The 288,358-nt window shown below is 41.8% G+C and overlaps 8 protein-coding genes and 5 long non-coding RNA genes across 18 annotated transcripts; 8 read left to right on the forward strand and 5 right to left on the reverse strand.

Annotated features, from left to right (window-relative positions):
* The first annotated feature begins 2,985 nt into the window (after positions 1 to 2,985).
* LOC120736878 lies at positions 2,986 to 4,284 on the forward strand. The gene is made up of 3 exons (XR_005696627.1): positions 2,986 to 3,128; positions 3,251 to 3,339; positions 3,999 to 4,284. It is a non-coding gene; the product is annotated as an uncharacterized LOC120736878 (long non-coding RNA).
* Positions 4,285 to 10,104: 5,820 nt separating this feature from the next.
* LOC120736869 lies at positions 10,105 to 20,586 on the forward strand. 2 transcript variants are annotated; one of them, XM_040037219.1, is made up of 10 exons: positions 10,105 to 10,364; positions 15,825 to 15,924; positions 16,224 to 16,370; positions 16,603 to 16,784; positions 17,028 to 17,164; positions 17,286 to 17,379; positions 17,644 to 17,976; positions 18,165 to 18,339; positions 18,429 to 18,553; positions 18,752 to 20,586. In XM_040037219.1, exons 2-10 carry the CDS (start codon positions 15,840 to 15,842, stop codon positions 19,076 to 19,078), a joined length of 1,605 nt encoding a protein of 534 aa, XP_039893153.1. In that variant the 5' UTR covers positions 10,105 to 10,364; positions 15,825 to 15,839; the 3' UTR covers positions 19,079 to 20,586. The 2 variants fall into 2 exon arrangements, with proteins under 2 accessions (XP_039893153.1, XP_039893154.1); XM_040037220.1 differs by having other exon boundaries at positions 17,289 to 17,379.
* Positions 12,332 to 15,709, forward strand: LOC120736868 (zinc finger MYM-type protein 1-like). The gene is made up of 3 exons (XM_040037218.1): positions 12,332 to 13,730; positions 14,155 to 14,269; positions 14,477 to 15,709. Exons 1-3 carry the CDS (start codon positions 12,574 to 12,576, stop codon positions 15,002 to 15,004), a joined length of 1,800 nt encoding a protein of 599 aa, XP_039893152.1. The 5' UTR covers positions 12,332 to 12,573; the 3' UTR covers positions 15,005 to 15,709.
* Positions 20,587 to 22,794: 2,208 nt separating the features above from the next.
* On the reverse strand, positions 22,795 to 57,271 carry LOC120736874. Of its 3 annotated transcripts, none has more exons than XM_040037238.1 (13): positions 57,146 to 57,271; positions 39,413 to 39,478; positions 39,044 to 39,100; positions 38,670 to 38,735; positions 38,467 to 38,565; positions 38,274 to 38,367; positions 37,972 to 38,028; positions 36,942 to 36,974; positions 29,564 to 29,581; positions 29,379 to 29,399; positions 28,322 to 28,416; positions 27,039 to 27,086; positions 22,795 to 23,372 (listed from the first exon to the last, which is right to left on the reverse strand). In XM_040037238.1, exons 1-13 carry the CDS (start codon positions 57,221 to 57,223, stop codon positions 23,292 to 23,294), a joined length of 813 nt encoding a protein of 270 aa, XP_039893172.1. In that variant the 5' UTR covers positions 57,224 to 57,271; the 3' UTR covers positions 22,795 to 23,291. The 3 variants fall into 3 exon arrangements, with proteins under 3 accessions (XP_039893172.1, XP_039893173.1, XP_039893171.1); XM_040037237.1 differs by lacking the exon at positions 22,795 to 23,372 and adding an exon at positions 26,549 to 26,899 and having other exon boundaries at positions 38,670 to 38,729; positions 39,041 to 39,100; positions 57,146 to 57,270; XM_040037239.1 differs by lacking the exon at positions 27,039 to 27,086.
* LOC120736882 lies at positions 39,250 to 40,029 on the forward strand. The gene is made up of 2 exons (XR_005696631.1): positions 39,250 to 39,508; positions 39,992 to 40,029. It is a non-coding gene; the product is annotated as an uncharacterized LOC120736882 (long non-coding RNA).
* A 24,282-nt stretch (positions 57,272 to 81,553) lies between the features above and the next one.
* LOC120736884 lies at positions 81,554 to 100,173 on the reverse strand. Its single transcript, XR_005696633.1, has 2 exons — positions 100,112 to 100,173; positions 81,554 to 81,886 (listed from the first exon to the last, which is right to left on the reverse strand). It is a non-coding gene; the product is annotated as an uncharacterized LOC120736884 (long non-coding RNA).
* A 10,397-nt stretch (positions 100,174 to 110,570) lies between these two features.
* LOC120736879 lies at positions 110,571 to 124,970 on the forward strand. The gene is made up of 2 exons (XR_005696628.1): positions 110,571 to 111,238; positions 123,702 to 124,970. It is a non-coding gene; the product is annotated as an uncharacterized LOC120736879 (long non-coding RNA).
* On the reverse strand, positions 113,316 to 175,802 carry cpt1a2b (carnitine palmitoyltransferase 1A2b). Its single transcript, XM_040037212.1, has 19 exons — positions 175,665 to 175,802; positions 166,688 to 166,830; positions 158,976 to 159,115; positions 155,975 to 156,152; positions 155,033 to 155,134; positions 154,775 to 154,912; positions 153,072 to 153,149; positions 152,651 to 152,758; positions 150,507 to 150,594; positions 149,915 to 150,110; positions 143,886 to 144,074; positions 140,600 to 140,705; positions 137,673 to 137,789; positions 125,081 to 125,245; positions 124,027 to 124,155; positions 123,351 to 123,506; positions 119,387 to 119,500; positions 119,185 to 119,277; positions 113,316 to 115,926 (listed from the first exon to the last, which is right to left on the reverse strand). Exons 2-19 carry the CDS (start codon positions 166,826 to 166,828, stop codon positions 115,798 to 115,800), a joined length of 2,367 nt encoding a protein of 788 aa, XP_039893146.1. The 5' UTR covers positions 166,829 to 166,830; positions 175,665 to 175,802; the 3' UTR covers positions 113,316 to 115,797.
* LOC120736883 lies at positions 139,865 to 140,593 on the reverse strand. The gene is made up of 2 exons (XR_005696632.1): positions 140,038 to 140,593; positions 139,865 to 139,962 (listed from the first exon to the last, which is right to left on the reverse strand). It is a non-coding gene; the product is annotated as an uncharacterized LOC120736883 (long non-coding RNA).
* A 16,458-nt stretch (positions 175,803 to 192,260) lies between the features above and the next one.
* Positions 192,261 to 230,076, reverse strand: LOC120736866 (serine/threonine-protein kinase BRSK2-like). 2 transcript variants are annotated; one of them, XM_040037213.1, is made up of 21 exons: positions 228,655 to 230,076; positions 228,181 to 228,275; positions 224,756 to 224,841; positions 224,408 to 224,548; positions 222,741 to 222,857; positions 222,328 to 222,361; positions 222,181 to 222,249; positions 220,841 to 220,987; positions 211,000 to 211,031; positions 210,180 to 210,344; positions 205,258 to 205,355; positions 204,946 to 205,096; positions 204,759 to 204,819; positions 202,741 to 203,017; positions 202,446 to 202,494; positions 201,695 to 201,706; positions 199,951 to 200,074; positions 199,725 to 199,826; positions 197,221 to 197,329; positions 193,526 to 193,615; positions 192,261 to 193,433 (listed from the first exon to the last, which is right to left on the reverse strand). In XM_040037213.1, the coding sequence occupies exons 1-21, from the start codon at positions 228,740 to 228,742 to the stop codon at positions 193,219 to 193,221; spliced, it is 2,262 nt and encodes a 753-aa protein (XP_039893147.1). In that variant the 5' UTR covers positions 228,743 to 230,076; the 3' UTR covers positions 192,261 to 193,218. The 2 variants fall into 2 exon arrangements, with proteins under 2 accessions (XP_039893147.1, XP_039893148.1); XM_040037214.1 differs by lacking the exon at positions 201,695 to 201,706.
* Positions 230,077 to 256,015: 25,939 nt separating this feature from the next.
* prl (prolactin) lies at positions 256,016 to 259,746 on the forward strand. Its single transcript, XM_040037240.1, has 5 exons — positions 256,016 to 256,147; positions 257,149 to 257,261; positions 257,617 to 257,724; positions 258,463 to 258,645; positions 258,761 to 259,746. Exons 1-5 carry the CDS (start codon positions 256,105 to 256,107, stop codon positions 258,950 to 258,952), a joined length of 639 nt encoding a protein of 212 aa, XP_039893174.1. The 5' UTR covers positions 256,016 to 256,104; the 3' UTR covers positions 258,953 to 259,746.
* Positions 259,747 to 271,973: 12,227 nt separating this feature from the next.
* Positions 271,974 to 274,877, forward strand: LOC120736877 (prolactin-2). 2 transcript variants are annotated; one of them, XM_040037242.1, is made up of 5 exons: positions 271,974 to 272,056; positions 272,730 to 272,842; positions 273,551 to 273,646; positions 273,907 to 274,089; positions 274,199 to 274,877. In XM_040037242.1, the coding sequence occupies exons 1-5, from the start codon at positions 272,017 to 272,019 to the stop codon at positions 274,370 to 274,372; spliced, it is 606 nt and encodes a 201-aa protein (XP_039893176.1). In that variant the 5' UTR covers positions 271,974 to 272,016; the 3' UTR covers positions 274,373 to 274,877. The 2 variants fall into 2 exon arrangements, with proteins under 2 accessions (XP_039893176.1, XP_039893177.1); XM_040037243.1 differs by having other exon boundaries at positions 273,554 to 273,646.
* Positions 274,878 to 275,763: 886 nt separating this feature from the next.
* LOC120736876 (dual specificity protein phosphatase 3-like) lies at positions 275,764 to 283,382 on the forward strand. Its single transcript, XM_040037241.1, has 3 exons — positions 275,764 to 276,049; positions 280,410 to 280,642; positions 280,922 to 283,382. The coding sequence occupies exons 1-3, from the start codon at positions 275,874 to 275,876 to the stop codon at positions 281,128 to 281,130; spliced, it is 618 nt and encodes a 205-aa protein (XP_039893175.1). The 5' UTR covers positions 275,764 to 275,873; the 3' UTR covers positions 281,131 to 283,382.
* The last annotated feature ends 4,976 nt before the right edge of the window (positions 283,383 to 288,358 follow it).

Raw genomic sequence — 288,358 nt, forward strand, 5'->3', positions numbered from 1 at the left:
CCACTCGCCTATTTTGGGGAGTCACCGCACCTAAAGTCTCAGATTACCACTAGGACGACGACCGTTACGTGCACCCTCCCAATCTTCTCGAGCTCTTTTCTCTGAGCCGCTTGGTATTTCTCGAGCTTCTCGTGTTCCTTGTCTTCCTGAGGTTGCTGTCATTCGACCGCTACAATCGATCACTGACGGGCCGGGCCCCCCCCCGTTTTTTCGGGCCCTTGGTGTTCTGTTGGGGTTTTTTTTGGTAGGGGGGGTGTGGTGGGTGTTGTCTACCACCACTATGTCCGGTTGAGTTAGCCACCACTCGATTTTTTTGTCCGGTCTGTTCTGAAGGTTCCCAACAGGATCTTAGCTCTCGGTCGATGCCGGCAGCACCCTTGGGGGCAATCTCACATTTGACAGCTGGGACTTTTCCAGGTATATAATCGGCACAGATGTTGCCGGTACAACTATGACTATGCTGACCAATTGGTTATGGCGTTCCTGTGAATGCCTTGGCGCTGCTAGGCATCTTGCACCCTGCTGTTCGGTGGCTGGAATTGTATCTGGAGGCATCTTTACAGCAGCAGCAACCTGGGGTCTTGCCTGGGGTGATAGACACCAGCCTCTATGGATCTTGTGCTCAGGGGCGTGTCCTGTGCAGGCAAAGGTAAAGTAAGTACGTAAGTAAAACTTGAATTTATATGCAAACTTTCAAGAGAAAAATCACAAAGTGCTTCACAGAGCCTAAAACCTAAAAATAAAATCAACTAAAAGCAATTTTAAAAAGATGGGTTTTAGGCTGTTTTGTTAAAAGCGAACACACTGAAGTCCGCACAGATCTCAGGATCAAAGGGAGAGAGTTTCCAACACAGTCTGGGGTGCCACAGGTTCCAAAAGCTTTGTCGGCTTTTATTTTCAGCCGGCGTGTGCGGGACACAAGCAGCCCGGGTCACAATGAACTCTAGGGACAGCTCTGGGGAATGTATGGATAGCAAAAGTGCACTTATATATTAGTTGGTGCTTGTCCATCAGGGCCCCTGAAAGGCAGGTCAAACCTTAAATAGGATCACGGAATTTAACCGGGGCCAGTGGGGGCAAGCTGGAATCAGCAGGAGTGACATGGGAGTCCTTGGGCAGAAATATGGCAGGCACAGCCGTTCTGGAACAACTTGCAGGAGACGCTCCAAAGAGGCTTTAACATTAAACCAGTACAAAGAATACGGTAGTCAAGACGAGATGAAACAAATGCATGAAATGCAATTCCAATTTCGGAGCGCGATCAATGGGCTCGTGAAGCCTTAGCAATGGGTAATTGTTCTCAGATTGATAAAAACAGGATCGAACACAAAAGATGTTACATGGGCTCCAAAGTCAGAGGCTGAGTCAATACAACAAACCAAGCTCCTGATAAGACGTTGTTGCAATGTAAGCAATGATTAGTGCTTCCGTGCTGTCTTTCAGGGTCCAGCTTTGTCCAGCCACTGGGAGGATTTCTGGATATCAAGCACACGCATCCTCGATACCCATGCCGGTGGTAACATACGCGTGCAGGGGGCCTGTCCTTCCATATGTTCCTCGCCTTCCTCTCAAAGTTCTTGGGTGTCTGCTGCCTGAGGTATATCACTGACACTCTGGTCAGTTGGGGCCAGCTTCCCAATGTATTCGTGGAATGTTCCTCGATCGCATCACCGGGACTGTGGTGCTGACACTGCAACCAGTCCCCGGGGCGCCCTTCTTCCACTTAGCGTACAGCCGTCAGAGGTGCTGGACTTGGGGGAAACCTCCATGCATGGTAAGGAGCGTTCACACTTGTCTCGATGTCCAGTGGCTTCTATCTCACTGTCTTGGCGCAGCCGATTACCCTCCAGCTGGTACATGGAGCATGGGGCAGGGCGACGTGGGTTGATGGCCCGGATCTTGTTTCTTACCGGGTTTCAGCTGACTCATCCAGGAACTTGGGCATGACACGCTGCAGTACTTTGGTGGTTCAGCTGTCCATAGTGCCTCTTCGTGGTCCCATTCCCTGCGGGATCCCCCAGGTACTTGTAAAACTGCCTCCGATGTCTGCAATGTTGCCTTCCCGGTAGTTTGATCCCCTCTGTTTCGTTGGGCTACCCTTGTCCCTCTGCTTTGTTATCATCCAACTACAACTCTCCAGCCCGAACGACCATTCCAATGGCATGGGTGTATAGCCTGGTAGTGTGGATCAGTGAATCGATGTCTCTTCACTCTTGGCATACAGCTTGTGTCATCCATGTACAGGAGAGTGGCTGACACTGCTCCATGCCCGTAGTCCTGGATCCGTAGCCATAATTGGTAGGATCTCACTGAGGAGGTGAAGGCACTGTGCAACAGCAGTGGGGACAGAGCAATCTCCTGTAAGATGCCCGTCCTTGATGGGGACTGTTTGGCTATTGGCTTGAGTATGTCCGCCAACAATACCCCAATTGAGTTCCTGATGAAGGCTCTTAGGGTCCCATTGAATCTGGGACAATTTCATGCATTCCGTATCCAGCTGGGGGGCATTGAGTCATAAGGCCTTCTTGTAATCAATCCAGGCAGTGCAACAGTTGGTCAGTCTGGTCTTGTTGCAGGTCTCGGCTGACTTGCTTGTTCTGCCAGTAGCTGGGTCGTGTTGCCACTCTGGTAATTCTTGCCAATTTCTTTCTGTGCCCCGCTCATGTATTGACCTATGTTCCTGTTCTCGTAGCCGCCATATGCCGCTGATAGGAGCGTCCAGCGTGGGTGCTGAGGCAGATTAAATTTGGTCGGTAGTTGGAGGGGACTGGTCCTTCTGGGGGTCCTTGAGTAGCAAGGACTGTCCGCCTTCGGTTAGAACCATTCGGGTAAATATGTACTCGGCAACTAGCAGCTGGTTCAATTATTGCATGGTGTGTCAAGGGGGGGGAAGCGCGCGTGGAGTGCAGGTCCAGCTTGTTTCAGCCAGTGAGGCGTGGAACCATGCCCCACTGTATAATAATCATAAATTGCTTTAATAAAAAGGACTCTCAACAACATGTTATTGCATTTCTTTTTTTATGTCTGAAGTTAATATTTTTATTGTTTTGTTTCAATTTAAGATCAAACCCATGGAGCATGAAGTCATTCTGGGAACTGTAAATGAACATCATCACTGGACATTAGTGGTAAAAAAAATAATTGCATTTACAATATTCATCAAATCAGTTTTATAAGACAAATGCATGGCATACAGATAGTCTTAAGTATTGAATTATTACATGTAATTCTCCACATAATTTTACTGTAGGTCATTTACCCACAAGAAAAGAAGTCGCTGTATCTTGATCCACTCGGAGAAACTAAACAAGGTATCCAAAATTGTTTGGAATCAACAAGGTAAGGATAAATGTTGAAATTTATTTTGACCCTTTATTAAACTCTTTGTTGCTGTTGTTATTTTGTGTTTATTATGACAATTACAAGTATGATGTCAATCAAAAAAAAATGGTACTCACAATTAAAAAAACTAGCAGTAACAGTTTTAAATGCTTGTGTTGGCCTTCTGATATTGTGGTGTTATGGGTTAATTTTGCCTTTAAAGAGAAGTCTCCCCATGTTTCAATGTTTATTTGAGGACCTGATGTCTGTATGAGATGATGTTTTTACATTAGAAAATATAGCACGGGGAGAATAATGTTTAGTAGTTGCATAAAGTGTTGTGGAGGTTTAGCAATAAAACATCAGACAAATGTCTAAAATAATTTCACATAGGTTATACATGTGTGAATTTCATCTTTGCTCCTCCTCCACATCTCTTCAAAGTGTACTGTGTAAGTGATTGATTTCTATATCATGGGCGGAAACGGGGGGAAAAAGCACAAGTAATTGTCCACGGAAATGCGTTGTAGACTTTTAAAAAGTAATGATTTTAACAAAACAGTGGGTCAGTGTTCCTAACTTGATGTTCAACAGACACTTAAGCTCTCCATACTGTTCACCTTGTGTCACCAAAATTTTAAAACATGTTATTTGTTTTTATTGTACTTGTCTTTCAGGGCATTCATGCGAAAAAAAAGGATGCAACGTCTCAAGATGGACTTGTGACACAGTCAAACACCCAAAACAAGTGGACGCTGCCTCATGTGGAGTCTTTGCATTGAAAGTACGAGTCTTAACCGTAATACATACATATATACGAGAATATTGGAAATGTTGTGTTGTAATAAATGTTAATGACAGGAAAAGGAATATAAGATAATTACACAATAAAATAAAGAAATTGATTCACAGAAAACAAATTACTATAAATAACATTTACGATATTAGCCTATTTAGTCATCTTAGAATCTCTTTTTCAGTTGATTGAAAATATCTTGCGAAAAGAGTCAATAGACTTACCGTCTACAAAAAAAGGCATAAACACACACAGGCTGCAAATTGCCACCACTCTCCTCCTAGAGACAGGTAACTCATTTTCCACCATTCAGTGTTCAGACATCGTGAATATTTTTCATCATGATAGCTGTAGAAACAAACCATATAGTTGTTTGAATGAACTAATACGTGCAGTAGGTAGCATACTCTATGTGCAATTTTTCACTTTTTAAAACAGATTACTTGACAAACATCTGTCATTTCTGCGGGAAGAAGAGCATGAAACTGACAATAAATGGGTAATGACATCAAGAACGACTGCTAAATGTATGATCAATTCCATAAATGAAATTTTACCATTGGTGATTTGTAATTATTTATTTTTTTACAGATTCAGTGTGAGATGTGTTTGCGGTGGTTCCACCAGCTCTGTGAAAAGCCCCCACCAGAAGATGTGTTATTTGTTTCGCTTGACATAGTTGACACTAAAGGTCCACAGCTAGTTTTCTTATGGCACACATTGTTGAGAACACATATCTACATATATAGATGTAGATGTTAAATTAAGAAGTCTAAAAAAGAAATGTTCTCCAAAGTTATTGTAGTTATTGGTTATACTGTGACTTATTTTGCAAATATACCCTTTGTGATAGCAACGCACAATATGGATTACAGATGGGGGGGGCCACACATTTTGGCAGCCGATGCCACACAGCCTGATAAAATCTGTATCCCTCCATAACTTTTGCTGTGAAGAAGAAATCCTCTTCAAAGTTACTGTACTTATTGGTTATACTGTGACTTATTTTGCAAATAAACTCCTTCGTGATAGCTTCGCTACAAAGTGTAAACTGAGTGCAAATTCACTGGAGAGCGACGCGTTTCCATGATCGCATCTGGTTTTACAGTATTATAGTATCAAAGTCTTTTTCTAGACAAAGTATTCCGGCAGGTTATTTCAGTGTACAGTTTAAGGTAAATTGTCTTCCACACGGCACATTACAATATCACGAAACTATGAAATTAATGGAGTCTGCTGTTTTCCAGCTTTTACTCTTTATTGCGTTCGACTGCAGATCAGTGACAAGTAGCGTAACAGAACGGAGCTGGGCAAGTGGCTCCTCCTACTTTGCGCGTTCTCGTAGATGGGGAAACAATTTTTGCTGGGGGTAACTACTTTGGCACAACACCGGCTCGCGTCGTTCACGTCAAAGATCGGTCTATTTCGTTCGCGACCGACACATCACTAGTGTAGAATGACTCAAACTCTCTGAAATGTTTCTGTCAACGCATTTTGGGCAGTTTGTCCAAGTAGAGTTACCTTCGCACATACGCAAATGGGCAGTTGATGTGGTAGTGACGCAGCTGAGCCAATCAACTATGCAAGATGATAAACGCACATTTGCCATCTAGATAGGAAAAAGTATTATGCACATTGTGCGAGAAGGAATTTTCTTTTCACCAAAGCACTTCCAGCATAAACTATCACATTGACGTGAAGCATACGTTAGTCGGGGATGCTGCTAGGACTTTGGCTAACGCATCACCCAACTTGCGACAAACTACTCACGAAGCATCAAGGACTCAGTAAGTCAGCCTCGAACATATTGATTGGCACAATGCCAAGTGGATTGCAACAAACTGCCGAGCTGTTAATATCGTTGAGAACACGCGCTTTACAGAGCTTTGATTCCTCATCTCAAAGACTTTAAGTGCCTCCTCGAGAGTGACAGAGAGGAGTGGATAAATGTTTACAGAGTTTTCTGTTAACATGAATGTTCAAGATGTTCAATAAACGCGTTAAGTGTGTATATTTCCCCTTTTTTCTCGAATCCGTTTGCTCATGCAAAATGAAATGCTATTAATATAAATTTAAAAAAATTAAGGATATTTAATCGTGATTAATCAAAAGTAATCCACATTAACCCTGTGATGAATCAGATTAAACATTTTAATTGTTTGAGAGCACTAATATATAATATATATTAGTGTATACTTAACTATTAGTATGTAGGTTTAGCTTGATTACACCCAACACTGATGAGGCTGAAGTGCTAATCAGTGAAATCATGAACACAGAAAAGTAGTGTCAGCTTGAGATCCACCATCCAGCAACATTTGGAAAGTGTCGGATTGGCAACAGCTTCAAGAAGGCTGATTTCTTTTTTGTCTTTATTTTGATAAGTTTATTTGCCACATAATGCTTTGGACACATCAGATCTGTGTTGAGAGGACTCAGAAGTACAACACAAAAGCAATAAATAAAAATTTCCCCACTCGCCCCTGCGGGCAGTCAATCCTTCAAGCTCGGGTCCTCTACCAGAGGCCTGGGAGCTTGAGGGTCCTGCGCAGTATCTTAGCTGTTCCCAGGACTGCGCTCTTCTGGACAGAGATCTCCGATGTTGTTCCCGGGATCTGCTGGAGCCACTCGCCCTAGTTTGGGAGTCACTGCACCTAGTGCTCCGATTACCACTAGGACCACCGTTACCTTCACCCTCCACATCTTCTCGAGCTCTTCTCTGAGCCCTTGGTATTTCTCGAGCTTCTCGTGTTCCTTCTTCCTGATGTTGCTGTCATTCGGAACCGCTACATCGATCACTACGGCCGTCTTCTTCTGTTTGTCTACCACCACTATGTCCGGTTGGTTAGCCACCACCATTTTTTCCGTCTGTATCTGGAAGTCCCACAGGATCTTAGCTCGGTCATTGTCCATCACCCTTGGGGGCATCTCCCATTTTGACCTCGGGACTTCCAGGTTATACTCGGCAACAGATGTTCCTGTACACTATGCTGACCACTTGGTTATGGCGTTCCATGTATGCCTTGCCTGCTAGCATCTTGCACCCTGCTGTTATGTGCTGGATTGTCTCTGGGGCATCTTTACACAGCCTGCACCTGGGGTCTTGCCTGGTGTGATAGACCCCAGCCTCTATGGATCTTGTGCTCAGTGCTTGTTCCTGTGCAGGCATGTAAAGTAAGTAAGTAAGTAAAACTTTATTTATATAGCACCTTTCAAGATAAAAATCACAAAGTGCTTCACAGAAGCTAAAACCTAAAAATAAAAATCAACTAAAAGCAAGTTTAAAAAGATGGGTTTTTAGCTGTTTGTTAAAAGCGACCACTGAGTCCACAGATCTCAGGCTCAAAGGGAGAGAGTTCCACAGTCTGGGGGCCACAGTTCCAAAAGCTTTGTCGCCTTTTGTTTTCAGCCTCGTGTGCTGGACAGCAAGCAAGCCCTGGTCACATGACCTCAGGGACCTGCTGGGAATGTATGGATGCAAAAGTTCACTTATATATGTTGGTGCTTGTCCATGCAGGGCCCTGAAAGTCAAGGTCAAAACCTTAAACTGGATCCTGAATTTAACGGGGAGCCAGTGCAGCTGAATCAGCAGGGATGTGACATGGGAGTACTTGGTCAGAAGCTTTGCAGCAGCGTTCTGAACAACTTGCAGACGCTCCAAAGAGGCTTTACATAAACAAGTAAACAAAGAATTACAGTAGTCCAGACGAGATGAAACAAATGCATGAATGACAATTTCTAATTCGGAGCGCGATACAATGGGACTCAGCTTAGCAATGTTTCTCAAATGATAAAAACAGGAGCGAACCAAAGATTTTACATGGGCATCCAAAGTCAGAGCTGAGTCAATACTAACACCAAGGCTCCTGATAGACGGTTTTGCAAATGTAGCAATGATTAGTGCTTCCGTGCTGTCTTTCAGTCCAGCTTTGTCCAGCCACTGGTAGGATTTCTGGATATCAGCCACCTCCTCTATCTGCCGGTGGTACATACCGTGCAGGGGCCTGTCCTTCCATGATGGTTCCTCGCCTTCCTCCACTTTCTTGGGTTTCTGCTGCCTGAGGTATTCACTGAGCACTCTGTCAGTTGGGGCCATCTTCCCAATGTATTCTTGGATGTTCCTCGTCTCATCCTGGACTGTGGTGCTGACACTCACCAGTCCCCGGCCCCTTTCCTTCCACTTAGCGTACAGCCTCAGGGTGCTGGACTTGGGGTGAAACCCTCCATGCATGGTAAGGAGCTTTCTTGTCTCGATGTCAGTGGCTTCTATCTCCTTCTTTGGCCAGCCTATTACCCCAGCTGGGTACCTGATCATGGGCAGGGCGTACGTGTTGATGGCCCGGATCTTGTTCTTACCGTTCAGCTGACTCCTCAGGACTTGCCTGACCCTCTGCAGGTACTTGGTGGTTCAGCTTTCCTAGTGGCCTCTTCGTGGTTCCCATTCGCCTGCGGGATCCCCAGGTACTTGTAACTGTCCTCTATGTCTGCAATGTTGCCTTCTGGTAGTTTGATCCCCTCTGTTCTGGCTACCTTCCCTCTCTTTGTTATCATCCAACTACACTTCTCCAGCCCGAACGACATTCCAATGTCATTGCTGTATAGCCTGGTAGTGTGGATCAGTGAATCGATGTCTCGTTCACTCTTGGCATACAGCTTGATGTCATCCATGTACAGGAGGTGGCTGACAACTGCTCCATTCCGTAGTCTGTATCCGTAGCCAGTATTGTTAATGATCTCACTGAGGAGGTTAAGGCCTGTGCAGAACAGCAGTGGGGACAGAGCATCTCCTTGGTAGATCCCGCACTTGATGGTGACTTGTGCTATGGGCTTGAGTATGTCCGCCACATCCCCATTGAGTTCCTGATGAAGGCTCTTAGGGTCCCATTGATCTTGTACAATTCTAGGCATTCCAGTATCCAGCTGTGGGGCATTGAGTCATAGGCCTTCTTGTAATCAATCCAGGCAGTGCACAGGTTGGTCAGTCTGGTCTTGCAGTCTCGGCTGACTGCTTGGTCTGCCAGTAGCTGGTGTGTTGCGCCTCTGGTATTCTTGCCAATTCCTTTCTGTGCCCCGCTCATGTATTGACCTATGTGCCTGTTCATCTTAGCCGCCATGATGCCTGATAGGAGCTTCCACGTGGTGCTGAGGCAGATTATTGGTCGGTAGTTGGAGGGGACTGGTCACTTCTGGGGGTCCTTGAGTATCAGGACTGTCCGGCCTTCGGTTAGCCATTCCGGGTGTGTCTCGTCAACTAGCAGCTGGTTCATTATTCATTCAGGCGCTCGTGGAGTGCAGTCAGCTTTTTCAGCCAGTAGGCGTGAACCATGTCAGGGCCAATGTTCCCTCTAAGCTGCGCATGTGCGCAATTGCGCACTGCTGGCACGCTCTCTGTGCACATAAAATCTGCGTTGCGCATAAAAAAATCTAACCTGAATTGAAATTAAAATTAATACTTCAACAATCCTGTTTTGCAGTGTTAGTCAGTGACTGGCTGCTCCCATTTGGGATTAGAACGATGCCAACTTATCCCATAGTTCAGCCAATAATGCGATTCACATTCGTATATACGCAGCCAATCAACGTCATTGACAGGCTATGACAGCGTCCTTATGTGCCGACACCGGTGTTTTAGCTGGCAAAGCGGCTGATGTGGAGTGAAGCCACGTTAATGACAATGTGTACAACCATTGGAGATGTGAGCAGGACAGACGGAACAACAGACGGAAAAAGTGTGGACTTTATACCAGTTTTTAAATTGTGTTGATCAACCACGTAAAACCAGAGTTGTGATAAAAAAAAATATGCAATGTTTGGTTTTCTTCCTGAATACTGTCGTTGTTTATATTTACTGCGGGAAGAAACTGTAAAAATTGTGTTTTATAAGAAAAAAGGCTCGAAAGCCTGTGAGCAAAAACAAACCCCACCCCCCTCTTCCTTTCCTATTCGTCCAAGAAAGTACCATGTCGACCAATCAAAAAATGATATGGCAACGTGGCATCTACACAGCAAAATCCGAAGTGTTGATGTGAGTTAAAATTACTGGTGTTAAAAATTTCGAGTTGAAAAGTGTTGGTTTGAGAGTTACAGTAACACTAACGGTGCTGAAAAAGCTCTGTAGCCGGAGTTATTTCAAAGAGTCAATACTATAACACTCATTTGGAGTTGATTTCCACATCCGGGTTTTTCGCGCTCATGGGCATGAGGAGTCCGCCAGAAGTTTGCTGTCAAGATCGAGGAGGTTGTTCAGGTAAGAACTATACAACAAGACCTATGTTATTTTATCATTATTAAATATTGTAACTAACTAGCCTATAACATTATTTATCAGAAGCATGCAATATTTTCCTAATGTGGAGTGTATTCATCTGCGGTAAGAGATGGGATTCGTTAGCTTAGGTAGCTAAACTATCCTCTATAACAAGTTAATATTGCAGCGAAAATAAATGCGTGCTCAATATAATTCTCAATTCTAGTTAGTTCTAATGTCATAAGAGAAATGCTTTCCAGTGTTCAATGCTTATTAAATGAAACGAGGGAGGAGTTAGCTATCCTCTGGATATGTTAAATGTAATGTTAAAATTTGAATTTGTGGTAGCCTAGCTGGCAGCTAAGACAAATGCGTTTAGCCCACTGCTTTTAAGGGAAGCGAACATTCGCCTCAGAAATATCCTATTTAAAAGTGAACTAAACAATCACATGGAGACGTTCAAGTCAAGTTTTGGAAAGCGTCAAGATAGGCTAATTACACGTGCTACCAGCGAGTTTAGCAGTAGCCTAGCCTACAAATCTTTGAAGTGGCAGGGGGTTATGGAATTCTGTTAGATGTTAGTGACCAAGCAAGGCGCGCTGCGTTTGTGCATGGATTGCTTGCTAACGGTTAGGATATATCATACATGTTGTAGTAGGCCTAATCTAAGGGAACATTTTCCCCTTTTCTACAGTTTTAGTGAAATAGGCTACCATCCAGTGTTTAAGACAAAGCGGTATAACGACTGAGGGTCGTTGACGTCGCCTCCACTGATAATCCTAGCATGTCGTGTCACAAAACAACCACCACAAAGTAGCAACTAGCCAGACGGCTGTGCATGTGTCAGAAACTCCCGATATAAATGTAAGACTTGCACTCATTAATTTACAGTATAAGGGATATTTGTTGTCATAAGTGAAAGCGTGATGAAGGCAGGTGTGCGTTCAACAGGAAATTTTATGTGGATTATCATCCTGACATGGTTTAAACAGAGATGCTTTTCCCCAAGTAGGCTACAGCGATTTACTCGCAACATAGCAGAACTAAGTATCTAGCCTGCGTGCAGACGAGAAGATCGCCGTTGTCGTCTTATAAACATGTGGATGGGTGGATAATTCATTGGATGCTATTTCTGTGTACCCAAGTTCAGCTATTTTAGTGCGCAGGGGGAAGCCAAATTATGTTCCTGAGGTTGAAGTGGTCTGTCACCCCTTCACAGATCATCACACAATGTATAGCCTAATATTTTCTTAAAGTTGTCCGGATTTGTTGCCACTTAAGCTATGGTTTAAATCAGTGGCGGCTGGCCCATAGGGGGCGCTCGGGCTCCGCCCCCCCAAATGTGGAGGAGTAAAAATATATATTTTTAAAAAATTCATCAATGATAGTTTTACTATGTGTGTGCCCATATACAGCCAGGCGTATTTTAACATTTTCACCAGCTGACTCATTAAAGTTCAACCAACAAACGGTGTTTTTCTTCTTCTGGGGCGCTCGTCAAAGCGCCCTTGATATGCAGCGAAATAGCCTACAAAACGTATGACGCCTTTTGTATGGCCTGCTTTAACAACGTGCTAACCTTATTTACAATCAATATTGTATGGCTGTAATAATGGTGCTAAAGATACAGAGGGCTGTTAAAAAATAAAAAGAAAGTTTATCCAGGTCATTTGGTTGCCAGGGGAAAATAATAAATATTTGACCTATCAGCGTCGCTGAATTAAATGGTTTGGGGGCGCTTAAAATTGCGCCCCTGCAGAAAACGCGCGAAGATTTGCTGTTCTAGAATTTTACCTCAGTCAGTAGCCTAAGTGAGCTATAAGGTCAGAGAGAGACGATGGCAGCGGTATTGTTAACGGTTGAGGCACAGCCTCCCCCAAATTCGGTTAGATCGCTTCTAACCTACCCTTTTGCCAGAAGGACAATGGCAGAAAAACTGCAAGTTAAAGAGTTGGGACCTGACAAGCCCGAAATTCAACTAACCCAGGCAACGAAGGAGAAGTCAAAAGCATACAACAGGACTTTTTGTCGGAGTTGGTTCCAGCGCAAGTCGTGGCTGACAGGCTGTGGAACAGCTAATGCACTTTTTTGTTTCCCGTGCATACTGTTCAAAAGTGACAAGTGTGATTTGACGTGGACACAATCTGGACAAACCGACTTAAAGCACCTCTCCGAACGAATCAAGAAACATGAAAGCTCACGAGTTCATATGGACAACAGTGTAAAGCTAGCTGTGCTAGGGAAAACTAGCATAGCGGCGCAGCTAGATGATGGACATCGGATTGCTTTAAGAAGGCACAACGAAGAGGTAGATAAAAACCGTCATATTTTATCTAAAATCATCGATTGTATTAAGTTTTGTGGTGCTTTTGAGCTAGCAATGCGGGGACATGATGAAAGTGATTCCTCAGACAATCCAGGGATTTTTAGAGGTTTAGTCGACTTGATGGCATCAATTGATCACGACTTGAGGCAACACCTTGAAAATGCTACTGTATTTAAAGGCACCTCGAAAACAGTCCAGAACGAGATCCTGGATTGCATGTTGGCAGTTCTGAGAGAAAGGATCGTGGAAGAAGTAAAGGCAGCGAAGTTTTTAGCCATTCAAGCTGATGAAACCACTGACATTTCTACACACTGTCAGTTAGTCATGGTGCTAAGATACATTGACCAACGAAACCGTATTCAAGAGCGTTTTTTTGAATTCATCAAGCTACCCAATGCTTGTGCAGATGCAATAGCCAGTGCCTTATCGGAGAGGCTGCGCTTCATCCTCCCCCAGGGACAAGAGAGAAAGTTGATCGCCCAGGCCTACGATGGGGCCGCTGTAATGAGGGGTACCACTGGAGGAGTGCAGCGTAAGATACAGGACATTTATGCTAACGCTCACTACGTACATTGTTATGCCCATCAGTTAAACCTGGTAATGCAACAAGCAACCTCCCACATCCCTCAAATCAGTCACTTTTTTTCCGACATAGCAGGATTCGCTTCTTTTTTTACTAAATCGAGCAAGAGGACTGCAGTGCTTGACGAGGTGGTGGCGCACCGACTTCCAAGTGCATCGGCAACCCGTTGGAACTTCAACAGTCGTGCTGTGAATACAGTGTATGAACATAAAGACGATCTGGTGAGGTGTTTTCAGACCATCCGTAACAGTGAAGGATTTGATGCCCCTACAAAGAGAGATGCCGGTGGTTTCGTGAGAATGCTGGAAGACGAAGCTTTCTGTTTTTTCCTGGCCTTGTTTCACAAGATAATGCCACATGTAGACATGCTGTATAACCACCTACAGAAGAGAAACATCGATTCTGTCACCATCGCAGGGATCACCCAGACATTCATCAGCCGCATGCAGGCTATCAGGTAGGCATAAAAGCATAAATATGTAACCTAGAATAAATGTTAATTATCTATGCATAGATTCTATCAAATTCTCTGCATATATTCTGTGTTCTGTGACTTAAATGTTTAATGGAATTCAGATAATTTTGATTTATATCAGCCTTTGAAGTAATTTTATGAAAAATATTTGATTAAGTATATTTGATGAAGTATATTCCCAGTAATGATTTGATGTAGCCTATACCATAGGCTATTTCCTGAAATTATGGCCAGGGCCTTTATTTACTTGCACTGGTTTTCCCCCAGCCATTAAACCAGGTCCGGTTATTAATTAAATCCGGTAATTCCCGGTAATTAGAACACAACCTTTGTTTGGTTTGTGTTTGGTTAATATATCCCTATTCAGTTTTCAGAAGCCATTAATGAAACTTATGTATTGGATCAGGGAGGCACTTCCTAATCTGGTTGTGGATGAGGAGTACAGGGGACCTGTTCAAGACCCACCCACAAAGAGACGGAGAACATTGGGGGAAGACAGGCAACACCATTTGGCACTGGAGGTAAGCACTAGCTGCTTGGTCTGATTTAAATCGGATCATCAGATAAAATCTAATGACGATGCTGTCAGATGTCATTTGATATAGTGGTCATGACTGTTTTGTTTTGTTATAGACAGATTTTTTTTTTCAGAATAATGATTAACATGAGACATGTGCCAAAGTCTTACCACTGAATCTAACTCTTACCAATTATATATTATTGGATAGGTGTGCGACACCATTATGAGCCATGCCAAGGAGAGGTTTTCTTTCACCAAGCACCTTGTCAGCGCCACTCTGTTGCAAGGAGACTTGTTCCAACAACACAGCAAAAATTTTCCAGATGCAGCACTACAAACCACAGTGGAAGCCTATCCCTCATTGGACAAAGCCAGACTTAAAACAGAACTGTCCCTGATCTACGACAACGAGGAGTTTCAGAGTTGTAGTGGTGCGCTGGCGCTCTATCAGGTTCTGATGGAAAACAACCTTCAAGACACATTCACCGAAACTGTAAGTCTTCTTAACATCCTCATCACCACACCAATGACAACATCAGAATCGGAGAGGTGTTTCTCTACTTTAAAGAGGATAAAAACTTTCCTGAGAAACAATATGGCTCAGGATCGGCTCAACGCTCTGGCTATGCTGTCCATAGAGAAAAAACTCACACAAGAACTTCCTGATTTCAACACCAGGGTCATCGAGAAATTTGCCACTCAGAAAGACAGACGAGCAAAGTTCTTGTACAAATAAGAACCCTTAACCATATTTACTCTCTTTCTCCATCCCTCTCTCTTTCTCTCTTTAGCCCACCCCCCCAATCAGTTTACAGTTGTTGTTTTCAATAGTTATTTTTCATTCATTCAAAAAAAAAAAAAAAATCTGTTCATGTTCATTTTTACAAATCTATACAAATGGCCAGAATATGGTTGTTCATTTTTACAAATCTATACAAATGGCCAGAATATGGTTGTTCATTTTTTCCAAATATACAAATGGCCTGAAGATGGTTGTTCATATTTACAAAACCATACAAATAGCTGTGTTAACCTCTCTAGAATTATTTTCAAATGCTGTTTTCAGGCAAAATGTCTACCACTCTATTTTCATTTTCACAAATCTATACAAGGCAGAATATGGGAGTCTATACAAATTGCTTATTACCAATAACTTTCATCAATGTTTTCAGTAGCCTCTATCAAAAGCTCCTGCTTACTTGTTTTGAATTATGCTCTGGTGCACAGTCCAACCATGTGCACATTTAATTTTGAAGTAATTAAATTTGTATATCAGAATTAAACTTCATCATTCTGGTTTGTGTAAAGCCAAGATGCACAGACCACACTAGGTCAAGCCAAGCTTTCTGTTGTGTGTTGCCATCTAGTGGGCATGAGGTATCACTGTATGAGTTAATCACCTAGCAACAAATTAAAATTGTGTTGTTTGATGTACTCATTAAATGGGTCATTTTAGTCGATATCATAAAAATTGCCCCCCCCTGAGATTTTTTTCAGGAGCCGCCACTGGTTTAAATATATGATAAAAATATTCTGTGCCCCCTTCTCTCCACCAGGTGCTGTTGTAAGACATGTTGCTGAAAGTGAAATACCTCAATGTAAAGAAGTACATTAAATTGCACGCAGGATTCACTTATCTAGAATTCATCAGTGAAGGTAAGATAACCTGGCAGAACAAAATTTGTTGCACATGTATCAGTTCATCATGTTTGCATCTCATCTATTTAAAAAACGAATTAAATGTTAACACATTTTATTTTAATGTGTGACATTAAAAACAGTACAGAGCAGTAGGCCTAGGCCTATATTGTTGCTGCAGACTTGTCTAATTTAACCATTTTAAAGACAGGTAAAACAGCTGTTAATAAATATTAGCTAAATAAAAAAGTCAAAATTAGTTTTTAAAAAAGTTTTTCAGGCGTTTTAGGTGACATTATGCTTATCTTTTTGTAAAGCCAAAACCAAGTTTGGACTTCCGGATGCTGCTGACCTTGATATTTTCGATGAAACTGACACAGCTGTCGAAGAAGACATTTTTCTGGAGTTACTGGAGGCCCAACCAGACCTATGCCTGACAATACGTGAAAAGATTTCAGATGAAGGTAAATGTTATCATAACTTAAATTTTCATAGTATAGCCCACTCAATGTAGAGCCAAGTTCTTTTGCTCTTGATGCAGATGACATTGACCTGTCTTCATGCAATATACATGACAGTGGACAGGGCTGGGTCATATTTGTATAGAATGTTGTCTGAACATGAACATTGAAATTGTGTTATTAATGGCATTGTGGAGTAGCCTAAAGAAAGTTAACCAAATCATCTCTCCCAAAGATTTTTGTCCTTTAGCTCATTCCACACCATCCTCCTCGGATACATTATCTTCCCTCACGGACACTATATCACTTTCATCAAGTGACAGTGACCTCAGGGAAAAGGGCATTCCTGCAGGCCGCAGTAGATCCAGCAAAGACAGTTCTGCACCAAATGTTTCTGTGTCAGAGGCTGCAAAAGAGGTAATTGAGAACAGAAAATGTCTTTTGTATTTTTGAGTTGACACCATTTATACTGTAGATTGTTATACAAATTGAAATTCAAAACATGGTGGTTCCCAACTTGCCCTGTATGAAAAAATGTTAGTAGAAGTTAGTGCTTCTTGCTAGATATGTCTTTCACAGGTTTGTTGACATTCCTCTAAACTTTCACCTTTACTGACAAACAAGTTTTTATTGTTATTATTTTCCCTTTTATATGAGCAGATGGTTAAAAATGCCTTGACTAGGAAACCTGGTGGAGAGGAAATTCTTGAAGAATACAATGCCGAAAATTCACTGAGCCACCGCACCCGGCGGCAGCTTGTTAACATATTGGCAAGTGATATGACTGAGAGACATGGGTAAGAGTAATAGTACCTAATAAAAAAGTAAAGATGGGCCATATGGAATATTCTTGTAATGTATACTGCAGTAAAGACACATACTTCTGATTTAACATTGTCAATTGTATTTCCTCTATAGCAGAATTCCCTCCCGTAAGCAAAAGGAGAAATATGCCCTTGGAATAATTACACTCTTTCCCTCATTGAAGGATCCATTTTCTCCAAACGGCTATGTAAGTCATGCAGTGATTGTAAAACAGCACATTATTTAGTTTTCATCATGGAATAATTACATCAGCTAAATGATTTAAAAGAAAAATCTTAATTCCTCTTTCGTAATAACTATTGTCATAAAACTGTATTGAAATTGTGGATGTTGTTTAACATGTATTGCACCTGTTACATGATAATAGTCCTTGGGTTTCTTTTTGCTGAATCTGCAAAGTCTGTAAGATCGCATTTGATGTTTATTTTTCATCTATGTTTAAATGTGACAGGAGCATTTCTACGACGGAGTGAAAGGCACTGGATATGTAGCGTGGCGCCTCAAAACCATGTCCAGGTCTACAACCAAACGGCCAGTGAAGGAAGTCCCAGTGCATCAAGAACAAGGGCCTAAGCGCAGAAGATTAGCAACCACATTGCCTCAGCAACTTGATGGAGATGCCTGCAAGGAGGCCATCTCATTTCTTGTTCACTCTCCTGATGAAGCAAGTGTATTTCAGAAGATGAAAATGACGTTCCAACATCGCCAGGATCTGGTGCATGATCCACAAAGAACTGCAGATGTCTTCAAAACATTTCCACGCTTTTTGGATGTCAAAGGACTAGTAAGTCAAATCACTTGATATTTTCAACTGTTAATCCTTTTTTTTTTGTTTTGCTGATGTGGATGGCAACAGTAAAAGATGTGATCATTGGTCATCCCAGTCAGGCTATATCCCATATTGGTCAAAATCACATTGCAATGTAAACAATGTTGAGCACTGTCTTTATGTCCTGTGTGTATGATGAACAGGTCAATCAAGACTTCCTGCTGCTGTTTGGTGCTGAAACAGCCACCAAGTTGCTTGAGAAGTGGGACATGTCATTCAAGCCAAAGGTTATTAAAGAAGCCAAACAGCTGACTCAGTCAACTGACCTGTGTCGTTTGATAAAAGCTGCTGAGAAACCAACAGAGAGTGATGCAAATGGTAGGCGTCGCACCATGCTTGTTTGATTTTAATAATATTTATTTTTACCTGTCATTTTGAAATTGTTTTATAAATTCAACCATACACAGACTGGGACAGTGACATGGCCTCTCTGCTGCTACTCCTTCAACTTTTGCCACCCACAGCTGGACGAAAGAGGAGAACCAAAATAAGTCCAACTGATGCAGCACACAAAATGGTGCACTTTCACAAGGTAAATATGTTGTCTCACTTTTTAAAATCCTACAAAACACTTTTTCAGTTTTTGCACTTTTTAGTTTTCCTCTCCATGAAGTATGTGTCTTAGTATTTTGTAATAAGTTAGCAAGGCACATAATGTCAAACTGAATGAATGGTTCATACTCAGCAAGTATAAGCTAGGCCTATATGTCAATATCTCATTTGTTTTTAGTCATGCTGCAGCATTGATGAACACTTGCAAGCAAGAGATGGTAAACAACCATACATCCTCGCTGTTGGTCGAACCCAGAACAGCATTGACACCTTCTACATCGCAGTGGACAAACAGCTCATCCCCTGCCAAGCCACCAGCTCACTCAGTGCTTTTGATGAACTTTTCAAATCCCACTACGTGTTCAACTTATCTTACGACGAGTCACTGGTTCATCTCTACAGTTTTGTGCAGACCACCATATTCAACATTGATGCCACCTCAACAGATGAGTCACCACGTGTTCGTGAGTTGCGTGCCAAAATGTTGAATGAGAACCATGTTTAAATGTTTTATCTGTCAAACTCTGCATAGCACCAGTCAGGCTTTGATAAGTCATTTGCGACTAGGTCACAGTTTTTATCCAAGCACCAAATTTAAGTTGGCTTGTTCACAAGATGGTTGCAGCCGTCAGTTCACTACATATTCTGGTTTAAAAAAACATTTAAATAGTGTTCATGATGAAGATTGTTGTCAAAGTGGTGATGCAGAACCCTCAGAGTCATTTCAAGCTGATTTTGACAGATTACAAGATACAGACATAGCAGTTGCAGGAACAAGTGTTACTCAGAGCCTAGAGGTTGGGTGTTCTGAAAACAATGGGTCAGGTCAAAGAATTAAAAAAAATTCTGAAGCAATTTGCACTAAAATTATTGGTAAACTCAATGGTAGTGGTTTGGCAAATAGTTTTGTGTCATCACTTGTTTGTGATTTGGAAGATTTTGCTGATGGACTGCACTGTGAGTTTAAACATAAAGTACTGAACGTTGTGCCAACAGAAAATCCTGTTAGATCTCCAGTGGAAAAATGTCTTGAGACTTTTGACAATCCAGTTGAGAAGTTCGACACTGAAGCTAAAAGAAAGTCATATTTCCGTGAAAAATGGGGAATTGTGGATCCAGTGGAAAAGACTTTAGGAATACGCTATGATACAAGGTTAAATAAAAAATCAGGCACTTATGACCAGGTACCAGTAAAAGACACTTTTGTGTACATTCCAATTTTGGAAACAATCAAATTTATATGTCGCAATTCTTATATTTGCGAGCTGCTTGCTAAACTATGTGTATCAAAAGAAGACAGATATGAAGACTTTTGTGATGGGAGTTACTATAAGTCTCATCCATTGTTTTCAAAACCACAGACTTCTTTGCAAATTCAGCTTTATTATGATGACTTTGAGACTGCTAATCCACTTGGTTCCAAACGTGGTGTTCACAAAGTTGGTGCAATCTATTTTGTCCTCAGAAATCTGCCTCCAAAGTTAAATTCTGCATTGATGAACATTCATTTGGTTGCATTGTTTCATGCAGAAGATGTGAAAAAATACGGCTTTGATCCTATTTTACAGCCTCTGATTGATGACATAAAGTTTTTGGAGAGCCATGGCATTGATTTACCCTTCTCATCTGAAAAGGTCCATGGCACTATATGTCAGATAACTGGGGACAACTTGGGGATGCACTCAATTTTGGGTTTTGTTGAGTCTTTCAGTGGACGTTACTTTTGTCGTTTGTGTTTAATTGCAAAACAGGATGCACAGAGTGTGTATACTGAGGATGATCCAAAGATCATCTTACGAGGGAAAGAACTTTTTGAAATGCACTGCAGTGAGTTGCAATCTGATCCTCAAAAGCTACATGTGTTTGGCTTAAGAAAGAATTCTACACTGAACACTCTTCAATTCTTTCATGTTTGCCAGAACTTTTCCTTGGACATTATGCATGATATTCTCGAAGGGGTAGCACAATATGAGATAAAGTTACTGTTGGAATATCTGTCAGACAATTTTCTGCCGAAACCTGCTCTTTTGTCACGGATCTATGCTTTTGACTATGGCTACTTGGAGAGCAAAAATCGTCCAACAAGGGTGAACTTAGACAGTAGTGGTAATAGTATAGGTCTTAACTCCATTCAGACTCTTTGTCTGATAAGAAACATTCCTTTAATTTTTGGTGATATTGTGCCAGAAGGAAATCAGAACTGGACTATGCTATTGCTATTGTTGCAAATAATTAACATCATATTCTCTCCATCTGTTACACATGGCATGACTGTGCTTCTAAAACATTTAACAATGGAACATCATGACTTGTTCAAATTGTTGTATCCAGGTAGGAACATGATTCCCAAACACCACTTTATGTTGCACTACCCAACTTGCATCAGAAAAATTGGGCCATTATTGCATGTATGGAGCATGAGAGGTGAGGCTAAACATAGGGTGTTCAAAGACACCCTTAAGAACTTTAAGAACATCACAGTGTCACTTGCCAAAAAACATCAAACATCCATAGCATACAAGTGGGAGACATGTCCTTTAAGCCATGTTGAGTATGGGCCCTTGAAATCATTTGATGTTGATAGTGAGGAAAATAGTGAAATGATCTCCCTAGGCTTGCCTGCTGTTGCAGAAGAGGCTTTCTCTGCTAATTGGGTTAACATTAATGGGACTGAGTACAGAACAGGATTGGTCATTTGTTGTGGTTCTGAACATGAGATGCCGGTGTTTTGCAGAATAAAAACAATAGTTTTGGTCAATAGTCACACCTACTTCATAGTTCAGAAGCTTGTGGTTGAAAATTTCAGTGAACATTGCCATGCTTATAAAGTGTTTGAAACGGATGAAAAAGATGTTGTTAAAGCAGACTGTATTGAAATATACAAGCCCTTTGATTTGCAAAGTGCTTATGGTGATGATGATGGTCTGTACATTGTGCCATTATTTTTGTTGTGAACATATGCTGTATGGTGCTTGGAATTTAATATTTATTAAAATGCTTATGTGACCAATTTTATGTTTTCTCCTTTTATCCTGTAAAGGGACTTAACAAGGATTTTCACTGAATGTAACACAGTAGTCATACAGTAATTGCACTTTAATGCATTTTTGTATTCAGACAATTAATACAGACTAGTATTTAAAAGCTCATATATGTCACTTTAAAGTGCCAAAATAACACTGTAAAAGTTACAGAATAACACTCTAAGTGAAAACAGTCAACACAATCCAGTGTGAAAATAAACACTTAAAAGTGTCATAAATAACACCATAGTTGTTGTGTAGTAACACCCTCAGTGAAAAGAGTTAACCCAAGCCAGTGTAAAAGTGAACACTTATCAGTGTCCTAAAACAACACTATAAATGTTAGGTAGTTACACTGAGTGAAGACACTTCACACCATACAGAGTGAAATTCTAACACTATGGGTGTTATATTTTTAACACTACAATGGAGTTAAAATAATAACACTTTGCAAAGTGTTACTTTAACTCTAAACCAGTGAGAATTATATAAACACTGGAAAAGTGTTAACTTTAACACTATAGGAGTTGAATTAACACTGGAGATTTTGCTGTGTAGTTGTTAAGAAACGGGGTGAATTTTTAGGAGTGACGCAGTGTTTTGAGATGTGACAGATTTGAGACGTTTAGCGCAAATCTTGTGTAGTTAGTGTGTAGTGTAGTTTTGTTGTGTGTGTCAGAACAATGAGGCGACTGCTGAATGTTACAGGTGTTACAGCAGTGATACATCTCCTGTTGTCAGGCCTGCAGGTATCAGGCTGTTGTTCTCCTTCATCTCATAGTGGACAGAAATTATTTTTTTGGAGTGACACAAATGATTTGTGTGGCATCAAATTTGATGCAGAACAGCTGATTGTTCTGTAAATAGTTTGAAATGTTTATTGAAAAAAAAAATAGCCTTGGCTGCATTTAAAAAAAAAAAATAGCTGCAAAAAACTTTGTTTGCATAACTCAGTTACTTTTTTTGAAGAACTATATAAATAATTGCCCAACATTGGTCGTTATATACTGTATTCTGCAGACAGAGTTACAGGACTCTCTCTCAGACCACAGACTCATAATACAAGTCAGAGATTTAAAAAATACATTTTAAAAAAAAAAAAAAGAAAAAAAAGAAAGAAAGTTGTGTTTTCAAAATTGGAGTTCAAGTTATTTTTACTTCCAATAGTGTTAACATACTGCACAGGTCAATGACTAGAATTTTTTTAATTTTCATTGTAAGTGGGGCTAAAGCAGTTAATTAAAAGTCGTCTAACAAATGTAAATGCTGTAATTTGATTATTTTAATAAACCATGTGACTTGGCTGGATTAGATGCCGGCAGACTCCCTCATCGGCACCAACATTCCTAATGTAACAAGCCCGGTGTAGTTCTTCTGGCAAGAACTTGGTCACTTAAAACCAGTACAGCAGTAAAACATTTTACATGAGGTGGACAGTTTATTGGTTGGACGTGGAGCTGGGGTAATCCACAAAACCTTCTTGATTTGCGACTGCAGAGCAGGTACATGAATAGGCATGCTGCGGCTTGTTCGGTCTCACTCTTCTTCACAAGTTTATCCTCCTTTGGGCTCAGAGTCATTCACAGACCACCTTTTCTTCATCTGGAGTGTTAACAAGCTGTATAGAGCAGATCCTCGTACCCAGATTCTGCGATGGCCAAATTTAGAAAAGATTTTCTCATCAGTCCAGAACTTCTAAAGATGTGTTCTGTGTGGGCAAGGGCTTTCAATTATGGTGGTTTCAGGTGAATTTATGATGATGGAACTTTCAGGTGTCTGTATGATAAAGAGAAAGAGAGAAGTGTTTAGTCTGTGCATTATCAAGTCAAGTGTTTGCTTGACTCGTGAAACAAACAAACTTAGACTGGACACTTGTAGATGCACGAGGGGGCGACGGCTAAGCTGGGTTAGAACAGATCTAACCCAGGCAGCTGAAAAATCAAGCCACTGTTGCAGTCCCCAATCTGCAGTTGCTCTAATCAGGTCCCTTGAGCATGTTTACAGCCTGTTAGAGAAAATGCCCAGGGTCTCTGTGGCAGAATGAATGGCTGTAGTCAGCTCTTATCAGTCCAAAAGTTATGGCTGCGTAGTCCATATCTTTGGGTAAGCTTTCAAGTGGAGCGGAGTAGAGCTCGCTTTACACCCTGGGCTGTGTATCTGAACTGTGATCTTTTCCAAAACCTAAGTAGTTTTGTTGCTTAGACCTCCATGTATCAGACAATACAATAGAAATAGAGGTAGTCAGTAAGTGAAAGTACATTTAAAATCCATGCGTCAAACAAAATGTCTGTGTTGACAGTCATGTGGCCTAAATCTTTTTTTTGCATCGTTGTGGAAATTTGGGGATTTCTTGGGACTGTTATAAAAGCATACATCTTTTATAACTTTACGAAAACAAGAATTTGGTGCAAATGTTTGAATTTATTTTGGACATTCTCTAATCCGCACCGTGTCAGAATTATACACGCATGCTCCAATATATAGATCAACCACCCCTATTAATATTAATGTCACGGCGAGTGAGATGAGCCGTGTGGGAAATAAAGGAGGATCCAAAAGCAGGCACTTGTAAAGGGGTGAGGGTGGTTTATTAAATACGAAATAAATATAGACAAACAGCAAATGGAGCACGAACTAAACTAGACTGGAAACAACTAAACTACAGAGCACAAACCTGGACAAGAATGAGAACGAGCAGAGGAGAATGACAATGGACAGCAGGGAGAACACACGGGTGAGACATGGTGGATACACAGACGGACCAGCAACTACAAACACAGAAGACGCGACTTAAATACACACAGAGAAACACAGGGAGATTACACACAGGTGGGGAACACAGCTGGGAGTAATCAACAAGACGAGACAGAGGTAAAACTGAACACACACACACACACACACACACACACACACACACACACACACACTCACATGAGACGCAGACCTTCACAGTAAAACAGGAACAAGAAACCATCACACAAAGACGCAGACTCGACACTGAGAGACAGACAGAAAAAACAATATTGTTATTATTGTTTTATAGTATTGTTCTGTTTGTTCTTATCCTCCTGCTGCTAAACTAATTTCCCCTTGTGGGACAATAAAGAAATTGAATTGAAAATGACACATGGAACTAAACTAAACCTGCAAAAACATGACAACTCAAAATACTGGGTCAAACTGACCCAGAACCGTGACAATTAATGTAAATGTCCTTTAGCCAGTTGCACATCAACCAGGTGCTTTTCATATCCAAGAACCGTCTTATGGTTGGATGTTTGAACCCTCTTCTTGGCTGAACTGGTAAAGAGTCATTCGTCTCAAATTCTGTAGAATTTTAGCTTTAAATATCACACATACTTTACATACTACATACTAACATTTTCAGTAGCCTTTCTTGCCATGAAAATAAACCTGGATCTGTAATTTGGGACCGGTACATTAAAAAAAAAATAATAATAATACAGGGAGTGCAGAATTATTAGGCAAATGAGTATTTTGTCCACATCATCCTCTTCATGCATGTTGTCTTACTCCAAGCTGTATAGGCTCGAAAGCCTACTACCAATTAAGCATATTAGGTGATGTGCATCTCTGTAATGAGAAGGGGTGTGGTCTAATGACATCAACACCCTATATCAGGTGTGCATAATTATTAGGCAACGTCCTTTCCTTTGGCAAAATGGGTCAAAAGAAGGACTTGACAGGCTCAGAAAAGTCAAAAATAGTGAGATATCTTGCAGAGGGATGCAGCAGTCTCAAAATTGCAAAGCTTCTGAAGCGTGATCATCGAACAATCAAGCGTTTCATTCAAAATAGTCAACAGGGTCGCAAGAAGCGTGTGGAAAAACCAAGGCGCAAAATAACTGCCCATGAACTGAGAAAAGTCAGGTGCAGCTGCCAAGATGCCACTTGCCACCAGTTTGGCCATATTTCAGAGCTGCAACATCACTGGAGTGCCCAAAAGCACAAGGTGTGCAATACTCAGAGACATGGCCAAGGTAAGAAAGGCTGAAAGACGACCACCACTGAACAAGACACACAAGCTGAAACGTCAAGACTGGGCCAAGAAATATCTCAAGACTGGTTTTTCTAAGGTTTTATGGACTGATGAAATGAGAGTGAGTATTGATGGGCCAGATGGATGGGCCCGTGGCTGGATTGGTAAAGGGCAGAGAGCTCCAGTCCTACTCAGACGCCAGCAAGGTGGAGGTGGAGTACTGGTTTGGGCTGGTATCATCAAAGATGAGCTTGTGGGGCCTTTTCGGGTTGAGGATGGAGTCAAGCTCAACTCCCAGTCCTACTGCCAGTTTCTGGAAGACACCTCTTCAAGCAGTGGTACAGGAAGAAGTCTGCATCCTTCAAGAAAACATGATTTTCATGCAGGACAATGCTCCATCACACGCGTCCAAGTACTCCACAGCGTGGCTGGCAAGAAAGGGTATAAAAGAAGAAAAACTAATGACATGGCCTCCTTGTTCACCTGATCTGAACCCCATTGAGAACCTGTGGTCCATCATCAAATGTGAGATTTACAAGGAGGGAAAACAGTACACCTCTCTGAACAGTGTCTGGGAGGCTGTGGTTGCTGCTGCACGCAATGTTGATGGCGAACAGATCAAAACACTGACAGAATCCATGGATGGCAGGCTTTTGAGTGTCCTTGCAAAGAAAGGTGGCTATATTGGTCACTGATTTGTTTTTGTTTTGTTTTTGAATGTCAGAAATGTATATTTGTGAATGTGGAGATGTTATATTGGTTTCACTGGTAAAAATAAATAATTGAAATGGGTATATATTTCTTTTTTGTTAAGTTGCCTAATAATTATGCACAGTAATAGTCACCTGCACACACAGATATCCCCCTAAAATAGCTAAAACTAAAAACAAACTAAAGACTACTTCCAAAAACATTCAGCTTTGATATTAATGAGTTTTTTGGGTTCATTGAGAACATGGTTGTTGTTCAATAATAACATTATTCCTCAAAAATGCAACTTGCCTAATAATTCTGCACTCCCTGTATGTCCCATATTTGTACAGACACTAGTAAAAAACTTGCAAAAGGGATAATTTCTGAATGGTGTATTACTGAATTTCCCAATGCAAAAACAGGTAATTTCTTTTCAACATAAAATTGTTAGCCACAAAAAAAATAAAAAGAAGAAAGAAAATCACTTTTCTTTTCAGCTCCTTGCAAAAGAAATTTATCCCAGTGAACTGTGTGTTTCTTCCCAGCAGAGAGAAGTCCAGTATGGAGCACACAAACAGACCTGGATTTTTTTTTTTTTTTTTTTCAAGAGCTGTTGGAAAAGAACATTTTAGTAGCTACAACTTGATGCCTTCTGACAAAAAAGCAAACTTATTATTAAATCGGTCATGTGAAACATTAAGTCTTTTAAAGGCACCGTTTATGAAAGTAGTAGTATAGTAAAAAATTACCATTAATAAAATGGAACCCTCTCCAATGTCGCTGCGAAATGTGTTACGCTAAAAAGAGAAGAAAATAATACTGTTAAAGCAAAAACACGCTGACCAGGGTTTAACACAAAGTGGACTCTCCACAAATGTTAAGAAACAGACAAATCACTTCTGTTGTTCTTATTACTGAAATTCATTAGCAAATAAGACTATAATAAAGAATTAAGAATCAGTCACAAATAGCTGAGTTGAAAACATTTCAAAGTATATTAAAAATTATATTAAAAAAAGAGACAATGTCCTAAGTAAACACGAGCTGTTACACTGTGGTTGAAAGGTTTGTCACTGAAATCTGAGTTTGTTTGCACCTTTACTTTCCATTATCTGCATTTGTCATTCAAAATCTAGTTTAAACTTCATTCCATCTAGCACAGCGACTAGGCTTTCATGAAAATCCTTTCATAAATATTTGTGATATGATGTGATATTCAGATCCCCCCTTCGTAGCTTAGCAAAGTCGCACTGAAACATTTGACAGATTTTCGAGCGCCGTGCACATAAAATCGTTTCGAGGTCAGTAAACACAACCAGAATTCATACATAAGGCACACGGGATTATAAGGGGCTCTGTCGATTTTCAGAAAATATCAAAGGATTGATTTTAAGCGTGCCGTATTTTCCAAACAACACGGTAATAACGACGGCCCGCTAGCATGCGCTACCATATTCTATTTTACCCATATTCTATCGCGATATTTCATTTTCTTATCGTTGCCCAACATTACACCGGTATTACCGTGAACGGTATGATATGGCCCAGCCCTACCCTTGTATCCTTTAAGCCACAGGTATCACACACATGGAGAAGTTCCAGATTTCTGACGTTTTACTGTATTGTCATAGCTTTTCACAATTTTTTCTACTGATAAAGACCTTGCTATCATAATACACAAAACAAATTAGATAAGAGTTCAATAATAACCATTAAAAAAACAAAACATCAAATTTCCTCCTTTTCAGTATTACTGTAAATTTCAATTCCACAAAGGAAGACTGTTTATTTGAAAAACTGGAATTTTTTGTGAATTTATGGGAATTATTCTCCTTTTTTCTGTAATTTTACACATTTATCCATGCTGGAAGATTTCTTTCATGTACTATAGCAGCATTTGTTTATGATTTAGAAAAACTGAGAGAATACTGTTGAAACTGCACTATTTTTATATTAAATATGGATTAAATGTGTAGTTGGACATCCTTACATCGCTGCTTTAAGCAACAATCACATCTGAGCTCCCACTCACCTCATTACTCCTTTGAAGCCTCTGCGTGTACATGTAAAAAGCCGCCACCCAAAGGAAGTTGGTGAAGGTAAGGACACCGATTATAATGTGTAGGACTGTTTAAGAAGAGATTGAATATCTATTAAGTTCAAAATAACAGTCCCTTGATAACACATATTTATGCATGAATAAAAATTGTTGGGCTACTAAGAAACTTGTGCTCTAACAGAAAAGGCTCCAAAAAAGGGCCTAGTAAACTTTTTATATTTAACTATACTATGTCTATATTTAATAGATATAGTACACACTGTATAGTTGTGCTTTTTTAAAGCGCTAAAATATGGTGCAAAATCTCCAAAAGTGGATTCTGATCATCTGAACATAGCATTTGTGGGAGAAACTGTCTTTCCCTTTTCACGTAGATGGCCTCCTTGACTCCACCCTCAAACCAGCGTTCCTCCCTGTCCAGGATGTTACATCCTCATCATTGAAAGAGTGTCCACTGGCCTGTAGGTGTAAAGACTGCAGAGTCCTGGCCTGACGAGGTGGCTCTCCTGTGTTGTGCCATCCTCTTCGCCAGAGATTGTTTGGTTTCCCCGATGTATAAATCCTGATAATCCTCCTGCACTTAACAGCGTACACCATGTTACTCTGTGTCGGGGACTCGATCCTTGGGGTGGACCAATTTCTGGCGCAGCGTGTTTTGGGGTTTAAAAGCCACAGAGACCCGGTGTTTAGATAAAATGCATCTCAACTTCTCCAATACTCCTGACACGTACGGGATCACTGCAGGTTTTTGCTTTGGCAGGACGCTACGTCCAGATGAACAGAATCAACTTTTGGTGATTTACTTACCTGGATGATTGAGCATGCATCAAGTGCAAAATTCTGTAATTAGTTTTATTATTTAAAAAAATATATTTTTAGTTTAAGAATTTGATTTTTATTTTTTTTTCCCCAAAGTGGGGGATAGCTTTTTGAATTCACCAGTTTCATTAAAGCATGTTTGGTACTACAACAAAATTGTCCATATACATTTTACTGAAGTAAGAAAAAGTTATGAATAAAAAAAGCTTACTGCGCTCTTTTTTTTCAGCACCTATGGAAGAAAGGAAAGACTGTATGAGAGCAATGCAATTGAACACATTACATCAGAGCAAAAACAAAAAAAAGTCAGGAAAAACTATACTAGTAATATAGTATAACTATGAACTACATTCTTTGTTTATTTCAGTATCAAAAGTATTTTTTTTTAAAACTTACTTTCGCCCTGCAATGTTTCTGTGAAAGAAAGAAAAGACTGTATAAGTACAACAGCAAAAAACCCTTTTTAAGCCGAGTACAGCATCAAGACAGTTAAACTTGTGGGACATTGTTGTGGTCAGGAAAGTAGCAGAGGAGGTTGTTAGTCATTTTCAGCTGCTTTGGTGTTAATGAAATCCACAATGCACTAGAGGGGCAACAATGAGACAAAAAGGAATGGTTGTACAGCTGGAGGACACTGACCTTTTTCCCTCCTTATCTTTTCTGACTGCTTTTCGCTAGTTTTGCATTTGACTGGGGCCAGTGTCATTACTGGTAGCGTGATGGGATGCCTGAACCCTACAGAGGTCACACAGATAGTCCAGAAGGTTTTCCGTCTCTCCCAGCACAGTTTCAAGAGCATAGAGGAGATTCTAGGACAGGTAGTTACTCTGAGAGCTCGACAGGATTTTAGAAGGTCCTTAACCCATCAGCGTGACCGGTATCTGCTCCTTTGTGCAAGGAGGAACAAGATGAGCACTGCTAGGCTACATAATGATCTCGAGCAGGCCACTGGTGTGAATGTCTCTAACCAAACAATCAGAAACAGACTTCATGGTCTGAGGGCCCGAATTTGCCATAAAATACCAGAACTGGCAGGTTCACCACTGGCGCCCTGTATTTTTCACCAATGAGAGCAGGTTTTAGGGTCTTGTTCACGAGTGAGTGGAGAGGAAACTGAGAGACTGACAAACGCATTGGGGTGGTGTCCACAGTGATGCAGACGCTGTACCAGTCTGTCATGGTGAGAGACAGAGAGCTGAGCACAAAAATGAAGCTGTCAATTTACCCGCCAATCTACGTTCCCACCCTCACCTCCGGTCACGAGCTCTGGGTAGTGTTAAGGTTCAAAATATTGGGGATGGAGACAAGAGAAAAAAACCACAATAACAACACTGGTCCGGCCGGGTTAAGTCAAACGATGATTTTAATGAACACACGCGTGGGAGATGGACACCGTATGCAGACAGCCTCAGATCTCAAAATGGTGGAGCATTGATCAAACTCTTATAGCCTCTGGTGCCCCCACCTTATCATAAAAAGCCTAAACATTCACATGCTTTCTCTCACACGGCGCCTAAGCTACGACCTTGGCTCCCTGTTTATCTGCTCCTGCTGAGATGGGGCAGAAAACTCCAGTATATTCTGTTCTCTTCTAATCAGACAAATAAGGCGATGACTCTCTGCGAACAGTATTTCTTATAACATCATAAAACAATATCATTCATCCACAATAAATCAGCAGTCTAATGTAATGCAAATCAGTTTAACGAATGCAATAGTTATCAGCTTCTTCTAATTCAGGAGAATAATGCAAACTAAGACTACATAATAATTCACAATCTTTAGTTAGGGGTATAACATGGCATAAAATAATATTATAATCTAACAGTAGTAAAAATAATAATGATGGATTGCATTTATATAGTGCTTTTCGGGGCCCTCAAAGCGCTTTACAATGCCACTATTCATTCACTCTCACATGCACACACTGGTGGAGGCAGCTACAGTTGTAGCCACAGCTGCCCTGGGGCAGACTGACAGAAGCGAGGCTGCCATATTGCGCCATCGGCCCCTCTGGCCAACACCAGTAGGCGGTAGGTGAAGTGTCTTACCCAAGGACACAACGACCGAGACTGTCCGAGCCGGGGCTCGAACCGGCAACCTTCCGGTTACAGTAGTGACCATAAGAACTGAACTGCAGATACAAGTGGCAGAAATGGTCTTTCGCTGAAGGGTGGCTGGCAGCTCAGTGTAGAGCCACTACTCCTCCACGTCAAAAGGAGTTGAGATGGTTTGCGTATCTGATTAGGATGCCTCCTGTGAGGTATTCCAGGCATGTCCCACTGGAAGTAGGCCCGGGGCAGACCCAGGACACACTGCAGAGATTATTTCTCTTGGTGGCCTGGTAACGCCTCTGTGTTCCCTGGATAAGATGGAGGAGGTGACTGGGGAGAGGGATGTCTGGAGCTGTCTCCATAGGCTGTTGTCCCTGTGACCGGCGCCTACACTGGTGCAGTGGGCCTGGGTTCTTCCTGATGCAAAACAATACCTGCCTTTGTCAGGTATGTTACTGCAAACTGCTGAGTACAATTTAAGCACACCATCAACACGGAAAATAAATGATCAATAATCCATTTTAATAGCAGAAGTCTGTATGCCAACAATATAACGGAATATCTAAATGAGTTGACAAATCCATTTGGAATTCTTGCCATTTCTGAAACATGGATCAATGCAGAGAAAGGACTGGACTTTGGACTGGAGGGATATGAAGTGAATTTTGTAAATAGAAGGAACAAGAGTGGAGGGGGAGTAGCTGTGTATGTGGATAAAAACCTAAATTACAAGGTGGTAGAAAGTATGACAACTGTAATTGATAATTTACTAGAATGTATAACAATTGAAATTTGTAAGGAAAAAGAGAAAAATGTAATAATTAGCTGTATATATAGAACACCTGGCTCTAGTATTCAAGTATATAATGACTTCATAAAGGAAATATTCTCTAAAACAAATCAAAAAGTTATGTTTATCTGTGGTGATTTTAATATTGACCTGTTGAATCCGAAAAAGCATAAAATGACCGACGAATTCCTAAACACTATGTACAGTTTGAGTTTACATCCTAAAATAACCAGGCCTAGCAGAATTACACCACATTGTGCCACCTTACTTGACAATATGGAAAACAACATTGTGAGCGGAATATTAAGTAATGACATCAGTGATCACCTACCAGTTTTTGCAGTTTATGACACTAATTATAAGAAAAATCAGCATGAAGAACAACTGAGATACAGACGTGTAAGGACAGAAGAAACTATGAATGCACTTACGAACGATCTATTAAATCAGGACTGGGACAATGTGTACAAAGAAGCTGATATTGATATTGCATATGGCATATTTTTAAGAATATTCATGGAGTTGTACGATAAAAACTGTCCAACAATAAAATACAACAGAAAGCACAAATATTCAGATAGACCATGGATCACTAAGGGTTTACAAAACGCATGTAAAAAGAAAAATACACTCTATAGGGAATTCCTAAAACAAAGAACAAAAGATGCTGAAAATAAATATAAAAAAAATACAAAAATAAGTTGACCAATATTATACGTGTATGTAGAAAGGAGCATTATAGTAATATATTGAACAACAATAAACATAATATGAAGGGAATATGGGATGTTTTAAACGGTATCATTAAAAATAATTCTGGACAACAAAGTTATCCTCAATACTTTATCGACAATGGCAATATTATGGAAAACACTGCTGATAAGGTCAACAGCTTTAATCATTATTTTGTAAATATTGGACCAAAACTGGCAGAACAAATTCCTGAGTCACTGCCATCAGTAGACTGTAGTGAAAACCTGATTGATAGGAACCCTAACTCAATGTTCCTCACAGCAGTGGAGGAAAAAGAAATAATTGGCATTGTACACATGTGTAAATATAAAACATCTACTGATTGTAATGATATTGACATGAAAATCGTCAAGAAGGTCATTGAAGGAATTGTAGGACCTCTAACATATATTTGCAACTTATCATTTCAGACGGGAAAAGTGCCAAACAAAATGAAAATAGCTAAAGTTGTGCCGCTGTATAAAACCGGGGATAGACGCCACTTCACAAATTACAGGCCTGTTTCTTTACTACCACAATTCTCCAAAATCCTAGAAAACCTGTTTAATAAACGATTAGACAAATTCTTAGATGAATATAAATTACTCTGACAGTCAATGTGGATTCAGATCAAAAAGATCAACATCTCTGGCATTAATCGAATCAATTGAGGAGATTACGAATGCTATAGATCAGAAACAGTATGCAGCTGGAGTATTTCTGGATCTCAAGAAAGCATTCGACACAATCAATCATGACATATTAATTAATAAACTGGAACGGTACGGGATCAGGGGGGGTTGTACTGCAATGGGTGAAAAATTATTTAGGTGACAGGAAACAATTTGTGAAGCTGGGTGTCCATTCCTCATCATGCTTGGACATTGCTTGTGGTGTTCCACAAGGCTCTGTACTGGGTCCAAAATTATTTATTATTTATATAAATGATATTTGTAAGGCATCTGATATATTAAAATTAGTATTATTTGCAGATGACACAAATATTTTTTGTTCTGGGGGGAATCTAAAGGAGCTGCTGGATACAATTACTTCAGAAATGTGCAAAATTTAAAAAATGGTTTAACAGGAACAAACTATCGCTAAATCTAAGTAAAACTAAAATTATCTTATTTGGGAATTCCCTTAGAAATGCACAAGTGCAGATGCATTTAGATGGTGTGGAAATTGAAGGAGTACTTGAACATAAGTTTCTTGGTGTGATTATAGATGATAAATTAAACTGGAAGTCTCATATAAATCCTATACATAACAAAATTTCAAGAAGTGTCTCAATCTTGAGTAAAGTAAAACACATTCTGGACCACAAATCACTCCACATTCTCCATTGTTCCCTGATTGCACCGTATTTGAATTACTGTGCAGAGGTGTGGGGCAATACTTACAAATGTTCGCTATCATCAATCTTTATATTGCAAAAAAGGGCCATAAGGATAATCCATACAACTGGTTACAGAGATCATACAAATCCACTATTCTTAAAATCAAAAATTCTAAAATTCACAGATCTGGTTCATTTTCTCACTGCACAAATTATATATAAAGCAATAAATAACCTGCTTCCTGACAATATTCTAAAAATGTTTTCTAAAAGGGAACGGGGATACAATTTGAGGGGGGAATTAAATTTAAAACATCCTCGTATCCTTACAACATTAAAAAGTTTCTGCATCTCTGTGTGTGGAGTGAAGCTGTGGAACAGACCAAGTAAAGATATGAAGCAATGTCCAAGCATGGTGCAGTTTAAAAAGCGGTTTAAGGATATGGTTTTTACAGGGTACAGGGAAAAGGTAGAGATTTGATAGGGTGTTCTTGTCTAATATTTTCATGTGCGTGCGTCTCTCTCTCTCTCTCTCTCTCTCTCTCACACTCACACACACACACACAATGAAATTGCAAGGAGGTATTTCTGTAGTCTATTGATACTAGATAGTGGAAAAGGGGTGGGATTAAATAAGCTTATGCTTCTTCCTGCTCCTTTTTGAACATGAAAGTTATTTGGAGTTGTGGCTACTCATTTTCCTTTGTTCATTTGTCTCTTTTAATTCTATTTTGTTGTACTTTTTCAACATGTTCAAAATAAAGATTCAATCAATGGTGCTGCAATGAAATTTCAGCAAAACAGACTGCTGTATCATATTTTACTTTGATTTTCAGGCCTACTTTGAATTCAGCCCTCTGTAGGTTGTCCATTCATTCCTGACACATTATCCAGTTCTTGTCAGTATAAATTTCCAACAAAAATCTTCCCCTTTGTGATCTTAAGGAAAAAATCATATTGCTAAATTTTTTTCAGCAGTGTTTGATAGTCAGAATTTTTATTGTTGTTGTTTTTAAACTTTGAGACATTCCAACAATCAAGAATGACAACACAACAGATTGGTGCAGCATAGAGTTTTGCATAGCAAATTTCTGGTGCTGACAGGGGCAGTGAAAAAAAGTGCATAAGGTATGAAACTGCTGGTCTTTCAGATTAAAGAGACTTTCAAATAAAGTAATTTCATTAGCAAAATTCAGGAAAATATCTTTTAAAAATGAAGAAGAAAACATTATGGGCGATCATGGCTCAAGAGTTGGGAGTTCGCCTTGTAATCGGAAGGTTGTCGGTTCAAGCCCCGGGCTTGGACAGTCTCGGTCGTTGTGTCCTTGGGCAAGACACTTCACCCGTCGCCTACTGGTGGTGGTCAGAGGGCCCGGTGGCGCCAGTGTCCGGCAGCCTCGCCTCTGTCAGTGCTTCTGTGGTTGGTGTTGTAGTAGTACAGGCTGTTGGTGTTGTCGTTTTTGCTGCTGATGTTGGTGGTGGATTGAGTAAACATAATAAATTTAAGGTGGTTTAATAAATGTAATCACAGGGATTTTAAAGGTACAGAAAACTTAAGTATTTAGAGTTTGTCATACATTAATTATGTTAGTGGTCATAAAAATACATTTTGGGGGAAATTTCAGACAGTTTCCAAATTAATTATTAAAATTCTAAATCACTGGGTGATATAACAGGTTGGTGTGAGAACTTCAGAAACTGCCTGAGATTTTCCTGTGTACCCGTCTGTAGGGACCACACAGAGGACCTTTCTGTGAAGGGCTGCACACTGACCAGTACATTTAAAACATGACACCGTTTTACAAATGACTATTTGTAAATTTTCTATTACAAAATGTTTATTTAGCTGCTTTACAACAGTTTGGTGTTCTCTAGCTCAAAACACAGAAAAGCTTACTTGCAAAATACTGAAATGTTTCAAAATGTTAATCTTAACAGATAAAGCTTAGGAAATATGATCAAATATGTATTTCGTCCATGTGTGAAACTCAAAGTTTCTTTAAAAGTCAGAATATTTACATAAAACAAAAACAAAATAAAATAAAAAACTTAGGTTTCTTTAAACATTTTTCTTGAATATACCTCTGTTAGCGTGAATTGTTATACGTTGTCATTTTTATGCTTGCCAACTCTGATGAAAGAATTCCACTGTCCCCCTCACACACACACACACACACACAGAAGTACACACATACACACACACAATGCCTTGTCTTAGAACCACGTGGGCGTTGCTTTGCTGTGATGTGTTTTGTGTGAACTGTTTCTCAATAAAAAGCAGCGAGAGGAGGCCAGATTTGGGGCACCTAATCAGAAAGTGCAAGTGAAACGATCGATCGCTTTTGCCTTGTTTTGTTTTTTTTCACGGGAATAAGTCCTGGATACAGCAGGGTCTGAGTTTAGACCCAACAACCTCCATTGGATGGAGTCTGACTGCTTTTAATCTCATTTTTGGGCAAAGAATAGAAAGACAGCAGCAGCTGCCAAGCACTGAAAAAAAATGTCATTTTTTTTTTCCATCTGCTAAACGGCAATTTCCAAAATAGAAAAACAAATATTCATCTTTTCCAATAAAATGGAAAATATAAGTCGCACTGTATGTGTGTGCATCCTCTTTTAGAAATGAAAAGAAATTTCTTGTTCAGTCAAACACGGAGAACACACTTTGTTGTCGTTGTTTTTCTGCTTTTAATGGCTAATCTTGATCAAATATAAAGTTTATCGCTGTATGATGGTCAACTGGGTATTTTTAGGAATTTTTTTTTTTTTTTAAAGTAAATTTCTAGGATCTGACATCAGCTAGAAGCAAAACACACACATGCACTGTTTCAGCATTAATAAATAAAATGTGTTTCCTACCTGGGTTGGGAGAATCTCGCTTACACACTTTTTCTAAACAAAAAAGAAAAAAAGAGAAAAATATGGAGACAAGCAAAGTTGTGAATTTTAAAGTCAACACACTGTAAAACATCCCAGTCACACATTGTTTAAAACCAAAACAACACAACAGAAAATGTGGATGTAGGTTTCAGTACCTGTACACACATCTCCACACTGGCAGACACAATAGCAGCATGGACACACATGCTTACAATGACGTAAATACAAAGCGCCGACCCGACGCATCAGAATTGTGAGATGTCGGCTTTCTCATCCGACGGCACGAACGCAGACACGCTGTCGGGGCTGAAACCCGACATGTCACAGATTCTGATGCTGCAGGTTTCATCACTCTCCAACCAAAGTTCACTGAACCAGCAGCAAAAGAAGATCAAAACTACGCTTCACATTTGATAAACATCGTCTGTGTACTTCGAGGACAGTTTCCCATCTCAAATTTCTGTTTTCTGCATTATTTGCTTGCTTATTATGCACTAGTCTACTGTTGTGTACAGCACTGCACTGCTGTTTTGTTTGTTCAAAAATTACCTGTGACAAGAAAGTTTAAAGAAATGTAAACTTTTTAAAATTATACCAAATTGCAAATCTCTTAGCTATGTCTCTGATAACACCTCTAACTTTGCTCAGCAGCATCAGGTAATGTTCATATGCTGAGTTCAGTTTCAACTGCAGAATATTTTTAGGGTTATCTGCTATTTAAAAAAAAAAAAAAAAAAAAAAAAAAAAAAAAACCCACAACAGGCCAGGAAAATCACCTTCATGTTTTTTCTGTTTCATCCTCAGTTACTACAAAGGCATCTGCTGTGATGGTTACACCTTTGATAAAGTCTCACAAGTGTCAGTAGTGATACGTGATCAGAATTATAATATTTCTGACTGTCTGAGGCAAAAATTTCCCCGATTGAAATCGAATTGAAACCTTGTGAATGGGAATCGAATCGGTCATAGAAATCAGTGACCATACCCAGACCTGTGTGTGTGTACTTACCGTACACTTTACAGACGTCTTCTGCAGTGGGTTTTTGTGATCCTCCATTTGTTTTATCTTTGGTGAAAAAGAAGAAAAACATTAGCAGTAAGAACCAGAAGTTCATTTTAGGTTTATTGTAGGAGATCCACATTTTACGGTTTGAGGAAGACCTGCTCCTTTTCTTTCTCTGAATTTCTAAAACGTCTAAGCTCGTTACAACAGTCGGTGTCACAGTGTTGCTTCTCACAAAGACATTCAAGCAGCAAGTCTTTAAATTAACCACAGCTGAATGTTAGACAAGTATCAAAATGAGGCGATACCTCGTAGATGCTTGGCTATATTTGTCAAGCACATGAAGTGGTAGAAAGGGACACTGATGTTCTCATCCGCCTCGTTACATGGCGGTTTATAGTCCTGCAGGACAAACAACATGTTTATCAGATATAATCCTTGTTTAACCTGAGCAGGAAAAAACAAACAAAACTTGAAGAAGAAGAGATTTTTTTTCCTTGCCATGTTATTCTCGTCCTTAAAACACTCCCGTAGAAAGCAGGTATTTTCTTTTTTGTTATCACAGTCTTCGGCTTCCATTAAACTACATACAATGATGTCCTGCAATGAAAGAAGGGCACATTTATCATTAACCAAATATAAGTCACTCCAACATAAACTTAAATACATTTTCTAGTTTTTAAAACAACGTTTCACAAAGTTACCTCAGACTTGTTCATTATTTTGACAGGAATATTCTCTGGCAGCTCACTTGATGCGTTTGCCTTCCAAGTACAGAGAGATGGTAAAGAAGCAAAAGACATCATTAGTTATATATTTGTTTATTATTAGTGAGTGATCATCACAACTAAAACTGCAACATGTCCAAAGAGAGTTAAATATACAAACACACAAATCTGCTGGGGTTAGAGGCTCCCAGAGGGCTGCAGGTTGTCAAAAGCCTGATCCCAAAACCCAAATCGGATTTATATCATCCTCATATTACCTTTTATCTTAGCAGCCTTGTCATCCAGCATTAGAGATCAGCCTATTAAGAAATTATAATAATTAGGGAAAAGAACATGTTTTTTCTTACCAATCCTTTTTTTGTGAAGTGGTCCATACAACCTGCTTCTGATGGCTCGATCGGGATTACCTGGTAGACAAAAGGTTGTTTAATTAGACGGACAGAATTACCACCATATGATGAACATAACTTGTATAACACTATATAAACTAAACTAATGCAGATGTAAATTTAAGGAGGACAGGCTACCAAAAAAATTACTAATGAGTACTTTAGGTCTCATAGCTTTTTAATAAAACCAGAAGTTACAGTAATCAACAAAACATTAAAACTAAAAACATTCGCGCGCCTCTCGAAACTATTAAGTTCGGATCACCAAGACCACATTTTACAGCACTTATATAAAAGCAAATAGAGTAAAACTGCAAAGAGAACACTCACACTTAAAAGCAACAGGCAGAGAAAACAGCCGTGTGACGTCATGATGCCCTCTGTGATCTTTGCAAACTACAGTGAAACAAAAAAAGCAGGAGAAATGTCACGATCTGGTACAGGGATTCAAACGCAGAGCGGTAAGGTATCTCCAAGGTGTAGTTTATTTACAGTGCCAGTGCAATATATGTACAGTGAAGGGATCCAAAACTCCGGGGGAATCACAGGATAACTCGCTCACGTCTTCTTCGCTCACACTCACACACGTTCCCGCAGCAGGGAGGTCGCAGGTCCCGGGGGGAGATCTGAGGCAGACGAGAAGGCTGGTCACCAACTAATCACGAATATGAAGCACAAGAGCTGTGAGAACACTAACGTTAGGGGTACAATCATCCAGCGACGAGAGGATCTGTGTTCCAGCCTCAAATAGTGCTCCCGGTGATGATGGGTGAGTGTTGTCAGGTGTGTGTGTGGGCCAAGGGCAGGAGCCCACAGTGAGCTCCGTCCAGGCAGAGAGGGAGGGAACAAAAACAGCAATTGTAGCCTTGTGGGGCCGACCGGGCAGGCACGGAGACCATGACAAGAAAGGTATATTATGGACACAGACACACAGAAGATTTAAAAAACAAAACAAAACCTGATTACAAACACCATATGGCTGTAGTAACAGATCTTTGTGTACACCCACATAAGAGTAAAATTAAGAAGGGAATGTCTGCAGGAATCGACTCAGTGGATTTCATTACTGGAAAAGTTGCTGCCTCATTGGTAGTTAGACAGACGGCAATAAGAATAACTGAGATAATCATCAAACCATTCCCTTTCTACAACCATTAGTAAACGAGACCCACTGGTTTTGTTTAATCATAAAACTTGTTTCCCTGGCCAGTGGTTTGCAAATGCACGCCCCGCGAGTTCACATTTTAAACGACTTCCATTTAGAAAGTCGTTGAGAGAATGAATAGGATTTGATGCGCCATACAAAATCCATTATGCAAACCAACTGCCTTTGAGGATGCTGATTTCATGAAAGTTAACCGTAATCAGTAGCGGGTTTTGATATGGGCGACATTGGGCGGTTGCCCAGGGCGGCATCATGGTGGGGGGGCGGCATCACGGGCATCGCCAAAAAAAAAAAAAAAAAAAAAAAAAAAAAAAAAAAAAAGTTGCTCATACTCATGCTGCCCTGACATCATGCCAGCGCATCTTGGGGATGGCATGATGGTTTTCTATAGCTCATTTGCGGGGAGTAAGGGCGCCCTCTGCGAGGTGCGCCTGCTGCACATGGAGGAGAGGGCGGGGCGGCGGGGGATCCTCCATGTGGCTGACCAACCCGCAAAATAAAACAAAATAAAAACAAACCAAACATGAAAACACCAGACATCATGATACAGACTTATAATTTGCACTGATGTTTCTTCGATATTCTATACGCGAAAAGTGAGCGCGAGAGCCCTCGGTGCGCCTGCTCGCTGCTGAAGTCAAAGTAAACTTTGTCATCTCCGCTACAGACAGTCCAGTATATAGAGACGAGACGACGAGGCTCCAGTTACAGCAGTGCAAGTAAAAGAACAATAAATATAAGAAGAATAACAAAATAAATATACACTTCAGGACTAGAGGTAAAGGGATCAATAACAATTTAAAATTTATAATTTACAGTTTGATGATTTAAAGTCTCACACACAACCTGTCTTGACTTGAATCCTGGGTTGTGCGAAATCCCAGAAATAAACCCTAGACAAAACATATCTGTGAACTAAGGTGCAGGTCTGTTAGGTTATGTTGTGGTCAATGTTCCCTCTAATTTTTCACGTGTGTGAGTGAACACACAAACTCCCTGAGCGTCCCTTGGACCGCTGTGAGCGACATCAGACATGTGCACTGTGGTCACGCCGGCATCGAATCCATCGAAGTTTCATGGTTTATTAAAATAATCAAATTACAGCATTTACATTTATGTTAGACTACTTTTAATTAACTGCTTTAGCCCCACTTACAATGAAAATTATAAAAAAAATAAAAATAAAAATCTTGTTCATGACCTGTGTAGCATGTTAACACTATTGGAAGTAAAAATAACTTGAACTCCAATTTTGAAAACAATTTTCTTTTCTTTCTTTCTTTCTTTTTTTTTTTTTATAAAGCTCTGACTTGTATAATGAGTCTGTGGTCTGGAAGAGAGTCTGTAACTCTGTCTGCAAAATACAGTAAATACTGACCAATGTTGGGCAATTAATTATATAGTTACTTCTTCAAAAAAGTAACTAAGTTTGGCAAACAAAGTTTTTTGCAGCTATTTTTTTTTTTTAAATGCAGCCAAGGCGTTTTTAAATAAACATTTCAAACTATTTACAGAACAATCAGCTGTTCTGCATCAAATCTGATGCCACACAAATTATTTGTGCCGCTCCAAAAAATAATTTCTGTCCACTATGAGATGAAGGAGAACATCAGCCTGATACCTGCAGGCCTGACAACAGGAGATGTATCACTGCTGTAACACCTGTAACATTCAGCAGTCGCCTCATTGTTCTGACACACACACACAACACTATTGACTACACTACACACTAACTACACAAGATTTGCGCTTAACGTCGCAAATCTCTCACATCTCAAACACGCCGTCACTCCTAAAACTTCCCCCCTTCCTAAACAACTAAATGCCACGTTGCTAAATGCCAATATCATTTTTTGATTGGTCGACATGGTACTTTCTTGGACGAATAGGAAAGGAAGAGGGGGTGGGGTTTGTTTTTGCTCACAGGCTTTCGAGCCTTTTCTCTTATAAAACGCAGATTTAACCGTTTCTTCCCGCAGTAAATATAAACAACAACAGTATTCAGGAAGAAAAACCAAACATCGCATATTTTTTTTTATCATAACTCTGGTTTTACATGGCCTATCAACACAATTTAAAAACTGGTGTAAAGTTCACACTTTTTCCCATCGGTTGTTCCATCTGTCCTGCTCACATCTCCAATGGTTGTACACGTTGTCATTAACATTGCTTCACTCCACATCAGCCGCTTTGCTCGCTAAAACACCGGTGTCAGCACATAAGGACGCTGTCATAGCCTGTCAACCACGTTGATTGGCTGTGTATATACGAATGTGAATCGCATTATTGGCTGGACTATGGGATAAGGTGGCATCAGTGGCGTGCACAGACATTTTGGGGGGCAAGTGCTCCAGGGGGAAAAAAGGGCACTTTTTGCATATGTGGAAAACCTTTTCTTTTTATAATAAAAAAATCGCACAGGTTAAATGCAATTTGACTTTTATTTCAAAACATTCTCTAAAAATCAAAAATCACACCACAAAAAGATAAAATCTGTATCCAACTCTAAACTATATACATACATATTCTCAAGTGTCCATTAAATGGAGTGTACTGCTCTAAAGAAGCATCCTTCTTGGTGCCATGTCTTTGTAGATGTTGATGACCTCGTTGTAATTGATCTCCACATCTTTCTCAATGGCCAACAAGAGGAGATCAGACAACCTTTCTTCTCCACACAAACTTCTTAGTTTATTTTTAGCTTTGAAAAGGATCTTTCAACTGTCGCAGTTGTCACTGGTAGTGTTGCGTAGATCTGAATCATTTTGACAAAGGCAGGAAAGATCAGCTGGCCATTGTTTTCCCTCAGTATCAGAAATATTTCTCTGAGGTCTTTTGAACTAAAGCTGGAGTGGAAGACCTTTAATTCTGTTTTGAGCTGGTCCTCATCTTCTCCATAGAATTCACAGAGGATGTGGACAGCTTCAATGGCTTCTGGGTTTGGTGGGCCTACCCAGTTAGCATGCACAGTTAAGGGCTGGAAGGACTGAATGATTCTGGCCGTTGGGCTTCCAGTATTGTCCCCTTTGAACCTCCTGTTCAGTTCCCCAGTCATGATGTCCAGAAAGGTGAAATATACACCACTCCTGAAATATGCCTCCACTGACTCAAACTGAGCACCTACTTGAGACACTGTGGTGCTGTGTTGGAAACGCACTGGAACTTTCCGCTTTCTCTCCTGACCAGGCACCACGGTAGGTACTGGAATGTTGAAACTCTCTGCCTTCTCTGATGCACATCTAAATATCTCTCCAAATTTCTCCTCAGACCTCATGGTTTGCAATGTGTGAAGCACACCATCAATTACCTTGTAGGCAGTGGAATGGTCCAACCCTTCTTCCTGCAGAGAATCTGATGCCAAAGCAGTGACTTCGAATACTGGTGTGGTGATTTCCATGCAGAGAATGAACATAAAATTAATGGCATTTCTGTACATCTGAGCATCACCTTGGGCCAGGTTAGGTGGGTCACTGTCACTGATGTCATCAAGGAGCATCAAAATGGCTTTCAAATTTATCTGAAGTGCCTTCAGTGCTTTTTCCCTGCAAGCCCATCGAGTATCTGACAGCTACTGGAGCTCCATAACACGCTGTCCAGGAAAGAGAGACTCCTGAAATTTGACCAAGGCAGCATGACGCTTTGGGGAGCCTGAGCAAAAGGCATACAATTTCTCCACCAAGTTGAAAAATGTCACAAAATGCTTGCTGGACTTTGATGCCTCCACTAGTACCAAATTGAGGCAATGGGCTTTGCAGTGCACATAGAGGGCCTTCTCATTGTGTGCACGGATTCTAGCTTGGAGACCTTTATACATGCCACTCATGTTGGCTGCTCCATCATAGCCTTGACCATACATGTTCTTCATCTCTAGGCCATTCTTTTGCAGAAGCAAGAACACTGTATTCTCCAGCTCCTGGCCTGTAGTTGTATCAACATTGCACACTTCGATGAATCTCTCCTTTATTTGCATATGATGAAAATATCGCACAACAAATGACACTTGCTCTTTGTGTGAAACATCAGAGGTTTCATCAAGTAGAATGGAATACATTTCAGCCTCTTTTATTTCACGTTGTATCTCCTTCCTGATGTAAGTTCCTAGTGCTGCAATGATGTCATTTTGACTTCTGTTGGAAAGCAGTGACACCTGGGGCCTTGTCTTGGTGGCTTTAACTGTGGCAATTTTTTCCAAATGCATTTTCAGCACACTATCGTAGCAGGAAAATACATTGACTAATTCACGAAAATTGCCACGGTTATCACTGGACTCACTCTCATCATGACCTCGGAATGCTTGTCCCTGACGTCCAAGATACACTGTTAGGTCAATTAATCTTGTCAGGATTTCTTTGTTTGTCTGCCTCTCTCGCTCTCTAACTTCCACCCCTTTTACGTCTGAAACATCAAATGCAGACTGAAGGGCCTTTTTCTGGAAATTGATCCATCTAACCATGCTTGTCATGTGCATCTCTGCGCTGGAGTGTTGTTTGATTTTTTCAAGAGCAGTACTCCACTTTCTGATGCCATCAGTTGTCCAGGCTGTTCTGCTTTTATATTTTTCATCCGAGAGGAAAAGCCGACAACTAAAACAATGCATTGAATTAGCAGTGGGTGAGTATTCCAGCCACACATTAGCAGAAAACCACTGTTTTTGGAATGATCTCCCCTCAGTTTTTGGGTAAGGTACTGTATATCAGGCTGACATGGGCCCACATTGCAGCACATTGAAACGTATCTGTCATTGCGCTTTATTTTAAATGTATGGATGTGTGTTGGATCTGTTGGGTATTGTAAAGCTGCTAACTTTGACATTATGTGATCGATCTGTTCTTCCTCATTGTGGTCTTCAGAGAGCACTACATCAGTGTCTGTAGGCCTAACTGAACCTGTTGCTGCATTGGTCGCGGCTTCATCTGTTTCTATATCTCCCTCTTCTGCAATGCTGGTAGATGGCATAGAGCTGCTTCCCTGCTGTGACTGACTACAATGGAACAATAATAATAATAACAGTATTATTATTTATCATAATAATAAGCTTAAACAGATAGTTTTAATAATAACCCATACTGCAAGTCTTGTAACATAGAAATAACTTTCGTAGGTACAAAATAATAGTTAGCTCAATGCCTGCTGATTAAGTTCATTAAAAACTAAGTGTGAACAGCTTTTAAGATTTTTCAATAGAATTAACTGCAAGGAGCAGGTTACATTAAAACATTAAAATAGAACCTGACTCTGCCCTTGACTCTGACCTTTCATCTTCATTTTCCTTTGCTTTCATCCAGGAGAGCAGAGAACTGCTTCCCTGGGCTGCCTGTTGTAGATCCCTTTCTTTCTCCTTTCTCAGCCTCTCTTTCCTAGGCATTATGCTTGCTGAAATTAGTAAATAAATAGACCAAAATGTATGAGAACGAATAAGACTGACTGTGGTCATTACAAGAACAGGGCAGAATGGTCGTTTTCACAGGCAATTGGGAACTGCCTATTTTTCCTTTAGCAAATTAATGTGTTAATGTTGCCAATATGTTACACCAAAAAAAATTAACATGTCTAACCAGTGCTTCTCAAAACTTTTAACATGCACCACCCCCAACACCGTACCCTTCAAACTACCAATAACAACGTCACTGTTCTGTCACAATCAGGTCACAACACAGTGCGTAAATGTCTGCGAGCATCGCTGAGTCAGTAACAACCAGTTAGGCTAAAGACTGCATCTTTAGACAGTTGGACGGTGTTCTAACTTTCTCACAGGAGACACCTACTAAAGACAGTCAAAGACATTAATTTCAATCTTACCAAAGTAGGACAGTAGTTGACGTTAGTTATGGAAAGGCTAATCCACAAAAACGGAGAAACGTCCATAATTCTATTATTCATAATCATGTCAAGGTTTTAGGTTTTTCTGCAGTTCCATCTCTAAAAAGTGTGATGTCTTCCCGTCACTGACTTCAGTTTGAAAACTTTGTATTTATTCACAGATTTCCGTGAGATCATCCTAAAATTTGTAACGAAAAATGGGCTCAAAAGAGCCCTCTGCCTAACGGCATGTAGCCTATAGCATAACGTGATATTTTCAATAGTGTATGCAAAAAGGTCGGAATTGATGGAGAGTGGGGGTTGCCTAAATGGTTTAGGTTACATTTTAAATGTGTCGTTTTTTTGTTTATCCATATGGATGGATGGAGGGGGCAAGCTGGCAAAGTTTGTCATGTGCAGTTTCTGACAGGCTACTTCACAACAAAACAATTGCAGGTTGGTCTTAGAGGGCAAACAGAATAATTTCACTCGATTCATGGGTTACCTGACTGGTTGGGAAGGGAAAGAGCTGCCGTGTTGTCCGCCGTGGCTCCCAGTCGCTATAGTTAGCCTACTATGCCTACTCCAAGTAGTCCTATGTCATGCCGCTACTACACGCCTCACAACAAATGAACTGCAAGCGTGTTCACGTGACACGGTGACAGTGAAAAAGCGACAGGGTTCGGGTGTCTTTGAAGAAGGGGCACAAATCAAGCCATTATTTTCACACCTTTTAAAATCGCGCAGCTTTAAAAAAAAAAAAAAAATCACGTCTTTCAAAAGGGCACTTTTTTGGACTGAGGGCAAAAGGACAAGTGCTTCAGCACCACCTCGTCTCTATCTGTGCACGCCAGTGGGTGGCATCGTTCCCATATGGGAGCAGCCAGTCACTTACTGAGTAACACAGCAAAACAGAATCGTTAAAGTATTAATTTTAATTTCAATTCAGGTTAGATTTTTTTTTTGTGCACAATGCAGAATTTCTGTGCGCAGAGACGTGTCAGCAGCGCGCAATTGCGCATGTGCGCAGCTTAGAGGGAACATTGGTTGTGGTGATCCTCGGGTTGGGGGATTTGTGTTCATACTGGAGTGCAAAATTAAAATCAATGGAAGATGGACAAGAAAAGTTCAAAGCCATCAGGTGCTCAGTTTAGAAAAAAGAAAAGAGGAGGAAACGAGCAAAAGATACAGGTAAGCAGATGTGTGATTGGATAATGGCAGGTCATCCTGAAACAATCAGAACATTTTATTAATCCCTAAAGAAATTATATGGGTTACACTTGGTCCAAGAAGGAATTGTAAAAATAGTAACAGTAACAGACTAAAGTCCAAACATTATATTATGTTACAGGTTTTAGACATTTAAGAAATAGCACTAATATATACAGATATCTCAGTTATGAATATCAAGGATTAACAGAGGTGATTATAAATAATTATCAAGAATATTAAAGAGAAGAAAAGGAGGAAGGGAGTGTTCACCAGGGTGCCAAACAGGCAAGGACCGCCACTGACTGTAATGTCAGCAGTTAATAAACACGAGAGATTAAAAACAAGCTAAGATGACACAGTCAATATCTGAGGCCTTCTTACCCTCCCAGCATACCATCTCAGGGCGGATCTAGCTACAATAACACTGACTATGAATTCCCATAGGCTGTGTCCCAATTCAGGGGCCGCAGCATCCGGGTTGTCCGAAGACCAAGAGGACCGGAAGTGTGAGGCTATGAAATGGAACCGTTCAGCCTTTAGGAGTTTATTAAACGCAGCCATCTGCTCCTTGCTCCCTAAAATATAACAGGACATTGGAGTCCATCTCACACTTCAGTTCAATCAGTTTTCTGTTTGACGTTTATTCAGCTGTGTGAAAACTGGAACTTTAATTTCAGCAAAACCGATTTAATCAAGGACAAATAAAACACTGAAAAAAGCCAAACAATAACATTTTTGTGACTTATATATTGTGCTTAACCCAAGTAGCGAAAGATCACGGAGGTCTGAAAACAATGTTCCGGGAGTCCGATGTTCTCGGTGGCTCTAATGAGCCTTAAACCCCGGGTCCCCTATTGAGCTGGTATGGAGGACCACAAGAGCCACGCGCATCGAAATAAAAAAAAATTGTGCTTAAATAATGAATTGTAGAATAAAATCTGCATTTGTAAATTCATTTTTGAATTCCAATTTAATAAACTGATTTTTAAAATGCTTTTTAAGTCTTCATTTCAAAAACCTTTTTTGAATTGCACTTTAATAAACTGCATTTCAAAATCCATTTCCCTTTCCTGTTCGCTCAGGGATTAACATGTGGATTAGCAGTTGGATTAACAACTTCATTTTAAAAATCCTGCTGCTATTCAAAGGAGCTACTCAAGGAGCTCTGATTGGTTGGTCAGACACAGGCTGTCTGCCAGCCTGGATTTTTCTAGCTCATAGCTTCGCCCTGCTAAGAAGCGTGTGTGCTTGTACAAAGGCCGTTCAGCCTCGGGATTTACACTTGGCTCGACACGGATATGTGAAGAATGAAGGGACCCTGCAGCGAAACGAAGAGCACAACCTCTGACTGAGTGCCTGTTTATGCAGTCTGACCACCTGTGAAGGTAACGTGCTAACATGGCTAACGCTAGCATCACCGCACGTAGCCCCGTTATTTTAAGGTCATCTTAGCTCATGAAAGTTTTACGTCGCAGCTGTACGAGCTCGCTACGTGTTCTCTAAGCTGCTGTGCTCTTCACAAATAAAGCTGGAAGAGGCTCACACTATTAGAACCAGCACTGAGGCCTGTTACATTTATACAGTGTTAGAGCAACAGCTGCAGCCTACAGCCTTTAAACTAGTGATTAAAATGCTGACAGTAAACTCGTCAGTCCAGATGTTACCACATTACTTTGTGATACTTAAGAGTTAAAACAACTGAGACAGGCTGATTAAAACAACATCTGTCAGTTCTCACATTTAATATATCAAGACTGGAGATCACACTACTGATTTCAGTTCATTTAATATGCGAGTGCACAGATTCATTCTCAACTGGACATAAACGATGATCAAAGGTTGTATATATGATGAATTCATCAAATCCCAGCCTCTAACACGGTGCGCTGAATCTTAGCTTTGAATGTCCAGTATATTCTAATCAGTGCAATGTAAGCATTCACTGAACCTACAGTATCTACACCTGTGTGGCAAATGTGTGGTAAAGACACAGATAATGAAATTTAATTATACAATATACATCATGAGAAATGAAAACTGAAATTGATTCAGTTTAGTACTTTTCTCTGTATGCTCTGATTATAAAGGCCTTAAATTCTGTGATATATACTGTAAATGATTTTCACAGAGGTCTTGAAGTAGTTAAATCTCTGCTGATAGTCTGGTTGTTTATATTTTCACGTTTTTGTGTCTGTAGGGCTGTTTGATGACGATTTGGACTCCTCTGGGAGATGACACACCCACATCTGTTCCATACTGCAGCCATGGATGGTGTTACAGCTCCGAGTCAGCTTTGGGGAATCAGACGCACACACTGGAAAACCAGCACCTGGACTTCATCATGCTGCTGTTGTGAAAATACTGGTTACTTGTAGTTTTCTCAGTATAATAAAGTGATCCATTGCTCCCACTTCAAAAGTGTTAATTAGCTCTGACATCTGTCTCTGTGCTGATAAATCACTGCTTACAAAGTAATGACAGATCAAAGGCATTCATTACAGTGATCCACAGCACCACATGTTAATGTGTTTGTTTTATTTAGTATCACTGATCCGTCTGTGCTGCAAATTTCCTCACTGTCAGGGTTTTGACTAAAGTCTATCTTTATTGTTTCTGCACTCCACACAGTTTGTTTCCTCCATTATTTTATCATTTAAATTATTATTAATAACGATTATAGATACAAACCCAAATCCAATGTTGTTAATAAATCTAAAGGCAAAATACAATGATTTTCAAATCTCATTGTGACAAAGTGGATGAGAACACCATTTGTCCATTTTCTTAGTTAACGTTCTTGTTTTGAATTAACCATATTTCATATGTAGTGTTGCGGCTCCTCCAACCAATGGCCGCGGCAGGCTAAACATGAGGACACAGATGACTCACAACAATAAACGGATAAAATACACTTCTGTACCATTTGCTCCTTTTATTCCACATGCAACTGTCCAATATATAAATCAGCACATGGGATTAACTATTAAACAAATGCACAGATTGCACAAACAAATAACTGCAACTCACCAATAACTGCACTAATTACAATGCCAACTCACAGTTTGGCCTATGGCATCAATTAGTGCACAAATATACATAAACCATCAAGTTCCAGTCAAAATACATCAAAATCATTCAAGCTGCGGTCAACAGAAAGTTTTGCCTCATGCTCACCCTACCTTTCTGCTCATCAACATCAGGTGCGGTGAGCAGGTGAGTGCAACCACATTTATCATCTACCACACCCATGAGACACGCCCCACACCCGTGCACCAATACAGTGAGTCCATTTAAACCAACCCACTTAGTCAAAAAGGAACAACTCATATGGCTCCTACATACCGGCCCCTAATTATTTTAGAGCAATAATTACATCATACTTACCATGTAGGAGACATATTGAGAAACATGATCTATCCCTTATCAAACATTCAAAGATAGAATTTTAATTCAAAATAAACAAATACACATTAATACAAATAGATATTTGAAAAAGTCAATCTTCATGACTCTTCTGCTTCCTGTAGAAGACACACTTTAGTGATCGGCCTGTCCAAACAACCAGTCTTTGTTTTAACACGAACCTGACGTACAAGTCCTTTACTGTCAGAAATTGCTTCCACAATCCTTCCAGTCACCCAAGAGTTATGAGGCGCAGAATCATCGACCACAATAACCACATCCCCAGGAATGAAGTTCCGTCCGATTCTCTGCCACTTCTGACGCTCTTGAAGCTGGGGCAGGTACTCCTTAACCCAGCGCTTCCAGAACAGGTCAGACATGTATTGTACTTGCCTCCATCGACGTCGTCCATACACGTCCCCCTTCTGAAACACTCCTGGTGGTATCAATGGCTTGGTCATAAGCAGAAACAGATGGTTAGGAGTCAAGGCCTCCAAATCATTAGGATCAGTAGAGGCTTTGGTTATTTGTCTACTGTTCACAATAGCCTCTGCCTCACAAAGAACCGTACAAAGGCCTTCTTCATCGAAATTCTGCCCTTTCAAAATGGAATTTAACACCTTCCTCACAGACCTTATGAGACGTTCCCAAACACCGCCATGATGGGACCCAGCAGGAGGATTAAAAATCCACTTTATTAAATTAATGCATGTAAGGTGAACTAGCAAACACCGTCGTAGTTACATGCGGCTGTCTTCTTGTTTGATGGCAGATACTCCCTTCAACCTGGCCAAAAAGGCTAAAATGACCGAAGAAAAAGTGGGAAACAGTTAAACATGAGAGGTTTTTGGATAAAGTTGGTGTTTTTTTTTTCAATGATTAAGCACTGCTTCCAGCCAAGAGTGATACCATATATGCCCTATAGCTGCAGAAAAGGCTAACATTGTTATCTTTTTACAAAAAACAGCTAAACATGAGAGGTTTTAGGACAACGTTTGTGTTCTTGATTCTTTAAGCACCGATTCGAGCACCGTTTAAGCACCAGCACCGTTTCAAAAGTACCGGTATCGGATAAAACCTAAACGATACCCATCTCTAATGATGGTAACAATCTCCAACCTCCTCTGAGCCTTCCTTCAAAACACCGAGCAATGCACAGCTTCTCAGACGTAAAGACTGGCAGAATCTCATCATCTACAGTACATCTAATCGAAACACTCAGCCAAAAGTCTGAAAATTAGTTGATCCTGTAATGGATATCAGTGCATGGGCTCAGCACCACACTTTGAGAGATCACTATCTGTGAACTCTGTTCACTGTGTGATCCGCATCTGCATTGAGGATGTTTGAAACACTGTCATTTTCTCTGAGCCAAAGCTCATTTAAAATAAAAAATCTAAATTTTAAATTTCTTTCAACTTCAAGACATGTTGATGATGTAATTTAGCCATTTAAATCAGCTGTGTTCAAGATATATCTAAAACCCTGCAGGACCCCAGCCTTGAGGCCTGGAGCTTCCCAACCCTGTTTTAAAGCAACATCTGCTCCTATCCAGATGACGCCTCTTGAATATAGCACAAAAATAGTAAGACGATGCTAAAACACACGCACTGCATCTATTACAGTAGAAGTAGAAGAAAACAGTAGAAGAAAAGCCTGCCTGCCATGCACACCTTTTAACAAGTCACACATTTAAGGTGTGATGAAACAAAAAAAAAAAAAAAGGAAAAAGCAGACCCGGACTGCTGAGCAGATAGAGTCCTCCAGGATAGCATTCCTCTCAAGCATCTGCCTGCTATGTTCCCAGACTGTAGTTACAGGAAGAGCTGATGTTATAGTGCGGTAAACTTGACACTATCCAGATGGTTTTGAGACATGCTCTAGTTATCAACATTATTATTAAACAACAACATGTCTGTTGTGTAAATCAGATCAGTAACAGGCAAAGATTAGTCCCAATTTTGGTTTCGATCATCACATAAACTTTTGTTCCTAAACAAGCAACAGGTCAGCTGAAGAATCCTTATTGTCACCTAGAAATGTACCTGGGACGGAATTTTTAAATCAAACTTTTGTTTCACAATTGTTGCGCTTTGTTTTGAAATCTTACTTGGTAAAAAGTTAAAATGTTTAAATGTAACTGAGATGCTCACTAGGAAGAAATTCTATAGCACTTTTAATACGTTTCACTTTTCAGAGTGAACATCAGATCATCTTTTCCATGTCCTTTGTTGGGTTGCATCACATTTTATTCTCTAACTGCTGTTTCACAGTTTGCAATCCTTCTCTCTGTGGAATTGTTTACTTGAGAGTTAGAAAAAAGCAAAGTTGGGGAATAAAAAGAACCAAACGAAGGACAAACAGAAAACAGCAGCTTCTTTTACAGCTCAGGCTTAGTGTTGCGTGGCAATGTTTGTAGTCATGGGGTCACTGCATAGCTGAAATGAAAACAGATAATCGAATAAATCCACACAGAGTAGTCGTGGAGTCTTGCGCTTAGCACGTTATACAACAGAGCTCTCTGTAAACAGCAGGAGTTACTTCCCACAAGGCTTTAGATTAACAGGAAGAAAAGCTGTGTGTGTGCTGTTTGTGAATGACACAGTGATTGTTAATCATTGCCTCGACATTGAGGACTCAAAGCTGTCAGCAAATTCCTCGAGGAAGACAGGTGAAACGATCAGAAGGCAGAATGGTAAATGGCCTGCATTTGTATAGCGCTTTTCTAGTCCCTAAGGACCCCAAAGCGCTTCACACTACATTCAGTCATTCACCCATTCACACACTGGCGATGGCAAGCTACATTGCAGACGGCGCACTGACAGAGGCGAGGCTGCCGGACACTGGTGCCACCGGGCCCTCTGACCACCACCAGTAGGCAAACACGGGGTTAGTATCTTGCCCAAGGATATTTGGCATGCAGCCAGGAGGCAGCCTGGGATCGAACCACCGACCTTCTGATTAGTGGCTGACCTGCTCTGCCACCTGAGCTACAGCCCCCAGAAGGACGTGGGGAAAGTCGCGGGACAAACATGGGTGAGTTCCCAGGATTTTACTGCCTTAAAAGCGTGGACATGACCCCAAGCTGACTGGTCTAACGCGAGAAACATGCAAAAGAAGCATGAATGCTGGTGACCAAGTTCGCCACGTATGTAGCTCACGCCGAAGGCAATAGTCATGCACAGTGGCGGTCCTAGCCTGTTTGGCGCCCTGGGTGAACACTCCATCTGACATCCCCCCCCCACACACACACACACACGCACACAAAGACACACACACACAGACCCACATACATAAAACATATTAAGGGTTGTAAATTAACATAAAACTGTTGTCGGAACCATACTGAATTTCACCAGAGAAGCACACACACATGTGAAGAGAGAGAGAGAGTATGCATTGTATGCAAACGGCTACCAAACAGCCATCATAATTCGTCATACAATGAGAACAGGACAAATCAACAACTGACAATGACTAATTAATATTAAACTGTGTATCATAATGTATTGTTTGGAGTTTAGTCTGTTACTGTTGCTATTTTTTCCATTTCTTCTTGGAGCAACTGTAACCCACATAATTTCCTTAGGGATTAATAAATTATTCTGATTCTCATTGTTTCAGGATGACCTGCCATTATCCAATCACACATCTGCTTACCTGTATCTGTTGCTCGTTTCTCCTCCTCTTCTTTTCTCTTTTTTCTAAACGGAGCACCTGATGGCTTTGAACTTTTCTTTCCTACACCTTAGTTCACAGATTCGCTTTGTCTTTATTTCTGGGATTTCGCTCAACCCAGGATTCAAATCATGCAAGGGCGTAGATTTGGCATGGACGGAAGGGACATGTCCCCACCAATATCCAGCGATTATTGAATTGTCCCCACCAATAATTTGATCTCTTCGAGTAAAGAAAAACAAACCCGTGTCAGCGTCTCATTCACCCAGCGGTGCAGAAAGAGTTAAATTACGTCCTCTACTGGGGTCCTACGTCATGTGACAAATATGGCCAATGTGATTGGCTGAGCCTTTCAGAGAGCTCTGTTTAGTTTTAGCAGCGGCAAGCCTGCGCTGCGAGGAGGAGAGGAAGACGGCAGCAAAGAGGAAGAACCTGGATATAAGAAAGTATTTTTCAAAGAAACCTGTCAGTCACTTAAAAGCCAAGTTCACTCATAAAATGTGTCCGTCATAATAACGTTACAGGCTGTGCTAGGCTTTGGCCCACATCAGTCTAAAACTGTATGTAACCATGGATAACGTGTTTTGGAAACTAACTGCACAACAGGCAGCACTATCAGTTCTCTCAGTCTCAGAGCAGCAGTTTCTAATTTTGATTGAAACTGTCAGAGAAAACGGCAGCCTCGAGCAGCCAGGATATTAGTTTACAGAGGCTGTTAAAATTATATGTCTAGCGTTAAATGTTGGTGACACAATAATTTCATCCTAATGGTGCTGACATATTCATAGGGTTAATTTTTGAGACAAAATGTCATGAGGTAGTCATGATTTTGCAAATATTCCAACCAACACAAAGGCTCAGAGAGTAATGGTGACACAAGATCACAGGTGAAATTGGATGATGACTTGATCGTTCACAGAATAATACTTTTAATCTGAGGATAAAACGCAGGTACTGAGGCTGAAAGAAGCTTCAGTGCTCTCAGAAGACTAAAAAGATGGGTAAGGTTAACAATGACTCGAATGAGATTAAACAATGCTGCTGTATGTCCACCAGGAGAGGCTGGACAGTATAGATGTAAAACCAATATGCCAGCAGTTCATCTCAGTTAACGAGAGGAGGAGGCATGTGTGTGGCCCCTTCACATAGTGGACATTGAGTTGTTGTGTGGGACACCAGTAGCTGTAACAGTAGTTCATGTTTGGAATAAAAGATCCCAGCTCACTGATTTGATCGGGGCAATAGTGCCTAAAATGTTGCATAATTTTGCTGAGAGATCTTTTAGTTTGTAGTAATCTGAGATGAGTAGTTTTATGGACAAAACCCAGCAGGTCATTCAGTGTTCCCTTAGTGCTAATAAGAGATGTTGGTGTAACTGAAGTAATGTTGATAAGTCCTTAAAGTCATATTCTTTTATTGTCATGACTGTATTTGAAGCTATTTTTATACCTGATTTATATGGAATATGGCTGAATTGAACTAAAGCCTGAAATAGTCATTTGTTTAATAGTAATTTAACATTATATAATTCACATATAAAACTATGAATTGTGATTTTAAATGGTTTAAAAGCAGGTAGAATAGCATATGTAGGCAAGTATATTTCTCCTTTTATCAAGAAGCAAAGACAAAGGGGGGAAAAAAGAAACCGGGCAGGGTTCGGTGGTTGAATCATCCGTCCCCACCAATGCCAAAACCAAATCTATACCCTTGAAATCATGAATACATAATGGGCTTGGATTGACAATATTATGAATGAAATGTGCTCTATTTGGAAGCAGCCGGCCCCTCCCCTTTCGACGGGTTGTGTGTGAGACTTTAAATCATCAAACTGTAAATTATAAATTTTAAATTGTTATGGATCCCTTTACCCCTGGTCTTAAAGTGTATATTTATTTTCTTACTCTTCTTATATTTATTGTTTGTTTACTTGCACCGCTGTAACTGGAGCCTCGTCGTCTCGTCTCTATATGCTGGACTGTCTGTAGCGGAGATGACAATAAAGTTTACTTTGACTTCAGCAAGCAGGCGCACCGAGAGCTCTCGCGCTCACTTTTCGCGTATAGAATTTCGAAAAAACATCGGTGCAAATTATAAGTCTGCATCATGATGTCTGGCGTTTTCGTGTTTGTTGGTTTGTTTTTATTTTGCGAGTTGGTTATTAGATGCTGCTCCAGCCAGCCAGACTCCCCCGCCACCCCGCCTTCTCCTCCCTGTGCCGCAAGCAGCAGGCGCACCTCGCAAACGGAGGGCGCCCTTACTCCCAGCAAAAGGCCGATAGAAAACCGATCGGTGCCTATGCCATTCCTAAAATGCGCTGGCCCTCCACCACGATGCACCCCTGGGCCACCGCCCGTATCAAAAACCGCTACTGGTCATGCAGGCATGATACCCACGAATCCGCTCTTTGTACGTGTTTCGATCGTTAACGGTGAACGGCGACGGGATTAAAACACTCTGAAGTCGGATGATTGTTTCTGATTTACCCCCTCGGATGTGTGCGTGTATCGACAGATAACAGCTGACCTAGAACTCAAGCATGGTCTTTATTCTGAAAACGCGCTCTGCTCACAGCGCACACATTATATGCCTGAACCAACTTTGCACAAATTTCACATTATTTTCGCTCGTCACACTGCGCACAAGATACTTTGACAGGCGTCACAGCGCTACTGCTCAGCCACATTTCTATGTCCAGTTAACTGAACACGCGCAACACCGATTTCGCAGAAAAGCTAAAGATGACCCAATTTCAGCGACACACACTGAACACACAGTTAGAATGAAGAATGCTCTTTGCTGCCTACCTTGGAGAGATGCTGATTCGTTCTGGCATCTTTACTTTCACTTTCAGCTTCAGCTTTTGTAGTGTTGCATGTCGTCATCGCCGGAGTTTCCAGACTATTACCCGGGGCCTATTTAAATTGAATTATGAATTATTTTTGTCACAAAAGCAGAGGCGGAGCCAGACATTTGAAACACCCTGGGCTTAGCCCTAAAGGGTAGTATGCATGTGGGATTTTCTTTGGGGGGGGGGGGGGGTTAGAAATGACTGAAAGATTAATTGGCTCTGTTTTGAGTTTTGTTCAAAAAAGAATGACTTCATATAGGGGAAAAAATATATCACATGTGCAGGACACCTTAAACTAGTTTTTTAATTAAGCAGCAAGGCAGAACAAAGTCGGGGCTGTATCAAGACACGAGGACTAAACCCCAATTCAACCAGACCCAGAACTGATCCAGAATTAAAACAGGACTAAAACAGTTCAAAATCAGGACTACTGAGGACTTAACCAAGACAGAACCAGAATCAGAACTAGATGATAGTAGCACTAAAAATCATCATAGACCTGCACTACACTTATTTTTTAATTCTACCAAAGTCCACTATTTAGATTGAGAAAAGTTTATATAATTATTTAGCCTTGTTGTGCAAACAAGCCTGCAAAACTTAATAAATATAGAATTTGAAAAATAGCAAACCTAAAAAGAAACACTAGGTACGAGATACATGAGGACCTGTGATACGGTGATACTTTTGGTAAACAACCATTTGACTAACATGTGTGTCTCACCTGCTCTTGTTCATCTCTGTTCTGTCCTCATCCTCCATCTCTCTCTCTCTCCCTCTCTGTTCCTCTCTCTCCCTCTTTGTGCTGACAATCATCAAATATACAGGTGAAACCAGATATTTACAAACTCTTCAGATCAAAACACTTTTTTAATTGTAACATCAAATCAGACTAAATGTTTATTTTTTTTAGATTGATAAATATAAAAAACATATTTGTTAACTTTAAGAGTAAAGAGAGAAACTGTCTGTATTTCTTAATTGTAAATGGCACCAAATTGTATTCAAACTGAGCCACACTTATGGAGCTCCACGATTCTTTTTCTGGTGTTTTGTTGACATCTCTTGATGTTCCCATGTCAAAGAAACAGGCTCTGTGTTTTGCCTTATATGCATCCACAGCTGTGCCACCAATTTACTCACATGGACTCTACTAACCAATCAGAAGCTTCTTCAGCTCAGAATGGAATCGTCTGGAGTTTCTTATTAATTAACAATAAACTTAGTGTATATGTGCTCCTAAATTTGATGAAAGTGATAAAAATAGAAGCTCTGTCTCTCTTTATTCTGACATTTAACTAATTCAAAATATATTTCAATATTTATTTAACCAAAACAAAACAAGTTTACTCTAAATTGATGTTATACAGTAAAACAATGTTCTTGTGTTTTCCATAAAGTGATTGTAAATATCTGGTTTCAACTGTGACTATACTGCTGTGTAGTGAAGTTCCTCTTGTTTTGCATAGAAATATACTGAACAACATACAAAGCATAATATATAAAATACTACCAGAGTTTTTTCTTTGAAAGAAGCCTCTAATGTCCATTCTTGTATATCAGTGCATTACTGAAACCGATTTATTTAGCCGTGGAGGGAAACAACTGAAAATATGAAATAAACACACATGTAAGCTGAGACTCTTTAAAGAAACAGCATTGTTGTTGTTCGGCTTTTCATTTCGCCATTTGTTGATTCACTTGAAGAGCGAGTAAGGTAATAATGGTCAAGTGATCAGTTTAATATCCATCTTTCGTGATTCACCGTCATATTTACATTATTTGTACGGTACGAATGATTTGCTTTGGTACCTGGTCAAACTTAAGCTCTCCTTAGTATGGCTGGCTCCGTCTCTCCAACAGCGCACTCACAGGCAGCAGCTGCCCCGCCCCCTTGCTCAGTCGCTTAGTGCCTGAGCTCGGATCATACCAATATCAGGGGGGATTCACGCACAGTCGTAAATTCCCACAGTGTGCACTATGTGCTTCGAATATTGTGTGTACTTTTTGTTTTATACAGTTGTCAGCCAGGCATCTAACTATGAAAAAATTACACTCCAAAATACCCCGGGCTTCTGACAAAACAACCCGGGCTTAAGCCCAGTAAGCCACCCCCACGCTCCGCCCCTGCACAAAAGTAATGCGGAAGTTGTGGACGATCGGAATGTTTACATGGCTGCATTTCATCGCTTTTTAATCCGATCACTGTTCCTATAGGACAGGGGTGGGCAACTCCAGGCCTTGAGGGCCTGCAGGTTTTAGATGTGTCCTTGATCCAACACAGCTGATTTAAATGGCTAAATTAGCTCCTCAATGGCTGTGTCCCAATTCAGGGTCCGCCGTTTTTTTCGGCAAAATTATCCACACCCACCGCCGCGCTATGCATTCTGGGATATATTGGGCCATGAAGTCTACGCCACCACGTCCTTAAAATTCAGGGAAATGAAGGACGCATTTGAGGGCCGCATTTCGAGCAGCCTTCGAATTGGGACAGCCTTCGTCGCGTCGCTGTGACGTAATCGGCCTTAAAATGCGGCCTTTAAGGCTGCAGACCCTGAATTGGGATACAGCCAGGGTCTGCACGCTTGAAGTACGCATTTTAAGTGCAATTACGTCACCGCCACGCGACGACGGTGTACTTCAAATTCGAAGTGTACTTCAAATGCATACTCCAAATGCGCCGTCGATTTCCCCAAATATCAAGCCTGGTCCGGTGCACGCTTCGTGGTCCCATATATCCCACAATTCATAGCGCGGTGGTGGGTGTGGATAATTTTGCCGCAAAATACGGCAGAAGGGAGCGGCCGAAGAGTGAACTGTCAAAAGTAAGTACTGAATATGATGTCACTTATTTATGTGCGAATGTTCAATAACGAAGAACAATAAAACATTACTGTTGGCCACATGTCGGCAAAGTTGTGTGACATTAGTGATGTCTGTACTTTCAGCGTTAACTTGGTTGTATAGCCTTTACACACACACACACATATATCTCATTATAATCTGACAATACTATAATATTGTCCATATTATATTTACATTACCACAGTGAGATGATTTTAGTCTCATGAACAACATTAACTAATTGTTATTTACTAACTAATCTTGAAATAACTGTTCGTTACAGAAATGAAGCCCAACAATCATGTTTACAGTCCTGTGGTCTCAGCCTCAGATACTCAACTAATCACAGTGATGTCATGACAAAAATGAATGACCAACAAAACATTTTTCTCCTTCATTTCTGTCACACAAAGCTGTATGTAATGTTTCTCATAGTTAGTATCATGGTTGCTAGGCAACCTGAACAGCGCGACGAAGGCTAGACCGTCCCATTTCACAAGCCTCTCACTTCCGCACTTCTCGTACTTATAGTACGCACCGTACGTAGTACGCGTAGTGCGCGTACTTCAAGTGTGCAGACCCTGAATTGGGACACAGCCAACATGTCCTGAAGTTCTCCAGAGGCCTGGTAACGAATGAATCATTTAATTCAGGTGTGTTGACCCAAGGTGAGATTTAAAACCTGCAGGACACCGGCCCTCGAGGCCTGGAATTGCCCAACCCTGCTATAGGATCACGACCTGAACATGACATTTCATACAAATCCACTCTTCTAAGTTTGCTGTTTTCCCTTCTGACCAGACGCAGCTCTCTGCACCATATTGATCACCACAATGTGCTTATGTGCTGAAAGAGAAATGTCCTTGTCACCAAAACTGATTCTGAAGTATGATTTCACTAACTCAGAGGTTATATCACCCGTGGCAGTTTGTCTTGAAACAACAACCGTAATCGTTCAGGTTTTTTTCTCGAAATAGATTTATGGCTTTAATCTCGAAACGATCTATAATAATTTATAATAATGTCAATGGAAAATTGTACTTAGTAGTCAGTATAATCTTTTAATGATATAAGTTTACATATGGTAGAATACTGCATATAATCATTTGTGTTTAGAAGTATATAGTTGGTGGCATATTGAAAGAATGTCTCATCCTAGGAGGTCTGTAACATTCCAGGGTGTTCTGGCGTTCACCCCCACATCCTAGGAGCATGGGAGAGGTCGTACCTTGTCTTATTGTTTTACGGTAGGATTAACATAGCTATATCTGTCTTAGTCTAAGTGCCATTTGGTTTAGATCAGGGGTGCCCAATCCCGGTCCTCGAGAGCTACCGTCCTGCAGCTTTTAGATGCATCCTTGTTCCCACACACCCGAATCAAATGAATGGCTTGTTATCAGGCCTTTGCCAAACATGATGGCATGCTGAAGAGGTAATCAAACCATTTGATTCAGCTGTGTTGGAGTAGGGATGCATCTAAAAGCTGCAGGATAGTAGCTCTTGAGGACTGGGATTGGGCAGCCCTGGTTTAGATGAACTGCTGGACTTCAAGTCCAGCAGGTTTAGGGAAGTCATTTATGGGGTCACACTCTGACCCCACACACACACACACACACACACACGTACACCTCCACATTTCAATGTATGAAACAAACGCTCACTGAAGCATATAAATAAAGACCAGGGCAGTCCTCAGTGCCTAGTCTCTGAGCCTCACTCTTGGAGTGTGAGTTCTGGAGGCTGCCCTTGCTAGCAAGAAAATCTGTGTGTTTCGCTTCTCTGATTCCCTGCTGAAGAAGTGTTTTAGAATATATCTCTTAACATTATTTGGTCCTTCGTAGCCGGAGCAGAAAATATCAGAACTGTTATCTGTGACTCTGTTCCAGGATCCAGCACTGATTCCTGACACCGTGGGGAGCCAGCACCGAAGTCTGTGCACAGCCCTCTTAGACGAGGAGAGAGCCCCAGGACGTGAATTCGGGTCTGGGCCGGTGGCCTGGTCCACGGCGCTGGGATTCAGTCTGATGATCCGAACCACCAGTGAGACGTCCGGGAGTAAGAAACACTATTTTGGTATATAAAAAAATAAAATAAAATAGAAACACTATTTTGGTATATAAAACGGCCGCAAAGGTTTAAAGTAACAAGATAAAATAGGTTGGGTTCGCCGAAAGGAACTGAATTGTAAAAGCACGCAAATGTCTATGTGTGTATGTGTCTGGAAGTAAGTTGATTTTACAGCACAATAAATTGCTGAACTACTTCCATTTTTGTGTAGTTCCTGCCCCAAGTGGAGGAGTTCAAGTATCTCGGGGTCTTGTTCGCGAGTGATGGGAGAAGGGAGCCGGAGATCGACAGACGGATTGGGGCTGCGGCTGCAGTAATGCGGACGCTGCACCGGTCAGTCGTGGTGAAGAGGGAGCTGAGTGTAAAAGCGAAGCTCTCAATTTACCGGTCGATCTACGTCCCTACCCTCACCTATGGCCACGAGCTGTGGGTAGTGACCGAAAGAACGAGATCGCGGATACAAGCGGCGGAAATGAGCTTCCTCCGAAGGGTGGCTGGCCTCTCCCTTAGAGATAGGGTGAGAAGTTCGGCCATCCGGGAGGGGCTCAGAGTAGAGCAGCTGCTGCTCCACATCGAAAGGAGCCAGCTGAGGTGGTTCGGGCATCTGGCAAGGATGCCCCCTGGGCGCCTCCTGGGCGGGGTGTTCCAGGCATGTCCCACCGGGAGGAGGCCCCGGGGCAGACCCAGGACACGCTGGAGAGATTATATCTGCAAAAGCCCACGTATTGGTGACAAAGAAGAAAGGTTGAGTTTCACCTCATAAAACTGACACCGCTCCGTGAATAGCGCGGAGTAGAAGGGCGTGTCAGCCACCACGCCTAAGTCGAGCGTGCCAGAGAAGGCTTTGCAGTTTTGTGAAAATGGGGAATCAGCCCACCAAACTCACTGCTGACGAGCAGTGGCTAGAAAAGAAATGTCCAGGCACCGGACAAATAAGTGCAAATAGGTGGAGAAATCCACGAAAAACAAAAAATCGTAGCTGGGAAGGGAAATGCAGCCCATCAGCTGTTACCCAGCTGAGAGCTGCCCTAAAACAAGAAATTACATTAACGAAAGACCCAAAATAGAAATTGAAACGTAAGGAAGAGTATAGGTTTTTCCAAGTATGGGAAAATGAAACTGAAAAGAGAACTGAAAACAAAAAAAAAGAAAAAACAATTAGCAGCAGCTTTAATAACCCCTGATGATGAAACTACAAAACAGGCACGTGCTGAACAAAGACCTCCACTAACAGACCCACATAACTCTCTTTTACGGTGTGTTCACACCGAACGCGATGGACGCGAATAGAGCGTCAGGTTTACATGTAAAGTCAATGGAAAGGCGCGATGACACGCGATTGCGGGTCCCGCGAAAATTCGGAAGCAGATTTGCGTCGCCAAAACACGTGAAACGCGCGTCAGTGTAGCGCGTCTGGCGCGTTTGACGCGCGAATAAAACCACGCGCGTCAGTTTTTGTGTTGCATTTTGTGCATACGCGCGTTTCGCGTCCACCACTCGAGTTGGAAAAATCTGAACTCCAGCGTCAAATCGCGCCGCGACAACCAATCAGGAGCCTGGTGACGTGGCTGTGACCTAGGTTAAAGGGGCAGATCCAGCCAAAGCCCTTCATTCTTCAATGGAGGGAAGGCTAATCAATGCGGTAGCAAACAACCCGGAGCTGTACGACACCAGCTGCTTTCTGGACCGAGACAGGAATATAAAGGACCGAGCTTGGAGGAAGATATGTGAAGAGATCGGGCAATCTGGTAAGTTCATTAATTTCTCTTTTGAAAGTTTTCACTGACCCGGGGAAGCCGCACAAAAGCTAGCAAGCCACCGCTATTTTCCCACTGACATACAAATACCGTTCTGCTTTTATGCATGTTGTCATTTAGGAATATATTTTATTGTTTATTAATAAACAGCACACAGTGGTCCCGCTGTTCACCCGTCACTGCTTCGCTTTTTCGCTGATTTTTTTATTGCACAGTACAGCATTGCATTCTGCAGCCTGATTGACAAATCTGCTCCGTGTCGTGTCTCCTGCGCTTGCCAAATTTATCATGTTTGGTTTTGATAACCATCACGTCCAACAGAAAAAAACAGCACAAAAACACCCATAACTATGAGCCTCATTCGGAAATAGACACCTGCACCGCGAGGGAAAAAGGCGCACGAAAGTAGCGGGCAGATGAAGACAAACCGCGGCATAATAATACTTTTACGTTTTGCAATCTACAAAGGTTTGCACTTTGAGAATCAATTGTGAGAACTGTGACCAATGTTCATGTGTGTGTGTGTGGAAAACAGTGTATAAAGTGCGTGGCCAGGGGCTAGTTATTCTGAGAACCCCTGCTGCAATAAATGAGGGACCACTGTCTACTCTATGATTATTATATTCAACCTGTTAACGTGGACACACCGACTCTGTAACTGAACACTTGGTCGTGAAGTAGTCCCCGGTGACAAGGAACCTGGACAGAATTGTTCAAAATTAGTATTATGTGTACTGCAGTTACAAAATATGTCTCATCCTAGGAGGTCTGTAACATTCCAGGGTGTTCTGGCGTTCACCCCCACATCCTAGGAGCATGGGAGAGGTCGTACCTTGTCTTAGGTGGCGCTGTCACTTGGTGTTCGCTCGCTCTGCGGTAGAGTATCACTTCCTGTTCCTGCTCAAACACAGTGGTGTTTCTGAGTAGCTTATTTGCTTAACAATTTAATTAACAACTTTTAAATACATTCTTTTTCATAGTATAATCTTCACGTGCTTCATCCGAAGCGCACTTTCTGTGTACTCACTACCTAATTTATAGCCAAAGTATTCACTCACTGTCTCTGTACTGTTTCGCTAGCTTAGCTTAGCTCGTAGCCGACTCGTTAGCACCATGGCTACTTTACCTGTCCCTCCTGCACTTTCTTGCTCATTGTGTCAGATGTTTAGTTACTCCTCGGCCTCCTTTAGCAGTAGTGATACTTGTAACAAATGTAGCATATTTGCAGCTCTGGAGGCCAGGATTACTGAATTGGAGACTCGGCTTCGCACCCATCATTCACCCGTAGCTAGCCAGGCCTCTGTAGCTGGTGCAGCCGAAGATAGCGTAGGCCCCGCTAGCTGTTCCCCGGCAGACCCCAAGCAGCTGGGGAAAGAGAGCGGCTGGGTGACGGTGAGGAGGAAGCATAGTCCTAAACAGAAGCCCCAGGTACACCACCAACCCGTTTATGTGTCTAACCGTTTTTCCCCACTCGGCGACACACCCGCCGGGGGTCAAACTCTGGTAATTGGTGATTCTGTTCTCAGACATGTGAAGCTAGAGACACCGGCAACCATAGTCAATTGTCTTCCAGGGGCCAGAGCAGGCGACATTGAAGGAAATTTAAAACTGCTGGCTAAGGGTAAACGTAAATTCAGTAAGATCATTATTCACGTCGGCAGTAATGACACCCGGTTACGCCAATCAGAGGTCACTAAAGTCAATATTGAATCGGTGTGCAACTTTGCCAAAACAATGTGGGACTCTGGGGAGGGGACCAGAGAAAACTACAATCAGACCAGGAGTGACATGTTTAGCCGCATGTTCTCCTTAAATTGCTGGCTGTCTGAGTGGTGTCCCAGAAACGATGTGGGCTTCATAGATAATTGGCAAACCTTCTGGAGGAAACCTGGTCTTGTTAGGAGAGACGGCATCCATCCCACTTTGGGTGGAGCAGCTCTCATTTCTAGAAATATGGACAAATTTATTAAACCCCCCAAAATATGACTATCCAGAGTTGGGACCAGGAAGCAGAGTTGCAGTCTTACACGCCTCTCTGCAGCTTCTCTCCTCCTGCTACCCCCCCCAAAAACCCATCTCCATAGAGACTGTGTCAGCTTCCAAACAGACAAAAAACAAACTAAAAACCAGCAACAAACAACTTAAACATAAACAATCACAAAGAAAGAACAATACAGTATCCACATCTGAACCAAAGAGTAAAACAGTGAAATGTGGATTATTAAATATTAGGTCTCTCTCCTCCAAGTCTCTGTTAGTACATGACTTAATAATTGATCAACAAATCGATTTACTCTGCCTTACAGAAACCTGGTTGCAGCAGGATTATTATGTTAGTTTAAATGAATCAACACCCCCGAGTCATTCTAACTACCAGAAATCTCGAAGCACAGGCCGAGGGGGAGGTGTGGCAGCAATTTTTTCACACCAGCCTATTAATTAATGAAAGACCAAGACAGACTTTTAATTCATTTGAAAGCCTGATGCTCAGCCTCGTCCACCCCAGCTGTGAAACTCAGAAACCAGTCTTACTTGTTATCATCTATCGTCCACCTGGGCCTTACACAGAGTTTTTGTCTGATTTCTCAGACTTTATATCTGATTTAGTTCTGAGCTCAGATAAAATAATTATTTGTGGGTGATCCATGTAGATGCTAAAAATGACAGCCTCAACATGGCATTTAATCTGTTATTAGACTCAATTGGTTTGTCTCAAAATGTAAAAGAACCCACCCACCACTTTAATCACACTCTAGATCTTGTTTTAACATATGGCATAGAAACTGAACATTTAACAGTATTTCCTGAAAACCCTCTCCTGTCTGATCATTTCCTGATAACATTTACATTTACAATAATTGATTACACAGCAGTGGAGAGTAGACTTCATCACAGTAGATGTCTTTCTGAAAGCGCTGTAACTAAGTTTAAGAATATAATCCACCCACTGTTATCATCTTCAATGCCCTGTACCAACATAGAGCAGAGCAGCTATCTGAACGCTACCCCAACAGAGGTCGATTATCTTGTTAATAATTTCACCTCCTCACTACGTACGACTCTGGATACTGTAGCTCCAGTGAAAACTAAGGTTTCTAATCAGAAGTACCTGACTCCGTGGTATAATTCTCAAACACGTACCCTAAAGCAGATGACTTGTAATCTGGAGAGGAAATGGCGTGTCACAAATTTAGAGGATCATCATTTAGCCTGGAGAAATAGTTTGCTGCTTTATAAGAAAGCCCTCCGCAAAGCCAGAACATCTTACTATTCATCACTGATTGAAGAAAATAAGAACAACCCCAGGTTTCTCTTCAGCACTGTAGCCAGGCTGACAAAAAGTCAGAGCTCTTGTGAGCCAACAATCCCTTTAACGTTAACTAGTAATGACTTCATGAACTTCTTCACAAATAAAATTTTTATCATTAGAGAAAAAATTACCAATAATCATCCCACAGATGTAATATTATCTACAGCTACTCTTAGTACCATTGATGTTAAGTTAGACTCTTTTTCTCTAATTGATCTTTCTGACTTAACTTCAATAATTACTTCCTCCAAGCCATCAACCTGTCTTTTAGACCCCATTCCTACAAAACTGCTCAAAGAAGTCCTGCCATTAATTAATTCTTCGATCTTAAATATGATCAACCTATCTCTAATGATCGGCTATGTACCACAGGCCTTCAAGCTGGCTGTAGTTAAACCTTTACTCAAAAAGCATCTCTAGACCCAGCAGTCTTAGCTAATTATAGGCCAATCTCCAACCTTCCTTTCATATCAAACATCCTTGAAAGAGTAGTTGTCAAACAGCTAACAGATCATCTGCAGAGGAATGGTTTATTTGAAGAGTTTCAGTCAGGTTTCAGAGCTCATCACAGCACAGAAACAGCTTTAGTGAAGGTTACAAATGATCTTCTTATGGCCTCTGACAGTGGACTCATCTCTGTGCTTGTCCTGCTAGACCTCAGTGCAGCTGTTAGATTTGTATTGTTGATTGTCATTTATGCTTAGAAATATTTAACCATATATGCTTAGAGGTGTATAATCATTTGTAGATTGAAGAAGGTCTCATCCTAGGAGGTCTGTAACAGCTCTGTGTAGCATGAAGGGGGAGTGCGTTCACTCCCTCTACAGAGTGTTCCGGCGTAGATCACACCTCCTAGGAGAGGTCGTATCTTTTCTTATTGATTTATGGTATAGCAAGCACACGTATATCTGTTTAAGTATAAGAGCCTTTTGTTCAGATGGACCGCTAGACTCCTGGCACCAGCTTTGGGGAGTCTTCACAGGGTCACATCTGGACCTCATACACACACACACACACACACACACACACACACACACACACACACACAATACCAGGCAAGGTACTCTTTGTAGTGAATGTAGACGTCATATGTTAATGAACCTATGCATATTCATGTAACCTCAATAAAAGAACAGTGTACGGGAGAACGGACGAGAGCAACTGGGGTTCAGGCGAGGGAACGGCGCCTCTCCGGTTTTCTCTCCCGTGCACCGAGTAACATGAAGAACTTTGCCTACTTGTGTCTTGCTTTGCAGTGTAATTATTTGTCCTCAACGTTCCAGCGGATAGGTTCAAGCTACAAACCTATCATTAATTGGTCCTTCGATGCCGGAGCCCTGGAATCGCATTCACCGAGGGGAGGAGAGGCACGCTGAAAGACTGACGTCAGCCAGGAAGTTCCTGTGGATTCGCTGTCTGTCTTTTCTCCTCGATGAATGGCGATCAGGCGTGATCGAGGCTATAACTACACGCTAAGCAACACCGAGTAAGTTTAGAGTCCAACTCTATAACTGTACGTCTTCGCCGCTCAGTGGGGCGTTGTCCGTGGCGGCTCAGTGGGGCTAAAATTACGTCTTCGCCGCTCAGTGGGGCGTTTGTCGTGGGCCGACTCAGTGGGGATAAAATTCGCCGTCTAAGTGGGGCGATGTACAAAGCCGCTCAGTGGGGTTTTTTGTACAGAAGCATTAAGTCGCAGAGTTGCGCAGTTTCGAACTTTTTTTTTGTTCGCCGTCTTTAGTGGGGCGAAATACAGACCGCTGTGTGGGATACTGTAGTGAGTTCTCCACCGCTCAGTGGGGTGTTGAGAAAGTTCCGCGGGGTTCCAGATTGTGCTGGACAGTAGCCTATTTTGTGTTGTTGTCATTGTCCGTCGTCGTCATTGTTTGTTGTTGTGTGAGTGTGTGCGGAGCAGAACACGTGGTCTGTGACACCGACTGTTGTTGTTATCATGGTTTCCTAAGCAGCCGGGAGTGGTTTGGAAAAGGCTAGCCCACATCAGCAGCACTTGAGATATGGCTCTGGTGGGTGGCTTTCCCCCCACCCCCTTGCTGACACAAATGTTTATTCTTTGGCTTGCCCTGTTTCGGACAACGGCCTGTTGCCAGACCATAGACGTATTGAGGTGGATAGTTGTTAAACGTAATCTACATTAAGCTTGTGATGTTGTCAAATTTTGTAAAATGACATATGAGGTGACGTGATATAGATAAATATTTAAACTAATGAAGTGCATAGAGGCAACTGACCTGTGTGAAAGACTGTCGTCTTATTATGAGCCATTGTTGAGATATAGGGCACACCTGTGAAAACAACTAATATGCTGACCCTGTAATGAAACATCTAAAGGTACATGATGGAGAAGCTGAATTGAATATGAAAGTGGTAAGACTTTGCCACTGTGGGCAGAGCATGCAACTACTGTGTGATGTTGCTGTGGCGGTTTTTCTTCTGAGCTGATGAGGCAAGCTACACATTATCAGAATCAAGAGCTGTCTGAGAACTACTCAAAGAGAGGGAAACAGAGCTAGTGAGTGTGCAGCAGTTCCCCGTGAGCAGGTTTCCTGCACCTTGACTCATGTGTGTAGCATCAGCATCATGTTTTTGTTTATTTGTTTTGTTGGGTCGAAAATAATTAAATAAACGTGTGATCATGCTTATGGATTACCATGGCACATATCACCAGCCACGTGATTTATTTATGCAGCTGACAAAGTGAGTGTGAATGTGTTTGACATCACAGTGTTTCTGTGCGCTGTGTAAAAGTAATTGCCTCTGAGAAAGAATTTATATTGTAGATGAAAAATAAATCATAGGGAAAAGGTTTTGTGTTGATCAGCCAAAAACAACCACAATTTCATTTTCTGCTTTTAAGAAAGGATTGTTCACAAAAACAGAGAGAGAGAGAGAGAGAGAGAGGTGTGTTGATTAAGCAGCGATGATAATAATGTCTTAGTTGTCACTTTCAGGTGAAAAGCAGACCTGAATCAATTTTCCACATGCAGCAGTCGGAAGAAAGTTATAGTTTAACATCATTGGAAACATGCAGGCCAAGTTTCTGGCTGACTTATTTACAGCGCAATGTGTATGTGTCTCTCAACCTCACAAGCAAGTGCTCACTCCTCCCTGAAGAATGCAGCTCCAAAGAGCAATAACATGATAAAGAGACAGCAGCAAGTCCTGAGCAAAGAGTCCCAGCAAAGCAGCAGCAATGTGGACAAACAGCATCAGAGAAGAAGACCAAACCCATCATCCTGACTGATCGGATGAATGGCACTGTGTACAACAAGCTGAAACTTCACTGTGCATGTGAAGAAAACGTTTGAGGAGAACTGAACAGTTGGAGTTTGACATTTGCCACCTGTGGAGTAAAATGGCAAGAAGAGACAGTGGAACAGGACAAAGCTGAAGGAGAACTGCCGGGACTGTTGAAGTGGGAGAGGACAAAAGAGTGAGAGGACAACAGAGTGAGAAGACTAGGTGAGAACACATAGGAATTATTTAATGTGGGAAATCAAAATTTGGGTTAGCAAACCTGGGGAAAAGAAAACTGACTGCTTAAGTTGGAAAACTGTGAAGGGTCTGAAACACTGCAAAATAGAAACATATACAAAATCACAACACAAGCACAACATGCATTAACCCTACTAACACTTCCAAACACAAGAGAGCTTATGAAGATTAGACAACATCTTAAGCGTGTGAGTCTGTTTATCATCTTATCCAAGTCACCTCGTGTGATGCAAAAACCAGTGGACTCATAGCACATTGGTTAAGAAGTGATCAATAATAGCAGAGAAATGTGTAGGAAAGGCAGAGAACATGCTCTGTTGGATATGCAGCTCCACAGACATGCATTAGACCTGCCTAATAACACAAACACCCATGCAATGAAAATTAGCTTGTTATCTTTCATCAGTGTTAAAATAGTGTCAATTTAGCAGACACTTGTTATCAAATACTGAATTTATCCAATGCAAAAAATTGACTCTCTAGGTTGCAGGACAACAATTTAAACTATTGTGGGAAAAAACATTCTGGTTTGACCAACCAGTGATCAGATAATAAATTTAGTTGTTAATATAGTAAATTGGGAGAAGCTTCCTGCTTGATTGATGCAGCACAAGTTTACTACTAAATTTACTGTATGAGGGAAATTCTCTTTAGTGATAACATTTTGAACATGCATTTCTGTTGTCCTGTCATCCTAGTGGGTTAATAGCTGATTCAAATTAGTTGATCGTTCTTAGATTAATGAAAGGTGACTGAATTCTAGCACGAGTGAATGGGATGTGTTGGATTGTTGTGTGTTGAGTGGAGACTCAAAAACACTGAGTTCCCTGCTTTGATGTGCGAGTGAATCCTGTATTTAGATACACAACTCTGAATACGTCAGAACAAACTTTTTTTTGTGAAGTGCATGACAGCATGTCACATGTTTTATGATGAAGGGAAAAAAGGAAAATTGAATAAAATAGATCTGTGGCCTAATGAGTGAAGAGCACAGACCTGGTGATTAAACTCATAGTTAAGAAGACATTAGGCTTATGTTGTGAGTTGTGCAGCTGATGGTTGGTTTGGAGTGAATCTAGCTGATGATTCTTCTCCTGTTGTGAAGTTGATGAGGAGCTTGTGTCATGACTTAACAAGGCCTTTTTATTTTGATACTTTCACAGTGCACTGAGAGTTTGGTTTGATAATCTCTGTTATTTTTCATTTTTCATTTTTGAACAGACACTGATTTTGTTTGTCTATTTCTTTTCTTTAAGCAGATCTGCACATCAGAAATTAAAAGTGCTATACGACCTGTCGAGAAAGCTGTTACAAGTGAGTTTTCTCCACATTGAAATGGGCTCAGGAGAAAGCTACTTATTTGGGACAATATTAAATGAAAGTCCCGGCCTAAAAGGGATTCAGCAGCGATGTAATCCGATCTAAAGTTCTTTTTCTTTTTGAAATAACGTCATTTTGCTGGAAGTGGAAACTAAATGCGACGACAGGTTCCACTATCAGCAAAGAAAGAAAGAATGACTGAATGAATGAATGAGTGAAGGAAAAAAAAAAACTGACTGACTGGTAAATGCTGACAAAAGCTGACAAGACTTTACTGACGTAACACGACTGTGCGAAGTTAACCCCACCTGACAAAGGTGCAGATGATCTGTGTTTCCTTTTACAGGAGCAGAGAGATGACAGCAACATCCGAGGTTGCGTGATGATTTAACCTTTTAAATGCCATTTTTATGTTTGTGAACTCTGAAAATTTAACCTTTTTAGTTTAAATTCTCTGTCTGTGAATTTACTATGTGTGTGTCATTCACTACTTGTGTTGCTCACAGAGATTACTGTGAGAAAGTGTATACACCTGCGCAGCGCTAACGTTTACATTTCTTTTTACAGCAGATGGTTAATCATGTGTTTGATCATGTGATTTATAAGAGGATTAGTTAATGTTTTCCTACTACAGGATTTCTGGGCATTGTGCACGGCACCTTGTTTTAGCCCCCCCATGCAACAACCAACCCATTACTGACTTGTACTTCGCAACGTCCCGTCATGGTTAGGTACCCAGACCACCGCCCTTCTTATGCCTGCTGGTTACACATCTGTGACCACCTCCCATTCTCCCTTTTCTACTCTAACACTTACCATCAACATCCACCATACCAACACACCTTTCCTTTCTCACCTCTCCACACCACTTTCCTCCTCTTCTCTTCCTATTTCCCTTCACTCCCACACCTCTTATTTTCCTTTTACTTTACTTTTCTTCCCCCCCCTACCCCCACCCACTATTTTCCCCCCCCCTTTTACTTTCTCTCTATATTCCACCCCCCCACGCTCCTCCCCTTCTATCATTTTTTCTTCTTGCTATTCCACTCTTCCTTTGTACTTTTCTGAAACCTCCTTTAATTATCGCTTATATGCGCCACATCTATACCATTTTTACACGCATAACGCGCTTATCGTTACCCTCACCTTTATGTTGCGCTTCCTCCGTCTTCTGATGCTTCTCTATTCTCCTTTGGAGTGTGCCCTAGTTTCTCTGGATCCTCCTGTCGTCCCATGTGCACCTATCGCCTTTATCCGCACACCTGACCCACATTCCTCAACTCTGGTCGTGTTTTATCCTTTCTCTTCTGATTCTCCCCTGTGACGAAGTGTTTTCGAATTATATCTCCTTACCATTTATTCGTTCCCCCCCTTCTATGTAGCCCCCTCGCCTTCTTGTATGCTTCAACCTTTCACCCCCTTTTTGTATCCTCCTTTACCTCTATTCATGCCACACTGCTCCACACCTCCCGTATCCACATATGTCGTTGTTACACTCTGTTTTCCCAGCGCATCCTTCAGCATTTGAATTCCTGATTCCCCCCCGTGGGGACGTCCAGCACTTCGTAACGTTTCTCCTGTGCACAAGTCCCCTTCTTCCCCGCACCCGAGGACCGAGCCATGCCCCTTCCCCCCTAGGTTACCCCGTTTGAATTTTCGGTTCCGCTTCTGTGCTCCTTTTTTTTCTCTTTTTTTCTTTTCCGCCTTCGTCTTTGTTGACTTTCCTCCCTTTCCTTTTCCCTTTTTCTCCTTCTTCACCTTCCTTCTTTTTCTTGATTCCACGCGCACTTTTGGGACTCCCCGTCTGATCGATCAGTAACCACCCAGTTGTTAGCACGCTCCTTGTGAGCCCGTAGCAAACCCTACCAATTTTCGCCGTCTTATCCTATGAAAAATAAATTCTACAATCCCAAATAGTAGAACTACCCCTATCTTTTGGTATTATTAACCACAACAATTCACACATACACAATCCGACTTATATCCCCTACATCGTATTTCCCCCCTTTGGTATATTAATACCACGGCTGCAAGGTGTCCTTAATTTCCTCTCCCCTCCCTTCCGTCCATCCCACTAACGACCTCCCACACAATAGGTCTGCGCGCCTTCGCCGAACAGGAACCTGCCATCTTTGCTTCTACACAGCGCTTGGACCATAATGTCTCCCCCATTCTCCCGCTCCTTTTGTGCACCACCCTTTCTGTCTTAGTTGTCATCGTGCCCCTTCCCCGTACTTTCTGTCCTCGTTTCTCTCCTGTGCAAGTCCACCCGCTTGATTCCCCCACCTTCTCCCCTTTTGTGCACACCATCAACCAAATCCTTCGCCTATAATCTTTTCCATTTTTTTTTGCCTTCTATATACCTCTTTCCTGGCGGATGAGTTCCTTTCGCTCCCTATCTTGTGACGTGCCTGTTTTTCACGTTTTTATTTTTCTCTTTGGTTGTCTCTTTTTGTTCTCGCGTGATTGTCAAGATTTCATAATAGGCGCGCCCGCGCAGCAACACACGCCACGGGACGCCGGGGCTGCACCCCCTTGTCCTCATCGTATCATGACGTCATCTCGTCCCGTCTGCGGCTCTCTTTCTCCGCCCTTATTTCTCAATGTGCGTGCCCTCCCCCGTTATCGATACCGGTCTATTTCTCGTCTTTTGAATCGACGCCGCCCCGCCCTGTAGTCGTCATACCAGTTCACCGACCGTCCTCCTCTCCATATCTTTACCTGGTCCGATTCTATTCGTACTCCATCTTTCCTCTAGCCCTTACTGCGTCACCCCCTGCACTGCCGGCCTTATCCTGTTGACCGCAAAGATATCAGCCCCGCCTCGCCCTGTGACCCACAAGCGCGCGCAATCGAGCTGCCTCTTGCAAGTTTCTTGGCTTGTCCCTCTCACACTATCTGCATTTGTATTTTGTTGTGTCTGGTCAGACCAGGCTCTTCGTAAGACCCCACCCCCCATCTACGATTTGTTGACTTCCGTGGCTACACCGAGTTGATTCGCATATTTTTGCTACGACTCCATTCATCTATACTGAGGCCCAATCATGAGAGCCTGGTTCTCGTGGACATCTTTTGGCACCAGGATGCCTCATCTTGCGGGCCGACTCTTCCCTGCGGTATGGCACATGTGTGTCCCCGTGCTTCACTGTCTCCCACCGGGCAAGGATCGTCCACGGGGCTTAGACACTCAGTGATACTACGCCTTGGGTACTCGAGCTGGTATTTATCTAGCATCGGACTGGCGCATGGTGAATTTCGCTTCTTGGTATTCCCAGCTATGTCGAGCTATATGTCTGTGTAGCGTACGCGCTAGGCTTCTCCACCGTTGCGCCTCATCTTGCGGCCGCGCTCCCTTGGACCTCTTTGCCATTTGCCCCACCCCCGAGCTCGTGACCTCCTCGCGACCCGACCTCCGGATATTCAATGCGGCTATGACGTGGTCCCCTTTTCTGCTCCTCTGCTCCCCATGGACCATTGTATGGATGGATTGTATCCTGCAATCAACCGCCCCTTCCACGGTCGTATTTTCGGTGATCTATATTCGACACGAAGTACGGCTTGCTTTTGAGCTTTTTTTCTTTCCTCTTTTTTGTTTTCCCCCCCCTCGCTTTTTTCCTCTCCCCCCTCTCTTCTTCCCCCCTTCCCCCCCCCCACACTTCCTCTCTTTCTTTTTCTTCCTTTTTTTTTTTTTTCTCTCTTTCCCCCTCTCCTTCCCTCCTTTCTCACCCTTCCTCTCGTTTTCACGCGTTTTTGCGCCGCCCCTCTGCCTCTCGTAATTTTCTCTTTCCCCTCCCATCTTTCCATCCTCCTTTCCCTCCTCACCTCTTCTATATAAACTGCCACCGCTCCCCCTTCCGTCAATATGCGCGCGTACTCTGTTAGAAGGGCTGTTGTCATGCACCACCACTGCCTACGCTCCTCTGAGTCGTCGCTTCAGCGAAGCTTTTGCAGTTGTTTGGGAAACTGCCCCCCCTTCTCCGGCCTGTAATCTGTCTCTTCCTACTCTGAATACGTTCACCTTCTTGCAGGTGGAGGATCTGTAGTCAGTTTGGCTAGGACAAGCAGACAATGTACCTCAGTGCACTTCGTGACATATTACTTAAGTGCATAATAGTTATTCGCTGTGCCTGCAGACACGTTCCACGACAAAGCAATAATAATCGTCCTACGCTTGTGGCACGGAAATTGCAGCACTCCTCACGCTTGTGTACCCATTGTCCGAGAGCGTGCCTTCTTTTAAAATTCTAATTGACTCATTTTTTCATCCTTTATATCGATCAAGACCATTCCACCTTATATTGAAACTCATGAAACGTAAGGAAGAGTATGTTTTTTTCCAAGTATGGGAAAATGTCAATCTTGAATGAAAAGAAGAATAAGAACCCAACAAACAACAAAAAAAGAAAACAAAAAACCAAAAAAAAAAAAAACCCCACAAAACAAAAGAACACCCAAAAAAACAACCAAACAAAACAACACAGCACCACCAACCTAGTTAACAAATAAAAAAAACTAAATAAAAACCAAACCCAAATTATTAACCTAAAACAAAAAAATACCAATAACCAAAATAAACAAACACTAATCAAAACGAAACAAAAAAAAAACCTTCCCCAAACAATGCATTAGCAGCAACTTTCTTTTCCCTTTTCTTCTTTTTTTTCTTTTATTTTATCACTTTTAACCCCTTTTTCTTCTTGTTACTCTTCTTTTTTTTCTCCTCCTGGATTGCCTGAAACTACACACAAACAGGCATCGTGCACGCCGACTTTCCGAACAAAGACCTCCACTAACAGAGACAGGACCCACCATAACTCTCTTTGTGTTGACTTGTGCGTCAACTTTCCCTCCCCCCCGAAATTCGCGCATGGACGCGCATAGGAGCGTCAGGTTTACATGTAACCGTCAATGGAACGGCGCGCTGACACGCGGATTGCGGGTCACGCGAAACTTCGCGGAGGCGAGCCGATTTCGCACGCTCGCCAAAACGCGTGAAACGCGCGTCCGTTTTTGTAGCACGTCTGCGCGCCGCTTGACGCGCGCATAAAACCACGCGCGTCACGTTTTTGTGTTGCCTTTGTGCACATCCGCGCGTTTCGGTCCACCCCTCGCGTTTGGACATGAAAACTTCCAGCGTCAAATCGCGCCGCGGATAACCAATCAGGAGCTCTGGTGACTGCTCGTGACCTAGGTTAACCGGTTGGCAGCTCCCGCCATACGCCCTCATTCTTCAAGGAGGGAAGGCTAATCAACTTCCTGGTACTGCAAACACCCCCGGCCAGTGTACGGACACAGCTGCTTTCTGTACCGCGACAGGAATATAAAGGCTCGAGCGGCGGAAGATATGTGAAGAGATCGGGCCAACCTGGTAAGTCATTCATTTCTCTTTTGAAAGTTTTCCCTGACCCGCGGGAAGCCGCACAACAAGCTAGCAATCCACCGCATTTTCCCACTGACATACAACTTACCGTTCTGATTTTTTGTATGCATTTGTCATTTAGGAATATATTTCTTTATTGTTATTACTAAACAGCACACAGTGGTCCCGATGTTCACCCGTCACTGCTTCGCTTCTTTCGCTGATTTTTCTTATTGACACAGTACAGCATGCATTCTGCAGGCCTGATTGACACATCTGATCCGTGTCGTGTCTCCTTGCGCTTGCCAAATTTATCATGTTGGTTTGCTAACACCATCACGTCCCAACAGAACAAAAACAGCACCAAAACACCCATAACTCTGAGCCCTCATTCGGCAAAATAGACACCTGCCCCGCGAGGGAAAAAGTCGCACGCAAACGTATAGCGGGCAGCATGAGACAAACCGCGGCATCATAATACTTTTTCCGTTTGCGCACCCTACAACGTTTGCCCTTTGCGACTTCAATTGTGAGAACCGTGACCAATGTCATGTGGTGTTGTGTGTACAAAACAGTCGATAAAATTGCGGGCCAGGGCTCAGTTTTCTGAGCACCCTGCCCTGCTAATCAATGAGGGACCACTGTCTACTCTTCTGATTATTATTCAAACCTGTTGAACGTTGGACACCACCGACTCTGTAACTGAACACTTGGTCGTGAAGTAGTCCCCAGTGACCAGGAACCTGGACAGAATTGTTCAAATCTTTTTAAGTTATTATGTTGTACTGCATCACAAACTATGTCTCCATCCTAGGAGGTCTTGTAACATTCCACGCGGCGTTCTGGCGTTCACCCCCACCATCCTAGGAGCATGGTGAGAGGTCGTACCTGTCTTAGGTGGCCTCCTGTCACTTGGTGTTCGCTCGTCTTCCTGCGGCCAGTAGGATCACTTCTTGTCCCTGCTCAAACCCAGTTGTGTTCTGAGTAGCTTATTTGCTTAAAACAATTTATTACCAACTTTAAATCACATCTTTTTCCATCGTATAATCTTCCCGTGCTTCATCCGAGCTGCACTTTCTGGTACTCACTACCTAATTTATAAGCCAAAGTCTTACTCACTGTCTCTGTACTGTTTTCGCTAGCTTCGCTTAGCTCGTAGCCGACTCTTTTGTGCACCATGGCCTCCACTTTATATGTTCCTTGCTTCCTCGCACTTTCTTGCTCATTGTGTCACGAATGTTTGTGTTTTATCGTGTCTTTCTCGGCCTCCTTATGCCTTAGATGATACTTGTAACAAATGTTAGCCATATTTGCAGCTCTGGAGGCCAGATTCCTTGAATTGGCGACTCGGCTTCGCACCCATCATTCACCCGTAAAAGCTAGCCAACGGCCTGTAGTGTGTTGCTGCCGCAGAGAAGCGTCGGCCCGCTCGCTGTTCCCCGCAGACCCCAAGCGCTGGGGAAAGAAGCGCGCGCTGCCCTGGTGGTGACCGGTGAGGGCGGAAGCCTAGTTCCTAAACAGAAGCCCCAGGTACACCACCACCCCGTTATGTGTCTAACTTTTTTCCCACTTCGGCGACACACCCGCCGGGGGTCAAAACTCTGCGTAATGTTGATTCTGTTTTTCTCAGGCATGTGAAGCTAGAGACCACCGCAACCATAGTCACCGTCTCCAGGGGCCAGAGCAGGCCGACATTGAAGGTAAATTTTTAAAAACTTGCTGCTAAGGGTAACTGTTAAATTCAGTTCAGATCATTCATTCACGTCTGTGTCAGTAATGACACCCGCGTTTACTCAATTCAGCGGGTCCACCAAGTCAATATGACTCGGTGCTGCAACTTGCCAAAACAATTGTGGGACTCTGGGGAGGGGACCAGCAGAAAACTACATAAGACCAGGAGTTGAATGTTTAGCCGCATGTTCTCCTTCAAGGCTGGCCTGTTGAGTGGTGCCCAGAAACCGATGTGGGCTTCATAGATAATTGGCACACCCTTCCTGGAGGAAACCTGGTCTTGTTAGGAGAGACGGCAATCTTATCCCATCTTTGTGGTGTGAGCAGCTCTCATTTCTAGAAATATGACAAATTTATGAAACACACCAAAAAGATGACTATCCAGAGTTGGGACCAGGCAACCACCAAGACCCCAGCTTGAACGTCCACTACACGCCTCTCGGAAGCTGGCGCTACTCATGCTAACCCCCCAAAAACCCATCTCCATATGAGACTGTGTCAGCTTCCAAACAGACAAAAAACAAACTAATAAAACCAGCAACAAACAACTTACACATGAAACAATCACAAAGAAAGAACACTTACAGTTATCCACATCCTGAACCCAACGCGGTAAAACGTGAAATGTGGCTATTTTCTAAATATTAGATGGTCTCTCTCCTCCACGTCTCTGTTTATTACATGACTTATAATTCGCTCAACAAATCGATTTACTTGCCCTTACAGAAACCGGTTGCAGCGGATTATATTTTAGTTTTAAATGAATCAACCCACCCCCGAGTCATTCTAACTACCAGAAATCTCGACAGCACAGGCCGAGGGGGAGGTGTGGCAGCAATTTTAACACCAGCCCTATTTAATTAATGAAAGACCAAGACAGACTTTTCATTCATTTGAACGCCGGCTGCTCCGCCTCGTCCACCCCAGCTGTGAATGAAACTCAGAAACCAGTCTTACTTGTTATCATCTATCGTCCACTTGGCCTTTACACAGAGTTTTTTGTTCTGATTCTCAGACCTTTTTATATTCTGATTTAGTTCTTGACGCTCAGATAAACTAATTATTTTTGTGGGTGCATTCCATGTCGATTGCTAAAATGCCAGCCTCAACAGGATTAATCTGTTATTCGGGACTCAATTGCGTTTGTCTCAAAATGTTAAAAGAACCCACCACACTTTAATCCCAACTCAGATCTTTTTTTAACATTATTGCGCATAGACAACTGAAACATTTAACAGTATTTCCTTGAAAACCATCCTCCTGTCTGCTCATTTCCTGATAACATTTACATTTACAATAATTGATTACACGAAGCAGTTGGAGAGTAGGACCTTCACACAGTAGCAGTTTTCTGAAAGCGCTGTAACTAGTTTACCAGACCCATATAATCCACCCACTGTATCCATCTTCAATTGCCCGTACCAACATAGAGCAGAGCAGCTATCTGCACGCCTACCCCAACAGAGGTCGATTTATCTTGTTTCTAATTACCTCCTCACTACGTACGTACTCTGGCTACTTGTAGCTCCAGGCAAACTCAGGTTTCTCATCGAAGTACCTGACTCAGTGCGTATAATTCTCTCACACACGTACCCTAAAGCAGCATGACTTGTAATCCTGGAGAGGAAATGGCGTGCTCCACACATTTCGAGGATCATTCATTTAGCCGGAGAAAAAACGTTTTGCTGCTTTATAAAGACCGCCCTCCGCAAAGCCAGAAACATCTTACTATTCATCACTGATTGACGCAAAATAAGAACAACCCCCTGTTCTTCTTCAGCACTGTAGCAGGTCTGACAAAAAGTCAGAGCTCTTGTAAGCCTAAACCAATCCCTTTAAACGTTAACTCGGAATTCGACTCATGAACTCTTCACAAATAAAATTTTGTCATTAGAGAAACAATTAACCAATAATCATCCCACAGCTGTAATATATCTACAGCTACTCTTGTCACATTTGATGTTAAGTTAGACTCTTTTTCTCTAACTTGATCTTTCTGCCTTAACTTCAATAATTACTTGCCCAAGCCCTCAACCTGTCTTTTAGACCCATTCCTACAAAACTGCTAAAATAAGTCTGCCATTAATTAATTCTTCGATCTTAACTATGATCACCTATCTCTAATGATCGGCTTATGTACCCCGGCCTTCAAGCTGGCTGTTCGTTAAACCCTTTACTCAAAAAGCATCTCTAGACCCAGCGTCTTAGCTTTTATTATAGGTTCAATCTCCAAACCTTCCTTTCCTAATCAAAATCCTTGATAGAGTAGTTGTCAAACAGCTAACATATTCATTGCCGAGTGAATGGTTTATTTGAAGTGCTTTCAGTCAGGTTTCAGAGCTCATCACAAGCACGACAGACGAAACCGCTTAGTGAAGGTTACACCTGATATCTTATGGCCTCGACCGTGGGACTCATCTCTGTGCTTGCCCTGCTAGACCTCAGTTGCACGCTGTTAGATTTGTATGTTGAATTGTCATTTATGCTTCGAACTTATTTCACCCTATTATGCTTAGCGGTTGTATTATCATTGTAGATTGAAAGACATGTTCTCCTCCTAGGAGGTCGTAACAGCTCTGTTTGTCGGCATTGGAAGGTGGAGTGCGTTTTTCACTCCCTCTACAGAGTGTTCCGGCGTAGATCACACCTCCTAGGAGAGGTCGTATCTTTCTTTATTGATTTTATGTATTAGCAATCACACCGTATATCTGTTTACGTATACGAGCCTTTGTTCAGATGGACCCGCTCGACTCCTTGGCCCCTCAGCTTTGGGGAGTCTTCACAGGTTCACATCTGGACCTCATAACACCCACACAACCACAACACCACACACACACACACACACACACCACACATACACAGGCAAGGTACTCCTTTTTGTGAATGTCTGACTTCATATGTAATGAACCTATGCAATTCATGTAACTCAATAAAAGAACAGTGGTACGGGAGATACGGACGAGAGCAACTGGTCAGGCGAGTGACCGGCGCCTTCTCCCGGTTTTCTCTCCCGTGCACGCGTCCATGAAGAAACTTTGTCCTACTTGTGTCTTGCTTTCAGTTGTAATTATATGTCCTCAACGTTCCAGCGGATAGCGTTCAAGCTACAAACCTACTCAGTAATTGGTCCTTCGATGCCGGAGCCCTGGAATCGCCATTCCCTCTGAGGGAGGAGAGTGCACGCTGGACTTTTGTTACTGACTGACGTCAGCCAGGCACTTTTCTGTGGATCGCTGTTCTGTCCCTTTCTCCTGCCATGACTGGCGATCGTCGGGATTCGGGCTATACTTACACGCTAAGCAACATCCAGAGTTAAGTTTCGAGTCCAATACTCTATCACTGTACGTCTTCGCGCTCATTGGGGGGTTTGTCCGTTGCTGCTCAGTTGGGTGCTAAACATTACTTCTCTTCGCCGCCTCAGCTGGGGCCGTGTCCGTGGCGCTCAGTGGGGAAACATTCGCCGTCTAAGTGGGGACCCCGCGATGTACAAAGCGCTCAGTGGGTTTTTTGTACAGAAGCCATTTACTATTTAAAAGTCTGAAGCGTTGCCGCAGTTGTCCCAGTTCGAACTTTTTTCTTTTGTTCGCCGTCTTAGTGCGGTGCGCAATTCCATGTACCGCTGGTTGGGATTACTTGTACGTGATTTCTCCCACCGCTCAGCTGGTGTGTTGAGAAGTTCCGCCGCGTGTCCACGTTGTGCTGGACAGTCACGGCCTCCCCCATTGTGTTGTTGTCCTTGTTATCTTCCGTCATTGTGTTGTGTGTGATTTGTGAGGGCCCACAGCAGAACACGTGGTCTGTGACCACCCGACTGTTGTTGTTATCCTTGTTCTAAGCAAGCCGGGGTTCCCCCCCCCACCCCAGTGGTGTGAAAAGGCTAGCCCACATCGTCAGCACTTGCGATATGTCTCTGTTGTGGGTTGGCTTTCCCCCCACCCTTGCTGACACAACATCGTTTATTCTTTGGCCTTGCCCCCTGTTCGACACGGCCTGGTGCCAGGGACACTAGACGTAATTGATGGTGGATAGTTGTTAAACGTACATCTACCTTCAGCTTGTGATGTTGTCACATTTTGAAAATGACATATGAGGTGAATGGTGATATAGATAAAATTTAACCTAATGAAGTGCAATAGAGGGGTCACTTGACCTGTGTTAAAGACTGTCGTCTCTATTATTGGAGCCATTGGTGAGATATCGGGACAACCTGGAAAAACAACTAATCTGCTGAACCTGTATGAAACATCTAAAGGTACATGCTGGTGACGAAGCTGAATTGAATATGAAAGTGTAAGACTTTTGCACTGTGGGCGAGCCTGCAATCTACTGTGTGAGTTGCGTTTGCCGGTTTTTTTCTTCTGAGCTGATTGAGGCCAAGCTACACATTATCAGATCAAGAGCTGTCTTCGAACTACTCAAAGAAGAGGGAACAGCAGTCTATTGAGTCTGTGCAGCGTTCACGTGAGCAGTTTTTTCCTGCCATTTGACTCATGTGTGTAGCATCAGCATCATGTTTTTGTTATTTTGTTTTGTTGGGTCGAAAATCATTAAATAAACGTGGTGAATCATGCTTATGGATTACCATTGCAATATCACCAGCCACCCCCCCTTCGTGATTTATTTATGAGCTCGACCATAGTGATGTTGTCGAATGGTTTGGAATCAAAGTGTTTCTGTGCGCTGTTGTTAAAATTAATTGCCTCTGAGAAAGAACTCATTTCAATAAAAATACATCATAGGCGAAAGGTTTGTGGCTTTGATCAGTCCAAAAAACAACCACCAATTTCATTCTTCTTTAAGAAATGGATGTTCACAAAAACTAGAGAGCGAGAGAGGAGAGAGAGAGTAGAGTGTGTTTGATAAGCAGCTGATTTATAATATGTCTTCGTTTGTCTATCTTTCAGGTGAAAGCAGACCTGAATCCATGTGTGACTTTTGTTTTATACAGTTGTCAGCCACATCTAACTATGAAAAAATTACACTCCAAAATACCCCGGGCTTCTGACAAAACAACCCGGGCTTAAGCCCAGTAAGCCACCCCCACGCTCCGCCCCTGCACAAAAGTAATGCGGAAGTTGTGGACGATCGGAATGTTTACATGGCTGCATTTCATCGCTTTTTAATCCGATCACTGTTCCTATAGGACAGGGGTGGGCAACTCCAGGCCTCGAGGGCCTGCAGGTTTTAGATGTGTCCTTGATCCAACACAGCTGATTTAAATGGCTAAATTAGCTCCTCAATGGCTGTGTCCCAATTCAGGGTCCGCCGTTTTTTTCGGCAAAATTATCCACACCCACCGCCGCGCTATGAATTCTGGGATATATTGGGCCATGAAGTCTACACCACCACGTCCTTAAAATTCAGGGAAATGAAGGACGCATTTGAGGGCCGCATTTCGAGCAGCCTTCGAATTGGGACAGCCTTCGTCGCGTCGCTGTGACGTAATCGGCCTTAAAATGCGGCCTTTAAGGCTGCAGACCCTGAATTGGGATACAGCCAGGGTCTGCACGCTTGAAGTACGCATTTTAAGTGCAATTACGTCACCGCCACGCGACGACGGTGTACTTCAAATTCGAAGTGTACTTCAAATGCATACTCCAAATGCGCCGTCGATTTCCCCAAATATCAAGCCTGGTCCGGTGCACGCTTCGTGGTCCCATATATCCCACAATTCATAGCGCGGTGGTGGGTGTGGATAATTTTGCCGCAAAATACGGCAGAAGGGAGCGGCCGAAGAGTGAACTGTCAAAAGTAAGTACTGAATATGATGTCACTTATTTATGTGCGAATGTTCAATAACGAAGAACAATAAAACATTACTGTTGGCCACATGTCGGCAAAGTTGTGTGACATTAGTGATGTCTGTACTTTCAGCGTTAACTTGGTTGTATAGCCTTTACACACACACACACATTATCTCATTATAATCTGACAATACTATAATATTGTCCATATTATATTTACATTACCACAGTGAGATGATTTTAGTCTCATGAACAACATTAACTAATTGTTATTTACTAACTAATCTTGAAATAACTGTTCGTTACAGAAATGAAGCCCAACAATCATGTTTACAGTCCTGTGGTCTCAGCCTCAGATACTCAACTAATCACAGTGATGTCATGACAAAAATGAATGACCAACAAAACATTTTTCTCCTTCATTTCTGTCACACAAAGCTGTATGTAATGTTTCTCGCAGTTAGTATCATGGTTGCTAGGCAACCTGAACAGCGCGACGAAGGCTAGACCGTCCCATTTCACAAGCCTCTCACTTCCGCACTTCTCGTACTTATAGTACGCACCGTACGTAGTACGCGTAGTGCGCGTACTTCAAGTGTGCAGACCCTGAATTGGGACACAGCCAACATGTCCTGAAGTTCTCCAGAGGCCTGGTAACGAATGAATCATTTAATTCAGGTGTGTTGACCCAAGGTGAGATTTAAAACCTGCAGGACACCGGCCCTCGAGGCCTGGAATTGCCCAACCCTGCTATAGGATCACGACCTGAACATGACATTTCATACAAATCCACTCTTCTAAGTTTGCTGTTTTCCCTTCTGACCAGACGCAGCTCTCTGCACCATATTGATCACCACAATGTGCTTATGTGCTGAAAGAGAAATGTCCTTGTCACCAAAACTGATTCTGAAGTATGATTTCACTAACTCAGAGGTTATATCACCCGTGGCAGTTTGTCTTGAAACAACAACCGTAATCGTTCAGGTTTTTTTCTCGAAATAGATTTATGGCTTTAATCTCGAAACGATCTATAATAATTTATAATAATGTCAATGGAAAATTGTACTTAGTAGTCAGTAATCTTTTAATGATATAAGTTTACATATGGTAGAATACTGCATATAATCATTTGTGTTTAGAAGTATATAGTTGGTGGCATATTGAAAGAATGTCTCATCCTAGGAGGTCTGTAACATTCCAGGGTGTTCTGGCGTTCACCCCCACATCCTAGGAGTATGGGAGAGGTCGTACCTTGTCTTATTGTTTTACGGTAGGATTAACATAGCTATATCTGTCTTAGTCTAAGTGCCATTTGGTTTAGATCAGGGGTGCCCAATCCCGGTCCTCGAGAGCTACCGTCCTGCAGCTTTTAGATGCATCCTTGTTCCCACACACCCGAATCAAATGAATGGCTTGTTATCAGGCCTTTGCCAAACATGATGGCATGCTGAAGAGGTAATCAAACCATTTGATTCAGCTGTGTTGGAGTAGGGATGCATCTAAAAGCTGCAGGATAGTAGCTCTTGAGGACTGGGATTGGGCAGCCCTGGTTTAGATGAACTGCTGGACTTGAAGTCCAGCAGGTTTAGGGAAGTCATTTATGGGGTCACACTCTGACCCCCCCCACACACACACACACACACACACACCACACACACACACACACACACACACACGTACACCTCCACATTTCAATGTATGAAACAAACGCTCACTGAAGCATATAAATAAAGACCAGGGCAGTCCTCAGTGCCTAGTCTCTGAGCCTCACTCTTGGAGTGTGAGTTCTGGAGGCTGCCCTTGCTAGCAAGAAAATCTGTGTGTTTCACTTCTCTGATTCCCTGCTGAAGAAGTGTTTTAGAATATATCTCTTAACATTATTTGGTCCTTCGTAGCCGGAGCAGAAAATATCAGAACTGTTATCTGTGACTCTGTTCCAGGATCCAGCACTGATTCCTGACACCGTGGGGAGCCAGCACCGAAGTCTGTGCACAGCCCTCTTAGACGAGGAGAGAGCCCCAGGACGTGAATTCGGGTCTGGGCCGGTGGCCTGGTCCACGGCACTGGGATTCAGTCTGATGATCCGAACCACCAGTGAGACGTCCGGGAGTGAGAAACACTATTTTGGTATATAAAAAATAAAATAAAATAGAAACACTATTTTGGTATATAAAAAAATAAAATAAAATAGAAACACTATTTTGGTATATAAAACGGCTGCAAAGGTTTAAAGTAACAAGATAAAATAGGTTGGGTTCGCCGAAAGGAACTGAATTGTAAAAGCGCGCAAATGTCTATGTGTGTATGTGTCTATGTGTGTATGTGTCTGGAAGTAAGTTGATTTTACAGCACAATAAATTGCTGAACTACTTCCATTTTTGTGTATCCTCGGTCGGGGATGAGTTCCTGCCCCAAGTGGAGGAGTTCAAGTATCTCGGGGTCTTGTTCGCGAGTGATGGGAGAAGGGAGCCGGAGATCGACAGACGGATTGGGGCTGCGGCTGCAGTAATGCGGACGCTGCACCGGTCAGTCGTGGTGAAGAGGGGGCTGAGTGTAAAAGCGAAGCTCTCAATTTACCGGTCGATCTACGTCCCTACCCTCACCTATGGCCACGAGCTGTGGGTAGTGACCGAAAGAACGAGATCGCGGATACAAGCGGCGGAAATGAGCTTCCTCCGAAGGGTGGCTGGCCTCTCCCTTAGAGATAGGGTGAGAAGTTCGGCCATCCGGGAGGGGCTCAGAGTAGAGCAGCTGCTGCTCCACATCGAAAGGAGCCAGCTGAGGTGGTTCGGGCATCTGGCAAGGATGCCCCCTGGGCGCCTCCTGGGCGGGGTGTTCCAGGCATGTCCCACCGGGAGGAGGCCCCGGGGCAGACCCAGGACACGCTGGAGAGATTATATCTCTCGGCTGGCCTGGGAACGCCTTGGTATTCCCCCGGACAAGCTGGAGGAGGTGGCTGGGGAGAGGGAGGTCTGGACCTCTTTGCTTAGGCTGCTACCCCCGCGACCCGACCTCGGATAAGCGGATGAAGATGGATGGATGGATGGATGGATGTATCCTGCAAAAGCCCACGTATTGGTGACAAAGAAGAAAGGTTGAGTTTCACCTCATAAAACTGACACCGCTCCGTGAATAGCGCGGAGTAGAAGGGCGTGTCAGCCACCACGCCTAAGTCGAGCGTGCCAGAGAAGGCTTTGCAGTTTTGTGAAAATGGGGAATCAGCCCACCAAACTCACTGCTGACGAGCAGTGGCTAGAAAAGAAATGTCCAGGCACCGGACAAATAAGTGCAAATAGGTGGAGAAATCCACGAAAAACAAAAAATCGTAGCTGGGAAGGGAAATGCAGCCCATCAGCTGTTACCCAGCTGAGAGCTGCCCTAAAACAAGAAATTACATTAACGAAAGACCCAAAATAGAAATTGAAACGTAAGGAAGAGTATAGGTTTTTCCAAGTATGGGAAAATGAAACTGAAAAGAGAACTGAAAACAAAAAAAAAAGAAAAAAACAATTAGCAGCAGCTTTAATAACCCCTGATGATGAAACTACAAAACAGGCACGTGCCGACAAAGACCTCCACTAACAGACCCACATAACTCTCTTTACGGTGTGTTCACACCGAACGCGATGGACGCGAATAGAGCGTCAGGTTTACATGTAAAGTCAATGGAAAGGCGCGATGACACGCGATTGCGGGTCCCGCGAAAATTCGGAAGCAGATTTGCGTCGCCAAAACGCGTGAAACGCGCGTCAGTGTAGCACGTCTGGCGCGTTTGACGCGCGAATAAAACCACGCGCGTCAGTTTTTGTGTTGCATTTTGTGCATACGCGCGTTTCGCGTCCACCACTCGAGTTGGAAAAATCTGAACTCCAGCGTCAAATCGCGCCGCGACAACCAATCAGGAGCCTGGTGACGTGGCTGTGACCTAGGTTAAAGGGGCAGATCCAGCCAAAGCCCTTCATTCTTCAATGGAGGGAAGGCTAATCAATGCGGTAGCAAACAACCCGGAGCTGTACGACACCAGCTGCTTTCTGTACCGAGACAGGAATATAAAGGACCGAGCTTGGAGGAAGATATGTGAAGAGATCGGGCAACCTGGTAAGTTCATTAATTTCTCTTTTGAAAGTTTTCACTGACCCGGGGAAGCCGCACAAAAGCTAGCAAGCCACCGCTATTTTCCCACTGACATACAAATACCGTTCTGCTTTTATGCATGTTGTCATTTAGGAATATATTTTATTGTTATTAATAAACAGCACACAGTGGTCCCGCTGTTCACCCGTCACTGCTTCGCTTTTTCGCTGATTTTTTTATTGCACAGTACAGCATTGCATTCTGCAGCCTGATTGACAAATCTGCTCCGTGTCGTGTCTCCTGCGCTTGCCAAATTTATCATGTTTGGTTTTGATAACCATCACGTCCAACAAAAAAAACAGCACAAAAACACCCATAACTATGAGCCTCATTCGGAAATAGACACCTGCACCGCGAGGGAAAAAGGCGCACGAAAGTAGCGGGCAGATGAAGACAAACCGCGGCATAATAATACTTTTACGTTTTGCAATCTACAAAGGTTTGCACTTTGAGAATCAATTGTGAGAACTGTGACCAATGTTCATGTGTGTGTTGGAAAACAGTGTATAAAGTGCGGGCCAGGGGCTAGTTATTCTGAGAACCCCTGCTGCAATAAATGAGGGACCACTTGTCTACTCTATGATTATTATATTCTAAACCTGTTAACGTGGACACACCGACTCTGTAACTGAACACTTGGTCGTGAAGTAGTCCCCGGTGACAAGGAACCTGGACAGAATTGTTCAAAATTAGTATTATGTGTACTGCAGTTACAAAAATATGTCTCATCCTAGGAGGTCTGTAACATTCCAGGGTGTTCTGGCGTTCACCCCCACATCCTAGGAGCATGGGAGAGGTCGTACCTTGTCTTAGGTGGCGCTGTCACTTGGTGTTCGCTCGCTCTGCGGTAGAGTATCACTTCCTGTTCCTGCTCAAACACAGTGGTGTTTCTGAGTAGCTTATTTGCTTAACAATTTAATTAACAACTTTTAAATACATTCTTTTTCATAGTATAATCTTCACGTGCTTCATCCGAAGCGCACTTTCTGTGTACTCACTACCTAATTTATAGCCAAAGTATTCACTCACTGTCTCTGTACTGTTTCGCTAGCTTAGCTTAGCTCGTAGCCGACTCGTTAGCACCATGGCTACTTTACCTGTCCCTCCTGCACTTTCTTGCTCATTGTGTCAGATGTTTAGTTACTCCTCGGCCTCCTTTAGCAGTAATGATATCTGTAACAAATGTAGCATATTTGCAGCTCTGGAGGCCAGGATTACTGAATTGGAGACTCGGCTTCGCACCCATCATTCACCCGTAGCTAGCCAGGCCTCTGTAGCTGGTGCAGCCGAAGATAGCGTAGGCCCCGATAGCTTTTACCCGGCAGACCCCAAGCAGCTGGGAAAAGAGAGCGGCTGGGTGACGGTGAGGAGGAAGCATAGTCCTAAACAGAAGCCCCAGGTACACCACCAACCCGTTTATGTGTCTAACCGTTTTTCCCCACTCGGCGACACACCCGCCGGGGGTCAAACTCTGGTAATTGGTGATTCTGTTCTCAGACATGTGAAGCTAGAGACACCGGCAACCATAGTCAATTGTCTTCCAGGGGCCAGAGCAGGCGACATTGAAGGAAATTTAAAACTGCTGGCTAAGGGTAAACGTAAATTCAGTAAGATCATAATTCACGTCGGCAGTAATGACACCCGGTTACGCCAATCAGAGGTCACTAAAGTCAATATTGAATCGGTGTGCAACTTTGCCAAAACAATGTGGGACTCTGGGGAGGGGACCAGAGAAAACTACAATCAGACCAGGAGTGACATGTTTAGCCGCATGTTCTCCTTAAATTGCTGGCTGTCTGAGTGGTGTCCCAGAAACGATGTGGGCTTCATAGATAATTGGCAAACCTTCTGGAGGAAACCTGGTCTTGTTAGGAGAGACGGCATCCATCCCACTTTGGATGGAGCAGCTCTCATTTCTAGAAATATGGACAAATTTATTAAACCCCCCAAAATATGACTATCCAGAGTTGGGACCAGGAAGCAGAGTTGCAGTCTTACACGCCTCTCTGCAGCTTCTCTCCTCCTGCTACCCCCCCAAAAACCCATCTCCATAGAGACTGTGTCAGCTTCCAAACAGACAAAAAACAAACTAAAAACCAGCAACAAACAACTTAAACATAAACAATTACAAAGAAAGAACAATACAGTATCCACATCTGAACCAAAGAGTAAAACAGTGAAATGTGGATTATTAAATATTAGGTCTCTCTCCTCCAAGTCTCTGTTAGTACATGACTTAATAATTGATCAACAAATCGATTTACTCTGCCTTACAGAAACCTGGTTGCAGCAGGATTATTATGTTAGTTTAAATGAATCAACACCCCCGAGTCATTCTAACTACCAGAAATCTCGAAGCACAGGCCGAGGGGGCGGTGTGGCAGCAATTTTTCATACCAGCCTATTAATTAATGAAAGACCAAGACAGACTTTTAATTCATTTGAAAGCCTGATGCTCAGCCTCGTCCACCCCAGCTGTGAAACTCAGAAACCAGTCTTACTTGTTATCATCTATCGTCCACCTGGGCCTTACACAGAGTTTTTGTCTGATTTCTCAGACTTTATATCTGATTTAGTTCTGAGCTCAGATAAAATAATTATTGTGGGTGATTTTAACATCCATGTAGATGCTAAAAATGACAGCCTCAACATGGCATTTAATCTGTTATTAGACTCAATTGGCTTCTCTCAAAATGTAAAAGAACCCACCCACCACTTTAATCACACTCTAGATCTTGTTTTAACATATGGCATAGAAACTGAACATTTAACAGTGTTTCCTGAAAACCCTCTCCTGTCTGATCATTTCCTGATAACATTTACATTTACAATAATTGATTACACAGCAGTGGAGAGTAGACTTCATCACAGTAGATGTCTTTCTGAAAGCGCTGTAACTAAGTTTAAGAATATAATCCACCTACTGTTATCATCTTCAATGCCCTGTACCAACATAGAGCAGAGCAGCTATCTGAACGCTACCCCAACAGAGGTCGATTATCTTGTTAATAATTTCACCTCCTCACTACGTACGACTCTGGATACTGTAGCTCCAGTGAAAACTAAGGTTTCTAATCAGAAGTACCTGACTCCGTGGTATAATTCTCAAACACGTACCCTAAAGCAGATGACTTGTAATCTGGAGAGGAAATGGCGTGTCACAAATTTAGAGGATCATCATTTAGCCTGGAGAAATAGTTTGTTGCTTTATAAGAAAGCTCTCCGCAAAGCCAGAACATCTTACTATTCATCACTGATTGAAGAAAATAAGAACAACCCCAGGTTTCTCTTCAGCACTGTAGCCAGGCTGACAAAAAGTCAGAGCTCTTGTGAGCCAACAATCCCTTTAACGTTAACTAGTAATGACTTCATGAACTTCTTCACGAATAAAATTTTTATCATTAGAGAAAAAATTACCAGTAATCATCCCACAGATGTAATATTATCTACAGCTACTCTTAGTACCATTGATGTTAAGTTAGACTCTTTTTCTCTAATTGATCTTTCTGACGTTAACTTCAATAATTACTTCCTCCAACCATCAACCTGTCTTTTAGACCCCATTCCTACAAAACTGCTCAAAGAAGTCCTGCCATTAATTAATTCTTCGATCTTAAATATGATCAACCTATCTCTAATGATCGGCTATGTACCACAGGCCTTCAAGCTGGCTGTAGTTAAACCTTTACTCAAAAAGCCATCTCTAGACCCAGCAGTCTTAGCTAATTATAGGCCAATCTCCAACCTTCCTTTCATATCAAAAATCCTTGAAAGAGTAGTTGTCAAACAGCTAACAGATCATCTGCAGAGGAATGGCTTATTTGAAGAGTTTCAGTCAGGTTTCAGAGCTCAGCACAGCACAGAAACAGCTTTAGTGAAGGTTACAAATGATCTTCTTATGGCCTCTGACAGTGGACTCATCTCTGTGCTTGTCCTGCTAGACCTCAGTGCAGCTGTTAGATTTGTATTGTTGATCGTCATTTATGCTTAGAAATATTTAACCATATATGCTTAGAGGTGTATAATCATTTGTAGATTGAAAGAATGTCTCATCCTAGGAGGTCTGTAACAGCTCTGTGTAGCATGAAGGGGGAGTGCGTTCACTCCCTCTACAGAGTGTTCCGGCGTAGATCACACCTCCTAGGAGAGGTCGTATCTTTTCTTATTGATTTATGGTATAGCAAGCACACGTATATCTGTTTAAGTATAAGAGCCTTTTGTTCAGATGGACCGCTAGACTCCTGGCACCAGCTTTGGGGAGTCTTCACAGGGTCACATCTGGACCTCATACACACACACACACACACACACACACACACACACACACACACACACAGAGGCAAGGTACTCTTTGTGTGAATGTAGACGTCATATGTTAATGAACCTATGCATATTCATGTAACCTCAATAAAAGAACAGTGGTACGGGAGAACGGACGAGAGCAACTGGGGTCAGGCGAGGGAACGGCGCCTCTCCGGTTTTCTCCCGTGCACGAGTAACATGAAGAACTTTGCCTACTTGTGTCTTGCTTTGCAGTGTAATTATATTGTCCTCAACGTTCCAGCGGATAGGTTCAAGCTACAAACCTATCATTAATTGGTCCTTCGATGCCGGAGCCCTGGAATCGCATTCACCGAGGGGAGGAGAGGCACGCTGAAAGACTGACGTCAGCCAGGAAGTTCCTGTGGATTCGCTGTCTGTCTTTTCTCCTCGATGAATGGCGATCGGCGGGATTCGAGGCTATACTACACGCTAAGCAACACCGAGTAAGTTTAGAGTCCAACTCTATAACTGTACGTCTTCGCCGCTCAGTGGGGCGTTGTCCGTGGCGGCTCAGTGGGGCTAAAATTACGTCTTCGCCGCTCAGTGGGGCGTTGTCCGTGGCCGCTCAGTGGGGATAAAATTCGCCGTCTAAGTGGGGCGATGTACAAAGCCGCTCAGTGGGGTTTTTTGTACAGAAGCATTAAGTCGCAGAGTTGCGCAGTTCGAACTTTTTTTTTGTTCGCCGTCTTAGTGGGGCGAAATACAGACCGCTGTGTGGGATACTGTAGTGAGTTCTCCACCGCTCAGTGGGGTGTTGAGAAGTTCCGCGGGGTCCAGATTGTGCTGGACAGTAGGCCTATTTTGTGTTGTTGTCATTGTCATCGTCGTCATTGTTGTTGTGTGTGAGTGTGTGCGGAGCAGAACACGTGGTCTGTGACACCGACTGTTGTTGTTATCATGGTTTCCTAAGCAGCCGGGAGTGTGTGGAAAAGGCCAGCCCACATCAGCAGCACTTGAGATATGCTCTGGTGGGTGGCTTTCCCCCCACCCCTTGCTGACACAAAATGTTTATTCTTTGGCTTGCCCTGTTCGACAACGGCCTGTGTGCCAGACCATAGACGTAATTGAGGTGGATAGTTGTTAAAAGTAATCTACATTAAGCTTGTGGTTGCTCAAATTTTGTAAAATGACATATGAGGTGAAGTGATATAGATAAATATTTAAACTAATGAAGTGCATAGAGGCACTTGACCTGTGTGAAAGACTGTCGTCTTATTATGAGCCATTGTTGAGATATAGGGCACACCTGTGAAAACAACTAATATGCTGAACCCTGTATGAAACATCTAAAGGTACATGATGGAGAAGCTGAATTGAATATGAAAGTGTAAGACTTTGCCACTGTGGGCAGAGCATGCAACTACTGTGTGATGTTGCGTTGCGGTTTTTTTCTTCTGAGCTGATGAGCAAGCTACACATTATCAGATCGAGAGCTGTCTGAGAACTACTCAAAGAGAGGGAAACAGAGCTATGAGTGTGCAGCGTTCCCGTGAGCAGTTTTCCTGCACCTTGACTCATGTGTGTAGCATCAGCATCATGTTTTTGTTTATTTGTTTTGTTGGGTCGAAAATAATTAAATAAACGTGTGATCATGCTTATGGATTACCATGGCACATATCACCAGCCACGTGATTTATTTATGCAGCTGACAAAGTGAGTGTGAATGTGTTTGACATCACAGTGTTTCTGTGCGCTGTGTAAAAGTAATTGCCTCTGAGAAAGAATTTATATTGTAGATGAAAAATAAATCATAGGGAAAAGGTTTTGTGTTGATCAGCCAAAAACAACCACAATTTCATTTTCTGCTTTTAAGAAAGGATTGTTCACAAAAACAGAGAGAGAGAGAGAGAGAGAGAGAGAGAGGTGTGTTGATTAAGCAGCGATGATAATAATGTCTTAGTTGTCACTTTCAGGTGAAAAGCAGACCTGAATCAATTTTCCACATGCAGCAGTCGGAAGAAAGTTATAGTTTAACATCATTGGAAACATGCAGGCCAAGTTTCTGGCTGACTTATTTACAGCGCAATGTGTATGTGTCTCTCAACCTCACAAGCAAGTGCTCACTCCTCCCTGAAGAATGCAGCTCCAAAGCAATAACATGATAAAGAGACAGCAGCAAGTCCTGAGCAAAGAGTCCCAGCAAAGCAGCAGCAATGTGGACAAACAGCATCAGAGAAGAAGAGCAAACCCATCATCCTGACTGATCGGATGAATGGCACTGTGTCTACAACAAGCTGAAACTTCACTGTGCATGTGAAGAAAACGTTTGAGGAGAACTGAACAGTTGGAGTTTGACATTTGCCACCTGTGGAGTAAAATGGCAAGAAGAGACAGTGGAACACAGGACAAAGCTGAAGGAGAACTGCCGGGACTGTTGAAGTGGGAGAGGACAAAAGAGTGAGAGGACAACAGAGTGAGAAGACTAGGTGAGAACACATAGGAATTATTTAATGTGGGAAATCAAAATTTGGGTTAGCAAACCTGGGGAAAAGAAAACTGACTGCTTAAGTTGAAAAATTGTGAAGGGGTCTGAAACACTGCAAAAATAGAAACATATACAAAATCACACACACAAGCACAACATGCATTAACCCTACTAACACTTCCAAACACAAGAGAGCTTATGAAGATTAGACAACATCTTAAGCGTGAGTCTGTTTATCATCTTGTCCAAGTCACTTAGTGTGATGCAAAAACCAGTGGACTCATAGCACATTGGTTAAGAAATGATCAAACAATAGCAGAGAAATGTGTAGGAAAGGCAGAGAACATGCTCTGTTGGATATGCAGCTCCACAGACATGCATTAGACCTGCCTAATAACACAAACACCCATGCAATGAAAATCAGCTTGTTATCTTTCATCAGTGTTAAAATAGTGTCAATTTAGCAGACACTTGTTATCAAATGCTGAATTTATCCAATGCAAAAAATTGACTCTCTAGGTTGCAGGACAACAATTTAAACTTTTGTGGGAAAAAAGATTCTGGTTTGACCAACCAGTGATCAGACAATTAATTTAGTTGTTAATATAGTAAATTGGGAGAAGCTTCCTGCTTGATTGATGCAGCACAAGTTTACTACTAAATTTACTGTATGAGGGAAATTCTCTTTTAGTGATAACATTTTGAACATGCATTTCTGTTGTCCTGTCATCCTAGTGGGTTAATAGCTGATTCAAATTAGTTGATCGTTCTTAGATTAATGAAAGGTGACTGAATTCTAGCACGAGTGAATGAGGTGTGTTGGAGTTTGTTGTGTGTTGAGTGGAGACTCTAAAACACTGAGTTTCCTGCTTTGATGTGCGAGTGAATCCTGTATTTAGATACACAACTCTGAATACGTCAGAACAAACTTCTTTTGTGAAGTGCATGACAGCATGTCACATGTTTTATGATGAAGGGAAAAAAGGAAAATTGAATAAAATAGATCTGTGGCCTAAATGAGTGAAGAGCGCAGACCTGGTGATTAAACTCATAAGTTAAAGAAGACATTAGGCTTATGTTGTGAGTTGTGCAGCTGATGGTTGGTTTGGAGTGAATCTAGCTGATGATTCTTCTCCTGTTGTGAAGTTGATGAGGAGCTTGTGTCATGACTTAACAAGGCCTTTTTATTTTGATACTTTCACAGTGCACTGAGGGTTTGGTTTGATAATCTCTGTTATTTTTTATTTTTCATTTTTGAACAGGCACTGATTTTGTTTGTCTATTTCTTTTCTTTAAGCAGATCTGCACATCAGAAATTAAAAGTGCTATACGACCTGTCGAGAAAGCTGTTACAAGTGAGTTTTCTCCACATTGAAATGGGCTCAGGAGAAAGCTACTTATTTGGGACAATATTAAATGAAAGTCCCTAAAAGGAATTCAGCAGCGATGTAATCCGATCTAAAGTTCTTTTTCTTTTTGAAATAACGTCATTTTGCTGGAAGTGGAAACTAAATGCGACGACAGGTTCCACTATCAGCAAAGAAAGAAAGAATGACTGAATGAATGAATGAGTGAAAGAAAAAAAACTGACTGACTGGTAAATGCTGACAAAAGCTGACAAGACTTTACTGATGTAACACGACTGTGCGAAGTTAACCCCCACCTGACAAAGGTGCAGATGAATCTATGTGTGTTTCCTTTTACAGGAGCAGAGAGATGACAGCAACATCCGAGGTTGCGTGATGATTTAACCTTTTAAATGCCATTTTTATGTTTGTGAACTCTGAAAATTTAACCTTTTTAGTTTAAATTCTCTGTCTGTGAATTTACTATGTGTGTGTCATTCACTACCTTGTGTTGCTCACAGAGATTACTGTGAGAAAGTGTATACACCTGCGCAGCGCTAACGTTTACATTTCTTTTTACAGCAGATGGTTAATCATGTGTTTGATCATGTGATTTATAAGAGGATTAGTTAATGTTTTCCTACTACAGGATTTCTGGGTTTATATGTGAATGACATTCTTTCCACGGCTAGGGTTGGCTAACTTTATGGTGTTTTTATGGCACCTCTGGAATGTGGATGGCCGACGCCTGCCCACCAGGATAATCAATGTGTGCTGCTAATGTTTGTTTTTCTATGACTGCGTGTAGAAGATTCAGCTGAAGCGGACAAGTGACATGAGAAAAATATATAAGGGATTGTTTATGGTATAGTTGAAGATGGGCTATTGAGCTCATAGTAATATATGAGTGGAGTGACTTTGCTTAAGAGCAGTCACTGATTATATTAATGTTGCCTGAGTACATGGGATGATCCATGTCTGAGGCGACTTATGAAAATAATTGTAGTTTACTGATTTGAGAAAACCTGCACATGACACTTGTCTTGCTGATGTTGAATGCTTATTGTTCTTATGATACAATTGTTTATAAGTGTGAAGTTTGATTTTACTTCCAGATTTTGCTTTCCAGGCCATGATGGTGTGTATGCAGGCTCCTGGGAGAGCCAGGTGTTAAGCAAACTTAATATGCGAGACACACTAACATCTTTTATTGCAGGGTTACGGAGCTACTCCAGCGGAGATGCCCTGATGTTGCCTGAGACATGATCTAGCTGACCTTTTTCTTTAAGACAGGGATCCAGGTTTGATGAGTTGACTCGTGGGAGTGTCCATGAGTCAAGAGGTGGAGTCCATGGATTAACATTAAACAATGTTTTCTATTATTGTTGCAGTGATTTGTGTGATTAACAGTTTATTTACAAGCATTAAACCTATGCAAGTGGTGCATCCATGTTCAGATGAGGCTTTGATGGCCTATAAGTGAAGTTCACTGAACTAAAGAATGTGGTTTGATGATTGTTGACATGCTCTCCAAATAGAAATTTTCCCTCCTAGCAAGGAAATACAGGTGCAGCAGTAATCTCCTGAGAAATCTTAAGAGGCCCAGTGAGAAGCAAGAACCATTCCAGGCATAGCTGACAGCCCAGGCAGTGGTTGAGGTCAAAGGTCGAGCTGGTTGGGGCCCATCATGAGATCAGACCTTGGAGCCACAGCAAGGACCATTTCAACTGCCTGCAAACTTATCAGAGCCACTGCAAAGAGGTCGAGGTCCCAGGAAACCCCAGCACCCTCAAGACAGCACAATAGAGAAATCTCACACTTGGTTGTTTCAGTGGTGAGGGGGGAGTGCTGATTGAGCCCCCGTAGGGTAAGCTCGCACTTCAACCTCCAGCCTCTGATCAACTCTAGGGCAACCAAGTGCGAGGCGTGACGGCTGAATCAGCTGAACCAGGAGGAAGGCAGAGAAGCTGAGTGTTTTGAGACAGGTCCAGCAGGCCCAAAATCAGGACTATGCGTGACGAGAAGGAGTGCCTGAGAGGATCGTCCACAAGATGGGAGCTGAGGCCAGGAGAGAGACTTCAGGAGGATCAGAGATCATCTTCAGCAGCGTTGGGACATGAAAACTCGAGGGATGAGGGGAGCGTGCCAAGCTCCATCGACAGCGCAGAGGGAGTCTAAGGATGACATCATGATTCTGTGAAAAGCACAGGAACCAGAAGCTATGGTGGTGATAACAGCAGTTTCCTATGAGGTCTGCAGCTTTGGAAATAGCTGAGACCCATGTTGACAAACAACAAAACCAACTGGTGTTTGAATGTTTATTCTACATACATTTGGACTCTGGTCCTATGGACAGTGATGGAAACAACTGGAAGAGACTTTCATGACGCCCTGCAGAACTCAAACCACTCTGCAGAGACATGTGATTTGCACACCCGGAGGAAGCATCACCAAGCTGAGATGTTTTTGAAAATGTTACTTTCTTATTTTCACTATTAAATTAACAATTTCTTTGTTTGCTTGTAGGATGCAGTTTGCCATTGGATGAGATCAATGAGTAATGGGATAACTGCTAATACATTTGTTAAACTGTGTATTTTTTCAGTAATTTAGGGTGATTTGACATATGCTGAATATAACAATGTTTGCATTGAAACTGTCAGACATGAAGTATTCATAACTGGGAACTTTTCTAGCATAAAGGTCAATAAAGGGGGGAAATGTTAGATTTTGTATTGTTGATCGTCATTTATGCTTAGAAATATTTAACCATATATGCTTAGAGGTGTATAATCATTTGTAGATTGAAAGAATGTCTCATCCTAGGAGGTCTGTAACAGCTCTGTGTAGCATGAAGGGGGAGTGCGTTCACTCCCTCTACAGAGTGTTCCGGCGTAGATCACACCTCCTAGGAGAGGTCGTATCTTTTCTTATTGATTTATGGTATAGCAAGCACACGTATATCTGTTTAAGTATAAGAGCCTTTTGTTCAGATGGACCGCTAGACTCCTGGCACCAGCTTTGGGGAGTCTTCACAGGGTCACATCTGGACCTCACACACACACACACACACACACACACACACACACACACACACACACACACACACACACACACACACACACACACACACACACAGGCAAGGTACTCTTTGTGTGAATGTAGACGTCATATGTTAATGAACCTATGCATATTCATGTAACCTCAATAAAAGAACAGTGGTACGGGAGAACGGACGAGAGCAACTGGGGTCAGGCGAGGGAACGGCGCCTGTCCGGTTTTCTCCCGTGCACGAGTACCATGAAGAACTTTGCCTACTTGTGTCTTGCTTTGCAGTGTAATTATATTGTCCTCAACGTTCCAGCAGATAGGTTTGTAGCTTGAACCTATCAGCAGCGTTCGATACTGTCGACCATAATATCCTATTAGAGCGATTAGAACATGCTGTAGGTATTACAGGTACTGCACTGCAGTGGTTTGTATCATATCTATCTAATAGACTCCAGTTTGTGCATGTAAATGGAGAGTCCTCTTCACACACTGAGGTTAATTATGGAGTTCCACAGGGTTCAGTGCTAGGACCAATTCTGTTTACATTATACATGCTTCCCTTAGGCAGTATCATTAGAAGACATAGCATACATTTACACTGCTATGCAGATGACACCCAGCTCTATCTGTCCATGAAGCCAGATAACACACACCAATTAGTTAAACTGCAGGAATGTCTTAAAGACATAAAGACCTGGATGGCCGCTAACTTTCTGCTTCTTAATTCAGATAAAACTGAGGTTATTGTACTTGGCCCTGAAAAGCTTAGAAATATGGTATCTAACCAGATTCTTACTTTGGGTGGCATTACCTTGGCCTCCAGTAACACTGTGAGGAACCTTGGAGTCATTTTTGACCAGGACATGTCCTTCAATGCACATATTAAACAAATATGTAAGACTGCTTTCTTCCATTTGTGCAACATCTCTAAAGTTAGAAATATCCTGTCTCAGAGTGACGCTGAAAAACTAGTTCATGCATTTATTACTTCCAGGCTGGACGACTGTAATTGATTATTATCAGGATGTCCAAAAAACTCCCTGAAAAGCCTTCAGCTAATCCAAAATGCTGCAGCAAGAGTCCTGACAGGGACTAGAAAGAGAGAGCATATTTCTCCTGTTTTGGCTTCCCTTCATTGGCTTCCTGTTAAATCCAGAATTCAAAATCCTGCTCCTCACATACAAGGTCGTAAATAATCAGGCCCCATCTTATCTTAATGACCTTGTAGTACCATATCACCCTATTAGAGCACTTCGCTCTCGCTCTGCAGGCCTACTTGTTGTTCCTAGAGTATTTAAAAGTAGAATGGGAGGCAGAGCCTTCAGTTTTCAGGCCCCTCTTCTGTGGAACCAGCTTCCAGTTTGGATTCAGGAGACAGACACTATCTCTACTTTTAAGATTAGGCTTCAAACTTTCCTTTTTGCTAAAGCATATAGTTAGGGCTGGATCAGGTGACCCTAAATCCTCCCTTAGTTATGCTGCAATAGATGTAGGCTGCCGGGGGATTCCCATGATGCATTGAGTTTTTCTTTTCCAGTCACCTTTCTCACTCACTATGTATTAACAGACCTCTCTGCATTGAATCATATCTGTTATTAACCTCTGTCTCTCTTCCACACCATGTCTTTATCCTGTCTTCCTTCTCTCACCCCAACCGGTCGCAGCAGATGGCCCCGCCCCTCCCTGAGCCTGTTTCTGCCGGAGGTTTCTTCCTGTTAAAAGGGAGTTTTTCCTTCCCACTGTTGCCAAAGTGCTTGCTCATAGGGGGTCATATGATTGTTGGGTTTTTCTCTGTATCTATGAAGCGTCTTGAGGCGACTTATGTTGTGAATTGGCGCTATATAAATAAAATTGAATTGAATTGAATCTTATTGTTTTACAGTAGGGTTAACATAGCTATATCTGTCTTAGTCTAAGTGCCTTTTGGTTTAGATGAACTTTTGGTTTAGGGAGGTCGTTTATGGGGACACACTCTGACCCCCCCCCCACCCCCCCCCCCCACGCACACACACACACACACGTACACCTCCACATTTCAATGTATGGAACAAACGCTCACTGAAGCATATAAATAAAGACCAGGGCAGTCCTCAGTGCCTAGTCTCTGAGCCTCACTCTTGGAGTGTGAGTTCTGGAGGCTGCCCTTGCTAGCAAGAAAATCTGTGTGTTTCTCTTCTCTGATTCTCTACTGAAGAAGTGTTTTAGAATATATCTCTTAACAAATAATTAATGCAATATCCTTCCATCCTTTTTAGCAAAACGTTATTTATGTGTGTTTATACTTTTATATTTGCTATTTTATTATATTGTTATTTGATTCTATGGAATGAATGATGAGTTATTAAGAAGAAGATTTTAATGCATGTTGAACACCATCTTGACCCCTTCCAGTTCGCCTATAGAGCAGGAAGAGGTGTGGAGGATGCTGTTGTCACACTCCTGCATCTCTTTTTTTTTTTTCTCCTTTTTTTTTTTTTTTTTTTGCTTGTCCCATTTGGTTCTTTAGCCGTCAGAATTGTTGTCTGAAGACCAACAACCCAATGGATTTACTTTACCAAATGGATCATCATGGCCTTGCCGTATTAGTCCATTTGATCGACCTTTGTTGTTATTATTTATTTTATTTTATTTTCAGTTGTTACAGACGGGACAGACTTGACTGAGGGATAGGAAAGGGAGACAGAAAGATGAAGGAAAAGAAAAACAGAAGGGAAGAGGGACAGTGAGAAAGGGCACTTAAAAAGAGAAAGAAGAGACAAAAAACTCCTGGATCACCTGTTGAGAGAAAAAGAAGAGAAAACAAGCAAAAAAAAAAAAAAAACAGAGCAACATACTAAACACAACACCATCACGTTAATCTAGCGTAAACAGCAGTAAATACTAAATACTGAATGTTGTTGTGCAGCACGCAGGACCGACAGCGCACAATGTGCTTGGAAATAGCACCAATAGAGGTGTAGTTTATGTCTATGAACAGTGTGCACACCTGTGTGGATCAGCGCGCTTGTATTCAAAAGGTTTCCCCATGTAATGGTCTGCTAGAGGATGTAGAGAGCCATAGCCCCGTCCCCCAGGGCATGAAGCAGGCATGGAGGAGATCCAGGCTCCAGACATCCAGAGGCCCCATAGTGCGAGAACCCAAGGAGGACCACCGGAGGGGCATCCGTGCCACCCTCCTGGGAAGAGCTGAGCTCCTGCATCTCTTGTATAAGCATCTTGAGGCCCCAAACACCCATGTAAGATTATTATTTGCTGACTTTTCATCGGCATTCAATACAATTCAACCCTTCTTACTTGCTGACAGGCTTTACAATCCTTTTAAGCTTGACACTAGTCTGATCGGCTGGTGACAGACTTTCTGACCAATAATGTCTCATCTGAGATGTTGTCTTTGTTTTATAGAAGTTTTATCGAATCTGTGATGTCCTTTTGTATCGCTGCCTGCTTTGGTAATCTGACGGTGAAGAATAAGAATCGGTTGGGTCTCGGTTGGCCCCACCCTCCACCTCATAATGCTTAATAAACATAATCGACTTTAATTTAATGCACGTGTAAAATAAATGCAGAGAAATCGATCTTCTTCTTCTTCTTCTTTTTTTTACACTATTTAAATAGATTCAACATCTTTCTTCAACAGAATTGCAGACTGCACAGATGGTAACACCCCAAAGGAAAAAGTACTATAGCTTACTAGGGTATATTAGACTTAATATTTGCTATATATAATAATGGATTCTATAAAGTTTACATCAGATGAAAACTTTGGTTGTAAGATTCAGATAATTATTTATTAAAAGCTAGACATGAGAATTAGAAAGAAAAGTATGTCTTTGTGCCCCCTTTCCCTGTTAATGCCCTATCGGCCCCCCTGGCTAAACTTTGCTAGATCCGCCCCTGCACAGTTACCAGGCGTCAGCTGCGTAGAAAAAGATCCTGGTGTAGAAAGTAATAATAAATAAATTCTAACAACAGCTTATCAAGTTTAAACATGCTGCTGTTGTTTATCCCCTGGTTTCCTCTTTGTGGTGCAAAGTGGGCGATAAACAAACAAGAGAGACTCGCGACAGAAAAGCAGATCAGCTGATCATTGATCAGTTTCATGATTGAAGTAGCAGCAGAGGGAGAGAGAGGCAGTCGCTCCATATATCGGTTGTTAAGCTTAACGTTGGAATGCTTTACAAACATTCAGAGATGAACTTACACACTTCCTTTACTTCTCTCTCCTTCATCTTCCTTGGAGATGAAATGCCGGATTGGTAGTGAGGCTACAAATACACACAGCCGCTCTATCACGTGACGCACACTGCTCCGACATGCTACGGTTATGAGCCGAGTTACGCCGTGTCACAAGTTTTGTGAGATGTTTTTTTTTTATATTTAATGGATCGGATTACATTTTTTATGTCTCTCCGATATCCGAGCCAGTAATTTAGGTCAGTATCGGACAGATACGTAATATTGAATCGGTCTATCTCTAGTGTCTGACACTTCAGCCAGTGAGTGAGAGCTCTCCAGCCTGCAACACCGACTCCCTGTCTGGTGCATTGCCTTTGGTGTTACGGGCTTACACGGCCAGCAAAGGCCCGCTCAGTGAGTTGGGACTTTATGACTGACCTCGAGTGTCTCGTTGGAGTTCACTCTTGAGGCTCACCTGTCTGCGGACAGCACGTAGTGACGGTGCTGGGGTTGGACCTTCGGGTCGTCACCTTGCTCAACCCTCCTGTTGGGTAGATAGCTTGTACTGGAAGGACTGTAAGGTGCTAGTTCAGGTTTGCAGCTACCACTCCCCGGAGTGTCGGCCAGAACACTGCTCAAGGCCCGGATGAATGTTCAGAAGGGAGACAATGAAGACACCGAGGATAGTGCAGACTCTTGTATTGACTTCACACAGTTGAAGGTAACAGGGATTGTCAGAGGAGCAGGTATTGCATACAGGTTTAGGTGCGTGGGCATGGGTGTGTGTGTGTGGCCTGTTGCTCATTAACGCACACTTCTCACGGAATAACCAATTCTCTGCCAGTAATCTGGAGCAGAAAAGCTCAGGTGCTTTGCCCACGTCTCTCCCTGGACATAGTCTCTCATACAAAGCGGTGGGGTGACCTCTACTGGCCACTCTAAAAACTACAGGTGAACTAACAACTGAACAGAATAAACCCATAACTACGGGGCCTTTTGTACAGCCACCCCCAAATGTATGAAGTACATTTGCTCACAACAAAAGGCAATTTTACAAACAAAGTCACGGTGATTGTCCTTTGTCTTCGTCTGGGAGGGGCAGGCAGTACCACCAGCCTCGCCACAGGTCGGGTGAAGGTCCGGTCCTTCACCTTGATGTCAGCAGACCTGATGTGCCCGTCGGGACTGGGGTGGACTTTGGAGATGCAGCCCACGAGCCAGGAAGCACGAGGCAGCTGAGGATCTACGATCATCACCACCGAACCTTCTGTGACATCTGCGGGGGATGACCGCCATTTCTGCCGAAGCTGCAGGCTTGGAAGGTACAGCCGGACGAATCGAGACCAGAAGTGGTCAGCCAGCACCTGGGAGTGCTTCCACCTCCGGCGACTCAGGAGCTCTTCTCTGGGATAAGCCACTTGAGGAAGTGCTCCGTCAGGCCGCCCCATCAGAAAGCAGTTGGGGGTCACTGGATCAGGATCACTGATGTCAGACGGGACATAACCTAGTGGTTTGGAGTTCAAGATGCCCTCCACCTCCACAAGGACCGTGTGGAGGACCTCTTCTTGAAGGGGTTGGGATCCTACTGTAGTGTAGAGTGCCGTCTTGACAGACCTAATCTCCCGCTCCCACACTCCCCCAAAATGAGGAGCCGCTGGTGGATTGAAGTGGAAGACGATCTTATGGGGAGCCAGGAGCTTCTGCAGGTCAGAGGTCATGGCTGCAAAAGCTGCTTGGAGTTCCCTTTCTCCCCCACGGAAGTTGGTCCCTTGGTCTGAGTACAGCTCAGCTGGAGTTCCTCTCCTGGCAATGAAACGTCGAAGTGCCATTAGGAAGGCATCTGTATCGATGGAGGTTAGGACATCAAGGTGGACCACTCTGATAGTTAGGCACTTAAAGATGATTCCCCACCTCTTCTCCACACGGCGCCCGATTTTGACCTCAAAGGGTCCAAAACAGTCCACGCCTGTCGAATAAAAGGCAGGTTTGTAAAGGCGGAGGCGCGCAACTGGCAGGTCCGCCATCTTGGGAACAGTCGGTCGGGCTCTCCATCTGCGGCACTCAAGACAGGTCCTTTGAAAACGCCTAACTGCTTCCCGGCCTCTCAGGATCCAATGAGTGCGCCGAATCTCCGCGAAGACCCTCTCTGGCCCTGGATGGCGCAGGCGACTGTCGACGTCCTGGATGAACAGGCGGGTGACTGGATGTGTTGGATCCAAAACTAAAGGATGGGAGCTGGTAAAGGCGAGATCTTCAGAGCGGCGAAGACGTCCACCTACACGGATGACCTCATTCTTGTGGTCGAACTCAGGGGATAGTGCGAGGAGACGACTGCTGCGACTGATGGATTTCCCCTGCTTAAGAAGTCGATACTCCTCAGGGAAGCTCTCCTGTTGAGCTTCTCTCAGGACGTTCATCTCTGCTCGAACATAGTCATAAGCCGATGAAGTTCCACTGCCTTTGGCCGCCCCATGCAACTGCGTAATAGCCGCTTCCAGCAGCTGTGTCCAGGTGTCATATTTGCTGAAGTTCGAAGTGGCGGGGTCGAAGGTGGTAGAAAATCCACAAAAGGTCTCTTTACGGAGCTCAGATGGGCCTGGAGGCTCAGCCAGGGTGCCACTTGGCTCTGGAGGCCACTGTTCTGGACCTAGGAGCAGGAAAGGAGGCCCTTGACTCCATCTATTGGGTCTGGTCAGCTCGAGAAGGGACTTCCCCCGGGTTATGTCATCTGCGGGGTTCTGGGCTGAGTCCACATAGCGCCAGGTGTGCGAGTGAGTTAATTCCTGGATCTCAGCCACGCGGGTGCCGACGAAGACCTTGAAGTGGCATGACTGGGACCTCAACCAGGTGAGTACAGTTGTGGAGTCAGACCACAGCACTATTCTCTTTATTTCCAGAGTGAGCTCATTTTTAAGGAGACGGGAAAGATGAGCTCCGGAGAGGGCACCACACAGCTCAAGTCTGGGCATGGAGAGAATGCGTTTAGGGGCAACACGGGAGCGAGCCATCAGGAAGGCTAGATGTGAGCTGCCATCACCTGTCACTGTTCTCATGTAGGCCACCGCACCATAAGCCTGCTCTGACGCATCACAGAATATGTGAATCTCTCTCTCACTAACTGCCTCCATGATGTGCTTTGGGAGATACGGGCGAGGAAGCAGGACTTGTGCAAGGAACAGCAATTCCTCTTCCCAGGTTTTCCACTGCTGGAGTAGTTCTGGCGGAAGCTGCGGGTCATCCCATCCCCTCTGTTGATCCCAAAGGCGCCTCACCAGCATCTTGGCTCGGGTGGTGTACGGTAGGATAAAGCCAAGTGGGTCGTATTGGCTTGCGAGAACCTTATAAATATTCCGCATGGTGGGGGCGCCATAACTGATTTTGCGGTGTCTGTAACCCAAGGTGTCCGTGGGGAAGTGCCAGCTAAGGCCTAGAGTTGGCTCAGAGGTGTCTGATTTGTCTTGAGTGAGCCAAAGTTCTGCACTTGTGGATCTGAGGTCTTCAGGTAGGTGGCCAATGGTGCTGGGTTCATTACTGGCCCACTGGCGAAGGACAAATCCAGCAGAAGACAGGAGGGCTCTTAACCTGTCCACTAGGTCCCGGGCTTCTTCAGAGGTCGGCACACTCTGGAGAAGGTTATCAACATAGAAGCACTGTCCCACAGAGTGACGCAGCGAATCATCTCCTTCCGTGTGGTCCCTGGCGTGGCGCTGCAGAGCGAAGGTTGCACAGCATGGGCTGCAGGTTGTACCGAAGGGGAGGACCTGCCATTCATAAACGGCCACCGGTTCCTCGGGGTGTAGATCCCGCCACACAAACCGCAGGAGGGAACGATCTTCGGGAAGAAGGCGAATCTGGTGGAACATACCTTTAATGTCACCACTGATGGCTACGGCATGCTCTCGAAAGCGAAGGAGGACACCAAGGAGCGATGCGCTCAGGGTGGGCCCAGGTAGAAGATGTTCGTTGAGGGCTTGGCCTTGGAACTGGAACGAACAGTTAAACACAAGGCGATCTTTGCCATTGTGGCTAACAAGGTGGTGAGGGATGTACCATGACTCATCTGCTTGAGCAACCTCAGAGGGGGGCACCTTAACCACCGAACCGGCCTGGACCGACTTCTCTATCTCCGCCCGGTAGATCTTAGCTCGTTCTGGATCTTTCTGGAGCCTTCTCTCCACACTTCTCAAACTGGGAACAACAGCGCTAGGGCTAGCTTTAAGGTGTGGCATGTTCTCGCGGCGAAGGAGGGGGGTGGCATAACGTTGGATGCCCTCGACGTCTACGCGAACTGTCTTCTGCTCTAGCAGGCTAACTGCATAGTTATCTTCTCGTGAACGGGTAACCACCTTGCCTTCTGGCACCGGGACAACATCTACCTGCCATAGCTTCTCTACATGTTTGAGTAGCTCACTCACCTGGGGAGGAATGGCGGTCGTGAAGAGGCACTGTTGTGGCAACGAAGAGGAACCTATAAGGCTGGAGGGACCCTGTAGTGTCCACCCTAACCTGGTGCGCATAGCGGCGGGACCGCCCGGTGGACCAAGACGGACAGCTTCAGTTGGAGTGATGAGCTGTGGGTGGTCACTGCCAATCAGAAGGAGAGGTTTGACCTTCTTGAAGGACTGGAGAGGCAGGCCTCGGAGGTGTCTATACTTCCGCTGCAAGGACTCCACCGGGTAGCTGTGCTCGGCTAGGTCGATACGGGTGGCGGTGAAGGCGTTGCGGACTTTGTACTTCAGCCTAGGTTTGCCACCAGGGGAGATCTCAAATGAGACACATGATCCATGCAGCGTTTGCACATCTTGCCTGATAGTGCGCAATGGAAGTGTCTCTGGAATGCCTTGAAGGTCAAGCTTCTGGGCAGCGGTGGGTAGCAGCATAGTCCTCTCTGACCCATCATTCAAAACTGCGTGCGTGCTCAAAGTCTTGCCATTATGGTGAAGGATGACTGGGACAACCTTTAACAGGACTTGACCGCTCTCTGTAGGACGATCGAGGTACAGGACGCCCGTAGGATTCTCACCTTCTCGTGGGGGAGCAGACACTAAGCCATGTGGCTTTAAGAACTTCGAATTCACGTTGTGAAGGACCTGCAGATGACGACCCTGACAAAGGCTGCAGGGTTTCTTGAGCGTACACTGTGCTGCCTGATGGGAGCGTGCGCAACCCCAGCACCTCTTGTTAGTCTTTATCCAGTCTGTGAGCTGTTCGCGACTCAGCTTGATGACCTCCTGACACTGACTCAGGTGATGGGCACGGTTATCGCAAAAGGCGCAGTAGGGTTGCTGCCTAGCTTTGTTTGGAGTGGTACCTAGTGACCTGGGTGAGCTCTCTCCACTGTGAAGAACCGCAACAGAGCGTCTGCTTGGTCTGACATCAGGCTTCTCTCTGGTGATCGCTGGAGTGGGCAGGCCGTCATAGTCCTGACACCAGGATTCATACTTTAACCAGGTAGCCAGGTCGTCCAGGGTGTAAGCCTGACCAGAATGGTTGTACATGCACCGACGGAAGTCAGCTCTTTGCTCTGAAGGAAGCTTACTAAGGAGTCGAGCCACATGGGAGCCACACTGTAGTTCGACCTCCCCATCAGGGCCTAAAGTCTTCAGCATGCCCACGAGCGACTGGATGTGGAGAGAGAATCGCTCGAATGCGGCTGCATCCCCCCGGCGGATGTCAGGTGAGTCCATGACAACAGCAATTCTTCTCAGGGCAAGCTGGTGGGGCTGCCCAAGCCTGTCGTTAAGAGCGTTCATGGTGTCACTGAAGGGCGTGGCAGAATGGAGGTAAGCGTCCGCTATCAACTTTGCTTCCTCCAGGTGTAGGTGATCTAACAAGACTTGGTACCTGAAGAGCTCTGAACTCTCCGGGGGCAATAAGTTCTCTAGCGCCATCTTTAGACGAGCAAATTCCCCAGGATCACGGCGTGAGAGCTTGGGAATGCTTGGACGAGGCCCCCTGTAGGTCAAGAAAGGAGTAGATGAGGACGGGGGTGGAGTTGGCAGTGCTTGCAATGGAGGGGGGTGTGCTCTCGGAGGTGGCGCTGGAGGGTAGGTGATCCTTGGCTGAGGAGAAGTGAACCCTGGCCTAGATTCATGTGGGGGGGTGATCTGACTCTCCTGTGCAGCCATAGACTCCCTCTTCAGATCCTGGAGCTCTTTCATCATCGTATCGATGCGGTCCGCAACTGGACCCTGGCTGGAAACAGACTCCTCCTTGAACACAACAGGAGGAGGTGGTGGAGGCCAGTCCTCTTCCTCTTCAGCGGGGGGGTGGCGGGAGATGAACAGCAGAGGCTCTGGGCGGTGGACTGAGCTGCAGAGTCTCTACATGGTCCAACAACTGCAGCAAACTAGCATGAAGGGCCTGGACATTAGCCAGCCCAGCTTTCATCTGGTCATGCGACTGCTGGAACAGGAACCTTTCACATTGTATATCTTCTAACTCTGCTCTCAGTGGTGTGACATGACCGTGTGAGCGGTCATCAGAGGGGTCAGACGGAGGATGGTGGGAAGAACGGGTGTCGCCTCCTGTCTCACTTTCCTCCTGGTAACCTGCACCAAGCCCGGGGAAGTCAGTCTCATAAGCTTCATAGCGGAGGGGACGCCGTACAGTACGCCGTGGGCGCGCACCAAGAGCTGAGTAGTTCTGAATATCATCCATCTTGTTAGGGTAGAAGCAGCTTACCTCCGGCTCGAAGGACCATTAATGTTGGGTAGATAGCTTGTACTGGAAGGACTGTAAGGTGCTAGTTCAGGTTTGCAGCTACCACTCCCCGGAGTGTCGGCCAGAACACTGCTCAAGGCCCGGATGAATGTTCAGAAGGGAGACAATGAAGACACCGAGGATAGTGCAGACTCTTGTATTGACTTCACACAGTTGAAGGTAACAGGGATTGTCAGAGGAGCAGGTATTGCATACAGGTTTAGGTGCGTGGGCATGGGTGTGTGTGTGTGTGGCCTGTTGCTCATTAACGCACACTTCTCACGGAATAACCAATTCTCTGCCAGTAATCTGGAGCAGAAAAGCTCAGGTGCTTTGCCCACGTCTCTCCCTGGACATAGTCTCTCATACAAAGTGGTGGGGTGACCTCTACTGGCCACTCTAAAAACTACAGGTGAACTAACAACTGAACAGAATAAACCCATAACTACGGGGCCTTTTGTACACCTCCACTTCAGCAGGCTAGGCTGCCATCCCCTCTCCCTGTCTGTCGACAGCACGGGGCAGCTTCGGCTCTGTGGATGGGCAGGTCTCATCCCTAGCTTGACCTGTTAGTGTAGGCTGTGCTTCGCTGGCGTGTTGCCCACTTCGCCGGCTTACACGCAGTCGGACCTCACTGTGGTGAGTGAGAGTTCTCCAGCTTGTAGCACCGACCCTCTGTCTGGCATTGCCCACATGTTGTAGGCTTATGCTACCAGCGGGATCCTACTTGGCAGGTCGGTGTGCTGCGCTCCCTGGCGGTCTGCCTCGCGGTTCCGGGCTGACCTTGAGCGGCTGATCACTTGCGGTCCAGCGTCCTCAGTGGCGGTCCCAGCCTGTTTGGCGCCCTGGGCGAACACTCCTTTTGCTCGTTTCTCCTCCTTTTCTTTTCTCTTCTCTTTTTTCTAAACGGAGCACCTGATGGCTTTGAACTTTTCTTGTCCATCTTCCATTGGTTTTAATTTTGCACTCCAGTAGTAAACCGAGCAATTTCCCATCCAAAAAACGGACATATACGCACAACTGTGCATTATCAGTTCTGTCTGTGATCTCCTGCTATAGACATTACATCAGTTTTCTTCAGGTCATCTAACAGCATTTCAAACTCGTCTGATGCCAGAACTTCAACTCTACGAATATTTGAACTGTCCTACAGGGGTACGTTTTTAATAGCAGATGTCACACTTACTTTTCACCGCATCCACCACGGCCAGCATGCAGTATTTCATTGTTTCAGAATCTGTGAAAGGCCTTTTCTTCTTCGCCAAGAAGCAAACACGAAGGGAAGATGCTGCAGCTCTCTCTTGGGCTGTACAGGACCCTCACCGTGGTACAACTCCGGTTGTAAGATTATTAAACTCGGTAAAATGAATAAGTATTTGTCAGTCCAGGCAGGGTTCATTGTCAATTTTGCGCTTTTGGAGTGAGAAAGACATGCTGTTGTCGCATCATATATTACTATGATTGTTTAATATGTTTACATCACGGTGCATTGTGGGTTAAATATTGCTAGGCTACTAGGAGTGTTGCATTCACAGTCTACACTACGCTGTAGGAATTTTTAATTTTTTTTAAATTAATTAATGAATTCATTTTTTGCGTTTTCTCTGTGTTTCTGCCAGGACCACAGGCAGGGCCACTCGCAGGTTGCTTCTGGGCCGCCATTTGAATAGGCTTGCTTTAGGGTGAAGTCATTTATAACAGCTTAAATTCCCGCAATCACTTTTTCCACAACACTGGAACCATTTGAAAAGTCACGTATTGCGTTAGAACCCGAATTCTGAACCCTGCTGACGTAACTCTGAGGCTCTGGCCTCACCATCATCGCCATCACCGTACTTACCAAAGCGTCAGAAATGGCTTTGTAGCCCTTGGATGACTGATTGTTTCTCATCCTTTTCTTTAGATGTGTTGCTTTTTTTTTTTTAGCCTACTTCACTTTGGCAGTGATTTCTTGATGCAACATACCTGGCAAAACTGAACTGAGCTTTCAGTTAAATCAGTTAATTAAATAAATAAGTGCATTTAATCAGTTAATTCGTGATTTAAAAAAAACCAAAAAGCATTTCTTTATCTAGAAGGGTAAGCATTTTGCCCATGTATGGCCAGGTATGTTTGGATAAAATTTGTCTACTTTTACAAACCAATTAATCATTTTAAAATCTGTACTTTGCATTTTCTTGAATCATCCTTGAATATTAAAATTTTGACAATCTGAAGTATTCGTGTGACAAACATGCAATGATGCAATGCAAATAAGAATCACAAAGAAGGCAAATACTTCTTTCACAACAGTGAATTCGCTTCCGTTCTTAACTTCAGATCATCTGTAGCAAATATTTAAATCTTTATTCAGCTGGCATGTGACTTTGAGACACAGACACATAAAGACTCGGCTCTAATTATAGAATCTGACCCAGTCGGAAAACTGGAGCACTTCTGGGCTTCTTGTCCAAAGCAGAGCTGGGACTAAGCAATTTGATAAATTCAACACATAATTATGATAACAATACGACATCAGCTACAGACACGCTGGTGCGGACAGTAAATATTTTATTTTACACAACGCATCAGATCCATCTGTGGAAGGTGATCAGAGTCCACAAATGCATATAATGCAGATTTATATGCATTTTAGAAAGAAAACGATGTACTAAGGGGAAAAAAACCCAAAACCCAGCAACCAAAGAAAATCATGAAACAACTCGAGCAGTTACAAAAGTGTTACCAGGTTACACACACACGTCAAGATGAGGGAAACAAAACAAAAACAAACAAGCATCAAACTTGTTTTTACATCAAACACCTCAAAGCATTTAAAACCAAGAAAGAAACAGTTAATAATAACAAAAAGGCACGTTACAAGGTTTGCTGCAGGAAGTGTACTAATTGGAGAAAAATGCACTGAAAGAGTTTCACTTTGTGAACATGTTTCTTAAACCTGAATACAGAGAAGAGGCTCTGTGGGAACGAACCACTTTATGTCCCGTGGAAAATTGTAAAATAACAAGTGGGCAGCTGGCAGGAACAAATCATGTCTGGCACAAACAGACAACAAATATAACTTTGTATAGTGACATGAATGCAGCGAGACACAGAAACACAGCTGTATTCCCAGCTGTCAACATCTGTAGATCACATGCTGCCATCTTGCTCTTCCCATAACCCCTGTAACAACTGTTACTAAAATACAGAAGTATAGCCACAAATTTATCAAAAACGAGATTCACCTATTTAATCGCTACGCTAAGCACACGACACAAAAGAACATCATTGTTCTGTTCCCTTCTTAAAATGCTGCACTTTTAATAACATCCCTGGATCCCAGACAGAACACAGCCTGAAAGCTCTAACTTGATGTTGTGAGCCATCAGAGACGCCCATTCGGTCATTTCACAGCATTTTCTCATCACTCTGTCTTGCTTTGCATTCTGTTTCTGGTGCTCTCAGCACTTCCCCGATAAAGAAAGAAGAACAGATGCGAAATCTTCCAGCTGGGCCAAAGACTTCTCATTTAACGTTTGTTCTAGTTACATCGCATTTGATCCAAAAGTTCAAAGCCTCTGGTAAATAACTTGTCTCACGTTGTTTACTTAATGCCAGTTAGTGTCTTCTTAAGCTGTGTTTTGGACAGTGTCTGGACAGTTAAAAGGAATATTTGTCTAACTTTTCTTTGCTGTTTTACCCGAGCTTCTTGGACTGGATGGCCTGTGAGGAGAGCCAAATCTCAAGCTTGAAATGATAAGAGACTTTTGAAGCTTGTTGTCTGGAGGTCTGAGTTGTAGTTGGCTTTTTCCCCCCCTTTCTTTACACTTTTATCACCTTTATCCAAAAGCACATTTACTGATAATACTTGAACTTGAGCAGATCTTTGAATGCAGGACTCTTACTTGCACTACTATGAGCAGTGTTTTGTAAGTATCAACAAGCCTTAGCAGAGCGTGGCTAAGCACCAGCAAGATAAGTGAAGAAAAAGCCCACACGCTAGCAAACAAACTAAAAACAGCATTTTAAAAAAAAATAAAACGTGACAATCATTTTAAAATGCGGCTTTGATGCCCAAAGCTTCCCTAAAACTCGCCCACATATAAAGCGATGTGCTTTGTGGCTGAACAGTCGGTTCTCTCTCCGGTTTTAAAAATTAAACTAAATTGTTAATTACTGATTCAGGCTTATGTACTGCTTTTATCTGGAGAGCGAGTGACCAGGTTTACAGAGACTAGACTTTCACTGGAAACCATCACTCCCAGCTGATAAACCAACCTTTGCTGTGTCCACTGACTTTAACAAAGCCCAACATGCACAGTAACCTCCAACATAATGTTGTAATGACTGGTGTCAGTGCGCTCTTCACTTTTAGTGAGATTAAGGGCGTCTTAATGCTTTCCGCCGATTATCAGGGACATTCGTCTCACTTTCTCTGCCTCCAAACATTTCCTCCTCGAGCGATGACATCTGCCCCCATTTTTTCCAACATAAATACATATTTTGCTGATCACAGATTTTCATATTCTGACAGAAAACTTTAAAAAGTTGAATTATTAAAGTTCAGAATACAAGAAGGTTTGTGTGTTTAGTGCTGATGCACAAGAGGCTTCCGAATGGATGAGGTACGGGAGCGTCGTGGCTTATCTTTTGTCACTGAGTAGGAGGTTTTAAAAAAAGAACAACAACAGTAGTTATGTTAATCTGTTGGCCTGTGAAAGACTGCTGTAAATGTTTGTTTTGTCTAAAGACCGCAGAAGACAAAAGATCTGTATCTCTGAAACAAGTGCTCTGTTGTTTGGCTCCGACTTTCGTTCGCTTTTGTTTTTACTGGAGCTTCTTGGACTGTGGCTGGCCTGTGCCTTTGGATGACAAGGAGGTTTTGGGATCAGCTGAGAGAAGAGCCATGATGTCCTGCATAGCCTTACTTATCTGAACTCCAAACCTGTGAGAGTCCTGGGAAGGAAAAAAACGAAAAAGTAAGTATTGAGAAGTGAAAGGGAAGTGTAGAAAGCAGACAAACGTGTTACTGGGTACATAAATAAAACCACAGAGAAGGAAGAAAGAGAACATGGACAGAAGTGAGAAGTCAACCCCTCTTTAGAATGAAGAAGGGATATTTAGCAAGTTTCAAAATAAAAAGAACAAAATATTTATAGACACTGATCTCATACATTAATTTCAATTTCATTTCAAGGGTCCTTGGGTCCCAGCATTCATGTGGCCCCTTCTTAAAAATCATTAAACCCATTTATACAGTCTTGCCACCAAAACACACATTAAAAGCTCGGGGAAAAGGACACAACGTGTGAGGCATCCGAATGTCCCGAATTCCAGTCTGACTGCACAATGAGTGCGTTCTGCAAAACCAGAGGCTCATCTGAGGAACATTTTGGCCAGGGACCGGACTGAGTAACAAAAAGTATGTCATGTGAAGGCCACGTGATGACCTGAATAGGCCTTAAACAGTGCACATTAGTCTCAACTCCATGAACTGGAGGGCATAACAGACTGCTTTAAAACAGGACCGAGTTCTCGTTCCAAAACCCAAGTACTGTCAGAAAATGCTCAAATTTTCTTGCATAAAGTGAATCAGACGAATCTCAACATTCTCAGAAAAAACAGGGACAAATGTTGTCATTGCTTTTTCCTGTCAGAGGTTGTGTTTTCAGGTTGTCTTGTCTTTCTGTCTGAGAAGACTCAGTCCAGACATTATGTCCTTTAATCAAAAAGACTGATTTCCCGATAAGCCCAGGGAAATCAAGGTTTCTCACTGTATCCTCAACTGCCCCTACCGTCACGTTTGCGTCATGTAAACTGAGTATTTTAGGGATCCAAACATTTAATATTTAATACTATTTTATTCTGTTTTATCAAGACTGTGCGCTTATTGTGAAAACTCCCGCAATAAGTTACCACTGTGAGGCTCGGTTCATCGTCGTGTTTTTGCCCCATTCGAAAAATGTTGATGCATTTTTTTTTTTTTTTTTTTTATTACCAGCAAAACAGAAATATTGTTGATATTTTTTTGACTTTTCAAAGGAAACTTCCCAGGGTTTTATTCTTTTGTGAGTTGGGTTTCATTTAAGCTTAGATACAAGCCTAAGATACATTTTTTCTGCTCCCAAAACCCCCAAAATTTGAAGGTTTCTTAATTTCAGGTAACCCATTTTGAGCCAGAACTAACATTTAGGTCTGATACGAGTTGTGCCTGTGCTGTGCAAAGGAACTAAGTTGTCTACACTGATGATAAATTACCAAAAAAAACCCAAAACAAAACAAAACAAAAAAACCAAACAGCAACTTAGTGTATATGGAGCTAAATTGATGTCCTCAGTTTGCAGACTGTTCCCCTTTTCTCATCATCAGACGCATAACTTCACTGGAAATCCGATGCGGTTTTCCTCTGAAAAAGCCTTTCATCTTCTAGACTTTTTTTTGTTGCTGACGACGCCATCAAAGCTTGCTGCACACTTGGAATCAACCCACAGTCACATTAAGTGCGGAAAGATTTGGTATTGAGGCTCAGAATTACGAGGATTACCAGGTAAAAATCAAATGGCTGTTTTTGGCATTTATTCTGAAATTTAAAAAAAAAAAAAAAAAAAAAAAGATTTTAGATGAATGTGTGTTGACTATGAAGAGCTGATGATTAAAAAGGAAGTGAAAATGAGCGAAAGCGTACATTCTTCCCTTTCGTGGAACAATGGCCATACCCTGTATACATGACATCATAGCCTGTCTTATGAAATGATTCTGTGAAAATTCAGTGGCAACTGTGTCATTTAAAACCACAAACCCATCCCAAACATTGAAAAATCCTCCACCGTTTGTGGTCATGCTGATGTGTGATGTTAACCTTACTCAAAGTGTTTGTTTACTGTGTAAATACAAGGATGAGAGGTGCACAAGTGTCAAGCTGGCTTCAAGCATGACATTTCAACTATTTAAAGGATTGGAAGTCTGAAGGAGGCCATGTTTTTAAAAGTTGGATTCGGTTTTGGCACCATTTAGAGCAGCGGTCCCCAACCCCCGGGCCACGGACCGGCCCGTGAGTTGTTTGGCACCGGGCCGCTACAGTTGAGGCTCGGGTGTGAAATTTATTGTAGTTTTTATTTTGAACGAAATAATTATGCGTTACCATGGTGACCAGACGAGCATCAAAGGGCAGACAGGAGGACGTTACTCTCACTGTTGTTGGCGCATTTCAGGAGGACGGTGCTAATAAAGTTACTCAATCACACAGTGAATTTGCATTTATTATCATATTTACAAAATACCACAGTTTTGGTCTTGGTCATATAATTTTATTTTGTTGTATCTGCGACACCTTAAAGGCCAGGCCATGAAAATATTGTCTGACATTAAACCGGTCTGTGGTGCAAAAAAGGTCGGGCACCGCTGACTTTGTGAGAACCAACTTCTAACTTGTACTGTAGGGACTTATTCAAAGGTCCATCTGAGCCAAGGAAAACTCCTAAAAACTAGTCAGCATAAAACCAACACTTTAGGATTGACAGAGCCAAGATAAACATCCTGGCTTTTTGGGTCTGTATGCTGAGTTCACACAGTAAAACATCTTGTTTACAAATGTGTTACATGGGGTGGGGCTACAGCTCAGGAGGGAGAGCAGGTCATCTACTGACTGGAAGGTTGGTGGTTCGATCCAAGGGAGGAAATACTTCCAATTTAGTGAAGTACCTAACAGGCCAACACCCAGATCTGTTCAAAAAATTCAAGTTAAGCATGTTTCAGTTCAGAGTATGTTGTCCTGAAATGCACATCTCCATTGGGTTTGAGAAAGCTGACACTGCCATTGAGAAGTCAACAAAAATTTCTGCAACGGCTAACACCAAATGCTAATGCTATGCTACCATAAAAGCACTATAACACCAACAGGATACCATGGCAACCATCTTAACATTTCAGCCTGTGTCTTGTTATCAAAGCATGTTGTCAACATTTTAAATAAATGAGCAGCCACCATGTCAATGTTTTAAAACGACTTAAACTTAAAGTTTAAATATGTTGTTATCAAGAATTCTACTGGTATTGGACACTGGAATACCAGTACTACAATTCTGGGCTTTGCGATCTTCTCTTTCCAAGACTGTGCCAAGTTTAAAAGGCTTGAGAATATTGTCTGGTGTAAATGTGATTTCCTACAACAGTGTGTGATGTCTCTGAACTCCAAGACACGGAGACGTTACTTACAGTCTGACTGCAGGAGTATTTGGAAGACACGTGGAAGTTGACCATATCTTCACCCACGATGATGTATGAAACTCCATAACCATCGTCAGCGACCTGACACGACAGTGAAGACACGAGGTTTCGTGTTACGCCTCACATACCACCCACCACAAATACATTATCTAGTCTCCTTGTCTTAAAAGATGTAAATGTGCCCACTCACAGGTCCAAAGCCCCCACCAAGCGAGATGAAATCTGGGTGGTTCTTCAGGTCGAACAGATTCATCTGCTGAACTGGAGTCTGACTGGTGGAGAGACGCCAAGGCTCAGACAGAACCTTTAATGAGGGATTGAGTGAGAAAAACATGGGGTGAACATGCAGAAGCAGATGTGACCAGCTAGAAGACACCAAATTACACAAAACCTAATTATGATCTTTTGAGTGTCGCTGTGGTTAGCACGAAGGTCCTGAGTTCAATTCCACCATCAGGCCGGGGCCTTTCTGTGTGAGTGCTGAAGATATGCGTAGCCTATTTGAGAGTTTAGAAATGTGTTGGAAGGTAGAATTATTGTAGAGACGCTGCCCTCGATGTAATAAAGGCCTGAGTGTGTCAGGAATTTAGGAGTAGATTTCTAGGAGCCCCCCCCCCCCAGTTTGAACTGAAAGTGAGACAAAGGCAAGTTAATGTTGAGTGGAAATTCCCCAGGGGATACCTGGGTGGGAGTCTCAGTGTTTGCAGTTTGTTAACTCTGTTTTGTATGTGCTTTAAAGGAATTTGGTGGGTGAGGAGATTACTTTTATGACCCCCAGGAAGTCACAGACATAGACACACACACACATCCACACTCACGTACCACCGAGGCAAAGACTAGTGAGCTCTCTGGGAAGCTTGCCTCAGGTATGCTTTTATCCACACCTGACTAGGTGTGGACAATTAGCACCAGCTGAACACACTGAGCAGATTAGATTAGAGAATCAACTTTGGGCAATCTGTATCAATATGTATCCTGTCCTACCAGACGGGATAAAATGTTGGACCTTTGTTACGGATCGGTGAAGAATGCTTATCGACGCTTTGGTGGATGTTACTAGCTCTTATGCAGTATTTTGTAAAGACATGATTATACCCCGTAAGCGCGTTAAAGTCTACGCTAACAATAAGCCATGGGTCACTAAAAGCGTCAAATCCTGTTTAAGGAAAAAGAGACAGGCCTTTAAAGAGGGGGCTGTTACCGATTTTCAGACAGTCACCAAGGAAATGAAAATCGAGATCTTGAAAGCAAAACAGAGCTACAAAAACCTTCTTGAAAGCAAATTTGCTGCAAAAAATTTTGGGTCTGCCTGGACTTGTATGAAAACCATAGCAGGGTTTCAAAATCCCCAGAGCAGTAGTCAGGTCATTTTAGATGGTTTTAATCCAGACAGAGATTTTGCAAATGCCTTAAACATGTTTTATGCTCGTTTTAGTTCTTCTGATTTTAGCGAGGATATTTGGGAACTGAAACAGAAACTGAGAGATACTCAGCACTTTATTATTGAACTCAGCGATGTTAAAAAGGCCTTTCATACAGTCAATGTGAACAAGAGCCAGGGTCCTGATAATATTAGTGGCCGCCTAATTAAATCTTGTGCTGATGAACTCAGTCCTATATTTCAGGTTATTTTTAACAAATCCTTGCAAACACAACATGTGCCCTCTCTTTGGAAAGAAGCAGTCGTGGTTCCTGTCCCTAAATCTAGTCGTCCAAAAATTCTAAACGACTTCAGGCCTGTTGCCCTCACTTCAGTTGTAATGAAAGTCTTTGAAAAAATCATCAGAAATGTGATTATGAAAGAGACTGAACGTCAGCTGGATCCAATGCAGTTTGCATACAGGCCCAACAGAGGAGTGGAGGACGCACTTTTGACTTTACTAAATCTAATTCTTAAACATGTAGAGAGTAAAGGGACTTTTGCAAGACTTCTTTTCATTGATTTTTCTTCGGCTTTTAATACAATACAGCCGCATATTTTAATTAAAAGACTTTTAGAACAGTTTGAAATCAGGAAAAACCTGCTGGGCTGGATTTTAGATTTTTTAACTGACAGGTCACAAAGAGTGAGAATAAATGGGGTTCTGTCTGACCCAGTGTTCTCCTCCACAGGTTCTCCTCAAGGGTGTGTCCTATCGCCCTTATTATTCACTCTCTATACAAATATGTGTCAGGGCAGACATGAAAACAGGGTCATTATTAAATATGCAGATGACTCTGTTATTGTCAGCTTACTGAAAGAGGGTGAAATTAACCACGGTCCAGTCATTGATGACTTTGTTCAGTGGTGTGAGGAGTCTTATCTCCAGCTGAACATATCTAAAACAAAAGACATGGTTGTTGATTTTAGGAAACAACAAAACACTTTAATTAAAGGTCAGAAAATAGAGCAAGTACAATCCTATAAATATCTTGGGACCATAATAAATGAAAAACTGAACTTTGATCAAAATTGCAAATCAGTTTGTTATATAGGGTCACCAGCACCTTTATTGCCTTAGGAAACTTGTTCATTTCCACATTGACCAAAAAATTTTAACTTTGTTTTATCGTTCTTTTATTGAGTCTGTTTTATCCTTTTGTTTGGTGGCATGGTTCGGTCAGACCTCTGTCACAGAGAAAAACTCTCTAAATCAGATAGTGAGATGGTCCAGTCGTCTGATAGGTGAGCCACAGTCTTGTTTAGCCTCCCTGTACTCTAAGCAGGTACAGAGGATGGCTTTATCAATCCTTAAAAATGGTTCCCATCCTCTAAGGGGTGAATTTCAGCTTCTTCCCTCAGGACGGAGGTTTCTATTTCCGAGATGTAGGACAAAGCGTTATAAAAATAGCTTTGTCCCCGTTGCTGTCACTGAATTAAATAAGAACTGTTTTTGATTCGAAATATCAAAACTACTATATATGTGCCACAGTGAGCTTTATATATTTACTAGGTATGTGTGTTTTTAAAGGGATGCCAAATGCTGTCATTTTTGTATGACCCAAAGGCAAGGTAAAGCAAATTTACCTTGCCTTTGGGTATAAATAAAGTTACCTTGACCTGACAAGTTTGGGATCAAGTTTTGGGTGGCTTGTGACCTAAAATCCAAGTACATTTGCAATGTCTTCCCATATCTTGGCAAGGACCCCAATCGTCCCAGTGGGGAGAGACTGTCTGAAGATGTAGTGATGAGGCTAATGGAACCATTCCTAGACAAGGGCAGAAATGTTACCACGGACAATTTCTTGTGCCGAGTATGGTGGTTTTACGTCTAAGAAGTTTTTTCGCAAGTGAAAGTGATGTGAAGAAATTGTCCGTGAATGAAGATGAATAAAGATGAATAAAGTTTTTGTGAAAATGACTACTGAGTCCGGTGATGCCCGAGGAATAAAAGAACCGAGGTGAATGGTTGTCTGTCGCTATGTGTTAGCCCTGCAAAATGTCCAGGGTGTACCCTGCCCCTCACCCTGTGGTAGCTGGAATAGGCTGCAGCCTGGATGGAAGGACAGCTTTGCATTCTTGACTGATTATATACATCGACTCTTTATTGGATCAATATGGATTGCACAAAGGGAGCCAATAGTCATGTATTCATAATATGTTAGATATGCATCTTTAAAGCAGCTGATCAATGACACACTCCATTTTGTTGTTGCGCTCTTAATTGTTTTATGGGTTGTATTAATAAAACTGAGACAGTGTTAAATTTCTACATTTATGATATGAGCTCTCCAATCCATCAATAAGACTGTAGGGTCACCGGAAATCCTTTTTCTCTTTACTCAAAGCATGCTGTGTGCAGTATAACTGGAAACTAGAGCCTGAGGACATAACGTCATCAGGATAGTGTTCTGATCTGAAAGCTACATCCACACTTGGGCATATATGGGAGCGTTCACTGGCTTTCACTGTCTTCTGTCCACCTGACATCAGAGTCTTTGGTGTTTGTGTCTTGTTGCAAGTTTGTTTTGTCCAACAAGAATGCTGCTAAAGAAGTGCACGTCCATTTAAATCAATGCAATCTGTTTACATATGAAGACAGTCACGACTTTTCAAAGAGCTGAAACTCATTCGCGTTGGGCCCGTTTAATCTGTTTGGACTTTTAAACCAAACAGTCTATGAATATCAGTACATCTAAATGTAGCCATCCTCTGGAAACGAGCCAAGGCTTACTTCTTTGAGGAAAGGCGACTCCACTCCCAAGTATTTGGAGACTACGTAAAGGCAGAAGAGATGTCTGTCGATTCCTGCTCCAGTCATAGCCATCCGATAAAGGTTCTGGTGCCTCTCAGAAGCCAGTTGGAAAAGGCGTCTGCATTCCTCCTCTGTCTGTTAAAGCAAACAAACTTCTGTCACGACCAGTCCTGTCCGTACTTAGTAGCACTTATGAACTTACTGCTGTGCTATGTGGGTGGATGTGTACACATGTTGCTCCTGCTGGACGATTTAACACATAATGACCAACAGTTTGATCCACACAGCTTACCAGCTGGATTTCTGTAGACCCACTCCAAGTGTTAAAAGGTGTGTGTGTGTGTGTGTGTGGGGTTGTGAATACAGTGTAGTGCCCTGCAGTGTGTGTTCTACATACACTGCAGGGCACATTAACTTTCATGTTCACTGCTGCATGCAGAGAGGTGCTATGAACGGTATCCTTTCTGCCATTACCCAACTTGTTGACCTTAGGCCTACGGCTGAGGAACTTGAGCAATATTCCAATGTAGTTCTCACTGGTTCACTCAGCTAAGTTTGGACAGGCACCTTGAACACTGGCACTCTGCATTCATTTTTATTTTTTCAACTTTAAGCTTAAAAAAAATGAATAACAAGTATTTTAGTACTTCGGTACCTCTCCACTCTCCAGAGCTTTGATGAAAGCACAGCTCTCGTTGGAGCAGGAGCGCACAGTCTCTGTCCGGCCCTCCCTGAACAGACGGGTCATCGATGCCTCGTAAGTCAGACAAAAGCCACCGCGATCCTGGAAGCAGAAAAGTGAAAGCAGGTGGGGAGAAGTGGTTTGAAGCACTAAAAGCCAAACTGGACATGCTAGCTGATATGTGTGTGTGCTACAGATCTGTTCTGAATGGAGGATTTTTCCACTTTGATAATACAAAAAGAATATTGTGTTTCAATTGAAGAGGGAAAAAAGGGGGCAAAGCTTCCTTTGAAGGCTGGGAGATAACTACTCCAGGGATCAGGAAAGTCAATTTTGATGAAAGTCTACTATTATAAAGAAAATGGTTATTAAGGAGTTACACAGGACTTAAGGAATGAAAAAAATCTCCACCTGATAAGCAGATTCACTAACACCATCAACACAAATATCCATCCTTAATGACATAAGGATGGATGTCTCATGGGAACACAGGAAGATTGAAAAGTTGCACAGACTGAATACAGGCCTGCAGTTGTGTTTTCTTGGCTTGGAAAGCCAGAGATTAACAAAACAATTCATATACAGGGTGTGTCGAAAAGAATAATCTGATTTCAGAAGGCAAGATATTTTAAAATATGTTTTGTAGGGAGCTGTCTGCTCAGTATGTTATTTGTAGAAGCTGAGATGTTGTTGCGTTCTTTGAGTATTGTACATAATAACTGTAAATTAAATAATAGTATATTACTGATAAACAACTGTATTTGTGGAGTTTCTAAATCCAAACGGTGTGCAGGATGCCCACCGTCCTTATTTCTTTTTGGTTGATGTTTTTGTTTAATGTTTTACTCCAGTACTGCTACCAGGACTGAATGAATACATCAGTTGTCTTGCAATAATATTTAAAGGAACAAAATGTCTGTGTGTGCTCGCCACTTCTTTATTTAACTTGACTCTAATCCAGTATGACTGTTAAAGATTCAGCTGCAGGCTCGGTTTGGAAACTGAGAAGTCTTTCACTGTGTGGTACCCTGTAGTATGCCAGTTGTAAGCTGATCTGGATGAAGGCGTCTGGGCTGACTCGGCATTTCTTGATTCGTCCTTTGCCAAACTCTCTGAATGGAAACACGTGACAGTCGACATCATCTGCCAGCGCCTGTGCAACAGCTAGAGAGCTGCTGACCTGAGCCTGAACCTGAAACACAGAGAATCACACTGCAAAATTAGCATTGCGTGACAAGATTTTGAGTGAAAGTCAAAAAGCCCCAGATGTTGTTGTGCAAATCAGTTTACAGCTGCCATACAAGGCAACACCCTTTAAAAGAACGCACACATTTGAGCAAAAACCCAGTACAGTCTGGTTTCTTACCAATTCTGTATAGAAAAAATTTTCTTTAGATTACAGTGGTGAAAAGACAACAGCAGATAAAGGTGGAAGCAGTTTGGTGTTTTGTCCATTTCTAGTGAAAGCTAAAGACTCAAGGAGTGAGCAGAGGTCAAACAGAGCCTGTATCCATAACTGTACAAAATGAAAAATTCCAAAATTGTTAAGATATTATGAGATGTGTCTGAAAGTTCTCAGTCATCCCGGTCATCGTAGACTTCTGTTTGAAAGAGGCACTTACTCTCTTTCCTCCACTTCTGCCAATGTGCACAAACCTGGACTTCCTTTTATGAGGCCACATATAACACATCTGTTATTCCAAAATGTGGGCCTGTTGAAATCGGTGCTGATTTTTTTTTTCAGTGGTTTACCAAAAATTAATACAATACAGTCACAGAAAGAAAAATAACAGTACTTTGTCAGTTTCACCCTTGTTTAAGATTAGTGTGACAGGTTGAGATGTACAGTGATATCTGCAGAGTCTTTGACATCAGTTGGTCCAATGCTAACTTCCATCTTTGTACATTTTCTTCTGTAGATGAATTACAAGACAAAGCAACGCCTACTTGACTCCACAGTAGGGATGGGTATCGTTTAGGTTTTATCCGATACCGGTGCCAAATCGGTACTTTTGAAACGGTGCCGGTGCTCAAACGGTGCTCAAACCGGTGCTTAAAGAATGGAGAACACAAAATTGTTCCAAAAACCTCTCATGTTCAGCTGGTTTTTGTAAAAAGATAACAATGTTAGCCTTTTCTGCAGCTATGGGGCATATATGGTATCGCTCTTGGCTGGAAGCAGTGCTTAAACAATGGAAAAAACACAAACTTTGTCCAAAACCTCTCATGTTTAACTGTTTCCCACTTTTTCTTTGGTCATTTTAGCCTTTTTGGCCAGGGTGAAGGGAGTATCTGCCATCAAACAAGAAGACAGCTGCATGTAGCTATGATGGTGTTTGCTAGTTCACCTTACATGCATTAATGTAATAACGTGGTTAGCCTACTCAACGTAAATTACACACGAACAACATTAAGCTACTCACGCAGAGAAGAACGGCTGCTGCTGCATCATCATCCTCATCATTTCTGCTACACTGGCAGGGCTAGGGGCCAGGACTCTCCTCTTTGGGTTTTTGGGGGATGTTGCTAACTCCGGGTCAGATAACAGGCACCACACCCGCAGTAGATGTGCACGATGTGAGGTCTCGCAGCAAGCTATCAAATACAGCGCATTTCTTGGCTTTTAAAAAAAACCTGCTATGCGTCGCCAGGTGTTTCATCGGATTCGAGGTGTTACCTCCTTTGACAGTATCACAGTATCAGCTTAAAGCACTTGTTGCTGCTGAGTTTGCATCTTTTGCTGTGAAGTACAGCCAGACTTTTGACCGCTTCGCCTTGGACATTTTTAATCTGTAGCTCTGCTCTAAAAGAACGTACGTACCTGGACCCGCCTACTATCCTCGGAAACGTAAAATGATTGGCTAGAATCTAAAGTGTATCACATCTCAGGAAAAAAAAGCACCGAAATGTGCGCTGCTTTTCGGTCTGGTTACTACCGTTTATGTCAGAACCGGTGCCATGACACCGGTACCCATCCCTACTCCACAGTGTGCCGAGGTCACTCCACTGTAGCTACAGTCCTATTCCTGTCCTCACCGGATGAATTTATATTCCTATTCAGGTGGAACGTGGGTACCAGCTCACAGTGTGAGATGCTCGAGAATATACTCCGGTGTCCCGTTATATTATAGATAGCAAGGAGTTTATTAAACTTCACCGAAACAATCTGCAAACTTCATTATTTTTAGTTAGCACATACCTTAGACACTTAAAGCTGTAAGCTAATGATAGTTATATAAGAGCAGATGCTGCTGGTGCAATAAGCTGTACGTTTTACGTCCAATGGATGATGATCTGATTAGTCGACTAATCGCAAAAATAATCGGTGACTAGTCGACTATCAAAATAATCGTTTGTGGCAGCCCTACTGCCCACACCTACAAACAGTCAGACTCCAACCTCCACCATGGCCAAGACCAGAGAGCTGTCTAAGGACACCAGGGACAAGATTGTACACCTGCACAAGCCCATCTCAAACAGGCAGTAGTTTGGTGAGAAGAGATCGACTGTTGGAGCAATTATTAGAAAATGGAATAAAAACAAGACCACTGACAATCTATTTAAAACAATATCAATACCCATTATCTATGACATACTCCTACATGTTTGTGTAATCCATGTAAACATCTGTCATGCCCTTATCTGCTCTACTTCCTGAAAGAAAAAAAGAAAACAAAATGACTCAACAGAATACAGCACTGTCTCCTTAAAAGTAAATACTGCCAGGAGAGAGAGTCACTCTGGCAGAAGTTTATGTTCCAAGTGCTTCTTGTTGATTTTAATGATGTTGAGGCCAGAAGTTGGAGGACCAAGTGAATGTTGGAAAGAATAAGCAGCAGCCTTTACGCTTCTTTCAGAAACCAAGTCTTTCCTCTTTTTACTGACTGTATGTGTTAAGACAAGGTCACTTTTATATAGAAGCAATTTTTTAAAAAAACTAGAAAAACCATGGCTAAGTACACAGGCCACTTAGAGCTTTTCAGAGTGCTTCACATTAAAAGGTTCATTAACAAACACACGACACACACTCATCTGTGGACGCACAGACATAAACGTTTCCGATATTTTGGTTTACAAGGTTACAAGACTCAGCTCACAGCTAGGGCTGGGCTATATCATACCGTTCACAGTAATACCGGTGTAATGTTGGGCAACGATAAGAAAATGAAATATCGCGATAGGTTATGGGTAGAACACGCATGTGCAGTGCCTTTGTTTTCATACGCACATGGCGGAAAAAGCATTTCGGCGACGGAGAATGTGAAGGGCGAAAGCGGATCGTTGAATGAAACCAGAACTGGTTTGTAAAAATGCTGCAGCTTCACTGGTGTGGAACTGGTTTAGCTTTCGTCTGTCAGATACACAACAGAGCACTATTTTTGGTAGAGCATGCTAGCGTTGTTTGGAAAATGCGGCACACTTAAAATCAATCCTTTGATTTTTCTGAAAAGTCTACAGAGCCCCTTATAATCCCGTGTGCCTTATGTATGAACTCTGGTTGTGTTTACTGACCTCGAAACGATTTCACGTACATGACGCTCGAAAATCTGTCAAATGTTTCAGTACGACTTTGCTAAGCTACGAAGCCGCACCGCTTGATGGATTGTCGGAGCGTTACAGTGATACATACTGTGCTTCAACATAATATTACCGTATTGTGTGTGTATAACCTCTTTAAGTTTTGTGGATATTATACATGGTTATACTGAGGATATGTCGGCCAGTTTCCACTGGAAACGCCTTTTGGTTAAACTGTCAGCAAAGAATTTGCACTGTTACATTTTTATATAACTTTAATGCAGATAAAAAACAGCTGCTTGTTTAAGTGAAAATACATTGATGGGTTTTTGTACTAATAAAGTTGAGGAGTTGTAAAGAATTTTGTCTAGTATCAATTATGTCATCAGTTATATCGTTATTGCAAATTTTCAAATGTATATCGTGATAAATATTTTTGGTCATATCGCCCTGCTCTACTCACTACGCAGATATGTCTGTACATGGAAAGAGTATGCTTGAGTGGGTAATCAACCTCATCCACACAGGCAAGATCACGGAAAATCAATTTCCAATGTGCAATTCAAACATGGCAAACAAACAGCTGGTGTATACTCTAATTGACAGTTAAGACTGAATACTCATTTGTATTACTTGTAATACTTACTTCTCTAGGAATCAATAACCAGGATATAACCAGGACCAGCAGGATGCACACGCACACACACGTGCGCACACACACACACACACACGTGCGCACACACACACAGGATTTCATTTTATCACTGAATACATTTCAGGATTGATGAGACAGGCTACCAGTTTGGATGACAGCCTCACCACAGTGCTGTTGTTTGAGCTCCAGTTCTGCTCATTTCTAGTGAAAACCATCCAACAAATCAACATTAGCTGACACTAAAAACAAAAATGAAACAAATAAAATAAAAATGTGAGCGTAAGTACAGAGTCCTGTTGCCTGCGCCAACAACAATTTAATGACACAGTTGTGGACTATTTAAACTGTCTGAATGAAATACATTCAAAGCACAGATGCAGAGTTAGCCAAGACCCAAAGCACAAACATATGTACACACTCATGCAAAAAGAGAGATTTGACACGACTGAGGTTGAATGATTTGGAGAAGAGAGAGAAGGAAAAAAAGGAGACTAAAGGAGATTAAAAACACTCCTCCACTCCTTACAGATGCCCGCCCACTGAGTCAGTGATAACACAAACCGAATCCAAAACTTGGCAGATCGAAACTGTAAGAGCGGGGGATATTCCAGTGACTTAATACAAGAAAATAACAACATGAAAACACTGAATTCTGTCATCATTTGTTGGATCTTTCATGGAAAGACTGCATTATCAAGAAAGCATGCTCCCTGTCCTCTGTACTTTCACCCAGCACATGAAATGTCCCACCAGAGACAAAACTTTGGACTTATGGTATACCCTGTAATTAAGTAATCTGCCGTGTTCAGTTGAGTTCTCACCCTACTGACTTGGATATTGTAGGAATGTTTAGCTTATTTTAGAGTTTAGGAAAGTGTTAGAAGGATATAGAATTAGTGTAAAGACACTGACGCTGCCCTGGATGTAAAAAAAGGCCTGAGTGTGTCATAAGCTTAGGAGTAGATTTCTAGGAGACCCTGCCCCAGTTGAACTGTGAAAGTGAGACAAAGAGAGGTTAATGTTGAGTGGAAATTCCTCAGGGCATGCCTGGGTGGGAGTCTCAAAGTTTGTAACTAAATAACTTTGGTTTGGAAGGGAGATGGACTTTTATGACCCTCAGGAAGGCACGTACATAGAGATATACGCACATAGTGCTTTAACTGTTACGCCCACACATCCACGCGCACACTGACACTCACCTGCACTCACATACACACAGGTACGCGCACACACAGGCACTCACGTGCTCGTGCACATAGACACAGACACAGTTTGCAGCACACCGTGGGGGTTTTATGATAGGGTCGCCCCTACAAAACTGTTTCACAGACAAAGGAGTGATTTTGATTTTGCAGAGGGACGGCCTGGCAAGTCTTCCCTTCTAGAAGATGCATTGTTAGAGTCAATTGTTAAATGTTTGTCATTTTTATGTTTACCATTTGTACATTGTTTTAAGGAATTCTTTCTGTCCTTCCCTCCACAGATTCTTAAGATTCTGGGAGGGGGGCGGTAGTGTTTTTTATCACAGGAGCATCCTTGTGAAGGTCTGTTTGATGTTGGTAAACTTCCTCCCCCCTTGTATGGCTTCACTGTGTTATCTAGGGTGAACCATCATGATGAATAAGTCTCTAGAATTAGCGGGGCTTGTGGAAACACAGACCCAACATGCATGCTTAAATGAAGATGAATAAAGATGAATAAAGTTTTTGTGAAAATGACTACTGAGTCCGGTGCATCTCTGGAGGCCCGAGGAATAAAAAAAGAACTGATTTCCCAACAGTTTATGAGCAGATGTTTTATAGCGAATGCGAATGCAGGAAGCCCGATAAGGGGCAGATCTTGGGAAGTGTTAAATTTCTACCTACTCCCAAAGCTTTCACTAAAACTGACACTGCAGACTGCACCAAGTTATGAATTATCCATCATCAAAAACCAACTCATGACCACTATACTTTTCATATCCAAAACGAAACCAAAATTCCAGGCAAAGGCTCAAATATTATGTACAAGCTGCCGCTACCACAGAAAAACACACTTTAAGTTGTCTAGGCTGGTGGTATTGTGTTGTGAAAGGGAGATGAAGAAAATCCCCGCCTGTTTCCTCACGCTTATTTGGCTTCAGTGGGATTTTTCCATTATAGGAAAACACCTCAGTCCCCAGAATGAGAGCATGAGTGTTCTTGACAAACATTTCCACTAACCAATACAAATACAGAAAACCAATTAGACATGTACTGTACCATACAAACGTGACACATTCCTCACCAAATGCTGTGGCTATTAACCACTGTATTTTTAATCTTTTCCTCCCTTTGTCTAGTTGACTGTGCACTTTGTGGATGAATGAATAAGATTCAACCTGCAATCAGAGCATTTCTCAAAAGACAAAACAAAAAAAAACAACCAAAAAAGTTAAAAACTTTAAAAATAAAATGAACGAATAACATCTGTCTACACCCTTAATCACCAAGAAGAACAACTTTTAGCCAATCTAGTCAGCTGCCCTTATCCCTTGCCTCTGAGCTTTGTGCACGTGAGCACATGTAGTGTGGCACTAAATGATTAACACATCTTCCATAAAACACTGGACCCTCTTGTGCTGCAGTCTATTCTAGTGCACAATCAACAGATTTTATGCACTAAATGGGAAGACGCCACTGCAGAACTAATAACACTAATGTATCACTAATATCACACTAATGTTATGAGTAGACTAAAAGACCCACAGACTCGCATTAATGTTTCAAAAACAACTGCGTGTTGTGTGAAATCGGTTGGAGCTACCGTATTTTTTGGACCATAAGGCACACCGGCTTATAAGGCACATTAAGCGTCTCTCTCTCTCTCTCTCTCTCTCTCTCAAGCCCTGGTCACATGACCTCAGGGACCTGCTGGGAATGTATGGATGTAAAATTTCACTTATATATGTAGGTGCTTGTCTATGCAGAGCCCTGAAAGTCAAGGTCAAAACCTTAAAGTGGATTCTGAATTTAACGGGGAGCCAGTGCAGCTGAATCAGCAGGGGTGTGACATGGGAGGACTTGGAGTACTTGGTCAGAAGCTTTGCAGCAGCGTTCTGAACAACTTGCAGACGCTCCAAAGAGGCTTTACATAAACAAGTAAACAAAGAATTACAATAATCCAGACGAGATGAAACAAATGCATGAATGACAATTTCTAATTCGGAGCAATGGGACTCAGCTTAGCAATGTTTCTCAAGTGATAAAAACAGGAGCGAACCAAAGATTTTACATGAGGATCCAAAGTCAGAGCTGAGTCAATAGTAACACCAAGGCTCCTGATAGACGGTTTGGCAAATGTAGCAAGTGGACCCAAGTTTTCCATAACACTAGGTAAATGGCCTGCATTTGTATAGCGCTTTTCTAGTCCCTAAGGACCCCAAAGCGCTTCACACTACATTCAGTCATTCACACACACATTCACACACACATTCACACACTGGTGATAGCAAGCTACATTGCGGCCACAGCTGCCCTGGGGCGCACTGACAGAGGCGAGGCTGCCGGACACTGGCGCCACCGGGCCCTCTGACCACCACCAGCAGGCAAACACGGGGTTAGTATCTTGCCCAAGGATAGTTGGCATGCAGCCAGGAGGCAGCCTGGGATCAAACCACCGACCTTCGGATTAGTGGCCGACCTGCTCTGCCACCTGAGCTACAGACACCCCGTACAACACTTTTTAGGAGCACAAACAAAAACTTCAGTCTTTTCCTCATTTAGTTGAAGAAAGTTTCCAGTAGGGCTGCACAATTAATCGTTAGAAAATCGCGACCTCGATTCATACTTATGTGCGATCTCATTTCCAAATGACAACGATTTAAAAAAAAAAAAAAAAAAAAAAAAGATGACGATTGTACCGCATCTTGATCCGGGACATAAGCTGCATGAAAACAAGCGCTCACTCTTCCTGCTCAACAAATGACAAGGGCGGAGCCTTATACCACGTGATACAGAAGTCAGCTGGCAGGGAAAAACAACGGAGAGCACGTGAGAGATGACGAAGCTGTAAAGGCCAAGAAAGTGACAGGAGAAAATCCGTCCCGGTCAACCACCCAAACATCAATAACGGGAACCTTATACAGCGCTTCCCTATACACGTCGAACTCCCACAGGCACAAAGAAATTACGGAGGCTATCACTTATCACCTGACCAAAGATATGGCTCCCATCAACACTGTGCAAAACGAGGGATTTAGGAAAATGATCAACACCCTAGACAAACGCTACACAGTGCCGTCCCGCAACTATTTTTCTATTGTTGCACTACCTGCTCTATACACGCAGCGTCGAGCAACGGTGGAGACGGAATTTCAAGCAGTACAACATTTTGCGGCAACGACAAAATGTGAGACATTTGTTGTTTTTATGTTTATTTATTGTTTTTATGTTCAGTCTCAACTGTTACGAAGTTGATGTGCAGTTAATAAGTGCAATAAATATTTATATTGGAAAAGAAAATCGTGAGAGAATCGTGATCTCAATTCTAAGCCAAAAAATCGTGATTCTCATTTTATGCAAAATCGTGCAGCCCTTGTTTCCAGCCATCCAACCTCTAATGGAGTCTATGCACTTATGTAAAATCTGTAGCTTGGAAACATCATGGGGCTTAAAGGAGATATATAACTGAATATCACCTGCATAGCAGTGATACAAAATGTCCTTAAAAGTGCTCAATAAGTGTTGAAGAGGAAGTAAATACAGTAAGAGCAATAAAGGCCCCAAAACTGAACCTTGTGGCACACCATAGGCAAGAAAAGTGTACTTAGAGGTAGCCACAGAAAAGGATTGTTCATGCAAATAGGATTCAAACCAGTCCAAAGCAGCCCGATATACCCACCCAGTGTCTCAGCCGATCTAGCAGAATATGATGGTCCACAGTATCAAAGGCGAAGGTCAGGTCCAACATCAACAGAACGGAGCATTCTCCTGCATCTCATCAAAATGTCGTTGGAGACTTTAAGAAGTGTAGTTTCAGTAGAGTGAGCTCTACGAAAGCCAGATTGGAATTTATCCAGAATGCTGTATTCATCTAGAACAGCTGTAAGCTGCTTAGCCACAACCTTTTCTAAAATCTTAGCAATGAACGGTAATTTTGAAATCGGTCTGTAGCTACTAAGAAGAGAAGCATCAAGCTTAGGTTTTTTTTAACAGTGGGTGAATAACAGCATTCTTCCAATAAACAGGGACCTGACCAGAAACCAGTGAGGTATTGATAATTGTGAGCACACAGGGACCAACAGACTGAAAGACATTTTTAAACAAAGATCCAGGTAAAATATCAAGAGAGCAGGAGGATGCTTTCATCGAATTAACTAACTTGACCAGCTCAGGTAAGGACGCAGGTAAAAATCTTTCTAAAATTACAGGCCTAGCTTGAGTTGGAGCAGACAAGAGAGACACAGAAGGAGAGAAACTGTTCCTCACGTTACTGACTTTTTCAACGAAGAAAGAAAGAAATTTTTCACAATCTTCATTTGATGAAATTGGGACAGCATGTGGAGCAGGAGCAACAATATCACTAATGGTGTCGAATAGTACCTTAGGGTTACCTCTGCTCTTAGACACTAAGTCTGAGAAATAGGACGCCCTCGCATCTCGAACTGAAGTGTTAAAAGAGACTAAAAGGTCCTTTAAATGAAGGAGATGGACATGCAAACGCGTTTTCCTCCATAAACGCTCAACCTTATGGCAGCAACGCTTTAAGAAGCGAATGCTGTCATTTATCCAGGGAGACGACTTTGAAACCGGAGCTAGTCTAGCTTTGACAGGACAAACATTGTCTAAAATAGAAAGACAATGATTATTAAAAAGATTTGTTAAAAAATGAACATCGTTATAAGGAGATAAAACTAAATTAAAGGCATCGGAAAATTTAACAGCAGTAGAGGAATTTAAGATGCGAGAGCTAACCACACGTCGAATAGGAGAGAGGGACAAATGAAAAGACAGATTAAAAAGAAAACAACGATGGTCCGAAATAAAAATGTCCTCAGTACAAATAAAATCAATGTTTAAACCTAAAGTAAAAACAAGGTCCAGTGTGTGTCCTTTGGTGTGTGTGGGACCAGACACATGCTGAGTAAAATGAAAAGAATCCATGACGCTGAGGAAACCTCTGGCAAAGAGGTCAGAGTCATCATCAACGCGTATATTAAAATCCCCGACTATAACCAGTCTGGACAGCTTCGAAGTCGAGGATAAAAAGTCACTGAACTCCTTTAAAAACATACCGTTTAGGCCAGGTGGACGATGCACTACAGCGCAGTAGAACAGTCTCTCCTTATACTGTTGATTTTTCTATAAGAAGACAATCTGACTTAGTTGAAAGTCAGGTTAAGCAAGACCTACTTAGAGTTTACAGAAGTCTTCAGGAAGAGGTTCTTATCCATGTCTGTGTGTGATTTTTAAGACATGCAGATAACACAGTAACTATTATCTCAATGAGTATAAAATGGAATTACTACTGTTTAAACATCAAATTGGTTGCTGGGAAAGGATAAGACCCGTTACATCATGCTTTCATTTTACTGCGATGTTTTCAGTTCCTTTTAACCTGCAGTAGTTTTGAAGACTAATTATTTTGTGCGTCCTAATTTCCATCCGTGGCAGCACTTTGTACACTAAAAATAAATAATAGGATGCAGTTTCATGCACCTCCTGCTATTGAATAATGCGATGGGCTTGCTGTCAGGATGTCAGTGGGTGGGGGAGACATTGTGGAATAAAATGTACGTCAGCTTTTCTCCAACAGAAGATTTATGTGTTGCTCATGAACGTAGTCACTGCTGCAGTCCCAAAGTGGAGCCACAGGTCTTACAGAAGAAGGCTTACTGGCGTCTGAAATCCTTCAATTGTTTCCGCTTCCACTGACACCAATTGACATTGTCATAGCTGTGAGTGTTGCCACGGCCCACAATATCTTTTACTTTATTCCAACACTTGCAAAGGCAGAGGGAGCAGTACAGAAACACTGTTTTAATGCTAGCATGGAGAAACTTGAACAAAGTTCATAAAAACAAAAAAGAAAACCAGAGTGAAAACAGCTCAAGGAAAGAGGGCAGCAGAGTTGTTCGATACTTCGCGACCCTTGAGCCCTCACTGCTGAACTGCACCTGCCTTCCTCCCACCCTGTTGACAGCATTTAGCACCATGACAAGTATCATTTTGAGCTAAAAAGCTTCTGCTGTGGACGTAACCTTACAGCTTAGACGGTTTGGGAGTGAGACCGGAACTCTTTCTCAAAATGCAAAGTGACAGTTGAACTGGAAACGAACCCATGCTAACACAATTATTAGCATATCAGTAGAATAGAGTAGTTAGGTTTGTGGTTGAAACCTCAAACTGTTCCTGTGTGAAGTTTGCCTGCTCTCCCTGATGACCTGACTGGAAAGCAGTAGGAAATCTCCCAGTTCAATTATAACTCGCTTCAGTGACAGTGAAAGTTATAGTTTAGAATAGTTTCACTCAAATCCTGATGAGGAAGATGGGGTCATTAATTGCACCATCAGTTAATGCTGTGGGATAGAATTAAAATTCACCCCTCAAACTGCGGAGCTGGTCTTATACTCTGACAGTGCTCTCGCTGTCAGCCAAGGTCTCAGTCACGCAGGCCTAGAGACTGGTTAACCACCACCTGGTAATCTGACTGCAAGTGAAAAAAAATGCAAAAAAAATCCCTTACAGATTTCAGGATAATATTCTTCAACACAAAAACGCTGCAGAGAAGAACGGAACATGATCAAGAAATGCCAAAGCCAACCCAGGACTGTTCCAAATGGAAAGACATTCAATTTCATAGAAACCATCTATGTCCACTGTGAACGACCATCTTTGAACAGAGGCGCTGGCTTACGACACCAACTGTGTCTCTATAATCCAGTTTCGAGATCATTTCCCAGACGCCTTAATGCCCACTCACACCCTGGGCCTTTTGACTTCAGGAAATCATATGATGGGGTGCGGCTAGGTTTCACAGTGAGCTCACCCGAAACCCTGGCTGACTGTGACCTACACCTATTTTCACACCTTGACTTGTGCGATAAGGTAGAGGATCAACGGGGGGTTTATGACCCTCTTGGGGAGACACTCCACCATTTGACCCTAAAACTGAAAGCTTCTCAGATAAGAGGTGAAACGTCTTCAAGTAACTTTAAGAAGTTCAGATGCCTTTTTTTCCAAGCTCCTTAGACTACGATCACCTGCATGACGGAGAACCTTCACAGACTAAACAGTGAGACTTAAATCACATCTGATGTACATCAGACTAGAGTCTGTAAGGGCAAGATGGTCTAACATGGTGTCAAGACTACATGCATACATCGTATATACACACGAGATTCTAGCGAGTTACTTTGCCCTATCTTGAGACAAGTGAGGGCAGTTTCACACTAATCAGACACACACATCTTGCCCAGCATTCCTACCTCTGCCGGGATGTTCCAGACAAGTCTCTGAGGTTGGGGTAGAGAAGGCTCCACATCACCTTTACAGTGGCCGTCCTCAGTGTAGCCTAGCTGGAAGGCATCTGTGGCCAGCGTGTACTGGAGGAAAAAAATAATAGTGAAGGAAAAGATTATTGAGATTTAGTATGAGAGTTAGCACAGCCATACTTGCAAAAATGTACCCTATTATAAAAGGGGGGAAAAAGTTTTTGTTTTTTTTAATGGATGACAAAAATACAAGAGAGATGATGAGTGCTTGAAAACTCAGCATAAGCATTTTTTAAGTTGCTGCTAATGCACTTGATTAACTGATTATCTACAATTGTTAATCAGTTAAATTGGTTAACATTAAATGTTACATTTCATGACAGCCCAATTACAAAAAGACGGAACTAATTTTTGGAAAAGTTGCCAGGAGGAAGTCTGTTCTCTCTAAAAAGCAGAGTTAGGTTTGCAACACTGCATCAAACAAACCACAAAATCTGTGACAAGCTGGACTTATTAAGCCAGAATCAACAGCGCAACATTTGGAAACCTTTTATAGACAGGAAACTACAGAAAGTCTAGATTTTTTGGATTTTCAGACTAAACCAGATAACAATGGTAAGACCCTTGTGCATAATTAAGGCTAGCTGGCAACATCAAAGCTTAACAAATGAACTCAAGGATCGAATATTTCTTTATCACTGGCCAAAAGAAGAAGCTACTTAAAGTAGAATATTTAAAATGAGCTCAGACAAACATGATGCATTCATGTGTATGTGATATACACATGAATGCACTCTATTCGTTTCAGCTGCCCGGATCATTGGCTGCAGCTAACCCTCTCTATTCCAGCACACCAACCGTCTGCACGTCCTCCTTTCACTACATCCATGAAGCTCCTCTGAGGTCCTCCTCTTCTCCTCCTGACTGGCAGCTCCATATTTAACATCCTATATTCAATGTTCCCTCTAATTTTTCATGTGTGTGACCGAACACACAAACTCCCTGAGCGTCTCTTGGACCACTGTGAGCGACAGCAGATGTGTGCACTGTGGTCACGCCGGCATCGAATCCATCCAAGTTACATGGTTTATTAAAATAATCAAATTACAGCATTTACATTTATGTTAGACGACTTTTAATTAACTGCTTTAGCCCACTTACAAATCTTCTTCATGTCCTGTGTAGCATGTTAACACTATTGGAAGTAAAAATAACTTTAACTCCAATTTTGAAAACATTACCTAAAAATGCAGCCAAGGCGTTTTTTTAAATAAACATTTCAAACTATTTACAGAACAATCAGCTGTTCTGCATCAAATCTGATGCCACACAAATTATTTGTGCCGCTCCAAAAAAATAATTTCTGTCCACTATGAGATGAAGGAGAACAGCAGCCTGATACCTGCAGGCCTGACAGCAGCAGATGTGTCACTGCTGTAACACCTGTAACACTCAGCAGGCGCCTCATTGTTCTGACACACACAACAAAACTATTGACTACACTACACACTAACTACACACTAACTACACACTAACTACACAAGATTTGTGCTAAACGTCACAAATCTGTTAAATCTCAAAACACCGCCGTCACTCCTAAAACTTCCCCCTCCCTAAACAACATGTTGCTATATCATGTTTTGATTGGTCGACATGGTACATTTTTCCACCAATAGGAAAGGTTGTTTTTGTTTTTGCTCACAGGCTTTCGAGCGTTTTCCTTATAAAACGCCGTTTTTACCGTTTCTTCCCGCAGTAAATATAAACAACGACAGTATTCAGGAAGAAAACAAACATTGCAGATATTTTATCATAACTCTGGTTTTACGTGGCCGATCAACACAATTTAAAAACTGGTATAAAGTCCAAACTTTTCCCGTCAGTTGTTCCGTCTGTCCTGCTCACATCTCCAATGGTTGTACACGTTGTCATTAACGTGGCTTCACTCCACATCAGCCGCTTTGCCAGCTAAAACACCGGTGTCGCACATAAGGACGCTGTCATAGCCTGTCAGCGACGTTGATTAGCTGCGTATATACGAATGTGAATCGCATTATTGGCTGGACTGTGGGATAAGGTGGCATCGTTCTAATCCCATACAGGAGCAGCCAGTCACTGACTAACACTGCAAAACAGGATTGTTAAAGTTTTAACTTTGATTTCAGTTCAGGTTAGATTTTTTTTTGTGCGCAACGCAGATTTTCTGTGCGCAGAGACGTGTCAGCAGTGCGCAATCAGAGGGTAGCTTAGAGGGAACATTGCTTATATCTGATATATCCACCATCTCTCCCCTGCACATGTCCAAAGCATCTCAACCTTTCCTCCAAAATGCTCGACCCAAGCGGTTCCTCTGACGTACTCATTTCTAAATCTGTCCAATGAAAATTCCTCTTTTGGCACCCCATCATACGCTTTCTCAGTGCAGCTCCTTCTGACATTCTCCACCATCCACCATCAAACATGCAGTTTAAGGTGCTCTTTCTCAGCGTGAAACCATACTGCTGCCTAAAGATAATCTCTGCTCTCCTCTCTTCTAACCCAGGGTTAGAAATATTCATTCTTAAACATCATCATGTAACTGAAACACAGATTTCTGCAGTCTTAGTAGTTTTGCTTCTTATATCAAGTCAAATTAATAAATGCTGCTAATATTATCAGATAGCATGTTTTAGTCTTGCTTTTATCTCACTGTGGTAAAAATGGTGGGTGTTGAAGGCCATTAGTTCAAGTCTGATTGTGTCCCTGTAAGTGTCACTTCCTCTTTGCTGTGCTTTCTAAGATAATACTGTAACACAATCAGATTCTTTTAACACAGCCAGTTCCTGGAACTGGCTCCATCTGGAACTTTCAACTTGCAGCTGTGCCATCCCTGTGTGATAAATGCATGTCAGCACAAATTCAGAAATAAGACCAAGGATCACCTCCCAAAGGTGCGCTACAGTTGGTGCATCAGCCCAGGAGTGCTCTGCATTCAGCCCATTCTTCCCATTCTTGTAGATCACAACGGAGAAGGATTTATCAAACCACCTGGGAGAGGAGAGAAGATAAAGCATAAAAGGAGATGCGTGTTGCCACAGCTTGTGTAAAGGTTGACACCCGAGTCGAGTCGCAGATGCAGAAATAAGAATCCTGGCTTTAGACCAGACAAAACAGATTGGAACAGGGCAGGTCTATAACCAGTGTCACAACAACAATGATACCGATGCCATGCAGATATCCATGCATCTTATTTTTCCTTGTATTCTTAAAACGCATGTAGTTTAGACGACTACCCTGCGAGACAAACTGCTCCACGCACCATCCCCCGCACAGAAAGCTTTAAATCTGTCAATCCTTTCTGTCAAGGTTTCCTGTGTGGAGTCCGGATCAGCCTCAGGTGTTTGTTTGGTGTCTGTAGCTGAATTTCAATGAAGAAAGTAAAGGATTAAATAAAGGATTCATCACAATCCTTTATTTTTACATGTCTGACAGTGGTTTTTGTCACCATCACATACCAAAGGAGAATCCTTGGCAGCCTGAGGCCTGTGAGAAGTGGAGTAATCACAGACATGTTGCTGCGGAGGAATGTTTCTGTGACCTCAGTCCTGAACTCCTAGTAATGCACATTTATTCTCCAGAGATGTAATTATTACTGTTAGCATCATCTCCATTTTAACTGCTGTGACACAATGACTTTGCAACTTCTGGGACAAATAAAGTCGTCATTATCTTGGTTGTATATAAGTAACAAATTCACAATGATAGCAATCACTGGTTACAGCCACGAGCAACAGGAAGTGCAGAACATGATAAATTCAAGATCCAAAAGAATGTTCCAAATGCATCATGCAGATTTCTTTGTGGGGCACTTTGGGCTCCTTAGTACACACAAAGCATTTATCACCAGTGCTCTTATCTTCTATCGGCTACTTTCAGCAGAACAGGCCACATGAAAGCTCATCTGTATCGAACTCTTTTTGAAGATGGCAGTAAGTTTAGAGCACCATCTCCACAGTGCGTGTGGCTGCTTGTGTGCGCATGTGCCACATGGAAAACATGCAGCAGTCTGAGGATCAAAACCAAAGAAAAAACATTTTTGCGTCCACACCCCTCTGGTTGTATTTTAGGGAAAGCCATGTTCCATGTTCAGTTTTTTGCCAGGTGTGACTCACTGAGCAGCTTAAATCACGTTTACACCGTTTTGTAAGAAAGATGACTAGATACACATAGCAGCTGTCAGCATCTGTCATAAGACAACAAAAGCTAAACATTAGAAACTGATTACTAGGGCTGGGCTATATCATACCGTGTCACGGTAATACCGGTGTAATGTTGGGCAACGATAGGAAAATGAAATATTGCGATAGAATATGGGTAAAACACGCATGCACAGTGCCTTTGTTTACATACGCACATGGCGGCGACGCAGAATGAGGAGGGCGAAAGTGGATCATTAAATGAAACGGATGAACCAGAATTGGTTTGTAAAAATGCTGCAGCTTCACTGGTGTGGAACTGGTTCAGCTTTCGTCTGTCAGATACACAACAAAGCACTATTTTTGGTAGCGCATGCTAGCGGGCCGTTGTTATTACCCTGATTTTTGGAAAATGCGGCACACTTAAAATCAATCCTTAGATTTTTCAGAAAATCGACAGAGCCCCTTATAATCCCGTGTGCCTTATGTATGAAACTCTGGTTGTGTTTACTGACCCTCGAAACGATTTCACGTAACACGGCGCTTGAAAATTCTGTCAAATGTTTTAGTACGACTTTGCTAAGCTACGAAGCCGCACCGCTTGATGGATTGTCGGAGCGTTACAGTGATACATACTGTGCTTTCGAACATAATATTACCAGGGCGTTGTGTGTGTATAACCTCTTTTAATTTTGTGGATGTTATATCATGGTTATAACTGAGGATATGTCGGCCAGTTTCCACTGGAAATGCCTTTTGGTTAAACTGTCAGACAGGAATTTGCACTGTTAAATTTTTATATAACTTTAATGCAGATAAAAAACAGCTGCTTGTTTAAGTGAAAATACATTATTAGTGCAAAAAAAACCCATCAAAGTTGTGGAGTTGTAAAGTATTTTGTCTCGTGTCAATTATATCGTCAGTTATATCGTTATCACAAATTTTCAAATGTATATCGTGATAAATATTTTTGGTCTTATCGCCCTGCTCTACTGATTACTATATTTTTGTTTCACTTCACTAATCTCCTGCCATCCTGTGTACTACTCTGTTGGTATTTCAGGTGAAACCAGCCATTATTATGTACAAATCTTGCCACGCTAACCAGTTTGTTTTTGACACGATTGAATGAACTGACAAAAGACACCAAAACAAAGCATAAAAAGTGTCTAGCAGAGGTGGAGATGTTTGGTGTGTGTGCAGGCATGCGTGTGGAGTACTCGTCCACTCTTACAATCTGAGCTCAATAGTTTAGTAAATTCAGTCCATTTTTTGCAGTATTTATCAAATTTGTCCCTATTAAGTGTCCAAATCAAAACAACAGTCACCTCGTGGCACTTTATACTGCGAGGGAAACCCCCTACAAGAAAGTCCAATGATATGAGCTTATGAGCTAGCACTTGGCAACAGTGGGAACACTCTCCCCCTGCAACTAAGGCATGGGGTGTTAAGGGTCATGTGACTCAGCCCTAACTATATGCTTTATAAAAATGGAAAGTTTAAACCTAATCTTAAATGCAGAGAAAGTCTCCGTCTCACTAATCCAAACTTGGAGCTGAAGAGGGGCCTAAAGGCTGAAGGTGCTACCTCATCCTACTTTTAAATATCCTCGGAGGCACTGAGTGAAGTACTTGTTTGGAGTAACATGGTACTTTCAGGTCTTTACAATAAGATGGACCACGATTAGCCAAGATCTTATATGCATGGAGATAAAGATCATTTTTCCTATGTGGAAAACATCAGCATCACATTACATCATTCTTACATGGACGGACTATGAAGCGATCAGTTGCCACAGCATTCCCAGAGCATTCCCTTGGGTATGTATTCTACTCGAAGTGGTGATGTGATGAAGTATCTTTTGTCTCCATGATGAACCAAATAATGCTACAAATCTACCTTCACTTTCCAATTTTTATACAATGCTCACTGCAGTTGGGCTCTTGAATTAAGACAGAAGTCACTACACACAGTTTTACATATACCAGGTTCATAAACACCACCCACACAGGTTCCTTGGTGACCTCCTCACCTGTCATAACATTTCCCATGAAGCAGAGACTTGGCGTAGCTGTCCAAGTTCCCCTCTGGGTCATCTCCCCTCATGCCTTGCTCCTCGTCGTCCAAGGTTACAAAGAACGCCGCCCTCTCAATGGTATCCAGCGATCTCTTGTTGACCCCAGAGCTGAAGTACTGCTTCCTCATCTGAGCCCAAGGGATTCTGGGAGGACATGACATGTATATATTATAAATCATTGTTTTGCTCACGGGTCAGCAAGTCTTTTTGCACAATTGTCCTAAAACAAAGTACTAAAAGAGCCTCGGAAGTGGAGAAAGTTCACAGAAGGCTCAACTCAGCGGAAACTGCAGACGCTCCATAACAATCATGAGAAAACGTACTTCACTAAACACTGCATCCTTCTCAAGTACTTAGTCCACTCTAAGATAACTTAAAACAATCTGAAAACTCACAAAACATCAAACTACTGTTTCCATCAAGCAGACTGAAGCTTCCAACAAAGTTTCCACACAGTCAAAGACATCAGCATGTGATGCAAATGTCAAAATCAGATGACAGTTCTTGGACAAAAGCCCAGTGATGTTTTCTAAGATCTCGTACTGTGTCCGAGTTGCTGGTCGGCTCACTACTTTAGTAATACACACAGCTTGACGGACGGGCCATTAATGCAAAGGCTCATTGGACTGTTCCTGCTAAGCACGTTGGTGGCACTTTTCACACTTTGTTTGCTTTAAGCCATGCATAATGTGCAGGCAGCACAATATCCAGACTGTAGTTCTGATGTCATTTCCATCTTTTTGTTAATTATGCACAATACTGATCATACCAGAAAACAAACCAGCACGAGACTAGTAACAGGATGGGAGCGCCTGCTAAAGACACCCAGTCTAAAACAGATTTAACACACGCAACAATATTTAGCTTTAATCACAACAGGGAATCCTGAAGAGAGGGAGACGTGCATATATGCCAAGTCTTAATGGCCTTTGGAGAAAAGTGCAATTGAAAGTTAAATCATGTGAGCTTTTCAAAGAAAATCAGTATGCATAGATTTCTATCAGTGAGGGCATTAAGAAACAACACACTGACATGTGGGTGTTTCGTGTGGTTTTTTTTTTTTTTCACATGTCAAAGGCAAACAGTTCACCAGCACACTTATTTCTCATGATTGCCAGCACAAACACACATAGGCTATGACTGAACAAAGGCACATGTCCTCATTTCCTTCACAATCATGAGTTGGGTTTGCCAAAATTCAGCATCCTATCACAACACCATGTCTCGTAGGATCCTAACAATCCATTTGCTGATACACGTTAGCTTTTGCACTCTCTCCTTCTTGGTTTTGTTTTTGTTATGCTTCTACATCTTAGGAAAAAAATCTAGACATGTGTGTACAACAGACATTACAAATACAAACATGCATAAACTTGAAGAGCTGATCCCTACATTTCTTTTCTTCATCAGCAAGCCCAAACCATCACGCAGTTTTATAGATGATGCTGTGTGCTTTGGAGTTTTCCAATCTATTCTTGAGGCTTTACTTTCATGCAGTCTTCTCTTTATGGTAGACTCTGATATCGATACGCGTACCTCCGGGAAAGTGTTGTTCACTTGGTTGGCTTTTGTGAAGCGGTTTCTCATAACCATGGAAATGACTCTTGGATCAACCATAGTTGTCTTCCGTGGGCGTCCGGGTCTTTTTGCGTTGCTGAATTTAGCAGTGCTTTTTTTTTCCCTCTCAGGAAGTACCAAACTGTAGATTTTGCCACTTCTAACGTTATAGCAAATTCTTGCATAGTTTTTTCTGTTTTAGCAGCTTAAGGATGGCATGTTTCCCGTGCATGGAGAGCTCTTTTGACCGCACGTTGTTAGTTCACAGAACGTTGCTTGCATTTGGAAGATCTAACTTGGCGGAGGGTGGCACATGTTAAGGAGCTGAAAACTCAAAACTCAAACTTAAAACTGGGTACTCTCAAATGAAAGCTGAGTCTACACATTAAGTCCATTGTATAACTCAGACCTTCCCAAAGTGTGGGGCCCGCCCCCTAGCACTAGCATCCCCCAGGCTTCTACCTTTCTACCTATAAAACCCGAGAGCAGCCAAATGGCTGGTAGGCTTTTAGCTAGGCTTTAGCTTCAGCCAAGTGGAAGCTAAATTGTCTAGTCATTCATATGTAAATTGGGTCGTTATCTGGGAATTCTGGAGGGAGGGGAGTGGGGGTGTGTGATTGAGGGCGTGGGGGAGCTGCTAAAAGCTGTGCACTTCCTTTTGTGTTTCATCTTGATGCATTCTCAATCATCCAGGGAAATAAATCTCCAAAAGTCACCAACTTGGAGTGTTTCAGTTTGCCATCTTAGGGAGAAATCAACACACATGGGTGTAGGTCCTTTGTTGCTGAGATTTATTGATAAAAACAGTACAAAAAACCAACCATTTGTACACATATTTACAAATAATAATAAAAAGTGAGTGAGTACAATTCAACATTTTCAGCAATCACTCACAATCCTGGCACTGCCATGGTATCTGTAGTCTGCATTTACCACATGTGTATCTTTTGCAGTGAACACATCGCACAGTGGCATCGCAAAGTTTGCTGCAATTTCCAGTGTGTGGGGATCATTTGTCACCAACTGCATCACGTGCTACAACCCTGGTCTACATATCACCGTTGATGAACAGCTTTTCCCATCAAAGACTCGGTGCTGTTTCCTGCAGTATACTGCAAGTAAACCTGACAAGTTTGGGATCAAGTTTTGGGTGGCTTGCGACCTAAAATCCAAGTACATTTGCAATGTCTTCCCATATCTTGGCAAGGACCCCAATCGTCCCACTGGGGAGAGACTTTCTGAAAATGTAGTAATGAGGCTGATGGAACCATTCCTAGACAAGGGCAGAAATGTCACCACGGACAATTTTTTCACATCGCTTTCACTTGCACAAAAACTTCTTAGACGGAAAACCACCATCCTCGGCACAGTCAACAGGATTCGCAGGGAAATTCCTCAATCCACTAGACAGACAGATCGCAATGAATTCACCACTCAGGTATGTTACAGGTCTTTTGTGGTTCTATGTTTATGTGTTTCATTGTGTGTAAAAGGGCTATGGAAATAACAATTTATCTTATTTCTTAGGTGTTTTCAACCTCTGCTGCCACGCTGACGGCGTATGCGGCCAAACGGAAGAAGACAGTCTATATTCTTAGCAGCATGCACAGCGTGGTTCAGACTGATAACACCACCAAAAGGAAGCCAAACACTGTCTCCCTTTACAACAAAAAGTGTGGCGTGGATGTGATGGAGATGGTTCGGGAGTACACTGTCCGCAAAGGAACACGGCGCTGGCCAGTCGCTGTGTTTTATAACATGATTGACATGGCAGCACTGAATGCACATGTGCTGTATCAAGCATGCACCGGGACGAAGGAAAGACGGGTGGACTTCCTGGTGGCGCTTGCAACAGAGTTGGCTCACTCTCATGTAGCTGCGAAGAAGGCAAGAAAAGAACAGTTGCTTCGGACACAACCCTCCACACCTAGCCCTGGAAAAAGAGCCACGTGTCAGGTCAAACACTGCAAGAACAATCATGCCACTGTGCGATGTGTTCACTGCAAAAGATACACATGTGGTAAATGCAGACTACAGATACCATGGCAGTGCCAGGATTGTGAGTGATTGCTGAAAATGTTGAATTGTACTCACTCATTTACAAATAATAATAAAAAGTATGTGTACAAATGGTTGGTTTTTTGTACCGTTTTTATCAATAAATCTCAGCAACAAAGGACATACACCCATGTGTGTTGATTTCTCCCTAAGATGGCAAACTGTAACACTCCAAGTTGGTGACTTTTGGAGATTTATTTCTCTGGATGATTGAGAATGCATCAAGATGAAACAAAAGGAAGTGCACAGCTTTTAGCAGCTCCCCCACGCCCTCAATCACACACCCCCACTCCCCTCCCTCCAGAATTCCCAGATAACGACCCAATTTACATATGAATGACTAGACAATTTAGCTTCCACTTGGCTGAAGCTAAAGCCTAGCTAAAAGCCATTTGGCTGCTCTCTGGGTTTTAAAGGTAGAAAAAGCCCAATGTCAGTCCGTGGGGGTTTAAGTGCTCTAGGGGGGAATGAAAACGGTAAAAAAAAAAAAAAAACGCTTGGACACTGCTAGCACGGGGCGCCCACAGAAACGCAAAGCAGGAGATGAAGCATCGCTGAATATGTTTCCAAACCAACTTCATTCTAAGCCGAAGACTTGAAAATATGGTGAAGCAAATCTGCCCTTTGGCTTCACCTGCACAAGTGCCGAGGTAGGTCTCCCTGCAGGATTAGTTTTTCCTGTGTCGAGAGCAGCGCCGGGCTGTTTAAATCACGGACAAACAGTATCCCACAATTGTTTATGTTTTTCAACCCATTTTGCACAGAGAGACATTTTTTGAAAAATGTATTGACAGCAATGTTGAATATTATTACACATGAAAAAAACAACTACACGTAAAATAATCACACCATGATGCCTCTGCCTTTGTAAATGGAGGGACAGTAACTGCGTGTAAAACCTGCAGACAGTCAGATTAACAGTATTTCGTCTCTATCTGCCATTCTGCAATTCATCTCATGTAAAAAATAACGTGGCGCACAGCTGACGTGAAAAAAAGGCACATACCTTTGACGTTGCGTGACGAACTCTGTATTCCTCGTCCACACGTAAACGCAAAAAAGGAGTTTAAAAAAAATCTCCGTTTTCGGTGATTTGAAACGCCGTTTACGTGGACGAAACAGCTGCGTTTTCAAAAATACCCGTGTAGGTGCAGACGCAGCGTAAAACAGTTTATTTTATTACTACCCGTAATTTACTAAATGTTTGAGGTGTGAAATAAACCGAAATGGAGCAAAATATGGTTGTGTGTGGTTGGAGGATGTGTGCGTGCGCGCGTGCACGTGCGAGAAGGGGGGGGGGGGGGGCGCGAACATTTTTCTTGTAAAACAAGGGGGGCCCAGCAAAAAAGTTTGGGAACCTCTGGTATAACTAATCATGTGTCAGTAAAGAGCTCTGATTAGTATATTATGGTGCCATCCAGTGGTCGCACTGTAGCTGCCTCTGAGCAACCTGCTAAATATAAAGACAGCAGGTTCAAACAGCTTTATACAAACTGGCTGTGTTTCAGTAAAGAAATAAAAAAAATTGAATTATTTTAATGAAAGAAAATAGTTTATTTTAACCTTAAAAGGTTTATTCAGTTTTAAAGAACCTCTTATCAATAAACCTTAAATACAGACTAGAACCTGTTCATATGGACACAGTCTGTTTGACCTGCTCCCCTCAGGCAGGAGGCTCCGGTCCATTCGCACCAGAACCTCTCGCCATAAGAACAGTTTCTTCCCCTCTGCTGTTGGACACATGAACAATAACCGTATGACTGTCCCCGCCACTAACACATGACCCTACGCTGTGTTCACTGCATCATTCCATGTTTGGCATTGATCACCACCTGCACTCATGTATATATCTTTCTACATAGCACTCTTAATTCTTATTCTCATGTATATATCTCATGTATATCTCATGCACATATCTTTCTACGTAGCACTCTTAATTCTTATATTCTCATGTATATATCTCATGTATATCTCATGCACATATCTTTCTACGTAGCACTTTTAATTCTTATTACTACTTTTATTTTTTCATGTCTATTTAAGTGCTATTTATGACACTATGTTTGCACTGAAGCACCGCAGCAATTTCCTAATGTTGTAAACCTGCTCAACATTTGGCAATAAACCCCTTTCTGATTCTGATTCTGATATTTCTCCCAAATATTTCACAGTTAGTCAAGTTAGAAAATGTATCAAAATTGCCTACTATAGCCTGTATATAAAAAGGGATAAAAAGGCATGTGACGTCACCCGCTTTTCCCCGACATTTAGAAAATTCAAACAGCAGCACGCTTGCTGCTGCCATGTCAAATTTTGGGAGCCAGTAGTAAGCATATCAGGATGATAGGGGGCTGCCACTTTGTACGCACCTGTCTCCAGCAGTGAGAGCTCCCAGCTTCTCCTCTCCAGGAAGCGGGGGTGAAGCGTCATCCAGGATTCTCTGGATCTGGTATTCAATCTCCCTGGGGGACAGAAGGCGGCCTGTCTGGTACACCCACAGGCGAAAATAGCGCCCCCTGTGGTACACTGCTACAAACTCGCTGTCTAGCCAGTGCTGGAGCACATCTGTGAAAAAGAGTAGGGCCGTGCCATATTATACGGTCTGCAACAACAATAAGATATAACCATGAGATGTGTTTACATTGCCTAAAGTGTGTAAAAAGACAACCCCGGGCATGTCTGAGTGTAAGAGCACATCAGCCTCCGATGATAATTTAGTACCTGATAATGAACTTCAATACCATACTTCAATAATGCTACTTCAATATCCTCATATCCTGAATATCCGGCTTCAGGTAATAGAAATAGAATGGGCATATAATAGAAGAACAGCAATTAATAGAATTTAGCAGAGAAACAGCTTCCCTTATTAAAGACACTTGAGCGAGAGAAATACAACTGCAACAATCAAAGTGCATGTTTATGTGCTGCATCTACTCTGAGTATGTGTGTGTTTGTTACCAGTCTCGACTCCTGGTGTGCGTGTTGTGTTGAACATCCTCTCACACTGAGCAGCACACAGGGGGATGACGGTACCTGGAACGCGGCTCTACAGCACAAAGACACAAACACACTGGCTATTTTCCATTTGTTTTAGATGGACATTAGACCCTTAGATAACACAACCCATTCTTATTTGAATCAATAGAAATCAGCAGCCACACAACAGCCACTGACCACTAAATACAGCCTACACAGATGGCTGCACCCTTCCGTTGCTCTCGCTTTGAAGGGGAGCTGTAAAAAAGCAAGGTGGGTAGTAGACAGACGATTTTGGAGCACATCAAAAGTTCTGCAGTACCTCAGGAAACAAGAGTCACTGCCAGAATAAACTGACTATCAAAGGCATGTGCACCCCTATTACACAATGGGCTGTGGACTACCTTCCAAAATTAATGATAAGTTTAGGACTTTTTACTCTCAACATTACACCTTCCCGCAGGAAAGCACCTTAATGGATAACTTTAACCCTTTAAGACCCACCATAGAACCAAGTCTGCCAGAGCATATAGTTATATTTTTACATGTAAACTGATCTCCTGCTATTTTAAAGTGGAGGTTAGTATAGTCATACACTGGTGCCCTTCCATCCACAGGAAACAACTCACTTTTATATAGGTTGAGCTTGTATCCTGAAAACTGACCAAATTGGTGAAATTCAATTTTATTAACAATTCAATCAGAGAACAGATGGCTGTTGGAGGGGTGCTTTACTGAGCTGTAGGTCCTAAAAGAATAAATGCCTTTTTACATGCCAGCCCAGCAATTTCCTTCATCACCACGAAGGAAAACAGTCTGTGTGTGTCCGAGTTCGGTTATTTTTTGTGTCACAGGTTAACCTGCTTATACAGAGACCCCCCGTATGGGCTACTCCAGAGCCTTTTCAACAGAGATAGAAACGACAGGGAGCAGGCGCATCTAGTACACGTAGAGGTGCCGCAAAACCCCACACAGCTCAGCAGCCAGCGCAACAAATTCTGGATCCTTGGCTTTATGTTTTTTGTGTGTTTGTTTTATTTTGTTCTGCTTTGTCCTGTTGTACTTGCAATGGCGTTTTTTGTTTCTTTTGTTTCTGTTTCTTGTTTTTGTACTTGTCCTGAGGGATAGGGCTACTATGTGGTATGGGTAGGGGGGTAAACTGCTTAACGCAATTACAAGATATGTGAGTGTGTCATTATTCTGTATTCTATTATTTCTGTTCCTTCCTATCCTACGCAAAGCCACCTGGGTCGGCTGGAAGACTGTTTACTTAGCCTGGCTGGGCCAAGGACACTCTCTCAGCTAAACTCAGGATACACACAAGCATGCGCTGTCTACACCGGCTTTCCCTCACCCTTTACCCACCCCTGTTGCTTATCTTGTGTGTCTGTGGTGTACTGACAGTCATGTGCTTTTTGTGCTGGGGTGTTTTTTTCTGTTCTCCCATTAGGAGCTCAGTCTGAGTGGAGGTTTTTCCCCCTCCTCTCACCTCATGTTGTGTATTTTCGTTGTTTTTTTCCCCATCAGTCTCTCTCTCTGACATGTCTCCCTAATGTAATGTTATGTAAAGTATGTTTGGTCATAGGGTTCCTTTGTAAGTGCGCATGTGCCATTTAGCATGCTGCCTGCTGTAACCCATAATTTCCTTCGGGATTAAAGTATTTCTGATTCTGATTCAGTTCAAACAGTCATTGTGAAATTTACTTGTTTGTTGTTTAACAATTCTGTGTGTATCTGTTTTTCTTTGTTACTTCAATTTAATAAAAATATCTTTGAGAAAAAATAACTATTGTCTTTTATTCTGATCAGTCCAATTACATCTGAGACCATGAGTTTAAAAGCAATGCCACAATATTAATGCAATATTTCCATTGAATCCCTCTGTATTAAAACTGAATCTGAACTTTCTGGTCAACATAATAAAACAGGAGCTCATCATTTCAGCCTGAGAGACACTGACCTTTTTAAGATTACTGATGCAAACTTGGAAGATTTTTAAGAATCTGACAGTGATAGGTATCATCAGAAATTTTATTTTTATTAATTTTAAAAACAAACAGCGCAACAGACGCAAACCCACTCCATCGCATTATTTTTCCAATCTGCAGAAATGTGTGCAGCCTCACCGGCTTCAGTTCCTCCCGGTTCACCTTGCGGCGGTAGAGCAGCAGGGCAGTGATCGTGTTCCCTGCCCTGGCCGCCTGCACTGAGGTTGGTGTCACGTACAGAAAATCCTGGAAGGACCACACAAGGGATAGATTTAAAAAAAAAAAAGACAACCATCAGAAGATTTTTGATTTAGAACCAGAGGAAGGAGAATGAAATGTTGGATGATTCCCTCGTCTCTCTAAAAACACAGCCAACAAGATAAGGCTAGAAGGTTGAGCTGGACTGACAGGAAGCTCAGGTTTAAAAATGACAACAGGATATGAGGTGTAGATTTAATCAGGATCACGGGTAAAGAAAATAAAACATTCTGACTTTAATATAACTCCTAACTTTAGCTCAGAATGTAAACATGTAATTGTATAAAGAAGCAGTGGTTACCATTCCATAGTAGTTACTGTTGACCATTATGGGACCTCGGCTCCTTAAATAGACGTATTCCTCCCACCAGTCACTCACCTAGAGCCAAAACAGGAATCTAAAGTCTCTGTTCTTTTCAAACCAGGAGCACAAAGCATGAGGATTAAAAATTGCAAAATGTATTGCTTTACAGTTGCAAGCTTTATAAGAAAACTTGCAAATAAAAAGGGATAAATTACATTATGCATCAGCTGTGTCAGTAAGGGCACACTGACCGTGCACCACAGAGCAGTGACTCAAACTGTAACAGTCAAACTCAGCACCTGAACAAGACGCAGCTCCTCAAGTTTAAAAAGTTCAAACACCAGGACGTGAGGACGTATTGTAGTGATAACAGAGGTCGTGACGATTTACAAGGAGGACAACAACAACAATTTGCTTTTTAAATAAGTACTGCGTCACTTCTGTCAGTTGTCACTCACAGATTACAGAGCTGGCAAAAGAACGTTTACTCAAGTAAAAGTTTACTGTGCCCAAGCGTTTGTCTGAAGTACTTTCATTAATAAAATGCAAATACTGAACTTATGCGTTACAGTTCTCCCTCGCTATATCGCGGTTCACCTTTCGCAGATTTTTTTTTTTTTTTAATAAATACAGCACATTGTGTTCTGCGTCCTGATTGGCTGTAGATCATTGTCAAACAATCTCGTGCCATGTTTCCTGTACAGTAAAGAATGCATTCAGCTTGTCAAATTCACATAAATCTTAGATCGCCAGCAGTGTGACTCTAAGTGCAGTGCTGTATGTTTATAAGCTTTCTCCCCAACAAACACAACAATGTTGATGAAACGTTGTCACCTGCGTGTTCCTTTGGTTTCCGTCTATAATACTGGACTTATTTTTCTACAAAGGTTTGAACTTTGAGAGTTTAAACAAGAGAGAAAAGTGTGAAAATGTTCGTGCCTGTCTGAGAAAAGTGTATAAAGTGTGTAGTGAGGGGTTTACAGCCTTAAAACATCTATAATAATTGTAAAAAATAAAGTTGGCTACTTCGCAGATTTCACCTATCGTGGGTTATTCTTAAAACATAACCCCGGTGATAAATGAGGGACCGCTGCATATGCTTTAAATAATCATTAAGAAGATGCTATACTTTTCTGCACTAACAGACGAGCACAGGAAACATTTGTGGCACCTTCACATTAATATTATGGTGTGAAGTGACGCACTGTGAGTGACACAAAGTGTTTGTCAAAACTGCAGCAGAACCACCACAAACACATTTAACTCATTCAAAGCTCAGAGCCAGAAGCTTCAGGATCAAAGCAGTTAAATGATGGACATGTCCTGTGACCTGATGAAGTTGTTAACAAGCTGGAAAAATGATGAAAATAACCGACATTTGTGTTGTTATATAAACCTGCTGCACCTGCTCTGGCAAGGTAAAAAAAAAAAAAAAAAAAAGCAGCCATGCACAAATTCATTTTCATGAAATTATTGGGGAAATTGTAAAGTTTAGTAATTTGTTTAATTATAAAAATGATATTATGCACTGAAGAAGATTGTTTTTTTGTTTGTATACAGTGTCAATTCATTTAGTTTGGACAAAGGTCAGCGTGTGTTGCCCTTGAGCATGAGTAACTCTGGGTTAGTCAATGACCCATACACCCTCCTGTACCCCTCGCTGTCAGCTGCACTGTGTGTACTTCCTGCTGAATACCTACATAGTTGGTGGCCCACAGAGCTTTAAGTTTCAGGTAGCGTTGGAGGCGGTTCCCCAGATTCGACTCAAACTCATTGGCCAGGTCTGACATGCGTTTAAACTCCGGGTCCGTCAGCAGAGGGCGCACCGACTCCAAGTACTGATAATGGCAAACATTCAGGCAGCGTTAATCTGATTCTTGAACACAAGATGATAAGGATGGGGAGAGAAAACAAACTTAAATGTGCCACCATGTGTTCAGGTGTATGTTCACACTCACCCTGCTCACGGTGTCTTGGATGGCTGGAACGGGGAGGTGAGGTAGAGACGACTGATAGCTGTACAGCAAAGGCTTCCTGCTTGACAGCAACCTCACCAGAGGCTGAAAGAAACAGTTTTAGACGGTCATTACAGACAGCGTGCTTTCAATAAGAAAATGTAATCTTATCCCTAAAAGAGATTTTCTATCTTTTACAACAAAAACCCTCTCAGTCTATGACTATTATAGAGGGCTGGGTGCGATCTTTATCCCAGGAGGAGGTTTAATGACAATGAAAATAAAGTTTCTTTAAAGTAAAGCTCCCTTTCAAAGTTCTCTTCCAGCTAGGAGGCAGATACTGCTCCAGTCCAAGACTGAAAAACTGGAGCTGTTTATTTAATCATCATGATTTTCAAAACCAGACTCCATGGACCAATCCTCCAAGATCAGATGAACATTCCTACTTCCAAGCAAAACTCACGCTTAAGCGAGTATTAAGTGTTGCTGTAAATCATCACCAGCAGTAGTTGAATTTTTTCTCCCAGTCAGGGCTCTGCAGGCTTGACAGTGTGTGCTGCCATCTACTGTAGATAACAGACGAGCTCAGAAGCTCGAACAAGCCCCACTTAAAAGGAATTAAACTACAAGAATGAGGCAAAGCAAACAATCCAGTGAGACTGTTACTCTTTCAAATCAGAGAAACATGTTTAAAACAGCTTTACATCATTTCATGTTTGCAGCATTTTTGGACGTGTTATGTGCTTCAAAAGAAAAAACACACACAACACTATAACATGGAACCATTCAGCCTAAAAATAATCAACGTGCAACTTTTGGTTCATGTTATCCAACATAAATATTACACAGTCCAGGAAAAAATTAATGCAATAACTCCTCGAGTCCAACACACGCACACAGCAGCCTCTGGAGGAAGCTGTGGGACCGAGCAGGAACGTGGCTTACCACCCAGACTTTGGTGGTGTTAGACATCCGGCCGTGCTTTTCAAACATCCACTGGTGGTAGGACAGCAGCAGTTTGAGGCAGAACCTGAGGGCGAGGATGAGGGAGAGCCACAGCAGAGTGCTGAAGACCAGCGCTGACACCATAGTCTGACCCTGGGCACTGAGGGACATGTGGAGACTGCACAGAGGGAGTGAGATCGCTTTAATGATGCGAGCAGCTACAAGGAAACTTTTTCAATAGACAATAAATAATACAATCTGCAGGAAGCTGGGAGGAACAGTCTTGATAAGTGACCTTTTTAAGAGATGTCCCACTGCTCTGTTTGTTAAAGTAACAGAGCAACGGGACATCTCCCATATCTGATAAAATAACTAAAAAAAAGACAATTTTTGTAATTTTGCCTCTACACACCACCATGGTAATTTACAGCCATATTTATAGGCAACACTCACAGTCCAGCCCAGAGAGGCTCAGATATAACCAGACAACTGCCTGGTAATCAGTTTCAAATGTGAGGTAATAAGCAGTATTATCTGATTACAGCTACACTAAACACCGATCGGAAGTATTTTTTATCTACAGCTAAGAACTGATGCAAAAATAGACTTCAGTGTTAGTGACCGAGACATTCTGTAACAGCAGCTTTTAGATTCCAGTGGCTCCAAAAACTGCTGCCTTTGACAGGTTAACACAAAATTATAAAATAAATAAATCTGTTCTTGATAAACGCAGTTCTCCCCGAATAATCTGTTACTTTAGCAAAACTGAGAAAGTGTGCATTTCACTCACATAGCTCATGTTTAATCTCACCGTGAGGCTTCTGACAGTATAAAAATACAACAGCAACACCTAGCGGGCCACTGAGGAAGTGAACTGTGCATAGTATTAAAAACAATGAGATGTTAGGATATTAGATGTTATGATATTAGATGTTATGATATTAGATTGCATTTAAAAAGTAATAAACTCATAATGAAGGACAACAAGCATGGGCAGTTCAGTTTTTTCCTGTAGTCTAGTACTGCACTAGTACAGCTTGGTAATCAGGAAAGTGAGTTTTGACTCTCCTGGGAAACCTCGGTTCCTAGCGTTCAGGTGGATGTAACTGAGACACACCACCTACCTATCAGCTGTTGGCGAAGACACTTGCTGACGGCAGCGGTCGTCCCCAGCAGGACAGTGCACCCCACCACACCACAAAACTAGTCAGGAACATGACAAACGGTAGGAGATGTTGGTCCGGTCTCCAAACTCCCCAGATCCCAATCCGAGCCAGGATGTTTGAAAAACAAGCCCAATCACGGAGGCCCAACCCTACAACCCCAGGAACCCAATGTCTCCATTCCCCCTGGAGTCCCACGTCCATGCCCCGACGGGCCAGAGCAGTGTTGGCACCATGAGAGGGGACCTACATAATATTAGACAGGTGGATTTAATGTGGTGGATGATGAATGTGTGCACTGGTGATTGAGACATGTGATCACCCTTACACTCATGTTGGTTTCAGTTCATTCATGTCACACGTTCAGCTACAGTCATTATAATGAATGTCACTGTTCACTTTCACCATGCCCTCTATCCTGCCAGTTATATCCATCTGTTTATTAACCTTGCTGTCTGAAATGACTCAGAACATCATGAAAGCAACAGGTGCAGTCAGTGAATCAGTGATGCTTTATGCAAGAATATAAAGCTACAGTTAGTAGTCAGGCTGGTAGGAAGTAGAGGAAAGTTCAGGTTTAAGCACCACACCCACAATCCTCTGTACTGACTCATCTTGTTAACATGCTGAAAAACCTGCTATATATGTATACACAACTCCAGCCCTCCTCACTGTAAGGCCTTAGAGTGCTGCTGCACCTTTAAGGAGGAAAAACTCACACACTTGGAAACACTTCAACTGGACACATAATTCCAGTCCTAGTTATCACAGCAGTTATTGTCATATGTTCCCCATGAGATGTTTTTAATAAAATGTTTCAGGTTTCTGACTCGCAGCAGCATCAGTGCTGTCACCATTAGCAGCAAGACAGCACAGGGACATGAGTGAAACTGTGGGCAAATACAGTGTGCAGAAATAAAAGCTACTAAGCAACATAAAAACATGAGCAAGAGCAAAACTTCCAGAACAACAGGACATCAAAGACATAACAACTGAACTGAGAAGGTAAGGAAGATGCTGGGCTTAAAATAAGCATCACATTATGTTTCTTGACACTTGATTTGTCTGCAGAACTCTGAGAGAAGCCTTGCTCGCTTGCTCGCCAAAAGCTCCTTGGGGAAGATACAGAGCTGCTCTCAAGGCGTTCTTCACAATGATTGACAGAACAGCGCTTAGATGTAGAAAAAGAACAAAAAAAGTGCCGTGTGAATGGGTGAATGAGACATGCTGTATGAAGTGTTTTGAGTGATCGAGTAGAGAGTAAAAGTCTATTTGCAACTGGTAAGTCAGATAAAGTACCCATGAACCATTTTACATTTTCACCACTTCATGTATCCACCAATCATGGTAGCTTCATCATTCTCTGCTGCACACACACACACACATACACTTCGTCCCTGTCGTCACCCACAGCAGACGAGATAAGAGCAGAGTTTACCCTGATAAGGCTAAATTATGATTCCATGTGCTCACCTATTTTTGTACCTTCAGATTTGTTACTTTGATTAAAACAAAACCCAACAACGACACAATTATGGTCTAATTTGTCTACTCTGCATTATCAAATCATTTTGCCCATTTAACCCTCCTGTTATGTTGGTTTCCAGGAACACCAATTATGCTCCTGGGTTAATTTGACCCGGGGCAAATTTACTCATCCAAAAGTGTCAGAAACACTGGCATTGATTATTTTACAATTTTCTTTTATAAATTTTGATTTTTTTCATTTTCTGTAGTGATGCAGATGACATGTGACATCTCTTCTGTTCTGGGTCAATCTGACCCGCAACATAACAGGAGGGTTAAAGAACTTTGCCACTGACATTGCCGTTGTGTACCTTAGCGGCAGGTGCTGCTGTATCTTGGTGATGAGCCCCATGCTGGGATCCGACTGCATGTACATGGTGGCCAGGATTCCTATGGCAACGAAGAGCCAGGATGACGGGCTGGCGGGGTACACTCCTTTAATCAGACTGTTCTGTTAGCAGAGAAAAAGAAACAGGCATTGGGATTATTCAGCGGTGGCTCTGAAACAAAGTGCAGGTCAGACCTTCAGAGGTGAAAAACCATCTTCCATTAGCAGCTTTAATAAGGAACTCATTACAGATGTGAATATGATCCAGCACACCTGGTTTCACAGCTGTGTCGTTTCAGATCATTTTTATAAACTTTGCTCTAAAGCCAAACATGACACTGATGTGTTTCTTAATGTTCTAATCATGAGTGGGGAAACATTTATGGGTTTCAACTAGAGGTGGGAATCACCATACATCCCACGATACGATATTATTGCAATTTTTTTTTAAATATTTTGCGATATTCAGATTCTGTACATAAAGTTAAACTTTATCAATATTCATTTTATCTAATATCAAAGTCTCACACTCAGTCTTTCATTTCAGTCAGTTTTATTGTTTGTATTACAGTCTAGTCCAACTTAACTGAATGCAACCATCTGGTACAATTATAGCTATTCTGAACTATGCAATTTATAAAAACTATGCAGCCCCTTCAGCAACAGAAGAATTTGAAAGTAAATTAAAACAAAATATAATTTTACATTAAATAAAATTGTTTTAAACTTAATTAAAATAAAACATGTCTTAAATTAAAATAAGTAAACTGTCATGTTTATTGCTGCCGAAAAAAAAAAGTTAAACACATTTGGACAGTGAAGGAATGTCAGGATTCTTGCTCAGAAAAAGGAGCTGATCAACGTGCTCTGAAGTCAGAGCACAAAAACCTTTTTTGTAACAAAATATCGATTTCTGCTGTCCCTGTATCGATACATTATTAGCAAACAAAATATCACGATACTACACAGTATCGATTTCTTCCCCCACCCCTAGTTTCAACTGTGTTTGGCCTCATTTGATTTCATACACTCACCAAGAAACACTGAAGGTTACAAAGAGATTGTTAATGAACATAATGACTTCCCAAATATTAACAGCTGTCACCCAGAAGGGCAAACATCATACCAGGGTTACCCAGGTAGACCACGTAATACTGCCATGTGCAGTCAGCCCCATCCTGGACACGAATGACCCGCCTACATAGGAGCCCCGCCTACTTCTCACAAAGGTAACAACAAGTAGAGAGTGCTGATTTAGCGGAAACACTGAAATTTAGTCAACGTTCAACTGCATACAGATTTCTGATGTGTGGCAGTATAAAACCACGTGACCACACGTGAAGCACGTAAGTGAATGTGAAATTTAGAAAAAAGGGTAATCCTCTTGCAGCTGAAATGTTAACAAATCTTATATTGACAAAGAAAAAGTAACAATGAAGGCATTCCCTTCCTGATTAATGGTATTCCAAGTATACCACGATACAGTGGGGCAAAAAAGTATTTAGTCAGCCACCGATTGTGCAAGTTCCCCCACTTAAAATGATGACAGAGGTCAGTAATTTGCACCAGAGTTACACTTCCACTGTGAGAGACAGAATGTGAAAAAAAAAAAATCCATGAATCCACATGGTAGGATTTGTAAAGAATTTATTCGTAAATCAGGGTGGAAAATAAGTATTTGGTCACCTCAAACATGGAAAATCTCTGGCTCTCACAGGCCTGTAACGCCTTCTGTAAGAAGCTTTTCTGTCCTCCACTCGTTACCTGTATGAATGGCACCTGTTTGAACTCATCTGTATAAAAGACACCTGTCCACAGCCTCAAACAGTCAGACTCCAAACTCCGCCATGGCCAAGACCAAAGAGCTTTCGAAGGACACCAGGAAAAGTATTGTAGACCTGCACCAGACTGGGAAGAGTGAATCTACAATAGGCAAGCAGCTTGGTGTGAAAAAATCAACTGTGGGAGCAATCATCAGAAAATGGAAGACATACAAGACCACTGATAATCTCCCTCGATCTGGGGCTCCACGCAAGATCTCATCCCGTGGGGTCAAAATGATCATGAGAACGGTGAGCAAAGATCCCAGAACCACACGGGGGGACCTGGTGAATGACCTGCAGAGAGCTGGGACCAAAGTAACAAAGGTCACCATCAGTAACACACTACAACGGCAGGGAATCAAATCCCGCAGTGCCAGACGTGTTCCGCTGCTGAAGCCAGTGCATGTCCAGGCCCGTCTGAAGTTTGCCAGAGAGCACATGGATGATACAGCAGAGGATTGGGAGAATGTCATGTGGTCAGATGAAACCAAAGTAGAACTTTTTGGTATAAACTCAACTCGTCGTGTTTGGAGGAAGAAGAATACTGAGTTGCATCCCAAGAACACCATACCTACTGTGAAGCATGGGGGTGGAAACATCATGCTATGGGGCTGTTTTTCTGCCAAGGGGACAGGACGACTGATCCGTGTTAAGGACAGAATGAATGGGGCCATGTATCGTGAGATTTTGAGCCAAAACCTCCTTCCATCAGTGAGAACTTTGAAGACGAAACGAGGCTGGGTCTTCCAACATGACAATGATCCAAAACACACCGCCCAGGCAACAAAGGAGTGGCTCCGTAAGAAGCATTTGAAAGTCCTGGAGTGGCCTAGCCAGTCTCCAGACCTCAACCCCATAGAAAATCTGTGGCGGGAGTTGAAAGTCCGTGTTGCTCGGCGACAGCCCCAAAACATCACTGCTCTCGAGAAGATCTGCATGGAGGAATGGGCCAAAATACCAGCTACTGTGTGTGCAAACCTGGTAAGACCTATAGTAAACGTTTGACCTCTGTTATTGCCAACAAAGGTTATGTTACAAAGTATTGAGTTGTATTTTTGTTATTGTTATTTCCACCCTGATTTACGAATAAATTCTCTACAAATCCTACCATGTGGATTCATGGATTTTTTTTTCACATTCTGTCTCTCACAGTTGAAGTGTACCTCTGGTGCAAATTACTGACGTCTGTCATCATTTTAGGTGGGGGAACTTGCACAATCGGTGGCTGACTAAATACTTTTTTGCCCCACTGTAACTGTCAGTGAAAATTAATAATTTTGAAAAACAGACATCATGACAAGACAATTAACAACATTTAACCTGTTTGTTTGCATTACTGATGAAGCTCAACACACACAGGCCTTCTCTGGATTTTGGTTGCTGAACAAAAGCTAAAAACCGAATCAGTCGATATCATTACAGCGGTGGTGCTGCCAGCAGGGAAGCTGCAAACTCTGCAACATCAAACCCAACATGGTTGAAGGGCGTTTCTCCCGTTTCTGCTTTCCTTTTTCAGTTTATTTATTGGCTGCTATAAACGCCAATACCAATATATCTGCAAATAGCTAATATTGATAGATGTTTTGGCCCAGCTGATAAATCCATCAGGCACAAATCAGTAGAGATATTACAATAAAAAGTCCAAAGTCTAGGTTTTATTTTCATTTCAGTTAACTAAAATATTTTTCTCTTATTAATGCTTACAGATACAGACAGGTTTCACAGCAGCATCAAAGCACATCCTGCAGGTGTTTCAGGAGCATGAGTCCATAGTGAGACTGCAGGTGCACTGTAGTGTTTAAAGCTGAAACCCTTTATCAAGAAGAAACATTTCGCCTGATATGAGACTTGCTTTAAAGCAGTTTGTTACCTCAGCTCCTGCACAGGTGATTTTAGAGATGGACCGATCTGATATTACATATTGGTATCGGTCAGATACTGACGTAAATCACTGGATCGGATATCGGAGAGAAATAAAAAATGTAATCGATCCATTAAATATCAAAAAAGCACCTCACAAAACTTGCAGCACGGCGTAACTCGGCTCATAACCGTAGCACGTCGGAGCAGTGTGGTCACGTGATAGAGCGGCTGTGTGTATTTGGAGCCTCGCTACCAAACCAGCATTTCATCTCCGAGGAAGTGATCCCAGAGAGAAGTAAAGCAAGTGTGTAAGTTCATCTCTGAATGTTTGTAAAGCATTTTGGCGTTAAGCTTAACAACCAATATATGGAGCGACTGCCTCTCCCTCCCTCTGCTGCTACTTCAATGTGAAACTGATCAATGATCAGCTGATCGGCTTTTCTGTTGAGAGTCCGTCTCTCTTGTTTGTTTATCGCCCACTTTGCACCACAAAGAGGAAACCAGCGGCTGAACAACAGCAGCACGTTTAAACTTGATCAGCTGTTGTTAGAATTGATTTAATATTACTTTCTACACCAGGATCTTTTTCTACGCAGCTGACGGCTGGAAACTGTGCAGGGGCGGATCTAGCAAAGTTTAGCCAGGGTGGGCAGGTAGGGCATGAACAGGGAAAAGGGGGCACAAAGACATACTTTTCTTTCTTATTCCCATTTAAAATGTCGAGCTTTTAATAAATAATTATCTGAATCTTACACCCAAAGTTTTAATCTGATGAAAAATGTATAGAAGTCCATTACTGTATATAGTAACTGTTAAGTCTAATATACCCTAGTAAGCTATAGTACTTTTTCCTTTGGGAGGGTACCATCTGTGCAGTCTGTAGTTCTGTTGAAGAAAGATGTTGAATCTACCGTAATTGTCGGGCTATAAGCCGCTACTTTTTGCACCAGCTTTGAACCCTGCGGCTTTTAGTCAGGTGCGGCTTTTCTATGGATTGTCCATGATTTCTGTCATATCGTAAGACGATTTGTTTTGTTTGTTCCGCTGTTGTACGGCACTACGTTGCCTGGCGGAAGGGCATGTGATCAGACACACAGTATCGGGGTTCAAGAGTGGTATGTTGGTCACATGTCCATCCGCCAGGCAACAGTGCCGTACAAGTAGCGCGAAAAACAAACTTCAAAGTAGCGCTACGCGTTCAGCGGGAGGCGTGGATGACGAGCGGCGATAAAACTTGCGAAAAGCAAGTTATGCTCAACTCCACCGGTGGAATCTGACAGCGTGGAAAAGTGTGAAAACATCCACGATCACCAACGGATTTCGAAGGGCTGGACTGCTGCATGATGGAGAGGAGGACACCGCCACGGCCCTTCAGAGGGTGTTCGACGGTTGATCTGATATCCTCGTGTTGGTGTTGTTCCCAGATCATCATACTAAATGTTGTTCCAGGATCAACATTGCAAGTGACCAATCAGAATGTTGTGACGTCATACTTTTGCGACTTCGGGAAAAAACGGCGTGAAACAAAAAACTGTACTAAAGCTGCGTGAAACCGCCTCTGTCCGCCGATCAACGGACCCTGACCCTAACCCTTTAATAAACAGTAAGCAGAATTGATATTGTCCTTGCAACATTGGAATTTCATAAATGCATGAATGGCTTGGCGCACAAAAGAATAACGTCACAACAATGTGATTGGTCACTTGCAATGTTGAACCTGGAACAACATTTTCATGATGGTCTGGGAACAGCACAACACCAACACGAGGATATCAGATCATCCGTGTTCGACTCCGACACTGACAACGAGGATTTGTTTGGTTTTGAAAGTGACAACAAAGGAGAGAAGCTGAGAGTGGATGACGAAGCCATCCTGAGCCTGTTCGTATCCGACACTGGAGAAGAGGACTTTGGTGGTTTTAGTGCGCAGGAAGAAGAGGAAGATGGTGGTGAATGACTGACTTTTCTTCTTGTTAAAGCCGTGTCACTGCACCTGAGCCTGAAAGGTAGTCTGAATCTATTTTTCTGGTGTGCTGTAGGTTATTGTTATGTACTACATTTGTTACTCATTTATGAAGCACAGTACATGTTTCGTACTTGTAATTACCGCTACTTGTACATATACCTAAAAAGTTATGCAAATATGTACCCATAACTTGTTTTTCACAATATTAATAAAAGGGGTGTGTCTCCAAACAGCCATCTCTTTCCTGACAATTCGCTTTGTGCATATTCTCTTACATATGATAAGTCAACATTGAAACACCTGCGGCTTTTAGTCAGGTGCGGCTAATGTATGTACAAAACAGGATTTTCCCCTGATTTTAGCTTGTGCGGCTAATATTCAGGTGCGCTTAGTAGTCCGGGAAATACGGTACTTAATTATTCTTGAAATATAATTTATTTTTGTGCATTTTTTTTAACTGCATCAAATTAAAGTTGATTACGTTGATTAAGCATCATGAGGTGGGGGTGGGGGTGGTTCCCTGTTTTTTTGGGGGTTTTTTGTTGGGAGTTTGCAACCCCATTGGTTAGGTTGCTTACTCTTTAAAATACCAGAATAGGGAGGATGGAGCAGGTTTAACTTTGTTAGATTGATCAGTGTTGCTGAACTATGAAATATTTTGGGTGCAGTGTATTTTTTGCATACAGGTATAACAGAATAGCTTTAGTGGGGTTTTTTAAACTTCAGTTTGAACTTATACAAAATGCAGAAAGATGTTTAAAAAAAAAAACTGTTTTATTGATTAAAAAACACTATATCGGATTCAGATCGGGATCGGCCGATATCCAAATTTATGATATCGGTATCGGACATAAAAATGTGGTATCATGCCATCTCTAGGTGATTTAACCACAATCACAGTGACAGCATGTGCCACCCATTCCACCTGGAGTTTCCTCCAAGCATTAACCCTTTAAGACCTACCATAGAACCAAGTCCGCCAGAGCTTATATTATATTTTTACATGCTGTGGAGCCATTTTTGGGAGCATTTCAAGTTGCTATACATCAATACAACCATTATAGCCCAGATTTTAATAATATGTATTCATTAAGTGCATAGTAATTACATAAATTGCAAAAAAAAGCAATAAACTACAAAAAAATTGAAAATCGTTTTTGTTTTTTTAACATATATTTCTAGTTAGAGAAATTTAAGAGGCTTATCCCTCAAAACTGTAAATACAAAAAAGTTGCACAAAATAGTTTCCCACCACAGGAAATTTATTTTAAGTGTCTTCATAGTTTTATTTTTGAAATACACCAATTTTTATATACTGCAGGAAAAACGAAAATAAATATTATAGTGCAAATTTGCAAAAAAGCAGCATATGCATCAAAATAAACTATTTCCAGCAGTGCAATATGAGTCCTAAGCATCCCAGAAACGACACAGGAAGTCATAAAGTCAAAGATAACTTTTAAAAACACCAGTATAGGCTCATGAGGCTATATGGTAAAAAAAAACAAAAAAAACAACAACTACATTTTCGCGAAAATGACGTCACTTCCGGTTTCGGGCAGGTCATGGCGGACATGCAAAAGTTCGCGCTGACGTCTATTCCAACGTAGGAAGTGTTACAAACAGCTGATCCGATCGGCAAAGCGTGTTTCTGGAATATTATGTTTTTGTTGCTGCAAGTGCTTTTTATGCAGTTTTTGCAAAGCTTTATGTGGAAGGAAACTGTGACCGAGGACAAGCTGATGGCATAAGATGCAAGTACAACTCCTCCGGTTTCTTATGCAAAAGAAATTATTGCGCTAGCTTACGTGGTTGCAGAGCTACCGGGATTTAAAAATAGTTACGCAAAACAGTAGAGGGTTAAACATTTATGGGATTGTCATACCTTTGCCCCCCCCAACAACAATTATCAAACTAGTACAATTTTGCATTTTGAACATTCTAATGAAATAAATGCTTTAAATGAACAGTAAACAACTTTTTTTTTTTTTTTTTTTAAATAAATCGTACACAGCCTGATTAGTCTGGGGTTGTGATGCTCACCCTCACGCGGCTGACTCGCTTCTTCCAGGATCGTACTCCAGACAGGTAGATCTGGTTCAGCGCCTGGTAGGACAGCTGCAGATCGATGCCCTCTGGTGTTATGGTGAACTGGAATGCCACTGCCTGGTGGGCCTCTGCCATTTCTATGGAAACACAAGCACAAATGTGAACCCTAAAAGGAAGCGGTGTTTTGTTTACTTCTTATCTGATCCAAAACTAAACTCGATCTCTGCAGCCAGGAAACCATCATGACTTTGACTGCGATTGTGGAGAAGAATGTGAGGGATTTCAGATAAGATTTCATAACCTGTAAATTTTTGGCTTGCTTTATGAATGAACAGCCAATTTGATACGCCTCAACGTAGCTCTCTGCGCGATATTGTTACACTAATTTAATGAATCATCGGAATGTTGTTGTCTCACGGCAGCCCCATGCACACAGAGTACATGCTGCTTGCTGTTTGACTAAACCTGCAGTTGCATAGTCTGTTTCAACACTGAACTGTGTAAACAGCAGCCACCACGCCGACACGTCTCATCCTCAGTGAGCTCCACACAACACATTTAATAACTTCAGTGGCATTTCTGGAACAAGCTAGATTTTGGCTTGTATAATTGCATGTAACTCATCCTTTTTTCCTATCAGACTTAAATTTCTGATCAGGATTTGGCAAGTCTGAGCAAATACCATCATGCCTTCAGCAGCAGACAGACAGACCAGGTTTAACTGGAGGAACACGAGTCTGACAGGCAGTTTCACTGGAGGACTGACTAAATACTCTGAGTCACCGCTGCTCCTTGTTAGCGGAACATTGAATGACATCACTGGTTTCTCTGATGTTTTTTTGGAGTAAGGGTTCTGTTGAGGGGCAGGAGAAGAGCCTGGAGGGGCCACATAGTTGCAGACTAACAAAGTTTCAAGTAAAAGATGGTGATCCAACACCCATGAAGTTACAGAAAACAGGCAACACACAATCTTTGAAGTCACGTTGCAGGGAGCGTGTTTGTGTTATTGCTTCCTCTTCTCGCTGCGCAGCCAAGCAACTGATTGCCACACATTTCTCACTTCCAACAACTATTTCTCTGCTGGTGTGTGTGAATGTGGGAGGGGTGGATGTGGACAAGCAGACACTGTCTCACAATGAGCGCAGTTGCTGAAACTTTGCCCGAGGACACAGAACTGTTGTGTTCTCGGGAGGACGGATGAATGATCTGGATTCATCCATAACCATAACTTGTGAACCCAAACAAGGTTTAACTGCCTTGTTTAAAAGCCCCACAGTGCTGGATTTCATTAGTACAGAGGTTCAGTCTTGCTTAAATAATAACTTGTGAGAAAAAAATAAATATTGGTAGATGCTTTAATCTTCAACTGACAATATTTTGTATGTGTATTTGCTGACTAACTTAATAACTTGTCCGATATCGGATTGTAGCAGCTAGTGCTGGGCGATATGGAATAAATATTTATCACGATATGAATTATTTTATATCACGATAACGACATATATCACAATATACCACCTGACCTGTGGTCATATGGAAAGTACGCAGTCTGTAAACAGCAAGCGCAGAGTCTTTGTTAATGAAATGGATGGTTATGCTCATGTAGGACTACGCATCTCTGCTCGTCCATAGGTCAGTCGTCAAGGCATAGTGCACAACACTGCAAACATCCTTCTCTACTTTGGCCTGGCATGCGTCATATAAGCGAGGCAACTCGACTTTACTGAAGTGCTTACGACCGGGCATAACGTACCTCAGATCAAGGACTTTGACGAGGTCACGAAAGCTGTCCTTCTCAACTACATAAACAGGGGCCATGAATTTACAAATGTAACGCGAGACGGCTCCTGTGGTTTGTTTATGGCGCTGGGACGTTTTCTCATAAGAGCCTTGTATGAAAGACTGCTGTATCTTCGGCTGGCTATAGTTTTTCTTTTCCCAACTTGCTGCAAAGAAACAGCATGTGCATCAAAATAAACAATTTCCAACAGTGTAATTTGAGTTCTACGCATCCCAGAAATGATACAGAAAAGCATAAAGTCAAACATAACTTTTACAAACACCAGTATAGGCTTATAAGGCCCTGAAGGAAAAAAACAACAACAAAAAAAACTACATTTTCCGCGAAAATGACGTCACTTCCGGTTCCGGGCAGGTAATGGTGGACATGCGATAGTTCGCGCTGACCAACAACAACACTTCCAACATAGGAAGTGTTATGAAAAGCTGATCGGAAAAGTGTGTTTCTGGAATATTATGTTTTTGTTGCTGCAAGTGCTTTTTATGCAATTTTTGCAAAGCTTTATGTGGAAGGAAACCGTGACCTAGGACAAGCTGGTAGCATAAGATGTAAATGGTATGTATTTGTAAAGTGCTTTTCTAGTCCCTAAGGACCCCAAAGCACTTTACACATTCAGTCATCCACACATTCACACACTGGTGATGGCAGCTACACTGTAGCCACAGCCACCCTGGGGCGCACTGACAGAGGCGAGGCTGCCGGACACCGGCGCCACCGGGCCCTCTGACCACCACCAGTAGGCAACGGGTGAAGAGTCTTGCCCGAGGACACAACGACCGAGACTGTCCAAGCCGGGGCTCGAACCGGCAACCTTCCGATTACAAGGCGAACTCCACGATCGCCCCAAGATGTAAGTACAACTCCTCCGGTTTCATATGCAAAAAAAAAGTATTGCCCTAGCTTACATGGTTCCAGTTATACAGGGATTTAAAAATAATTAGGCAAAACGGAGCGTGCCCACTCCGACCGGTTTTAAAGGGTTAATGACATATTTTATGTAATAATTTATAAAATTAGGTTAGAAACGATAGAAGACAAATGGCACGATAGACACTTTTCTATCATCCACATGATATATATCGTCATATCGCCCAGCTCTAGGAGCAGCTCAGCAGTTCTGGGTCTTCTTTAGTCACCATTTGTCTTTCATGATACTTCAAATGTGAAAAGTCTGGACTGCACGCCATTCAGCAGCCAGACTCTTCTACTAAAATGCCATGCTGTTGTAATAAGTGCAGTGCGTGGTTTAGAAATGTTTTGCTGAAATATGCCAGGCTTTCCCTGTAAATTATGTCATTTGGATGGAAGCAGATGTGCAAACTGCAAATCGCAAATTTTTTTTTTGTGAGCATTCATTTTGTCAGTTCAAACATTTGATGCATTTTCTCTGTTCAACTCCAAATAAAATATGGTTGCATGAAATTTGCAAAACTTTGCAGCCTGTTTTCATTTACATTTCACCCAGTGCACCAACTGTTTTATAACCTTGCACTGTTTTTGTAGTTACACTGTTAAACTGCTTTACTGTCAAGCAGTTACACACTTCACTTGGAATTTCCAGGAAAAACATCACTTGGGATGCTTTTGTCCTTATATTTGACTTATGCTGTGTCACTATAATGCTGCTGCTGGCAACTTGTGGTAATATATTTATACTCTAAACTAGAGATGGACCGATCCGATATTACGTATCGGTATCGGTCCAATACTGACGAAAATTACTGGATCGGATATCGGAGAGAAATAAAAAATGTAATCCGATCCATTAAATATCAAAAAAGCACCTCACAAAACTTGCGACACAGCGTAACTCGGCTCATAACCGTAGCACATCGCAGCAGTTCGTCTCACATGATAGAGCGGCTGTGTGTATTTGTAGCCTCGCTAGCAATCCGGCATTTCATCTCCGAGGAAGTGATCCCAGAGAGAAGTAAAGCAAGTGTGTAAGTTCATCTCTGAATGTTTATAAAGCATTCCAACGTTAAGCTTAACAACCGATATATGAAGCGACTGCCTCTCTCTCCCGCTGCTACTTCAATCATGAAACTGCTTAATGATCAGCTTTTCTGTTGCAGTCCGTCTCTCTTGTTTGTTTTTGGCCCACTTCGCGCCAGAAAGAGGAAACCAGCGGCTGAACAACAGCAGCACGTTTAAGCTTGATAAGCTGTTGTTAGAATTTATTTACTTTCTACTCGAGGATCTTTTTCTACGCAGCTGACGGCTGGTAACTGTGCAGGGGCGGATCTAGCAAAGTTTAGCCAGGGGGGCCGATAGGGCATGAACAGGGAAAAGGGGGCACAAAGACATACTTTTCTTTCTTATTCTCATTTAAAATGTCTAGCTTTTAATAAATAATTATCTGACACCCAAAGTTTTAATCTGATGAAAAATGTATAGAAGTCCATTACTGTATATAGTAACTGTTAAGTCTAATATACCCTAGTAAGCTATAGTACTTTTTCCTTTGGGAGGGTACCATCTGTGCAGTCTGCAGTTCTGTTGAAGAAAGATGTTGAATCTATTTAATTATTCTTGGAAAATAATTTATTTCTGTGCATTTTTTTTTTTTTTTCACACTGCATCAAATTACAGTTGATTACATCAATTAAGCATCATGAGGTGGAGGGTGGGTGGTTCCCTATTCTTTTTTTTTTTTTTTTGCTGGGAGTTTTAGAGCCCTATTAGTTAGGTTGCTTACTCTTTAAAATACCAGAATAGGGAGGATGGAGCAGGTTTAAGTTTATTAGATTGACCAGTTTTGCTGAACTATGAAATATTTTGGGTGCAGTGTATTTTTTTTTTTTTTTTTTTTTTTTTTAAACATACAGGTATAACAGAATAGCTTTAGTGGGTTTTTTTTTTTTTAACTTGAGGATGAACTTATAAAGGTATATAACTTATAAAAAGCAGCAAGATATTAAAAAAAAACTGTTTTAGTGATTAAAAAACACACTATATCGGATTCATATCGGTATCGGCAGATATCCGAATTTATGATATCGGTATCGAACATAAAAAAGTGGTATCGTGCCATCTATACTCTAAACGAGGCAGTCTGTCATCAGTGAAAGCCACGACAGATGTTTTCCACCCCTTATGTTTAAACTAAACAACTACACTTCTCCCCCCACCTATGTAACCAGAAATAGGTGAAACGGACACTTGACCTTTCACTGGCTTTGCACACTTTGACTAGCTACAAGCCATTGCACCTTTTCTAAATGACCTCTGTAAATTCCTATCCGGTTGTTCAGTGATGACGCGACGAATCCTACTTCCGGGCCTAAAGTAGTCTGCGTTTAATATGGCTTTTGTGTTGTTAACATGTTTAATGTTATGTATTTTCTTCTATTTGATCTCAAAAAGCTCCTAAAACAGTCAGTGATCACTGTTGACCTCCCTCGGCTTTTATTACCACTAATCATTTATTTAAGCTTAGTTTTTAAAACCTTAGGATGTAACTACAGCCCAGCCCATGCAGCAGTATATGAATGACTAACCTCGTATTGTGGATGGATGGATGGATTATCTCAGTTGTTCTCCTGGCTGAAGTTTGGTCCTTTTACAGCATCCTGCCATGTGATTACATTTGTTCCTGACCACCGAGAACACTCACGTTAACTTTTATCGAGTGGAAAAAAAGTTAGCTTGTTTATATTATGCTAACATAGCTGTGTCGCTAGCGGTCACGTAGCACATCATTATATACCAGCTAGCCCAACTTCAGTAACCCTACAAACGTCACTGCTGTTTAGTTTTCTGTCTTCATTTATGCTGGAAGTGATAGCAGAGCTGTACGTTTTAATTTGTTTCCAAAACCCCGCTGTCAGGACATGCTATATTGTATTTAGATAGAAGCTAGCGAGCTAACTTCCTGCTAACTTCTAACTCCGTTAAATGTCATAAATTCTGTTTTCATGGATGCCTGGATGTTAAACTCAATTGTTACACCTGGCAGAGCAGAACGCTGATCATTTTTATTAAAGATGAAAGACTTTAGACAGTTTTGTCAACTCTCAGTAATGCCATAGTGATCGTTTGATATATGGACCTGCAGCGGAGTTTAGGCCCAGACACGGCTAGTGACGTCAGACTGAACAATCGGATAGGATTCCAGTCCTGTGTGACTAAGCGTCAACAGGCTTTTATAGCGGCTATAACACTAAGGAAACACACAGGTCCAAACAACAAACAACGTTTTCATTGAATAGGAAGTATTTTAATACATAACTAATGTTGGCTCTTGACCAAAAAACAAAATAAATTGTTCTACCAAGGGTGTAGATTTGGTTTTGGCATTGGTGGGGACGGATGATTCAACCACCGAACCCTGCCCGGTTTCTTTTTTTCCCCCTTTGTCTTTGCTTCTTGATAAAAGGAGAAATATACTTGCCTACATATGCTATTCTACCTGCTTTTAAACCATTTAAAATTACAATTCATAGTTTTATATGTGAATTATATAATGTTAAATTACTATTAAACAAATGACTGACTAAGTATTTTAGACTTCAGTTTAATTCAGCCATATTTCATATAAATCAGGTATCATACAAACATAAAAATAGCTTCAAATACAGTCATGACAATAAAAGAATATGACTTTAAGGACTTATCAACATTGCTTCAGTTACACCAACATCTCTTATAGCACTAAGGGAACACTGAATGACCTGGTGGGTTTTGTCCATAAAACTACTCATCTCAGATTACTACAAAATAAAAGATCTCTCAGCAAAATTATGCAACATTTTAGGCACTATTGCCCCGATCAAATCAGTGAGCTGGGATCTTTTATTCCAAACATGAACTACTGTTAGAGCAACAGACATGGACTACTGGTGTCCCACACAACAACTCAATGTCCACTATGTGAAGCAGCCAAACACATGCCTTCTCCTCTCGTTAACTGAGATGAACTGCTGGCATATTGGTTTTACATCTATACTGTCCAGCCTCTCCTGGTGGACATACAGCAGCATTGTTTAATCTCATTCGAGTCACTGTTAACCTTACCCATCTTTTTAGTCTTCTGAGAGCACTGAAGCTTCTTTCAGCCTCAGTACCTGCGTTTTATCCTCAGATTAAAAGTATTATTCTGTGCTTGATGTGCCTCAGCTTTGGCCCTGGCTCCTCCCCTCTGACTGCACTAGGACATATTGCCACCTGATAAAATAACACATTGATTCGTGCCATATAAAAAGTGAGACATGTCAATTCAGATTCTTTGTCAAATATACACTAATGAATCAATTTACATCAGCAGCCTAACAGTTGTCATGATAATAAATACTAGTTAATCTATAGCACCAACTCATCAGTCAGTCACCTGTGAGCTTGCCTCCCCACCTCTGTCTGAGCTACAACATGGCAGAGCTGCCTCTGTCACCTGATGAATAACAGTGAGACATTCCACATACATGCAGTCACACATGTGCTTCAAATACAGTCATGAACCAACAAGTCATCATCCAATTTCACCTGTGATCTTGTGTCACCATTACTCTCTGAGCTTTGTGTTGGTTGGAATATTTGCAAAATCATGCCTACCTCATGACATTTTGTCTCAAAATTTAACCCTATGAATATGTCAGTGCCATTAGGATGAAATTATTGTGTCACCAACATTTAACGTTAGACATATAATTTTAACAGCCTCTGTAAACTAATATCCTGGCTGCTCGAGGCTGCCGTTTTCTCTGACAGTTCCAATCAAAATTAGAAATGCTGCTCTGAGACTGAGAGAACTGATAGTGCTGCCTGTTGTGCAGTTAGTTTCCAAAACACGTTATCCATGGTTACATACAGTTTTAGACTGATGTGGGCCAAAGCCTAGCACAGCCTGTAACGTTATTATGACGGACACATTTTATGAGTGAACTTGGCTTTTAAGTGACTTGAAGGTTTCTTTGAAAAATACTTTCTTATATCCAGGTTCTTCCTGTTTGCTGCAGTCCTCCTCTCCTCCTCGCAGCGCAGGCTTGCCACTGCTAAAACTAAACAGAGCTCCCTGAAAGGCTCAGCCAATCACATTGGCCATATTTGTCACATGACGTAGGACCCCAGTAGAGGACGTAATTCAACTCTTTCTGCACCGCTGGGTGAATGAGACGTCGACAGATGTTTTTTTTTTTTCTTTCTATCGGGTTTGTTTTTCTTTACTCGAAGAGATCAAATTATTGGTGGGGACAATTCAATAATCGCTGGATATTGGTGGGGACACGTCCCTTCCGTCCATGCCAAATCTACGCCCTTGTGTTCTAGTAACGGCGTAAAACTACGAAATGGACTGTCTTGCTGAAGCATCTGAACAACGTAGACAAGCTGGTTTTTCCTGCCGTTAGCGCACCCGCGCACGAGGAGGCGCGCGTGCACACGAAAGCATTAACATACACTAGCTTAATGTAACGTATAGCCAGTAGGAAAGCTGTTTCTAGCTTTTTAACACGGAAGTTAAACTAGCACACACCAAACACGGGTGCTTTGAACAGTGGTTTTAAACTCTTACCAGTCTACTTAACTACTATCTTAATTATTTTGCCCACCGATCTTTCAGACTGAGAGTTAGATGCCATAATTAGCTTCGTCAAACTTTGTTTTGACATGTCTTGCATATTCTTGTTTGTATGTTTCTATATTTACACCCGCCCATGGCAGAGGGTCAAGTCCAATGAGTCAGTTCTGTTTGGTGTAAGGGCTTGTCCCAACTCACCAAATCAATACAAGGGAATAACGATAGCAGATTTGAGTATTGGGGAACTTTCCCACCACCAACCCGTCCTGGATACGGCTAAGCTCCTTCCATTCTTGGTAAAGAAAATGCCAACAGTGCAGCCATCCTGCTCACTCACCATCACTTTGTTTTGTAATCGCTTCTAAGTGTGGAGCGTGAGCTACCAAACAAAAACAGCTGCCACTAAAACCCCACACCGAGATCACTTGTGCGAACTACACCGTGTTAGTTAGTATATATATACTGCAAGTGCACATTACTCCCATTTCACTTCAACTTCACAGTGGTCCACTCATGCTCGACACCAGCTTCCACCCCGCGAGATTCACAAAAGCCAAGAGCGCGGAAAATGTCCAGAATAGTTTAAACTGAGAAGTTAGATTTTTCTTTTAAGGTCGCAGTTCAAACAGTGGTCTTCAAAGTTAATCTAAACGTACCTCTGCAGTTTCTCGAGGTTTCTCCGTGTGAAGTTTAATACGCAGACGCTGATACGAACCGCACCTCTTCCAGCAACAGAGTGCACGCCACAGATTGAAAACCTCCAACAGATCGTCTCTACGTACAAAGATGCTGCACTCTCACACGCTCATGGGCCTTAATGTGTACGCATAATGGGCATATGGCAAATAACATGAAATTGACACAAAGTTATAAAAATACATAGAAAGGAAGTGTGTGTGTGTGTGTGTGTGTGTGTGTGTGGGAGGGGGGGGGGTATTTATGTCACTTTGACATAAATACATCAGAGGCAAATGTATTTATGTCAGAGTGAGACGTCTTTGCTGTAAATTTCTCCTCAAAAAACTACTAATTCTGTCAGTGTAGGAAAACCCGCCCACTTGTGATTATAATACGCTCGTTTTTCTCATTAATTATAGCTTCTGAATTACATGAACCCTGGTAAACAACATCTAGAAAACAACAACAAAAGAGTGCGAGACAGTCTTAGTTTGGCTTTATTTTATTTTTATTTTATTTTATCCCTCTACTGCATGCCTTTTTAATTTTGGGAAAAAAAATATTTCTCCCTATTTTGGGGGAGCTTTAGGGTCCCTAATAATATATCAATCATAAAATTTGACACCCAGACCCCCCCCCCCAAACAGATATTGGTTTATTGCTTCAAGGCAACACTGTGCGACAAGGGTACTAAAATGCCAAGTTATTCTATAATAAGTTGTATTAGTACAACAAGGATAAACAAATAAATACACAACAAATAAACAATGTAAATATTTCACAGAACAATAAAACACCAAAATATCCAACATTTGACCCTAACCCCATGCACGCGCGCGCACACACACACACACACAAACAGACACCCACACACACACGTTGTGTTTCCATCACTTTTGGGGAAATTACATTAACTTACATTCATTTCCTGGAGACTTATCCTGACTCTACCCATCACAAGTCCCTGCCTGAACCTTACCCTAACCCTGACTCAAGCCTTCACCCTAAAATTGAATGATTTACCTTGCAATTTGTCCCCATAAAGTAGGCGAGACCTCACAATGTGAGTGTGTAAACAAATTTGTGTCCCTACACCAATAAGTAATACACGACCACACACACACACACACACAGCAAAATTGGTATGGCCCAGATCAGGCCCACACAATGTGCTTACACATGGCCCACATACCGCAAAGAATGACGGCCCTTTGGTGGCCCAGACCTGGTTTGCCAGAGGTGGCCCACACATGGGCCAGCACAAGGCCAGTTTCAGACACACTGGTGTTCCTGTGCTAGCCCATGTGTGGATTACCTCTGGCAAACCTGATCTGGGCCACCAAAGGGCCGTCATTCATTGTGGTGGGCCATCTGTAGGTGGTGTGCAGCCACGGACCAGTTGTAGACACACTGCTGGCCTTGTGCTGGCCCAGAACAGTTTCAGCTCTGGCCCCAGATGTCAGCCTAATGTGTACCTTAATCAAGCCATGTAATAACAACATGTGCCAGAACATGCAAAACAGTGCAAAAGTAACATGCCGAAACTCTGTTCAGACCGTGAATGGACTGATTTTTATATAGCGCTTTTCTACTCTCCCAGATTACTCAAACTGCTCTATACAACATGCCACATTCACCCACTTTCGCTTAACTGAGTGCTTCCTAACTACATTCATACATATTCACACTCTTGACATGCAGAATGGAGGAGACAGGGATCGAACCACTAACCTTCCGATCAGTTTGTAACCTGCTCTACCACCTGAGATATGGCATGCCATCGCATAAACAGTGACGTCATTGCCAGACCTGGCACACATCCGGTTGACATACCCTCTGCCAAAACACCAGTCAGTCAGAAGTGCCAGCTTGATGCCAGATCTGGGCCAGACCTGTTTTCTGTAGGCCTGGGCCACATACACCAAGCTACAATCAAGCCAGATATGGCATGCCATCAGATAGACAGTGCCATCTATGCTAGGCTTGGCCCATATCTGGATGACACACGTCTTATCATGCCAGAAGTCAGCCGGCTGCTGTCAGCTGGCTTGATACCAGATCCAGACCAGACCTGCTTGCTATGTGGGCACTAACACACACAAAGAAACAGGAACTTTACCAACTGACCCCTGACCCCTAAGCTCCTAAGTGTCCCTCATTCAGGGATCCACTCCTCTAATTCAATGTCACTCCCTGGAAGCTCACTGTCCTCACTTTCTGAGGACAGAAAGTGCACATTCCCATTTACATCCATGTCCTGTAATTATGAATAGATTGTAAAGTAAAAAATATTGACTATGATCATATAAATGCACACAAACACATCTCTACACACATATGCAAATTCATTATATTGCCTGAAAAAAATTGGGCTAACTGCGCAGTGCTGCCATGACAGTTTTACTGTATAAATAAATAAAAAAAAGTAGAACAAACAATCAAATGTGCTTCTTAACATATTCATGCACATACAAGTATTTTTTAATATACATTTATTTTACTATAAACATGTAAAATAGTGATCTTTATCTTGCCTCCTAATGGAGATGTCCCTCATGCAGTGCAGCTTGCAGAAAGGGGTCCCCCCCCCCCCCAAATGAAAGTCACACCACCTTCAACTCATCATTTTATTGGAAAGAGATGTGTCTGGTAGCATTATTTGAAAAAAAAAAACCAAGTGTTTTTTTTTTTTTTTGAAAGGCCAGGTTAAGGCATGAAAATGTGGTTTGTTGCCTCAGGGCAACGCTATGCAGTAGATGGTTATGTTTTGTTTTTTCGAAACATTTGGTTGCTTCCATTTACATCCAATTTTTTGTTCCCAAAAACAGAAAATAGATTAAAAAAAAATATGTGTGTGTGCGTGTGTTATTGATTAAATAACATTTTAAGTAACACGGTCCAAAGCTCGTTAGGTTAATTGGTGACAGAAAAATTCTGTCTTGGCTGACCTGTGGGGCAGGGTGAAGTAGCAGAAGAGAAAGCGACAGGGCCAAGAACCAGGCTGCATTTATTGTATGAGCATCAGTATGGCTAAACATTTAAACAGCTGCAGAGAGACCAGCAGAAGGGAAAGAAAATGCAGTGAGGGTTGGAGAAATACCACTGAGGCAGAGAGGGCTGGTGGACAGGATACTAGTTGGCAGAGCGACTGATGCCTACTTCTCAAAGGTACAGGTTGATAAGGCCCATGGCAATGGTTAACCTATCTTATCCAAAGATAAGAAGTAGTCTGAGCAGGTGAAAGAAGAGTAGGTGTGCAGGAAAGTGGGGCTCAGACACCGGAGCAGAAGGTGGGAGAGTTTATTGCTGAAGAATTAGCTGGACTAACATCATTCAGGAAGGCTCCAGTTGGGTTGGGTTCCTTGTGGAAGCCATCTATGATCTCCTTTCAAGCCCAGCAAACCTACACGTCCTCCTGTCCTCTGTGCTCTGGCAGAGGACCCTTAGAATATCACCTCAAGCGCTACCCAAAGGCCATTGGTGCCGTGACCACATGCTCAAGGCAGGTGCTGAGAGTTTGGCCACTGCTGCTAAGTCTAGTAAGTGCCATCACCTCATTATAATCCCCCAGAAAATGAATAAATGAATATTCTTTATTGTCATTGTCACAAGTACAATGAAATTGAAAGATGTCTCCGGTCAGTGCAACATCACGAAAGATAAATACTTAAAAACTATAATAGATAGGATATAAAAGATAGAAATACATATAAAATACAGTATTCTCATACAGTAAATACATCCAAGCAATCCAGGCCTAAGGCCCCATACAGACACTCAACATACGACCTAGTTGATATATCACTCAAACAATCAATCACTCAGTCAATTTGTTAGCGCATCCAACAAAACATGTCTGAAAGCATTCCAACATCAAGGGCACAAATGACAACAGGGGCAATGAAAGTCATCTACTTTTAGTAGCATTGAGACATGATATTGCAATTGGGTAGAAACTGTGTTTGAGTCTGTTAGTCCTTGTGTATGTTGTTCTATACCGTTTACCTGAAGGCAGCAGTTCGAACATGGAGTGTCCAGGGTGTGAGGTGTCCTTTATGATGTTATGGGCTCTTTTGAGGCAGCGGGAACTGTGTAGGTCTTTCAGTTTGAGGAGAGGGCAGCCGATTGTCCTTTGGGCAGCGTTGATTACTCCCTGGAGTGCTTTCCTCTGAGCCACTGTGCAGCTAGCGTACCATATGCCTATGCAGTACGTTAGTATGCTTTCGATGGAGGCTCTGTAGAAAGACACCAGCAGTCTCTGTGTGATGTTGTTCTTCCTAAGCACTCTCAGAAAGTACAGTCTCTGTTGTGTCTTTTTCAGTAGCTCAGAGGTATTCACACTCCAGGATAGTTTTCCCTCTATGCTGACTCCCAAGAAGCGGAAGTCTGCCACCCTCTCCACATAGTTGTCGCTGATGATTAGTGGTTGGATTTCTGTCTTGTGTCTTCTGTAGTCAATTATGAGTTCTTTGGTCTTTTTCGTGTTTAGGAGAAGGTTGTTATCCTTGCACCATGAAGACAGCCGCTCCACCTCATCTCTGTAGGCAGACTCATCTCCCCCAGATATGAGCCCCACCACAGTAGTGTCATCTGCGAACTTTACAATGGTGTTGCTCTGGTGGGCGGGGGTGCAGTCGTGTGTATAAAGCGAGTAGAGCAGTGGACTAAGCACGCAGCCCTGTGGCGACCCAGTGCTTAGATTTAGGGCTGGAGATGTGTAACATCCCACTCTCACTCTCTGTCTGCGGTCGGTGAGGAAGCTATTGATCCACTTACAGGTGCTGTGAGGAAGCCCTAGGTCTTTTAGCTTGGCGTCCAGTTTGTATGGAAGAATGGTGTTAAATGCCGAGCTATAATCCACAAAGAGCATACGCACATAGCTTCCTTGCCTCTCCAGATGTGTTAATGCTACATTGGGTGCTGTTGCTATGGCGTCCTCTGTCGATCGGTTTGCTCTGTAGGCAAACTGGTGTGGGTCAAGGCTGCTGGGTAGGGCTGCTGTGATGTGGTAACGCACAAGTTTCTCAAAGCACTTCATCACCACCGGGGTTAGTGCCACTGGTCTATAGTCATTTAGGCTAGAGATATGAGGTTTCTTGGGCAAGGGTATTATGGTGGAGGTCTTGAGGCAGGGTGGGACGTTTGACTGTTCAAGGGATTGGTTAAAAATCCTGGTGAAAATACAGGCAAGCTGGTCTGCACAGTCTCTCAGCACACGTCCTGGTACACCATCTGGGCCGGCTGCCTTCCTCGGGTTAACAGCCCGCAGGGTGCGCCTCACTTCATGCTCCTCCAGAGTGATGATGGTACTGCTGCTGTGGGCTGTATGGTGTAGCTGTTCCTCTGAGGCATAGGGTGCAGTGACCTCAAAGCGTGTGAAGAAGATGTTCAGCTCCTCCGCCAATGCTGGGTCACCTTCAGCCATACCTGATTTGGACTTGTAGTTTGTCAGCTGCTGGACACCCTGCCACACCAGCCGGCTGTTCTTACTCTCCAGGTGGTTCTCGATCTTCTTCCTATAGTCCGCCTTGGCCTTCTTAATGCCTTTTTTCAGGTTGGCTCTAGCCCTGCTGTAGCTCTCCCTGCTTCCGGACCTGAAGGCGCTGTTCCTCTCTTTTAACAGCTGCTGGACTTCCCGGGTCATCCATGGCTTTTGGTTGGTGTAAACCCGGATCTGCTTGTCTACTGTGACAGTGTCTATACAGTGTTTGATATAACAGAGGACACTGTTTGTGAACATTTCCAGGTCTTGATGTTGGAAGATATTCCAGTTGGTTCTGTCAAAGCAGTCCTGTAGCTGTTGAGAAGCGCCCTCTGGCCATGTTGTTACAGTTTTAGTGATGGTCGACGCAGTTTTCCTGATTGGGGCATATGCAGGAATTAGGAGCAGGGATAAATGGTCAGATTGGCCCAGATGTGGTAAGGGTCTTGCCCTGTAGCCCTTCTTGATGTTGGAATAGACTTTATCTAAGGTGTTAGCCCCTCTCGTGGCACACTTCACATGCTGGTGGAAATTAGGGATAGCTGTTTTTAAATCCACCTGATTAAAATCACCCGCTATAATGTGCACTGCGTCACGGTATTTATTGAGTTTATTGTTGATGTTCGTGTGCAAAAGCGCTAGTGCCACGTTAGTATTTGCATCTGGCGGTATGTAAAAAGTTGTTATTATCACAACAGTGAACTCCCGTGGAAGATAGATGGGCCTGCATTTGACAGTCAGATATTCTATGTCCGGAGAATAGTGACGGTCTATGATCACTGTGTTAGTACACCAGCTGTTATTCACGTATATGCAGACTCCCCCTCCTTTTCTCTTACCGGAATTGTTTGTTCTATCCTGGCGCTGTGCGGTGTAGCCTGCTAGCTCAATAGCAGAGTCCGGGATGGACTGATGCAGCCAGGACTCAGTGATCAGAAGAATACATGAGTTTTTGATGTGATTGTCAGTTGTTATTTGTAACCTTAGTTCGTCCATCTTGTTCGCCAAGGATCTGACATTCGAGAGATATAAACTCGGGAGCGGTGGTCTAAAAGGCTTCCTCCTTAGCCTGGTTAGCACGCCAGCCCGGCAGCCTCGCTTCCTCCTTCTCTCTCGTCGCCGTCTGCGTCTCCCTCCCGCCGGAATAGTAATCCAAGGAGCGCCCGGTCTCCTTGCTACTTCCTCTGGTATTTTGTGTGACTGGATAAATTCCATGGTCACGCTCACACGGTAACTCACTCCGATCTTACCGTATTTTCACGACCATAAGGCGCACTTAAAAGTCTTAGATTTTCTTCAAAAAGTACGGCGCGCCCTATAGCGCAGTGCGCCCTGTGTGTTGTAAGGAGGACGTAGTAGAGAACACCACGAGAACGCTAAAGGGTGAAGTGTGGGCGCAACCCTGAAAATGGCAAAGAGACAGGCTTATGAAGCACAGTTTAAACTGAAGGCCATCAGCTACGCGGAGGAACATGGAAATCGAGCAGCGGCGAGAGAATTTAAGATTAACGAATCGATGGTTCGCAAATGGAGGAAGCTGGAAAACAAGCTCCGGCAGGTCAAGAAAACGCAGCTGAGTTTCCGCGGACATAAGGCGAGGTGGCCCGAGTTAGAGGAAAGACTCGAGCGGTGGATCATCGAGCAAAGAACGAGCGGGAGAAGCGTTTCGACGGTCACCATTCGGCTAAAAGCAGTTTCACTAGCTGAAGAGATGAACATTGAACATTTCCAAGGAGGTCCGTCTTGGTGCTTTCGTTTCATGAAACGGTGCCATTTTTCCATCCGGACCAGGACTACGGTAGCGCAGCAACTTCCAGCAGATTATAAGGAAAAGCTGGCCATCTTCCGCTCCTACTGCAGCAAACACATCGCCGACAAAAACATCCAGCCCAGCCACATCACAAACATGGACGAGGTCCCGCTCACTTTTGACATCCCGGTGAGTCACACTGGAGAAGAAGGGGACCAGCACGGTAGCGATACGCACAACGGGGCACGAAAAGTCTTCTTTCACTGTTATGCTTGGCTGCCATGCTAATGGACAGAAACTGCCGCCTATGGTGATTTTTAAGAGAAAGACTTTGCCTAAAGAGAAGTTTCCAGCAGGAATCATCATTAAGGCAAATGAAAAGGGCTGGATGGATGAGGAAATGATGAAAGACTGGCTGAGGGAGGTGTATGTAAGGAGACCAGGTGGTTTTTTCCACGCATCACCATCGCTCTTAATCTGTGACTCTATGCGTGCCCATCTCACAGCCGATGTGAAAAAACTAGTGAAACAAATGAACTGTGAGCTTGCTGTCATTCCGGGAGGCCTGACAAAGGAATTCCAACCGCTGGACATCGGTGTGAACCGCCCGTTCAAAGTAAGGCTGCGAGCGGCCTGGGAGCGATGGATGACCGATGGAGACCACAGTTTCACCAAGAGTGGAAGGCAGCGCCGGGCGAGTTACGCCACAATTTGCCAATGGATTGTAGATGCTTGGGCTAACATGTCTGCTGGCACTGTTGTTCGAGCTTTCGCAAAAGCCGGCATCATTTCCGAGGAGCCGCACGGCACGGAAAGTGACTCTGACGGTGAAGACAGTGAACCTGGCATGTTTGATGGAGATTTAGCGCAGCTGTTCAATTCAGACACAGAGGATGAGGACTTCGATGGGTTTGATTGATGATAAAAATGTGAGTACCAAACTTCGTTTTGCTCCTGCTTTATTTTTAAATACGCACACTTGTATGCTTGTGTTTTGTTGATGATGACGATTATTGGTAATAAAAATGTGAGTAAGGTACCGAACTCAGGTTTGCTCTCGCTTTATTTTTAAATACGCATACGGTACTTGTATGCGCCCTATGATCCAGTGCGCCTTATGTGTGTGTTAAATACAGTAATGGCACACATAACTGAGACTGCGCCTTTTAGTACAGTGCGTCTTATGGTCGTGAAAATACGGTAAGAAGATCATGTCTACTGAAGATGTTATTCGCTTGACTGATCGCGCACAAAAAATGTATTGCATATCTAAAAGAACAGTTAATCAGTCTCCATAGACTCACATGTTAAAATGCCCAATTTCATCCATAAACAGTCTGGTGTAAAAAGTGTTTTGGATAAGTTTTTATATCTAATTTCCTGCTTACTTAACAACCATGAGCGATTGTGATTGATAGCTGTGCTAAAACAGGCCACTGAATCAATCACTGCTAAACTCAAGCCACACTAATTCCAGTCACTTAACTGGTCTGTAAGAAATTCTAAAAGCTAAATGTCCCCAAAAATTTAAGAAAAACATATAAACTTAAAGGAACTTGAAGGAACTGCAAAACAACAAGTTATATTTTCCCTTTACAATCCTTGGTTGTACATCATGAATGAACATATAAATTAAAGGTGAGCCAGCTATTTACCTACAATCATATGTATGCCTTATCCATTTTGACAAAAGGAAACACATGGATCAACATTCAGTCCAGTCTGGTCGCATAAACAGCTGAGTTCAGTATTGAGGCACAAGTGAAACTTGCAGACCCTACAGACCAAGTTTGACCTCAACATGTTCCCCTACCTGTTGCAGTAGCTGCAGGTCTGGCTGATGATATAGACAGGTGGTTGGGTCGTGGTACAATTGTAAGGAGCAGAAGAGTTGGAGTTACTTGAAAATGCTGAGCTCCTTCAGGAGCAAGACAAGTGGATTCTGGTTGTTAGAATCCAAGAACACCTGATTCCTGAAGATTTTTAGTGACATGGCATCCACAACAACAGCTTTACAGTGTCACATGTAGATGAGCGCATCATCTGTGAGGCTGACATCAACTGTGCATGCAAACATTTGTATAATCCACCTGTTGGACTTCTTGGAGTTACAGTAGAGCATCAGTATGCTGCTTTTTTTTTTTTACTGTTTGACAACAACATGGTAACTTACCTATTTCTTCATCTTGGTGTCACTGCAGAGCTGGTGGCCTGCAGACAGTGGGGGTTGAGGATATAGTGCTGGCCAGGATGGAGACAAGATGGCAGCTGGTACCTGTGGCTTTTTGTTCAGGTATCAGGGGGAAAATGTTGGGCTCTAGTGCCCTTGTTTAGAACCACATCGTGAATGAGGCAGTCCTCAAAGGCACTGGCAAACAATTTGAATCCTCATTTGTCTTTGTTGCATTTCTATACCACCTTGACCTCATCCACTGACTGCTTGGAGATCTGTGGCTCACTCCTGAAGGCAGTAATCATTAAGCTGAAAAGTCTTGAAGAATAGATCAGTGTCTGGTGTTCTGAGTATTGTCGTTGTCTTCCTTTATCAGCCTGAAACGTCGCAGGCAAAGACTTGGCATGACGTTCCTGAGATGAGGGCTCCTGCTCCCCATTGCCCAGTAGTGATGAATGGAGGACAGCTCAGCAATCCCAATGTATATCAGGATCATCACAAAGTTCATCATCTCATCTTCAACAGTGGCAGAGGTAGTTTGGATGTCCTTTAAAGCAGCGGTGCCTAACCCCCGGTCCATGAAAATATTGTCCATGGCGCAAAAAATGTTTGGGACCGCTGCTTTAAAGGTTTCAGTAAGCTGGCCTGGTACCTATCGTGTTTAAATGGTGAGCACTGGTACTCAGCCAGGGCTGGGTTTTCCTGATCAGGTTTAGTTGGCTGTCCGTTGGCTTCTTCTTCTTCTTCTTCTTCTTGGTGGGCCTCTTGGCTTGTGATGCTGGCTAGTTATCATCCTTGTCACTGCATTGTTATCCACAAGCACCTCAAGTGCATACTCCACAGACTTTCTCTTGGCAGAGTGGTCCATGTCACTTGGGCCTGGAGTGTTGACATCGTGGGTTGGTGGGATAAAGTTGGGCTCTTCACATTTTCATCTTCTTCCTCCGTACCCTCACAATAAATGGGCAGAATGGGACAACGACATTCTCCATCATTCCGTAAAAGAGTTGATTAGGCAGCTATGTAACTAAAGAGATAATGTAGTTGAGTCAACATCAAGGCCACTTTTAACTATTTGTGAAGGTAAAGAGAATAAGGTCCTAAAACAGACCAAACCCACACAGATTTCATTATTAGTTTTCATAATTTCTATAAATGTGTTATCTTCTGACGGGAGTCCCTTGGGTTGAAGAACAACCCTTCAACCATATGATATTTGACTTTTAATAATTTGCCACTGTTATAATACACATATGAAGTCCTAACTTTCAGTGTTATGACTGTAGGTTGGGGCACAGGGCTGTAGTTTGAAATGGTCCAGGCCACTGGTGATTAGTCAGCTATCATGACTTCATCGTGAGAAGCTTGAAGTTTGCAGATTGGCTGGGAGAACTCTACGTGGTTCGACGTCCTCATGGAAAGGCATGGGGAAGCCATTTTTGGATTTCCCGTTTCACAAAGTTACCAAATACAGTAACCTCTACTGGGAGAAAAAGAGCTTACATCATGTTTGATATTTTGTCACCAAAATGATGGACTGAGGAACACCATCAAGTGCAGAGTGTATTGAAGATCGTCTTGCGATATACGTGATTTGTGCAGCTGAGTTGCATTAACTGAGGAAAGGAAGGAAATGACAGGAACTAATAACTATGATACTGATTTCGATACAATTTCAAGTAAAGATAATTACTCGGCATTTTAATGAGTTGAATGCTTTGAAACACATCACAGACAAACACATACATATATCCATTGTTGTTTATTGGTCAGTATTTTTCACAGGCAATAATAATCATTGTCATAATAGTGCACTTTTCCTCTTTTGTAATTATACTACAGACATTTCTCTTTGTCATTAATTGGGTGAGCTGTTTTCTCGACCCCACCCTCTCCTACGCTCCACCTCCGCCCTCCATTTATTTCTCACATCATGAATTTCTCCAGAGTGAAACATTCTTTTTCTTCTGTGTGGAGTGTGGGTCACAAGATGGGAGTTGGGAGTGGGGCTTGAGTGGCGGAGCAAGGGCGGACATGGAGGAGGGACATGATAGGAGATTATAGTCGTACAACTTTAACTGCAGAAGAAGAATGAGCAATAATGATGAGAGGAAGAATTGTATGGTGACTACAGTGTCAATAAAACATAGTGAACGCTACATAGATATGGATGGCATACAATGGAGACAGGCACACAGCGTATACAAATGTATACAGCATCTTTGTCGAAGTATACTGGGTATAAAATGTATACAAGAGGGGTGGTTATATACGGAGGTGAGATATGTGCATGTGGTGAGGGATAGGATGGGTGGAGCAGGAGTCCAGGAATACAAAGGGGAAGAATGGGAGGAGGAAAATGTAGAAAATGTTAAGTGAATAGGTGGAGGATAAAGGAGGAAACGAGTGAGGGGGGAGATTTCTTTCAATAAGGGAGTTTTGCGCAATCAAGCCAAGCGCCCTGTTGTGTCTTTGAATGGATTAAAATGCAGTGTTTGCTCAGTGGAGCAAAATTTAGAAGGTTCCTTTCCTCTTCTTATTTCAATCCTTTAGCTCTTTTTCTCTTCTAAGTGGATGAAAGATGAACCTTTGTTTTAATAAAAAGATCTAACACTACCTTTTGTGTATTTGAGTGTGCAACTTTAACACTCGCCAAACTCTGACCTGTCAGGTGTGTGGATCTCACTGCTGGGTTTTCCCACAGGTGTACATTATGAGAATGGGAATGGAAAAAAAGAAACTTTTTGAAGACAGCACAAGTGATTGTATCCACTAAAAGTGAAAGATATCAAAACGTCATGAGGGGCTCTGCTGTGAAAACTTTCATTTTGCAGCTTCTTCTTTTAAACTATTCATAGGCAGCTGAAGCAGAATTTGTAAAAGCAACCAGGAATATAGCAAAAAAAAAGAAGGAGAAAAAAAGATGTAATCTCAAACACGCCTGAAGGTCAGTGAGGAATGAAGCTGGTCTGCATGAAACGACACAAAATGTTTTACAAGGAGTGCACATGACTGCTCTGTAAACTGTTAGCATTGTAATACTTGGCAGTGTTTGAGCTAAATGTCAATGTTAGCATGCCAAGCAAGTAACGTCCTCTGGGGCTCAAATATGAAGCCAAAGTAGAAGCCCAAAAACTACAGTACCTCAAATGTCCACATCAGTCCCATCGATTTCCATATTCAAATGCAGAATAAACTCATTTACACGGTGGTACAAAAATAAATAAATATTTGTTTTCTTGTTAGCTAATAACCCAGGGGGTGACACTTTATATAACTTGCCCTTACATAATTTCTTAATAATAACATTAAGAATGAATAGGGCTGTTTTGCGACTGGGTTAGGCCTGTAGCCTTTTGCTAGCTATCACCTCAGCTAACTGGAGACACTGTACTGGTATTCTAGAGCAGTTTAACGCAATTATTTGATAAATAACATGGCTTGGCTTTTGTTCAGAGTGAAATTATATTTTATTAGACTGTTAGTAATAATTAAGAAGTAACTGTGTGCAGTGTACCCACAACAGTTACACACAGTCTGTAAATGCACCATGCTAGCCAAACATGCCAATTCTTAACTGACAGCTAACTGTTAGCTCAGCAATAGTCATTGGTAGCTCTGAAACAGTAAGATTGTAATTGCTATGTGTATATATTGTTAATATGCAAATGTTCAGCAGGTATAATGCTCACCAAGTTCTTTTTTTTTAAGATGGGCCTAATAGCATGCTAACATTTACCAGTTAGTTCTAAACACAAAGTGCAGAAAACCACCTAGAATATATGAATTTGGTGCCAAATTACTAAGCCAATTTAGTGGACAAACTGGAATTTTCCCACTCAAATCAATTCAATAATTAAGATAATAATGCTCCTTTTATCCACAAAGACACATATCTAACTGGGCTGAAAAGGACCTTTAATTTGAAAGGCCTTAGCGTGTGTGTTGTACATAGAGACACACAGAAACACGGACTTCTTTGTTACAACAAGTAATTACATAACATTCCAGCAGATTATCATCCTGCTTTCTTTTCGTTTGAGGTCTCAATTAAGAAAAGAAAAATTGAACTGAACAAACACCTAAAAGAGGCAAAGACTCACTGAAGGTATTTTATGTGTGTGAAATCTTGGTCTCGCATTATAAAATGAACACCTCTAATGGCAAAAATAATGACAAAATAAATCTAAAGTGCAGAATCACAACATAAAGCTTAAAGGGCTGTTTTGCAGCATTAAAATGTTAGAATTTTAAACAAAAAAACTTTGGACTAATTGTTTAGTTTTTGTCTGCAGTACCAGACATCTAACTAACACTTCCCTGTCTTTATAACCCCCTATATCCATTATTGAAAATAATCCAGGAATGCAAATAAATACATACACAAATACATAAATACATTAATAAATAAATAAATAAATTTTTCAATAAATAGACAAACAAACTATTTCTGCCCTCTTAAATAGTTTCAAAAACGTTTCTTGACATTCACATGGTTGGTGCTATCTTGGTGTTAGACTCTAAAACTTAAAAAACTTAAAAAAAACAAAACATACCCATACGCAAAAGCTGGATCAGAGTATAAAAATGAAATAAAGTAGAAACCAAAAAAAGCATCTTTCATTCCTTAGATGTGGCTTCATTTTCCTTGCCAGGCAGTTTGTGTACAGAGTCTTTATGACTACAGACACAAAGCAGTTATTTGTAACCTGCCAGTTTTGCATTGTTATCAAAGGAAATGCAGCTGAGGATGGGTTTCTGTTGCCCAGCTGTTGGGCAAAAAAGCAAACAAACACCTGGGTGTCCTGTTTAAAAAGACTTCTTCCACATTTACCTTTAAGAGGACCTATTATGATTTGTATGTCTAGTGTTAAGATGCTGAATGCTCATATTAAACATATTAATGCAATGAACATATGTAAAAGTAATGCCATCTGCTACAGTCATAATTCAGTCAGTACAGTTTACAAGCTCTGGGTCCTGCCCCTCTGCAGGCTTCCAGAAACAAGACAATTGGAAGAAATTGGGCTTGTAGGGGGGGTCTAAAACAGGGGTGGGCAACTCCAGGCCTCGAGGGCCGGTGTCCCTGCAGGTTTTAGATGTGTCCTTGAACCAACACAGCTGATTTAAATGGCTAAATTAGCTCCTCAACATGTCCTGAAGTTCTCCAGAGGCCTGGTAATGAACTAATCATGTGATTCAGGGGTGTTGACCCAGGGTGAGATCTAAAACCTGCAGGACACCGGCCCTCGAGGCCTGGAATTGCCTACCCCTGGTCTAAAATGACTGAAGGGTTACAGGTAGGATTTTTAAAAGATTAAAGAAATTATATTTTAAACTGTAAATCATGCAATGATGCTCTGGTGTTCCAAAGTAGAAATATCATGGTCTGGAAATGAGCATAGAAGTTCCCTGCAAGTCATTTCTTAATTCTTTTCTACTGAGGGAGAGGTTTGAATTTTTCTCAGTACAATATTCACATGCACATATATCTACTGCTCGGTAGAATCAGCGCCCTACCCTGCATATAAAGGTTTAGCAAATATTGAGCTGTAGCTCATTGTATTCTAAATTTATCAAAATGAAATTGTCATATTTGTCCAGCATGTGCTGGCTTGTGTGTAACTTTTAAGAAAGAAATATCAGGAATTTTAGAAACCACATATTAAAAAGAACTACAAAAAGGAAATTACATATCTGCTAATTTCAATGATTCTGTTTCAATCTATTTAGGTAACACAGAAAAGGTAGCTAAACTATAAAGCTAGCAGTGTGTACAGCCATCCAAGAATACTGCATGAATACTAAAATCTGAATAAGGGTGGATAATGTTTTTCCATCGTGTCATCACTGTCTGAAAACAGCACTGTTCATGCGAAATGGATAAGATAACTGAGTTATTTGCAGCTTGCAGAATTTGGAACTTCACAAATAAAAAAAATAAAAAACAGTAGATATCTACTCATTTTTCTAAACCAAATTACTTGACTGCCATCTGGTGGCTGGTTGCAGTAAAAGACATGTCAAGCCTAAACTCCTATTGTGTGCGGGATCTCTGTAGAGGCTACGTAAGTAGCCATTTCCAGAATTTATGCCAGCGGGATGGTCAGATGGTGATGTGTAGTCACATTTCAAGGGAGATATACATCAGGTTACATTACAGATTGTAGCACAGTGCTTCAGTAAAGTCTTGATGGACGCTCAATCATCCAAGGAAATCATCCAAAGGAAAGTTAAGCTAAGTTAAACGATTTGCTGATAGTGTGTTTCAAAGTTTAAAGGCTGGCAGTTTCACCAAAATTTTAATGACGATCTGTGTAGGTTCTCACTCATCACCAAGTCATCATTAAGACATGCTACCAACAATCAGAAATTGAAGACAAATTTACTCACAACACTTTTGGGTAGCTGGAGCTGTTTGATTCAAGTTGGCCTTTATAAAGACACGAAAAACAAAAATGGAGAGGATATGTAGATACGTAAACAAGCTCTTAGGACCTAATAAGTTCCAAAAATATGTTACTGTAACTTAAGTCAAGCTATTAGGTGAATATTTGTGGGTTTCCAATGTGACCGTATCCTGACGCTGGTTGGACTAACACAGACTTGTGTTAGAGCAAGGACAAAAAAGGAAAAACAGAGAAATGCTGAGAAGTTTAGATAAGACAATCAGCATTTGACAGATCTACATACTTGCAAGGCCTTCATGTGCAACTGCTGTTTGTGGAAAAGGAGACTGGTTATTTTTAACGCTAAAGCTTCATACTAGCTTTGTCTGAACACTGGCATGCACTTTGCCAGGGAACAAAGATTTTGTCACTTCTTTGTTGGAGATCCACTTATGGAAGGTAAAGCTTGATTTAGACCTCTGCAGGAAATCTACATCCTAACTTACGCAGTAACCAGAAACAACCAGAAGGTTGCAGCGTAGGGTTAAAATGGGGTTCCGATTAGGGCGCAAGTTTAAGACGTCACAGCCAGTATGTAGAACAGAACTACGGTGAACAATAAAACCATGTGTATATGGCATGTGAATGTTATATGAGACAAACCTCTTTTAACAAAATATTTCTCCAAGATTGCTTTGGAGGCTTTTCACAACTTGTTCTTCTTTTCTACTACTGAATGGATACTGCTCGACCTCCTGTGTTTATGTATCCACCTTTTTCTCCCCTAGCATTGCCTGTGGTGTGTCCTAGTGTCCTTAAAATGGGGCTAAATCTAACTGGATATCCACTTTTTCTTCTCCTTCATTAAAGGCAATATGGTATCATAGCTTTAAATAAGTGTAATTCAGAAATGACTGTGGGACTTCTCATACACTCAAGCAAGTTGTGTTTGTTGATTAAGATATTCACTTTGCTGTAGGGTTATGTTACATAGCTACATCAGATCCATTGTCAGCACAGCATTAAGTTGGCTAATAATTTAAGAATTAAATCCATTTTCACAACTGAGTCTAAAACAGGACTCTCCCTATAGCTCTGGTTACTTTCATTCCTTAACGCAGCCTTCAATTAGAAACTGATGAGACGAGAGCAGAGATGGTTTCCTGTCATGTCAGGTGATGCTGAAAAGACTTGCTGATTCATGAGACAGCCAGGAAATGAGGAATGAGAATGCCTTGATGCGCTCCGTCACTGACCAACATCTTCACGAGCCACTCTGACTGACGGGTGGGAACTTGATTGTTGAGTTTGAACAATGTGTTGCATGTGATTGGTCAGTGGGAACTTCATGTGCTTTTTTTTTCGATCCATAGGAACAGGTGAACTAAATTTCTTCTATTTTCATAGTAAAGTGGAGCTTTTTGGACATCATTTGTTTTTAGGCTTGTCCCAGGAGGGTGAAGCTATCCTTTAGGGCTAATTAGAGATCAGCTCCAGTAGTCTCCAAAAATATACATTTCTGAGAAAACGAGCCATTTCAGGGGGAAATCTTCATTAAATCCCTAGATCAGCTTCAAGGAAAATCTTCTCCCTTTTTCCATCCCATTGCTTAGGACTAAAAGTATGAAGCAAGGCAGGAAGTAAGGAAATAGGAAAGGAAAGAATGTGGAAAGGACTAAAGAGAGGAAGAGAAAAGGGCCCGGCATAGGGCCCTCACTTCTCTTCCACAACATTCTTTTCAAGGGTGAGCCTGTGTCCCGTTGGACGGCGAGAGTCTGGCCTTGTCTTTCCCCGACCCTCGTCTTTGTAAGACGGCTCCGCTGCTGCTTCCGCTACTGCTCCCCCCGTCTGCCGCATGCTCCCCCTCTCCCCGCTCCGATCCGCTTTCAGATCTCCTGGAGTTCTGACGTGTAGGAGTGCTGGGCTGGCGGGAAAGCTGACCGTTCTTCTCATCTAAACGGCAAGAGGTAAAGTTAGGGAGAGATGAAGTAAAGCTAACAAGCTACTACTCCGTGTGCTGTTGGTGGTGTGTTGGTGCTACTCACCAACCAATGCCTGCACAGAAGGCTGATCATGAGTACTCAGTAACTGAGCTTGAATGGTTTCCACTACCCTTTTGAATCTGCGGCTCGGACCTGAATAGAGGGAAAAAAAATCAATATGTCACTTATGAGTTAGTATTTTAGGTAAAAGGACAGTAGTCTAAAAGTCCAATTTGTACTGGGTTTATCCACAGACAGCATAAAAAGTGGAAACAGCTTCTGAGTCAGAACAATAAAGCCGATGTGAAAGCACCTTAAACCTGCACCAGATGGCAATATCTCTGGTTGGAAAACGACTTCCTATCCTTTGGAAGGAATTGAAAAACAGCTTTCTGAACTCGACCTTTGTGAACACTTACCTGCTGAGTTTATGGGTTCAGTAACTCATTTTGGGTCATGTTTGGCCCACCCAAACCTTTAATCAGAACTCTGATCATCACACATGGAGAATATGAAGTATTTCTTTGTATTTTCAGTAATACAGTTTGATCTTCTGATCATTTACTTGTTGAACTGCTCCATTACATGCTTGACCGTTCTTTCCTATGAGGAGATATCCAAGATGAAAAACAGGTCAAAAACAGGAGTGTTGGTAGCAAGAACCAAATGGATGAATTTGTTTTATTAGATGAGTTTCTCCTGTAAGGCTTTCCTAGTATATCTAAGCTAAATACCAAAACCTAGATGAGAATACCTTTATCCCTTTTTATTTATCCAAAACAATAATTAAAAAAAGAAAAGACAAATCCTCCAAGTATCAATAAGTTCTTAATATGCAGACCCACATGGAATACCTTCATTGCCCACTAGAGGGGCTCAGCTATTAAGTAAATTCTTGGCATATCTCAGCATGATGTGTGTGACAAGTGGAGGACAAAAGAAGAGGCAGCAGGCCTAAAAGCTATCTATAGCAGATGAACAGTATGTGAAAATCATGTCCTTAAGAAACAGGAAGAAATCCAGCAAAGACCTGGCACAGGACCTGAGAGCTGAACTGCCCTTCAGTTGATCATCAGAAATGATCTCAGTGGAAGGGAAACGGGGCTGAGGTTGGCCAAATTACACAGGAAGTGTCTTGATGCATGCTCAGTCATCCAGGTAAGTAAATCTCCAAAAGTCTCAGCTGACTGCAGGTTTCTGATCTTATAAACAGTACATTTGCATAACGACTGAAACCAGCCGACTGAAGGAACAATGGGCTGGGAGGTCAGTTCCTTAATCTTAATTATGCAAATTCTCATGACCACTGATCAAAGCCCACTGATCAAAGCCCACTGATCAATGGCCATGAGTGCCATTCACAGAGAGTTGGGGAATGGCTGCAATCACAACATTGTAAGATGGTGACAGATGTACCCTTAGGCCCCTCCTCGATTCAGAGATGGTCTTTCCCTTTTCACGTAGATGGCCTCCTTGACTCCGCCCTCAAACCAGCATTCCTCCCTGTCCAGGATGTTACATCCTCATCCTTGAAAGAGTGTCCACTGGCATGTAGGTGTAAACAGACTGCAGAGTCCTGGCCTGACGAGGTGGCTCTTCTGTGTTGTGCCGTCCTCTTAGCCAGAGGTTGTTTGGTTTCCCCGATGTATAAATCCTGACAATCCTCCTTCACTTAACAGCGTACACTATGTTACTCTGTTTGTGTCGGGGGACCCGATCCTTGGGGTGGACCAATTTTTGGCGCAGCGTGTTTCGGGGTTTAAAAGCCGCAGAGACCCGGTGTTTAGAAAAAATGCATCTCAACTGCTCCGATACTCCTGACACATATGGGATCACTACAGGTTTTCGCTTGGGCAGTGGTTGTCCTTCTCTCTTTGATCGGCTGGAGCTTTCTTTAGGTGCCTTTCCTGCTTTGACAAAAGTCCAGCTGGGATAACCACATTTACTCAGGGCCTTCTTGATGTGCTGTTCTTCTGCCTCCCTGGCCGCTGTGTCAGTGGGGATGGTGTTCGCTCTGTGTTGTAACGTCCTGATGACGCCCAGTTTGTGCTCCAGTGGATGATGAGAGTCAAACCTTAAATACTGATCCGTATGTGTAGGTTTACGGTACACGTCAGCTTTTAGATGTCCCCCATTACTGATGGAAATCTCAGTCTAAGAAGGCTAACCTGCCACTTTTCATATCCTCCCTGGTGAATTTGATGTGTCGGTCCACCGAGTTAATGTGATCCGTGAAATGTGAAACGTCCTGAGATTTGATTTTCACCCAGGTGTCATCCACATATCTGAACCAATGGCTTGGTGGTGTTCCAGGGTAGGATAGCAAAGCCCTCTTTTCCACTTCTTCCATGTACAAATTGGCCACGATGGGTGAAACTGGGGAGCCCATGGCACACCCATGTTTCTGCCTGTAGAACTGACCCTTGTATGTGAAGTAGGTGGAATGAAGACACAGTTCAAACACACTTGGTCGATGCTGAGAGTGGTCCAGTTGCTGAGGTTGGGGTCATCCTGTAATCTCTTACGGACTACTACTACTGTTTATAATATTTGGGGAAACCTGCAGTCAGCTGAGACTGAAGAAGTCACTTGGATGAGTGACGAAATGTTTCTTCCACAAAACGCTACGTCCAGATGAACAGAATCAACTTCTGGAGATACACAGGAACTGGACTGAAAGTCAGTACTAACTCTTTGTCAACAAGTGCTGAGAAGGTTAGCAGAAAGGTACAACAGTGACAGTACTATCTGGAAAGTGTCTGATTAGCAATGGCTTCATTTTTCAGCATGACAATAATACTAAACACACTTCCAATCCAGTAAAAACATAACCTGGATAGAAAAACGCACAATGGAACACAATCTGTCATGGATTGGCCTCCCCAGAGCTGTGTGGGATCATCTTTACAGAGGACAGAACAAAAGGCAGCCAACATCCAAAGTAGAGCTTTGAATGTCCTTCAAGAACCTTGGAGAACTATTCCTGAGGACTACTTAAAGAAATAAGGAGAAAACTTGCCTGAGAGTTCAAAGTATGTTGAAGAATAAAGGTGGTCCTACCAAATACTGTCTGTCAAGCTCAACTGCACATCACTGCACACATCTTCTGATTTCCACAGCAAAATCTAAAGACTTTAGTTAGCACTGTATTTTCCTCTGTTAGCTGATAAATCGGGTGCTGTTATTGGCTCAAACATGATGATGTCAGACCCAGTTTAAGTGTTTGTGATCGTTTCAGTAATTTTCTCTATCTTGTATTTGTCACCTTTAGGAATGCAGTCAACCATCCTCACAGTGGATTCAAACAGATTGTGAAGGAATGAAATAACACATGCATATAACAGAGAGTAATACAGTTTCATTAGTGTCAGCCTTGCTGTTTCTTGCTCCTAACGCTGTAGATCTTCTAGGAAAACAAGCTGGGCTTTTATTGTGAAGCAGCTGCAACAAAAATAGTGTATTTTCCAATGTGTTCATCACTGACAGTGACTTCTCATCTAATACTATAAATCTTAAACTATAAAACGAGACGTTTTTCCTCCATTGGTTGAATATTAAATGTTTTAGACGTATCACATGGCTAATTTCCCCCCTTTTCCGCTTGTTTAACCAAACCTTAACTCACAGAGGTTCTGCTTTAATCTGCTGAATGGGTGAGGTTGCAGAAACACAAGTATGCCCCTGACACAGTGCAGCATTCATTTGCATCTGTCTGGTAACTCCTCACATGTGGAAGCGTTAGGACTCTGGTCTCCTACCTGATATTAAAGTGAAGGTCACGCTGTAAATGCCCAGCTCTCGTCTCCCTTCTCTCTCTGCTCGTTCCCTCTCTCGCTCCCTCTCTCCCTCAGAGAAAGCGATGTCCACCTACGGGAGGAAAAGGACTCTGTAAATCAAAGCGCCCACGTAATTGCTGCATTTTTGAAAACGCTCACTTTCTTTGTCATTGGAAATTTTCAAATTCTACACATAGTGACACCAGATTACCTCGGCTAAAGAGTTTGTAAAATAAACAGAGCAACCTTCAGCCGTACTCCATGGAAGATTAGACTATAACATTTTTTTTATTAATTTTAATTATTATTTGCAATTAAAATACAGGCAGACAAAGACTTTCAGTGGTTTACCACTTTACATATGAATAACATTTCTGATCTGTACACTGTGTAAGGCAGTATTTGTGTGTTATCAAAATAATAGGTCCGACTCAGCTGGGTTTGTGTTAAATAAAACCAAATTTAGTGCCTGCTTCATTCAGCACTATCAGCTGCTTGTGGGCCACACGGGTCCCTGAGGGTAATCACCTGCTACAGCTCCATGACAAATACATACCTTTACTTAGAACAAATCAAATCAAAATCACTTTTATTGTCACATCACATGTGCAGGTACATTGGTACAGCACATGTGAGTGAAATTCTTGTGTGCGAGCTTCACAAGCAACAGAGTTGTGCAAAATACAATAATGTAAACAAGCAAAATACAAGAATGGCTACATCTGAAACTAATAAATATATGTACAATATATAATAGTATATGCATTTCTGGATGTGTATACTAAATATTTTTCTACGTGTGTGTGTGTGTGTGTGTGTGAACATGAAGGTGACATTACTGTACTGTAGTACATTTGATGCTTTTCTTTATATGATCTTCAGTATATTATAAGACCTCTTCGAGTACACTGCAGCTCCCAGTTCTTTGATAAAAGCCTGAATAATGAACGCCATTACCAGGTGTGTTGACCCAGGGTGATATCTAAAACCTGCAGGACACCGGCTCTCGAGGCCTGGAGTTCCACACCCCTGCTCTAGAGCTTGGTTTAGACTTCTTGTTGCTCTGATTGTCTTCACTTGTTTTCATCTGTGGCTTGTTCCCCAGCTGTCTCCACTCATAGTCCCGTCTCCCCTATTTCCTTTGATGAAGCATCTGTGTACCTCTCCTAGTGTATTCTCTGTAAATGACGATTTTTTTATTTCTTTTTTTTTAAAAATTTTTTGGATATCTGTTTCTTGCTTTTTGTTATTTTCTCTGCCTTGACTCCAGCATTTGGGTCCTTCGTTCTATAAATTGGCTAGCTAGCTAGTTTCACTTGTTTTAACAAGTCGGCATCGCCTCTTACTTCGTCCGTCACATAAGGCTTCCACTTCAAAATAGGTTAATTTTGCTCTGCTTTGGTTCATTCATAGAGCCAAATATTTGTCCTTTGCTCACATTTACATTTTAGTTTTACATCTACTTAGTTTACAGGGGTGTCCAAATTCATAGCATCAGGCCGCTTTTGTAGGCCGATTACATCACAGTGACACGACGAAGGCTGTCCAAATTCGAAGACTCCTCCAAACGCGTCCTTCATTTCCCCATTTTTGAAGGATGGGTCGGTGTATCCTTCGTGGCCCAACCTACCCCAGAATGCATAGCGCAGCCAATTCCAGTTTCCAACAATGACGGCAGCTACTTAGTTTTAATATTACTTTTATTATTCTTTCTGGGTCACAAAATAAACTTTTAAGATATTTTCAGGCAAGAATGTAGCTGTGTAAACTTCAAATATCTGCTCGGTTTATCAAGACATCCCATATTTGCATATAATGCTCCGACAGTTTCGGAGACGTCTGTTACCCACCAGCTTGATAGCTAGCCAGGGCGAGTACAGCGAACTCCCGGCACATCGTTTTCAAACCCCCCACGGGGGTAAACTCTGGGTAAACAGGATATATGAGTCACTTAGATAACTTAAAAATGTCATTGTTTGGCTTTTTTCAGTGTTTTATTTGTTACGCAGTAAATCGGTTTGGCTGTGATTAAAGTTATAGTTTTCACACAGCTGAATAAACGTCAAACGGAAAACTGATTAAACAGAAGTGTGAGATGGTCGAGGATTTACACCAGTGTCCTGTTTCTTATATTTTAGATAGCAAAGAGCAGACGGCTGAGTTTATTAAACTCCACCGAGACAGCGGTGACGCAAAACTGAAGACTAGACCCATTTCACAGCCGCTCACTTACGGCCTACCCAGCCTTCGGAGGACCTGGTCACGTAGACCATGAAGGCCGGGTCCTCAGAAGGATGCAGCCTATGAATGTGGACACCCCCTACATCTTCCATCTAGACCACTCACTGTACATTTAGGAGTACTTCCACCAAAAGGTTTTAGAACTTTAAAGTGTTCATCAAAAGTGCTTATTCCTTACAAGACTGACTGACAACATGCAAAACACTTCTGTTAGAGCTGAGGAGGTAATAAGAACGGAGTAATACTTGGAATTTGACAGGTTTCTGGAAGACAGAAGGACCACCAGAGGACTTGTATTCTGCCCGGAAACTATTCTGAGACACCACACTGTGGCAGAGGGATGGGATCTGCAGAAGACAAAGAAAAAAGTGATACTAAAATATGACGATCGAATCTCAAATTTGTGCGTTTAACACCGCCGTGGGAATCGTACAAGTATGTCGAAGCTTATCTAAGTTTGTCTGCACTCACGGAGAGAAAAGCTTGGACGATGTCAGCCTTGATAGAGCTGAGCGGCTTGTCTCTGATCAAGACAAAGATCTGCTCCTCTTTCTCCAGCGTGATGAAGTTACCAAACCAGGACCGCTTCACCAGCCTGCAAATTAATCAGATTAGTTTCAGTCACACGTTTTATACAGTACAAATAGAAAAATAATGGCTCACTCATCCATAAGCACTGACACAGCACAGAGATTAAAGGTTAAATTCACTAAAAATGGACAAGAAAGCACAACTACAACCAAGTCAGTCGATAACACAGTAATATCACACGTCACAGTGGAGAGCTAAGCAACATGTATTTTCATTCTTGATGTGTCAGCCCACAGTAACAGAGGTTTTTTTTGGCTTTTGGGTGAAGCACAGTAAAAGTGGTAAAAAGTTACCTGGTTACTTAGTGAAAGATGACGATTTACTGTCATTTACTCTTTTTCAGATATGTTGCTGCTGAGTGTTTTAGGCTGAACTGCAAATCAAAGTCTAACAGTGTCTAAAACCATATAACAAGCTCCACATGTTCTCTCTTTCTAATATGATAATGTAAGTCAGGCATCTCTACGGTGGCCTGAGAGGTCAAATGCACTGCAGCTTAAGAGAACACCAGCAAATATTGGTGTTTTTGGACAGGAAATAACGTGACTGAAACCAGAGCATGTAAAGGAGTCCTCTGAGAGAGTGCAGTGAGGGACAAAAAGATGAGATTCATTTAATACTGTAGATAAATGTTTGCTATCAGCTGTTTGCCATTAGCTTGTCACTTCTGCAGCTGGTCCATGACGTTACCGTCTCTCCAAAAAACACTCGCTCGAGTGTTTGTTGTGTTTTGAGTGCTTTTGTAGCATTTTTCTATGTGTTGGTGTTTTGTTTTGTTTTTTAATTTGAAGTGCTTTTGACCTTTGAGGGCCATCGTACATCCCCCCAGTAGAGGTGTGCCATATTGTAAATTCTGGTATTGATCCAATACCAAGTACTTACATGGCCTAAACCGAGGCCGATACCAACAGCGATACGTTCAACCAATAAGTGCAGCTTATGTAGTGGAGGGCAGTGTGTCATGACTTACGAGATAAATCTTCTTCACCACTAAATCTCTGTGATTTTTACTTTGAACATTAAAAAAGTTCAGACAACAAAAAAACCCTGTTCAGCCTTTCATGAATTTTGAAACAAGCTTTGTTGGAGACCTGGAATGTCAATGTGTCTTTCTCTAAACGACTTTGGGTCAGCTGTAGGCTACGAATAAAATCAACAAAGGTTACAATGTTTTTCATTTTCAAAAAAAGTATTTATTAAACAGAATTCAGTCGGCTACATACTGAACACAGAGGATAGAAACAAAGTATCGATCTTGTCGCGCCAGTATTGGTCCAATACTGATACCAGTGCTGATATTCAGGCTATTAATATTTTCGATCTGCCCACCTCCTCCCCAGAGTGTGTGTTTGAATCTTAAACTTAAGATACTGGAGCAAACTTACTCTCTGCTGTGTTATAATAAACTAGCCCTTTAGCCCTGTTCTAAATGACTTATTTCAGTGTGAAGCATGGTGTGAACATGATGCTTCAAACTCTCAGTTTCTGAATGTTTATCTGCAAACAGCAGCTTTAACTTGTGTCTTAAACCAATGTCTATGGTGATTTTGGTAAAATCGTGACTTTTATCTCGGAAAATGGCTTGCAAGTGACGGCTAATTAACAAGGAGTTAACGTGCCATACCTGTTCTGTTGTCTGACAGCAGAAACAGAAAAATTATATACATGAGAAGAGCTTTAATGGAAAGTTGGCTGTATTAAAACACAGTAAATGCGAAGAGAGATAGTAGCACAAAAGCAAACAGCGCTAAAGAGGTGAAAGCCAGCTAAGTGTAGTTTGCACTGAAGCACAAAAGGCAAAAGAAAAGATGAAAAAAGCAGAGCAACCAACAACCAATACACAGTTCCTGCATATTGGTTTCAAATCGGTCTTAAAACTGTTGGCTGTGCCTCAGCATTACACTTTCAACACATCTGTGTGCTGCGGGGGACAGTCAGTGCTGATGTTGACTGTAGCAGCATTAGATGCTACGTGCTAACACAAATCGGTTCTTTAGAAATAAATAAACATTGTTGTATTCACCCTGGCAGCCAACAAATGTTTGATATTTGGTTTTTTGGCTGTGACAGTTTAGAGCTAGCAGGAATGGCTCCATTCATTCTGAATGTAAGAGATCAACATCTAAAAATTGCTGCTCATTCGATTACGACATCAGAAATGACTGCAAACTTGAATTGTTGATTCAGAGACAAGCCCACTGATCTATAGAAGGAAAGGAACAAAGTGAGAGGATGATCTGATCGGTGATGGGGGATGGGCTTTTCTCTTACTTTGTGGGTCTTTAGACATGTAAGTGAAAGAAGGAGGATTTTGCAAAACCCAGTGCGCCCCTTTGAGTTGTAGGAAAGAAAACTGATTGAATGTTTGTACTTACTCTGGGCTGGATTCTGGCGTTAAGCTGGACATATCCTCTGATGTAGGAACTGGAGTCAGAGAGAGGGAAAGAAAAGGGCAGTAATTCTTGATGACAGGCTCAAATATAATTGCTGTAATTACATATTATTAGAAAACAAGATGTTACTTAACACAGCCCCAGGCATCAGGCTGGAACACGTGCTACTTTCTTAGTAACAATAGATTCTATCTTGGATTCATCTCTTCATAAGATTCATTTGCTCTTGGCTAAAAGACTATTTTCTTTAATTGTGTGTTTTAAACTCCTTATTCACCTTGTAGTTTGCGCCTGTGGAAGCGCGGAGAGCCCAGAAGGTTGTTCTTGAATGAGTTGAGCCTGGATCTCCAGTGAGCAGAGCCCGAGGCGGCCATCCCACCACTGCCCCCCGGGCTGGAGGGCGGGGTCAGCGACAGCGAGGCCCCTCCGGCTCCGTCCGCTCTGGAGGAAGAAGACGAGGAGGAAGAGGAGGGAGGGGTGGTGGAGGAAGGGTGTTGGAGTTGGTGCACAGGCGTGCCCAGCGGGGTGGGCAGCGGCGAGCCTTGCGGTGTGACCTGCGACACAGGGGGAGGGGTGGCAGAGGAGTTAGAGGACGAGTGGACGTTCTTGGACTTGAAGACAGATGGTGACGGGAAGTTGAAGAAGCGTGGAATGGGGGAGAGTATAGGGGAGGGCGAAGGGGAAGGGGAGCGTGGTGTCTGGAGTGGGAGGGACTTCATGGTGTGAAGCTGGGGCCGTTCTGCGGGGCCTTTTGAGGGCAAGGTCTGGGTTTTTGGGTCAGGCGCCGGGCGGGTAGGTCGAGGGGTGGTGGCACTTCCTGGTTTGGGGTCTTTGGAGGAGGAAGCGGAGGTGGAGGTGACTTCTGGTTGGCTGAAAGTGAAGACCGGACTCTGATTGGTAGACAGAGAGAGATGGAAACAGGTACAGACAGATGTGAGAGGAAGAAATGGTCATGAAATATGATTCATGGATATGATTTATCAGCGAACCTCATCGAGATGCAACAACGAACGATGGAATTAATTACTTCTACTTCTATCATAAATGTGTGTCTGTCAGACACTTTTTACCCATGTCAGCACGAGAACAGAGATCTTTGCATGAGGCAGCATGACATGACAATGCATATGACTCAGGATGTAACGATATGATGGCGAGGCATGAGAAGCGATGACAGCCAGAGCTTGTGATATATATTAAAAAGTCACAATACAGGAAATTTGTTTTTGTCAAGACCTGAACTGATGATGCATGTACTAAAGCAACTGACAACACACACACACACACACACACACAGACACACACACACAGAGACACACACACAGAGACACACTATTTGTGTTTTACTGGTATCACGCTACAACACACTACCTTGCAGAAAAGCACGTGAGAATGATATTTAATGATGTATTTTGATTACTAATAGCCACTAATACTAATAACTACCAAAATCAGTGCTCTAATAAAAAAGGTCCAAATCCCTGAGTAATTTCATTACATGTAAGTTTTCCATGAAATTATACATTAAATAAACATTCCGTTGATAAATTCCTAAATGATTAATTATTGGACCTGTGATTTTGTATATTGCAGTTACATTTTATTAAATGTATTTTAGGCAAAGAATAATGTTTTTGTATGTGTTTGTGTGTCTTTAAATAACCATCTGAATCCAAACACAGCCTCACACTACTGTTACTTTAGAAATTCAGTTTTTAGCAAAAGATATGGAAATGGAAACATTCCTGCTGTGGAAGAATACACACTTGGTCTGCTAGTTGATATTTCCAGCAGCTCATTATGTACAGTCTTTGTGTCCAGCTAAGCTAACTTTCTGGCTCTACTAGCTTTATGCTAATGGTTTATCGTTTAAAAAGTTAACTCTTCTTTGTAGTGCTCATAAACAATAACAGCAAATCTGCGGAGCTCTACATTAGCATATGTAGCTAATACAATAAAACTGAGAAACTGTGCATCTGTTAGCAATTTACACTGTATCAAATCTGAGAGAGTAATGAAGATGAGCTGTAGCTTAGTGTCCTTACAAAAACAATAACTGTATAAAGACTCTGTCACATGGGTGCAAATTACAAATGAACTGTAACAGTCTGTGCCACTCCTATACTTTTACACAATCATGTTGTCAAATAATATAAAATACAGCATATGTATTCTGAATAGATATGGGTTGGTTATATGGACTATGTTTAAAACATTTAAAACAACTAAACAGAAAAATTGCCTAAACCTAGCCACCGAGATCCACACAGAAACAATATAGGGTGAAGTTCTTACCCTGGGACTGCTAAGAGGACTGGAGGACAGACCTGTGGAGGCCCCACTGACTGAACGAGACCTTTCAAAGACAGCAGAAAATAACACATACGCTCAATCATCAAAAAAATATTCTGGCAGTTTGTAGCTCTAATCTCTTCCAAAGCTGAACACTTTGTTCTCACTTGTAGTTTTAAACAGTTAGTACCTCTGGCTGTATGCATTAGTGTCCAGGGCCCTGCGAGGCGGGGTGGGAGAAACCTGTTCTGTGACACTGAGGACCTCTAAACTCTTCCTCTCCGGACGACTGCGGCCATAACGATTCAGCATGGGGGAGTCAACACGCTTCCTGGGTGGGTCTGCGAGACAAAAATATTTGTGAATTAATTGAAATGGAAATGCAAGAAATAATTAAAAACATCTCTGGACATTTTCAAGAATAAATAGTAGCATGAATGAAGGTTAACATATACATTTAGAGCTTTACATCTTATTTTTTTTATGGTCAGGACGATCTCACCTATGTCATTTCTTGGTGGCAGATCCTCGTCCTCACAGCTGGGGTATCGCTCTTTCCTGTCCAACAGGAGGTAGTAGATCATCTTTTCCTGGTTCTCCCTGCAGAAACAAGCGTAGTAAGGCAGAAATTAAATGCTGGGGGAAAAAATGTAACAGCCGCATGGTCAGTCTTTGGTCATCATAAAGACTTTACAAATATGTTAAACAAGACGTGCAAGACGATGATGTCTTTGTTTGCTTTCATGGATTGCTAGTTAAACTTCTACAGGACCTGAAGTGTTTTTGCAGGATTGTGTGCTAGTGGTCATTAAAAAGAAATGACTTTTTTAACCCTCCTCCTTGAATCGCTACCTTATCGTGGTGGAGGGGTTTGTGTGTCCCAGGGATCCCAGGGGCTATGTTGTCTGGGGGCTTTTGCCCCCTGGTAGGGTCTCCCATGGCAAATTGGTCCTGGGTGAGGGACCAGACAAAGAGCGATTCAGAAGACCCTTATGAAAAGAATATCGAGGGAACAGCTTACCCTGCCCGGGATAGGGTTACCGGGGCCCCGCCCTGGAGCCAGGCCCGGGGAGGGTGCCCGAGGGCGAGCGTCTGGTGGCCGGGCCTTAGTCCATGGGGCCCGGCCGGGCACAGCCCGAAGAGGAGACATGGGCCCATCCTCCCGCAGGCCCACCACCCGCAGGAGGCGCCATAGGGGTCAGGTGCATTGTGTGCCGGGTGGCGGCCAGGAGCGGAGGCCCTGGCGGACTGACCCCTGGCTGCCAAGACTGGCAATAGGGACATGGAATGTCACCTCTCTGGTGGGGAAGGAGCCTGAGTTAGTGCGTGAGGTTGAGAGGTACCGGCTAGATATAGTCGGGCTCACCTCTACGCATGGCTTGGGCTCTGGAACCAGTCTCCTGGAGAGGGGCTGGACTCTGTCTCAGCCTGGAGTTGCCCTTGGTGAGAGGTGGCGGGCTGGGGTGGGTATTCTAATATCCCCTCGGCTTGCTGCCGGTACAGTTGGGGTTTTTCCCGGTGGACGAGAGGGTTTGTTCCCTGCGCCTTAGGGTCGGGGAACGGGTCCTGACTGTCATCTGCGCTTATGCGCCGAGTGGCAGTTCGGAGTACCCAGCCTTCTTAGAGTCCCTGGGGGGGTGCTGGAAGGTGCTCCACCTGGAGACTCTGTTGTCCTGCTGGGAGACTTCAATGCTCACGTGGGTAACGACAGCGAGACCTGGAGGGGTGTGATTGGGAGGAACGGCCTCCCTGATCTGAACCCGAGCGGTGCTTTGTTATTGGACTTCTGTGCTAATCACAGTTTGGCCATAACGAACACCCTGTTCGAACATAAGAGTGTCCATAAGTGCACGTGGCACCAGGACGCTCTAGGCCACAGGTCGATGATCGATTTTGTAATCGTTTCACCAGACCTGCGACCATATGTTCTGGACACTCGGGTAAAGAGAGGGGCTGAGCTGTCAACTGATCACCACCTTGTGGTGAGTTGGATCAGGTGGCGGGGGAGGACGCTGGACAGACCTGGTGCACCTAAACGCGTAGTGAGGGTGTGCTGGGAACGTCTAGCAGAGGCCCCAGTCCGCGAGATCTTCAACGCACACCTCCGGCAGAGCTTCAACAGCATTCCGAGGGAGACTGGGGACATTGAGTCCGAATGGACCATGTTCAGCGTCTCCATTGCCGAAGCTGCTGCATTGAGCTGCGGCCGCAAGGTGGTTGGTGCCTGCCGTGGAGGTAATCCCCGAACCAAATGGTGGACACCAGAGGTGAAGGGAGCCACCAGGCTGAAGAAGGAGTCCTATCGGGCTTGGTTAGCCTGTGGGACTCCGGAGGCAGCCGACAGGTATCGACAGGCCAAGCGGAATGCGGCTTGGGCAGTGGCTGAAGCAAAAACTCGGGTGTGGGAGGAGTTCGGAGAGGCCATGGAAAAAGACTTTCGGACTGCCTCGAAGAGATTCTGGCTTACCGTCAGGCGTCTCAGGAGGGGAAAGCGGTGCGCTACCTGCACTGTGTATAGTGCTGGCGGAGCGCTGCTGACGTCGACTGAGAAAATTGTCAGGCGGTGGAAGGAATACTTCGAGGACCTCCTTAATCCCACTGACACGTCTTCCGAGGAGGAAGCAGAGTCTGGGGATGAGGGGAATGACCCGCCAATTTCCGGGGGCGAGGTCACTGAGGTCACTCCTTGGTGGCAGAGCCCCTGGTGTTGATGAGGTCCGCCCCGAGTTCCTGAAGGCTCTGGACGTTGTAGGGCTGTCCTGGTTGACACGCCTCTGCAATGTTGCGTGGAGATCAGGGGCAGTACCTGTGGACTGGCAGACCGGGACCGGAGGGTGTGTTCCAACTACAGGGGGATCACACTCCTCAGCCTCCCTGGGAAAGTCTATGCCAGGGTGCTGGAAAGGAGAGTTTGTCCGCTAGTCGAACCTCGGATACAGGAGGAACAATGCGGTTTTCGTCCTGGTCGCGGAACACTGGACCAGCTCTTTATCCTCTCGAGGATACTTGAGGGTGCATGGGAGTTTGCCCAACCAGTCTACATGTGTTTTGTGGACTTGGAGAAGGCATTCGACCGTGTCCCTCGGGGTGTCCTGTGGGAGGTGTTGCGGGAGTATGGGGTGTCTGGCCCATTGCTACGGGCCATTCGATCCCTATGCAACCGTTGCAAGAGCTTGGTTCGCATTGCCGGCAATAAGTCGGACTCGTTCCCGATGGGTGATGGGCTCCGCCAGGGCTGCCCTTTGTCTCTGGTTCTGTTCATAATTTTTATGGACAGGATTTCTAGGCGCAGCCAAGTGGCGGAGGGCTTTCGCTTCGGTGGCCTCAGAATCTCATCTCTGATTTTTGCGGATGATGTGGTTCTGTTGGCTTCATCGGGTGAGGGCCTCCAGCTCGCACTGGAACGGTTCGCAGCCGAGTGTGAAGCAGCGGGAATGAGGATCAGCACCTCCAAATCTGAGGCCATGGTTCTCAGCCGGAAAAGGGTGGAGTGCCCACTCCGGGTCGGGGATGAGTTCCTGCCCCAAGTGGAGGAGTTCAAGTATCTCGGGGTCTTGTTCGCGAGTGATGGGAGAAGGGAGCCGGAGATCGACAGACGGATTGGGGCTGCAGCTGCAGTAATGCAGACGCTGCACCGGTCCGTTGTGGTGAAGAGGGAGCTGAGTGTAAAAGCGAAGCTCTCAATTTACCGGTTGATCTACGTCCCTACCCTCACCTATGGCCACAAGCTGTGGGTAGTGACCGAAAGAACGAGATCGCGGATACAAGCGGCAGAAATGAGCTTCCTCCGAAGGGTGGCTGGCCTCTCCCTTAGAGATAGGGTGAGAAGTTCGGCCATCCGGGAGGGGCTCAGAGTAGAGCAGCTGCTGCTCCACATCGAAAGGAGCCAGTTGAGGTGGTTCGGGCATCTGACAAGGATGCCCCCTGGGCGCCTCCTGGGTGAGGTGTTCCAGGCATGTCCCACCGGGAGGAGGCCCCGGGGCAGACCCAGGACACGCTGGAGAGATTATATCTCTCGGCTGGCCTGGGAACGCCTTGGTATTCCCCCGGATAAGCTGGAGGAGGTGGCTGGGGAGAGGGAGGTCTGGGCCTCTTTGCTTAGGCTGCTGCCCCCGCGACCCGGCCTCGGATAAAGCGGATGAAGATGGATGGACTTTTTTAACCTACCTGTATCTATGTCTAGCTAGCTGGCTAGGTAGCAAACTATATAACTGAGAGAAAGTGGTCATCTTTTGCTAAATCTAATATCTATATGTGAAAAAAAATCATGTATTAGAGTAACTTGGTCATACAGTAAGTACATTTTGATGCATAATGTCTAAATAAAGTACACACTACTAGCTAACTTTTTTTGCTTGCTTTGGGTCACTTCCTGATTGGGGAAAGTAAGTATTCATTGTTCATGTTAACAAAGTTCAGTGTCAACTCTAAACCTGCCTTTGTGAATTATTTGAAGGTGAGGCAACAAATTAACAAGTTATTACAAACATTAGCAGTTTTGGAAGTTATGTTGCTGCCACATGGATCAGCTAGCTGCTAGCGCTTCTGCTACAGTGGTTGCTAACCCTGTCTGCATGCTTGTAGTATGAAAAACTGCTCCTCCTGCTGTGGCAAGTAAAAGAGCCAGGATATAATAAGGATAAGAATACAAATTATTTTGCACTGCAGACATGTTTCATAAAGCTAAGGACTGCACAGCTAGATAATTATATATGCGTCTAAGAGGATTTTCTGATGGTTTCTCTATATAAATAATTGCACTTTTCTCCTTTTCACTTTTACTCTTATTGTTATTTTGTGGCTTTTCCCCCTAAAATTATTAATACTTGAAACTGAAATATACTAAATCAGAAAAAAAGTTTAGAGATCAGATTAAGGACTCTTTCAAACTGTAACCAAAGCCGTCCTGCCCACCTGCTATTCAAACCCTTCCAAGGGGCAGCAAATCAGAATTAAGTTGGCTCAAAGGCAACAGAACGGGAGCTTAAATGGCTAAAATAAAGAACAAATGATTCACACTATGAGCAGAGCCACTCCACTCATAGCGGCAACCTTCGAAGGACATTTGAAAATGTACTTTTGGAATTTTCTTAAGTGAATATTCAGGAAATAGATTAACTGTCCAGGCTACCAATTCTTGTTTCTGTTACTCTATATCACGGACATTAAACTGTCATATATCCCATGATGCAATTGTTGCAGGTTTTAAGAGAGCTTAAAGGAGCTTTTTATCCCTGAAAATTTCATGTGGCTAACTCGTTTAAGTCATAAGGTCAAATCTGGCATGTGTTACATTTATCAGGAAGAATAACGGAGAAACAGGCATGTGGACGTAAATCTGATTTGTGAGTTGAACTGTGGTTGTCACAGATTCTGCAATATCTCGGATGTAAAAGTGGACATTTCTGTGTTGTATTTACTCACTCCTCACTTGTAAGGTCCTGTGTGAGTTTAACCCGATCTCTGAAGCACCCTAGGGAGTACATGCTTTCCAGGACATCAGGGTCAAGCTCAGTTAAGGACAGTATCCTCTTCATACACACTCGGCGAGGGGGAGGCTGCTCTGGACAGGGCTCGTTCCGACCGCCCCTGGCACAAAAACAAAAAGTCAGTCTATTTAGGCTGTGTAATTAAAAATGCTTTCTCTGAAGAAAGTTTAGCATGTGGTGCAGTGAACACCGCCACATCAGCCACAGGCTTTCATATTTAACTATAAATAGATCTGGTTTAAGCATGACTATTGAAAGAGATAGTAGAGGTAGTATTGTTTCACTTACACCCTGACAGAAAATAAAAATGTGAGAATAACTGAAAAGCTTAATTTTGCTTTCCAAAATCCAGGCCGGGAGCTACTCTTGGTCTCCAAGACTGCAGGACTGAAGAGAGAAATCCCAAAATAGATCACAGGATTCACTCACCTACTTGTAGTTAACGCTCACTGATGGTGTACTTTATGTATGAGACACGGTATTTCAGTACCAGTGCGACTTAAAAGCTTTATATTTAAGAATTGGAATTAGGAAAGACATCTTATGATTCTATAAAATGCTATTTGACTTTGTTAAATTTAACAAGGGGAAATTCTGCAGAGATTTCTTACGGTTCCTTTGAAGGATCATAGTAAGCTGGTATGTATAAAAAGTCAGCAGGGGTGGAGGTGCATTGAATAGAGAGGGGAAAATGTAAAATGCAAAAAAAAAGCCAGACGGACAAAAGAACAAAATAAAAAGTTAAATACACTTACAGGTACCAGGGGTGTTTCTGTATTGCTTCAAGCTGTATTGAAAAAACACAAGCCAATATTAAAGCACATTAAAGCATATTAAAGAGACTTATTGTGACTTATTTACATGTACAATCACATCTCAACTCTGGGTTCTGGGAAAAATGTCAGCGTTTTTAAGGAAAGCACATCTGTTTATGTTTGATATAACATAAAATGATCAAGTTTATGATAATGATTGAGTGATTAATCGTAAATTACCTATAATTTTGAATAAAAATTTTAGTAGATTTACATTTTCAGTATCTCCACCCATGTTCTAATGTTGATTTTTTTTTTATTTTATTGATTAGCATTCAAATTCAAATCTCAGTGAAAACAGTGAAAAAAAACAAAAAAAAAAAACAATGAAAACAGAACAAAAATCTACCATAATGAAAGAAAGCATGAGACAAGGCTAATCAAAAGGTATTGGCTGAAGCATTTGCTTATTACGCCAACCCTTTTCACAAAATATCTTTTTGTATGCAGCTCCTGTACACAGGGCTTGAAGAAAATAATAAAACAAAGCAAAAACCAAACAAACAAACAAACAAACAAACGAACAAACAAAAAAAACAAAGAAAAAAAAAACTTTCCACCTTAGATAAGTAACTACAGCAAAGCAAAAGAATCAAGAGGTTGTTTTTTTTTCTCCTTTTTGCTCTTTTCATTCTTGATTTATATATTTTTCTAATACTCTATTTTTAAACATGTTTTTAAACAAGGAAAATGAACTACACCTTTTTAAATCACTGTCATAACTATTCCACAGGTTAACTCCTCTAACAGAAACACATCTCTGCTTTATATTTGTCCTTATCTTGTTTTTTTTAAAGAAATCTGTTCCCCTTAAGTCATATTGACTCTCTCTGACTTTGAACAGCTTCTGAGTACTGGGGCAAAGCAAGTTATTTTGTGCTTTATACATTATCTGTGCCATTTTATATTCAACTAAATCATAAAATTTCAGGGTATTCAGATTAATAAACAAAATGTTAGTTGGTTCTATATAGTTTGATTGGTTTATAATTCTTATAGCTCTTTTTTGTAACTTGAAAATATGAAGAGTGTTCGTTTTATATGCATTACCCCATATCTCCAGACAGTAAGTCATATATGGAAGCAACAGAGTACAATAAAGTGTGTATAATGTTTTTTTGTTCAGGACATGCTTTGTTTTATAGAGAATAGCAATGGTTTTTGACATTTTTGTTTTCACGTGGTTTATATGAGACTTCCAACTCAGCTTATCATCAATTATCACTCCAAGAAATTTATTTTCGTACACTCTTTCAATTTCAATTCCATTAACCCTGATTTTAGATACATTTTTCATTTGTCTAGTGCCAAAAATAATCAATTTTGTTTTCTTTATATTTAATGATAACTTATTTACATCAAACCAGTTTTTTAATATATTTAACTCCTTTTCCGCTGTAGTCAGAAGCTGTTCTAAGTTTTTACCTGAGCAGTACAGAGTGGTATCATCAGCAAACAATACACATTTTAACAGTTTGGAAACACTACATATGTCATTTATATATAATATAAATAATTTAGGGCCCAGCACAGAGCCCTGAGGAACACCACAAGTTACCTTCAACTGCTTAGATTTTACATTATTGAATTCGACATATTGATATCTGTCATCCAGGTAACTTTTCATCCACTTGTATGCTATCCCTCTTATGCCATATCTCTCTAGTTTATTCATTAATATAGAATGATCAATTGTATCAAACGCCTTTTTTAAGTCTATAAAAACACCAACAGTATATTCCTTATTATCTATTGCATTAGATATCCCTTCAACAAGTTCCATCACTGCCATTGAAGTGGACCTTTTCACTCTAAAGCCATATTGGTTATCACTTAGGAGATTATGCTTCTCAATATATTTATCAAGTCTATTAACAAATAACTTTTCTATTTGTCTCATTTGACCAGTTTCGTGTTATATCGGACCATTTGCTTCATTAAAAAAACAAAAAACATCTCAAAATGAACCCAGACTTCTGACTCAAACCCATATGTTACAACTCCAAGTCCAAAAATAGTTGTGAAGTTGTATAAAATGTACATAAAAACAGAACAGAATGATTTGCAAATCTCACAAACTCACAGTTTTTTCACAAAGTAGAAACCACTGCTTCTTGTTTGCTATTGCATTTGAGCTCTTTAACACTCAGCAGCCTAATTTTTTAATTACACGATGTTTTCCATTGGTGAAAAAAAAGACATTGTCTGGATGGAAGCATATGTTGCTCTAAAACGTGCACTGATGCCCCCTCAGTTCAGAAACTCTCATCTTTGGTCCCTCACCTTTTTAGTCCAGGAGATGCAGGTCCATGTTTTTTAAAAGGACTTTCAAATTTCAGTTAATCCGACCACAGAAAAGTTTTCCACTTTGCCTCAGTCCATTTTAAATGAGCTTTGCCCAGAGAAGACAGTAGCATTAACCTGCATTTGGGTGTGGCGTCGTGTGTTCACAGACAGTGATTTCTGGAATTGTTCCTCAGCCCATGCACCGATTTACAGGACAGAATCGTGTCTGTTTTTAATTCAGTGCTGCCCGAAGGCCTGAAGATCATCGGCATCCAATACTGATCTTTGGCCTCGCTCCTTGTACCTTGTAAAGGTTTTTGCATTTATACTATTACGTACTGTAGATAATGACATATCCAAAGTCTTTTCTTTGGGGAACATTATTCTGAAATCTTGCCAGGTGCAGTTTTTTGCAGATTCGTGAACCCCTGCCCATGTTTTCTTCTGAGTCTTTCTAAGATGTTCTTTTTACACGCAGTTGTATTACTGACCTGATGCCGGTTAACCTTATTAGTTGCAAAATGTTCCTCCAGCTGTTTCTTTTAGTACCACTTACTTTTATCGCCTTTTGTTGCCCCATCCTAACTTTTTAAAGACATGTTACAACGGTGATCTAAAAGAAGCCATTTTTCTTACAGGGAAGGTAATGAAACAATGTGAAGCCCATCTTATTAGTGGAAGTATTTCAATCTCTACAGGAGTGGACATAAAACCCAGGTCAAACCATGCAATGCTCAGAAGGACCCACGAGCTACATCTCAGACTGTTTAAAAAGAACATGCCACTACAGCATTGTTTTGCAGTTATATCTGAATAAACCACAAAGCCATAGTCCAGACCACAACCTCACTGAGATGCATAAATGACTGCTCACAAACCTCACTGCACTGAAGCAACATTGTAAGGGAGAGCGGACAGAAAATTCCTCCACAGTGATGATGATGAGTGATTGATGAAGTACAGAAAATGTACTTGAGGTTATTGCTACCAAAGGTGGTTCCACACGCTGCTAATGTACTCTGTTTTTCACAGCTCAATTTATTAGGCGTTAGCTACTCTTTCTAGCTAGCTAAGATTTGACAGGCTAACATGATGGTCAACAAGCTAAGTATTTTTATCTTCATTATATCAACATGTCAGCAAGGTCAATATAGTTATATGAGCTAACTGGTGGAGCATTTAGCCAGTAAAGGGCCACAGATTCTGGTTTTCACAACATGGTAAAAAGTTTCCATGCAGCAGTCCTACATGCCCTCGTACATTAGATTCTCTGCATTAGGACTGCATATAAGTAGAAGCCATCCCATCAGTCCTGTGCAGCATCTCTTGGGGCTAGAATAATGAAGCAGCTGCAGTTCTGCAAGTGTATAAAAGGAGAAAGTGGGCCTACTGTGTAAGCACTGCATTTATACATCTGCAGAGAGGAAACTTGCAAGCATCTGCACACAGCTAGGGATTTGCATTGGTGAACTTGCTTACAAAGAACTGCAGACAGGAGCCTTTCCAACCGTCTCCTGTTATAAATTAAATGTGATGAAACACTAAAGATGCGTTGCTTTATTTGATCTTAACTACTACTAAACTGGTGTGGAATCTGTCTCCTTGTGCAGTGGGTGGTTTCCATGGAGGCAACGAGGAAGCGGATAGAGACAGAGAGAGTGAGGGAGAGACAGTCTGACCTGGTTTCAGGCTCCATTAATCAACAGCTCATCAGACAAACTCACAGCTTTGATTAAATCTGCTGTTGTAGACTAACTAACCAGACTTTTCCTCCTCTCTGTCCTTATTTTACAGCCCTCTGTGACACACATTGTCACAGTTGTCCCCATCTACCTGCCTGTTAAGCATGAATTAATTTCCACACGATTGCTTTATCTCAGCTTCATTTTATAACCTGAGTGCAATGGAACTTCATCTAGCTGCCCAGATCATTCACTCATTTCTTTATTCGTTCACTTACTCACCCTACCAGTCTTTTCTTTTTCAAGAATCTAACCTTTCGTTAGAAAAGGTTTTGAGTTCCTGGATTCATTTAAAAACTACAAACTTGCGTCTAAGAATAGAAACAACAAATAGTGGTAGTTCTGTCATTGCTGACTCTACTTCTGTCTTTCAGCAAAACCTTACGGCCATGCCTCTGCTCACTCCTTCTACCCTCCTCGTTTCTCTCCTTCATCCTCCCTCTGTAAGGTCTCGTGTCAGGTTTAATGTCTGTCACATCTTGAAGCAAACCCAGAGGCCGGGTCTTTTCTTTTCCCCTCATCCACCCTTTTAAATGTCCAGGCCACGTGCTGTAAAAAATCCGATAATCCCCACCCTCCTTTGCTACTTTTACGACACCTGAAAGGCTTTTACATTTGATGCAATTTACAAGGATTATGGAAGCAGATCTAACATTAAAATTAGTTTCTGAAACAGCATGATGTTGATTTTAAATAGAGGAAGACAAAAACAGGCCTTTCATTTTAATGGTGCTACAGTTTATCTGGCTGAAATGTCACTGACAAATCATACAAATTGCAGGTACTTAGCTAGTTCAGTTAACACTACATTCCACAGTTCAGTGAAACAGCATCTCCACCTTTATTTTTCGAAATTTTAAAAATGGGAAACGTGAACAGACAGGTAACACACACAATACTGTTCCATAACTCATGTAGGAGAAAAAGAATTGTAGTTTAGTGTTAAGATAGTTACCAAGTACATTTTGATAGATAAGTACATTTTGAGATTACACTGATTTTTACCAATTATTAGGCTACTGCACGTGTTCATATTTCCAACCAATGAAGGAGCTTGGAAAGAAAAGCGTCTGGACTTCTTTAAGTTGCTTGAAGACGTTTCACCTCTCATCTGAGAAGCTTCTTCAGTTCTAAGGTCAAATGGTGGGGAGTCCCAGATTTAAGCCCTGTGGGAGTGTCCCCCGCCCCAAGAGGGTGAAGAGGTGAAACGGCTTCAAGCAACTCCAAGAACTCCAGAAGCTTTTCTTTCCAAGCTCGTTAGACTACGATGACTTGGATGACTGAGAACCTTCACAGACATATTTCCAACCATCCATTCCACTTATCCTTGCTAAGTTGCGCTGGAGCCTATGCTAGCTACCATGGGGCGAGAGGCAAGGTACACCTTGGACATGGTGTTAGTCTGTCAGAGGGCTAACAAATAGAGACAGACAACCAATCGCACTGATGGGCAATTTAGCATTACCGATTAACTTCACCCCACTAACTGCATGTCTTTGGACTGTGGGTGGAAGCCAAATTACCCGTAGAGAACCCACACAAGCACAGCGAGAACATGCAAACTCCACACAGAAACGCCCCGGCCAGATGGTGGAATCGAATCATGAACCTTTTGCTGTGAGGCAACAATGCTAATCACCACGCCACCATGCTGCCTATGTGTTCATATTTCAATAAATATAATTTATTTCAATGTCATGAGGCAAACAACTCACAGAATGGGTAATAATTTATGGCTTTGACTCTTAGCTTTGACTCTTAAATTTGAAAGATGGCGCCGGTGAGGTCGGCTGCCGTCACGACTGCTCCGACCACTTTTTCTTTGTCTTTGTTTTTTAAGTTAGTTTTCAGCGTTTCTAAATCGGCAAAATCACCACCATTGGGTACATTAGGTATGACAGTGACACTCTTGTTTCTATTGGTATACAATGTACTCACAATTCGAAGTTTTTAACTCCGGATCCGAGCTGGCCGAGTGAGATCTTGAGGGAGAACAAAGGGAAGCGGCGGTGGCCTAGAGGGAAGCGAGCCGGCGTCAGGAACAGGCTGAGAGCTCGTGCACACCGCACACCTCTGCCTAGCATCCTGCTCGCCAACGTCCAGTCACTGGAGAACAAGCTTGACGACCTCAGGGCCAGGGTAAAGTTCCAGAGAGACATTCGGGACTGCAATCTCCTCTGCTTCACCGAGACATGGCTGAACCCAGCGGTGCCGGACCACGCCATCCAGCCGGCCGAGTTCTTCTCGGTTCACCGCATGGACAGGACACGGGACTCGGGGAAGTCAAGGGGAGGCGGCGTGTGTTTAATGGTGAACAACAACTGGTGCAACAGTGCGAACGTTGTTCCTCTCAGACGCTCCTGCACACCAAATCTGGAACTACTGTCCATCATGTGTCGTCCTTTTTATCTACCTCGGGAATTTACATCGGTCATTGTAAGTGCCGTTTATATTCCACCACAAGCGGACACGGTCACCGCCTTATGCGAGCTGCATGAGGCACTCACACAGCACCAGACACAACACCGGGACGCTGCGCTTATTGTGACGGGGGACTTTAATAGCGCCAACCTCAAACGCGCAGCGCCGAACTTTTATCAACACATCACCTGCCCCACCAGAGGTGAAAGGACACTGGACCACTGCTACACTACGGTCAAGGACGGCTACAAGGCACAATCCCGCCCTCCTTTTGGCAAATCTGATCACGCCGCCATCTTCCTCATCCCAAAATACAAACAAAGGCTGAAACAGGAAGTTCCGGTTCAGAGGAAGGTCGCGCGCTGGACGGATCAATCGGTGGCCGCGTTACAGGACGCACTCGATGACGCAGACTGGGGCATGTTCAGAAACAGCTCCGATGATGATGTCAACGTGTTTACGGAAGCGGTTGTGGGATTCATCGGGAAACTAGCGGATGATACCGTGGAGACAAAGACTATCACAACGTTTCCCAACCAGAAGCCGTGGGTGGATAAAACCATTCGCGACGCTCCGAGATCCCGCACCGCTGCCTACAACACGGGACATGGACCCATACAAAGCCGCGTCATATAACGTGCGGAGGGCGGTGAAAGAGGCGAAGCAGCGCTACGGGAGGAAACTAGAGTCACAACTCCAACAGAGTGACTCTAGGAGCCTGTGGCGGGGACTAAGGACAATAACGGACTATAAAGCACCAACAACCGGTATGACGAACGCGGCCGTGACTCTGGCAGACGAGCTGAACACTTTCTATGCTCGCTTCGAGGCTGCAGCTAAGGACTCCAACAATGCTAGTGTTAGCGGCGCTAATGGCTGCAGACAGGAAGATGCTGCCAGCACCGGAAACGTGCTCGTCATCTCCGAGCATGAAGTAAGGAGAGCCTTCAAGAGAGTGAACACCAGGAAAGCAGCAGGACCAGACGGCATCCCAGGTCGTATCCTCAGAGACTGCGCATACCAGCTAGCTCCTGTGTTCACTGAGATATTCAACATCTCTTTATCTCAGTCGGTGATCCCCACATGCTTCAAAGAGTCCATCATTGTTCCTGTCCCGAAGAAACCCCACCCTGCTTCTCTCAATGACTATCGCCCTGTAGCCCTCACCTCAGTAGTGATGAAGTGCTTTGAACGCCTGGTCAGAGACTTCATCATTTCTTCACTACCAGACACACTGGACCCACTACAGTTCGCTTACCGTCCAAATCGTTCCACAGACGATGCCATCTCTCATCTCCTCCACACATCACTCACTCACTTGGACACTAGAAGGGGGAATTATGTTAAAATGCTCTTCATAGACTACAGCTCTGCATTTAACACCATAATTCCCTCCACACTCACCACCAAGCTGGAGCATCTGGGACTCAGCTCATCTATGTGTCTGTGGATCTCCAACTTCCTAACTGGCAGACCACAGGCAGTAAGGATGGGCGGACATGTCTCAGCCTCCACCACTCTCAGCACTGGAGCCCCCCAGGGGTGTGTTCTGAGCCCCCTGCTGTACTCTTTGTACACATATGACTGTGTGGCCACTACCAGCTCCACCACCATCATCAAGTTTGCTGACGACACCGTCGTGGTGGGCCTGATCTCTGATAACAACGAGACGGCCTACCTGAAGGAGATTAGGAATCTGGAGAACTGGTGCCAGAGGAACAACCTCCTTCTAAACGTCAGTAAGACAAAGGAGCTGATAGTGGACTTCAGCACTAAGCAGGAGAGGAACTACCAGACCCCTGTCATCAACGAGTGCCCAGTGGAGAGAGTGGACAGCTTCAAATACCTCGGAGTTCACATCACGCAGGACCTGTCATGGTCCTGTCACATCAACACCGTGGTGAAAAAGGCCTGTCAGCGTCTCTACCACCTCAGACGCTTGAGAGACTTCCAACTGCACTCCAAGGTGCTCAGGAACTTTTACTCCTGCACCATAGAGAGCATCCTGACGGGAAACATCTTAACCTGGTTCGGGAACAGCACCATGCAGGACAGACGAGCTCTACAGAGGGTTGTGCGGTCAGCTGAGCGCACCATCCGCTCCGAGCTCCCTGACCTGCACTCAATCTACAGCAGGCGGTGCTGGACCAAGGCCAGGAAGATCGTGAAGGACCTCAGCCATCCCAACAACGGACTGTTCTCTCTGTTGAGGTCAGGAAAGCGATTCCGCTCCCTGAAGACCAACACAGAGAGACTGAGGAGGAGCTTCTTCCCGCAGGCGATACGGTCTCTCAATCACACCACCACACAGTACTGACCCACACATACAGTTCTTACACACACACTGGACTTTCTGGACATTGTTTTCACTTCATTACTTAAATCACGCTGCTGTTATTGTGTATATGCTGCTGTTATTGTGTATATATTTATTTATATTTCTTCATACATTCTTATATAGTTCTATATTGTGTATTTTGTTGTACAGTTATTTTATTTTCAACTTTAATTTATATATTTTATCTTATTCTCCCAGTTAAATTTACCCTTCATTCTAATTTGTGTTGTACAGTTATTTCATTTTTAACCTTAATTTATATTTTATTCCTTCCTAGTTAAATTTACCCTTTTTAATTTTTCATATTTATTTCCTATCTTATTCATAGCCTTTTCCTTTTTTGTTTTCTTTAGGTCACGAGCAGTTGTCCAAGCATTTCACTACATATCGTACTGTGTATGACTGTGTACGTGACAAATAAAATTTGAATTTGATTTGAATTTAGCTGGTAACACTGGCTAGGACCTCCGACTGCGACAAGCAGGACCAACCTGCTATCTGTGCAGGCGGTATTCTTAAGGAAGTAATGCCCAGTTAATACTGTTAGTAGGAAGCTAGCTTGCAGATATGCTAATGAATGTCGGTCAGATGAGCAAGTCCAACAATGTCTTTATCTGGAACAATCCATAGCCTGACAAGTTAGCTTAAAGTCAGCCATAATTACAAAATGTTTAGTTGGGTTCGTTGTAGACAAAATGAATCAAATTAGAGTACACTTTTTGATTTGTATAGTCATGCCTAATCTTGTGGGTTGAAGCTCCTTTATTCTCCTTCCGATAGATTTTAACAGGAAAACGAAAAGAATTCAGAGAGAGCTCTTCATCTTTGCTTCCAACATGATGTTGGATAACCTCTTCAATGTCACTGTAGTTACATATCTTGTGCGTTGCTGCATTATTATTATATAATCAACGAAAACTAAAACATGGGCTCAGAAAATCTAGGTAAATCACCATCAGCTAATGTTGGTAATAGTGACATGTTCCCTTCTTACCGTTAGTCTCTTGTCAGAGTTGACTTCTATCATTCCTTTGAGCAAAGCTTGGCAGTCAGGAGGTATAAAGTGTGGCATGTGGAATACTCCACTTTTCACTTTCTCTAGAAGCTGCCGCAGGTTGTCATGATCAAAAGGCAAGGCACCCTGGAAAGTGACGGCAGACGATGGAGAGAGAAAGGATGAGATTAAGAAGTACTGGTGGTTTAATCAAAAAGAAGAACTGCTCACCAGTCTGCAGCTGGCAACTTTGTGTCAAAATTGTTTTCCCAGTCAACCCTAACCATTTAAAGTCTTTATGTACAGATATCAGAATTGCTTTTTTGGTCCAACTCTTCTATCCAAATTGAGATGTATCTCATCTAATAATAGCTGGTGACATTCAGAGTAAGTACCAGCTCCACACGTTACACCTTATGATATCCTGAGGACTAAGGACATGAACATGTAAAGCTGTGGACACCACTGATAACCAAGGCTGCTTCAAGTCCACCTTAAGGAGGATTAGTTTGTGCAATGTGGTATAGTGTCTTGCAGACAAGTCCCAAAAAACTGGAAAGCACTTAGACATGTGCATGGCACCTTGCATTTATGATGTGACAATTGACATCACTCAGACCCAAGTGGGCCCTCGAATGTCAGTGTTGAACTGATAAGCTCTAAGTCATCATCTGTAACGAACCCAGTCCTAACCCTAACTCTAAATCCATCCCAGGGCAATCAGAATTTTTACTTCTTCTTCGTGTTAAGTAGTTCTCTCTTGTCTTGGTAATCAGGAAACAAAGAAAAATAATAAATAAATAACTCTAACACATTTCAAAAACTATTCAGATTTTTTCCAGAATGATCCATTTGGCCTTTCTCCAAGATATAAAGTTAGGACAAATCACCCAGGGTGACCTCAGAGGGGTAAAAGCACATGGCAGACCTCAGCCAAGATCTTGGAAATCAGATCACTGTTATTAACCCACATTAAATATTATCCATTGTTTAGCATTTATTGTGAAAGGACTGTGGAGAAAAGACAGGAAAGCTGGGAGGGAGAGCAGGGGGAAGACCTGCAGTATATGGCCTCAGGGCAGATTCCACCTGGACCTCTTTAATAACCTTACAGCATACGGTCCCCAGCTTTCTTTCTTTCTTTTCGTCAAAGAAGCACTTTTTGTTCATCTCTCAACCACAAGGTTCAGTTTTGGGTTACGTGGTTACAGCTAATAACTGAGAGCTCAAAGAGTAAATGTTCTAAATAGACATAAGTCGTACAATCATACAAAAAAGAAAAGAGTACACAATATAAGAAAGAGATATAAAAACCCCAGAAGCTGAGAGAATCTTCTTACCACGAGGAGAGCAAACAGAATGACTCCACAACTCCAAACGTCCGCCCTACGACCATCGTACTTCTCACCCTGAAACACCGCAGTGGGTTAATGTTACACATGCAAACACACACAAAAGACATCATTCATTTAAAGTAGGTAACTCACCCTTATGACCTCTGGGCAAGCATAGTGGGGAGATCTGAAAGGAAAGAATTATTTTATTCACCAAGATATCAAAAACGCTTTCATGGATGTTGATTGTGTTTTGATCTGAGAGTACAAAAACTGAGAACACCTGCTTTTTAATCCACGGATTGAAAAGGTGAATCCAGGTAAAACCTACAATCTGTTGCTAATTTTATCATTTAAATCCACACTCCTCCCAATGGGCTGAGCGTTTGAGCTTTGGTGAATGCTGCCATTGATTGTGTAAAAAGCACAATGGATGTTTTATGGGTTGCTTAAATTCATTAAAATACTAAGATACTGCACACATGCTATCTGTTTTATCCATTACAATAAAACTGATAAGACAACTGAACCACAAAATCTTCTTTGTGGTCTTTGCCCATACTCACCCACAGCTGGTTTCCAGCAGACTATCCCCAACTTGTAGCGAGGCCATGCCAAAGTCTGCTATCCTGATGTTGTTCTTCTCATCCAGGAGAAGATTCTCTGGCTTAAGGTCTCTGTGACTGAACATACAAACACTCAATGAAAGAACTGAAGCATTTTTTCCAAGCCGTAAGTAGAAAGAAGAAAGGTACTTATTTGTATATTTGGTTGACTTGTTTGACGTGAACATTCATAGCACAGTGTTTATTAAAGGTTAGGCATCTGGAAGAGAAAGCCTCCATGTGGTTCTAATAGGGAACTGGTTTCAATCAGACCAATTCTATAAGCAGGTGACATGGCACTCAGATAATGCTAAAACAAATCAACCTGTGTTAGAATTCAAACACAGATGGTGATTGTCATGACTATGCCTCCAAAGAGCCAATCAGCAGTGAAACATGTAAGCCAATCAAGTTGCATATGTGTCACGTTCAGTGTACGTTACCCACACATTACTAACAGTCACCAAAATTTGTATCCACAGTGCAATTTTGTTTGAGTCACCACTAAATATGAAATGAGAAATTTGAAAAATCGCTGTTATCTAACAGCCACAATCAGCAATTTATTAACAAACAAAAATTCTTCATTAGAAGTATATGATGAGCTTAAAAAAAAAAATCACATACAGCTAGCGTATAGGTTTGGCCCCTAGATGGAAAACCTTGGGGCTCAATCTGCATTTGGTAATAATTCCACCAGAGACAATTCCTCATTCAAGTGGACTGATTATGCTCTTTTCCAAATCCTAATTTTTATTGAAGAACTCTACTAGAGTAGCTTTCCACAACTGATGATTTAAAATAATCCTTTCCTTAAAGCTAGCCTCTCTTTAAGACAATTTTTCTGCCCCTCAAACAACAAAATAGGAAGTGGGCGGTGCCCGATATGACCATATTAGGCATCTTTCCCTCTTATTGAAATCATGAAGACACAAGAGTAGAAAAAACTGATCTGAAACTATTAGTGTTTTGAGTCATAGGCACTATAGATACATTAGCTGACCTGAGTTTTTGAAGGTTTAATGGCTAATATGAGCACCTACCACTGTTTAAAGGGTCCCTTTAAACTTCTAACATAGTCTCATTTGTGCTTTCTTGGCTAGGACACTCATCTAAAAGAGTTTTAATCCTCTACCTTTTTCCTTGTTAAATAAAAATAAATAAGTGAAATAAATTTAAATACGAATATTCAATAATATTTATTTTAATTCTCCAAATTCTATTATAAAAAGACGATGAGAAGCTAGAATGTGGCTAAATGAATAATGAATTATCTCTCATTCATTCCATCTTGGGAGCCAGTGGGCTAAACCAGCTGCTTGAATATGAAATAGATAAAACAAACCCAGGTCTAATTATTATTCATAACAACCTGTAAGGCCCAGGCGGCAAATATCTGCAGAATCAGTATTTTTGCTTGCAGTTTATCTGATAATATTCATACTGTTCCTTGAGTAGGAGTTTGTAAGCACTGCTTTTACTTGTAGATCTTTAAATTGTCATACTGCTACTTTAACTAAGTAAAGGATCAGAAAAACTGAGAATGATTTAGTTCTTAAAGCCATTAAAGAAAAGTCATCAACAGGCAAACGACAAATGAGAAAGGTTTCCTGTAGCTTCTCACTGACCATATGGAGTGACTATGGCAGAAGTCCAGGGCAGAGATGATTTGTCTGAAGAACTTCCTGGCCTCTTTGGGGGTGAGCCTACCCTTCTTCACCAGGTAATCAAATAACTCTCCGCCAGATACATGCTCCAACACAAGGTACCTGGGTCACAGACAAGAAATAAGTAACATAAAAAACAAAAGGTTTATCTCTGCAGTATATCTTCTATGCCATGTGCTTATTTATCTCGCTTTTGTCTTACAGAACATTCTTCCCTTTTTAATTCAGTGTTGTTTCTGCTCTAGCAGAGATCCAGAAGCAGATTATTTTATGTCAGCAGAAAGGAGAAAGACACAGAGATGTACTCACAGGTATTTGTTATTTTCATAGACATCATGCAGCTTCAGAACATGAGGGTGCTCTATTAGTTTAAGAATAGCTATTTCTCTCTCCACCTGCACAGACGGAGGGAGGGAGAGGTGTAGAGAAAGGTTAAGAGAGAGGGAGAGAGAAAAGAGCAAGTTAGAAATGATAGAAATGGAAATGTCAGACAGAAGAGGAAGGGAAATATGATGTAAGACAGCAAGAGGGAGGACACAAGCACATAAAAAAAAGTTGGGTAAAAATTCAGAATAGGCAGACTTGTTTTTCAACTTCTTTTCAATAGTGTGCTACATTTAGTGCAGAATAATCAGAAATAGAAACAAAGTAGAGATGCAATACACAAATTATAATTTAGAACAAAAAGTTCTGAAATTGAAATTGTTAAGAAATCATGAATCAAATGTGCCCTGTTCTAATACCATCATTTACTTTGCGCAAGCTAGTAAGCAGGTCAAAGCCGTAGTAAGCTAGCTCCATTATGCTAGTTACTAATCAAAATGCTAGTTTAAAGCCTGTGTCTTATCTAAACTTTCATGAAGATAAAGACTTGGCATTTACAGAGTGTGACTGTGAATTTCTGGGCCACTATCCAAGTTAAAAATAACAGTTTGGCACAGCCGTTTCTCTTTTGTTTTGTTTGTTTGTCTTTTAACTTTTAATTATAGAAAAATAACCAAACCTTTTAAAAGTATTTTAGCTCTTCACCACACCATCTCTGAGCATTTTAACTAGTGCAAAATTGGTGTGTCACCGTACATAAACGTGTACCGCTGCAGTAAATATCATCTTACTTTGACAATACGCAGATATCGTTCAAGAAGGCCCGTATTAGCTTATAGAGCTATTCTGACAAATTATTAGTGCATCCCTTTTTAGAGCCTGTGTTTTGTTTTGTTTTTTGTTACTCCTGCTTTATGGATGAATAACATTTACAACTCATAGCTAACAAACCTCCAAAGAAATACATAATTACGTAATTTTGCTGCTAACATTTTAGCCTTTTTTAGCAAGCAGCTTCTTAGCTAGCAGGGCTACTATGGTTGAGTCATTTTGACTCTCAGAGACCATAGTTCAAATTCCACACAGAATTAATAATTGATGTTAATGATGTTTGGTTAGCATCTGAAAACCAAAATAACTTTCTAGGTTTATGAACTAAAACACGGTTTGGATTCAAATATGGCTGCCACTTTTTCAAAGCTCTGTCAAGGTGACGTATCCCTTTTGAAGAGTCCGAAGAGCACAGCTTAAGGCATAAAATCTACTTCCTATTGTAGCACATTACCTGTGTTTAAATGAACCAAAATATTTCTTTTCGGTGACTGTTTCACATTTTGCCTTGAGACCAGGCCGTGTCAGTTGATTCCAGGAGCAGTTTTCTGTAAAACTTATATAGTTACATTTTTTTTATTAATCTTTGATCAGTCAAATATGATGAAACCAAAGAAAAAAGCTAGTTTTTCTGTCTAAAGGCCATTCTCAAGATTTATCTGACTAAATTCAGTACTTGTACTTCCTTAGACATATTATATCATATCACATTAGCTATTGCTAAACTTTTTATGCTTATTGCTTATGTTTTATTACAATACATGAAAATATGGATGCCTATTTTTTAAAAGAAATGTAATTTTAAGTGTTCCTTTTAAATATTTATTCATTCATTCAGCTCTAGTAGCTGTCCACAGCATGACCTATTATAGAGCAGAACACGTGGCAGAGAACTAGGCGCAGCATTGATTTTCCTTCCACACTGCCAGATTGATTGCTGGACAGTAAATTCATGTCATGTCTACTGTCTTTTAAATAAACTTTACAGCTGAAAAATATAGTCTGAAATGCCCTAAAAGTTTAAACAAAGACCTTTGTGAGGCCATTTAAGGACTACTTGTTGTCTATGTAAAACACATCTATGAAAAACTGCTTGGTTTAATTGAATACAACAGGACTGTGACGCAAGAAATATATTTTAAGACAGCATAAAACTAAACATATATGAAAAAGTCTGTAGCCACACAGTGATATCTTTATATTTTGGTAGGAAATTGGGAAATATGAGCAGCAATTTATTGAAACATTCAAAAATGTACAGCAATACAGTATATAAAAAAAATATTGGTCATACTAAATATAAGTCAGCATTTAGTATGACCACATTTATTCTTCACCATAGTCTGAACTCTCTGAGGCCATTTTCTTGTCATTTCTTAAACTAGTCTTCAGGAATAGTCCTCAAGGCTTCTTGAAGGACATCAAAAAAACTCTTCTTTGGAAACTGGCTGCCTTTTGTTGTCTGTCAACATGATTCCACTCTGCTTCAACACAACTGAGGTCAACTTTCAGATACTGTTCAAGTTTCAAAGAGAGCCACCTGGACTTCTTTTGCGTTTCTGAGATGGTTCTCCTTCTTCAGGTCATCGCCTGCAGATAGTTTTTAGGCCTGTCATTTCTTTTGTCCACCACTTGTTTTTAAAGACACACCACACATGACAAGATTTGCCATGTTTTGGAATCACTTTGTTGGTGCAAAAATTATTATTTTTTTGTCTGTAAAAATTGTTCTTTGACATTTTATTTTGCATATTCAGCTAAAGAAATTGGTACAAATTATGTGTTTTTGCAGCACTAGCACTAACTCTTTGCTAAGTTGTCCGTTATGTGTGGACACAGCACTGGTTCATCCCTTGAATTTTGTGCCTTTTTAAGCTTGAGTGATTCAGGGCATTTGTCACGTGCTATTGGTGAATGCTGCTTTTTTCCCAACACAGTTATCAGACTATAGAAAGAAAACATTATTTTGTATTGTTCTGATAAAATAAACACACACATGGAAATGGGACAGGAGCAGGTTCGTGATGTTTAAGCCAAACATACCAGATGTGTGATATGTATCTGCCTCACTGTGAAATCTTGAGCTATCCGGTGTTTTTAGGATGCTGACATTTTTGCACATCTTAAAACATATGCTAGCACCGTGCTGCACGTCTAGCGCCTAAAGTGTGCCTTGTGCAACCTGCCAGTTTTAAAAAAGACATACCCTGTAAAGCTCCGAGCAATCAACCACATTAAAAACGCCAACATGAACAAGCTATTTAGATTTCAGTTCAGTCCAGTGTATTTCAGCTGCAGTTGCTTTCATCAGAGGGCTTAATTAGCAGAATGAAATCATCCCTATTGTTCGGTATACAGAAGCAGTGCCCACACACACTCGGCAGCTCCAAGTTCCAACACACTGCCGGGCTTTTCTTGACAAAAATAAAGACTCATTTTCTGCTGCTATTTCTGCAGAGTGCAAGCTTAACATGATTTGAGCTTGGCAGCCACCATAATGACAGCCACAGTGACTATATGCACGGCACAGCTAGAAAGACAGTTGGATAAGTAGATGAGGTGAATTTGGAGTGCTGTACCTTCATTAGAACCGATTCAGAGAGCTTCTCTCTGTTGACGATCTTTATGGCCACCTTCTGCCCTGTTATACAGTGGACACCCAACTTCACAAGTCCTGAGAAGCAAGACAGAGGGAGGAGAAGAGAGCATCTGAATATCGCAGATCATGATGCGGTGTGAATAACAGGAAGGAAGGGATGTCATGATTAATTCAAAAAGCTTTATTCTTCCAACTCAGCTTCAAAAAACTGATTTAGAGTTATCTCCATTCTCAGAAACCTCCTCAAAAATGTTTAGCCTTTGGGAGACCCTTTAAGAAGGCCGTGGAGGGATAAAACTACAGGAGATGAGAAGACTTAGTGTACAGAATAAATACGGATTAAACCATGAGCTTCGATATTACAGAAATGTTAAAGTGGCTTTGCAGTGGGGTGTTACACCCCGGCGCACCTTGCAGACGCCCTGTTTTTTGCGTTACTCTGCAGGGTGCCTACCTGTCTGTCCCTTCCCGAGGGTCTTCTCCAGCCGGTAAGGCCCCACAAACTGACTGGACTGGCCCACCGTCAGCTCTTTGCTGCTCATCCTTCCCGAGATGAAATTCTATTCCAGATATAAGGCAAATCAAGATAGCGCTCGCTCCTGCTCCGTGCGTAATGCCGTAACGCACATTACAGGCGGCTATACGGCGGTGCAGAGAGGAGGAAAGGAGAAGAGAGGAGGTGCGGACTGGTCGTGATCTAAAGCCGGGCCTCGCAGGCTACTCCCATGCAATTGTTTGTCATGCGGTCAGGAGTGAGAACCGGTCCTGTTTCCACTCTGTAAATCCAGAGTCTTTCAAGTCAGTGTTACCAAAGCACAGGAAGCGGCATCATTCAAAGGAAAGGTAGGAAAAGATCAGAGATGAGGACGTGTGAGGTTTAGCCGGTACCAGAGATGGGAGATGTCCACAGAGGTGCGAACAGTCACATTAAACCCACCCCCCTGCTATAAATAACTGTAGTTTAAAGCTGATTGATCCTATATAGCTTATGCAGCTGGCCAAGAGTACAGCAGTAACGAAAAATCTCATTCAGACCTGGACAGGAAGGCTACATTTGCCACAGATTGATTTCTGTAAGAGCAGTCTCAAATATCCGAAGCCAGAATGCCCTGATCGATATCAGGGACCCCCGTTCTTCTGTTGCCGTCCAAAAAAACTGTTTTCATAATCCTCCCGAGCCCATACATTCCCCTCTTCCTGTCAAGTCGGGCCTCATTTGGTCACAATCTGCCTTTCTGTGTAGATGCGGCGTTGCCCAGATAACAATCTATTATCACAAACAGCATCAGCAAGAAGAATGGGTTTTCCAATATCCGGTGCACACTTTGGCTCGCCCCCTCCCCGGCCCTGCATCAGGAAATAGAGGAAGAGGGGGAAGAGCATCAAAAAGGCAAACAGCCTCGGGGGCAGACCGGGCCAGACGGCCGAAAGGCGTGCTGGCTCGGGACAGCTGCAGCGTGGAGAGGTGCGCTCGGTGCGCCGGGGGAAGGATCAGCGCTCAACCCGGTGATTAATCCCGCTTCTAGAAACAACAAGCATCCTCAGCTGGCCTGGTGGTAGCCGACTCCCCGCCTCTCCTCTTCCCCTGCTCCCTCTCCCCCTCCCTCTCTCTTCTTCTCTGTCTTTCCTTTCTTTCTCGCTGGCCGGTTTTGCTCATGATATCACCGCATCTCCTCCCTTAGCCGGCTGCTTCGTGCACAAGGAGCAGAAAAACAAACGCTAAATAAGTAAAAACATTTTAGTTTCGAGTCTTTCAGGTAGTCCGAAGTTGGCCGCATCCATGGGAGTGTTTATCATTGACGGGATGTCCTCCTCTACTCTGCCGCTACCCGTTTTTTACCCCTCTTGTTTCCTCCACCTATTACACTCCTCCTCCTCCTTTTCATGGGTCAGCATCAGCATCCGGGTTCCATAGTTCCCGCCCCACCCCTCCCTGGTGCTACGCCTCTACCTCGTCCAACTCCCCCCCTCCCCTTCCCCACCATCCAACTCCCTACCTCCCCTCCCCACCCATCCTTTTAACTACTGCAAAGTTCCACAATGCTGTTTGTGACTGACTGCAACAACAGCACAAGCGTAATTTTTTTTTAAAAGGCACATGACCACGTGAACATCAGCATCACAGACGTACACAAATAAATAATTGGTTCAGTACAAATAATGGCAATATGCCAACAGAAATCTCGTTTGTCATTTTTTTAAATGGAAGCCAACATTATAACATTTCTATTGTTACAATGTTGGCTCCTATTTAAAGTAAAATAGAAGTTATAGCGCCAGTTATAATGCGATGTAGCCGTAATGCAGCCAGTCACGCAATTGATGTGTTACTTTGCACATGTTCAGCACACAGAAAAATCTGTTTGGCAAAACTTTTGAACAACACATAGATGAAGAAAGTGTAAAAGTTCGATTGTATTGTTTCTTTGTTTTTCTGCAGGTTAGATGGCAGCTGCTGTCCAGGTTCTGGTTTTAGATTTTATTACTGTATATGACTGCAAAATTGGATGCACTGTAACAGGATCATTCCATATAAAATGAATCCAGTCTGCCAGTTGTTAACCCCTCAGAATCAGCTTTTTATTTTTCTTTTAATACCTGTCTGGGCTACAGGAAACACTGAAGTAAACGAGGTGGGCATCAAGAACATAATACTACCAGGGTAAAATTTGAAAGGATAACACTGAAAGCACTGAAGGCTCCAAGGTGAGTGTTAAAAATGAAAAAATGAGTGTACTGTATTCAACACATGGAAGGAGTCACAGCCAGAAGACAAGTCTGGTGTCAAAGTGTAGATTAAAAGAAGAACTTTCATATACTATAACTCGGTTTGACCAGCCGCTTATACCTGTCCCACATGCTGTTATCCTTTAACATTTACCCAGAAAGCACTGTTTCAGTTTTTCTTCTAATGCTAATGCTAATCCCCCCATATTTAAGAAGTTATGAACGTTTAAGATTGCAGATAAATAAATAAATGAAAATTTAATTAAAATAAATATGTAAATAAATGAAAAACAGCCAACTCAGACCCGAGGACCGTTACTGCATCTAAGAAACAAAAATGTAATGGTAAATTTTTGTATGCTTTCAACGGTTACGCCAAAGTTGCTATACTAAAAAAATATCTGATTCTGTGGGTGTCGGGTGGGAGGCACTTACTAATAAATTTGTAATTTGCTTGACTGTCACAGAAATTCAAACTTACAAATATTTTGGGCACTTTGTCATTAATTGTGAAATATATTTTCTGATTACTGAAGTTGAAAATAATTGCAAGAGTTCAGCAAGGCTCTATACTAGGGCCACTCCTCCTCCTACTTGTGGTTGCTAAGAGACGACCTCCAAGTTTGAAAAAACGAATCCAACAGGATTTAATCAACCTCCAAACACTCCCAAGTTAAATGTCCAACAGCTGACTTTGTGTCAGCTGCCTTTTTAGAGTTTGGCAAAAAGAAAAACCCCCACCACCGCTTTTTGCCCTTTTGTAACTACTGTGTGTCTGGCAGCCTGGGATTATTTTATAATGCAGCCTTTATACTCTATTAAGGCTTAAAGTTAGGGGTGTGGCTTCTTAGACTGACAGATGGATCCTAAAAGTGGTGACTTGTGGCCTTGCTGTGTGCAGAACCTCTCCTCCACTAAGTGGAGTCACTGTTTTTGTGGTGCTGGTCCTTTTTAGGTGTGTTTTTGTCGGAATTATCTGACAAATAATGCTTTGTTGCTAATGCAAACAGCCTATCCTAGAGGTCTGTGCTCTTGGTGAGTTCAATTCTGATATATGTATGCTCGGCTATTTAGCACCAGTGAGCAGGTATTTGTGACTAGTGTGCTTTGCAAACTTTACTGTTGCTTGTTGATATCTAAGCATGATAACTTAGCACTCGACCCTCTTGTACAAATATGTGCACTTCTGACTCAACCCCCCTCAACATGGCCTAAACACTAACTGCTGGCAAAAACCAATGTGTGACTTTGTGCTGGTCTCTTACATACAGTTTGTGGTGATCATGCTGATTGTTGTTGTTGTTCTGTTTTCCATCTTAAGAATTTGCTTGCATGACTTTATTCCACCTAAAATACTTTGAGTGCTTCCTTAAGATCCAGCTAGCACTCAAACGTCTCTCTGTGACAGGACTGGCAGCCCCAAAACACTGGAATCAGTTTTTAATGAAGAATAAAATCTATAAACCCACTCACAGCAGTAGCTATTACGGGCTATCAGCCATACTTCACTAAGCTTGTAGCAGTGAGCATTTGATTTCTAGGAGGAAACGTTACTCTGTTATTGGAGGATAAAGCAATGGGGTCAAAAGCAAGAAATCAATCAAGTAAGTGGACAATAAAATCTTTAATAGCAGTTGTTTCCAGGGTCAGGAATAACTTGTCTTACAGGCACATGGTTTGCACATAAGCAGTGTATATATAGCAGCACTCTGGTTTCTTTTCTTTCATTGCTAATCTAGTTCACAACTGATGTTAAGACTAGAGTGTGGCCAGCCATGCTTGAATCTAGGCTAGAAACATTTAGCATTAGGCTGATCTGTCAAAGGTGTATGAAGTGCTTCATGTATAGCAGACGTAAGTGATGCACGCACGCACACACACACACACACACACACAACGCAAAACCACTGGGTGCTGCATCACTGTATGTGATTAAATTTCCACATTGTGATAACTGTATGACGTATCCAAATCTTAATCCCTTTTAATCTTAATCTGTGGATAGAGTCAGGTTGATGTAGCTCAGATTATCCTACAGTGCTTTGTGAGTCTGTAAGTCCACTCATGCCAGGTTATCTTTTGTGTCACAGATGCTGTTTTTATCTCATTGCACATTAAAATTCTACATTTGTGCACATTATTCATTAGTCAAAGATAGAGGAGCACAAAACTTGATTTTCACAAGAGTAAAATAAATCTTTTGTTTTCATAGACGAGTCTGTATAACTGCTGGTGTAAGTGCATTTTCCAACCACAGGGTGGTGCTGTTAGGCTACTACACTAGCGTCTTTCTTTTTTCTCCTGATGGAAAGTTGCAGTGTCCATCAGTTTTATAAAAGATTTGAAATTTTGACACATCAGACCACATGGCAGTTTTCTGCCTTAGCCAATGTTAAAGGATTCATTGACAGAGAAGAAAGGAGCGAGTCTGGATCTTGTTTATATCTGGCTTTGCATTTCTGAGTGTATGGGCAGGTGATCTTCATCCTTCCTTACCCGCCGTGTATCTTATAGCACTTCATTCCAACGGTTATAGCCTAAAGGGTAGTGGTTTCAAAATGTGGGAGCTTGGTGTGTGCCTGACCAGGTGCCACCAGGCCAAGGTTTGTCCACCAAATGTACACCATCAGGCTCCCGTGCAACATCTAGCTCCAAGAGGAGCTCAAATCCATACAGTTCAGTCACTGTGTGACGCTGGAACCAGTCTGGCATAAATTGGTAGTAACATGGTTGCCAGAATCAAAGGGATGCACAAACATCCGCCGTGACCTCATTTATAGCACCAAAGAAATACATGCAGCTACATAAGCTGGTATCTGCACAGACCAAGGAGGACTACTTCATAATATATATTAAAATGTTTGCTTGCTTACACACACACACACACACACACACACACACACACACACACACACACACACACACACACACACACACACACACACTTACTTCCCCTTTTAGGCTCTTCTCTTGAGAGTCAGACAGAAATACTGCATCTCCTCCCCTCAGGGGAATCTTCCTGAGGCATTTAGCATTTAGGTTGTTGGACACGGTATATCTGATGTCAAGCACAGAGCAGGCAGTTCGACACTGTGTTCCTGTAACATATGCTCCACGTTATGATTAGAGATGGCACGATACCACTTTTTTATGTCCGATACCGATACCATAAATTTGGATATCTGCCGATACCGATATGAATCCGATATAGTGTTTTTTAATCAACAAAACTGTTTTTTTAAATATCTTGCTGCATTTTATATAAGTTCATACTCAAGTTTAAAACAACAACTACACTAAAGCTATTCTGTTATACCTGTATGCAAAAAAAATATTTCATAGTTCAGCAATACTGATCAATCTAATAAACTTAAACCTACACCATCCTCCCTATTCTGGTATTTTAAAGAGTACTTAGCATAAATATTAAGCAACCTAACTAATAGGGTTCCAACTCCCAGCAACAACAAAAATAAATAAATAAAAAATAGGGAACCACCCCTCACGCTCCACCTCATGATGCTTAATCGACGTAATCAACCTTAATTTGACACAGTGTGGAAAAAAAAATGCACAGAAATCAATTATTTTTCAAGAAATATTAAATAGATTCAACATCTTTCTTCAACAGAATTGCAGACTGCACAGATGGTACCTTCCCAAAGGAAAAAGTACTATAGCTTACTAGGGTATATTAGACTCAATAGTTACTATATACAGTAATTGACTTCTATTCATTTTACATCAAATTAAAACTTTGGGTGTCAGATAATTATTTATTAAAAGCTAGACATTTTAAATGAGAATAAGAAAGAAAAGTATGTCTTTGTGCCCATTTTTCCCTGTTAATGCCCTATCGGCCCCCCTGGCTAAACTTTGCTAGATCCGCCCCTGCACAGTTACCAGCTGTCAGCTACGTAGAAAAAGATCCTCGAGTAGAAAGTAATATTAAATAAATTCTAACAACAGCTTATCAAGGTTAAACGTGCTGCTGTTGTTCAGCCGCTGGTTTCCTCTTTCTGGTGCAAAGTGGGCCAAAAACAAACAAGAGAGACGGACTCGCAACAGAAAAGCCGATCAGCTGATCATTGATCAGTTTCATGATTGAAGTAGCAGCAAGAAGAGGCAGTCGCTCCATATATCGCTTGTTAAGCTTAACGCAGGAATGCTTTACAAACATTCAGAGATGGACTTACACACTTGCTTTACTTCTTTGTCGGAGATGAAATGCCCGGTTGCTAGCGAAGCTCCAAATGCTATCCAGACCACCTACAGGTCCCGCATGCCACAGCCGCTCTATCATGTGATGCATACTGCTCCGACGTGCTAACGTTCTGAGGCGAGTTATGGCGTGTTGCAAGTTTTGTGAGGTGCTTTCGTGATATTTAATGGATCGGATTACATTTTTTATTTTTCTCCGATATCCGATCCAGTAATTTAGGTCAGTATCGGACCGATACCGATACGTAATATCGGATCGGTCCATTTCAAGTTATGATTGATGTTACTATTTCTTGTGCTGAAGAAAGGGTCCTTACACAGTCAGGCCTACAGACTGACTGTGGACATTACAGGGATACATGTGCATCTGTGTGCATGTACATTTGAGAATGTAGGACATGATGTGTCCTGTCAGGTAGCTGGGGAATATTTCTGGAAACAGCGGGGCTGCTCTGACAATATGTGCATATGTGTAGCGTTGCATAATGTGGGCTGCTGGTCACTTTTTCTTCAGTACAGTTGACTTAGACTCTCTGAGTTCCAGATCAGCAGAGGTTATAATCTTAACCCTGCCTTCAACTCATCACAGAGGACGCCTTAGAGCTCAGAGGGTTAAACAGGAAAGACAATTTCAAAGAAGAAAGAAGACCTTATGGAAAGTGAGTGGAGGGTCTTTGGCTCCCTCTTGTGCTCACTATGGGTACTTTTACAAATAAAAGAAGTGGATACAACTGTGGACAGATTTTGTATGAACATGTTTTTTGAAAGTAAAAGAAAAATAATTGCAGGAGTAAAACAAACGTGTTTTGAGGTGTCTAGAAAAATGTTTTTATCACACTGGTGCTACTTTCTGAATGTAATAATACCTCTTTTATACCTCTGAAGTGACTGTACAGTACTACTGCAAATTATGCAGTGTATAATGTACTTTTTCTATATGTCTGAAGTATCATAAACATGTACAAACTCGAAAGCTGAGGACAGACTAATCTGGGAATGTATGGGTGTGATGCCAAAAAGAGTCCGAATTTACCCCCTGGGGCTGGATTAGGACAGCCAAACAGACAGCTGACAGTTAAGGCCCATGTTTGAGGCTTCTTACTTGAACAAGTTGAATGACTGGGGGTAGATGTTGAATTTCCCTCTCTTCAGCAATTTATAACCTTACGTAATCCCTGCTGTTGGTGTATCTATGTCAACATGCAAGATATATATGATTATGTATAAGTCCAAATGGTATATAGGATGGTATTATATACTGTAGCACCTATATTGGATTTAATACTTACTCTGTCATACACTGATCATCTGCAATATTTACACTAGAACAGGAAAACCATAAAAGATTCATGTATAATACTGTTCATTCTGTTACAGTGCAACGTTCTTGATTTCTGACATTCAGTTACCCAATAAACCATTGCTACAGTGGAAGTGGTCTCAGACACTTCACCTCACCAAAATGCAAATACTGTTGAAGTCCAGTCTCCAAACTCCCTCAGGTCTAAATTTAATCGAGCATTTCAAGGATGTGTCAGAAAAAGTTTGATCTACACAAAGATCTTGATCTACCGCACTTACGTGTGTTGTCAGTGAATTTTAAAAAATACAGGAAGTTGTGGACTTACTGGAAAGGACCACTACAATGCTGAACTGTAACTGGCACATTAGCTGCTCACTCTTTCTTTCTTCTTCTTTTTTTTCTTGCTAACATTTGTTGCAACTTGTAGAACCTTTGCCCAAACAGTTGTCTTTTGCACTGAGTACAGCAAGATATGTAAAGTTATAATTAGGGATGGGTATTGATAAGATTTTCATGATTACGATTCAATTTTTGATTCTGTTTAATGATTCGATTCTTTATCGATTCTTTTTAAAAAAGGAGAACACTAAGGTCGATTAGCTTAGAACTTTGTTTTATATCTTCTCTTTGAACAAGATAGAAATTTAGGAGTAACATGGCCTTACAAACCCAACAGTGAGATCTTAAGAGATGCACAGCCTACGGCTCTTCAATGGGGTGTCACAGGGTCCCCAGGAAAAAAAACTGTAAATGTAAAATAATAAAATAAATATTCTTCTGTAGCAATAACAAAGTATAACATAAATTATTCTGTAGCAATTACACAAGAATATCCGGTCCCTGCCTACAATTAAACACATTCACTTACCGAAAATCATCTGCTGTGGCAAATGGGTGCAAGGCTTTTACCACAAACTTAGTCACTGCTCGGTGACATTCGTCTATCCTGGCCTGAAAGGAGAAGCTACCGGTAGACTGCAGCGAGAACTGCCAGCATCTGAGCCAGACTCTGTCTCTCTCATCATGGTCACCTAAATGCGCAGTAATGGCAGGTTTTGTAATAAGGCAGATCGCGCTAACATAATATGCACTGTTAGTTGATTATTTTCCTGCCGCATTAACGGGAGAGGATGTGCAAACGTCACCGCTGCTGCTGGGTTGAGATTCACGAGTCCGGAGCGGAATTAAAAACACGACATTCATTTAAGGTCATCACGTGTTTTGTGAGCAAATGCTTTTGCATATTCGTAGTGTTTCCTCCCTTAAATGAAATATCTACTTTTCAAGTATTGCAAGTTGCCCTGTTGTCATCTGTTCTCGTAAAGTTTAACCAAACTTTTGAGCGTTTGAGCCGCCGTGTTTCCTGCCAGGTAAATGACGCTCCGCAACGTGGTGACGTCATTCAGGGCGACTGGAATCGATAAGGGAATCGTTTGCAAAAATGGCAAACAATTCCAAGGAATCGAAAAAGTGGGAACCGGTTCTCAACAAGAACCGCTTTTCGATACCCATCCCTAGTTATAATGTAACCTAAAATATTGTGTGAAAACTCTGGTTTGCTGGGTTATCAAGATTGCCAACATTCGTTAAAGGGACAACCTCTAGAACTCAAAAATCGTCTTTTTATAGACTTTATTCTTCATTAAAAACTGATTCTTGTGTTTTGGGTCATACTGGCTGCCAGTCCTGTCACAAAGAAACGGTTGAGCACCATTTGGCTTTGAAGCTAGCCTTTAAAGTATTTTAGTGTGAGTACAGTTAATCAAGCAAAGCTGATTGATCTAACGGACGGAAAACAGAACAGTCATGGTCAAAAAGCCAGGTATAAATAAGAAAATAATAAAAAATTTAGACCTCTATTAATAGTTTACACCTTCATTAAAAGTCATCCACGTGTACAGTTATGTTAGGGGCATGTCTGCACTGATGTGTCCCCATCAAATCTGCTCTCCTTCACTACTCATTGAACTTGACCTTGTCTCTTTGTGTGTGCTGTTAGTGCCATTTGGAGCATTTTTGCAGATTGCCTGACTGATGATGTGCTTTGCTGTGTGGTACAAACCATCCAACAAATTTGTCCTTCAGACTTGGTGAGTGAGATTCTAGTATTTTATTAGTTTTAACTATCTTATACGTTAGGGTGACCATATTTTGATTTCCAAAAAAAGAGGACACTTGGCCCATTCATGAAGAACTTTAATAATACTGTTTGCTTAAAGAAATTTTTAACTCATTTAAACAATGCCTTCTCTGTGCGGTCAATGAATGGTGAAACAAAAATGTCATTTAGGCTTTTACAAGTCATCAAGGGCAAAAAAAGTAACTCAAAAACCTCTGGAATTAAATAATGGTGCAGAAAGAATGCCTCACCTTTATAAGAAAAATTACCGGGACCGTACGAGGGAAATTTATTTTGCAGTTTATCTGAAAAGCTCCACTTGCGCTTTGACGTCTTTTAAACATCATCAGGCGCGCTGCTGCACGCTGTCTGTCCGGTCTGCGCTCACAAAGCATCAGCTCGGAGATGACATCACACATATGGTTCCTCTGTATAGAAAAACCCGGACATTTTCATCAATCTCGAAAATCCTCCCCGACGCTCCGGACAGAACGTGAAAAGTGGACATGTCCGGGGAAAAGAGGATGGTTGGTCACCCTATTATATGTGTATAGCAACCAAGCTAGCTAGCATTAGCTGATAACTTGGAACTCCACTGTTTCATCCTTAGCATCAAAATGCTAACACTGAAGATAGCTAAGCATTAACAGTCCCTAGACAAACCAGTCCTTAGGACATATTTACTTTATAAACTGTCATTAATAATTAATATATATGTTTTTGAAAAAGTGTCAGTATGTTGGGAAAAATTGGAGATGTTGCAGAAAATAAAGACATACTGTAGCAATACAATAATGTGTCTCTGTACAGCCATTTTAACTAGCATTGATGTCAGAAGCAGTGTCATCACTCTATCCTCTTGATGATCACGAAGATGTTCAGATTGCTACTTGGTTATTTAGAAGTTATTCTGCGTATTTACTGTCTTGGTGTACATGCTAACCTCTAACCTCTACAAGGCAAAACTAGGATTGGGTCAAAGGTTGCTGCATCCTCAGTATTACAAATCAAGAGGCCAGAAATCACAAGTTGGTTTTTATACCAAGTATTTCATACTTTTTATTTCCATTTATAAGTATTCATTTCAAGTCGACAATTTACATCACAGCCCATTGGCTCTCTGGAATTGTCAGTATAATGTATATCAGCCATAGGGACGAGGGGAATAGCGGGTAAGACTGCGGGACCCAGAAAAACCTAAAACATGAGGGGGAGGACAGGGGGGGAGGAAACTGTGGTTTCTGCCACCAGATCCCAAACTCGGCCCAAATCAACACAGTGTTTGCCTCTCTGTGATGATCATCATCATCATCTTCATCATTCGAGTTGTTGTCATCGGTCCAGTGCTGTTGTGCAGAAGGAAAATGCTGGGAACTTGGAGGACTCAGTGCAGTGGACCTGCAATAGCGAGAGACATTTGAGCTGGATGAAGGCAAAGATCCTTTGGGCAGGCCTGACAAATAATCTGATATCTAACCACTGATCTCAAACAGATACAGACAAGGAGCGTCACATGTTGCAATCTTCCCAAATCATACCACTTGCTTCTTCCCTTTTTCATTATACAGTAGGCCAGCTGAATACCTTTGGCCACATGGCTCAGATCCAGTGAAATCCAGATCATCTCTGTATGTGGTCTGGCTGATCCATTTGCACTCTCATCCTTTGTTTTACATACATTTATGCCTGCATTAAAGTACCTGTTTCCTTACCAAGAACTGATATCTACAGCAGACCGATCACTCAGTCAGGCTGTTTGTTAATTCTGGTGAGTGGATTGTTATTTTAAGTGTCTTCATATTGAAACTGCTTTTCAACTGACAAAGCGGCAAATATTTTAAAACTCAGCATCTCAATAATGAGATTTTGGATCTTTATTTAGTCATATATATGTATTTGATTTGCCAGTCTATCAGAATATGTCATTTTTGTTCCTCCTAAAAATTATCCTCCCAAGTCTTGGCAATAATAACAAACTTTTGATATGTCAAAGTAAGGCTAAGCTGAGCATTATAGTCATTATCGTCAGCGTTGGAACAGTAAACCAGCAGGACCAGCTAAAGAGAATTCAGCCATAGTTCATTTTTTTAAAGATATATTTAGAGAATAAACACTTGTATTCTCTATTCCTGTTGAAACCATTTTCAGACGATTCACAAAGGTTTCTATAAATAACCCCCCACCAAAGCTGTTATGGAATTAATCATTCAATTATGCAACATGCTTACATTTGAGGCTGGAGGGCGACTCCTCATGACGTCCCTTCAGCTGCACTCTTCACACAAGCAGCGAAGGCCTCCATCAGATCTTTGCAGCCGCCGGTTCCCTTCTCTGCCACACTGGAGGAAAGATTAACAACAGTTAGACCTCAAGTAAACCCACGTACAGGAGTTAAGCATCAACTGGATGCCAATCCAAGGAATTCTGTTGGCAAAACACATGCATGTTTGGTGTGCTAACATTGGTAGAAGCAAAAACACGAGCAACAGCTCTCAACAAGAGGGAAAAGCTGAAGAATAGGAAGAAGGGATGAATGTGACAGAGCGAGAGAGGAAGAGAGATTTCAAGCTTGGGAATAATTTCAGGCTTCCCATTCAGGAGCGAACACAGCAGCCGACACTGCCACAGTGCATTAGGGTGATGGAGTGAGAGAGAGGGAGGGAGGGAGACAGAACAGCCATGTGCGTGGACCCATCTGTTTGATGGGAGGGAGGGAGGTTGCGTGATAATGGAGAGATAATAAGACACAGAGGTAACAGGGGGAGGCCACAGGAGGAGAGGGTTCATGTTACATGAACGTAAACCAATTGACTGGCTCCTCCTCCGCCTTCATGGTGTCTCATTATCTCTCTGCTCCACTTTTCCTGCAACCCACCGGAGAGCAGGGGCCTCAATCCCTCCATCCCGACTCCAATTCTATTCACAACGGCTCCTACTCGCTGCCAAGATAAAGGTTTTGCTTTTCATCCAGCATATAGATTTACTCACTAACTTTTATAAATATTGGTTTTTAATCTGTCTGCTGCTTTTACCTTTCCTTTATGATCAGAAGATTGGTTTTCCTTTTATTCATTTGGCTGCCATTTTGGTGATGTCAGCAGACAGTTAACCCCTCGAGGTCTGAGTGGGTAACTCTAACCCTAACTCCACCCTAACCATAATTTGGAAAAAGGGAAAACAAATTTTCTGGGAAAAGCACACACACACACACACACACACACACACACACACACACACACACACACACACGTACACACGTCAGGTGTTGCTGTCCTAGTGGGGACATCTCATTGACATAATGCTTTCCCTAGGCGCTTACCCTAACCATCAAAAATGAATGCCTAACCCTTACCCTAAACCTAACCATAACCATAACCCTGACACTAAAACCACACTTTGAGTGTGAAAAATGAACTCGTGGGAACCAATAGGGCTGGTGGTCCCCACGAGGATAGTAAATTTCAGATTTTGGTCCCCACCAAGAAAAGAAAAAGTGGCACACACACACACACACACACACACACACACACACACACACACACACACACACAGCGGCAGGACATTGTTAGCTTACTTTAAGCTGTAAGCTAGCTGTTGGGAACAGCTAGCTTACAGCTTTGGTATGGTAAAAATGCATTTTTCCTGATTTCATTTATATATTTATTTATTAGGGGTGCAACGATACACAAAATTCACGGTTCGGTTCGGTTCGATACTTTGGTGTCACGGTTCGATATTTTTTCGATACAAAAAAAATGTTCATGCCTTTTTAATTTGTCATTTATTAAAATTATAAATATATATTTTAACTCAAAAGTACAGTTTTTAAATTTAACCCTAACCCTTGTGCGTGTTTTTTATTTTGACAGCGAATGCGCACCTGCGGACCACTTATGTGCAGCCCTGGTTATTTAGCTCATCATATCGCAGCCACAGAAATTCTTTTGTCCATGAAACCATAAAGCTGCACTTTCTTTTTGCCTTATAGTCTGATTTGTCATAACTTTTCCGTTTTGTGGTAAGCTTTTCTTTGGCTGTCACTTCTTCACCCTGACCTGTCTTATTTGGCTCAGCAGAACTAAAATATATATCCTGCTGCTTTTACACACGCACTCACATAAGCTCAGCGATTCTCTGCGCGATCAACCTCTCACATGTTTAAGCTGCTGCGGGAGATTTCACTTGTCATGTTTGCATAGTAAGCTAACGATTAATAAGACGATGTCAGAGGAATTGGTGCACAAATTATCATCACTCACAGATCAGTGCTGTCGCTCTCTATACACAGTTCGCACGATTGCAAAGTGAAAGCAAAAAAACAAGCGCAAATTCAAACGCGATTACAATATGTCACATATTGACAGTGGCTCACCGATGCCAATGACATAATTACCCAGCTACATTTCTGAAAGAATGCAAAAGCATTGACATATATTTTTCCTTCCTACAATAGCCCGACGGGCAGGGCAGAGATAGATTTTGGTAAGCCCGACTGAAAAAAATCGCTAGCCCCGGGACGTCGGGCTAGCGATATTGCAAGCCCTGTATCTGATTGAGGAATCACTCATCTTTGGAAAAGAGAGTTTATTACAGAGAAATGGCTCTTTCCAAAATAAAAGCTATACTATCCGCTTCTTCTGGGCTATATTCTCAGCAGCATAAGGAGAATCATGTGCTAACAGCTGTCTAAATGACTCGGCTAAAGTTAGTAGCATGCTTGTTTTTGTCTTTGCACTAGGATGATGTCAGCGTAAATGTGCAGTCATATTCGTTGTGTTCCCACTAGTGCTTTCAGGTTAATCTCGTTGAAATGACCTTAACGCCACAACACGGCAAATCTCCGTTAACGAGCTACCGCCGATCGCCCCGTGCATGGGGCTAGACGGCCAACACGTTAACGAGCTAACTGCGCTAACACACTAGTTCCCACCCATGTAATTGAGCATTGCGTGGCACATCCAACATACTGTTTTACTTTAGTCCATGACTCGCTTACCTTCAGGGTCATACGTCACATGAAAACCAAAATAATTCCAAACGCCAGATCTGAATGAGGGTGGGAGGTCCATGTTGCAAGGAGAGCTTAACTTCTGTCTTGCTAGCTTGCCCTGCGCTCTTCCTTCTGACTATGCTGTCTGTGTTGAGCGCTCAGTGGATCTGCGCTCGACAGTGCAGCCTAGGCGGAGTAGTCGAACGCAGATTCACTGAGCGCTCAACACAGACAGCATTGTCAGAAGGAAAGTTGATAAAATAAATTACAAATGTTGCATTGTTCGATACATATGCGTACCGAACCGAAAGCACTGTATCGAACGGTTCAATATCGATACGAATATCGTTGCACCCCTATTATTTATGTACTGTAATATTACTGTTATTGTGAATTTTTTTTTTCTTCAAATAGGTGAAAACCTGACATTGGGATATTTGGTCACATGTGGAGTATTCATGCTAAATTAAGCTAACTAGCTCCAGAGTAAATAAAATAATATACGGAAAATACGAAGAAAAGAGGCCAGTTTGATTTTCAGCCTTCAACATGCAACTAAGTGAAATACAGTCGATTCTGTAAGTCTGAAAAGTGTGTCAGATCCATTTTAATACACCAGCTGAGCTACACTGAGCATACTGCTTTATCGTTTCATATTGTGGCCTGGCGCCTTCAGAGTGATGTAACGTACAGCTGGCTGCTGCAGATTATCACTCAGCACTTTACTTTGCCAGGAGAGTTGGAGAGAACGGTGTGTGTCTGCTGCTTGGCGAGGGTGTGCAAGGAAATGGGAGTGGGGCATTGAGTGGTTATGTTGCATGCACTGCAATAATGACCCAACATCAGAGCTGAGCAGAATCTAACCCTGAGGCTGTGTTGCCAGATAATCCTGCCACAGTGCCATCAACATGCATGTACATGTCTCTGAATCAAACCCAACAAGAAGAAGAAGAACAGGAACATTATTGTACTTGTAAAGTCCTACTATCTGCATGTGAACAAATATTAAGAAAATATAGGGATTACATAAAGCATAGGAGCAGGGTGCTCACATGCATGGGCAGACGAGGGTAAGGAGCTGATGACATCATCGCAACTAGAGGCATCACGCAATCTTCTGAGAGAGGGAGAGAGAGCGTGATTCTGAATGAGCGTGGTACAAGCAACCAGGAACAAAACCAATTGGTTGTTTCAGTGAATACATGACCACAGACTGAATGAAAGCAACTCTGCACCACTGAGCACTAGTATCCTGATCCAAGCATGTCCAGGTCCGATTGCCACTCTGCATGGGGTGGAGGAGGGACGTTGTCTCCTTGTCTTGGACACAATCAGGAAGCGTAATCTGAATTATTTAGGCTGGGCTTGCTATAGTCAGTCCACTGGGACCAACATGTATAATAGATCAGTGAGCAGGTGCAGAAGGGTAAAATGATGATGCAGACGCCAGGATTTAGCCAGGAGGTCATGTGATTAGCTGTGTCACTGTCCTGTGAGGTAGCGATGAGAATCATCAGAGCACAGAGTTTATTAGGACGGTGATTGTCCAACATTTCTGCTTGAGACTTCTTAAAACAATATATGTCAACAAGTTAAGACCCAAAGAAGTAAGGATGTTCCATTTTGTGCCTTTATCGAAACATCTGAGTCTTTCAAAAATCTGCTTTTGTAAAATGCACTTTACCCATCTGGATGTTGAAAAAAATCACCAAAACAATGAATAAACAGATTCCACAGGCGTCAAAGCTGTTGTCTGTCCAGCATGGTGAGCTGGAGGGGAAGAGGCTGTAGCTAGCCTGACACAGCAGCAGTGCTACACTCAGATTACTGACGTCTGCCGAGTCACCAAATTCCAGCCAGTAATTAAATGCATGTGCGTCCATACAGCTGCAGGCAATCGGGCCCAAAGAGGCCGACTGTGGAAGTGGGTGTGAGAGTGTTTATGGAAGGCAGAGGAAGAGTAAGGCCAGCATGTCCACGGTTCCTATGGCTAACATTCAGCATGTTCACTGTAGAAGTTTGCATAGATCGCCATGGCCTGCAAACAGGTGTCTAAACCAGCCTTGACCTCATTTTTGAGGAGACTTTGAGACTGTGGCTACTCTTCAGTGAGCTATCTATGACCATTTGGTACTTTAACTTTGCAATTTCATTAAAGTAATATCATGTTTTGTTGCATTTATGAAATTATTGAAGTAAAAAAAGAGCTTGCTCTTTAAAAAAAAATACATTGTTATTATACCAGCAAAAGAGAACCTGAAGTAGAGGAAGTAAATATGTGTTGGCATGTCTATGCTTATGTTAAAAGCTAAAGAGATACTTTCAGTCCAACCTGTATTTTTGCAAATGAATCATAATAAATAAAACACGTAGCACCCTAGGTACATACAGGTATAGGTTACACGTTTTTACAACTAGACAATTTAAGGAATAATTTTCAGCAGCAATAAATAGAAGTTACATTGATAAACATGGCACATTGCCTTTTTTTAAAATAAATTTATTCATTTATATAAATTAATTTAAAGCCACTGGAGCAGCTGGAGGTGTTTTGAGACTAGGGATGGACCGATCCGATATTACGTATCGGTCCGATACTGACCTAAATTACTGGCTCGGATATCGGAGAGACATAAAAAATGTAATCCGATCCATTAAATATCCCCAAAGCACCTCACAAAACTTGCGACATGGCGTAACTCAGCTCAGAACCTTAGCACGTCGGAGCATGTGCGTCACGTGACAGAGCGGCTGTGGCGCGCCAGACCTGTTGGCGGTCTGGTTGAGCATTTGGAGCGTCGCTACCAACCCGGCATTTCATCTCCGAGGAAGTGATCCCAGAGAGAAGTAAAGCAAGTGTGTAAGTTCATCTCTGAATGTTTGTAAAGCATTCCCGCGTTAAGCTTAACAACCGATATATGGAGCGACTGCCTCTGTCTCCCTCTCCTGCTGCTACTTCAATCATGAAACTGATCAATGATCAGCTGATCGGCTTTTCTGTCGCGAGTCCGTCTCTCTTGTTTGTTTTTGACCCACTTTGCACCAGAAAGAGGAAACCAGCGGCTGAACAACAGCAGCACGTTTAACCTTGATAAGCTGTTGTTAGAATGTATTTAATATTACTTTCTACTCGAGGATCTTTTTCTACGTAGCTGACGGCTGGTAACTGTGCAGGGGCGGATCTAGCAAAGTTTAGCCAGGGGGCTAAACTTTGCTATTCTCATTTAAAATGTCTAGCTTTTAATAAGTAACTATCTGAATCTTACAACCAAAGTTTTCATCTGATGTAAAATGTATCGAAGTCCATTACTGTATATAGTAACTGTTAAGTCTAACATATACAGGGCTACACATAAATGGTCCGCAGGTGCGCATTCGCTGTCAAAATAAAAGACGCGCACCGGATAAGAAGTTGGAACGTGTGTTTGCGTACATAAGATGTTCTGGAGGAGGACAGACATTTGTTCAGAACTCTTAAAGATGTCGAAGAAGCAAGCTCCGTAAGCAATTACTTTGGTGTTCCTCCACCGCAAAAGAAGCACGTTTTCTCGAATATGTGCTTCTTATCTGGTGTGCGTCTTTTATTTTGACAGCGAATGCGCACCTGCGGACCACTTATGTGCAGCCCTGAATATATACCCTAGTAAGCTATAGTACTTTTTTCTTTGGAAAGGTGCCATGTGTGCAGTCTGCAATTCTGTTGAAGAAAGATTTCTATCTATTTATTTATTGTAGAAAAACAATTTATTTCTGTGCATTTCTTTTAATTAAAAAAAAAAAAATTTGTACACGTGCATTAAATTAAAGTTGATTACGTCAATTAAGCAAAACGAGGCGGAGGGTGGTTCCCAATTTTTTTGCTGGGAGTTGGCAGCCCTATTAGTTAGGTTGTTTAATATTTCTGCTAAGTACTCTTTAAAATACCAGAATAGGGAGGATGGAGGATTTAAGTTTATTAGATTGATCAGTTTTGCTGAACTATGAAATATTTTGGGTGCAGTGTATTTTTTGAATACAAGTATAAGAGAATAGCTTTAGTGGGGTTTTTTTTTTTTTTGTCTTTTTAAGACAAAAAGTATGAACTTATACAAAATGCAGCAAGATATTAAAAAAAAACAGTTTTATTGATTAAAAAATACGCTCTATCAGATTCATATCAGTTTCGGCAGATATTATTACAAATTTATGATATTGGTATTGGTATCGGACATAAAAAAGTGGTATCGTGCCATCTTTATTTGAGGCCTCTGGTTGAAACAAATAACACAAGATATGATTCATTTATCAATAAGAGCAATTTTTGAAAAATGTATGGAATAAACACATATTTATAATTTATAATGTTTTTAACACTTTATTAATGCTAGTTAGTCATAGTCAAGTTCAGTTCATCATAAATGTCAAGGAAAATATAGTTGATATACTATTCATGCATTACATTTTAGTTTTTAACCTGCTCACTTCACCTCTGTGTGACTTTGCCACTGTGACCTTGACAAGGTCATGACTATATTAATCATGGCTGCCCTCTAAGTTTCCAGCTGGGTGTGAAAGAGAAGCGTTTGCTTATTTGGCTGCCCTGCTTAAAAAGGAGCAGGTGTCAGGTGGAGCAGTAATGTGACCTCCGACTAGTAACATGCAATGATACCCAGCATATACAGTCACACTTGTAACATTTCTATCCATGACTTTGACAAGCTGCTGTCTATAAATACGCAGGTATTTCTGATATATTGCTTACACAGGGCAGAGCCCTCTTGGCTCTTTAGTTGGCTCAAAATTGGCTGGGATAACACTGATGGAGAATTCTTCCTTTCAGCACATGAATGTACATAGGAGCATCCATCATATAAGTGAGCGTGTATACTGATACACGTCCTATAGAGAGCTGACTTGTATAAACTGTACCTTAAACCAAAGAAGTTAATTTGAATGTCAGTATTTGCAAAATAAATCTACTTTTTACATGTAGCGTATGAATTTAGGAGCAAAGCTGAATGAGTGTGGGATTCCCAACAGCTAAGACTTTCAGTTTCATATAAAAAAGTCTGCTTACAGATCTTAGGGAATTAGAACGATGGGGCCGTGCCTAGAATGCTAGCATTAGCTGCTACCAACACGACACACCCCTGTAGTTTTAATTTAACATTTAGCTGCTAATTGCTAAGCAGGTAAGTGCTGTGTGTTTACCAGTTAGTACCTAATTCTCCCATTCTTAATGAATGGGTCATTTACAAGGCCCATGTGGCCAAAAATAGCACTGTAAGAAGGTAAACAACAAACCAGGTCTGTGAAGCTAGCTTAAACTAATAGCTAAAATTCCTTAAAAATAATCTGTAAAGTTGCTGATTCTGGTGACATTTCTAAGCTCAACACACACACACACACACACACTGATTTCACAGTGATTGCCATTCTGCACTCACTGATGATTAATTTGTTTGCATAATTATTTTTCTGTTAAATTTATCCCTAGTTTAAAAAGTGATGCCACAGAGATTACAGGTTATGGGACAAATATCAGTGTAGGACAATTAACTCTGGCTCTATACAACTTAAAGGACAAATAGTGCTGGTGCTGCCTGATTTTCAACCTTTCAAGGTTAGGTTCAGGTCAGCTTCATGCAATGCAGTATAATCTTGTAAAACCATGATATGCCGCATGAGCAACAGAACATCTTATCACCTTAAAACATTTTGCGTTGTACTTTCAAATACTCTTGAGAGTGCCAGCTTTGGCCAGAGTGCCCAGTGTATTCTTTAACATAAGAGGAACTGAAGTTATCAATCAGTTATCAGTTGTATATTTCATTTGTATATATGTTAAACATCAACATTCACCTAGAAATATCAGAGGTATCGGAAAGGTCATCAACACACTGGCGCATGATTAGCCAATTACCCATGCCATGCCTTCCATTCCCACTCAACCTGCTTGCTTATCTAATAGCTTCACACATTCATATCCACCTTATCAAGACTAAACAGGCTGGCTGAAGAAAACTGGGCAGCTTTTGCTATCAATAAAAATGTGTTTACTTTGCCAGCACATAATTATTAACACCAGAACAGCTCAAATTCCAACTACAACTGAAGAAATCACTATAAAAACTGTTCCCTGCAGTTCATTGAACTTGACTGTGAAGAACTCAGACCTCTAAATGTCTGTAGTAGTGTTATGTCATTGCTATCCTCCATTCTCACAAAGCAGCATCTGTTGTGTCCGTTGACATAGCAAGAGGCTAAAGGAGACACTGGATACGAACAGAACGAGCTAACGCGAGGAATTCTGGGGAAAGGGAGGCAAGTGACGTAAGCAGATTCCCAGCCTCCATCCATCCGTATGGCCAAGCATCGAGCATCACCACCGCTGTCACGCATCATTAATCCCTTAAACGCTCTGCCCTACATGGGGTACCCTAAGTTTTCATAACCTTCAAACTTGCGCTCAGCTAGGTTGTCAAATTCATTTACATCTCAACACGCAAGATGTGGAGACTTTTAGCGCAAACGCCAATGACCGCTGAAGCGACTCCATTTTGGGATGGCGCACTTTAGGATACCGCAGTCCACGACCAGCCGCTGCCACACGAGTCATGCGAGTCTCCCCCTTAATTTGGGTGCCGTGGTGTTTTTCTTTCCAGTTTGATAACTCGTTAAGTAACGGCCAAGAACATCACGAATGATCCAGATAATTCGGTTTTGACTTCTCAGCGTGTAAACGTTTAAAGGCAACTCTGAGAGTCAGAGATGAACTTGTGTAGGCATCAGAGGTGTACCCAAGAACTGCAAGAGGTTCCTATTATGTTTTTGGCATCTGGGATAAGAACCTTTCTTCAACTCTAAAGGATATGCAAATATGCAAATGAGAAACATATAAACTGTTTTTCTGTTAATCACTCCAACATGCATGGAGTCACCTACCACTTGTCCAGGTCAGCCTTGATGTTTGCACAAGCAGCAGGGACGGGGGCCTCAGCAGGGGCGGTGGCGGTTTCAGAGTCCGACATGTCTGCGGTGGTGCTGCTACGTGGTGTTGAGGGTGCGTATGCTGTCCAGTTCTTGTCCTCTGAACGCCTATGGATCCCAGCGCCACCAACGGAGACAGACAGAGAGAGAAAGTAGAGATGTGAGCGAGCTGGTGAAAGGGGAGGGGAGCACAGCGGGAGGTGGGAGGAGATAAAACATGTGAGAGGGGAAGCACACGTGTGTACATAGCAGTCAAGAACTGAGGGAGGGGGGGAAGAGGTGAAAGGGCAGTGACCCAGAAGAGGAAGATTTAGGAACAAGGACAGAAAAAGGATACTAGAATTTGTTGGGGTTCCTTATTTATGAGGTTCATCACGCAGGTTTGATGCCTGTAATACTACTTAACAGGTGTTAGTTCAGGCATTCAGAAAATAGATAAAAACTCCATGATGCACTGAAGCGACCAATACCACTACTATGTCTGTGAAATGAGAAATGAGAAATCAGAGTGGCCTGAAGTCAGGTTTTTAAAGTTGTTGTTTTGTGGACTGTGAAATGAACGTACGTGTGTGTGTGTGTGTGTGTGTGTGTGTGTGTGTGTGTGTGTGTAAGCAAGTACACACACACATGACAACCATGACAGCTCGTCTTCCAACGAGAGCTGTCTGTCAAAAAGCTGCCATCTACTGGTAATTCTGTGCAACTGCAAGTCTTCATCACAGCTCATGGCTGCCATTCCTGAAAGGTCAAGCAATATATATAACAAGGAAACAAGTTAAAGGGCACCATCTTTTACAATCACTAGGCAAAATTAAATACCTTTATTTATTGTATTTAGTCAAAATCAGTGAAGCCAAGTGTCCTTGTGGGAAAATGTGACCAAACTCCAAAGTTTTCCCAAGGTCACATGAGAACTGCGTGGAATGTCAGAGTTAGGACGAAGGCTGCTAATTGTAATTTTTACTATTAATTAATGTTCTGATTGAGTTTTTTGATGAGCTGCTGGTTAGATTCTAACAAATTTGTTTGTTTGGTTTTTGGATACAGACTAACTTTGCTTTAAAAAAATTAACCAGAACAGACAAAGGTGAGACCCTTGGGAATGTTGGAATAAATAGGAATAAAAAGGAATTTCCTTTCACCATCATCATTAAAAAGAAAATAATAATAATAATAATAACAACTGTGATTGTCTTATAAATATTAATTTGAATTCAGTAAAGCACAGGAAGTGGAAGTCATTGTCCAGAGTCCACACCTCATACAAAGACGGATCATTTAACAGGAACTGGGTGTACATCAGACACCCTGAAGATGACACTCAATTAGCCACAACTGCTGCTTGAATAAGGATCGTAATTCTGTGTCATTCTGCTCCCACTACGTGGCTTGAAAAGATTTATACACTTGTCACAATCCCATTTAAGGAAGAGGGAGTGAATGCATGTGTATGAGCATTATTAACTTAGGCCGTTTTTGTAGCCACCGCTGCGGAGTTTCACGATAAAACAACACATGCTTTTCTTTTCTTTTTTTTACTTCTTTTCTTTTACGATCTCAGCCACACATCAGCCAGGACTCACACTCGGATTGTTTCAGGACCCTGAAACAATCCAACAGTCCAAACTCCTCATTCATATTCCACAGAGAAAAGTGTCCCTAAATTACATTAGCATATAATGCCAACCACTTAGTTCTTTGCTTTTAAAAAACAAACAGACTCCTCTTTCCGTCACCTTCTCTCCCAAAAATAATGCTCACTCATGCGTAATTTCACTGGCATGAAGTCATGGGGTAAAGCACGAACAAATTAAGACCAAATTCCACTATTCAAGGAAAAAAAGACTCAACACATGTCATCAGATTACCCGGTGTCCACTGTAAGCATTATTTTTTACAGAAAAGAAGGAAAACTTCTCTTTGGGCAAAACAACTATGTTGCTCATGCGCGTCAAGACAAGTACACCATGTACTTTCAATCACAGAAGTGGCTTCCTGTGCAGAAACCCCAGCATACCTGCTTAAATGTATTCACCAATGCTGTTAAATCCTACCTATCTGCAGATGGGATGTCTGGATCCTGAGGTGGACAGCTAGGGGAAAAAACAGTGCACGGTGGGTTTGCTGTCAGCAGTCTGACAGACAAACAGGGAGTGTTTGGGGGAGGGGGAGTGGCGAGGTGGAATATGGAAAGTCAAAAGAGCAACAGCCTAAAAAAGAAGATGCTTCTGTTTGAAACTCAAGAGGAGGGGGGGGGATTCACATAAATGTGTAACATTTAATGCATAGCGTGCTGGCTGCACTGTGGTGCCCTGCAGCAAGGCCACCCCAACAGTCCATAAAACAATGAAATATGTTTTTCTTTTTCTCTTATTCTGATTCATTTTTAGCTCATCTATGTGCAGCTTCCTCCCTCATACACGTAAGACCCTCAGGCCGCATGCTGACTTGGCATGATTTAAACACCGCATGCATATTTACTAAACATGCAAGCACACAGTCAGTGTTGCTCTGTGAGACAAAGCCAACAACATGAACTGTTTTCTTGACAATAAACAGGAATCTGCTGCCAGCAGGTAGAATACAAAAAAGTGCGTGTGCATGCTGGAGGTGGTGCTAAAATCAGAGGAGCCTTCAAAGTCAGTCTGTAGGTCACACATGAGACGCCTGCTGTGGTACTTTGGTAGTATAGTCTGAAAGGATAAGGTTGGGGGGGGGGAGTGTATGGGAGGGCTGTTTAAAGCGAGCATCACATACATGACCTCTTGACTTTTGGAGAATGTGTCCACAAAGGGAACAGGAGCCCGTTTGATGAAACAGTCAACACCACATCACAAACGTGCCTTTTTGTGCTCGAGGCATCGATAAAAGATAGACGTCGCCACTGTCACGTCACAAACTGGTTTGGTGTTCATCGCCATCGCCGTCTTGATGATGACCCTACCATTACAAACTGTAGACTGTAGGTAAAACAGTAGAGCCACAGACTGTATGTAGAGACTGTATTGGTTAGGCAGTCCCATTATGAAGTCTCTTTTAACAATCAGAAGTCATGATGTGCATTGAGAAAATCTGACTGCTCACTGATTGCTTAATGACTTGCTAGTCACAAAATCGTCATCAAATCGGCTTTACTGTCAAACAACACCTTTTATTCGTAGTTGCCCAAATGGCACAGGACCTGAGGGTGAGACAGAGCACTGAGCTCTATAAACAATTGCTCATGTTCGTTAAGGAAGTGAAATGTTTGGTCTGTTTGCATTTAGACCCCTGAACTCCAACCCACCATGGCAGATTGTAATATTGTAGGTGCTGTTGCGTTCAATGTAAAGCACAGTTGAAGCAGCAATTGCTGTGAATTGGTGCTATATTAATAAAATCGTTTGGTTGGAACTTTCCACACAACGCTGAGCTGAGTTGTGGGATAAAAATGTTTGTAGTGTTTGTAACTTCAATCCACCAGTGCAGTCTGGAGTCCATCTGTAAACACTGGGATAATCCAGCCATCCATTTACTTAGCCTCTTATCCGAATCAGGCTCTTTCAGGGAGCCTTGAGTCAATCTCAGCTATTGACATGGGCGACCAGTCCATCCCAGGACTAAGAAAGAGAAAAAGACAAGAATTCAAACTCGCATTCACACCTATGACCAGTTTAGAAACACCAGTTAAGCTTATATGAATGCATGTGGGAGGAAGCCTGGAGTACCTGGAGAGAAGCCAGAAAACACAGCGACAAGATGCAAAGTCCACACACAAACGTCTCCATGGCATAACAACACCAAAAGGTGGCTAATTTATATAAACTTTTCATGTGGTATAGACATGAAAACTCATAGATTAGCAAATCAGGCAGAGAAAGAGTAAAACCTTGTTGAAGGTGACCTGTGATGGTGATCTAGTGAAAATACTTTTTTGGGTTCGGGCATGGGAAAAGTTTCATCTTCATGAGTGGGCTCTAGGAAAGAGGAAAGAGGCAGCGCTATAATCAGCTCTGCTAAAATCTCCATGGATTGCACACAAACCTGATGGAAAGAGCTGCTTGGAAAAAAATATCAATAAAATCATCATAAATTAAATCACAGCACCATTAAGAATGAGGTGATTACAGACTTTGCCGGTCGCCAAAGACGAGACCAACAAGGATCAATTGCTGATACTCTATAAAACGAGATGAAATCTCAGAAAAGCTGAATTTTACGTCATGTCGTTTGTTTTTTGTCACTTCTCACCAGTTAGCCCAGTAACCCCCCCCCCCCCCCCCCCACACCCACACACACCCACCACCTGGAAAAGGAATGGGGGATGTGTGTGTGTACTTCCGTCTTTGTCCAGCAGATGCCTCCACTGCCTGTATTTTGCAAAATGAGTTTGCGGGTGAGAAGAGCAAGGTCTAACTCTACTCAAAGGTTAAAAGCATACTAAATAGGCACAACTATGACCTGGTGTACATATGTATACTGTGTAATGCTTTATAATAACCATCAATAGTAATGCAAAGATACATGTTTAGCTGACAAGATTTAAGATGTTATATTTTTTTAATCGTTACCACTTTTATTTACTCTTCACTAATCATTAATAACTGAAAGTGTGATTTTAGTTAAAACATGATGTTTCTTAGTTTTGGCAACAGGTGCCTACAGAGAGATGATAAACAACAGCATGTGCACATCTCAGCAGTATTTGATGCCTGATGATCAGGATGGTCTCACTGATCAGTAATTAAACTTTTATTATGTAACAATATTTATCATTAACAAATACATAGCATGACATTTAAAATCTTACGTGCTTACTGAGTCTCTTCAGCTAAAACTGGTACGTATTACTAAGGAATTCATAATATTATTCTCATATTTTATTTATAACAATATTTTAATATTTTTCTAAATATTTGTGATTTGTAAAATACATTTGTAAGAAGATTAACGGTCAACTTACAAATTGTTTGGTCCCTGGCAGTGCACAGCTCATCCTGGTTATTAAAACTGAAGATTTTCATTTCTACTTTGACTTATGTCATGTCATCTCGATCATTTAATGAGAATTGTAAGTTTAATGGCTTAAATGGAAGAAGCTCAAGGACTGAAAAGATCAGTTGTAATCCAGGTGTGTTAGAGTTGTGTTAGAGTTTTCGTGTCCTGTGGGAGAACCTGTTGGTTGGTTACGTCAAACCTGCATGTGTCACGGCGCTTTTACAAAACTTTATGTGAGCATTTTTATTCATCCACCCAATCAGAATCAGGAACAAACATTTTCCACCTTACCCCCACCACACACACACACACACACACACACACACACACACACACACACACACACACACACACACACACACACACACCTTATCAACCTGTGACTGCATCCTGTTGCATCCATTCAAAGCCCCTCCACCATGTTTCTCATTATAAACTGGTTCCAGCAAGTTCTTGACAATTAGCACACAGTCACCCTGCTCCTGCATAACCAAACAACTGGAGCCAAAGAACTATAAAATGGAGGCAAGATGGACCAAGAAGAAGAAAAAGCGACGAGGAGAAGAAGCGACGGCTAACGGACAGAAAAAGAAGAGAGATGGCTCAGAGAAGAACCAGTGGAACCAACCTCTTCATGACAGGTGAGCTCAGCGTAGCCGTTTTACTTCTGAAAACTGATTTGTACAGAACAGTCCACAACGCTTAGAATGGATCATTTGCTTTAAAAGAAAATGTTAGAAGTTAAAATCTGCGTTTATGAAAATGTAAATGTTCAGACCTGAGGTTCTACAGTTTTGTACCAACAAGATACAAATTTGTAAGCGTGATTATATTTAGAAACACTGTTACAAGTTTGCTCACCAGCACTGACAACCAAACTGCATAACATCAATATATGCATCTGTATCGCATATATTAAACGTAAATATCATCCTAATAACATTGTTTATTGCAGTGGTCTGATCATTTCTTTGCCCTATATAAACCAAATTTAGATTAGCTTTCAATAAAATTATATGACACGTACCATTCATTCACTAATATACTTTTTTCACTAATTGTTATTGATTGTTATTCAACGTATTGTAGTAATTATTAAAAAAAATATATTTTTTTGTTTTTTTTAAGGGGATTTTAAAAAGTTATGTTTAAAAATGATTGCACCAGAGTTGGCTATTAATTTGTTTTTATTTATTTATTTATTATATTAGAAGTTAGAAAGCCATAATAATGTATTCTTAATGTATTTTTCAGTGCATAACATTTTGAATTAAATTAACCTAATAATTATAATAGCTGCACTGATGATGGCACTTTAGCGTTGACTAAAGCCAGATTGAAAATCAGTTATCAGACCCAGCGTAATATTTATATTTATGATTAACAAGAAATTTTGTTTCTATAAATAAAGTATACCTTTTATAGATTAGATGCAGGTCAGAAATTTTAACTCAAACATAAAAGAAAAATAAGGAAAAACAAATGACAGCTGTACCTGTTGAATGATGCTCACATTCCACCCAGCCCCCCCGATAAGCAGATGTAAGAGAAAAAGAGGGAAAAAGGCCAAAAGGACACCAAACTGTGACCCTGCAGCTGCTTTCTCTAACTCTGCCTCCGCTCATCTTTTCATGCTTCACAGTGTTGTGTGTGGTGGCAATGTGCAGAGCCGTCCCCATCAACGAACTGCTCGAGCGAGCCTCTCAGCACTCTGACAAACTGCACTCGCTCAGCACGACGCTCACCCAGGAGCTGGTCTGTACCTGTTTGTGTGTGTGTGTTTGCACTGTAAATGAAATGTCACAGTCTCCCCAAACATAAAAAACACACACTTCCTGTTTAAACCCGATGCTTCCTTATTAGCTTGACATGCAGTGCAGTGGGTCTGCTTGAAGCTGCCTCATCTTCAGGAACTATGCACTGAATTACAGCAAACAATTTTAGCTGATCTATTCGAGCAGGACAATATTCATTTAATGTCCTGAAAAGTGGGGATTGAAAGCCTTTCTGTTGAATTAAAGCATTCTGCATCCTTACGTTCCATCACAGAGAAAAATCTGTTCGTTTTCTTTTTTTAAAGAGACTAACGCTCAACTTCTGTCCCTCCCAGGACTCTCACTTCCCTCCTATAGGCAGGGTGATCATGCCGCGTCCCGCAATGTGCCACACCTCCTCTCTACAGACGCCCATTGACAAGGACCAAGCACTTCAAGTATCGGTAAGTGCTTTTATTCCAGTATTGACATTATTGTTTGCTTCCATGTGCTTTAACCACATATTATTCAGTTTTGTATTTAACACCTTCCCCACTGTCTCATATACATCAAATTGAATGTCAACCTTGCAAGCTCATGCGAAATACATTATATTCCAGAGACCCCTTTAAGCAGTAAGTCATTTAAAGAGTACTTTGCTCCATCTAAATAAAACAGATATCATTGAATTGTGTTGAAAATACCCCTTTTTTTCTCGTTAGCTTTTGTAGACAGTCAAATCCACACAGTCATTCTCAAAGTCACAATAAGTTGCCTTTAGGTGCTTTATATTGTAGGGTAAAGACTAGAGAGAAAAAACCACAACAATCAGATGACCGCCTTGGTGACGGTGGGAAGGAAAAACTTCCTTTTTACAGAACTTCCTTTCACAGAACCAGCCTCGGATTCAGCTGTGATCGATTTAGGGTAATCGGAGGTAAACAGGCCAAAAGAGACACTGTGGAAGAGAGCCTGAGATTTATAATCGCTAATGATCAAATGCAGAGTGGTGTGTAAACACACAGACACCGAAAAGAGGAAACACTGAGTGCATCATGGGAAGTCCCCTGCCCCCATTTTAACTTTAGTTAGACAAAAGTAAGAAATCTGTATCTGACTGACACAAATCTGCATACTGCTTCTGTTTTCCCTCAAACATCTTCACCTTCTTGTGGTATTGTTTCTATTTATTTCTTGTCCAGGAGTCAGATTTGATGTCCCTGGCTCGCTCCCTCCTCCAAGCCTGGTCGGACCCTCTCGTACTCCTGTCCTCCTCCGCTAGTGCCCTGCCTCACCCAGCACAAAGCACCATATTCAACAAGATCCAGGAGATGCAGCAGTACTCCAAAAGTCTCAAGGATGGCCTGGATGTACTATCTAGCAAGGTGTGTAAGAGATGGCTGCAGGAGCTTTGGGGGGAAAATAAAAAGTTATTTTCATTTACAGTGCAAATACAAAATGTATCATTAAAATGATTTTTCCCGGCCTGTTTGTGTCCAGATGGGTTCATCTGCTCAGGCCATCACTTCACTGCCCTACCGAGGAGGCACCAGCCTCGGCCAGGACAAGATTACCAAGTTGATCAACTTCAACTTTCTGCTGTCCTGCCTCCGTCGGGACTCTCACAAGATTGACAGCTTCCTGAAAGTCCTACGCTGCCGGGCAGCAAAGATGCAACCAGAGATGTGCTGAAGAGTGGGTGTCCAGCCTGACTCTGTGGGGAGATTGTTCTGAAAGCTTGTACTGCCTATAGAATTATACATGGTACTATATTCCTACCTGCTGATTAGTTTTGCAACACGAGGATAAGGAGGAGTTATAAGTTACAAAAACACATAAAAATTGACCTTCTTGCTCCATTTCTCAGTGTGTATGTATAAATTAAAGCTGCTTTCAGCTGTTGCCTTATTCTCAAGGGGTTACCACAGTGGATCGCTCCCCTTGTTTAATTGTGTTTTATGCTGGATGGCCTTCCTGATGCAACCCCAAAGAAGTTTGTGTCTCCTCCTGGGATTATGCCAGGAGATCTTTTGCTTGTTTATGCACACGTGTAAACCTTTACACTATGGAGGATTGTTAAATAGTAGCCTTAAAGGTTAACAGATTTAAAGTATAGGAAGGGGAGCTGCAGGCTGTTGTCCGACCTTAGTAATGTGTCATTGTCTTTCTTGATGGAGCACCTTTCCATTTTGATTTCCAGCTGGCCTGGCATTATGAAGTGACCAGACAGTGGTCACGAATGGAAGCAAATCGGTGTGTCAACCTGTGACTCCTCCTCATCCTTTTGTTGTGTTAAAGCAGTATCCCCACAAAGTCATACTACTAAAGGAGAAAATGAGTGGAGAATGTTTTCTTCCTAACTAATGCTTAATTAACTGCAGCATTTGCACTTTAGATTAAATGACATCTTTTAAAAAGCATTGTTGCCTTAGTGCCTTTTAACTGAACTGTTTCTTTTAAATCTTTATTTCATTAAAGTTTTTCTTGCACAGTAGAATGTTGTCACTTATTCTTTGTTTTAATGGAAATCAGTAGCGTGCATGTAACAGCCTGAGCTCATTGATCTCACTATATAATCAGTGGAGTTCCACCGGGGTTCTGTTCTGTTTTCCTTAGGTAGTATTATCAAAAGGCACAGCATTTTCATTCTATGCAGATGATACCCAGCTTTATCTATCCATGAAGCCAGATGACACACACCAGTTAGTTAAACTGGTGGAAGTATACCATCAACACTGACACAAATACAAGAAAACAGCCTTTGAATAGCTGTCCACTGTAGTGAGCACTATTCAATTCAATTCAATTTTATTTATATAGCGCCAAATCACAACAAAAGTCGCCTCAAGGCGCTTCATAGATACAGAGAAAAACCCAACAATCATATGACCCCCTATGAGCAAGCACTTTGGCGACAGTGGGAAGGAAAAACTCCCTTTTAACAGGAAGAAACCTCCGGCAGAACCAGGCTCAGGGAGGGGCGGGGCCATCTGCTGCGACCGGTTGGGGTGAGAGAAGGAAGACAGGATAAAGACATGCTGTGGAAGAGAGACAGAGGTTAATAACAGATATGATTCAATGCAGAGAGGTCTATTAACACATAGTGAGTGAGAAAGGTGACTGGAAAGGAAAAACTCAATGCATCATGGGAATCCCCGGCAGCCTACGTCTATTGCAGCATAACTAAGGGAGGATTCAGGGTCACCTGGTCCAGCCCTAACTATATGCTTTAGCAAAAAGGAAAGTTTGAAGCCTAATCTTAAAAGTAGAGATAGTGTCTGTCTCCCGAATCCAAACTGGAAGCTGGTTCCACAGAAGAGGGGCCTGAAAACTGAAGGCTCTCCCCCATTCTACTTTTAAATACTCTAGGAACAACAAGTAGGCCTGCAGAGCGAGAGCGAAGTGCTCTAATAGGGTGATATGGTACTACAAGGTCATTAATAAGATGGGGCCTGATTATTTAAGACCTCTTTCTAGTCCCTGTCAGGACTCTTGCTGCAGCATTTTGGATTAGCTGAAGGCTTTTCAGCGAGTTTTTTGAATCTTGTTTAATGATGTCGCCAGCGGAAGTATAATGAAGAATAGTTTCACGTATGATCAGGATATTCTAATTTTAGAGAGTGCACAAAGGAAGAAATGTTTACTATTTTTCATATGTGCAAGGACATGTCCTGGTCAAAAAATGACTCCAAGTTCACTCACCGTGTTACTGGAGCCAAGGTAATGCCATCCAGAAGTAGAATCTGGTTAAATTCCATATTTCTAAGAATCTTCAGGGCCGAGTACAATAACCTCAGTTTGATCTGAATTAAGAAGCAGAAGTTAGCGGCCATCCAGGTCCTTTTATGTCTTTAAGACATTCCTGCAGTTTAACTAATTGGTGTTATGTGTTTATCTGGCTTCATGAACAGATAGAGCTGGGTGTCATCTACCTAGCAGTGTAAATGTATGCTATGTCTTCTAATGATGCGGCCTAAGGGAAGCATGTATAATGTAAACAGAATTGGTCCTAGCACTGAACCCTGTGGAACTCCATAATTAACCTCAGTGTGTGAAGAGGACTCTCCATTTACATGCACAAACTGGAGTCTATTAGATAGATATGATACAAACCACTGCAGTGCAGTACCTGTAATACCTACAGCATGTTCTAATCGCTCTAATAGGATATTATGGTCGACAGTATCGAACGCTGCACTGAGGTCTAGCAGGACAAGCACAGAGATGAGTCCACTGTCAGAGGCCATAAGAAGATCATTTGTAACCTTCACTAAAGCTGTTTCTGTGCTGTGATGAGCTCTGAAACCTGACTGAAACTCTTCAAATAAGCCATTCCTCTGCAGATGATCTGTTAGCTGTTTGACAACTACTCTTTCAAGGATGTTTGATATGAAAGGAAGGTTGGAGATTGGCCTATAATTAGCTAAGACTGCTGGGTCTAGAGATGGCTTTTTGAGTAAAGATTTAACTACAGCCAGCTTGAAGGCCTGTGGTACATAGCCGATCATTAGAGATAGGTTGATCATATTTAAGATCGAAGAATTAATTAATGGCAGGACTTCTTTGAGCAGTTTTGTAGGAATGGGGTCTAAAAGACACGTTGATGGTTTGGAGGAAGTAATTATTGAAGTTAACTCAGAAAGATCAATTGGAGAAAAAGAGTCTAACTTAACATCAATGGTACTAAGAGTAGCTGTAGATAATATTACATCTGTGGGATGATTATTGGTAATTTTTTCTCTAATGATAAAAATTTTAGTTGTGAAGAAGTTCATGAAGTCATTACTAGTTAACATTAAAGGGATGGTTGGCTCAACAGAGCTCTGACTTTTTGTCAGCCTGGCTACAGAGCTGAAGAGAAACCTGGGGTTGTTCTTATTTACTTCAATCAGTGATGAATAGTAAGATGTTCTGGCTTTGCGGAGGGCTTTCTTATAAAGCAGCAAACTATGGGTGAAGGGGTTAAACACATGTGTAGGACTGCTTCCTTGCATTTGCACAATATCTCTAAATAATATCTCTATGTCTCAGAGTGATGCTGAAAAACTAGTTCATATATTTATTACTTCTACTGGCCTACTGTAATTGATTATTATAAAGATGTCCTAAAAGTACTGATGGGGAAAGAGCATGCATATTTCACCCATATTCGCTTTGCTTCATTGCCCCCCTGCTGAGTCCTACATTGAATTTAAAATCCTTCTAGTCACATACAATGTCTTGAATAATCAGGCCTTATCTTATCTTAAAGACCTTAGAGTACTGTATCACCCCAATAGAGTAATTTGCTTTCCCCTATGATATTGAATAGAAAGCACAGCCTTCAGTTTTCAGGGCTCTCTTCCGTGGAAACATCTCCCAATTTGGATATGGGAGACAACTTTTGTGATTAGGCTTAAGACTTTAAACTCAAAGCTTTTTGATATAGCATATAGTTAGGGCTGGAGCAGGTGACCCTGAATCCTTCCTTAGTTACCCTGCAATAGGTCTAGGCTGCTTGGGGCTTGATGCACTGTGTTTCTACTCCATTTTGCATTTAATCATTAATTAACGTGCTGGCCTTAATTTTTAATTATTAATCACAGGCTCTCTTCCACAGTGTGTATTTTGTCCTATGTTCCTTGCTTTACTCCGACTGGTAGCAGCAGATGGCTGCTTTTCCCTGAGCCTGGTTCTGCTGGAGTTTTTCCCTTCCCACTGTCGCCATGTGCTTGATTGGTGTTGCTTGATTGTTGGGTTTTTCCTTGTATTATTGTAGGGTCTCTACCTTACAATAAAACCTTGATGTGACTGTTGTGATTTGGCGATGTACAAATGAAACTGAATTGAATAGGACTACAGAAGCATTGTCAGTGACACAAATGCATTGGTGGTGGACTGGGACTGTATACGGCTCATTCCATCCAAAGTCATCAAATTAAAAAAAAAAGAAAGAACCCTTCCCACCATCACAAATCGTCCTTAAAATGTTCCAGTTGAAAGATATACTTTCTAATAAGATTCGTGCAAAACTTCTTGCTAATAATATATTAGTTATAGATGCATCAAATTTGTCCTCATATTAACTCACATTCAGAGTAGAGCCAGAATCTCACACATTTTAAAGAGAAAGAGAGAAATTCTTCCACAAATAGTGACATAGCTACTGCAGAGTAACAATGTCACTATTTCTGGACAACTGCAGAGGGCGCTCAACAACCTTGTTTTTATTTTGGAGCATAAGTAGAATACAGCCGTTGAGCCCCACACTGCAAAGAGAGGTGCACCTGATGAATCACTCTTATCAGTGCACGCACTCGTGCTGATTGCAACTACTTGCAATTGGTCACCAAACATTGAGTGCAATTTCTGAGCAGCCATCGATGTTTCCTAATCACAAAAAGCTGCAGTTCTATGTTCACTCTAATGTGACTGAGCCATTGGCAAACTGGCAGCAATATTTTTAAACTTGAAAAAAAAAATTGGTTCACCTCTTTGCTTTTAGGCTTTTGGATAAAAATGCACAGACCTGCTTTATTTTAAACTCCATGTACAGCTGCCAACTGAGAGAACAATGTTTTGTGTGTTTTTGTGTGGAGATGATTATTATATGTAGCATAACGATATAAGTGGTTATAACTCATTATTCATATATAGGGATTAAAAAAGGCCTGTTCTTGGAAAAAACAGGAGATCCCTCCTTTCAGAGCATTTGAAATTCTATATAATTGGTTTAAAAGCAAAGACAGTCAAACTGATGGTTCCAGGTCTCATTGTTTAACTAAGATCTTATTTTATTTTAACAGAGAAACAAATTGTGACCCTGAAGTAACATTTCTGTAAAGGTTTGATGAGAAAAACTGACATCCCCATAGTAACCCTTAAAAAAATTATCTAAAAATTAAACTTTTAGAAAGTAGCATCAATTGGTGATTATAAATTTCCCATAGCTGTGAATATGACTGAGAATGGTCTGCCTGCAGTTTAAACTGCCAAAAGTCATGTCCACCTCATTTCATCCATTACTTACTGCTACGTGCATTAACTATTCATTTTTGGGAATTAAAGTAGCGGCAAGTTATTTGGGAGCTGAAGGGGAATAAAGAATCTCATCAGGATTTAGAATATCTGCCCTCTATGTGTCACCTCAGTATTATCCCCACTTGTCTTTTTAAAGAAGTCTTTGACACTATTGGATACGGTAAAAAACAAATCTTGATGCAACAGTTCTTTCAAATTTTAGGCCAATCTCATTAAACTTCCTTTCCTGTCCAAAGTCCAGGAGAAAAATTGTGTTTCTTTGGCTCCAGGCTCTTCTGGGAATGAGTGAGATCGCTGAAATATTTCAGTTCAGGTTTACATTGCGCTGAAACTGTGTTTTTAAAAGTTTTTAATGATCTTTTAATAATTGCTGCCTCAGGTAACTGCCATTTTAGTGCTTTTCAACCTTTAGTTTTTCATTTGAGGAACAAATAAATTCTGTTGTAAAAGAACCGCCTTTGAATATTCTAGAAAGTTGATTTTCTGAATCTAAAAGCAACACAGCAGCACTTTTTTAAGACCGGTGAGTAATGGCTGTACATTTCAGGAGAGAACTCTCTAGTACATATGAAGGACAGACAAGAAGCACTGTCTGCTAGAGTTTAACAAATGTCCTCCTCACAAACATAGGCTTGGATAGATAAGGGAAGCATATCTGCACATAACATGCACCCACGCATCCTTCTTCCTCAGCTGCTGTGTTTATGCTTTCATGTATCTGTCCTGATTCCACTGAGTTGGCGTTCAGTTTGAGCTCCAGTCTGCTCTATTTTTAGCTCTGAGGCAGGAGGTGCTAAGTGAGGCAGCCGTCCCAGAAGTTCACAGTGAAAAGAAGCACATCTCTCTGAGGCACAGCAGTGCATTTATATGATGGGAACAGGAAACATGGAAAAATGGTGATCCTATACTTTGTCCATTGACTTGCACACCTGGGAGCTTCAGAAGAACCTGTTTAACTGTAACAATTAGCACTATGACTGAGTTAATATGTATCTTTTTAGCCTACATGAGTAAATAAAAAACTGACATTCGTCTGAAAATTGGGTTGCCGGGGTACAAATATGATGAGTAGATAGGCATAGCACTCCATATTACAACATAACCACTTTTACAGGATGCGCTCATTGAGAAAAAGTCCCACTGTGTTCGGTAATGTTTGGAGAAGTTTGAATTTTGATCTCGTCTTCTTGAAGTATCAAAGGAAAACCCAAGAAACTCAAAGGGATCATGGATTAATAAAAAAGTTTAGCGATTCTGATTCCATTATTTATATCATTTATTGATTTCATTCCTAATTGATCCTTGTGATTTCTCACTGGGCTCTCACTGGCTGAGCTTTGAGAGTCACCACTATCGCTAAGCAGCAAAAGCATTACATTTATGCATTTATGTGATCAGTGTTGGTCATTACTCAAAAAAGTCATGTACTACACATATTACACAGAACTGCTTTCTTAAAAGTGATGCAGTAATTACTCCCAGGAGAAAGTAATTCATTACATTACTTGTTATATTACTTTCACGTTTCTCTGTAAAATGACCTGAACTGCATTGTCTCATAATTATCATTTAACATTGTAAACCTATAGGGTGTAGTCCCACACACCAACGCAGTTCTTTATCCTTATGAGGACACACATATCATCTTTTTCTTAGGTGGTGATAGCCGCAGTGATTCTACTTTACCTGAACAGGTAGAAACAGAGGCTGCCTCATAGGACAGCCAGATTACAAATATGTGACGTTATAAAATATGATGCATTACTGTAGATTAAACAAAATATAAAGGTGAAACCAACCTTAAACATTTGCAGCAGTTATATTAATTAATAATAATAGATAATATTATATTATAATGCATTAAGACCTCACAGTCAAAGGGCCAGGAAACAGAGAAACACAGTTTTAGAAACTCTGCCTATCTTGCTGGAGACAATAGCTTTATTTAAGATAAGATAAGATAAACCTTTATTAGTTCCACATGTGAGAAATGTTTTGGTCACGGCAGAGAGTACAAAGAAACCTAATAGAATAGAATAAGATAAAATAGAATAACATACTATACAAAATAGATTAAAATACTTTGTTATGTTAGAAAATTGCTCTTGGTAATGTTGCACAGGGTGAAACAGGGTGAAAGTTACCATTGTGCATTGGATGTGTGTGTGTGTCTGTCTGCATGTGTGTGGTCATCTGCAGAGACCATGTTGTGGAGTCTGACAGCAGTAGGAAGGAAAGACCTGTGAAATCTCTCCGTCCCACACTGTGGGTGCTGCAGCCACTGAAGGAGCTGCTCAGTGCTGTCAGAGTCTCCTGCATGGGCTGGGAGATGTTGTCCAACAGGGATGACAGCTTAGCCACCATTCTCCTGTCACTCACCACCTCCACTGGGTCCAGAGGGCATCCCAGAACAGAGCTGGTCCTACTGATCAGCCTTTTCAGTCTCTTCCTGTCCCCGGCTGAGAGGCTGCCACCCCAGCAGACCACACCGTAAAAGATGGCTGAGGCCACCACAGAATCATAGAAGGTCTTCAGGAGTGGGCCCCTCACTCCAAAAGACCTGAGTCTCCGCAGCAGGTACAGCCTGCTCTGCCCTTTCCTGTAGAGGGCGTCTGAATTGTGAGTCCAGTCCAGTTTATTGTTCAGATGAACACCAAGGTACCTGTAGCTGTCCACAGCCTCGATGTCCATACCTTGGATGTTAAGCGGTTGCAGTTGAGGATGTTTGTGCCTGTGGAAGTCTACCACCAGCTCCTTGGATTTTCTAGTGTTTTTCTAGTTATATAGAATAAAGAAATAAATTCATCATTGCTTCACAAAATATTAACATTGTATTAGATGATGTATGAGGTGAGGAAACGTAAAAGTGTAATGTGTCCATATGAGAAATAGGTTCTCAGTACGCTAACATGTCAGCATATGAGTGAGTCATTCATATATACATGTATGCAGTTTAAGAACTTACATACATAAAGAATAAACCATACAATGAAACAATCAACAACGAAACAATCTTTTTTAAAATGCTTATTTTCAAACAGTTTATTTTCATATAATGAAATTATAAAATTATAAACTAAGTATAACAGCTGCTGGTTGTTAAACAGCGCCTCCACTGGTGGGTGTGGAGCTGAGGAGGACCTCAGGAAGAAGCTGCTGCTTTTGCTTCTATGTAGCCAGCGTGGTTGATTTCATCGTATTTTATTGTGCTGAATGTTCACATTGGTTGGGATGACTTTAGGTTTGATTAGGAGTCACATTCAAGTTGAATTTTAGTCCATTTGATTTACATAGCACCAATAACAATTGTCTTATATTATAAAGTAAAAACCCTACAGTAATAGATCAAACAATCCTCTCAGACCAAACACTTGGGGACAGTGAGGAGGAAAAACTCCCTTTTAACAGGAGAAACCTGACACCTGATGGGAGAGCACAGAAAAAATGTTACTGAGATGCAGTCGTGATATTTTAATTCACTCAGAGGGAAAGACAAGAGTGGAGCAGAAGTGCTCAGTGCATGATGGCAGGTTAACCAGCAGTTGTAGCCTGTAAGGATGGGTCACGGACAGCTGATTGATCTGTAACTATAAATAAATATTTATTAAAGAAGAGAGTTTTGTGTCTAATCTTAGAAGAAGAGAGTGTCTGTGTTCTGAATTCAAACTGGGACCTGGTTCCACAGAGGGGAAGACTGCATCCCATTCAACTTTTAGAAACTCAAAGAACCACCAGAGTGAACAACTTTCTCTGCAGCAACACAGCTCATGACTTTTTAACAGTGGCTCCCTGTCCTGGTACTCCTATATCATAACCATACACTGTCACATGGGATGAGCCGTGTGGAGGAAATAAATGAGGATCCAAGTGCAGGCACTCGCTGAGATGTGAAGGTAGTTTATTGTAAAAATAAAGCACAAGGTGAAAAATGGCAAAACGGAACTAAAGATAATCTGAACTGAGAAAAACTAAACAGCAAACATGAACACGAACATGAGGGAAGGTGAGCAGAGGCACAGGAAGGTGGACGGCAGGGAAAACACACAGAGAATACACAGTAGGTTCACAGTTGACTCACACACAGACCAGCAACTAGTACACGAGTAGACATGACTTACATACACACAAAAGAACACAGCTGGGAGTAATTGACAAGACGAGACCGGGGAAGCAAAACGGAATACACTGACATCAGACATGAACCTTCAAAGTAAAACAGGAAACAAGAGACAATTCTCAAGACACAGACTTGACACTGAACTAAAAGGGACACCTGGAAAACTCAGACCCGATACTGACACAGAACCAAAACCTACGAACAAACAAAGACATCAAGAAATCAAAGATTAACAATACGAAACAGAAAACGCTGGGTCACCGACCCAGGACCGTGACATACACCGTCATTGCAATCTACACTACAGCTCAAAAGTCTGAAGTGAATTAGAAACGTCTTATTTTCTCACAACAGTGAAATTCTCTTTTATGTTTTACTAAATTATCGGAAATGTAAAGAAATATAAACAATCACTGGTAACATTTATCATAAGTAACGAATGAGATTTAGTGAAATATCTACATAAGTGCACTGTTATGTGGTAAAGTTTCACAGGATTATTTGCAGATAGTTATGAATCCAGGATAAACACTGTGGGCTCCAGGAGACGGGGCAGAGGTACTGCAGGCTGTCTGAAGGCACACTCACACACTGTCACAGAAGAGTGCAGGGATCCAAACAAGCTGACTCCAAACTTTTAAACAGTAGTGTGTTTTGTGTACATGTGTCTGTAACTGATCAGGATCTTTTTGTTGTGTCTATCATCAAAAACTGAGTTGGAGTGTTTTCACTCTGATGGCAAACTCTCCCTAACACGTCCACTTCATGCATGCTTCCTGATCTGTCACGCTCATCAGTGGCTCATGGTTGCTTAAGGCCTATGTCTGTACTTGACCACAGAGGCAGAGCATCGTTCAGTCCTGCCAGCTGCCTATCTAGGGAGCATTTCAAGGATGACAGACTCCACTTTCTCTGCAGCAAGACAGCTCATAACGTTTTAACAGTGTCTCCCTGTCCTCATACTTCTATATCATCTTCTATAATAGATCTACAAATCTACACTACAGCTCAGAAGTGTGGAGAGAATTTAAAATGTGTTGTTTTCTGAAAACATGTAAATCCTGTTTGATGTTTAGTGTGGGATTATAATATTATCTTATGCCATGTTATACCCCTGATTAATGATTGTGAAATTATTATGCAGTTTTAGTTTGCATTATTTTCCTGAATTAGAAGAAGGTGATAACTATTACATTTGTTAAACTGATTTGTATTACATTAGACTGTTGATTTATTGTGAATGGATGATATTGTTTTATGATGCACTATACTGCTGAGTTAAGAAGAGAATATTGTGTGCAGAGAGTCAGGGCCTTGGTGCTCTGATAGCAGAGGAGACAGAGCACATTCCACAGGAGGTTCACCCCACCACCTTGTTGGGAGCAGAAAAACAAGGAGCCAAGGTCATAACTTATGTGAGAGAAAGAATGTGAATGTTTAGGCTTTTATGACTAGGTGGGGGCCACTAGAGGCTATAAGAGTTTGAGTAACCCTCCACCAGTTTGAGATTTGCTGTGATCCTCTACATGCATGTCTCCCCATCCGGATGGTTTATGCTCATAAAGTGTTGAATTGTATGGCATAAAAGATTGTTGATTGAGCATTGATACACAGAGTATTGTCCTTCCTTCAGCCCAAAGATCGAAAGAATTGGGAGGATTTAACATTAGTAACAGCAAATTAGTCAGAAATGTAAAAATATGATCATGAATCATGAATGGGGTTTAATGAAACATCTACACAGGTGTACAGAGGCCCGTTTTCAGCAATAACACCTCATTTGTTCCATTATGTAACCAACTGTCTGTTTATCATGTTAAAGCCCAACTAATCAGTCAACAAACTTTTATCGAAGGACATCAACACTGACCAAAATTATTTTGTCAACTAAGATAGTAATACATTTTGTCACATTAGAGTCTTGAACGCCCCATTTTCTCTTCCTTATTCTGATTACATCAAGTTTGCACTTTTCTATAAAAACACTGGCACTCACATATCTTCAAAACCCTCAGGGTTTTTTTTTCTCAGTTTCACAAATGGAATAGTTTTTATTTCTTAAAATAAAAAAAAATAAAAAATGTTTCCCCTTTTGTAGTTTAATTGCAATTAACAGCAAAATCATTGAAGACTTAAACTGGTGTGTTTAAATTTAGCAGTTAGTGCAAGTTCGACTTTATATTAAGACTTCAGTATGAAACCATCTTTGAAACAGCTTTCAGTTCAAGCAGGCGTGTCAGGTGAGTATTTGAACCAATGAATGTGGATCAGTTCTACAGTCATCGGTCTATCCCAGACCATCCCAGCTTGCAGGGCAGATTATCGACTACGCCTTGAGTGGGGGTGGGGTTAACATTTTGCACAGTCTGCTGTCTTTTGTTTGTTGTTTCTAGATTAAGTTTTCTACATATTTCATTAGCACAGTTTGTATTGTATTACAACATTATATATGTGCATTTGTAGGAATTCTTCATGAGCCAAAAGAACATACTCCTTAATCTTAATTTTGTTCCTTCCTAAATTATCAAAAGTCCTTTAAGGAACAAGTGAGTGTAACCATTTACTCTTTTAAGTCCATTTTTGACTTAAATGTGAGCCAATGAAGAAAAATTAAAATGGGAGAAACATGAACCGTCTTTCTAGGCCCCGTTCTGCTTCTTGTTGTCGTCTTTTCAGCTGAAGGTTTTTCAAGAAGGTTTTACAACAACCTGATTAATAGCTGAAAATAGAAAACACAACTTGAACACACAGTTTTCCAAATTGTAGGAGATGAAAGATAGCAGTCTGACATGTTTTTAATGTGAGTGTTAAATGACACCTGAATAAAAATCTTCACAGTGTCACCGTTTTGGTCAAGGTAATGACATCAATAGTAAACATCTTATTTGACACCATGTTTCTAAGATTTATATACAAAGTACAATAACCTTGGTAATTAGAAAACTAATTAGAGGTCCAGGTCTTTATGTCTGTAATTTATTTGCGTCATTTGGCTTCATAGACAAGTACAACTGGGTATGCTGATGAACGCTGATCTGAGGCCAAGAAGAACAAGCAGAAGCCATAAGAAGGTCATGACTAACCTGCAGTAGTGTTTCTGTGCTATGACGAACTCTGACTGCAAATCTTCAAATTAGTTGGATTTTGGAAAAAACAGAACCTGTAAAAGCCATTTCAGACTTAAAAGAACAATAAATATCAAGAGTAGAAAAGTTGAAGCTGGAAACTTGAAATACTAAAAAGAACACCTGAGACGCTGTTGGTCAGTCACGTGAACCTGCAGGTGCCACCGTGCTATTACAGAACATTAATGTTTTTATTTATTCAGTCAATTAAGAGTAAGGAGGGACGTTTTCCACCTTCATGCAACACACACAAACACACACAGAGTTGTCAAACTGCAATTACGTCCTGTTGCATCCATTCAAAGCCCCTCTGCCATGTTTCTCATTATAAACTGGTTCCAGCACGTTCTTGGTAATTAGCACAGAGTCACCCTGCTGCTGCATAACCAAACGACCGGAGCCAAGAAATTATAAAATGGAGGCACAAAGGAGCAAAAGGCAAAAGCGACAAGAAGACGAGGAACCAGAAGCTGACGGACGGCAAAAGAAGAGAGATGGCTCAGAGAAGAATCAGGGGAGGCAAACTCATGATGGGTGAGAAGAGCTCAGCCAATACAAAGCTTCACAGTGCTCTACAGATCATTTACTTGCTCAAAAAATGTAAAGAAATGAAAAAATTTAAACCTGAGATTCTACCCATAAGAGGATTTTAGCTTAATTACAGTTAGAACCAATATTACCAGTTTGCTCACCAGCTCACAATCAAAGTTTTGGTCTTTAGCAACCACATTTCGGAAACCTCTCGCACAAATATTCATTTAAATGTGATAGATTTGGAAGACAAAAGTTACCACACATCAGAGATGTAGTATATATATGATATGAAAAATTATTCCTTCAATCATTCATCTTAGAAAAATAATTTACAAAGATGTGAAATAACCTGCATTTATTTTTTGTTTATTTATGATTCACTGAACCAGATTTAATAATATTATGAGTATAAAGCCACGGCATTGCTCAAATTCTATTATTGTTGGTTTGGCAGCCCTTAAGAGGACAGCGCTAATAATAATGATAAATGAAAACTTTTATTTTAAACTTTTACAGTATGAGACCTTTTATAGAACAGGTTAAAATGTAGCTGAAAGACTGCTTGAGGAGTGTACTTATTAAATAAAAGGAAAAAAGCCAAAAGGACACCAAACTGTGGCCCTGCAGCTGCTTTCTCTAACTCTGCCTCCGCTCATCTTTTCATGCTTCACAGTGTTGTGTGTGGTGGCAATGTGCAGAGCCGTCCCCATCAACGACCTCATCTATCGAGCCTCTCAACAGTCTGACAAACTGCACGCGCTCAGCACGATGCTCACCCAGGAGCTGGTCTGTACCTGTGTGTGTCTGTGTGTCTGTCTGTCTGTGTTTGCACTGTAAATAAAATGTCACAGTCTCCCTAAACATAAAAAACACAAACTTCCTGTTTAAACCCTGATCAGCGATGCTTCCTTATTAGCTCGACATGCAGTGCAGTGGGTCTGCTTGAAGCTGCCTCATTAACAGTTTTCTAAGTTACAACATTTGGTTAAACTCTTGAAAAAGCAGCAGCCTTTGTGTTGAATTAAAGCCTGCCAAGCAGTTGTTGGTTATAAGATAAGTTAAGATAACCTTTATTAGTCCCACACTTGGGAAATTTGTTTTGTTACAGCAGAAAGTATGTATGGTCGGAAGTGTAAGATGTCTCTGGCAAAAGGTCGGCAGCCTTAACCAGGTTTCCTTCATGGGTCGACCTTCAGGATCAATAAAGTTTTATTGAATTGCGCTGAAAAGTGGATAGTGCAAAGTTATATAGAAAAATTAGAAAAACACTGGAATAAGATAAGAATAAGATACTGTACACAACTGTACACAATAGAATAGAATAAAATAAAATAAAAATACTATATACAATAGAATAAAATAGAATACAAATGCTATTTACAATTGAGTATAATACAACAATGCCAGAAAAGAGTATTGCTATCAGTGATCAATAAAAGTCAGCATGCTAAAGCCTGAACAATCTGTCTGATTTTTTCCCATTTACTTAAACAGCAGGGCTCTGAAGTATTCCCTATAGACAGGGTTCACGCGTGCCACACCTCCTCTCTACAGACCCCCACTGACAAGGAACAAGCACTTCAAGTATCAGTAAGTCATTTTACTTCATCTTGTTTTTGCAACCTTGCCTACTCTCTGTCACACTGTTGCTATGTCATATCTCTGATATCTTCAATATCTCTGCATCTCTGCTCACACAAGGCACAATTTATTCAAGAGCCCCTTCAAACAGTAGTTTAAAGCCAATGAGAACAAAGGTGTCTTCATCTCACTGAGACATTATGTGCACACATGTTTTCCTCTGTTTTCCCAAAATCTCCTTCACCTTATTGTTTTGATTTCTCCTCTAGGAGTCAGATCTGTTGTCCCTGGCTCGCTCCCTCCTGCAGGCTTGGTCGGACCCTCTTGTAGTCCTGTCCTCCTCTACTAACGTCCTCCCGTACTCAGCCCAAAGCACCTTATCCAAAACTATCCAGAAGATGCAGGAGCACTCCAAAGACCTCAAGGATGGCCTGGATATACTATCTAGCAAGGTGTGTGGGCTGCAAACAATAATTTCTGAATATGCATTTATTTGAACCAAGAATATTTAAAAATAAAGTCAAATGAAAATAATTTTTCCCGGACTCTGTTTGTGTCCAGATGGGTCCAGCTGCTCAGACCATCACTTCACTTCCATTCATAGAAACCAATGAGATCGGCCAGGACAAGATCACCAAACTGCTGTCCTGCTTTCGCCGGGACTCTCACAAGATCGACAGCTTCTTGAAAGTCCTGCGCTGCCGGGCAGCAAACATGCAACCCCAGATGTGCTGAAGAGTGGCTGTCCAGCCTGAATCTGTGAAAAGATCGTTCTTACAGCTTTTATTGCTTATCAAATAGAGAATTGCTCATGATAGAAATTTGCTGTCTTAGATATTATCTGGTTTGCTAATTAGTAAGCTTTTTAGGCTTCAGGGATTAAGGATAAGGAGGAATTATAAGGCAGGAAACTATCCATGGTTTGACTCTTTTAGCACAGTGAGTAAAACAGTGATCTTACTTTCCACTGAGCTAATTCTGTGTGTAAAATCTCTGTGACTCCTCCTTGTCTTTTCCTTCTGTTGCAGCAGAGTCCCCTGAAAGCTAATCTACTAAAGATGAAATCTAGGGCTTCAATGAAGAGTTATGTTTTCTTCCTAACTAGTGCTTAGTTGATGAGAAACTGCAGCATTTGACTTGAGTCGTGTCTTTTAAAAAGCTTTGTGAATTCAGTGCCTTTTAAGTAAACTATTTCTTTAAAATCTGTATTTCAATAAAAAAAAATCTTGCACGGTGAAATTCTGTTATTTATGTGTTTGTTTGTTTTTTCATGGAAAATGCAATACCTGTGGAAAGAATAGGAATACACTCAAATTTCTTGGTGACCATAGACTGTATATAAAAGACAGACCTCACAGACGTTTCACAGTGGTGTTACCTACAGAATTGTTGATTCACATTTTAAAGCGTCAATTTGACAGTATTTATGTAGAGCAGTATTCGAGCCAGAAACAACCATATTTGGAAGATAGGGTGTTGTGCTAAGGTCATCAGCTGAAGCTAGGTGCTATAGGTGTATAGACTGTCTAAAAACAAAGGTAGCCGCTAAATAACAGGCTAATAAAACCCTAGGATTTTGCTGACAATATTCAAGTACAAACTACAATATTTACACAAAGTCAGACGGGCTGTGCCACAGGCTGAGAAGCTAGCAAATAAGTTTAAATCAACTTGACCTGACTCACAATGATGATAACAGTTGCAATATCTATCTATCTATCTATCTATATATATATATATATATATATATATATATATATATATATATATATATATATATACATATAAACTTTACTTAACTCATTCTTCTTGCTTTTTCTACTTCCGTACTATTAATTGTTTAATGCTGAATTCTCTGGCTGCGGCTCTATTCCCATGTTCTGCTCATGAAAACAAGGTTTGATCTTTAGTTTCATTTTATAAACTGGACTTATTTTTCTACAAAGGTTTGAACTTTGAGAGTATTTAAACAAGAGAGAAAAGTGTGAAAATGTAATAACACTTATTATTATTATGATACTCTAATGCAATTTTCTCCTCTTTTCTCTCCCACCATGGTGGGGACCATTGGCCCAGGGCCGCCCATACGGGCGCTCCGGCCCTGTCGGTGGGTTTAATCTACCCCACACTGAGCAGCGCGCTGTTCAGAGCAGCAGAGCGCTCCATCAGCCTGGTAAGCCGATACCTATCTGCCACGTTCATTCCTTCTCGGCGGATCCACTGCTTTGCTTCGGACATGAAGAACAAACATAACCAACAGGTGAAGACATCGGCTTCCAACCGATTCGACATGTCCAGCTTTGAGGTGTCACTCCAACAACTCAACGATCTGTTGACGGACGAAAGCGGCTTCTACAGCTGGCCAACAAAACACTTCCACGAGGTCTACCCGAGGATATACGTCGGCAATGCGTGAGTCATTGTTGTCATGTATAAAGCGCTTTTTATAGACAATACAAATCCTTAATTATGACCACGTGTTTGTAAAAAGCCTGTATCATTCTGAAAATGTGCTCATACGTGCAGGATGCACTATGAAACTTACAGAAAAATATGGAGAATATGAATGAAGTTATTATTGTTATTAGATTATACCTATATGACGAGGAAAGGTCAGCCTGCAGAGAGGATTCACTGAGTAATGAAAGATGTAAACACATCATTGCATCTGTTTGCTTTGCACGCTTCACTCATGCGCTGTAGAAAGATCTAGACGCTCCAGAGAATGAATACTTTAGCTTGAGCTTACTAAAAGGACTTATTGCTATTAACCAGCACTGTCACATATGTGACATATTTAGATTTGTTAAAAATCGTATGGTATGGCAAAATCCATTTTTTCTCTTGTCTTAGTGTGAAATAAAATAAAAGGATGCAGGAAACCAACCAGCATACCATGGCCTTCACAGTCTGTTTAATTTTTGAAGAGGTGGAGGGGAGAGGGAAAAATGGTAGGAGTGGAGGAGTTTATAAATAGCTCATGTTCTTAACCTGCAGAGCATCCACAGAGGCATGCTCTACTTTTACTGATTTCTGCATGGTCAGCATTGATGGCACACTGAACTGTGTTGAATTAATTTTTTTGAAACGATAAACTATACCTCAGACATCCAGGATGTCTGAAATCATGTTTTATTTGTAGCCTATAGCATGTTTGAACAACAGACGTCGACCCAAAGTTAGAGACGGACACATTTATTTTCCAGTACTCCAAAAAGTACAGTTTGAAAATACATGAAAAGCTAAGAGGTGTCTGTTATAGTACTGTAGAAAATACAAATCACAAAATGTGTTTCAGAATTTGTAAATTGATGAGCTGATTCATCACATAAGTCAGTGCTTTCCCCTAAAGCTTATAAAGCCCCTCTATAAGTTAAACGTATCGGCAATTGAAATACAAATAGAGGGCTGCTCTAAGAAGCATGTTAAGGAAAGTGAAATACAGGCCAATGTAGAGGGATTGGTTTAAATTTACTTCAGTTAAATGTTATTAATATAGTACCAGTCATCTCATTGGGCTTTATATTATAGAGAGTGAATGATCTGTATTAGTAGCATGTGGCAACAGTGGGGAGGAAGAAAGACAAGACAGACATAAAAAAGGAAATAGGACAAAACACTAAGTTCAGTTGCCATGGGGAGGAGCTTGCCTAGTTAAGCATGCACTAAGAAGGATGAGTACAAGATGCCGAAGACACCCAGAAAACATGGTTACAACTCTCATCTCCCTGGTGACAGCTGGTTGAAGTACGACCGCACATGTTTACTTTGTTTCTGCACAGAGAAGAAGGGTAATGAGACTGTCTCTGTGTAATGAGCATTTTTTAAAACAGAAACTAACCCAGTTGGTAGATGGTTGTAAACAGATGGCCACACAATGTCTTTTGCACTTACTCAGATTCTTATAAGTGGAACATTTAGATGTGCATAAGCTACTTATGCACAACCAGAACTTCTCTGTACATAACGTACACAACGTTAGCACTATAAACCCAGGGATGCAACCAGGTGATTATGAAAATGGTTAGCTCAATAGAACAATGACACAATGTTTGTATTTTACTTCTCTTTTTTCCAATAAGAATGTTTGTTTTAACTGTAATGCACAATGATATAGCAGAAACCTGTTCTTGAACACAATCTTTGTCCTGCTAGAAAATCTAAGGAGGACATTCAAATGAGGTTCAAATGGTGATATCTATGGCATCAGCTGAACTTGTTTTTGACTTATGTTTCAAACAGGAATGTTCCAAAGTACTTTTAGTTTACCCCGATGATGTTAACAAGTTTGTCTCAAAATGTAGACTTCAGATGTTTAGCTGAAATCTTTCATTGTATATTACATGTGTGGAGTTTAAAAGAAGTAAGTCTGTAGCAGATTTGACCTCCAAGACGTTAAAGAAGCTTTCAGTTGATGTCGGGTAGTTTTTGGAGCTTGATCGTTGGTAGAAACAATCTTTTTTTTCTTTTTCAAAATTGTCTTTTAAGAGTGATTATACAAATGACATGAAGCATGTTCATGAAGCTTTAGAGGCTCTGATTCAGTCGAATCAGACATTTGTTTAACTTTGTTCATAATCTCTGTGATAGCTAGCCTAAGTGTTAGCTTACTATAGTGAAACATTTGCTGCTAACACGTGACACTACATGGCATCTTCTTATCTCACGCTCAGAAACACTCTTTCCTCCCAATAAACATAACCAATTCTAAAAGGTAGTCACAATGTTTATTATATGACAGATAATCATGTTTTTTAATCATATAATATAATTGATAATTAAAAAGTACTGGAATTCTAATGAATTAATGCTAATGTTAAAGTTTGAGGTAAACATCATTTGAATTCCTTCACAGCTCTTTAATGTAAGCTGTTTGCAGTGAGGAATATTCTAGATTTGAAAGAAAATAAATTTTACATGGCTGACTCTAAAAGCTTCACAGCAGCACTTTTGTTTTTTAGACCAGTGAGTCATAGCAAGACCTCTCTAGTATATGTGAAGGACAGAGCAGAAGCCCTCTCTGTTAGATCTCAACAAATGTCCTCGTCACAAACATAGGCTTGGATAGATAAGGGAAGCATATCTGCACATAACATGCACCCACGCATCCTTCTTCTTCAGCTGCTGTGTTTATGCTTTCATGTATCTGTCCTGATTCCACTGAGCTGGCGTGCAGTTTGAGCACCAGTCTGCAGTCTGCTCTATTTTTAGCTCTTTACATCTCTGAGGCAGGAGGTGCTAAGTGAGGCAGCCTTCCCAGAAGTTCACAGTGAAAAGAAGCACATCTCTCTGAGGCACAGCAGTGCATTTATATGATGGGAAAAGGAAACATGAGACAGAAACATGAGTGACACTACACTTCCTTCTTTAGCTTGCAGTCTTGTGTTCTCCAGAAGAATCTGTTAAAACTGAAGAAACACCATCAGCAACAGCTCAGGTTCATTAACCTGTAATTGCTAGTGAGCATAGACTGTATATAAAAGATGAATACAGTCACCGTGATATCAACCACTGGTTAGGGATGGGCCTTTGTGAAGGTGCTAAAAGCAAGGGGTGGATCTGACTATTATAACTACTGATATAATCCTTGTTTGACTTCATCAATGGAGTCCATGAATGTAGATGTTTATGTAGACTGTTCTAGAGATTTACAGCCCATAGTTACCTGATTCAGAAAAACATTTATTACCTTGTTGCAGAATGAATAATGAATGAACAACATGAATTATGTTTTGTGTTGTAAAAGCAAGAAATGCACAGGTGTTGTTAATGTTGGCTTATTTCCATTAAGTCACACTTAGCCAGCGGGCTTCCATAATATATAGTTTAAAACAAATCACAGTTTGTCTGGAGCCATGTTTCCATATTTAGTTTCTCAGTTTTAGCACCGTTACCTTGAAATTATTTCATTTGATAGTCTGGCGTCTGCTGGCCTCTGCTGGACACTCCCAGCACTCCTCCTCACAGCCAGACTGCACTGATTTCAGTGCATGAATTAACTGCATGTGAAAAAATTGTCATTAGATAATTGTCAATGTTTATAATGAACTCAACAATGGTGCCATTCAAAGCAACCTAACTGCCAGTTTTAGCCATGAATGGGTATTTTGTTTACTCTTCGTGCTTGCTGCAGATAAAGCTTGAGAGAATAGGAACCAAATGCGGATAAATGAAAGCCAAGGACGTAGTTCTGTGCAGCAAACATATCTAACAGTGCAAAGACAGGAAGCAAGACAGATACTGGCAGCACATCAGTAAGCAAGGGAGGCGAGTTTGTTCTTTTAGTCATAATTACTCTTTTATTCTACTTTCAAATTCAATTTTAATTCTCTAGTATCGTGTCACAGCAACAGTAATCTGCAGAAAGGACCTACAGTATCAGAGAGAAAGCTCCAACAATCAGATGATCCCATAAGATCAAGCATTTAGCAGTGGTGGGGAGGAAGAACTCATTTTTAACAGGAAGAGGCCAACAGCAGAACGAGGACAGTCGTCTGCTGTTTCTGGTTGGGAGTTGAGAGGAAAGAGATGACTACAAGAAGATCATATAGACAAACTGAGGTTACACAAAATTTTATGACATGCATTGTTTGCGATTGTGGCGAGTCCAAAGCCACACAGCGTAGAAATTTCACGAAAACCTTTTGCAGTAGTCCAAGCGCTGAGTCAGAGGGGTCAGACTGTGTTTAGTGTGTTGTCACGTTGATATTTAGTACAACCTGTAAGGGCCCCTTCATATTGCATATTTGCTTCTGTTCTTTTCTTGATGCAGATTTGTGGCGACGAATGTGATGCGCCTGAAGCGCCTGGGCATCACCCACATCCTGAACGCTGCAGAGGGAAACTCCTTCATGCACGTCAACACCAGTGCTGAGTTCTATGCTGGCACAGGCATCATCTACCACGGCATACCGGCCAGCGACACAGACCACTTTGATATCAGCGTTTACTTTGAAGAGGCGGCTGATTTTATCGAGAAGGCTCTGGCATACAAAAACAAAAAAGGTCAGAATAGAGGAGCACACAGATGTATATGAAGTATTTGAAAAAATACAGTCATATCACGCTAACTGCAAGAAGTTCTCGCCAGTCAAGACGCTGGCTAGAACTAAAAAGAAAGACAATGTTTGCCATTAGGTTGTAAAAGGAGTGGCAAGTTTCATAAGCTTCATACTTTGAGGCCAACACGTATTAGATTAGAATTAGATTTGTCAGGTGATAACTTTGCACAGGTTTGAGGGCTTTTGATCAAACTGTAACACCTGCATCTCTTTTCCTCTGTAGGTAAAGTGTACGTCCATTGCAGGGAGGGCTACAGCCGCTCGCCTACCTTAGTTATCGCCTACCTGATGTTGCAACAGAACATGGACATCCACACTGCTCTGGCCATGATCCGACAGAAAAGAGAGATTGGACCCAACGACGGCTTCCTTCGGCAGCTCTGTCGGCTAAACCAGAGGCTGTCCGCTGAGGGGAAGCTCTGGAACAAATGAGGCAGGCAGGAAAGCATGCTTATGCTTAATCGCACACCCGTCCTTTCACTTGTTCTACAGCCTGAACGAGCCACAAATATGTGAGGGAGTGCCTGCTAAACATGGAATTTAATGTGTAAATTCGGGTACACTGAATTCCCAGCATGTTTACAGGGTCTCACGTCTGTGAATATTACGTTCATCTGAGCTCACCTCGTATTTTTCAGATCCAGTCTGTGTAGCGTAAATGTTTTCCTGTTGCTCACTGTTTCAGAGAACATTTTAAGATTAAGAAGTAAATGTTAATATACATTTATATATGTTGGAAGTGGTGAAAATTTAGATAGTATAGTTCTGTGTGATACTGTCACCGCCTTTTCTCATTGAAGCTTCCTTTCTCTTCCGCCCTCGTGGGGTCGAGCCCTTAGTGTTGGCTCCTCTCCTGAAAACACTGCCAAATGTCTCAGTGCCAGCCGCTGCCGAAGGGGACTTCAAGTGGATACTGTGATTTTTCAAATCGAATCAATGATTTTATTGCACTAGTTGGAAAGATATAATAGCTGTTTTTCAACTTCTAATACTCTGACACTTATGTACAATATCGATGTTTAGTATATGCTTTAGGTAAGTGCACATATTCTGACCTCACATCTGATAGCCTGCCTCAAAAGTATTTTTCAGTCTAAACATCATTCTACAGTTATTGTGCTTTATAGAGAAATGTTAAAATGTTTTACATTGCCAAATGGTTACCTTTTTATTAAAGAGAAACTAATGTACTTTAATATTATTGGACCTGCTAAAAAGAACTAATTATTTATGAGAGTTGGATGAAAAGGTTGACTGTAAAACACAAACCTACAGCTGCCAGTTAGCTAAGCACAAAGGAAAATGCTACGCTGTAGCACAGTAGCTAATATAAATATCAGAAGAATTATAGTTGGACATTTTGGTATATAGTATTTTTGTAGAAATTTAAACAAATAAGGAAAAGCATGTTAAATATTGAACTTTACAGTTTTGTGTGTACCATTATGCAAAGGTAGGCTCTTTGTTTTGTTTTTTCTTTTTCTTATTTTTCAAGCTATGCTAGCTACCTGCTAAAAGTAGCTTTGTACATATTTAGTATACAAACACGTGGTATCAGAGAACTTCTAATACAGAGCTCAACAGTAACATACTCCCTTTTTTTAATGGTTTAGGTTCCATTTTTACCACTGATGTTTCAGAAAAACCTTAAATATAAACATTTGGGTCATGAATCCAGCTAACAGGCTACAAGATGATCATGACCATGAAGAGATTTGATTTTTAATCCCACTACAAATACCAGATACCACAGCAAATGATCCTTTTCATTATCCCAGTGCTGTATAATAGTTATGAGTAGTTAAGAATATCCTTTTTGAGCTTCTCCTGTGCGTGTACGTGTGTGTGTAGTGGAGTATAGCTTAAATAATGATATGATACAGTGCTTCATTTGTTGTTGCAATCACTGTTCTCACAGTTTCTGAGAAAACCCCCCACAAATCTAAAATTTGAGGGTATCCATAAATCACATTTTTCAAAATAAAAGGGATAGAGATAAGCGGTACCGTTCAATTTGTTGTTCCTTTAGCCATTGAACTCCTTTCGCTTGCAGTCATTGAGGACCATCTTGCAAGTCCCTCTGTTGAGCTTCTAACTGAAATACAGCTAAATGAGATTAACAGGACGTTGAATTGTGCTCCCTTATTGGCCCCAGTGGTATCAATCCAATCATCTAACTCTCATCATGACCATGAAACTATTTTTCAAAATGTCAAACTCTTCCTTTAATGTTAGCTTTGGGAGATTTGAATTCTTCCACTGAGCAACTCTATAATTGTAAACTGATTGTAATGTTAATACTGCCAAAACAAGACAATTGTTTGCCAGTTGCTTCTCAGTCAACGCCTTTTGCATATTTGTATGTTCATATGAGTGTTTTTGTCAAACTATATCTAGTTTTATATACGGCAGCATGTCAAAGTAACACTTTTAGCCCTGTGTACACACAGCTGTGTATATCTGTGTATATCTGCTGAGTCATGGTGTGCATTATTAAGTGTGCATTATTCCTCACAATGTGCATTAGTGTGCCTGTGACTTGTGAATCATCATGTGCATTACTGAGTAGTGGTGATATAACTGGTCATGTCAGTAGACTTTCCGATGATGACACTGCTCTTATGAAGTGCACTTTATCCAATGACGCTGGTGATTGTTGTAGCTCTCTTTTCATATATTCATAAATAAATAAATGAAGTAAACATGGCTGTCTTTCTTTAATGTGTGGCTTCTTTCAAAGGAAAATATCTCAGGTGTGAGATCTCAGCATGCCAAGATCCACAGCTAGAATAGATTACACAATACATAATAGCAGCAGTTACACAATAGCACATTTTATTTTATCCCATCATACAGAATGCAGTACCACACAATAGTATTTTTTACCAACAAGGAGATTCCCAAACAGTTATGAGGTGAAATGTTTGCATATCTCAGCATGATGTCCAGTGTGTCCTGAAAAAGGTCTGAAGCAGCAAAAGAAGAAGTTTCAAGCCTAAAAGCAACAAAAAAAACCCTGTCTACAGCAGATGAACAGTATCTTAAAGTCATGAACTCAAGAAGAAGAATCCAGATGTGACACAGGACCTTACAGATGATCTGGTGGCTGTCAAGAAGGCAGGGAGGGGAAAATGGGAGAAAAGAGTGTTTGAACTAAAAACCAATGTTTCATGAAATGATAAATCCAAATTTGAAATTTTTGGTTCAAATCATCATCAGTACGTATGGAGGTGGTCAGGAGAGAGATACAACAGCAAGTGTCTATCCAGTCTTTAAATGATGACATAATGAATCCTGCGTTCAATGAGGCTGTTGTGTTTTTAACATATTTTAATGCTTTGTATCTTCTTCTGTTTAATCTCAACAAGCCCCTAAAAACACTGTCACTGTCAGATCACTGTCGGCCTCTCTCGGTTTTTATTACCGCTAATCAATTCAAAGCTCAGTGTTACGGTCACATACCGCAACACGCATACTGGTGCCCCCTGCTCAAGAGGGAGTTAATGAAAAAAGAGGTACAGTACCTGCTTGAAAATGGTTTGGCCATAGCTCTTGGAGCTCTCCATGTCTGCTGACACCAAAGTCAGACGGTTCTCCTCGTTTTTGTACTGATTTTAGGAGGGTAAATGCAGTCACAGTCCCTGATTCACATCCATTGCCTCGCATGGAAGACTTCATAGACAGAGTTGATGGCATCAGTCACCCGGTTTCCTACTTCTCAGCTAAGTTCAAGCCTCATCAACTCAACTATTCCACCATTGAGAAGGAAACCCTGGCCATGATGCTTGCTTTGCAGCATTTCGACGTGTATGTGGGGTATGGTTTATACTGGCCATAACCCTCTGGTATTCCTAAAGCATATGTACAATCACAACCAAAGATTGAGGAGATGGGCGTTGCTTGCTCAGGAGTACAACATAGACATCAGACATCAGAGAGGTATGGACAATGTGGTAGCTGACGCACTGTCCAGGACCCAGTGTTAATCTCGATAACAAACTTGGTGACATGTGTTAAAAGTATATCTGTTTTACTTTATGTGATATTTTATGGGGGGGGGGGGGTTACGGTCGCTGACCTCGCGTGGCTCTCCCTGTGTGAGAGAGCCTTTTTCTCCCTCTCCTGTGTTCCAGGTCTCCCTGATGAGCCGCAGCTGAGGTGTGTTGCAGCTCGTCAGCCGCGGCATAGACTGCCATCTCAAACCACCACGCCCCCTCCACTTCCTCCATTTGCCAGAGCTGTGAGCTACAGTGGTTTGGGCAGCAGGCTTTAGCTGTGTGTGTGTGTGTGTGTGTGTGTGTGTGTGTGTGTGTGTGTGTGTGTGTGTGTGTGTGTGTGTGTGAGTGAGAGAGAGAGAATTTAAACTCTTTGTAACTTTGGTTTTCTTTCTTTATTGTGAGCAAAGGTGTGCCTTCACAGTGTTAATCGTTAATCACAGTGGAAGCAGGCAGAGGTTCTCTGCCATTTTTGTTTCAATTGTTTTCTCCTGTTTTTGGCTAGACAGGGACCTCGGCCATTGTATTTTGTTTTTGGACAGAGAGTTCTTGGTTTGTTTTTTAGTTAAAGGGGGTGCTTTTTTTTTTGTTGTTGTTTTGGCCTTGGAGACCCTGAAGAAAAGAGCTTCCCTGTGTTCATTTTTACTTTAGTAGTTTTGTGCAATAAATTAGTGATGGGAATTCTGGCTCTTTTTAGAGAACCGGCTCTTTTTAGAGAACCGGCTCTTTTTAGAGAACTGGCTCTTTCGGCTCCCGACCGGCTCTTCAGGTTGTTTTGTTGCTTTCATTAATTTGATATTAACAACAATATAAAATTATGCACAAAAGGAATTACTAATGTTAAAAAAAGTGGTTTTATTTATATATGTTTATATATAAAAAATGGCCTGTATTTGTATAGCTTACAAATAGTCCCTAAGGACCCCAAAGCACTTTACACATCCAGTCATGCACCCATTCACACACTGGTGATGGCAAGTGTAGCCACAGCCACCCTGGGGCGCACTGACAGAGGCGAGGCTGCCGAACACTGGCGCCACCAGGCCCTCTGACCACCACCACCACCACATTTCTGGCGTTAACTGAACTTCCAAAACAGAGCTACCTAGATCACTTAAATTACACAATTGAAAGCATATTTCTATTGTTTGTGTATTTATATACAAGCACTCATATATATTCAAATAATTTAAAAAAAATGTTCATTTACCTGTTACCACCACACACCAAATCCGGTCGTTGGTACTTGCTGGCTTGTGTAGCCACTAGGTAACAAAAGCTCAACACTGCGCCCAGCATCCTGGAGCACTTCTGTTGTGTTTTGTACGTGTTTTGGAGCTTTTACATGTTTTGGAGTTTGTGCGTGCTTTGTCTCTAGGGGCCACTGTAAATATACTTTTATTTATTCACTCCACATACAATGTTATAAATAAGTCATAAAATACAAAAACGAACTATTTACATTTGAACTTTTAACTATTTAAATTTTCAGCTTTTTCCTTTTAAACTAATTTAAAATGAAACAACACAATTAAATATAAATTAAAATATGAAAACAAAAAGAAGATGCACATTCTCTGTCATATGGGCCTGCATGAATAAACTTTATGAATCCTTTATCATCCGCAACTGAAAATAGTTGTGGATGATTACTATACCTTTCTAATGTGACCTTGTTGTCCCTGACTCTTTCTCTCTCTCTCCCTCCCGCGAGTGTAACTACCGCCCCTCCCCCTCATCCCAGCGCAAAGCACAAGGCTCGTATGCTGAGTGAAGTGGAAAAAAAGTGCGAGAGAGGGTGAGAGAAAGAAAGAAAAACCCACGCCTCCCAATAAGGAGTCGGCTCACGTTGTTCACTCCAAAGAGTCGGCTCTAAGAGCCGTTTCGTTCGCGACCGACACATCACTACAATAAATCATGTCTAATGGCATCTATTTTTCAGTAGTTTGTTTTCTTTTTCACTTTGTGTTACCCCCCACCCTAGATAACACTTCGTTTTTAAGTGGGGTGTAACACTCAGTTTTTAAAACCTTACGATGCCCAGCCCATGCAGCAGTATATGAATGACTAACCTCTTATTGTTGATGGATTATCTCAGTTGTTCTCCTGACTGAAGTTTGGTCCTTTTACAGCATCCTGCCATGCGATTGCATTTGTCCATCGGGAACCCTCATCTTAACTTTTATCGAGTGGAAAAAAGTTAGCGTTCATCCTCCAGCTTTACTGTGTTTATATTATGCTAACATAGCTGTGTCGCTAGCGATCACATAGCACATAGGTGTCAAACTCTGGCCCGTGGGCCAAATTTGGCCCACAGACTAATTACATTTGGCCCGTGAAGCCATACCAAATTACTATTAGAGCTGGCCTACTGGTATTATACAGCTAATATATATATTGTTTAGTATTAAGCTTTGCTTGTCCCATATTCAGTTTTTCAGCAAAACGTGTTTGAGTCCATAAGAAAAGATTCATTCTCATATCTGGAGGAATAAATATATTTCAATAAATATTAATGTTAGCCTGCGACTTTGTTCCAGTTTTGAATTTTGGCCCACTGTGTGTTTGAGTTTGACACCCCTGATCATAGCACATCATTATATAGCAGCTAGCCCAACTTCAGTAACCCTACAAACGTCACTGCTGTTTAGTTTCCTGTCTTCATTTAGTGATAGCAGAGCTGTACGTCTTAATTTGTTTCAGAAATCCCTCAGTCAGAACCTGCTATATTATATTTAGATGGAAACTATCAAGCTAACTTCCTGCTAACTTCTAACTTCGATAAATTTCATAAATTCTGTTTTCCTGGATGTTAAACTTAATTGTTACACCTGGTAGAGCAGCCACACTGATCAGTTTATTACAGATGAAAGAATTTAGACAGTTTTTAACTCTCAGTGATGACGCAGTGATCGTTTGAGTTTGGGACCTGCAGCAGAGTTTGGGCCCAGACACAGCTAATGACATCAGACTTAAAGACCGGATAGCCATCTGTAAAACATGGTGGAGGCTCTGTCATGTTTTGGGTCTTATTCAAGCCAGTGGTGCTGGGGATGTTGTCAAAATTGACAGATATATGGACAACATGGGCAACAGCTTAATTTTTCACCATGGCAATAATCCCAAAACACACCTCCAATGCAGTAAAAATTTGAAAACGAAAAATGGAACATCATCAGTAATGGATTGGCCTCCCCAGAGGCCGGACCACAACATAGATGATCCCTATGATGGGATCATCTGTCCAGATGTCCACCAATTGTCTTTCAAAACATTTGAATTCATATTTTAATCTCACATCTATTTTTACCTTCATCCAAATATTTTTTCGTGCACTGTCTGTACTTGTCATTAGACAACAAGGCACAAAAAGACACAAACATAAACCCTGGTAACTTTGAACATTGATAGCTGGTTGTCATTTACTGTGTCCTCTAGAGGGGGCTGTGGGACTACTAGAGTTTTAACAGCAGGTTAAGCAAAACATCACGATGCTATATTTACAACATTAAAAGTTCTATGCACTGCCAGACTTTCAGTCACAATTGTGCTGTCTTTTTGCTTCAGTGTAGCATGCATTAATGCCCACAGCAAGCAGGAAAACCCACATAAGAGTTCTGTATTTAACACTTTTGAATACCTTTAAAGGCCATTTTAGAGGAAAT

This window comes from Simochromis diagramma, unplaced genomic scaffold (assembly GCF_900408965.1).
Source record: "Simochromis diagramma unplaced genomic scaffold, fSimDia1.1 OVJJ01000516.1, whole genome shotgun sequence".
Lineage (NCBI taxonomy): Eukaryota > Metazoa > Chordata > Actinopteri > Cichliformes > Cichlidae > Simochromis > Simochromis diagramma.

Bases quoted from the DNA above. Each gene is read 5' to 3' on its own strand.
- LOC120736876 (XM_040037241.1), top strand. From the start codon at position 275,874: ATGAAGAACAAACATAACCAACAGGTGAAGACATCGGCTTCCAACCGA. The intron at 276,050-280,409 runs GTGAGTCATTGT...TTCTTGATGCAG, and splicing joins AGGATATACGTCGGCAATGC to ATTTGTGGCGACGAATGTGA. The intron at 280,643-280,921 runs GTCAGAATAGAG...TTTCCTCTGTAG, and splicing joins GGCATACAAAAACAAAAAAG to GTAAAGTGTACGTCCATTGC.
- LOC120736877 (XM_040037242.1), top strand. From the start codon at position 272,017: ATGGCTCAGAGAAGAATCAGGGGAGGCAAACTCATGATGG. The intron at 272,843-273,550 runs GTCTGTACCTGT...TTACTTAAACAG, and splicing joins CGATGCTCACCCAGGAGCTG to CAGGGCTCTGAAGTATTCCC. The intron at 273,647-273,906 runs GTAAGTCATTTT...TTTCTCCTCTAG, and splicing joins AACAAGCACTTCAAGTATCA to GAGTCAGATCTGTTGTCCCT.
- cpt1a2b (XM_040037212.1), bottom strand. From the start codon at position 166,828: ATGGCAGAGGCCCACCAGGCAGTGGCATTCCAGTTCACCATAACACCA. The intron at 155,135-155,974 runs GTAAGCCACGTT...TGTTTCTTTCAG, and splicing joins ACACCACCAAAGTCTGGGTG to CCTCTGGTGAGGTTGCTGTC. The intron at 123,507-124,026 runs GTACCGAAGTAC...TTGCTTTAACAG, and splicing joins AAGCTCTGGAGAGTGGAGAG to ACAGAGGAGGAATGCAGACG.
- LOC120736866 (XM_040037213.1), bottom strand. From the start codon at position 228,742: ATGAGCAGCAAAGAGCTGACGGTGGGCCAGTCCAGTCAGTTTGTGGGG. The intron at 224,842-228,180 runs GTACAGCACTCC...CCGTCTGTGCAG, and splicing joins CTGAATCGGTTCTAATGAAG to GTGGAGAGAGAAATAGCTAT. The intron at 205,356-210,179 runs GTGAGTAAATAC...TTGTTTCTGCAG, and splicing joins CAGGACCTTACAAGTGAGGA to GGAGAACCAGGAAAAGATGA.
- LOC120736869 (XM_040037219.1), top strand. From the start codon at position 15,840: ATGTTGCTGAAAGTGAAATACCTCAATGTAAAGAAGTACATTAAATTG. The intron at 17,977-18,164 runs GTAAGTCAAATC...TATGATGAACAG, and splicing joins TTTTGGATGTCAAAGGACTA to GTCAATCAAGACTTCCTGCT. The intron at 18,554-18,751 runs GTAAATATGTTG...ATTTGTTTTTAG, and splicing joins AAATGGTGCACTTTCACAAG to TCATGCTGCAGCATTGATGA.
- LOC120736868 (XM_040037218.1), top strand. From the start codon at position 12,574: ATGGACAACAGTGTAAAGCTAGCTGTGCTAGGGAAAACTAGCATAGCG. The intron at 13,731-14,154 runs GTAGGCATAAAA...GTATTGGATCAG, and splicing joins AGCCGCATGCAGGCTATCAG to GGAGGCACTTCCTAATCTGG. The intron at 14,270-14,476 runs GTAAGCACTAGC...ATTATTGGATAG, and splicing joins AACACCATTTGGCACTGGAG to GTGTGCGACACCATTATGAG.
- LOC120736874 (XM_040037237.1), bottom strand. From the start codon at position 57,223: ATGACGACATGCAACACTACAAAAGCTGAAGCTGAAAGTGAAAGTAAA. The intron at 39,101-39,412 runs GTGAGTGTTCTC...TTTGTCTACCAG, and splicing joins TCTGCCTGTTGCTTTTAAGT to GTAATCCCGATCGAGCCATC. The intron at 26,900-27,038 runs GTAATTTTTTAC...CTTTTCCAACAG, and splicing joins AGGGTTCCATTTTATTAATG to CTCTTGAAAAAAAAAAAAAA.
- prl (XM_040037240.1), top strand. From the start codon at position 256,105: ATGGCTCAGAGAAGAACCAGTGGAACCAACCTCTTCATGACAG. The intron at 256,148-257,148 runs GTGAGCTCAGCG...CATGCTTCACAG, and splicing joins AACCAACCTCTTCATGACAG to TGTTGTGTGTGGTGGCAATG. The intron at 257,262-257,616 runs GTCTGTACCTGT...TGTCCCTCCCAG, and splicing joins CGACGCTCACCCAGGAGCTG to GACTCTCACTTCCCTCCTAT.